The sequence below is a fragment of the Notechis scutatus genome, chromosome 5, assembly GCF_049901735.1.
Source record: "Notechis scutatus isolate UNSWTSFEM ecotype Mainland chromosome 5, rNotScu1.2, whole genome shotgun sequence".
Taxonomy (NCBI): domain Eukaryota; kingdom Metazoa; phylum Chordata; class Lepidosauria; order Squamata; family Elapidae; genus Notechis; species Notechis scutatus.
The window spans coordinates 35,779,699-36,035,029 of NC_142013.1; the positions used below are offsets into that span (position 1 = coordinate 35,779,699).

Below are 255,331 nucleotides of genomic sequence, written 5' to 3' on the forward strand. Positions count from 1 at the left end.
GTTTCTGCATTTGCAATTAAAGTGAAAAATATGTAAAATATTCTTATTCTACAAATGTAATATTGCATTTCTCTACATCTGTTTGAAAAGAAAGATCCTGCATGTTTCTCTGCTCAAAATCCAAATTTAGGATTACAGTACAGAAGTATATTGAAATTAATTTACCATATCATTGATTTTTCAAAGGCCAGGCACTAGCTTCAACAATTCCTGACAATTAAATACATTTCCATGTTGTCTAAACAATATATTAAGTGAAAATCAAATTAAAATCTGAAAATCAATTACTAATATCTTAGCTGCCATTGAACAAGCCTTTACTGGAATGAGAAATAGCAAATATTGATATAAATTCTAAATTGCACCATTGGGCCTGCAAATCAGTACAATAGAAATATGATTAACTCCGTTTTCCTCCACAGGAAGTGTTCCATACTAGCAGGCTTGTAGGCCTGCATTCCTATTGGTCCGGAAAAGCCGGGCCGTGATTGGACAAAACTAAGCATTCTGATTGGTTCTTATTCGGCTGCCGCGATTGGGTAAAACCAAGCGCGGCAAGCTCAAATGCATGTCATAGGCTGCCTAGCCTCAGCCAGCTCTATAAAAGGAGCTGCCTCAGCTGGGAGTCTTGTCTCAGTATCTGGTTTCCTAATAAAGAGCTGTTGTCACTACTTCGAGTCTCGTCTCTCCTTGGGACCCACCACCCAGACTTAACAGGAAGAATGTGTATTCTTGCAGTCTCCCTGATTTGGCAGATTCAGAAATATTATAATAAATGTTTAAATGTTTATTGGAAAACATCTTCTGCAACATTAGAGACTGATTAGTATCTATATCATTACCTTGTGTGAATTACTCTCCAAATTTCAGCAAATATATATAAAATTGTGGCTTTAGAGAATTAGCAGTAATTAAGGGATCAGACACTAAACCCTAATTTTAGTGACAGGAGTGAGATGGAATCAGAACTTACTCTGATCAGGCTTCAGTGTCTAAGATTCATAATAAATCTTAGACAACCTGACTTCACATGATTAAATTTAGTCCCTAGACCATCAGAAGTGTCACAGTTTTTCAATATAAAGATCTATACTGCAATTAGAAAGAAGCCAAACAAAATTGTTTGTTGTCAATAATGCCATCTGTATGAGAGTGCAAATGCCTCTTATTATAAGAGTTGGAGCTGACAAAGCAGGAAAAATAGCTCTAGAATCAAACAGGGTTATTCTTTAAATACAAGCCACATGTCAAATTTTAGCAGTGTGGGGAGAAAAGACAAAATTTGCAATTAGTTAATTATAAAGCTTGGAAGAACATGCAGAAAGAATTTTAGAATTTAAACCCTTGAATGGAAAATATATATAGAAGAGACTTGCTGTCTTGTTGAGATGGTTGTTCATCTTTTTAAGGCTAATATTATCTCCAGTGTAAAGAAAGGGACAGTGTCTTGACGTTTATACATACAGATATTCTTTCTGTGTTTTTTTATTCCAGTCGTTCCCAAAAATTAATTAATTCTTCACCCAGAACTGACTAAATGTTTACATCACTATCAACTGCAGTTTGACAACTATTGACTTTTGGCTTAATTCTCACCAGCTCCTTCTCCTGACGCCTATGATTCAGACTTTCAAGTCAGTGAAAGTAAATATATTTGTGATTATGAAAACATGTTTAGGGTTCTAAGAAATGGTGCCATAGGAACTGGCTTATTTACAAAATGTCCACAATGCATTGAATAGCCTTTTCCATGCAGGTTGGACATCAGTTTCAAAAAATCCCAGGCATGGAAATTAGGCATGTTTGAAATAAATAATAGGTTGGAGGGAGATGTAATCTATACTTGGGTCACTGAAAAGATTTTTTTTCCCCTACTAAATAGCGTGAAAAATGTATAGAAATAAACTGATAAACAAACAGAAAATAAATAATATTCCTTGCTTTCTACTTTGTAAGGAGTTGTCTAGACTTGACAACTTCTGATGATTAATGATGCTCAGAGAACAGTCCCCAAAAGTACAGAGGGCTGAAATGCAAGATGTCAATAGAGAAGCAGGATTAACTTGCTTTTAGTCCAAGGAAGAGAAGACTGACAGCTTGTTGTCAGTTTGTTCAAAGTTGACTTAAAAGGATAATGGCAATCACTGAATGAACTTGATCACATAGAGATCAAATAAAGGATTAATTTAAGAAATAAAATGCAGAGTTCATGTGTAGAAGGAAACTGCATTGACAAGTTTGGCACCAAATCTTTTTCCCTATCTAATCAACTATCAAGTGAGTTACCATTCAGGATCTTCTAGCCTTCTCTTTCACAGATTGCTAGATATTGTTAAGTTACCATTCTAATCAGCATTCCTCATGACCAGTACTGTCTGAATAGAATTAAGCCACAATTTCCCAAACTTTTTCAGTTCATGGTACTTTTAATGTCTTTGTAATTTTTCTCAATTCCTAAATTGCACTATAGTGCCAGGGGCCTTCAAGCAACTCACAGGATATTTTAATTTTAAAGGGAAACACATTGACCTCAATATCTGTCCGAAAGTTTGGTGATCCTTTAATGCTGTTTTTTTATTATTGGTTTGTCTAGCACCATAAAATAAAAAATAAGACTATAATTACAGTTAAGTGGCTGTGTTAAGACTCACAGTTATAGTCAAGGTGACTGACTTCCAAACAGATCATGTTATTTTATAAATAATGATTTATATGTGTTCTTTTTGATCGTAAATTGTGGATTAAAATTAGATGACTGTGTGTATAAATTATACTAGACCTGAAGTATAATTTATATAGTAATATATAGTAATACTAATATATAGTAATTAGAATCTAAAGATGAATGTTAAAGGAAATTAACTCAGTCATAATTTGCTTTCCAAAGGGTAGAGAAAATTGTCGAATGTGCAGGAAAGTATAATATACTCTTATAAAGTGGACTCTGCTACCACTCCAGCTGGGATGCCTTTGAAGTCAGCTACAATCCAGAGTATTTTTGAGAATTTTTTATTTGACCATATGCAGAATAATGGATAAAAAACCTGTGGGAACCAGTGGTGAGAGGTCAAATTACCTAGAATTGCTGATAATTTATTGGATAACATTCCATATTTATATTTAGGGAATTAATCTCCCTGTCCCTCTCCCTCCCTCCCTCCCCCCCTCTCTCATGCTGATATGCCCCTTACCTGTGCTTCAATTGTCTTTTAAGCCAGTTTGTCCTCACCTTTCCCATTCCATTTTTGTTGCCTTATTTCAGAGGTGGAATTCAGCAGGTTCTGGCCAGTTCCGGAGAACTGGTAGTGGAAATTTTGAGTAGTTCGGAGAACCAGCAAGTACCACCTCTGACCGGAGATTTTACAGTATCCTTTCCCTGCGACGCCCGCCAAGCCACGCCCACAGAACAGGTAGTAAAAAAAATTGAATCCCACCACTGCCTTGTTTCATATATTCTGTTTCTGGTTACATGCAGATACGTGGTTATGTATATTGAATGGATGATAGTGATTAAATAAATAGATGTAGAGAAAAAGAAGATTGCCATAAGAGCAGATGTTTAATCCTTAGGATACCCTTTAAAAAAAAAACTATCGTTTAGTGTTATTTCCATTTCAAAGTATACTCTTTTCTCCCCAATTTCAGTGAGAAGCTGAGTTTCTGTCAAGCATGTTTAGAACGCATCTGTCTGCAAGGGAATAATTTCTTGCCTCGAGCAGGAACAGCTCTTGCCAAATTCTCAGAAAAAGCTTTCTTTGAAAACAGTTGAAACTGTCCCTAGAGTTCAAGATATCTTTTATTGTGCTACTGCCTGACCTCCTGGGACCTTCTTAGGTTCAGCTTAATCACAACTGTTCCAAAAGAATTGTATGGCAATCAATGTAAGTATCCTTGTCCTCCCAGCTCTAACCCATCCTCCCACTGCCCCTCATCTAGAAGACAATTGGTAAGCAATTTTTTTTCAAAAGCATTCATGGTTATTACTCTGGAAATAAAAGTATCTACAGAATATAACTCAAGAAGTCCTGTTGGTATTCCCTAAATGTGGGCAAAGTTAATATATACCAGCCCTAGCTTTCTTAGGATTTTTTTTTCCCCAGCGAGGTAAGTGGATGATGTTATATCGCCACCTATTGGCAATTCTTCAGTATTGTTTTCTGGGAAGCCGTATTACATGCTGTAAATTTCAAAGGATAATAAATACATTGCGATATTGAATTATTTGCCGGATATTTTTGTTGCAGCATTTTAAAATGGTTTTAAACGCAGTGAATGGAGGACAGCTTTAAAAAAAAAACTAACTACACACTGTTACCACTATATAGAGAAAAATAATGTTTTATGGTTAAAAACTATAGAAATGGATTCTCAAATCCTCAAGCTATGGTTATATTAGGACCTCGTGGTTGTATGCAATACAATTATAGTCATAATCTACAGGTAGCCCTCCACATACAACAGTATGCTTAGTGACCATTTGAAATTACAATGCACTGAAAAAAGTGACTTATGACCATTTTTTACATTTATGATTAGTGCAGCATCCCCATGGCCCTGTGCTTTACATTAAGATGCTTGACAACTGGTTCATATTTATGACAGTTGCACTGTCTCAGGGTCATGTTACAACCTTCTGATCAGTAAAGTAAATGAGGAAGCCACATCTACTTACAACCATTTAACAACTGCAGTGATTCACTTAACGAATGTGGCAAGAAAAGTCATAAAGTGGGTAAAAACTCAATTAGCAACATAAATTTTGCCCTCAATTGTGATCGTAAGTTGAGGACTACCTGTATAGCTTAGTAAGATTTTTAAACAAAAGGAAAGAAAGTATTTGTTTGTTTATTGTCTCTTCTGATACCTATACAGCAGGTATTATGAAATGTTGTAATAAAAACATGTAGAGTTGGATGTTAGTAATAAACTCTGTTTACCAAAACACCTAAATGCTGAATTGATGGTTGGATAGAAGCAGGGATGGGATACCTGCCCAGTTTTACAGAGCCGGTAGCTCTGAAGAGCAACAAACGCAGAACCGGTTCTGTGTTTGTTGTTGTTTGTTCGACCCGCCCGCCCACCCGGGCTCTTACCTGTCCTTTATTTCCTGCTTTTTCACCCTCAGCTGTTTTGCACTGCACAGCTGAGGTTGAAAAACCAGGGAAAGAGAAGCTTTTTGAACACTGTGCACCTGCACGCAGCACTTTTCAGCTGTCTGGGAGGCAAAGCCTAAGGTTATTTTACACGCGCACACAGCGTAATCACCGGCAGTAACACCGGTTGAATCCCACCCCTGGATAGAAGTCACTGTAGGAGCCTGTCTACATACTTTATTGTTAGTGGGGATAATCTCTAAATATAAACTGAATAATTACTGGATCCTTCTTTCACAGAGCACTTCGATATCAATTCCATTTTCACTTTCTAAATTTGCCGAAGTAACGTGGAAGTGAACTCTGATTGTGAAGTCTTTCTAATTAGACAGATTAGGAAAGCTAATCAATGCCAGAAAATGTTAACATTGTTAAAGTTAGTTGCAGAATGCAGGAAATAAGAGATAGCTTGTCTTTGCTTTTAGCCATCCTTAAATCCAAAGTACATGCATAAAATGTCAGGTAGTGGAGGAGGGATAAAAAAGATGGAAATGAAAACAAAACTATTTTGGGGAAGAGACATAAACTAACCAAAACCACAAAAACCTCCATTTTGACAGGGCAAAAAGAGAGAGGGGGAGAGAGAGGGGGGGGAGAGAGAGAGAGAGAGAGAGAATAGGGTATATTGGGAACTAGTTCTATTCCTTATTACATCCTTTATTCCAGTGGCCCCCCACCTTTTGGGCACCAGGGACTGGTTCTGTGGAGAGAGATTTTTCCATGGACCAGAGGAGGTGTGGTTTCATGAGCTGCCTGCATCCTGCAGATGGGGTTTCCCTTTTTTTGTATGGACTAGTTTCTGGCATACCACAAACCAATGCCAGTCCATGGACCAGGGGTTGGAAACCCCTACTTTATTCCATTACATGGAAACACATAAACAAACTCTTGTTTCACTGATAATTAATTCAGCATTTATAAGAAAGTGAAAAAGATCCTTTGGAACTTTAGAGTTGCATAGATTTTCTCAAGATTGTAAGGAAATACAATGCCAAGAAGGAGAGGGAATATGCACAAAATCTGCATTCTCTCTTACATGACAGATACCACTACACTTTCGTGATTGTTGCAAAGAAGTGTCGGACAAAAAGATAATCACTAGCCCTGTGGTTCTTACTAGTTTGAATAATGCAACATTTGCAAATCAAAAAACAAAAAAAAACCTGCAACCAAGCTCAAGAGCCACTCAAAAAGATAATACTGGCAATCCAAAATGTATTTTGAAAAATTCCCTTTTGCTGATTTATTTTATCTCACATCTAAGTAATTACTTATCCTGTGCGTCCTAGCTTAAGCAAGATAAATTATTCTTCTCTTATCTTCACTGACTTGTAAATTCCCAGGGGTATGACAAGTGTCAGCATATATGGTCCACTCAAAGCCAATGCAGAAGAATAATGGTTTTCAGCACGCCTCTCTGAGGATAGGAACTTATGACCTCCAAATTACTGAGACTGATAGATCAAACCACTTGTGTTCATGGCAAATATCATGTTGTGTGTGGCTGTCATGTCCAATTGTGATGAATAGTTATAGGATCAATATAACTGTGATGAAGCTATTTTTCTAGTGAGTCATGTAGATAGGGTATATGTTGACTTCTTGCTCTCCTCCAGATAAGAGAGAAGGAGTAAGGGAAGGAGATCTGAAGAAAGCAATACAGAAAACAGACACTTGTGTCATGAAATTAATACCCTATAATATAAGAGCTAATGGTTTAAAAAAGGCCAGCAAGTTAGAGGTTCCCTATTCTTTAGTCATTCTAAGTTTTTTCATATAAGGCTTTAGATTGTTTAAAGCACTTCACACATGCTATGTCAACTTTCTTTCAACAACTCATAAAAACAAAAGAATTCTTCCAGATTTGGCCCCAACCTATGCAATCCAGGTTCACCAATGACCTTCGTTGGGTTTGTTTTTGTTCAGATATTATATTACCTATGCTCCACAAAAGTAGATCAGTGTAAAGAATAAAGAGTAAAAAAGAATCCCTAATAATCATGTTTGTACACTATTAATAACACATCCTAAAACTTCTAAAAAAGTAGACTTCATTATAGTTTCCTGGTAAAGTTTTTCTTGATTTAAATACTGCTATGAAAAGTCAAATTCATCTACCCAAAGTTGTCTAGTCTAGAACTTGCTGTAGAGTCAGGTATCTAATGCTGAATTTCTAGCACAGAAATGAAGGGTGAGGGAAGGAGCACTAATGATGATCAAACACCCACTGTTATTATGCATATTATATCACTAATCAGTCTACATGTTTTTCAATAAGTTTTAAATTCTACTGTCAATAGTCACTGGTTGCTATGGAATATTTTACTGAGAACTGAATTCCTAAACTCTGCATGTCAATAATATTTGGGGAGTAGGACAAGTTAATATAGCATGCGATTTTATTTAATCTTTTTTAAAAGTCAAAATGCATTTACATTTTTAAAACACCCTCAGTGGGTGGTTTCATTTCCTGTACGTATGTTTCTTCTCAAACCTGCGAAAAAGAAAGTAAAAAAAAAATGCTGTTGAAGGAGTGAATCTATCCGTTGTTGAATACTGAGACAGACTGTTATTAACAGTATTTATTTTTTTATACAATCGGAAGATGGGATTTCAGGTGTCTTATATACTGATCCTAGTATGTATCCTCCGTGGTAAGTTTTTTTCCATAAAATGATGATATCTAGGTGTATAAATTTGTTTTCTCAGTTCCTTGTTAGAGTGCAAGGTAGTGTACACGGTTATTGTTTTTGTTTAAATACAAAATTATATTTTCTAGCTCAAAGTGTTGGATCTTTGCTCTTATAAGGTGTTTATTCTACTAAGAACCAAATTAGTTTAGTTGCATTATGATTTTTCTAAAAAGTGAAGAATTAAAAGTTTGTTGGTATTATGGGATTAAACTATAAATGTTCTTAATTAAAGAATGAAATCATCTCATTAGTGGATAACCAAATAAGCTAACAAACTTAGAGTACTTTGAAGATACAATCAGGAAATCTAGTCTGTAGGCTTGATTGGGAAATCCAAAGGAGTTTGGGAGAAAAACAAAATATATATCAATCACCTCTCCCAGGAAAAAAAGGCAAAACTAAATCTGAAGTAAAAATAAGCTGCATGAAGAAGTTCAGGAAGTCATCAGGAATCAAGCTTGACCCTTGATTTACTTAATAATTCAGTAAATAGTTGAATTATTTGTTATTTTTTGTGCCCCTATAAATATAGCTTTTGCCCTAAATGTTAGAAAAAATGTCTTTAAAATGAGGATATGAACTGTCCATCTGTGTTAACTGCATTGTTATAGTGAAGCTTACATGATGTCTCCTTCCCACAATGCAGTTTAATTGAGCATGAACAGCAGATCATTCTGGGATGTGATCTAAATCAATGCAAGAAAAAAATGTTTTTGATGCTAACAGTCTGATTTTATCCCCTGCTCATGCATGAGAAGACAAGCAGGTAGTGTAACCAGATGATTCTCTATATAGGATATTAGCCTGATACAGACCAAACAGTTAGACGTCTGCCAGCCAGCCTTAACAACTTTGGCCTGATAATAGAATATTCCTAACTTGAAAGAGAAAGTACAAAGAGTGGCAACACATTTTAAAGTAAAAAAGCTATTAATAAAAGTTACCTATTAAAATATTTATTCTTAATGCCCTGCGTGTTGCACTTTGACCCTCCATATGAACCAGAGATACTTACAAGGAAGAATTGCCTGTGCCAAGCATTGTCAAAAGTAGAGCAGCTTCCTGAAACTAAGATGCTGAACAAAATAACCATTCTTTGAATTTCCAGGCCTCTTTATACTGCTCTTTTTATATCTTTTTGTTTAGACATATACACCTGCTTGTTTAAATTTCCAGTCAATTCTCAGTCCCACCATGTCAGAGCTCAGAAGAAAGCAGAATTTTATATTAAGAGTACAAAGCCAGTTTGGTTTAATTAAAAGAGGCCAGACTTGAAGGCAGGAAGTTGTGAGATCTAGTGCTGATTTAGGCTGTAAGTAGGCTGGATGACTTTCAGCCACTGATTCTTTCTCAGTCTAACCCACCTCCCAGGATTGTTGTTGTGTGGAAAATAAGAGGAAGAAGGAGTACTAGGTAACTGCATCGACCTATTTATACAAATAGCAAAGGTGGCATTTTATTAGGACTGCATGCAGTTTTTTTCAAAATCTTAGTTGTGACCAGGGATGGGATTCTACTGGTTTGGACTGGTTCTATAGGACTGGTTGTTATGATTCTGTGAGTTCAGAGAACTGGCAAATCGTGCCCTTGGCTGGCCCCGCCCCTCTCTGACCACCCCACCCCTCCCCACCCAGTCAGTCCTTATTGAGCATGCGCAACATCACATGCATGCCCGACGTCACTGACTGCGTTCTTCCCTGCCCAGTCATTCCTTAAGGTATTTCTTTTTTCCCCCTTCTGACGATCAGCTGTTCTTAGAATCAGCTGTACCAGGATTCCCCTCGCTGTCTTACTGCTTCACCCAGGAGGCTTCCCTGAGGCCTAGAAGGCCCCAAAATGGAGCGTGGGGGGTGCTGCACGCCCCTCCAGGCTCCATTTTTTTCCTTCCTGAGCCCTAGGGAAGCCTTCTGGGAGCAAAAACGCTCCCCCAGGAGGCTTCCCTGAGTCCCAGAAGGCCCCCAAAACAGGAGGGGCCTGCAAAAAAAGCAAGTCAGATGGCCACGCCCACGTAGCCACGCCCACAGAACCAGTTGTTTAAAAATTTGAATCCCACCCCTGGTTGTGACTCCAGATGACCTGTACAGTTTGCCATAAAAGTTAAAGTCTAATGTGATAGAATGGGGAGGAGCATTTTAATGAATTGCACTTAAATATTTTAATTTTTATCTAGTTTTTGTCAGGTTTCTACCCATTGTTAGCAGTGCAACCTTTGATAAGGCTCTGAATTAGTCACTCTTTTAGATGGTAACTGGGTGAGTTTGGGCCATTGTCATCTACAGTTATTTCCTTTGTACAGAGCCAAAATCTTTAATATACTTACTTATAAATAATATAAATATTATATGATATTTATTTATGACTGTTTTAAATTATAAATCATAAATATAAGGATGTGGAGCTTTTTTTCCAATGAGAGCATCAAACAAGGGAAGGCTAAGTTAATGCAATGACTATTATACATGACTGCGATAATATGCCCATTATATTGATTTGTAGGTTGTTCTGCGGTTATAATTACAAATGAAGAAACTGTCTATGCTTTGGCTGGTAGCAATGTGACTCTAAAATGCAGCATCTTGCAAGGAAAAGAAACCCATGTAACACAGATTCAGTGGTCTAAACCTGCTGATCGTCAATCAAGAATAATAGCTGTATATAACCCTCTCTATGGTACAAAATATACTGAAGCGGCCTATAACAATACAGCAAGTTTTGAGAAAGGCTTCCGTGATTGTTCAACTGACTTCAGCAGGACTTTCAAAGAGGTTAATTCTGTAGCAAACAACCTAGAATGCAACCACTGGGTTCTACAACTGAAGAATGTTACACTTGAGCTCTCTGGCTCCTATGAATGTATCTTTACCACATATCCAACTGGAACAAGCAGTTCAAAAATACGCCTTTTTGTTAGGAAAAGAGGTAAGTACAGTAATAGATTTTTTTTAAAAAAATGAAGAAAAAATATACAAAAAAGTAATGTAGCATAACTCTAAATTGAGGGAGTAAACCTGAATGTGGTCCTCAGAGTTGCCATTATACAAGTCAGATTATAAATTTATTATCAGCATTGTTATTTTTATATTGTCATTGCTACTGTTTTTCATTTTTCTTAAAACTCACTTGACATCATGTGACTACTCTCAGTAAATGCAACACTTGGATACTAAAAAATTTCAAGCTGTACTCTTTTTATTTTTATGGTCCTACTGATTGTGTGTGAGTTTGTATTATAGCTGTTTTGTTGTAAGTGATATAAGCTGATAACTACTGACAAGAATTGGACATGATTCTTATGCAGAAACTATAGAGAGAATGCTACAAGGAGACATTAAGCCAAAACTGGGGTCAGAGGTCTAGTATTAAATGGTGCAGTGGTTAGATTGCAGTACTGCAGGCTACTTCTGCTGATTGATGGCTGCCAGCAGTTTGGCCGTTCTATTCCCACTGGCTCAAGGTTGACTCAGCCTTCCATCCTTCTGAAATCAGTAAAATGAGGACCCAGGTTGTTGGGGAAAATATGCTGACTCTCTAAATTACTTAGAGAGAGCTGTAAAGCATTGTGGAGTGGTATGTAAGTCTAAGTGCTATTGCTATTAAGCAAGAGTTCCTACAGTGTGGCAATATCAAATGGTAGTGGGAATGTTATAAAACTGAAGATCAGAATTTATAGTCATTATAACCAGGCATCCAGTTAGATAACTGGGTAAAATGGCTAGTATGAATACCCCCAGAAACATCAACTCTATTACCCACCTTTGTGCCATCAGCAAAAAGATGAACCTTATCTAACAATCCTTCTAGCACTTATAAATACATGAATAGAATAGAATAGAATAGAATAGAATAGAATAGAATAGAATAGAATAGAATAGAATAGAATAGAATAGAATAGAATAGAATAGAATAGAATAGAATTCTTTATTGGCCAAGTGTGACTGGACACACAAGGAATTTGTCTTGATGTAAATGCTCTCAGTATACATAAAAGAAAAGATACATTCATCAAGAATCATAAGGTACAACACTTAATAACAGAATCTAGAACAGAACAGGATCTAGGACTGAGTCTTGTGGTACACTACTTGTGACTGATCTTTGTTCAGGTAGTGCCCCATTAACAATCACACAATAGGATTTACCCCTTAGCCAACTGCTAGTGCTTATCCACTGGATCACCTAGTAGTTAAGCTCTAGCTTGTACAGCTGTTTTACGAACTCACTATGTGGAACTGAATCAAAAACTTAAAATCAAGATAGTTTAGCACCACCTTTGTCCAATACATTTGGGACATAGTTTTAAAAAGTCAATCAGATTAATCTGACAATTTTAATTGAGGGACCATATATCATAACCAAGACAGATCTACACATCAAATGGAAACAACACCAGTCTATCTTAGAGCTGAGGTTATTTTTTTTAATCCAAATATTAATAGAGATAAGGTAATCTGAATACTGTGGCACATGTTTTTCCAGATGTTAGATGCTACAACAGAGAAGGCATGCTTCCTACTTAGTTGCTTATGAAATGAGACACAAATCTGCCAAGTTTATGTATTTAGGGTAGCTATAGATGAATGCATGGACTAGTCCACGGTTGCTTTTATACAACATTATTCTTTTGTGATATGTCCTTTATTTGATATTGTTGAGGGTTTTTTAGAATTGGTTGTTCAGTTTTTCCACTCAGTTTGTGAGATGGCATCTTTCTTTGCCATCTTTCTTTTGCTTTTTGGATGCACTATGATCTGCCAATGTTAATTGTGTGCATAATTTATTACAAGTATTGAGATAATTTGGTTAGTCTTTAATGTTTTTAGGATCTCTCTTTCTTCTACCCTGATGGTTCTATGTCTATTTGACCAGGGGTATAATACATTTTATTGCTTCATTGATTGGTTCACTTGTTTTGACTGACACTGTAAATATTCAAAGAATTCTGGTGGTTGACATTCTTTTGTGTTACAATTTAGTGCTTAATTAAGTTTACTTTATTGTCATTGCACCTCGTACAATGAAATTAAATGTCATCTTCAGTGTACATTATAACTATAAAAATAAAACACAAACACACATTCTTCACATTCTATACAATTGAATTGAAAACCCGATATTGCATTAATATTGCAGTATACAGTAGAATTCAATATAGTTGTTGCCCTGGGATAAAAGCTGTTTTTCAGTATATTTGTCCTTGTTTTTATTATCCTGTACCATCTGCCAGATGGTAATAGTTCAAAAAAAGGGTGCCCAGGATGAGTTGGATCTTTAATAATGTTTTTGGTGGGCATGACTTGGTGGTCATGTGACTGGATGTGAACCGGTGTGAACCAGTTAAATACCACCTTTGACGTGCATGGTTAAGTTAAAATACAGTAAGTTAGTAAGTTAAAATACTCTATGATGCAGCTATAGAAGGTCACCAGAAGTTTTTCATTCAGTTGTTTCCTAAGAAGTTTCAGGTAGTACAATCTCTGCTGGGCCCTTTTGATCAGTGCTGCAGTGAATATTGCAGAGAATATTCTGGAGAATATTCTGTTCTGAATATTCTTTCTAGAGAATATTCTGTTCTGAAGTATTTAAGGGATGATTAGAGATATTTACCTCCCATTCTAGTTCAGTTGTACCTTTTCTTATTCAGGCTAGCTTCAACAATTTGGTTTACAGTTTTGTTTTTCTTCATTTCAATTTGTTTTTGTATACCAATTTTGATGGCAGTTGTTAATGTCTTAATGAGTTCTATAGTTGCTCATTTTAATTTCTGCTTTAAGTTATTGATAGTGTGCTGTTATTTATGCAGTCTAAGATGACCATCTGCTCTCAACTGATGTTCCAGTATTTAGTCTGTTTATTCTATTTCCTTTCATGCTGCCTAGTTTATGAGAAGTCTGTTTCTTATGCTAGTAGGCAGGACTATGGCATTCATTTAGAAAAAAAAGATAAATGCAATTTTGTTTGTAATATATATACTTTATGCTGTGATTGCCAGAAACAGCTTGATAGATAGATGTCTATGGAGATTTTCAGTCATCCAGGTCATGGTTGTCCCCAAGATGCTTTTTCAAGAGGCAATTGGACTTTCAGTCAGAACTGAAGAAACTTCTTGGATGAGAAGCAAAACATCTTCAAAGAAAAACAGGAAGGTCCTCTAAAAAAGTACCTTTGGGACGAGATTGATAGATTATAAAAAATAACATCAAGCTGATGGCAACAACTGGGCAAAGATTCTACTGGAATTGGTTAGTGGTCCAAATATCTATCTTTCTGCTTCTTAGTTTAGTTTACTTTATTGTCATTGCATCTCGTACAACGAAATCAAACAACATCTTCAGTGAACATCATGACCATGACCATGAAAATAAACACAAACACACATCCTTCACCCTTCACACATTGAACAGGAAACCCCCGACACCACACCAACACTGCACTATACAGCAGAATTCAAAAGAGCTACTTCCCTGGGATAGAAGCTGTTTTTCAGCCTATTTGTCCTTGTTTTTATTATTCTGTACCGTCTGCCAGATGATGGATCTTTGAGAATGTTTTGAACTTTCTTAAGGCAGCGGGAGCTATAAAGCTCTTCCAAAGAGGGGAGAGGGCAACCAATGATCTTCTGGGCAATGACATTAACCCTCTGGAGTGCTTTTCTATCTGCCACTATGCAATTGGCAAACCATACAGAGATGCAGTATATTAAAGTGCTCTCTATGGTGCAGAGGTAGAAGGTCACCAGCAGTTACTCATTCAGTTGTTGTTTTATGAGAAGCCTCAGGTAGTATAATCTCTGCTGGGCCCTTTTGACAAGGGCTGCAATGCGGGCACCCCAGGTCAGGTCCTCTTTTAGGGTAACACCCAGAAACTTAAAACTGGCCACTTGCTCCACTCGGTCTCCTTTGATAAGCAAGGACTGGATGTCTGATCTGTTCCTTCTATAATCCACTATAAGCTCCTTGGTCTTATTGGTGTTGAGGACCAAGTTGTCGCCTCCATACCACGAAAGCAACTGGTCCACCTCATCTCGGTAGGTAGACTCAACCCCCTCAGAAATAAGTCCCACCACTGTTGTATCATCTGCAAATTTAGCAATAGTATTACTAATGTGAGTGGGAATGCAGTCGTTCACATAAAGAGGATAGAATAAGGGACTCAACACGCAACCCTGTGGTGTACCAGTGTTAAGAATAAGGGTTGAAGAGGTATGATTACCTAATCTGATCCTCTGTGAGAGGCCAGACAGGAAATCCATAATCCAAAGGCAGATTGAATTAGAAAGCCCAAGGTCCAGAAGTTTAAACACTAGTCTATGTGAAAGAATTGTGTTAAACGCATAACTAAAATCCACAGAAAGCATCCTCACATAGCCCTCCCACTGTTCTAGATGAGTCAGAGCAGTGTGAAGAGTGATGGCTATAGCGTCTTCTGTAGATCTTTTATTTTTTTTTTTGTATGCAAACTGGTGTTTATCAAATGTATGTGGAAGACCAGAAATGATGTGCCGGCAGACCAATTTCTCAAAGCACTTCATGATGATAGGAGTGAGTGCCACTGGTCTGTAATTGTTGAAGTTATTGATAGGGAACTTCTTTGGCAGCGGAACAATGGTGGAAGCCTTCAAACAAGATGGAATAGTGGACTGGGATAAAGACCGATTGAAGATCCTGGTAAAGACTCCAGTCAACTGATCAGCACAGTCTTTAAACACTCGGCCAGAGATACCATCAGGACCGGCAGCCTTTCCAGGATCCACAGCCCTCAGAATGCTCCTCACCTCCTGTTCCTCCACAATGAGGTGGGGGCTACAATTGGCTGGTAGTTGTGTTTTATCTGTCTCTGATGTCTCCACTTCAAAGTGAGCAAAGAAATTATTCAGTTACTCTGCCAATGAAGCACCCCCCGCAGCAGGGATGACATTGGTCGGTTGATGGTTTGTAATTTGTTGAATCCCTCGCCACACCTCCCTCATGTTATCGCTATAAAAATTATCCTCAATCTTCCTCTTATAATCAGTCTTGGCCTTCCAAATCTTTCTTCAGATTAGCTCTGGTATCTTGCCCCATCACTGGACCTAAAGGCCTTAGTCCTGTCATGCAAGAGGCACTGGACTTCCTTGGTCATCCAGGGTTTCTGATTGGGATAGATCCTAATACGTTTATCCACAGTGATAGTATCTGTGCAGTGTTTGATATAGCACAGAACAGTTGCGGTGTGCTCCTCTAGGTCAGGGTGGTAAAAGACATCCCAATTTGTGTTCTCAAAACAATCCTGAAGTTGTTGGGAAGCATCTTCTGGCCAAGATTTCACTGTCTTTATTATAGGCAGAGCCTGTCTCCTAAGAGGGATATACGCTGGTGCTAAAAGCAGTGACATATGGTCTGATTGTCCCAAGTATGGTAATTGTATAACCTTATAGCCATGTTTGATGTTGGTATATACTTTGTCCAATATGTTTGCTCCTCTAGTAGCACACTTAACATGCTGATAGAATTTAGGGAGCACTTTTTTTAAATCAGCTTGATTAAAGTCCCCCGCTATGATATGCACAGCATCAGGATATTTATTCTGCTGATTACTAACTATGTTATACAAGAATCTGAAAGCTATGGTAGTATTGGCACCATGCTGAATTCCCGCGGAAGATATATGGGTCTACATTTAAGAGTCATATACTCCAGATCCATGGAGCAGTGGCTGTCTACACTCTTTGTATTGATACACCAGCTTTTGTTCACATAAAGGCTTAAACCTCCCCCTTTGATCTTGCCAGAATCTCTACTCCTGTCCTGCCGGTGAGCTATGTAGCATTCCAGCTCAACAGCTGCATCTGGAATGAGTGAATGAAGCCAAGTTTCTGTGATTCGCAAAACACGGCAGTTCTTGATGAATTTAGTCTTTGTAATCTGTAACCTTAATTTATCCTTTTTGTTAGTCAGAGATCTTGCATTGGTAAGAAATATACTTGGAATTGAAAGCTTGTGTGGAAACTTACTCAGCCTAAAGAAAACCCCAGCACCGCATTGTCTCTTCCTCTTCCTGTTCTTCTTTCTCCGCCTCTTCCTCCTTCCTACAGGGATTAAAGTCCCCCGCTGCACCAAAAAATCTACAGGGATTAAAGTCCCCCCCGCTGCACCAAAAAATCCATGGTTTCCCCAAGGGCCTAGCTGCCTCCTTCGGTATGTTATGAGAATGTGTAAAATCATCCGTAATAGCCTTTTCACATTTCAGTCCGATTTGTAACAAAGCTTGCCGACTATAGATATTCTTGTTGTCCTGATCAGCTATGAGATGGGATTAAAATCCTGCTTCATCAGTATCCATTTTACATCGACAGAGAAAGGCTTTCATTGTGATATTGAACCAACATCTTGCTATTATTACAAGTAAAGCAGTCTTAACACTGCTATTATTACAAGTAAAGCAATATTGTTCACAAATCATTTATTCCTGTCTACTGTGTAACATCATTAGATTTCACTTCTCTGTAGCACTTATTGGTAAAAAAATTGTTTAAAAAATTAAATTAATTTCAGATTCATTCAAATTCAGCTTTCCAACCACCTAGAATGGAACACATTTAAAATTGAGTTGGAAGAAGTAGGATACTAAACAGTAAGAAAATATAACATTGTACCAAAGGATAATATACTGTAGGAAGTCTATGATTTATTATCACAATGGAGCCCAAAATTTCCATTGCTAAGGAAGACAGTTGTTACGTGACTTTCAGCCCATTTTATGATATTTCTTGCCACAGTTATTAAGTAAGTCACTGCAGTTGTTAAGTTACTGACATGGTTGTTAAGTGAATCTGGCTTCTCCATTGATCTTGCTTGTCAGAAGGTCGCAAAAGATGATCTCTGGGCCCCATGACACTGCAACCATCATAAATACATGTCAGCATCTGAATTTTGATCAAGTGATAGTCATAAGTTTTGAAAGTGATCATAACTCAGTATTTTCAGTGCTTTTATAACTTCAAACAATCCCTAAAGGAATGGTTGTAAGCCAAGGACTACCTGTATGCCCATCTGGATTAATATCCATCCCCAGATCTTTAAGGACTGATAACCCAAAGTACAGGGGAAAAGCATTACCAAAAGGTCAACAACAAAAAATGAAGACAACAACAAGGAAAGACAACAACAAGATTTACATGCCATTATGAAAATGCAGGGTTTTCTTAAATATTGAGTCATTTAATCAAGAACTTCCTAACCTTAATGTAAGCCAGTGGTCTTCATTTTCTTCCATTTGTCTTCCTAGAATGTTTGCTAACTAGATGAGGTTTGTTTATAGAATTCTAAATCTTATTTTGCTTCCAAAACAATTTAACACAAAAGCTGGAACAAGCTTAGTAGCTTTTAGATATTACTGTTAGGCATAGAATATTTTCTTTAATCATCTTTCTTATACAATGTAATGAAAGAGAATTAGCTTTGAAATTCCTTTCAAAGAGGACATGAATTTCAGAGGATTCTCATACAAGAAATACTCCTTTGCACTATTTTATTACAGTATGTAATAACGTTTTCCCCTTTAGATGTATGCAGCCCCCTGGACTTCCTATTCAGTCCCAGGGAAGACATTATAAGCAACATTACTGTCAGCACAAAAGAAGAAATCCTACTCTTGATACGTTATACGTTGAAGAAACTTTCTTTCCACTTAATTTCTTTAACTTTAATTTTTTGGGGGGGATGAAATATTGTGTGTACTAACAACACGAAGCATAAAATTGGAAGCAAATATTTTTGATAATTTGACAAATATATTAGAGGAAGGAAAAGGGATTTTTGACATTGCCCAAGTTCATTCCTATAACACTAACTAGACTAAACGAGTGTTACTGTAAGTATAATGTCTGGCTAGTATTTTGGGTTCTTTTTTTTAATTTTTTTTTAATTTTTTAAGATAAACATATACAGACAAAACATAAAAACATAAAACCATCTTCCAGTTATATACATACAGTGTGTCAGTTGGTTACAAATCTTTTGTGCTATCCTTTCATAGTCCTTACTCACAAGTTGTATAGGTTCTCACATTGTCAATCTAACATATGCTTATATATTTATCAGTTATTAATCATTCATTTGACTCAACTATTATTCCATCATTTTATACAAGATATTCTAGACTTTATTATAAATTTATATTATAGTATTCTGGGTTCTTATGCTGTTTAATAAACTCTGCCTTCTTAAGAAGACTTTTTGCTTTCATTTATCTGTTTCATTGTATGCACAAATCTATTTTAGAGCCTAAAATATGTTTACAATACCAAAATAAACTGTTTACCTGCTTGTGGCAGTAGCAGATGAAAGAGCTACAAAATTAAAGTTGTTTGTTCTAAGCAAAACATTTTAAATCTTGAAATATCAAGAAATCACTGACCTCTCTGTATCTATGAACTGTTTTTCATCTCTCAAAAAAGGTCTATTCTTATTTTGGAGAACTATTCTTTTATATTCACAATGCGGATGAATGTACTAAACAATAGAGCAGAATTTTACATACACTGTACATTGGTATTGTCTACATAATATTCTTCTTTTTATTTTACTTTTTGTAAATAGATTACAAGACTTCTGTGCTACAAGCTTTATACAACCAGTCCTTAGAAATTCCATGTGGGAACAATACGCCTCATTATATAAACCTAACAAATGCTTCTGTAACGTGGTTATTGGTAAGAAACATTTACTCAATAAAATAAGGGGAGAAGGAGACCTAAGTCCAAAGCTGCTTCACCAAGCCTGTCAGAATATATCTTATTTGTTATTTTGCTTTTTAAAATGGCTGAAAAATTATCATTAAAACTTAGTTTGCTCTGAAGACTGTGACTTTGGAAATCTGTAATCTTGAGGATCTCATGTGTCTTCCTAGATTACCCATGTTTAGGAGATATCTGATATGAACCAAAGCATCTCATATTCAAGTAACAGTAATTCTAAACTGCAGATAAAATATTTTCTGCAGATTCTAAACTGCAGATAAAATATTTTCAGTAAACATATTTAGGCAGCACTAAATATGTTTGCTGAAAATATTTCATAAAAAGTATCTAGCATGCGTGTTAGTGCTATATGGATATGGCTGTTTCTAATAGATTTTTATTTTGAGATATCAAATTTATATAAACTTCTTCATTGAACCTCTTGGTTTTTAGAGTTTTTTAAAAACCCTCCCAATTATTTAAAGGGCCCAAAAAGTCCAGCTCCATTCTTATTAGCATATAATCATACCACTACCATGACCTAGTCATCCAAAGGATGTGGGGGGGGAGGTCAATAGCTTCAAAAAACAAGTGTGTCTAGGCTATAAAGTATCATCCTTTATTTTAATGTGCATGAAATATGATCATACTTACATAAAAATGGATGGAGCTTCAATTACTCTGGTCATACCTAATAATTTGATAGCATTGACACATAATATTTGTCCATATGCCCCATATGCCCCATATGCCCCTGTCCATGAGCTGGCAATTCTATAATTTCTGTCTTTTCTGGGTGAGCATTTTTGGGTGGAAACAACTCAAATATTTTATTCTTGCATTGCAATTCTGCAAATTTCTACTTTATAGCAATATAGTTTTAATATTTACATGAAATTGCTGAATCAAATCATATTGTCATTAGGTCTGATTTGTCCTTTGAACTTTTAGAACTTTAGTAATGCAAAATATGTCTGGGAATTTTCAAATTGGGGCCAATGCCAAGTATTAATATTAGTCATCACTTCAGCCTTTACAGCGTCTGAAGCTTTTTGGAAACCATTAAACCATACACTGACTATTGTATAATTGTGTGGTCTCTGAGTTTGTGGGCATGCACAGAGAGAGAAACACACTGAGACACAGGTTCTCAAGAAAAAAAAAATCTTTATGCATTGCTTTAGCAGAGATAGCACTTGCAGACTATTCAGTACTTTTTTGTTAGAGAAGCTTGCTATTTTATTTCTATTTCTAAATAAACGTTCTAATTGTTGCTGAGAAGATATTAAAAAGAAAAAACATGTTTCCTTTTTTCATTCTGCAGTCCAAATCTATTTTATACCAGAATTAGTTAACAAAAGAGATATGTCCTAAAGTGAAATTTATAATAAAAAGGGACTGTTCTTGAGACAGATTGTGAAATATATAGTAGATGACGGGAAAGAGAGATAGGCTATCTAATAGCTAATAGCTCTTATAGGAAGGAAGGAAGAATCAGTGATTCACCTATTCTAGTTGTACAATAGCTATTATATCAGCACCTTCTATTACATTAAAAAGAAAGAAATGATGATAATTCATGCTTTTTCATGGCAATGCATCACTGACATATCTCCCATTTCTAGCAGAAAGAAAATGGAAATGAAGAGATCCTAATCAAGAAAACGTCCTATTACCTTCAAGGCTATACAACCAATCTCACTGTGTACAAGGACAGAATCCAAATGAGTTCAAAAAATGCGTTATTGATTTCTCCGGTGACAGTTATTGATGATGGAAAGAAGTTTGTCTGTTCAATTGCCACTCTTTCTGGAAGAATTCAGGAAAGTGCCACTCAAGTGAAAATATTTGGTGAGGAGGAGCTACTGTAATGGATTAAAAACTTAATCGATACTTTTTTTTCAAATGTTACTTTATAAAATCGACTTGATTCCCTTAAATGCTTGTTTGCTTAAATAACAGTATTTAACATTTTTCTATTTTGTACAAAGAAACTTCTTGCCATAAATTGGTAGCAGAGCACAATATGTCTCTTACTCATGATGTCATGTAATCACCTAAGACCACTGTCCTGTATATCGTTGATTCTCAAAAGTTTGAACATTGGATCAAATGCAACAGGATTATGTTAGATTTGGCCCAATAATATTTTTAGGGTTTTGAATCACAAGTATAAAAAATGTACATAGTTCAAGAACATGAAAACCCATTTGGTGGCAGTGCATATAATGAATATCTGGACCACTAGCTTAATATGAGCTAGTTAAATAGGCCAAGATAATCTTGGACTATATTAATGGAAGAATGCATCCAGATTTTGTACAATTCAATTCTACTCAGCATGTACCCAAGTTAAGCAAGATGCCAGCTTTTAAGTGAAAAAAAGTCAATCCTGGCATTGATGTTTGGCAGATTGCATTGTTTTCCTAAGGGTACTAATTGCTGCTAACTGTGTCCAGTTCTGGGCAAAAGCTGAAATGAATTCAAAGGAAAACTACTAATATATTAAGAGATTTGGAAATCAAGTCTTATGAGGAACAGTTGAAAAAGGATTAGGGCATTATTAACTTGTAATAAAACAAAATGAATAAGGAATATTATTGTGCTCTCACTTTATCTAAAAAGCTGCCATAAGAAAGAGGAGGCATATTATTTATGTGCTATAAATATCTTTTAATATTACTATCTGTTTCTGATTTTATTCTCACAGTGATTAAGAATATTATGTTGATTTTTATTGGTGCTATTACTTGTTTTTGTTTTCTGTTAGCCATCATTTGAATAATACAATGTTGAATCTGATACACATCTTAAACCAGGGGTGTCAAACTCAAGGCCCGGGGGCCAGATCCGGCCTGTGGGGTGATTAGATCTGGCCCGCAGGGCCACCCTGGAAACAGCGAAAGACTGGCCTGCGGTGCCTCTGCCAGCAAAAACAGAACTCGGGTGGGTTGCACACAGCCCTCTTGAGCTCTGTTTTCATTGGCAGAGGGTTACTTACAGGAGGCCGTTGCAGCCGAAAACAGAGCTCAGGAGCCTGTTTTCTCTGTCAGAGGGCTCGGGCCACCACAGGCACCCCTGACACGAGTGATGTCGAGCTGACCACACCCACTCTGGCCACGCCCACTCTGGCCCTCCGAGGTAAAATACAATCCTGATGCGGCCTTCAATGAAATCAAGTTTGACACCCCTGTCTTAAACAGTAGTGAGATTCAAATATTTTTACCACCGGTTTGGTGGGTGTGGCTTATTGAGCATGCTTTGCATGCGCGCACACACTTTGCATGCGCACGTATGCCAAATGTGCACTTTGCACAGGCGCAGAGGCATTTTAACTCAGCTCCCGCAAACCTGCACTCTCCTGGTCACTTCAGCAGCTGCTGCACAGCACTCTGCTGTGCCGCGCAAAACAGCTGTGCTTCAAATTCAGAGGATAAAGGTGAGTATGGGAGCCTGGGCTGGCAGGAGAGCCCAACAGCAGAGTGACGGAGAGAACTGGCTTGGTCTCTGCTGTTCATCGCCGCTACTGGCTCGGCAGAACCAAGCTGAACTGGTAGAATACCACCACTGATCTTGAAGTATTTCATCTTCAAGATCTTGACAACAGTGTATCTTGATTAATTTACCTAGTAAATATAGATGCAATATGTTTTTTTGAAGAGAGAAGTAATTTATTCATAGACAGAGAAGGATAAGAAGTACAGTGTTTTGATTAAACATGAACAATTCTTTCAATCAACTTCCAGAACGAATTCAATTAGTTCATGCAAATTGAAAATAAAGGTTAATAATATAGATCACTACTAACAAGCGGAGCTAAGCTTGTAGCCAAATTGAACTTAGCTGTGTTTCATGAACAATGATTGCACAGGTTCAGCTAAAAAAAAAAAAGATAAAGCAAGAATAATTAAAAGCCATTAGGCAAATGGAGTGTTATGATGTACGTGGAACTTTAGAGAAAGAGGGAAGAAATAGAAACAAAATAAAATTGGAAGAAAAACTAAAGATGCTGTAAACACTTGTCCCTTGTTGGTATTTTTCATTTTGAAAGAAAAACCATAGCTATATAAAAGAGGAAGGATAATTTAACTATGGAAATATCTGATCCTTCCATAATGACTTTAGTAATATTACAAATTTCATCTTTGGATAGTTCTTTCTTTGGACTGTTGATAGTGCAATCATTTAGATATATAATTTGGAACATGTTTACTAACCTAAAGTATGTACCAAATATATTGAGTGGGTCTTCTTCCAAGGGGAGCAATAATTGGGCTTTCAGTTTACAAAAAAATGGGAAGCAACACAAGAAATGTCCATTAGTGGACAGCCATTAATTCAGCAATAACTTTCCAGTCCATTGCAGATGTCACCATATAGTAAATTCTGATAGATATTACCAATTCATTATAACTTGGATAACAGCTTTTAGTGGGGGCTGAGGTACAAGATGTGGAAAATCTTGCAAACATACAGAAACCAATGGTCTTGATGGGCCATCAGGGTGGCTTAATGTGATTGGAAGTTAATAATATATAAACTATCTGCAGCAAATAAGAATATGAGGCAATCAGATTTATTGTGTGAAGTCATTTAGTGTGAACAAGGCAGTGTGGTTTATAAATCATGGTTTTGGCTTAGAAATAATATCTAAAGTTCTAAAAGAGACATTTCCCCCCATAACTCCACAAAAACCTGTAATGCAAACTTAGCAATATATACTGTGTGTGTGTATGTGTGTGTGTAATCAACCTGGAGCTCAGATATCGGATGAAGAGGCCTTTCCTAAAGGCCTTTTCTGAAGGCTCTCTAGCTGATAATAGAGCTCCAGATTGTTCCAGAGCTCTGAATAGGCTGCAGAGGCCTTCAGGAAAGTCTCGCTCGCTTTGCTGGACAAAGAAGTTCCTGAAAGCTTCTGATAGTGAAAAAGAGGCCAGGGGCGATGCACGCAAATGAGGTGAGTCAGTGGACAACCCCACCCACTCCTGAAAATAAGATGTGGTACCTTTTTGGGTGGGAAAAATATAAGACAGGGTCTTATTTTGGGGGAAACACAGGTATAATGAAAGAAGTCAGGGTTTTTTAAATAAATTTCTTTCCTTTTCTTTACTACGTTCTTATTTTTATTTCATTTGTATTTTTTCTTTGTTGCAGCATCATTTTTTTCTTTTTATCTATTTTTTTTAATTTGTATTGTAATGTTTAGTTTTTAATACTGTCATTATAATGCTTAACAAAATTATTATAAAATTCTGATATAAATAGGCAAATGCACCCACATACATGACACACACACACATACACACACACAGTATATATGTATATATATTTACATTAAAAAGTACAAATAGATTTCTTAGATGCTAAGCATCCAAGGCGATAGAAACCACAGGGTAGACTGATGAGAGATATTTTTGAAATTTGCTAAAATAACTTATACTAATCAGACAGTATATGGTATTCCTGATATCGCATACTCTTTAGATATTGATTTCATCTATGTTCTATTATTTTGAACACAAATTGATATTTTCAACTATAAAATAAACTAATGTTTGTTGTACAGAAGGTCATTGTGTGCTGAATTAAGTCCTGTATAATTTGTCTTTTCCCCCTCTTTGGTGCTGCAGCAAAACCAGAAATCTCTATTGCGTTCCATACAGATTCCAAAGGAAAGGTGGGTTAATTTATGTAAATGTTTGTGCAATTTTATATTATGCCTTGAAAGGAGCAAAAATTAGTTTTAAATGTTTTAAACTACTTTACAAGTAAATTGAGATTTTGTACATTTTGCTTAATAATCTTTATATGTTTTTCTGAAACTTGCCCTCTAATTTCTAACAGTTTCTTCTGCTGAAAAAAAACAACAACCTTCTGTTTTTTCCACTCATTCTTAGGATGCTCTAAAAAGTCAAAAGTTTGTACTTGGCTGAGAAAAGAAAACAGGAAGAAATAGAAGTCCTTCATCTGGTAGTGCCCTAGAAGGAAAAAATAAAAGTGAAAGAGAGGAGTCTTTTTTCCCAAAGTTTTTTTTTTACACATCTCTTCACGTGAGCAATGTGATTCCAGATTACAATATTTATGCATAGTCATAATTACACTTTCAACTTTCTTAATTAATATCACTTCAAATTATTATCCATTTGATGAATCTTTAGATAAATTTCTCTTTCATATTTCAGTTCATTAATTCAATATCAAAATCATTTCATCCTCACATATATTTTCAATTCTTTATCCCCTATTTCCATTTTCAGCTTACCACCTATTTTATGTTACCTTATGTATTGTTATCATCTATAACTTTCTCAAGACCAATATATAATTAGACAGTCAATGAAAGAAAAAACAAGTAAAAGTAAAGTAAGATTAATACATTTAGGATCCACGTGGTATATCCCCCCATCTGCAATATATCTTATATCTATTCCAGAAATATTCATATAATCATTTCATATTTTTTCTGTTTCCAAAATTTACCTACCGTATATGCCGGCGTATAAGACGACCCGGCGTATAAGACGACCCCCCAACATTTCCACTCAAAATATAGTTTGTTATATACTCGCCCCCTCTTCCGCACGCCTTCCACTTTTGCACTTTTTTTTTTTTTGAGGCACTTTTGTCTACCGTGGAAGCGAATCCCGTGAAGCCGAAAGGAGCAGCCAGCCTTCTCCCAGCTCCCAAGGAAGCGAGGCTCGCACCGCCCGGGCTCCGCTGAGGTATCCGGCTGGGGCTGTCAGGAGTTGTTACCGCTGGCGCGGCTCCACGCAGCTCCAGTCCCGTGTTGCCTCGGGAAGGGAAAGGCAAAAGGAAGAGCCGCGGCTTTTGCCTTTCCCTTCCCGAGGCAACGCGGACTGGAGCAGCGGAGCCACGCCAGCGGTAACAACTCCTGACAGCCCCAGCCGGATACCTCAGCGGAGCCCGGGCGGTGCGAGCCTCGTTTCCTTGGGAGCCTCCTTTCGGCTTCACGGGATTCGTTTCCACGGTGCGCAAAAGTGCCTCAGCCGCGGGCAGCCGCAGTGCTTCCCAATTACTATTTGCCGGCGTATAAGACGACCCGGCATATAAGACGACCCCCCCAATTGGAGGCATCTTTTTCAGGGCAAAAAAGTCGTCTTATACGCCGGCAAATACGGTATATAATTTTAATAAATTTTCATTCCCCTGCTTTTGATTATAATATAATTCATTCATTATAAATATTTTACATTCCCACATAATTCCTTCTAGTTCATTATATTTTCTATTTTCTCATATCCTTTGTATAATCAATTATATTTTCTATTTCATGTATACCACAAAGAAAATAAAATAAAATAAAAACAGAGTTAATTTCCCCTTTTACTTCCCTTTGACCAATTTCAACCTATAGCATTTATATAACCCTAATTCACACTTTTTTTTGAAAATTTTATTTGGGTTTTCACACAAAAAAACATAATACAAATAAAACATCTTTTTTTAAAAAATAGCATGGTCCTGGGTTATCACTTCTTCATACAGACACAAACTCAATTTCATGCTCATTTGTGTGTTCTATTCCATATCTTATAACTGTTTTTACATTTTCTACATAGTTTTTCCCCTCTTTTAATTTTCTCAACTTTATTTTGATTATCTCATCTCAATTCAAATCATTATATTTATACTTTTGTCTGTCCTGTTTCAGTTTCATATTATCTTTTCTCATTAAACAAATTTTCCCCTGTAGTTACTAATTGGAGTATGACACCTTTATATCTTTTAATTTTATCCATTCAACTCTTATTTAAGCTTCAATGTATACCTTTAAGATTATAACATTCAATATAATACATAACTTCCAATCGAATTCTGCTTGGTACATTCTTAAAATACACACTATATTCTTAAAAAGATTTTATATATATATATATATATATATATATATATATATATATATATATATATATATATATATCACTCATTCCATTCCAATTCAATTCTATCATTAATATTCATTAAAATCTTAACATCTTTAACATTTCTTTTCAATTAAGTATCATACTTCCTTGGGAACACTTATAAACTTTCCATAATTAATTCTTTTTTTTCCATATTTCTCTTCACTTATATTTTATAAATCATTCATAATTAAAATGTTCCCATCCTTTCCTAATTTAATTCTCTCATTCACTTTATTTCATTTATTTATAAACAAACATTCCACTAGATTACGATAAATATTTTATCCATCATTTTAATCATATTTTCTAAAATTATTTCTATTTGTAATATAACAATACTGTCTTATGTACCTTTGCAGAATCCCTTTTACAATTAAGTTTTCACCCATTATCTCTAAACAGGCTTATACTTTCAATTCTTATACCTTTTCCCTGTTTCTCTATATCTTGTTTCTGTCTTTTATAACTTCTTTTCCTTTCTTTCTTCCCCTTCTTCTTCTCCCTCCCCTTTTTACCCCCTTGTCTCTCTACTTCTAATTCTATCTTCTGTAATCCCCTCTTCTGTTGCTTTCTAATATTATACTTATTTTTCAAACTATTCTTTTTTTGTTGTTGTTGTTTCAAATCTTAAATTTTTCATTCTCTTTCCCCCTTTCCTTCCCCCCACATGAAATTACTCAATCATTAAAGTTGGCTCCTTCCTTGTCCCAGTCTTCTTGTTCTGCAAGCATTTCTTGTTGTTTCTCATAGTTCCAGATCTCCATTTCTAAGAGTTGAAATACGAAGCCAAAAGGATCTTTCCCTTCTTGTGCATCTTCTTTGTACTTTTTAAGTTCCATTTTCAGTTCTTCTAAAAGTGGTGCCATTTTAGACACTTTTAAACAACCACCCGATTGATTTTAGTCATTTAAATGCAATAACCAAAAATCCAAGATCACCAAATAATCCAAATAATCCAAAGCTATTTCTTCATGCTTCTTTTTTCCACTTTCTCTTCCTGGGGTTCTATTATTTTGTTGCCAAGTTTCAGTTAAATGTATCTTTTAGGAATCTTGTTGAGGTTTCACTGTAAATTCCTTTTAATTCCAGGTAGTCTCCTCCATTTTTCCAGATCCTGCCCTTTTATTCTTTTTCTCTCCTTTCCTGCTTTTAAAAGCTTTTAAGTATCCAGAAATCTTTATTATCCCTTTGACATTTTATTTTCAGCTTAAATGCCTATTGATGTCAAAATGGATTTTTTTTTCAGTTTCTTGCCTAATTCACACTTTTTAAACATAATTAATACCAAATTTTCACCCAAGTCATCATATTCTCTGTTTTCCTAATATCATTTAAATAGTCACTAGCATATTTTAGAATGAATATATATATATATATATATATATATATATATATATATATATATATATATATATGTATGTATGTATGTATGTATGTATATGTATATGTATATGTATATGTATATGTATATGTATATGTATATGTATATATATTCTTAAGTTTTCGCAGGTATTTATATGTATGGTATTCAGCTTTGTTTGGGTATCTCATCTGCCATCATCAGGCTTCTGTATTGTGTTCATCTGTGAGTCAGGATTTCACAGCTGTTTCTGTTTTAAATTTGGTGCTAGCCTACTGCTGTGCCAGAATGGTTTTTTCTTCATCCTGATTGGTTGGGAGTCTTGGTCTGTATTTATTGATCTTGGAGTTTGCTGTGTACTGCTTGATTGGTGTTTCTAATATCTTCTGTCTGTTTTGTAGCATTTTTTTTTTGTCTTGATTAGCTGGCAACATTGTGTTTCCTGTATTGGAGGCTTTTAGTGCGGCTTGGGTTTGGGTAAACAGACGGCTATCATTTATTAGGAAGCTAGGTTTCATCCATAGAGATTGAAAAAAGACCTGAAAGCATTAATAGAAGAGATGATTCCACCAGACTGCCAATTATCTGGAAGCCTTCACTCACAAACAAAAAAATCTCCACACCACCAGCCAGGCAAACACCTGGGCACAAACAGACTCCCCCTGATACCTCCAGCTCAAACACACCCCAAACAGGCACCCAGATGAAACCTAGCTTCCTAATAAATGATAGTCGTCTGTTTACCCGAAGTATTTTGTGCTCCAATAACTATATTTTCTACCTCAGATATCTCAACCAAATATTGCACAGATTTAGTAAGCATGTCTGTTACTGTGACAGTTTCCTTGATATTTCATCTTCACCTAAGCAACAATATCTTACTTGATAAAGAACAAGACTCTTGTGATTTTAAGCTCTGTCACAGAAGCAAAACCACATGGTAGACAGAACCACAGTGTTTTTTTTAATTTCCTTCCTGTTATGAACTATTTAAATATGGCATTTATGTGGCTTGCATGTTATATTCGCTGCATGTTATATTCAAGAGGATTATGGAGCAGGTGGTCAGATTTAATATCTGCAAAGTTTTGTGTCATTCTAACTAGTTGTACTCTTCTTTTCATTGTTATATATTTATGTACATCTGAAAATTTTATACACCATCGTCAATCATTACAACAGAATAGATTGCGATGAATAAACTTCAGAAGGGAAATAGAGGTGGAGGTAACCAGATGGATTGGGATGAACAGGAAAATAATATTTTAGCCTTCCAAATTTGTTGGGATTACAAACTACTTTTCATTGATAAAAGCAAGCCCAAGACTTGGATACAAACAATTTAAAAATTACAATAAAAGCTATTGTGCAATAAAAATACTCTTTAAAAATCCTTAAAATAATAAAACAGCTCAAAATCCAATAAAGTGAAAAGCCAACTAGAACAGCCAACCTTGGCAACTTTAAGCCTGGAGGACTTCAACTCCAGAATTCCCCAGCCAGCAAAGCTTGGAGCCCTGAACTAGAACATCGAAACAAAAACAAAAACAAAAAAACAATTAAAAAGTAGTTATAGTACCCCAAATAAACTAAAGTGGTATGACCATGAAGTCAATTCAAAGGAGATTTTCTTTATCAGAGGGATTAACCCAGATAATCAAGCTTAAGACAAAGGCAGACACACTATTTCCTTCTGTATACTATTTGTTTGAACTGCTGATTTCATTTCTGTTTATTTTTACTCAGGCACAGTTCACATGCGTGATAAAGAAGGCATATCCAAAGCCAAAACTTATGTGGTACATGGGTGGAAAGATTCTGAATGAAAAATCTGAAGGTAATGCAAAATAAATGTTCTAACTGGCACAACTAGTATAAAACAAATGCCCAACTATTAAATGTAGATGTCAACTTCTTCAGGAATAGTATGGGAAATTGTAATCCTTCTATTGGTTATCTCTTCCAATCAGTGCAGTTATTGGAGGGGGCAGAGAATACTGTAATACAAAAGCTGTTGAAAAGCTGCAGGTTCCATACTTATTTTTTAGAACATATTGCATCTATTTTTATTTCAGGGGATTATACATTTCCAAATATTTGTAATCTATGGATGCAATTGCTGTATACTCCCTACTTGTTAAGACATTTTACAAATAAAAATGATATATTATCCTGATTATGTAATTAAACATTTTACAGCTTGTTTTCAGGAACTTATTTATTTAATTATTGCTAGAGGAAGGAACATAAAGGAAAACCTGTTTTTAACCCTTTTTTTCTTTCAAAGGTTTATTAATTGAAAATAAAAATATTAACCGAGTAGGAAGTTTTTATGAGAGGACATCATTCTTGTCAATATGGAATATAACTCATTCATCCATTAATCAAGCCTTCAAATGCATGTCTGCATACCACTTCACTAGAAAGGACAGATGGAATTGTTCATCTAAAGAAATATTTATTCCTCATGGTAAGTCGCTTTTGGAAATTAGGGGCCATTTATAATCCAAGTGGTGTCTCATGCATATATGTTCAGTCAAACATGCTTTTGGCAGTGTGAACTCTGCAGAAACAAATAAAAATGCATGTCTTCATAGAAAGTATAGTACATGTGTTTCATCCTATTAAGGGAATTGTTGCATATTCAGCAGTTACATTGTTCGTTTTTTAATTGAACTGGCAACTATGTAAAGCTGAATTTGGAGGAAGTTTTAACTCTAGAGACTAACAGTTTACTGGAATTTATTTTTCAGTCAACAGCAATCTCAATTATGCTCTTGCTGATAGATAGTATTTCATCCCAGCATATATATAAAGGTTGTGCAATATATGAAGGTTGAATAGTCTCAATATGTGCTGTGTTCGATGAATGCAAATGCAATTGAGGAATTGAACATAAGAAAACTTCAAGTTGGATAATCACAAAACTTCCTTAACCTCCATATTTATAGCTGGAAATCTAAAGGGGGAATGATTAAGTAATTGGCTTGTCTCTAAATTCACCTCTTTATGCAAAAAGGGGCTTATAAATCAGGTTCTTTTAATTGCATGTATAGCTGTAGCTACATTATAACTTCTCTTCAAGTCTCCATCTGAATGCAAACAGATTGAGAAGAAACAGCAAATGTGCTATTGTGCACTTTCTTTTTTCAAGCCATTTTGAACTTTCCATGAGTTCAACTAGAGATCTGAATTTTTATTTTTATTAATCTAGTGCAGGGGTGTCAAACTCATGTCGTCACAGCTGTATCACGTGATGTATTGGGACTTTTTTTCCCCATTGCTAAACTGGGCATGGGCACGGCCAGCATGTGACACATCTGGTCCGTGGGCCAGGAGTTTGACAGCCGTGATCTAGTGCATTATAAATTTCCTTGCTCACCTGGTGGGTTTCAAAAAAGGCAAGGGAAATTAGCAGTTGTCCCATTAGATAATTTTTAAAGATTGCCCAGATGGTTTTTACTTATAATTCAGCCTAACTTCAAATTAGGTTCCAATGTACAATTTCTTTAATTGTCCTTCTCTTGTTTGTATACAGCTACAGATAAATTTAACCAAATGCAGTTGTTTTATCTGTATCTCAAGTGTTAAGCATTGATCAAATGGTACTTGGTATCAATTTAAATATATATGTAATATTTTAAATTTTTGTTTTAGTAAGTTACACTACTCTGTGTAAAACAGTGTTTCCCTAAAAGCCATCATGCTTTTCTGATTTTAAATTTAAATTTTATTAATTATAATTTAAAATGCATAATATTTCTGGGTTTCCTTGAACATTAAAGTTATTCTGTATTCCTTCAATTCTATTTTCATTTCATTATGTTATCTATCAGTGGGAATGCTATATTTAGAATGAAAACCTATTATTTGTAATACTTTATTGGTTTCTATTATTTTATTTTATTTACTTAAAACATTTATATAGCCACCCATCTTATAACCAACAATATCATGATGCTGTTCTTAAGGATTATCCACTCTCTGAACTGGTTATTTTAAACAGGATTTCAGAATACATCATTGGCATATTCAGAATTCATTAGTCACATTCCTGCCATTTCAGATTCACCCACAGAAAGTAAGTAGTTGTTTATTGATTTCTATGAAATATTACCTGTTCTTTAAATATTTACAAAATAATGGTATAAATGTCAACACCAAAATAAAATACAGTTATGAAAAGTGTTCCAACAGTTACAAGTATTATAGATTATTTTATTTTTTAAAAAAGAAACAAAAAGTTGTGATATCTTTATTAGAAAAAAGTATAGAATATATCTATATATTTATCTCATGCCTATATGGCAAATATACAAAAGATAGGCACATATGTTACTACTTGCATCATTAAAATGTTGGTATAAAGTCATGTTTATGTCATTGTTTTGGCTGTCCACTGTATTTCAAACCATAGTTATTTTAATCAGGGTTACAGACTACACTTTCTGAAGTCTCAGAAGAAATGCTAGTACCAGATTCCTCTTCAGAAAGTAAGTCAATTATAAATTTTATGTTTCTTTTTCTTCAACATACATCCACAATAAAAATATAGTCATACATGAATATTTTTTGTCTCAACACTTCTATGGTTCATTTATTGTTAGCTTTATTGCTTCAGGGTCTAACCCTTTGCTATTTATCTATTTATCTTTGCTAGTTATCTAACCCTTTGCTATTTATGGTGAAAGCTCCCACAAGTGCATAAAGAATGGGGAAATCTTTATATTGCTGGAGTCTGTGAGACAAACCCTTATCTCACATGAGTCCTGTTCTCCAGGACTTGCATATAAGAGAAGGCAGAACAATAATCTGTCATCACAATGCCTCTTCTTTCATTTTTATATTACCATGGCATTTGGCATTTCTAGGCCAAAAAAAAAAGGATCCATATCTGTTGTTTTATAATCCTTCCACCTTTCTAAATATAATACTTTTAATTAATGTTGTGTCATTATACAGATTTTTATAAATGAGCAATAACAATGCAATAACGAATGTTTGCATCAAGTTTTATTATACCCTTCAAGGTTCCAAAAGAAAGTATAACTTATTTTGTTTTTGTAGTCTTTTTTTTTTCCCCTTCTAGACAAGTCACAGATTTGGCAGCCCACTTCTTTCTCAAATTTTCTCATATTTTAATTGCTGTGTGGAGTGGAGTGAAATGAGATGGGGTGGAGTAAGGTGCGTGGGGAGAGGAGATGAGGGGAAGGGAGGAGAGAGGGGGAGAGGAGGGGAGGAGAGGAGAGCCATTGTATACATGTGAAATTATATTAAGAACTGTCATGGTCCAGTTGGAGTATATAGTATAATTATATAGTAGGTTTGCTGAACATTTGCTTGTGTTGGTTCAAACTTTCTTGGAGGCCAATCACTACATATCATAATTTAATTCAGTGGACAACGGAGACAAAGCTACTAAACAATCTCCTCCTCTTTCTAGCTGTATTTTTGAAAGGATCTTAATCAACCTTTATTAGAAACTGATAATGGGCATCTTTTCTCATCCTGCATGTGCAAAATGTTACATATATGGATTGGATTGGATAAGAACCATATACTATAGATTTCAAATCCAATTAAGCATAGTGGATTAGCTGTATCAAGAAGTAGAAAAAATAGTTTTATATAATTTCAAACCGTGTTCTCCTGGTAGAATCAAACTAACCAAACATTGAATAAGGAATTTAAAGACAAATTGTCTTCTACAGAATACTTGCATTCTACTAAAACCCTGCAAAGTGATACTACCACAAAGTTATTCAGTGACTCCACATTACTGCAAAGTAAGTGATGTACACTTTCTAAATTTTTGGTGTGGAAAGTAGAAACATAATACATTTCAATAATTGTGACTGACTTATCAAGGATTTTATTTTTAAAAAAATCAGCTTTATATACTTTCATATGTACTTTCACCACGTTAAGAGCTGCCATGGTGCAGTGTTTAGAATGCAGTACTGCAGGCTAATTCTGATAACTGCCAGCAGTTTGATTCTCACCGGTTCAAGGTTGACTCAGCCTTCCATCCTTCCAAGGTCGGTAAAATCCAGATTGTTGGGGGCAATAGGCTGGCTATGTAAACTTTGTAGAGAAGGCCATAAAGCACTGTGAAGGGTTATATAAGTTGAAGTGGTATTACTATTGCTATATGTGAGAGTTATTAAGAGAGCCTTTCTGAATATTGTGAAGTTGGCTCTTGTGTTTTCTTTATAGTGCTGAATATGAAGTCTGCATTTTGGTTTTACTTCTCCTAGTGGCAATAGTCAAAAAAACATTGAATAGTCATGTTGAACAGGGAATTTATGGGCAATTTGTCTTCTACAGAAATCTTGCATTCTACCAAAACTCTGCAAAGTACTACCACTATTATGTTCCTCCATGATTCCACAGTACCACAAAGTAAGTTATAATACTTCCTAAATTAGTTGTATTTAGTGTGGGGAAGGTAGTGCCATATTTCTTTCAAATCAAAGGAATAATAATAATACCTTAGAACATGCAGAAGTATAAATATCATTTTATATAATTTCATATTATTCAGTAGTTATTACTATCAGGGAAATCTTTCCAGAAAATAGGAAATGATAGATTTGTTCCTTTATTATTCAATTTATAATGTGAAATTTGTATTATCCAAATGAAGTCTACATTTTCGTTTTACCTCTGCTGGTAGCATCTAGCTAACAAAGCACTGAATCATCACATTGTCAAGGAATTTAAAGACAATATGTCTTCTACAGAATCCTTGCATTCTATGCAACCCTGGCAAAATGATGCTATTACTATGATGTCCGGTGAGACCACGGTACCTCAAAGTGACTCCACAATACCACAAAGTAAGTTAACTTTTATGTACATAAAAAAGTAGAAATATCCACTTTACATAGGAAAGTTATTCTCATTAAGAAAACCTTTCCAAATAATATGGAGTGTTAGATGTATTTCTTTACAGGTTCCCTTTATAGTATTTCCTGAAAATGAAGGGTCCACTTTTTTTGAGATCAACCAAGTATTGATCTATTGATTGCAATAGAAACTGGCTGTTACCCAAGGCTAACATTATGGGTTAGGAGAGCATGACTGACCCAAAATTATCCAGCTGGTTTTCATGACAAAGGCAGGACTAGAACTCCTGGTCTTCTGGTTTCTAGCCAAGTACCTTAATCACTAGGCCAACTGGCTATGATATTGTACTTACAGTTCCCACTCAATGGATTCTTTAGCATCCATAATAAAACATATGTATCAATTTGGTTAAATATCAGGAGAATGGTCTTCAAGGGAATTTACTTGGAATGCAATTTACTTAAACAGAAAAGCAATGTTTGCAATAAATAACAGGGATCAATATCACTGTTAAACTCATGGACTGCCTATGCCTGATCTCACATTATCAAAGCAATTTGTTTGTTTCTTAAATTAATATAGTTTTTGAACCTGGATTACATATTCGGCTGTCTGATATGCTACATAGCATGAAAGAATGTAATGCTAATGCTAAATTACTCATTGGAGTCTAGAAATTCCATAAATATATTTGACTGGATAGCAACAAAAGTATCCAAAGTATAATCGAAGAACAAAGTTAGATTAAAGAAAGTTGGTTCTTGATATTCATCATCAACAACAAGAATAGTAATAATGATAGTTATCACTCCTTGGTTCATCACAGCATCAAGGAAGCCAAGAGACAAAACTTTTCTTCCCAGTGCTAAATCTTCACCGACCATGGCATAAAGCTATATTTCCTTAGATAATCTGATTTTTATTGCTGCTAAGAATAGTTCTTATTGAGAAACGTATAAGCAGTGACCTGAGGTTTCATGCCTGCTGCCCACAATTACAATCCTCTTAATGTGATCATTTCCCATGTCTAACATCCTTAAAGGGCTGCTGCTTGTTTATGCTGGAGAGGCTTACTTGATTTATAAGCTGTGAAAAGGTATTCCTTCTGGCAAGTCATTCTGTTTTCACATGTATAACGCACACACAAATAGAATCAAACAAAATAATATTGATTACTCATTTTCAAACTGATTTTGACATATATTTCTGAATCTTAAACTTGTAAGATGTAGCTCAAGGTTCTTGTATGAATTTCTGGTAGGAATCCTACTTTTACCACAGCACTGTCCATCTTGTATTAGAGTAAAAAAAAATTACATTAGTACCACTACCTCCTGGAGCAAAAGTCAGAAGTTCCATGTTTAGATGATAAATAATTATTTCACTGATAGTGTAAGTTGTATGCTTCTTATCCTCTGTAAGCCCTGGATCAAGAAAGCAAAAGACACATGAGAGTTCAGAATAAAAATAAAATATATTTCAGTACAGAAAAAAGATTTTGTTTTTAACAAAAACTAAGACATTTAATTTATTCTAGCAAAATGTATATACTTCCAAATTATTACAGTACTGTGTATCTGCTGAAAAGCTACCATCATAGATGAAGGTTTTAATGAAAATACCATGGGTTAACATGTAGAATATCTGAGTCAGATTCTATGTCTGGCATTTCCTAATAACAAAAGAAAAATTCCTGCTGAAATGCTGAAAAACTAATGTCCATTGAAGGCTCACAGGTTTTGAATTTTATGGGAATCAAATTGGATAAGGTTAGTTAGATGATATAAAAGACTTCTCAATAGTGATACATCTGTGATGATGTTTTATATATGCAACTGATGATGTGAAATTGCAGACACCAATTAACAATTATGCAGTTCTTAACTAGCTCTTAAATACAGCTACTAGACCTGGGTGAAATCCAGACAACCTTTAGATCAGGGGTCTCCAACCTTGTCAATATAAGACTTGTGGACTTCAACTCTTTAAGACCTGTTGAAGTCCACAGGTCTTAAAGTTGCCAAGGTCGGAGACCTCTGCTTTAGATCACACTAAAAAGGTAGACTCTTCTGTGTCTCTTTGCTGCCATCTAATGATCACAGGATTTTTTACAGCCCAGATCTAATAAAGTATTACAACCCAGGTATTGTTTTTTTTTTCTTTGATTCCCACATTTGTGCTTGAGCAGGGGTTACCTTAATTTATTTTCTGTCATCTTTAAGTAAAGTCTAAGGGGTAAATATCCTTTCTAATAAATATTACTCTGTTTAAATTGTCATGATCTAATGGAATTATCTTGACAAAGGGCTGAAGAATTCCAGGGTAACAACCCACCAAAATGCTGCCACTGTTACTCATTTCCAGGATAACTCCATACCATCACAACGTAAGTGGATGATGTGAAAGTATTAACATGATTTTTGCATAACTATAAATTAGGATATATTGTCTACATTTTAATTATATGTAAAATTAGGTTTCTTAAGTCAGGATAGATAATTTGGAATTCCTAATGAGAGAGAAAGGGAGAAAGGGAGAGAGAGAGAAAGGAGGGAGAGAGAGAGAAAGGGAGGGAGGGAGAATCAGATTGGATCTGTGGAAAGTCATGCAAGCTATTTTGTGAATGATAAATAACATATTGAGATACACAAATTCCACAGTGCTTCTATACCTAATCCAATCCATCTTGCTTGACTTGGGAAGGTTAAGTAGAATTGGTTCTGGAAAAGAGACCATAAAACCAATTTCTTCAAGAAATGTTGCAAACCCCTTAGGGATTACTGCCAAGCAAACAACACAGACCTACCTATGAAATTACCTAAGGTATGACTTGAAGAAGAGTTTGCCTTCCACTTTTACCTGTATAGCTGCCTTTTCATATTTCCAATGAAAATACCAAGAAATAGAGGATACATGGATGTGAGTCCTCTCTTCAGCCTTCTCCACAGAAAGAACAAAGACCTCCTAACTAAAACGTAAGAATTGAAATAAAGAATAACTGAGCATCTAGTTCAATACAAAAACAACCAAATAACATTGCCTGAATTGAAGCTTATTCCAAAGAAACTGCTAGCACAGATATTAAAAGATGCCAATGCTGTAATATTAGATATAAGCATCAGCAAGAAAGAAACCCCCCCCCTCTCTGTGTGTGTGTGTGTGTGTGTGTGTGTTTGTGTGTGTGTGTGTAAAATGAGCCAAAATGGAATGGAATTTGAAGTGGACAAATGTGTCACCCTATCAAACTGGGGAAGGGGATAATGAAAATTGAAGGAATCAAGATCCTTATGGAAATAACATCAAGAGTCTTAATGAAAATGATTGCTATAAATATGTGGATATATTTAAGATGACAACATCAAGTACACAGAAGTAAAAAAGGAAGAATCAGAAGTAAATATATCATGAGAATTAACAAGATCTTAAAGCCCAAACTTGATGGAGGAAATACCATCAAGGCAATTAAAATATGGGCAATTTCAGTCATTAGATACACAGCTGGAAGAGTGGACTGGACTAAAGCAGAATTAAAAGATCTGAATAGGAAGACCAGAAAAATAATGACAATGAATTGAATCATGCCGGTCATCCATACAGTGATGTTGACAGACTCTGCTTGCCAAGAAAAATAATTGGATGTGGAATATTGCAATAAAATAGAAAACTAACATGCTCTGGGACTTTAGAATTCAAATAGGCAAGTACCTGCTACATAATAAACCTCAGACTAAGCAACTGTCAATAAGAAAGACAAAATAATTTGGATAGTGGAATTGACACTACCTGGACGAAGTAAAATAGAAGAGAATGAACTGGCGAAATATCACAAATACAAAGATCTGCACATTGAAGTAGAATGGTTGTAGCATAAGAAAACAACACAATCAGCATTGATAAAATCATCATCAATCAATTGTAAAAGGCATCTTTATTTGGAACAGCTAACATCCTGCAACAGTATATGTAACAACAAATAACAAAACTGCCTACTCTAGGTCTTTAGGAAGGACTCAATAGGTGAATAAAAATGTCAAATTCAATCTAAGCATCTGACTGATTGTGTGAACAACTGTAATATATCCCATCTTCTACTATGGTTGGTTGCCTAGTCAGCCAGATGCATAGTAATCATTATTACTATTAGTAATACTGATAAACTGTCTAAAATCATAAAGAATGCAGGTTTGTCTATTTTAAGGAAACCTGTCCATCAGAAGAATGACTGAACTACCCACAATGAATAGGCCTACTAATTCATATACTGTAAACAATGCCCTTAATACTGGTAAGTTATTGCTTCAATTGTAAAGGAATCTCCATGAAAGGAGGAGCAGGACAAAAAGATTGCTACAGCTGGTTTTGGCAAGGTTGCTCTACAGGGAGGAGGCTGGGGGAAGGAAGATACTACGTATGAATCAATTTCCTCACAATTTCTATGTCATAATCAAGATAATAATAAAGACTGTATTTCTCGAATTTACTCAGTATGTGACATGTGCTACCAGGGGAAACATCACACTTGATCATGTGTATTCTAATGCAAAGCATGCATGTAAAGCAGTGTCCCTTCCACATCTGGGACTTTCAGATCATTTATCACTGTTCCTTACACCAGCATACAACCCCCTCAGAAGGAAAACTAAGCCTGAAATCAAACTCATCAAGATCTGGCCGGAGGGAGCACTTGATCAGCTGCAGGATTATTTCTCAAATACTAATTGGAATTTATTTGAACAAGAGGATTTGGAGGAATATACAAAAACTGTACTGTTTTACATCTTGACCTGTGTAGATATGGTTACTGTGAATAAGCGCATCTGTACTTTTCCAAACCAGAAGCCCTGGATGAACAAGGATGTGCAATTACTTCTCAAGACATGTGATATGGCATTCAGGTCTGAGGACAGGGTTTGGTATAACAAGGGAAGAGCGGAACTGAGGCGGGGCATCAAGGAGGCAAAAAAGGATTATAAAAGGAAGATTGAGGACTACTTCACAAATAATGATCCACGATGGGCTTGGCACGAATTAAACACATCACTAATTACAGGGGCAGCAGCCCCATATCGATCAATAAGGACGCATCACTGGCAGAAGAATTGAACTGCTTCTTTGCCCAATTTGAACTGAATAGGTCTGCCTCTACAAACCACTGGTACTCAACTGTTCACAGTACAAGAGTATGATGTGAAGCAGGTGCTTAGAGCAGTGAATGTGAAAAAGGCTGCTGGCCCTGATGGGATACCTGGGAAGGTACTCAAAGTACGTGCTGACCAGCTCGCAGTTGTGTTTACAAATAATTTTAACCTTTCTCTTACACAAGCCATTGTTCCATCTTGTCTCAAAACTTCCATTATTATTCCAGTTCCCAAAAAGCCCTTTCCTGATACTTTAAATGACTATAGACCAGTAGCTCTCACACCCATAATTATGAAGTGTTTTGAAAGACTGGTCTTAAAATATATACAGGATTGCCTCCCATCAAATCTTGACCCACACCAGTTTGCCTATCGGAATAACAGATCCACAGAGGATGCTATTGCCATGGCTCTCCACGTTGCACTGAAACATCTGGAGCATAGTGGGAGCTATGTAAGGATGCTTTTTGTTGATTACAGCTCAGCTTTTAATACCATCATTCCAGATATACTGATTAAGAAGTTGCTAGAAATGGGCCTCTCCTCTCACATCTGCTGTTGGATAAAGGACTTTCTTACTAACAGACCCCAAACTGTTAGGAGTGGCAGCTATTTTTCTTCCACTCTTGCTCTCAGCACTGGCTCTCCACAGGGCTGTGTGCTGAGCCCCCTTTTGTATTCACTCTACACCTACGACTGCACTCCCTCTTATCCCACTAACTCTATAATAAAATTGGCAGACGACACCACGTTGGTGGGACTCATATCAGGAAGAGACAGGACGGCCTATAGGTCAGAGGTTCTCAGACTGGTCTTGTGCAAGAGTCATAACCTCACCCTGAACATCAAAAAGACCAAAGAATTGATTATAGACTTCAGAAGATGCAAAGCAGAGCCTCTCCCACTATATATCAATGGAGTCTGTGTGGAAAGAGTTCATAGTTTTAAATTTCTAGGAACTCATATTTCCGACAACCTTACTTGGTCGGTCCACACTATGGCCACTGCAAAGAAGGCCCAACAGCGCCTGCACTTTCTGAGGCTGTTGAAAAAGAGTGGTCTGGGTGAGAAGTTGCTGGTTACTTTTTACTGTTCTACCATCTAGAGCATTTTGGCATACTGTGTAATGATGTGGTATGCTGGATGCTCTGTAGTGGATAAGAGATGCTCCAGAGAGTTATAAACACAGCACAAAAAATCTTTGGTTGCTCTCTTTCTTCTTTGGAAGAGATTGCGAAGACCAGACTTCTCTCTAGAGCACTAAAAATCTCCACAGACCATTCTCATCCTGAACATTCATATTTGGAACTGTTACCATCAGGGAGGCGTTATAAGTGTCTTAAAATGAGGACTAATAGACTGAGAAACAGTTTCTTTTCCAAGGCAATAATTGTCTTGAATCAAACAATGCGTATGTGATTTAGCCCTATGTATATAGTGGCATTTTTAAACTATCTAACTTACTATATGTTTTAGATAGGTTTTAGACTAGGTTTTTAATTATTATTTTAATTTTTAAATACTCTGTAGTGTGATTGTGATGTGGTGTTTGGGACACTGTGCTGGAGTAGCTTTCAAATTTCATTGTATTTGTAGAATGCAATGACAATAAAGGTATTTTATTCTATTCTAAGATTGAAAAGATTTATTTCATAGGAGCTCTAACATGTATCATCCTACCTGTACCTGCCATTAAAGAATGAAAAGCTGAAGATATGGTTGTCCATATTCTGAACAGAATTATTGAGATAATTTACGGTTGCCAGGGAAGCTGATGTGTTAATCCTTGTTAGGATCATTGCAAGATGTCCGGCTTTGTTTATATAGCAGTGTAGAGTTTAGACATCTTCATCCTTGGAAATCATTTTCACATCTAAGCCAAAGACTCGGTCTTTAAGAAGGGAGGAAAATAGATGGGCTGTGTTAGATCTGGAGGTGTGGGCGCAATAACGGAGACGAGGCATCTATAGTGACTCAACTCAACACTTTAATAGTGACTTCAGAACAGAACAACAACAAGGGCAGCAGCAGCTCTTTTATAGAGCTAGCTGCTGTCACAACAACCAATGAAATTGAAGTAACCGCTCTAAAAGCGTCCAATCGGTGACGGCCCGTTGTCAGCCAATCAGGTCAGCCAGAATCGGCCAATCACGATTCGCTTATCCGCGGGCCAATCAGAAGTGTAGGCTTACAAGCCTGCTGCTGAAGTAAGCTAGTATAGTTTTTGACGAATGAGTTTATTAGTTCGTAACAGGCTGTACTTCCAGAAATTATTTCAAAAGCTGCACAAACAAAATACAAGTAATCCTCATTTAGTGAATGCCTCATTTAGCAACCATTCACTATCATGGTTATGAAAAGGGTTAGGGTTAAGTGCTTTTTTGTTTCTAATTCATCTTGTGTCAATATCTGAGTCCTATTAGAGCCATGGTGGCACAGTGGTTAGAGTGCAGTACTGCAGGCTGCTTCTGCTGACTGCCGACTGCCTGCAATTTGGCAGTTCAAATCTCACCAGGCTCAAGGTTGACTCAGCCTTCCATCCTTCCGAGATGGGTAAAATGAAGACCCAAATTGTTGGGGGCAATATGCTGACTCTGTAAATTGCTTAGAGAGGGTATAAATCACTTAAAGCGGTATATAAGTCTAAGTGCTATTGTTGTTAAATTGCAAATGCCAATGTGTTAGAGTATAATTCTTACCCTTATAAATGCCATCCAATGCCACACAGCATTGCAAGACTACAAATAAAAGGTTTTTTTAAAATATCATGCCTCTTACCATTGAAGTAGCATAAGCCCCAATATATTATTGTAAGAGATATGAAGTGCAATAGGATAACAAATTGGAAAATAGATCATGTGTTATGTCAGTAAGCTGGACATTAAACTACCAGGATAAGGCATTAGTTTAAAACTCTTACAAATTTTTCCAACAAGTCAACCCAACAGATATATAGTTATATCCTGTTTTTATAACTGTAGGTATCATTTTTAAAGCTGTTGTGAACAAGACTGGTGGCAAAATATCCTTTCACTGCTGACAATGTGTGTGGTCTCCTTGGTTGTTAAAGACTGCAACCAGCACAAAGAGCACAAGATGGATTGCATGGCTTCCTGCCATCTCTTGCAACATTCAGGGCCTGCCGCTAAGATGGCTCCTGGATCCTGTCTAATGTTGACTCCATTATGAATAATTTGTCTCCATGTGATAGTTAAAAAAAAACCCCACTCATAATTTAGAGATGTAGAAAGAATAACTGTTCAAAGCTTGCTTATAGTTTTCGTTATAATAATGTTGGTACTGTACCCTTTTCCAGGTTCTACAATGGTTCCAAAACACAGTACATTTCCCTGGCCAGGAGTTGTGACATTTCTGCTTCTCTTCTGCACGTGCTTAATTATTTGTGTGATCAGAAAATGGTGTCAGCATCAAAGAAAAATGTAAGTACACTGTATGCCCCTCAAATTGCTACTTCATTTTGTGTATCATTGTGAAATTACTCCTATACAAAACAGCGAGATTAATTGCAAAAAGATTTCTTTATATTTAGAATGAAAGAAACCAGCAGGCTTTTTTGTATTTTTAGAAAAGTTATTAATAAGATACAACAAAGAGTTACTATGACAACAAAATATGGCAGTGATTGCCCACTAAAAATCCTACATACCTTATAGTTATTTAAATAAGTAAAAAACACACTGTAAGGTCCATATAATATTAATTATCAGCATGAGACTAAACTATTGAAATCTGGTTCATATTAAGTTATATATTCTCATGTTTGAAGAATGGCATATCTATAATATTTAAAAACTATGTATGTCAGGGCAACTGAATAAACCATTACTGTAATACTTTATTCTTGATTTACCTTGTGATTTCATTATCACAAATCAACCTGGTGGCTTTGATATGCATTGATTTGGTATTACTCAAAAGAACAAAAAGAAATGCAAGTATCTTAGCAATACTACTAATTTTAATAGTTCAGAAGTTGTGGGAGCATCATCACCTGAGACTTTCAATAAGAGATTGGACTGCCATTTTTTAAAAATGGTGTAGGGTCTCCTGCTTGGGGTTGGTGGGTTGGACTAGATGACCTAACAAGGTCCCTTCCAACTATGTTAATCTGTTAACCTTTAATTGAAAGGGTATATTAGGTCCCTGCTTCAATTGACAGGATGGACCTATTTTTATGCCTAATTATGTTTTCATGGTATTCATTTGCTTCTTAATTGTATCTAACTATTCTGATTGCTTATTGTGTATGTTTATTTGCTGCACATTTTAAACAGGATTATTTTCATTATAGTATAAACAAACCTCCATCTTTCAAGCCACCTCCTCCACCAGTTAAGTATTCCTCCATCCAAGTCTATAATGAAATTTACTCATCCAGTGATGAATTGGAAAATCTGAAATCGGCCTGAAAATCTATTATGATCCAGCATCAAATGGCGTGCTTCTACTGTATGGCTTTTATAATAAGTGGCAAGCGTGGTAGTGACGCACATTCCCATTTGGACCGCTTAATCTTGTATTTCTGCTAAAGTATATGACATTTAGTAGAGTCACAAACCCAGATTGCCTTTTGTAATTGGCACATAATGAAATCAAACATATGGCAAATGAGAGCTAGTGAGCCTTGGCAGAGGAACACTGAGTCTGTATTCAATATACAAATGTAATTCATTGTTTGAAAGACTATGGATGCATGAAAGACTATATGTATGATATCAATAATCTCAACTATGTTTCTTTACCATCTTATAGCTACATGTTTGCTAGAGTTGCGATGCTTGCAAGGGTTACCTGTTTTTCCAGATGGTGGCTTAAAATGAGAAAGCCGCATTACTGTATATGAATAGAAAGAATCAGAAGTGGTATTCAGCAGGTTCTGACCAGTTCTGGAGAACCCGTAGCAGAAATTTTGAGTAATTCAGAGAACTGGCAAATACCACCTCTGACTGGCCCTGCCCCCATCTATTCTCGGCCAAGTCCCAGCTGATTGGCTGGGTCTTCTTTGGTTGCCCTGCACAGGAGAATGGAGCTGGAAAGCAGGTTAGTGGGGTGGGGAGGGAATGGGATTTTGCAATATCCTTTCCTTGCCATGACCACCAAGCCATGCCCACCAAGCCACGACTACAGAACCAGTAATAAAAAATTTCAAATCCCACCACTGGAAAGAATCAATAATAAATTAGGCACACAAATGCAAAGATTCCATTAGGGAATTCATTTCCACTAGCTGTATGTACAACTGTGTGTACAAATAAATGGATTTGCAAAAAACTGAAAATGAAAGAACAAACTCCAATAGAAGAGAATATATGTATCTCCAAGTTGAAATGTGGCATCCTTGGTGCTCTTTTGAGTTTGACTGTTTGCTTGCAGATGTCTCATTACCCTATTCGATAACTTCATCAGTTCAAGTAGTCCTCAACTGACAACAATTCATTTAGTGACCATTCAAAGTTACAGCTGCACTGAAAAAAGTAACAGGACTATTTTTCACATTATCGTTACAGCATCCCCATAGTCATGTGATCAAAACTGATGATTTTATGACGGTTGCAGTGTTCCAGGTCATACTATCACCTTTTGCAACCTTCTGATAAGCAAAGTCAATGACGAAGCCAGGCTCACTTAACAACCACGTTGCTAACTTAACAGCTGCAGTGATTCATTTAAGAACTGTGGCAAGAAAGGTCATAAAATGAGGCAAAACTCACTTAACAACTGCTTTGCTTAGCAAGAGAAATTTTGGGCTCAGTTGTGGTCATAAGTTGAAGACTACTTGTATGTAATATCCCTGGTGGAGACTGACTCTGAGGGAGAGGAGGAACAGCCAACAGGGAGTGGAAGTGTGGCTCCGGAGGTTGTGGAGGAGGCTGGGAAAGGGCAGAGGCCGGCTGGGCAGTCAGAGGGCCATCCCCCTCTCCATCCTAGGGCACATAGCGATGAGAGGATAAGGGAGAGATGTGGTCTACGGGGGAAGAGAGGGCATTGATCCTCTTCAGGGGCTGCAGCTGTGACAACTGGATAAGAGGACAGACATGCATATGGGCGAGTGCTGGAAACAAAGCATGGAAATATGTCTAGTTTATTGTTCCTCTCTGAGTTTGGCGTCCTTCCCAGTGTGTGTTCTGATATCTGTGGACATCTTCAAGCCCTTATCTTGCCTAGTTTGTTTTTTACTCTTTATAATTTAAACAGCATTTCCTCCTTCTTGTAACTGCTTGCGTGGGAGTTTTTTGTCTCCTGTCAAGGATGTTTGGAAGCAATGTGAAGGAATAAAAGGGGCTTCATCTGTTTTTTGTGATTGTGTTTATTTTGTGTACCACCCTGGGTCATCACATTGTAATAATGAGTGTGAGCTTTGCTTCCTCTTTATATGCAGTAGCTTGCCCTGTCAGTGTTGGTGGGATTGTTTTTCCTTTGCTAGTTCCTTAATCAGCTTTTTGTTTTCTGCTTGGTTGTTTCCCTGGTGTTAATCCCTGCTTATCTGGGTATTGGCTGCTGGAGTTGATGTATTCTGGTCTTTTTGTTTACTCTGTTGATGGCTGATCTGTCTGAATGTCAAACTTCTTGGAGTTCTCTAACATTTTTGGATTTAGCTTGATCTAGAATACTTGAAGTTTTACAGTTGAGAACTTGGTTGAATCTGTCCATATGTTGTGAGGTTAAGCAGTTTTCACTGTGTCTTCTGACTGCTAGTTGGTGTTCATGGATGGGCTCTGGCAGTTTTCTGCTTATTTGTCCTACATAATATTGTAGGACTTACATAGTAGGTTGTAGGTGATTCTTGGTTTTTTTTCCCCCTTCAGCTACTGGGTCTTTTGGTTTACTTATTTTGTTATGGTCTGTTGCACAATCAGCCAGATGTTTAGACTGAATTTGGCATTTTTATCCACCTATCAAGTTCCTTCCAAGAATAAACAGGTATTGTTTGTTATATTAAAAATAACACTGCAGTATGTAAGCTGTCCCAAGGAAAGCTGCCTTTTGAAACTGTTGATAATTTTGTCAGTGCTAATGGTGTTCAGGAGGTGCTGCAATTGTTTTGTGATTGCACCGAAGACATCTATTACTATTGGTACTACCTTTGTTTCTTTTGCCACAATCATTCTATTTCTATGTGCAGGTTTTTGTATGATGTTATCTTCTCCAGTTCTTTCTCCTCTATTCTGCTGTCTCTGGGTTTTGCCATGCAAATTGTCCAGGCTCTTTTTTTTATTTTTTGCTTCTCAGTTTTGTATGCTTTTCTTCTTAAAGTTTGGTCTTGTGCAGCAAGAGTTAATCCCTCTGTTTTTTTTTCTATAACTTAATCAATTTGTCTATTTTATTATCCTATTGGTTCTTGTTTGTGCTATCTGCTTTGCCTCATGTTTTTTTTTTTTAGGCATTAGCCATGTAATATTTGTCTTGCCATGTTTCTTTTCTGTTCTTTTTGGTCCTTCCTGCAGTCCATCCATATATCATCTACCTGCCTGTTTGGGGCAACACTGGCCTTTTGGAGGGCTTTACAATATTTGTATACTACAGTAATGATATGTGGTCATAATTTTGGGAGGGCATAGTTTCTGTTTGGTAGTATTATCTTTTTCATAGCTTGGGTTGGCTGTGTTGTAGACAGATCAGTGGTTGGGCACTTAAGTTGGGCATCTACTTAGTTAAAAGATGTTGTATAGGCAGTGTGTTTCCTCTTTCTGGTGTTCTGGGTTGCTGCAATGTGTTTGTGTTCATCTGAATAATGTTCTTACATAGCTCTCTTATGGGAAGTTGAGTTGTTATTTTGGTAATGGAGCACTTGGCTACCTACTGTGGTTTGTTTTTCAATAGGCTTGCATTTCTAATTTGCTATTGTATGTAAGCAGGAAGCAAACTGCACACACACACTTGTTCTAAGGTTGTTACTTAGTTGAGTAGTGAAACATCGGCAAACAAACCACCAAACTCAAAGAGCACTAAGACCTCCCCAATTAAAACTGTTCATAATTTCTCAAGTCAAAGCATTTTTTTTTAGAAAATGCATACTTTCCATATCTTGACTAAACATTGTTCAGGAGAGTATATTTCAGTTGTGGAGAAAAAAATTGCAGGCACTGATTACTCTGCGGACTAGATAAATGTTTATTTTTTAATGCTTAACTGATGAAACTCTGTTAAACAGATTCATTTCTTTCTAAACCTAAAGCCTAATTTATGTTCAAAATGTTGCTATTATATTGCTCTGTTTATGGCTGCTGTGATGCTGTATTATACCCCTCTCCAACCCATTACTGAGACAATCTTAAATTCACATAAATCTCTAGAAAAAGATGCTAATTCTGGAAAGGTAGAAGGAAAGAGAAGAAGAAGGCAACCACCAGCAAAGCAGATCAATTCATTTTCTGTAGCAATGTTGGAAGACCTCAAAGTTAGAGATATATCATTATATATCATTATTGGTGGGGAGGAATCTATCTAAATGGCTGCTAGGAGTCCAAAAGCCCAGTTTTTAAATTGTATTTTCTCTCTTATTTCATCACTGTCCAAGGGCAGACTCAAGATGCATAAAATCTATTTGGCCTTGTGATCTATTATCTTGGGATGAAGTCAGTGGGCTGGAAATGACTAGCAACAGTTGCAGTGAAGGTAGGAGAGAGAGCAACAGTAGCAGTAACAAATTCTAGACCCACATAATGTTCTGCCAACTCAAAGATGAGTGGATAAAAAAAGCTATGCAACCATCTTGAATCTGAAAGGGAAAGAGGATTGTGAGTACACATGATATATATGTTGCATTTGTTTTAAATCTAAGACATCTTTCTGTGAGAACACGTGTCTTCTGCTACATTTTCCTTGCATAGCCTTAGAAGACAGTACTGACTCCTCAATAGGGAAAGCCTCAAAATTAGGTTTAAATATTTGATCGTTAATTAAGTTTCTTTCAACATTCTTAGGCCAAGCATGTTAAGTTCATAAATGTGGCTTAAATGTCCCTGATTTTAGTGGGCCTGGCCTATGTATGACTCACAATGAAACCAATTCTTATTCCCTTCTAAGATGACTAAAAGGGGAAACTAGCGGACTTCCCCACATGTCAAGGACCCCACTTTTAGGAAAGAGATCTGTATAAGCTCACAGAGTGCCCAATTGTGTCCTGAATGGGATGAAGGTTACCCACCCAATAACAACTCAACATATTCGATATAGTCACTTTTGCAGGAGGGGGGGAGTATTCTCTATGCTGGGCAGCATTGGCAAATGATAGAATCACAATTATCGCACCACAAAAAAGAAGATGGGAATTAGGGTTAAGAATATCACTCCCCTCCATTCAACTTTATTCTAAATTCAGGTCTCTGGTGCACAAGGATGTTCTCTCCAAAATGGAGAGAGACAGTGACAAACAACTAAATGCTCTAATAGCAGAACATGAAGGATATTACCATTTCATTGTTACCAAATCCTATTTTAATCCCTGATTCATGTTCTAGTTATGATTTTTATGAGCATTGGGCAATGTTTTTTTTCTTTCAGTGTTCACATATAATTCAAATTAGTATTGCATATCCTAAACGGCATTTAGGGATTGATTTGACAATTTATTATTTTTTTATATATGTGTAACTGTTATGTCATAGTCACTTAATTTATATATACGTACATACACATTTACACATAAACTGAAGTATATATATTTGGAGCATGGATGGAAAAACTAATAAATTATGATGTTGATGTATGTGTAATAGTGCCTAATCACCACAAGGTGGCTCTATAGTTCAATATTTTATCTTGTTTCAGGCATAATAAAAATAACATCTTTCAAAGATTTCTGGTGATTTTTATCTACGATCTATATAGTTTTCTTGGTAGCAATTTGGAAGTGATTTGCCGTTGTGATCTGCAATTTTCCCCCAGCTTCATGCTCAACATGAAACTCTATAGTTTATTGTAGCATATCTTGAAGATACCCAAACTAAGTATAGAACCAGGCCTAGTCTCAGAAATAGTCAACCACATGTTTTATGATAAGAACTCAGACTAATAGTAGTCACTAGTTTGCTAATCCAGTAAAGTGAAAAATGAATATGTGAGGCTAAAAAGAGATAACCATACAGACAAAATAAACTGAAAATAGTATTTATCAGGGGGGTTTTCAAGAGATTTGCGGGTGTTTTCAGATCGATGGTTTGAACAAAAAGTGTGCAATAGCTATTCTGTCTTTCTTAGCAGACTTTAGTAGAAGGAAAAAAGATGGGAAAAGCTGTAGGAGAACACAGGGCATTTACAAGTAAGAAATAGTATTTTCTGGTCACTGTTAAACTTTGTGAATTAACGAGACAGAGCAATGGTGTAATAAAAACTTCCTTGGAAAGCACTTTGTATGATATAGAGCAATTTTTCCCAATGTGGTGTCTCTGGGATTTGGGGAGATGGGCCAAGAGATCAGAAAGACACAAGCTTGAAGAAAAATAATTGGACTAAAGAATCTGCCTGTTACCATTCTGTGTATTCTGCAAGAACCATTAGACTCTTGAAAAGTTCATCTTTCATCCATTCAGGTCTCTCAGCTTAAGTTCAACCGACAAGATGCTTTAGGTGTCACTAGTGTGCCATTTCAACAAGTAAAATGATCTCCCAATCTTTACAAAATTAAATTGGAAAAAGTATTTGGATGCTTGTGCAAAGTTGTTGAGGAGGATATCAAAAAAATTGTTGCTGTCATCCTAACTTTCATTTTCCCAGAAGCAAGTAATTGGCTACTATGAGAAACAGGATACTGATAAACTCTTGACTTGATCCAACCAGCAACATCCTGTTGATGTATTTGAGCCATGAAGTTCTATCCAGTATGATTAACCAGGCATAATTTCATGGCACAAATATATAATCTGGACATTGCTGGTTGGTTCAGATCAACAGCTTTTTTTTATCAGTATGCTGTTTCATTTGAATTTAAGATAAAAAAAATAATTCAAAAGTAAAACATAAATGCCAAACAATTGAAATAGATAAATCCATAAAATCATCTGTGAAATGAGCAAACAGCAGCTATTGAAACACCTCTACTTTTGGTTGAATGTTCCACATAAAGGCCTGTTTTCCTGTTATTTTATATATCGTTACCTAGATTTTTCTGTATTTTAGTTTTTATTATGGATTTTCAAAGGAAAAAATGGCCCAAGAAGTTAAAATGGCAAAACACTCAGCTGAACTGCCTTAGAAGCCTCCTTACAAAATAGATTTTCAGTAAGTTAGCTTCTTAGGCTTCAGAACGTTCTGATTTGTGGGTAGCACAAGTCTCCATTTTTATATAAAGGTGAAATAATAGTTTAGCCACCACTGCCAGTTGATTTTATAAGCATGTTATTTTTGTATATATCTTAATGCTACAAATCAGACTTGTATCAGAATATCTGGCTCATGAGATCAGTTTACTACTGTAGTAAACTTTAATGTTGATATTTTATTTATCGAATTATTTTAACTGGAATGGGAATCATTTGATGCTGAGTATTTACAACCTATACATAATAGAAACTCCCAAGAGTGGAACACTGAATTAAAATGCCATCTTGGTTTTCAACAGCAGTATAATTTCTCCAATGAATAAAAACTGATTACTATTCCCATGTAAAGCTCCCAAGTGGTTTATTGGCCATGAGACAAGAGGCTTGCTAATAAGCAATACAGGCAAATGTTTTCTACATGTATCATGTAAACTGGCACTGAATAATACACCTTAATGGATTGCACAGGTATCTGTTTCAGCAATGTGGTGAATCTAGTATGTTCTGAAATAAAACTTGCTTCCATACTGATTGTTTTGTTTATATTTAGAAGTGTGTAATTGCAGTCCAAATCAGTCATCTTAATTATGTGGCTAAGCTAAAATCAGGTGTTCAAGAACAATGCTGATCATAAAAGGCTTACCATCACTGAAGAGATAAATTTCTTGGGGAAAGAAGAGGACAGACAATTTGATGTCAACTGTGCATGAGGCTTGCTCATAGAGTATAAAAATATGCTTTGAATTATGTCATGCAAACCATTACTTTACTCTTGAAGATTCACTCAAGCTTCAGCTAAATGAAGATCTGAATATTTAATCAAGACATTACATGCAATTTAGAACCAATGCACTTGGCATAAAAATGGAAACCATGTTATCATTAAAAATTAAAATTAATCAGTGATTTTGATAAGTTCTGGGGGTTTAGACTTAAAGAAAGGGACATAGTTCAATGTGAAATTTCATGTTCAAATTCTGCCACCTCCAGGAAAGAGTGGAAAGGAGATAAACCCTGTATAAAATGGAGAGTTGCTGTTATAATAAATTGCCCAGGTTGTGGAATAAAGTCCAATATAACTAAAGGATATCAGACTGGAGGAAGATGATAAAAGTACTGTACCAAATGAACCAGTATAATATAGCCTCCTATGTATAGGTAGTTGTCAACTTATGACCAATTGAGTCCAACATTTACTGCTGTTGAGTGAAAGATTTGTTAAGTGAGTTTTGCCCCATTTTATGACTTTTTGGCCACAGTTGTTAAGTGAATCGCTAAAGTTGTTAAGTTAGTAACATTGTTAAGTGAATCTGGCTTCCCCCTTGACTTTGGTTGTAAGAAGGTCACAGAAGGTGATCTTGTGACCCAGGCAACCATCATAAATATAAAGCAATTGCCAAGCATTTGAATTTTGATCATGTGACCATGGGGATGTTGCTATGGTCAGAAGTTTGAAAATGGTCATAAGTCAATTTTTTCAATCCAATTGTAACTTCAAATGGTCACTAAATGAACTGCTGTAAGTCAAGGACTACCTGTACTATATTATAGTGCCTCTGTTCAATATATATGTATGTAGATTTGTATATATGAATGATCATACACACTCACATATACAGACAGTAGAGAACAGGTTCTGGAGAATTGATAGTGGAAATTTTGAGTAATTTGGAGAACCGGTAAACACCACCTCTGGTTGGTCCTGCCCCCATCTATTTGCTGCCTCCCAAGTCTCAGCTGATCAGAAACCCAGCTGATCAGCTGGGTCTTCTTTTGTTGCCGTGCACAGGAGAATTGAGCTGGAAAACAGGTTAGTGGGGTGGGGAGGGATTTTACAGTATCCTTCCCCTGCTATGCCCACAAAGCCATGCCCACAAAGCTACACCACGCCCCCCCATACCACACCACACCCACCAAACCACGCTCACAGAACCGGTAGTAAAATAATTTGAATACCACCACTGACAGACAGCTACATGTCTCCTCAAAGACAGACAGATATATGTCTCCAACAAAGAGAAAAGCGATATAATATATATCAACTGCAAATTTAAATTAAAAGGTATAGTTGTGTATGATAAGTTTTTAAAGGCCTGTTCTACAATTAGTCTAACACATTTCAAATCCTGTTGAGTTAATAATATTGAAGAATACTTTTCATACTCATGCAGTTAGGAATTAATGGACTCTTGACAACCAGTAAGAGCATTTAGGTAGTTCTCTGATTGATTTCAAATACCACAGCGAGGCAATTTAACCTGCAAATTAACACTAAGTTGAATTCATAGACTCTTGTGATAGAAGTAATAGGTGAGCATTTAAATGTGAGCATTTAATGTTCTTAAAAGTATAAGAAACAAGAGCTTTCACAGAACTATTTTCAGACATGCAAATATAACCCTGATAAAACTTGTGGCTATGTCACATTGAGGGCCAATGTGTCTATTAATTTGGAGACACTGATATGTAGAAACAAATGCACATTTACATCTTTTATTGTTTGCTTCCTGATTCAAACGTTCTACTCATACACCTCACACCCACACCATGAATATCATTCCCTCTTAATAACCAGCCTATCTGGCTACATTTGAGTTCCAGAAGAACAGGCCAAAGGTCAATACAGAACACTTTTCTCTATGTCCCAAGGATTTCAGATTCCATATATGCTTATAACTTCCGGAAGATTTGACACTCTATCAAAATTTAGCCAGTCCCACCCTGTGAATTACTATTTCACATTGGCAAATTGTATATTGAATGTCTGTTTATGAAATAAATGGAAATAGCACAATATTTTGTTCTTATTTGTTCACTCAACTTCTTTATAAGTTGTAGGACCAACCTGAAGCTCATCAGATAACATGATCCACCATCACCCAAGACTAGGCATGCACGCCCCTAACTACCTCAATTCCAACTACTACTGGCCTTAAATGCAAACTACTCAATGCAAGAAGCCTCGTGAATAAAATACCTGAATTTTTCCTCCTACTAAATATGGCTAAATTCGACATTATATTTGTCTGTGAAACATGGCTCAATGCATCTCTCCCTGACTCCATTACCACAGTAAGAGACTATCATGTTTACCGATCAGATCGTGAAATTCGTAGAGGAGGTGGTGTTGCTATCTTCTATAAAAAGTCCTTACATCTAAAAAATATCCAAGTTACCCAGGAGCTTGCTCTTCCTGAGACCATCATCTGTGAACTATCCTTAAATATCACAATTCGATTCTTACTATGTTACAGAGCACCTGATTATGACATCGAACATGTAAACAAGTTAAATACATTACTAACATGGGCTGCATCCTGCCCATACCCTTTTATCTTTCTTGGTGATTTCAATCTACCTCATATTGACTGGACCCTAAATGAATGTACAACTGAAATCATACACACAACCTTCTACAATGCTATTACAAATCTGGGACTGGAACAACTAGTAACCAACAACACTAAACTAAACAACTGCCTCGATCTCATCTTCTGCAATAGTTTGAATTTAATTTACGGAATACAAACTAAAGAACCCTTTTCCAGCAGTGACCACAATATGATTGACTTTTGTCTCAACATACGCCCACACAAAAATCACCACAATGATGTAATCCCCAATTGTAACTTCAAAAAAGGCAACTATGATCTTATAGACAATGATCTCTCATCCCTTGATTGGCAATCTCTATTCACTGGATACAATACTGTTGAAGACCATTACAACATATTTTTACTTGAAGTCAAAAGAGTCATCAAACTATATGTACCAACAACAACTCCCAAAACAAAACAAAAAGCAGATTACCCATAACAATAAGGAAACTTCAATCCAAAAAGAGATCACTCTGGCGGAAAAACAAATCTGGTCACGTTGCCAATTTCAAAAGCCGATACAAAAATTTATGCCACCAGATAAAGACCGAATGCATCAATTATCACATTAAACAAGAGGAAAACCTTCTAAGCACCAATTCCACCCGTGCTTTTTACAATTTTGTAAACAACAAACTAAAAGACTCAAGGTATATCCCATCCTTGATAGGACCTGATGGTAAAGACTGCAACGACGACACCATTAAAGCCAACATCTTTAACACATTCTTCAGCTCAGTATTTGTAAACAGCAATGGATCATGCCCAGTATTTCCTAGCCGTACCACAGATAACAACAATGATCTAATACATATCGATTTTACAGAAGACAATGTTGAAAAAGCACTACGCAATCTAAAACCATCTCTATCTATTGGACCGGATGGAATATGTGCCTACTTCTTAAAAAGCTATCCACTGCCATAGCCAAACCTCTAAGCATAATCTTTGAAAAATCTTTCAGGACCAGCTTCTTGCCTAACCTATGGTCACAAGCCACAGTCATCCCCATCTTCAAAAAGGGAGACCCAAGCCTAGTTGAAAATTACAGACCAATCTCCTTATGCTCGTCACCTGTAAAGTCATGGAATCAATTATTAACCAATCCATCATCCTCCACTTAGAGACAAACAACCTACTCTCCAATAAACAATTTGGTTTCAGAAAAAAACTATCCTGTAATCTGCAACTCTTACACTGCAAAAACATATGGACGACACAACTCGACCAGGGCAAAGCAATAGACGCAATCTACATAGACTTCTGTAAAGCCTTTGATTCAGTGGTACACGACAAACTACTCCTAAAAATAAAATCCTATGGTATCTCTGGACAACTGAATAACTGGATAGAAGCATTCCTGGCAAACAGACAACAAATGGTCAAAATTGGAAACGTCCTATCAAATTCTGTACCTGTCAATAGTGGTGTCCCCAAGGCAGTGTTCTAGGACCAACTCTCTTCATACTCTACATAAATGACCTCTGTGATCATATTAAGAGCAATTGCGTTCTTTTCGCTGATGATGTAAAGCTGTTCAATACCACAGACAATACTGCTACCCTACAAAAGATCTTGACTATGTATCAGAATGGTCAAACAAATGGCAACTTCAAATCTCAACAAATAAATGCTCTGTCTTACATATTGGCAAAAAAATCAGAAAATAAAATACAAGCTGAATAGTCAAGATCTTGTTGATGACCCAAGCTCTGTAAAGGACCTTGGAATACTCACCTCTAATGATCTAAGTGCTAGAGCCCACTGCAACTACATAGCCAAAAGGCATTAAGAGTTGTTAACCTAATCCTACGTAGCTTTTTCTCTGGTAATATCACACTACTCACCGGTCAAAACTGCCAGACCACTACGTCATCGTCTGGACCTTCGACGTAGCTGAGAAAGCCGAAATACAAGAAGGTCCCCTCCTTGCCTTTGCCACCAGACGTAGACTAGAAACCGAGCGGGTTGTGGTTAATCACTGAGTCCCACCTCCTGTCAATGATCTCAGCTTCACCTACACACAAGAGCACACAATAGAACAAACTCAAAGTAACCGCCCAAACTTGCAGGAAATCGACTCAGCAATAGAGTGGCAGTCTGGACCCCCGCTCGTGTTTCTTCCCAACCCCAACTTTCCTTGCGTCTCTCCTCACCCTTCCAAGGGTCTGTGGGGGCAGCCCAGTGCCCCCCCTGTCTTTTTCTTTTCTTCTTTTTTTCTTACCCTTTCTTTCCCTTTTCCTCTTTCAATTGAACAAATAAATAATTAAAGAGAAAAGATAATACAAGAATTCAGACACTCTGAAAGGGTATGTGTATGTGTGTGTTTCTTTACAGAACTATACATCTGTTTGACAGCTGAGGTAATTTGGAGTTGTAGAATTCAATGTTGTTGTATGCTGATATGATATATTAACACACATCTGCACAACACATCCATGATTATTGAAATAAAGATTATTCCACCAAATTTTCAAGGATTGCCATTACACAACAGACTGGATCACACAAACTGGATAAATGCAGTAATGACTCAAATATGAATAGCACGGTTTATGTTGTATGAGCACATAGCCCTGATTCTTTCTATAGAAAGAAGGAAAGTGATGGGATATGTAATGGCTGCCCGCCCAAAGTAATGCTATACATGGGATTGTATTCGACTGAATCGCTTTTCAAATAAGGCAAAGGCACACTTGAGGGCTCTTATGTTAGAGAAATGTTATTCAACTAATTCTGAATTCTCTAGATGGTTTGGACTCCCTCCATTCTGTCTCGTGGACAATATCAATAGGACATTGTCCTCATGAACTTAAATTATTTGCATGCTTATAATTATTATTCTATTGGCCTCCTTTCAGAGTATGTTTGACTAAACAATATGAGACTCTAATACAGCTAGTCCTTAACTTATGACCACAATTGAGCCCAAAATGTATGTTGTTATGTCAAACATTTCTTAAGTGAGTTTTGCCCCATTTAACAACCTTTCTTGATGCAATTGTTAAGTCAATCACTGCAGTTGTTAAATTAGGAATGCGGTTGTTAAGTGAATCTGGTTTCCCCGTTGACTTGCTTATGAGAAGGTCGCAAAAGGGGATCGCATGACCCCGGGATGCAACAAATGTCATAAATATGAACCAGTTTCCAAGCATCTGAATTTTGATCATGTGACCATGGGGATTCTGCAACGTTGTATGTGTGAAAAACAGTCATGTCTCTTTTTGCAGCACCATTGCAACTTCAAACAGTCACTAAATGAACTTTTGCAGGTCGAGGACTGCCTGTAGTAAAATTTGTTCAGCTTTTTAAATAGCAATATAATACAGTCCATTTTACATCTGACATGTGCTGACTACGTGTATTACAACCTTATGATACATTTTAGTAGAGACATAGTCCCATATATAAATACGGGTGCACATACAAATCAGAATGCAATAATTTATTCCACTGATGCACTGACACTTGGAAGAGCGGGAGGAAGTTGCATGGAACTGGGTGAGACCAAATCAGAATGACTCAGGGGAACTTAAATAGCCTGCCATTAGGAATAAGATACTCTTTTTGATGCCTGGGGGGCGGGATGAGATTTCATCTGAACAACAGCTGATACTTTATTGCATACCTGACTTTGTGGATCCACATTCATCTTGCTCAATGAGTTGTTCTCATTCTCCCACAAACAGAGAAACTCTGCCTCAATATGCCTTTTTTGGAAGGTTTAATTGAAAACACTGTTATTCAGAATCAATAGCACCACACGATAAAGTATTTTCAAGGCTGTTTGGTTTTGGAACTTTATTAACATAAAGGATTGATTATTTAAAACCCACTAGAGATCTTGGGATATCACATCAAGATTGAAGCTGGTGTCTGGTACATTACAAAGAAAACAGTACAACAACCCATAGCACCGAGAGCCAGCCCATAAATAATATTGTTTGTTAGGTTTAGCTAAAATGCTTGAAAACAGAATGTGGTTGTTGTTTTTTACCTCAGGAATCTTTATCACGCTGAAGTAGAAACTCTCCCAAGAAATGCCAATAATTACATCCAATAATCATATTGAAGTTGTAGAAAGCCACAGCTGACAGACAGACAGTGGTACTTGATCTCTATTACTGGTCAGCAGTGGCTCAGTGAATGTAGTATTGCATGCTAATTCAGCTCACTGCCAGAAGTTCAATCCTCACCAGTTTAAGGTTGACTCAGCCTTCCACCCTTTCTAGGTCCGTAAAATGAGGACCCAGATTGTTGGGGGCAATATGCTGACTCTTTAAACCACTTAGAGACAGCTGTAAAAAGCACTGTGAAGCACTATATAAGTCTCTAACATGTATTGCTATTATAATTGCCTACCTTGAATTTTTCTGTGGAAAGAATGATAATTAACATCATAGAGAAAGCTGCAATTCTGTGAAAAACTTAAATCCTATAGAAATTTGTCATAAGGCTTCGAACAAGTTCTATGCTATATAATATATACTGCACAGAACTAACATTTGAGCATATAGAGAAAATGTTTCAGAGTTTCCTCCCATGGTGCTTGGTGGGGCAAAAACAGATGTTTCTGTTACTCTGTCAGTGCAGTTTTATTTGTGGTGTCCTAGAAAGGAGGCTGTTCAGGAATATGTATACCTAATGGAGGAAAAGGGCATCTGTTCTAAATGTAAAGGTGTTTTCTTTCTAACCTCATCCTATCACAGGTTGGTTTTCCTTTCCCACAAAATGTTTTTAGATTGCTGAATGAGTCTAATAATAGGGCAATCATTATGCCAAACAAGTTGGAACAGAACTAATTTCTTCAATATTAAAATTATTTGGGGAATCCTATTGAAAAAAATATTGAGTCATAAATTACAAGATTCTTGTAATTTATTGAGAAAGAGAAGCAAAGAGTGGGAAAGTTAAAAAGAGAAAGGAAAGGAAAAAAGGAAAAAGAAAGGGAAGGAAGAAGGGAAGGGAAGATAACCTATACATAGAGTAAACTCTTAACCAATTTTTATTATTTCTGAAATTTGCATATATATCACCAAAATTTGGTGGCAAGTGGCTGATTTTCTACACTTGGCCTGCTCAATCTAATAGTGTAGCTATCATCAGCCATGGTCCACACAGTGGTTCATACAAATAGTGAAATACAAATTAAGTCATATGAATTAAACTTAATCAGGATCACTGCTAGTCACTTCAAAACTATCCAGCTTCATACAGTAGACATAGTGATCATTCAAGAATGAATGAAACCTAAATCTGTCAAATGTTTGATAAAGTACATGTACCCTTTAGTTCTACAGACAGTGGGCTCTTTTCCAAAGCATTGTGTCTGTCTATTAGTAAACTCTATTATCAGGTTGCAAGTGCAAGAGGATTTTTGGGAAGTGACTATGAAACTATGTGATACATCCTATGATGAAAAAGGTTATGAGTATTAAATAAAGCCACCAAAGGATTTTCTGGATATTTCAGAATGTGGAATGCTTCCATAAATATAATGTAGCTTCATCACAGTGGCAAGACAATGAGTGGGATTATACATAATACTAAGTTGAGGTTCATGGTTTGCTGAATAAAATATAATTGGTAGGTTCACACAACATGCTAAACCATTAAGAAATGGTTAAAGCCACAATGGCTGAGTTCATATATATTTTAGGGCTCACATCAGAATGCATTTAAGCAAGACATTGGTTCCTAGTCACATCTTCATATTCAGAACTTGAGAGTTTTTAAATCTTCAAAGAAATTCTACTTACCAGCCACAAATCTATGTCTTTCCTACCATTTTTTAAAACTTTGTTCCTTTCTTTGATCAAAAGAAAGCTAGAATATAGTCTCCAGTTTGGCTAACCTTAGCTGGGACTAAATTCTGTGATTAAATTTACAGAACTTATTGATTGCAGTTATTTTAATTGCTATTAAGGAAATATTACAGTATCATAGAGTTGGAGCCTGCTCTGTGCAGAATCCACAATGGCATCTCTAAGAGACGACTATCCAGCCTCTGAGCGAAGAACTCTTATGAAGACTATTTTAATCATTTCATGTGGCAGCCTGTTCCATTGGCTGCCAGCTTGTACAGTCAAGGAGGTTTCTCCTCATGTACAGTATATCTTGAACATCTTTCACTGATTCTTGTCCTGTCCTCTGGGTCAATAGAGAATTCCACTCCTTCTGAGTGACAACACTTCTTTGGCAGTCACAGAATTGTTTGTCTCCTCTGCTCTACTAATAACATTTGGCCTGAAAGCTATATCATGTGGTAACTGTTGGCAATTTCCAGGCCTGGTGATTTCCTACCTACCAGAAATGTGTGCAGGGAAAGATGGGAAACTGCAAACTTTCACTTTACCATTTAAATCTTGTAATTTAAAAAAACTGAACTCTTGACTGTGCATAAGAACTCAATTGGGGGGATATATGTGCAGGCAAAAATTCTTAACTTATACTCAAGTATATATGGTACTCCTTGTAGAATCAGTGGCATTCTGGATCTGGACCTTAGGGATATAGTTCAGGTTCTTCAATTTATTCAAATCTTTCTTTCATCCTACCCAGTTGGAAAGTGGCAGGAACAGGCAATTGGAGATTGAACAATGGCAAACACCTAGGCAACAAGGTATGTCATTGTATTATTAAGTTCTCATTTTAAATACTTCTCAATCAAGGACTGGCAAACTTGTTCTTTTCACTTAAAACAAATACTTCTATGCAAAAACATACAGACACACCCTTATTGTTCTAAGCAACATGGAACATATGCTAAGTAGTGTTCACAAGATTAAAAAAACACACAGAGTTATCTCATTAGAAAAATACATAAATTGTTCAATAGCTAGCAAATTATACTTTTAGACATATTGTGGACATTCTTGTATTTTTTTTACAGAAATTATTCTCTATCACCAATCCAAGATGTTGCAGGAATAGAAACACTTAAAGTAACACTCTAAGATTCCAAGAGAACTATTTAATAATGTAGTAATGAACACATGTAGAAATAATTCTGTGACACTTTTACTGTGGCATAAGCTTTTGTAGATTAAAACCAGTTTCATTAAATATTTAAAAAATGAATATTTGGATTGCAATTTCTAGCTTTTTGCCTTCTTCATTTGTAAAGAATGTATACATTATTAAAAGAAAACATAATTAAGAGCATCTCCACATAAAGTTTTGCTTTGCTATGGAACTACCACTAAATTTGGTTGCTTGTATAATGTCAACTTATTTGAAACATTTAAATTTTTTTTTTTACTTCCACTATATTTTAAGAGGAAAAAATTATTTCTTTCTTTTTAACATTACAGCTCTGGTGGATTTTTCCTCCTACAACTAGCAGGAAATCCTAGTTCATCTCCTTACTTCTCACAGAATAGATTGAAGTCAATCTCCCCCAACACCCACCATCTTGTTTAAAATTTAGAATCATGTTTTTCAAAACTGGCAACTTTAAGATGGGTGAACTTCAACTACCAGCATTTCCCAGTCCACATAATGGCTTGGAAATTCTGGGAATCGAAGTCCATCCATCTTAAAGTTGCCAACTTTGAAAATCACTGATTTATATCCTCCACTTCAGCCATCACTAGAACACAGATCTATAATTTGAAGTATACTGAGGAAAGGACCTGGCAGCTGGGCTGCTCTCCATTCTAGGTTACAGTTCTCATGGGCTTGTGCAGTGCTGCAGAAGATTGATCACCTGACAACAGCAAAGCTCAGCAGTTTAGCAATCACTCAGATATTTGGCTGGTGGTCAAAAGCGTGCAGTATGAACACCAACTACAGGGTGGAATCCAATAATTCATTTTATTTCTGTATTCTGCCGTGTGTTGGCCAGACACTGTGTTTCCTAGTTCCAGGAGCTTGACTAAATGCTTTCCCCCCACTAGCCAGTTGGGGGAGGGGAGGAGAGAGAGAGAGAGAGAGAGAGAGAGGGAGGAGCTGTGGACTTATCTGAGCATCATCAGGAAAACTGAATAGAATAGAATAAAATAAAATTTAGTAGGGCGAGTAGCAGTAGCAAAAGAAAGTTTGAGTTTGAAAAAACATCGGATCTGGTTGGGACTGTGGAGAAAAAAACCATTCCAGAAAAATATGCCTCCAGATCATCCCTTCTTCTATTCCACGTTCCTTCTGTCTTCCTCCCCCAAGAATGACCTAGACTGGAAAAGGTTGGGAAGAAGTCTGCAGCAGTCAATTCTACAGCTTATTTGAACTCCCCTCAGGTCAGCTGGAGAGAGCACAGACTGCTTTCTCTCATTCTCTGCAGCTCCAGGATTTTAAGGATAATAGAGTATGATCGCGGGCCAACTTCAACCTGCTTTGGTGGGATGAGATCAAACAATGCCAGTGTGGACTTGGCTCCATATGCTGATTTGGCGATTTTGATTTTGGGGGGCGGTCGGTTTTTTTTTTAAAAAATATAGTCCGATGAACCCATCAACAATTGTGATTCGGTCAGGAACTATAATTAATTGACAAAGGCTGCTGTGTTATCATTTTTGGACGATTCTCCGCCCTCAAAGTGTATCGCAGAAAACCAAAATTCAGAGTTTCCGCAAGAAATAAGCCGGCGCGGATGAGCTCAGCCGGCTCAGCCGTCCTGTCAGGCCAAATCGCCGTCCGCCGCGGCTGTCACGAAAGCAGTGACGCCACGGCTTGACGGCCAGCTGGTGGCGCTGTCGATCAATCCCGGCGCCCAGCTTTGGTCAGGCGCGCCAGGATTCGGGGCCGTTTCATGAAAGCCAGAAGGGCGGCGGGAGGGGGGCGAGTCCCCCCCAAACCTGGCAGCTCTTCCCGCCGCCCGTGGAGCGAGGTCGGTGTCCTCATCAGGCTCTTTTGCCTTCGCCAGCGGGATGCAGGCGACTTTAAGAGCCAGGCGGGCGCGGCGTTCCAGGCAGGGTGAGGCAGTCGTTCTCCCGGTTTGGCTAGTTTCCCGGAGGATGACCGAAGAGGAACCACTGCCGGCGCTGACTCCAATGCGCTGCAGCTAAGGACTACGAACTGCCGAGGACGGGAGAAGCAGCCGCTCGGCGCACTGGTGTTCCCGAAGCCGGAGCTGAAGGCGAGGAATGGCAACCCAACGCAGCAACGCAGACTGGATGGGCTCCTTGTCGCCCGTCCTCAGCGCCCTGCCGCTTTCCACGCTGGCCATTCCAGGTAATCCGACCTTGCCTGCCTTTGCGTCCCTCGTTTGAGGGAGGTTGCACACCTGACGGGGCTCAGCCTGCATCCCAGAAATATGAAACGTGCTTGGCAAAAAATTTTCAGCAAAGGGCACCTCCCTCACGAGAATACCTTCCAGATGTGCTGAGACCCGTGGAGAGGGCATGTAGGAATTGGAGTTTGATACATCTGGAGGACAACAGATTGAGGAAAAAGGCCAGCTGAGTTGTAAAGAATCGGGAAACCAGGGAGTTTTGAAAGTTGTAATTTAAACGTATCTGGAGGGTGATGGCGGTTATGATAATGTGAAGGCAGGTGCTATTGATTTAAGTGAAATCCAGAAGTCGGGATATGGGGTTGGGCAGATTAAAAATAGACTTATTATCTTGCACTTAAGAAAAAAAAATAACTGGAAAATGAAATGTCATTAGTGATTTGCATCTACTAAATGAGTTTCTTTGAAATGGAGTATAAAACATTTTGTAAATGGTTCCTTCCTTCACAAAATCAGAATGTGTTTTATATATCATTAATAGTCTAAGATTTACAGAACACAGTGTGTGTGGGTGGGGGGGTTGAGAAGTTTTATCCCAGAATAAGGATTTGATACATTTCATTGAAAGAATGAATGAAAAGTTTATTACAGTCAAAGGACCAATAGCCAAGAAAGAAACCAAGATACATGATGACATTTCATAGAAAACAAACTCATTCAGGAAATAGTTTCCTCCTGCATATAAATCCAGCAGCAACTGGAACTTCGACTACAGACAAGACTAACCTTAAGCCTAAATTTGGACAAAAGGAAATTTGCACATATATAGTTTAAATTAGAGCCAGTTTCATCTAATTGTTAAGGCACCAGGACAGAAAACTGAAGCCATGACTTCCATCTTAACCATGAAAGCCAGCTGGTGACCTTGGGCCAGTCTCACACACGCCCAATTCACCTCACAGGGTTGTTGGGAAAATAGGAGGAGGAAAGTGTCTGGATATGTTTCCTATCCTAAGTTATTGATAAAAATAATATAGGCAGGATATAAACAAATAGGTATGGTCGAAAAGTCAATGAAGGGTACATTTAATTTATTTTTCCCAAAGTTAGCAGTTAAAAGATCAGCCAAAAGAAGAAAAGAAAAGAAACCCAGAGATTGCAGGCCTGGAACAAGTATCTACTTGGGAGCATTCCTTTCTCATTGGCATACAAATAATAGATTTATTTGTTTGTTTTATTATATCCCAAGAAAGAGTTGTCTGTTATTTCAGAGTCCTGTTTGGACAAAACTTTTGTCCATTGCTTCCAAAGTCTGCTAATTGAGAATCTATTAAATCAAGTATTACTATATCTAAATATTCAGTTATATATAGATGATATTAAATATGGAAAATACCTTTTCTGCTTATTAAAATAAATAGATGTGCCTTAGTAGTGCTATAAAGGAATGTTTACCCATGATAAAGTATTCAGTAAGACTTATATCTCTTTCATAAAAGCTGATCATTGCAGAGCTCAAACAACATTCCCATATTATATTAGATTGAAAGTATATAATTGCAAATGTAAGCTCATTAGGAGAATTGACCTTTACTTAGCAATAACCATAGTTGACTTCAGTTAATCTCAGAATACCAGATTAGATGAATCATTGTTCTTCTTAAATCTAGTCACCTTAAACAACTGGAAAATCCATAGGTGGCATATGGTGATCTTTGATTTGGGTTTAACTTGCATTTAACAAAGAGAATGTTAGCAGAACCTGCCCTTTCATCTTGCTGCTAAAGATAAAAATGAGGAAATGGGCTAGCAAGTCATAGCAGTAGCTAATATGAATGCTTTGTTAAATGTTTGCTCAAAATTCCCATTTCAAATATTATTGACAAACAAATGGGGCTAGAGAATGTCTCATGTTAAAAGTAATCTGCATTGTTCCTATAGAGAATCTACATACTATAGAGAATGAAGTGAGAGAGAAAAGATTACTTTTAATTCACATATCAATTTTTCTAGATTTAAATCCTGTTATTTTTTTTCCTCCCGAAGCCTTCTCATTTGAAATGAAATGTAAAACTATTTTTTCTGCAGAATTGCAAAACAGAACGTTTATCTTTATCGCAGATTACAAGGATTTTATTGGTCTACTACTTCATGTAGCTATAAAGTTTTTCAATGGATGTAGCAGATGAAATGAGCATTAAGACACTGAATATAGAATAAGCCAATTAGAAAGCACCCTTCTGTTTCATGCCTATAAGCATCTACTTAAATTTAATAATTACCACAAGAGCAAGAAGAGTATTTAAGTACTTGACACCAAACGTAATGCGTTTTAGTAGGACAAGATATCATAGCATCTACATTCTCTTATGTTCAAGCCATCAAAGGGATTAAATTGACAGGACACTAGAATCGGTTTTAAAAGTTATCGGCAAATCCCAGCACTTGGTTTTTAAAACAATGATTTATCTAATCTGCAATATCTCAAATATCAAATAACATTTTTAAAATTTTTGTAATTTAAATGATTCAAAATAAGCCAATGGTATGAATATATCCACTGCTGATAAATAATATTTCTAATAATAATCTCTTTTATTAATAAATCCAACAGTAAAAAGCATACATAGACTATAAGTACAAGTCAATATATTTCTTCCCACCCCATATTCTCCATGTACTCTTTTATTCCTTTATTTAAGAACAATACTTATTGGCTGTTTTTCCTGTTCTAAAGGAAGGCTGATGGTATCCACTATTTTTGTCTCTTTTTACTTTTCTTCTAGTAGTGGTACTGTACTAAATATTATATGTGTGTGTGTGTGTGTGTGTGTGTGTGTGTGTGTACACACACACACACACACACACGTATATATAAATAAAATACCATACTATATATTTAAGACACACACTATACATACATACATACATACATACATACATACATGCATCCATGCATGCATGTATAGTGTGTGTGTATGTGTGTGTGTGTAATTCTGTAAGTGTTTAAGAAATACTGCACATTATGAACTCTTAATATTACATCAGGAAGATTTATTTCTGTTTTGAGTACATTATAATTTACTTCATGTGCTAATTTACCTTGCCTATGATGTAATATGAAAATGTTAGCACATAATGTTCTTATATAATTGAATGTGACTAAGCTGCATATTAATATCTATGAATGTTAACCATGAATCACAGTACACGTGGAAGATATCTATCAACCATTAATGGCTTACTATTTGATACTTACGTATTATTTGCTTGCTCATGGATACATTTTTGAGCAATGTTTTAACAATGAAAAAGTTGAAATATTGTGACAATTGGCTTCTCCAGTAACCCAAATTACAGAATATCAATAACAAACTGAAGGCAAGGGAAAGGTAATGTTATATTTGTTTTAGTATTACCATCTTGTGAATATTTATGGTTTGATTTTAGGATTCATTGTGAAATATTGTGCTTTGATACTTGTAAAATATATATGAGGGCCTATGAATTTCAGTTTCCAAGGAAATGTATACTTTTCTTAAGTACGTTTTTAAAATATTATTTTTGTCATAGCTATCATACAGTTGAGAGCTATGCTCAAAGTGCTCATGGAAGAGCCACCTGGTGTGCAAATTGTGCACTGCACAAGATTGCCACATGAAGCAGGGCACCACTTGCAACTTTAAAAAAAATACTCAAAAACTGCATGGCATAGGGATATAGAAAGAGTGTGTGAGAAAGAGATACAATATTTTAAATACTAAAAAATGGTTAGGGATAGGCAGTTAGTGAATTTCTATACAAGGGGACCTGGTATGCCACCAATGGCCCTACCCAGTTGCATGCAGAATATTTCAGATTAGAATTATTTTGTGTGCGCAGTGCCATTTCATTTTCAAAACATTTTTTTTCAAGTGTGAAACATTCCTGTCACATTACCAATAGGCAGTTTCAGTCATCCTGAAAGTGTTCTGAGATCAGAGAGCTGTTTTATGTTTTAAATACTCAACCTTGTGGTCAAAATACCTCCCCCACCCCCCCATACACACACATACACAAAATGTTTGAAATAGCCCATTTTTGAATATGGATCATTCTATAAAAAAAACCTTTTCCACTACACTCTTTACTGAAATAAATATTTTTAAGACTTCTTAAATCTGTTAATTCTCCTCCATGCTACATCGAGAGCCCAGGATGGGTTGACTCCTTCCTATGACATCATTTAACTGAGTCTGTACTAAGATATAAAAGCCAGACCCTGGGAGAGACCCCAGCTTTTGACTCAGCTCCTTTCAGTCAGTAGCTGTGTCTCTGAAAGCGTTTCTGTTAGATAGCACTCACCAGCGATCTTCAGTACTTTTTTCCTCGCTTCAAGCAGCTCCCAGGGCAGCTGCTCTTCCAGGAGAGCAGGGCGCTCGCTCCTGCAACATTGGGAGCAGCATTACAGAGCTCTGTGCAGGCAAGCTGGGCAGCGTCTGTAGACCTCCCCCACGCCTGTGGTTTGGAGCGATCGTAAAAATGATCGACAAACTCATAAGAGCACAAGCCAGCTGATTGTGTGGCTGGTTGCTCCGTTTTCCCTTGCTGACTTTGCTCAGGGCTCTGTATAGCCTAAGGAGCGATTCTTCAATCTTGGAGCCTGTTTCTTGTAGTCAGCGGCCATCTTGGATTCAAGCCTTCCACCACGAGGTGAGCGGCCATTTTGTAAGCCCGGGGGCCATTTATACCCTAAGGGGCTTAATAGAAAAATTTCTAAAACAGCTTCTTTCCAACTCAAGAGCCTTTATTCTACAAATGGAACAAGATAAGGCTCAGGCAGAGCTCCCCCCCCCCCCAGTGGAACAGTCTCTTAAGCCCAATAAGAGAAAAAGACGTAGGCAACGCACCCAATTAGTCCAGAGGGAGGTGGCTGCTAAAATCAAAGCTAAGACTCTAGCCCCTAAGAAGGCAACTCAGGCTGAATTGAGGGCAGAAAAGTGCAGACATGCAGCTCGAGAGAGGCAGTTCAACAGAACTATTCAACAGAAGGGAGTGCAACTACAGAATGTTTCAGGTGATACTCATGGGCCCCAACCAAGCCCTCCCAGGGGAGGAGAAGTTATCTATGAGCCTTTCCATCCTCCATCCTGGTCTCCTGAGGCTCTTGCAGTACAATCAGGATCGAAGCAGATCTGGGCCTTATTTCCAACAGGCTTCTGCGCCCTATGCTCCTCCCCCTCCCTCCAGGCCTCGAACCTTTCCTCAATCTAGGCCTGAAGCCACCTTCACTCCCTCAGCAGCGGGCCTTCGGCCTTCTTCCCCTACCTTTGAGCATAGATATCCAAGATGTTGACTCTTTGGCCATTAGGCAGGGATTGGCTGAAGGCTTCAAGCAAATTCTTCAACCTCTGGAAAGGGTTCAGGCCCTTCTCCCTTCTCAATCTATAAGTTCCTTGCCTCATCATCCTGATTTACACAGGCCCCAGGACCTCAGGGTCCATTCTTCTCTACCAGAATGGGAGAAGGTTGATGAGGAAGGAAGGCCATCACCATCTGAACACAGTTACTCTTCTCATTCAGAGTGTGAAGAGGGTGAGATTTTTGACCAAAATCTTTCAGAGGAAGAGGATTCTCGCCCAGAGCAGACATCCTCTGCATTGGTCTTCAAAACTACTCTCTTCAGGCCATTACTCAGCAAGGCCTTGGTCACTGCCAGGCTGTCGCCAGAGGAAGTAGCTCCCGAGCCACAAGGAAATCCCTCTAGCCAAGGGGATTCGCTCTTCTCCAAGCCTGTAGTGCATGCAGAGGTTTTGCCTTCTCCCATTTTGTTCCTGGACATGGTCAAGGAACAGTGCGCTTCTCCTTTCACCCATCTTCTCTGGATAAGCGTTTCTACAATGTCAGCGCAGCTCTGGACAATGCCCTGGCAGTGCCTTCTGTTGACATTCCGGTTCTGGCCTCATTCTCATCTTCTGGCACTCCCACGGAGCCAGAAGATATCCTGAAACTGGATGATAAACGCTCCAAACAGACCCTCAAGCGCAATCACCAGGCCGCTGCTTGGGCTGTTCGGGCTTCAACAGCAGCATCCTTTTTCACGAGGGCATCCATACGGTGGCTGCGCCAACTCCAGAATAGATTGCCTGCTTCTGACCTTCGGTCTCACCAAGACCTTAATAAGATTATTGCAGCGGCGGAATTCACTGCGGATGCCACTCTCAAATCCGCCAAATTTGCATCCAAGGCCACGGCATCTTCTGTAGCAGCAAGAACACTTTTATGGCTCTGAAATTGGCAGGCGGAGTCACACCGAAAATAGAAGCTGGCTTCAGTTCCATTCGCAGGCAGTAAGCTTTTTGGCGATGCTCTGGAACCTTATCTCATCGAAACCAGAGATAAACGTAAAATTCTCTCTTCCTCTGGGGAGAAAGCCGACTATCGCCCTGCTCATTATCGCCCTTCTGCCTTCTGAGTGGAGACCTCATCTCGCTTCCCCCACTCTCACAGGCCGTACTCCCAACGCCAAGACCAACAGGCAGAAGCATCTGGCAGGCAACAACCTTCTGCTGGTAAACGGTCCTTTCAGGGGGAGGGGGTCGTTCCTTCCGTCGCTCTAAGTAATCCCTCGTTCTCCCCATCCATCTGAGGTTGCCTAGCCTTCTTTGCCTCCAAATGGGAGGAGTCAATGACGGACGCCTGGGTGCTCAACACTATTAGGTCAGGGTTACAATTGGACTTCCTAACGCCACCCCCCAAAATTTTTTTGATCTGTCCTGTTTCTTGGGACATTTCCAGGCAAGCCTTAATGAATCAGGCCATTCAGCACCTTCTTGAAATCAGGGCTATTCAACCTGTTCCCCCCCTCAATGGGGACGTGGGCTTTACTCTTGCCTTTTCATCGTTGCCAAAGCCTCAGGGGCGTGGCGAGCCATCCTTGATCTAAAATTTCTCAACCAATTTGTAAAATACAGGCAATTTAAAATGCACTCTGCATTCTATTTTAGAGACCGTTCGGGAGGGTGACCTCCTCTGTTCCATTGATCTCACTGAGGCTTACCTCCACATCCCAATTTGGCCTCATCATCGCCAGTTTCTCCGTTTCTGTTATCAGAATACCTATTACCAGTATCGAGCACTTCCCTTCGGCCTCTCATCGGCTCCAAGGGTCTTCACAAAGGTTCTGGCAGCATTGATGGCATCTCTGCATTCTATTCCAGTGAGGATCCAATGCAACTTGGACGACATTTTGATTCTATCCTCTTCCATCCATGCGGCCCATTGGGATCTGCAAATTACCCTGTCGTGTCTCCAGAGCCATGGATTTTCCATCAACACCAAAAAGAGCCAGCTCTCTCCCACAACCAAATTGCAACATTTGGGAGCAGTCATCGATACCATGTCATGCCAGGTCTTCCTGTCCCCAGCTCGTGCTAAGAGCCTTGCAGACATCATCAGCCAGATCCAGCAACATCAACTTGTCCCCCTGTCGCTGCTGTCCAAACTTCTGGGGAAGATGGTCTCCTGTATTGGCATTGTTCTGTGGGCTCAGCTCCACTCCCGACCCCTCCAATGGTTCCTGCTTCCCTACCAACGAGCAGGAACCAGCCACTCCTCCATCAAGGTCCCACGCCCTCCACAAATCCGGAGATCTCTCAATTGGTGGCATTCCCCGTCAATCTGGAGGGGACTCCTGTTCAGGGACCCAGACAAGCTAGTGATTACCACCGATGCCAGCCTCCTGGGTTGGGGTTCCCATATGCAGGGCCAGATAGCTCAGGGCGTTTGGTCCAGATCAGAGCAGACCCTTCCCATAAATTGGGTAGAGCTCAGAGCCATTTTTTGGCTCTCAAGCATTTCAGGCAATCAGTGAATGGCTCTCATGTTCTAGTCCTTATAGACAACATGGCCGCAAAGGCTCATGTCAACCAGCAAGGGGGATGAGGTCCAAAGCCCTCACGAGAGAGGCTCTACGGTTGGGGTTATGGGCAGAGAAACACCTGTTGTTGATCTCGGTGGACCACATCTCCGGGGTCGACAACTCCCAGGCCGACTGGCTCAGCAGGAGCCTAGTCGACCAGGCAGAATGGTCCATTCCTCTGTCTCTATTCAGGGATCTTTCCCTCAGATTCGGACTGCAGGTGGATCTCTTCTCCACTCCTCAAAACGCCCAAGTCACCAGATTCTTCACCAGGTTTCCTTGCCAGGGAGCGGAGGGGACCAATGCTCTTTGGTGCAGATGGCCCAAGGGTCTCCTTTATGCCTTTCCACCGCTTCTCATCATTCCGGCAGTAATTCGGAAGATGTTGGAGGAACATGCGGAGCTCCTCCTCCTGGCACCCTATTGGCCAAGGAGGCCCTGGTTTGCAGACCTGGTCAACCTATTGGTGGCTTCTCCTTGGAGGATCTCAGCCCATCTAATCTCCCTTCACCAGGGGGCCCTGCTCCACCCAGAGCCCCAGTGGTTCAAGCTGACCGTGTGACACTTGAGCGGCAGCGGCTAGAGGAGGCTGATCTTCCAGAAAGGGTCATCCTCACTATCCTGGCATCTCGCAAACCTTCTACAAGACGCATCTATGATGCCATCTGGAAGGCTTTTTCCCGATGGTGCCTCAGGGAGGGTCTTTCTCCTGCTTCAGCCCAGTTGGCAGAAGTTCTTAGCTTCCTTCAGCATGGTCTGGAGAAAGGTTTGGCCCCCAACACCTTACGCAGGCAGGTTGCGGCCCTCTCCTCAGTCCTTTCATGGGGTTCGCTTCCTTCCTTATCCCATCATACTTCAGTCAGGAGGTTTTTGAAAAGGGCTTCCAACCTGCACCCTCCAGTGGTTCACAAATATCCTTCTTGGGACCTTCATATGTCCATTTTTGTTGTTCAAAAGATACCAGTAAGCTGCTTCCACAGCTTAGAAATTGAGTCATTTGTTTAATTTTATGTACGTGTTTTGAGAACATTCGACATCAACACAATTCCTTGACAGACTTCAGTTCTTCTTTCCCTTGAGAAAATGGGCCGTTTATTTCTTTTCCTTGCTTTATGATTTTAGTTGTCAGCAAACCAGTCAAAGAACCAATCCTCTTATAATTGATCCTTTGATCTTAAGAACTTTTGAGGAGGAATGTTGTCAAATGCCTTTTGAAAATCCTGGTAAATGATGTTGATATAAGATGGCCCCCATTCAGAAGCTTGTAGAAATATTAAAAAATCTACCAAAGGTTAGTGGGGTAGAATCGAGGTACATTGTCCTTCCACAAGGTGACTACAGTCAGCCAGATATTCAGACTGGATTTGGCATCTTAATTAAATAGCCATCTATTTAATAGCCATCTATTAAATCCTTCCCAAGCATTATTATTATTTAAATGTATATGCTACCCAATAGTCTTGCAGCACAAGTCTATCTTCTTCCAGTTTTTGTTGTTGTTTTGCACAGAAGTAACCAATTATTGAAGTAGAAAATTTCAAATTAATTATCATACTTCGATATTGCTTGGTATCGGATATTTAATTATATTTATCATATTATTTTAATGAATTAAACCATAATTAGGTAATTGCTAGGATTTAAAGGTTTGCCCTGAATGCAGTCTATAAAATTGCATTTCTGTTAGTTTTTTTTGTATACCTGGCAAATTAAACAATCTACATACTGTGTACTTGAATATAATAATAAGACACCATGACATTTGAGGAGCTGCCACAGAGTCATGCTATTTTCCAAAGTACCTGAAGGCTAGACAAGGAATAGTGAATGGAAACTGATCAAGGAGAGATTCAACCTAGAAATAAGAACTTCTCTGACAGTGAGAGCAATCAACCAATGGAACAGCTTGCCTTCAGAAGTTGTGGGAGCTTCATCACTGGAAGCTTTCAAGAAGAGATTGAACTGCCATTTGTGAGAAATGGTGCAGAGCCGTGATGGTGAACCTATGGCACGTGTGCCGGAAGTGGCACACAAAGCCATTTCTGCTGGCACGCGACCCATCGGCCGGAATAGATCCACTGAGCATGCACACATGCCCCCTGCGAGCCAGCTGATTGTTGGGTACCTGCCATGCATGCACAGGGGAAGATGTGCATATGGGAGATGCGTGCGCATGCGCAGGGGGTGGGGTGCACAGGTGGGTTGCACATACATGTGTAGAGGTGCAAGGTGCGCATGTGGGGAGATGCATGTGCATGCACAGTGGGTGGGGGAGTCATGCACACATTGCATTATGGGTGCAGGTATGTGTATGGGCACGGGCACGCAAATACTTTTGGCACGCGACAACAAAAAAGTTAGCCATCATTGGTGTAGGGTCTCCTGCTTGGGTAGGGGGATTGGACTAGAAGACCTACACGGTCCCTTCCAACTCTGTTAATCTGTGAAATTGTGGTGATGCAGTATACATTGTAATAATAAACTACTTTGTAAAAGGAGGCTCAAAATATTCAGTATGAGTAGTCCAACCGAGCCCAAAAAATTTATTGTTAAGCAAGATAATGGTTAAGTGAATTTTGCCCTATTTTAAATTAGTAACATGGTTGTTGAGTGAATCTGGCTTCTCCATTGACTTTGCTTGTCAGAAGGTTGCAAGAGGTGATCACATGACCCCAGGACATTGGAACCATCATAAATATGAATCAGTTGCCAAGCGTCCAAATTTTGATCACATAATCATGGCGATGCTGTAACAATGGTTAATGTGGAAAATGGTCATAGGACACTTTTTACAGTGCCATTGTTAACTTTGAATGGTCACTAAACTAATGGTTGTAAGTCAAGGACCGCCTATACAAGAAACACATGCCAAAAGAGTTATAATTTGTGGAAGGAGATAAGAAGCTTACCTGAGATCTGTTCTAAAAGGTGCAAAGAGTAGACTTCATAGATCTCTTATGAGATCATTTTTAAGTACATCTGAAATTTGATTTACAGTAAGATTGGATGGAATCATTATATCTAGTAACGGAACTCCATTTTATTTTTTAGCTTGTATGCATTACTGCATATCCATTAGTACATATTTTTAGCACATATGCATTATATATATGTAGTATTTATGAGCTACCCATGCTTTGTCCCTTAGTTTAATGAAAATATCAGTATATTCCACTATTTGGCCTCTTTGCTCTGATATTTGTTCCATCTTATTGTCACCTCACACTGGAATAATATAAAATTAGGATCCCATTTGGAAAGGCAAGGATTTTTAAAATTTTGTGTGTGTGTATGTGCATGCGTGGTGTGTGTATGTGTGTGAAATGTATGTATGTAATGTTTCTAACTACTGCTGGTATTCTTCAAATATAGCCCCTCGATATCCAACTTGTTCAGAGATGAGTATCCAGGCAGATTCAGGATTTGTAATAAGCTAGTTCAGTTATTTAAATTCAGTCTCCAAATGTACAGGAGTGCTACATGGTTCTGTTTGCTGTATTTTTGAGCTAGGTTTTCTTTATTTGATCTTGGCAGAGTAAGGTGATCTCCAATATTTTTCCAGAAATTAAATATGCACTGATCAAGAACACACACACACACACAAACACACACACTTTAGTTGAACAGAGTCCCTGAAAAAGGAAGATTTGCAAGAGTAATATATTGCCTTTCTTCCCCCCCTCATATAGGTTCACATGATTCCTTCAGCTACTGGGTGGATGAGAAATCTCCTGTGGGACCAGATCAAGTCATAGCAATTCGGCGGATAGCTAAAATTCCTTTGGTAAAAAAGCTAATGAAGAAATGGTCAATAACACAAAATCTGACCTTCAAGGAGCAGCTTGATAGTGGAATACGGTATTTTGACCTCCGTGTATCTTCCAAACCAGGTGAAGCAGGACAGGAAATCTACTTTATACATGGCTTGTTTGGGACCACAGTATGTGATGGACTTGTGGAGATAAACAACTTCTTAACCCATCATCCTAAAGAAGTAATTTTCCTGGATTTCAATCATTTCTATGCTATGGATATGAATCATCATATGTACCTTATCAGCAAGATTGAAGAAATATTTGGATCAAAACTCTGCACAAAAGAATGCGTAGAAAATGTAACACTGCAAAGTCTTTGGGAAAAGCAACAGCAGGTATAGATTTTTTTTTTATTTTATGTAATGGGATCAGAATCTACCTTTTTATACTTTGAACTACTATTAGATCAGTGGTGGAATGCTGCTGGTTCGCACCGGTTCAGCCGAGCCGGTAATAAAAAAAATCGTCCCATGATCAGCTGAGAAGAGGAAAAAATGCCTCCACAATCAGCTGAGAGGAGAAAGAAGAGAAAAAGCGCAGAACCGGCCCTTCCACTTGCCTCTGCACGTTTCTCTTCTTTATCCTCTCAACTGATTGTCACTGCAGGTCTCAGTGGTGTGGGAAAGCTGCACACGGGCGTTAGGCAAAGCATGCCCACCAAGCCACGCCCACCAAACCGGTGATAAAACAATTTTGAATCCCCGCACTGTATTAGATGGCGCACTGTATTAGATGGCCTTTGGAAAAGCATCGTTACAGGTTATGGGATATGTTTGAAGAAGGAAATCTGAAATTGAAGCAGATAGTAGTTTTCAAACATCTATAACTCCCTGGGTTATCTTACTTGCATCTTAGCACAGAATCTCTCTGTAACACTTCTTCCATTCTATAATACCTGTGAGTTCTTCTCTTTCTAGTGCAGCTGAACTCCTTTTCAGGTGAATGTTTAACTGAATAGAAATTACCTTGAATCTGTCCCTCTAATGTTTATTTAAATTCTGTAGCCTTGAATCAAAATTGATATCTCTTGTGGTAAAGCTAATAGAAGATTCTTTTCTATGTCAACCTTACGAGGTAGACTAGATTAAAAAAAAAGTCTACAGATAGTCCTCAATTTATGACCACAAGACCACAATTGAGCCCAAATTTTCTGTTGCTAGATGAGACAGTTGTTAAGTGAATTTTGCCCCATTTTATGACTTTTCTTGCCATAGGTGTTAAGTGAATCACTGCAGTTGTTAAGTTAGTAGCATGGTTACTAAGTGAAACTGGCTTCCCCATTGAATTTGCTTGTCAGAAGGTCTCAAAAGGTGACCCAGGATTCAAAAAGTGACCCTGGGAGACTGCAGCCGTCATAAATGTAAACCAGCCATCTGAATTTTGATCATGTGACCCTGGGACGCTGCAATCGTTGTAAGTGTAAAAATGGTCATAAGTCACATTTTTTTCTGCCATTGAAACTTTGAAGGATCACTAAATGAACTGCTGCAAGTTAAGAACTACCTGTACTGAAAGAAGCTCATGTTGTTGAAATAACTTATAATAACAAAATCATACAAGCTTGATTATGCTTTGCCCAGTCCCCATCCCTAAATCCCAATGAGAACCAAGGAGGAGCTTGCTTGAATCTCTCCTGTATACTGTCATGTTTCCCAGGCCTTAAAGAATGCCCTCCATTTATATAATAATTCTTGTCTATTTCCCTCAAGGCCATCCTCCTAATTCTGTACATGCTAGCTAAACAAAGTCCGCTTTTTAATAATTGCTTATCTACCTCTGCAATCAGTTCTGTCCCATTTAATTTAATCCATTTTCCTTCCTGGTTTTTCCATATTTCATAAAAGCTACATTACCACATTATTGTCTTTCCTATGAACTATGTGCCTTTCCCAATTCTGTCATACTTTCTGTTCCTCCTGGATTATCAAAGTTTGAACTTCTCCAATTATTTCAGTTCTGTGAGGCAGCTATCCTTATTCTTCCTCCTATATTAATATATTCTGAAGAAATACGGTTCTCCAGAGATTCGGTCATCTATGCCATTTCTTTTTCAACTTTAGCCATGTGAATAGCTTTGTTCAGCTCTCTCTCAAAAATAAATTAAACAGCAGCAGGTGCCAAAGCTGTCCACCAGGTGGCAGTATTTGAATATAGATGCTAGCAGTAGTTTATTTATTCAGTTTGATGCTGCTTAACTACAAATGACTTTGAACAACTCACAACACAAATAAAACCAATATTATAAAAACATTCATCAGAACCAGATTTATACAAGATGGTGAATCTGGCAAACCTCAAAAGTTAGAATGTTGAGGGACTTGCTTCCAAATTAATGTTATGCATTAATTCATAATTTATGGGTGATAATTCAACAATATCCCACTTATTATGGGACTGCCTTTATGTTCCAGAGAAACAAGAAAAGGATACCCAAATGTGGGAAATCTATAAATAAATTAAACTTTCACAATGCAGCATGGCATAGGAGATGTTATTGTTTTTCCCCTTGTGGATCCAAAAGGAGAGTTGGTAAAATATAATGGCAACAAGTAGAACAAATAATGAGATCCTTATTGTAACCCCATCTATTGTGTGAAAGCTCAACATGGGTGATATTCTTTCTTTTCATTTCTTTTAATATATGATACTAATTCTGTTCGAGAACAGTTTAAGAATTTGAAGGCAGATAGTGGTGACTAATTATTCCAGGACTAAAATGGAATGAAGTGGCAACTCATGCAATCCAATTCAGTATCACCTTTGTTGTTGCAAATATAATAGGATTAAATAGCAAGTTTTATTAAATGTTGAAAGCCCTTCAAATTGTTTCCACAATTTTGGAACGTTCATTAGATGAAAGTGGTAGCAACAAGTTATGAGCTTATCTAGTAAGGTATGACCCGATATTGGCCAGATTTTACTTTTAATATCTTTGTGCTATCTCACAGACAATGATCTTTTCAACTGTTGTATTCTTTGCCTGTTGTTAGAGAGTGATATGAATATAAATGAATTTAACCTAGGAAACGATTTCAGTTGCTTTATTTTTACCTCCATTTTTTCAGGTTCTTGTTTTCTACCATCATTCTATATGTGAAATATACCCCGTTCTATGGGCAGGGAATAAAATGCCAGCTCCCTGGGCAAACACAACTAACGTACATAAACTGCTGCAGTTTTTAGAGACTACCCTGAAAGAGCGAGCAAAGCATGGAACTTTCCATGTTTCCCAAGCTATTCTCACACCAAGAGTCAAAACTTTTGCACGGCATCTCAGCCGTGGCCTGAAAAACACTCTTGTTCACAGGTAAGTATCTGCTTAAGTTTTCTGTCCAACTATTGATAATTAACTAAATATACCATCCCACCTTGTAAAGTCATTAAGGGCACAATCCTTTGATTCCTGGGAGATTATTGTAAAGAGTCTTTGGGAACTGATAAACGAAAGTTAGTTACCACGGAAATGAGATGTTTGAGGAAAGCTGCTGAAGTGACCAGAAAAGATAAAATCAGAAATGAGATCATAAGAGGAAGAATTGGCATAGAATCAATCTTAAACTACATAGAAAAACAGAAAAGACAATGCTTTGCTCACCTGGAGAGCATGTCTTGGGACTCCATGCCGTACAAGGCATATACAAAAGGAGAAGGCCAAACATGAGGTAGACTCAGAAGAAGATGAAGAAACAACATCAAAGACAGACTACAACAGAGTCAAATAACAATGGTTGAGACCTCCAGAAGAGCAAGAACCAAAACTCTGCATCTCCCTCGGCCCCTGAAGTGGTAAAAGAAGTTAAGAAGAAGAAGATTAGGAACTATCCCTCTGGAGATACTTGTAAATTGGGGTTGGGCAGAGAGAATATGCCACCTGTTTTCCTGTTCCATTAGAACCAATTAAAAGAAACAAACAAACAAAAACAGAGAAAAAGTATTGTGAAGTTTCAGAAGAATACATTAAGCAGATTTTGTGTTAGGATCCTTTAGAAATAAATTGATGATGTGATGAAAATCCTGTTTTATAGATTTTATAGAAATGTGCATACATACATCATAGCGACTCATTAAATGAATGAAATATACAGTAATAGCTTTTTAGATTAGGAAAAAATTTTTGACTGAAACATTTTTTATTTCTGTGTTTCACTATGAACGGAAGGCAATAAGAGGTGGCAAAACCAGTTCTTTCCATTCAAAGATAATGTTCTCTGGTTACCTGGAACTCATACATGATCTTCTATAAAATATAAGCAGACATTATCTTCTGGGTTAAAATAAGGTTCTGTCTTTCCTGCTTCTTTCTGGCTCAAATAGAATTGACCTGACACACGAGAGACATTTCAAAAAGATAGTTTTAAAGCTATCACCAGTCTTGTCTTGAAGAAGAAATGAACACTTGAGTGAGAAAATATTTCAGAGGTAGAGAACAATTCTTTCCTCTACTATTCAGCAAAGGCTGGAAATGAGGAAAGAGAAGGAAGCTGGCACAGCTGTGAAGTTTCCAGCTCTTTCTAAGTTTTGTCTCTTATGAACAGACATGTAAGACAAGCCATATATCATCCTTAGGCATGAGAGTTTTTTGCTCAACGATGTTGGCACCCCTGAACCCATTGTGCTATTTAGTGATAAAATCCATTTCCTTGTTGGCCATTTCTTTCTATGGAGCAGCATAGAAAATAGTTCAGAGAAAAATACACTTCCTATTCTTCCATTCCCCTATGCTCCCTGCTTGAAGAGATATTGGGCTCCACTAGTAAACAAAAAAAGGTGAATCTTATTTATTCCTTATGGATACTTAAGCAAGAACCAATGAGCAAAAGAGGACTCACTCTAGGAAAAGCCCCTTTGTCTGCTTGTTCATTTACCATTTTGGTCTAATCATTCAATCCATCTAGCTCAGTGGGATGGAAGATCAGACTAGGAAAAATAAGAAATTTAAATTTAATAATTGCTCCCATCAGTGGTCTTTTCTTCATTCAAAGTAAAAGTGACAGTGTTAAATCTGCATGTTTTCAGTGATGATTTAACGTTACATATAATTTACCTCTTAGTGACACTTTTTAAGATAATTGTGGAGTTAGTTGAACAGCCCCCCAAAAGACATCTTTGAATGTAAGTATTCCTGGAAGCTGTAAATTGGACTGCAGCTTTTGCACAAATATACAACCACAAAATACAGTGAGAGCAAAAAAGAAAATAAACAGAATCATCTTCTGTACCCCTCAAGAAAAATAGTGGTGGATGTAAAAATGAAAATGTATTCCTCGTTAGGAGCTTTCCCCTTGCATGAGTATTATCCTTAAATGGAAACTTGATGAAAAATATGTCATTTTTAAAACTAGAAAATGTTCCTTGAAATCACAATTCAGATGGCCTCAGATATTTTTTAGAGCAGTTCAAAACTCTCTTGGTTTGTTCTGAATGATTTCCAAATAACTCTCATTGCCCACTTCATATCTCTTTTTTTGCACATCCTACGTCCGTGATGGCGAACCTATGGCACGCGAACCTATGCACACAAGCTGCAAGCAAACTTACCTCATTGCACATGTGCACGCCTCACAGCTGATTTTTGGCTGGTTTGAGGCCTTTTTCGGCCTCCCAAAGGCTTGAGGAAGGCTTCTTCAGGCTTCTACAAGCTTTGTAGGCCGAAATCTAGCCCCATTTCGTCACTTCCTGTTTTTCCGAAAATACCAGAAGTGACAAAATGGGGCTAGATTTTGGCCTACAAAGCTTGTAGAAGCCTGAAGAAGCCTTCCTCAAGCCTTTGGAAGGCTGAAAAAGGCCTCAAACCGGCTGAAAATCAGCTGTGAGTTGCAGTGCAGGTAAGGGGGCAGCAGGAGGTGGGTGGGTGGGATTGTAGCACGCATGTGTGGGGGGACGCGCCTTGCCTTCTGGGTGCTGAGTGTGCAAGCAAGTGCACAATTTTTGGCATAGGAGCCCAAAAAGGTTAGCCACCACTGTCCTATCTTATCTCTGTTAGAATAATTATATCTCTAATTATTTCTATAAAATAAGTAATTTCAAATAGTTTCATGTCAACTTCGTTAGAATTCAAATATGATTGCTTCACTGTTCAAGCCAACAACAGTTATTACTAACTATAACATTGTTTGGTTTTGATATAGCAAGATATATAGACTTAGTCAGTACTGGTTCATAAGCAATTGGTGCCTTCCAGATATTCAATTCCTATTGGATCAACAGCATGACTGATAAGTAATGAAGAACTTCTGTGCTAATGGATGTATGAATCATCAAAAGCCACTATTGAAGCGAGATTATTATATATAAAGCTAAAATAAATAATAATCTTTACTTTTATTCTGAAGATATATTGTCAAATTAATGGTAACAAGGTTCTGTTTTTTCTTCAATTACAGTGCTTAATTTAATCTATTAACACTTTAATTTCTCATTGCTTTTAACTTATTGTACTAGATGTGTCAATTATAGTAATATAGCAAGTAACTTACTATAACTTCAGTGGACAGAAAAATAGTCTTAGCAGTGGCAATACACAGGACGCTCAAACAAACCTATCTTCATCTTTCTCAGAGTTAAAGATCAATTTCTACATATTTCTATTTTTGAAAAATAATTGTTATACAGTTATAAGGCACTAGATGGTGCTAAAATTTTTCTTATCTAATTACCAAATGTGTTGTATCTTTATTTTAATAGCAAAAACAATACAACTATGGATAATATTCAAAATTGTGTGATACAGATTAATATTAAATCAGCAAAAAGTAGGCAAATCAATGAAATATTTATTTTGCTTGTATTATCTCATTCCTACTCTCGGGTGAATAGCTGACATAAAATATGACTATATACGCAAGCTGCATAGATACATAATGAACTAGGCAATGTTTAGTTTGCTTGAAAGAGGTTTCTGGATAAAAGAGTGAATTTAAAAAGGCTTGTCATTCTTCACATATCAATTGTATCTCTAGTGGCTTGCTTCTCAAATCCAAACTCTTCAAAGCAAAAATTCACTTACAGTGTTCATGATGTTATAGCATCATTTCTCACTTTATTGTAGGGAAGGACTAAAATAATAACTTAAAAAAAAAAAGGCAGGAAAACAGCTTATTTAAATTACACCACCTGCTTAGATGTTTGCCTAGCACCTTTATCTCTCACTAATGTAGTCTAGCCTATTAGTAAATAATTTAACCAGCTGTTAAACTATTACTTGGCATAGTGTGTGAATAGATCACAGGTTCACAGTATTTATTTTGAATGTTTAAATGTTATTTGGAAGATGTAGATATTAGGTGACATATCAACATTAAAAAGTCAATTTTAGAATTTTAGGTACAATATAAAAACAATGCACAAAAATGTTGATAAACAATGTAGTCTGCCTTTAATGTACAGCTATTTTCTGAACGTATACATAACTTTAGAAATATAAGTATTGTTTATCTACTATGTGCCATTAAAAGCCTACTTATGTATGGTGTTGTGATGCATTTGTTAATTTCTTTCCCCATTCTTCACCTATAATATATGATGGCTTCAAATGTGGAATGCTGTTGCTGATATTTTTTAAAATAATAAAGTATAATATGTAGTACAAATTTTCTTATTTCCAAGAAGTATTGTCAATTGTCATATAGACATAGTTTGGACTGGAGTATTTGGTGCTTCTGACCTTGATTATTTTCTTGCAGACATTACCCAACTAGGTAACATTTTCAGTGCTAGCACAACCTAGCTCAGAGAGCTCCAAGAACTCCCCAGTTCAACCCTGAGATACAAATATTCTCTTCTGTTATGATATAATACACAATATATGTAGATAATATATTATTCTCTATAGCATAAGATATGTCTCATATATTTTCCTTTATTTGTCATAGAAATCTTCCTTTTATTCTGAACTGGGTGAAGTTACAGAAACCAGGAATCATGGGAGTTAACATTATTACTTCAGACTTCGTGGAACAGGTAGACTTTGCAGCTACCATCATTGGATTAAATAATCTCCTTTTAGAAGGTAAAAAAAATCATGATTGTTTAAAGGGGGGATTCATTTGTATTGATTACTCACTCTATTTCAACACTCCCAACCATTTTTCTGTTTGACACAGTATGAAGACAAAATACTTACAATGACCTCAATATATAGAGCTAAACTTGCAGGATAGCACATCCTCTGCTGTACATAGGAACATTCTGCCTGCCTCTATGGAAATACAGGATGTGATGCTGGCTGACCAACTGGAGCTCAGCGCTACAACACATGGAAATTATTAGCAGAGGCCTCTTCATGGACTTGTGAAGTATGTACATCCTGCATATCATGAAACCCGGAACTCTGGCTCAAAGGATAATAATAAATTATAAGCTTGATTCATCAGGTTAGGCAACAGTTTACCTCTGTGGATACCTCAGGCAGAAATATGTGCTCTGCTTGTTTCATTACTACTGTACAGTCTATATTCTGCTACCTCAATCATTCTTTAGGGAAATATCATTTCTATTGTTTGCTGTGATCTTTAGTAATTATAGTAATGTGTGTGAATGTTTAGAGTTAGATTATGTCTTTAAAACTCCATTTTTTACTTGAACTTGCATTTTAATTCATTATTTTGGAGTATCCTAACTGGGTACAAAGAGGAATTGTTTTTAATGCAACACTATTTATTTTGTGGATTTTTTTAAAGTCCTAGATTTAGAATCACTTCTGAGAAGTAAAAGGCTAATACCACCTAACCTTTATCTTATTCTGGCATAATTCACTTCTAGCATATTGGAATTTGCACAGAAGAATGTAAATAGGAAATGGCACTCCAGGGTACAACGTATCTGCCATTTTGTAGAATTTATTAATGCAATAATTTTTAAATTGTAAAAAATATTTATTTATTTATTTATTGTAAAAAAAAGTATGCTATCCTATTTAATCAGTTCTGGGCAGTTCATAGTAATAAAAGTTGCTGGCATGCCATGCACAGTTATTATTGCTGCAATTTTATATTTATTTCCCCCCCTGAGAATAAGTCCTACTAAACTAAGTGAAATACGTCAAAGTAGGTAATTCTAGAGACCATAACCTACACTGAAAGTTTAGTACTACACAGTTCTTTAATTTAGTCTCTTTCAGTTAAGCCTCTTATAGAGAAGGCAGTCCTGTAAATAGGAACCCACCAAATTTGTATCTTGATCATGGACTTTTTCTAGAGTCTCTGTACATTTTGAATTCCAGCATCGTATAAATATTTTTTAGTACTTCTTATGGTAGAAAATTATAATGCTGACTTTTAATTATTGCTGCAATTTTATATTTATTTTCCCCCCCCCCTGAGAATAAGTCCTACTAAACTAAGTGAAATACGTCAAAGTAGGTAATTCTAGAGACCATAACCTACACTGAAAGTTTAGTACTACACAGTTCTTTAGTCTCTTTCAGTTAAGCCTCTTATAGAGAAGGCAGTCCTGTAAATAGGAACCCACCAAATTTGTATCTTGATCATGGACTTTTTCTAGAGTTTCTGTACATTTTGAATTCCAGCATCGTATAAATATTTTGTTAGTACTTCTTATGGTAGAAAATTATAATGCTGACTTTTAATAGACAAAAGCAATGTATTGTGTAGTACCAGTCAAAATGCAAGAAAAGCAGGCAGATAGTTCTTAGTGCCAAGACTGGGCCAGAAGAAGAATCAATGCCAATATTTCTAGAACGGCTATTTTCATTTTTATACTATTTTAATTGAAAGGTTGTAGGAGGAGAATTTATAGTTATTTTCCTAAGTACTGTGTTTGGAAATTTCTCATAATACATTCACAGTAGTTTGCCGAAAATGAGATGTCAGGAAAGAAAAGATTTGAAACAAGTTTGTTTCAAGTTTCGAGCAAACAGGTGTTCTTCAGAAATCTCAGTTGCATATAGGATGTTCTGAGTTCAGGGATCATTTCAGCCATTGCAACGATGAACAGAAAATGAAGGCAGTATTGATATGTCATCCTAAAAGACTGATTTACATACCATAGTTTTCTGCAGGGCTGGACTTCTTTTATTTATTTATTTATTTATTTATTTATTTATTTATTTATTTATTTATTCGTTCATTCATTATTTATTTATTTATGAAATGTATAGGTGACATAGATACTGGGCAATTTGCAACTATGAAAAACAATCAGAACCATACAATATAGAGTTGAAAGGAGGTCTGGAGAAGAATGGCCATCTATTAAGCAAAAGAATCTGCAAACAGATAGACTCCATTCTAATCCAGGCCCTGGGAATAAAGCCAGGTTTTAAGGATTTGCCTAAGCAGGATCAGGATGTTTATCATTGTTACAGCCTGAGGAGGAAATCATTGGGTATCCACAGGAAATATCCTGAATCAACCTTAGCCACTTGAAGATTTATGGACTTCAACTTCCAGAATACCTCAGCCAGCTATGCTATGCTGACTGGGGAATTCTGGGAGTTGAAGTCCACACATCTTCAAGTGGCTAAAACTCAAAAACACTGTCCTAAGTGATTTAAGTTCTTCTGGTGGTTGATGGGTAAGGGATTCCCCTCAGTTTCTGCTGTATATTTATTTGAATAAAATAATTATTTCCTGTTACATCATGGTAACAGCCATTTTACAGTTTTTCTTTTGTGTGTCGTTTAAGGTTTTGCTTTAAAGTTGAAGTTTTAGCATGAAAGAACAATGAAAATATGGTGTGGTTTTTGCCATTGGCATTTAAGAAAAGAAATTAGTGGTTTCAGATAAGGACTTAGAGATTGAAGCTTGCTCTTAAGGAACTTTTATTATCACATGGGGTAGAGATGTTTCACTATAAATCTCAGAGTTGTTTGCACCCCTCCTCCTCATTAAAATCCCACTTTTAACTTGGGTGAACCATGCTGGTTCAGGAATTCTGGGAGTTGAAGTCCAGAGTTCATAAAGTTACCATAGTTGCCCATCCTTTTCTAACTTGTACTATTTATGGCCTAATTCAGAATTTGACAAGAAGTTTCTCTTCTTTGAACTTGAGGTATAATTCATCCATTGGGCTGAAATCATTTTTATAGTCTATGAAAATCACTTGATGTTTGATTATTGATTATTAAATATTGATTAAAATTTAATCCAAAGTAAACCAGTATTAATATTTAATTAAGCTGTTATACTAAGCAGGCTCTTTTGGCAATTGCTGATTTCCATACCTGGAAAAGGATACAGATGAACAAGGCCAGTGTTGTAAGGATTTTGTATGCATTTTCCATTGTTAATTTATTTTTCTGTTAATTATTTATAGAGTATTACAAATCATTACATTCACATTCTAGTAGAATATAGGACTTTCTTAGGAAGGGCACTGGAAAGCTGGTGGCTTGCAGCTGCTTTTGTGTACTGAAGCTCAGTGCTTGCCTTTATGAACTTTATCCATGATTTGCAGACATTTGGACTGTTTGGCATGATTAGTTCCAGTATGATCTGAAAGTCTCACAAAATGCTGTGGTTATCATCACATAGCAAGACCGCTTTAACAAAACAATTGCTAAATTTATGTTATAGAATTCCAACCTCACTCATTCACATATTCATGAGGCTCAGCATTAGGTGACCTTCCTGTCTAGATAACCAACCATTAATCTACTTTATTTCTCTGAAATCTGTAGAATGTATCTTTTTATATTTAGGTGCTTCATAATTCCTGCTTTTCAGTTATTCAATTTCTGTTATCTTACCTGACGTAACTGTTAATAGCAGTGTATTGTTCTTCCCCTACTTAAAGTTCAAGTCTCTCAGGTAATTATGCCATGTAAAATAGCCAATTTTATGCACTGGTTTTTTTGTAATGTTTTTTCTTATCATTATTGTTATTATATGTATTTTTAAATACTGTACGATTCTCCCAGTAGTCAAGAAACAGTGAACTAATCCTCAGAAATATTTGTTTTTATTCAGGAGGATAAATAGGAAATAAAGAAAGCTTTTCTTTTGTGTTTCCAATTTTGTACCCTAAATCACAGTTAATACTGATATTTTGCTTTATATTAATAAAAGTGATAGAAGTAGGAGTTTATATGGTTGCAAATTAATAAAATGAATAAAATATTAGAATAGTATGTATATTATCTTTAAATACTGTATTTGTTATCTCATTTTATGTGAAATCTGAAAAAACTCAGATTTCTTACTGTTTTGTAGACTTTGATTTTTATCCCTAACATTGTACATATTTCAACTTTTTGTTTAGAATGCCAGTTTTACTATTATATGTTTGTTGCAATTGTTTTGAGTATTGTAAAATGAGAATACCTCATTTATTTGTGCACATAACATCTACAGAATTTTTTGTCTTTCACATTTATTTAATGCTGAAAAGTCTAGATGTAATTGTGCAATCTGGATGAACACCATAGAGTTACTGTACGCACAATAAAAGTTTTTTGATACGAAGTACATTATAGTTTAGTATAGTTTTATATTCTTTGCTTTTATTTTGCTTTTATTTTGAGAAAAGCAATTAGAAAAACATACAAACTTCCTTTGATGATTACTAATATTGGTTTAAAAGAAGTTGTTTTTAAAGAAATGAAAACAAAGTTAAAAAAAAAAGCTGTGATTTTTTTTCAGTTCCACTACATTGTCTCATTTAGAAGATGGCTCTCTCATCTTTAAAATTACTCAAAAATTGAAAGGTTCTTCATTTCAAGATCTTTATTCTTGAACTATTTGGAACATTTGTATGGTTTTTGAGTGATAACAAGTAAATCTAGTACACAGAGCTTGCACTAATATTTGCTCTTCTGACCTCTTCATAACCAATGTATTAAAACTCAAATTAGGTCTAGAACTTTAGCTGTTGTTTGTGAGAGACAAAGGAATAACACATAACAGGGGCAGATCTGTTCTTGAGATAACATTTGCAGCATTTTACTTGTGAGCAGGGATGGGATTCAAATTTCTTAACAACCGGTTCTGTGGGTGTGGCCTAATTTGTGGGTGTGGCTTAGTGGTCATGTGACTGGGTGGGCATGGCTTGTATATAAATATTTATGTAATATTGATTTTTTTTTATAAAAAAGCAAGTTTCACCCCAAAGCAGGCAAAGCAGGCAGGCAGATTGAGTTGCTCACAGAATCACAGATTCACTTAGAGATCTATCTATCTGCAATCGGCTACCTGAGTCTGTCACATAAAATTTGCTCGCAAGCAAACTCACAAAATTAACTCACAACACACCATATATGTAAATATTAAAATTTTTATTTAAAAAAAGAACAACTTTTAACCAAAAGCAGGCAAAGCAGGCAGGCAGATTGAATTGCTCACAGAATCACAGATTCACTTAGAGATCTATCTATCTGCAGTTGGCTACCTGAGTCTGCACTGAAAAGCTTCAGTCCTAAGGGAAGTTCGGCTCTGCTTTTAGATTAGCTAGAAAGCAAGAAATCCAAGGATTTCTTGCTTTCTAGCTAATTTAAATCTCCCGGCAGAGCAGAACAGCTGATGGGCAGGGGGAAAGAAAAGGAAAAATAGCAACTTACCAAACCAGGTAAGTTGGATGGTTCGCATGCCAGGTAAGGAGTAAGTGGGCAGGGCGGGGAACAGCCAGCTAGTGGAGCGATTTGCCGGTTCTCTGAACTGCGGACAATCGTGTATGTAGTGTTTGCAAGAAATCATCCGCTGTGCCACCTGGACAGCTGACAAGCACACTCAGGTATGCAGCGTTTGAAAATCCTCGTTTCCTGCTTTTTCAACCTTAGCTGTGCCGTGCAAAGCAGCTGAGGAGGGAAAAGCAGGGAATAAAGGACAGCCTAGAGCCCGGGCAGGTGGGTGGGCCAAACACCGAACCAGTTCAGTGTTAACTGCTCTTCGCAGCTACAGGTTCTATAGAACCTGGCCGAACCAGTAGCATCCCACCCCTGCCTTTGAGCAAGGATAAGGTGTGCATTAATCTAGAAAAATCCAAACTAGTTGAAAGAAAATTCATACTACTTCTCATTTTATTAGTAGTCATGTGGAATGAAAATGTTGTCTTCAAGTCTTTTAGATAGTCACTCCTGTCTTGGTCTTCTCATGACTGGATTATAGTAATGCACTCTAGTTAGACTGCCCTTGAGGATTCCTCAGAAGCCATAGTTAATCTTAGAATGCCATGGGACTGGCAGTGTTAGGAGTGTTACATTATGCTCATGTGAGTTACACTGGTTACCAGTTGACTTCAGGTACAATAAAGGTGTTGGTTATCACCTATAAAACCCTTCATGGGATAAAGCTTAGCTCCCTTGCCATCTATTGTTTTCTGCCCACCTCACATATCAAGCAGACTGGGTCCAGTTAATTAAAGTATTATCTTCTGGGATCCTGGAAGCATGTCTTATCTGTTATGGTGCCTATTCTCTGATAGCATTACCACTGAGATTCATACAGCTCCTCACCACATTCTGAAAAATCATTAAACATTAGGTGGTTTTTTTCCCCAGCCCTGAGTTAGGAGGGTTGTGGAATCCCTATATAGCTTTTAAATATTTGGTTTTTTTTAAAATGGCTTTCTAGATGATAATGATCCTTTTATATGTATTGTTTTGTGGGGGGGTTTTTTACATGTAAGTTGCCGGAGCACTGAATTAGTGGCCTTAATTAAATAAATAAATATTATTTTAGCCCAATGAACTTCTTAACTCCAAGATATCAAAAAAGTATTGTTCTGGATTTTGCTCCCACACTAAATTTGAATAAAGCATCTAGGAGCTATTTATTTCTGCATACAAAGGCTGTCTTTTGTATGCATTTTATTTGTATTTATATATTTATTTATTGTAAGCACATAGTTTTGTAGTCCAGGACAGGCAATGTTATTGATTCATAATCTAGACTTCCTTTCCTATCATTTAACATTGTTTGAAGACTGCAAAGCAATATACTCTTTTGAGTATATTCTCAATCTTTTTGATTGATGGAGAATAGCGTTTAAGGGGGAGGGAATCTTCAGAACAGTTCAAAGTCATACTTATTTATGCAACCATTCCTTTATCTTATAAAAGATCTTTTGACAAAAGTGACAACCTTATTGCTTCAGCCCAGCCACATTCCTGAATAACTATGACAGAATATTTGCTTCTTATGGAACACATGCATCACAAAACTCTTAGTTGATAACTGAAAACCCAGTTAACTTGAAAGAAAGCCAACTGTGACTTTGGAATGTTTTTCAGTTACTTAACATATTTTACCCTAAGCTAGGAAAAACATTTAAACCTGATAAATGTTTAACATTTATTTAGTTCAACATTCTATCTAATTTAAATTTCAAACAAGGATAATGATTCACATGAAAGAAGACTATCTTTGGAAAGCAAAAGAGACAATGCATGACATGCATTTATATTGGTAAACTTACCAATTCAAACTTGCACACAAGCATTTTATAGTCAGGATAATCCACTAGTTAAGGTATAAAGTAGGGCTTATTTGTAAAACAAAATAGGCATATTAAGTTAGACTAAGCTAACAATTATTACTTTTTCTCTATAAGACAGAAGCGTTAACAAAGAATGCTGCTGCATTATTTAAGAATTATGCAAATGTTCAAGAAATCCTGAAAATCAGTCTGGATTGTAAAATCATGATCGAGAGGGGGAATAATTTAAAACATTTATATCTTTACTCCTTTTGTTTATTAGAATTAGAGTTTGAATCCATGACTAACAAATAACAATAAATAGCAGTAAATTAAAGTTTGTAGTACAGCACTTCAAACTTGTCTCTTACTGTGGATATTTTTATTCATCCTCACCGGCAATTTTCTTAGTTAAATATTTTTGAAATCCTTGCAATGCTTTATGACTATGTCTATGGAGATTATCAGTCATCCAGGTTATGGTTGTCCACTTTTTCACTTCTCATCCTCAGAGTTGAAGAAACTTATTGGATAAGAAGTGAAACATCTTCAAAAAAAAAAACAACCCCAGAAAGTCCAGTTGCCTCTTGAAAAAGCACTTTTGAGACTTTATGATTATGGTAAGCAGTCAGAAAATGAATCTCATATGCTTCTCAGTTAGGGAATCTGAGATTCTCCTGATATTGGAAAACTGCTCCAAGCATCACTTATTGGCCATGTAGCTAGATTCTGTGAAACAGCAGTTAAATAAGGATGTCTATTTGTGTATTTTGTTTCCTGGCTGTTCGTTGCCCATTAGCTGCCTTTCCCATATCATCTTGGCTCTTGTCACGGTTATAAAGTAGATGGAAATCGGATCAATATTTCCCAAGTTGGAGTCTTGCCCTTGGTGAACATGCCAAATATTACTTTCAACACCGTTTCTTATCAATTTATAAAGAACTAGCTCTGATTCAAATGATGTTCATTACTTCCAGAAAAAAAAAACCTAGAAGTTGTATAAATAAATTGTGCTTTACCTATCCCATGAAAGATCTGTAAATGGAAAGATTAAAATATGACAGTCAATCTGAAATGCGTCCATTCCTGTGAAACCTTCCTCACTGGGAAAAAAAAATCTCTAGCAGGAAGCAGATTGAAATCTTCAGAATTTTGCTTGTAAGAAAAAGTGGCATATTTCCTTTTTGTTTTACTTTAACGTATTTGCCATAATTTAACAAACTCATGATTTGGTAAACTGTTTTGCTTAAGATTGCATTGTAATGGGTTATATTGATTTTTTTAAAAAAACAAAACAAAACCTTACAAAAATTTGATTCTAAATAGGCTGGGCATAGTTCACAATAACTTTTTATGTGTAAGCCACTTAAAACAAATAAGAGGTTAGAGATGTGTAGGTACTGTATCACCTCTTGGAATGTCATGTTATTCAACGAACCTTGTTCAGGAGCAATTTCCACTGGATTAGGCATTGGATTCACAGTAAGTATTAGTGTGTTTATTTTTTGCTATTGTTTTGCCACAATAGAATGTGTGTGTGTTTTTTAAAAAAATAAAGTGATTGAATAAAAATTAGTCACTTAAAAAGCAGGAAGTTGATGTAGAAGTCAATACTATCAATACAATCTTTAACCAGAAAACTCAAAGAACAGAAACTGGCTGACACAGAGTCAGATAAGAGGGACTAATCCTGACTGCACAATTATGCATCTCCAAAGGGTGTGCCTATACACCTCACATAAGGTGTGTCTATGCTAAAATGAGTCACAAAATCCACAGGAAAAGAATACAACCAAATGTCCCTGGTACAGGTCTCACATGAGTCATCCCAACTGAGCACCATTTCTATTTTCATGATCCAAGACCAGAGGCCCTTTTACTCATATCCCCAAATACCTCAAGGTAAATGACCTAGTGCAAATAGCTGGTAAGGATAAATATAGCATTCTAAATGTTTTTTCAAATGCAGGCAAATTTATTTAGGGCCTAGCTAATAATTATGAAGTTTGCAGTAAATTTAGGAGATTGAACTTCTTCCTCTGCTTCAGTTCTCAGGAAAATTCTTCTTCTGTGAAAGAATATTTGCATATGTGCAAGTTTTTGGTTGGTGCCAGAGTACAGATATATTCCACCTCCACTTCTATGTGATCTCAGCCACTTCTGAATTTCCAGTTCATGCCTTTTTAAATTTGAATTAATTTAAAATTTAACATGAACTGCAGTTTTGCCCTCACTGAATATTTACTTAAGTAAAATGCACTGAAACTCCCAGTTTGATTTGAAGTCTGATCCACTGAAACTCTTCAGTTAAATTCTAAGCTGAATGTTTAATAATTTAAAATGTAGAAAGCTTTTGTCTAAACTATGACATTTGACCACAGGTTGTTTGTTGATAATTAACATGGTAAGTCTAAACAGAATAAAACGCTAAGAGATTTCTAGGAGACAGAGAGAGAGAGGGGGGAGCGGGAGGGGGGAAGGAGGGGGAGAGACCCCACTTTGTTGTGCGCAAAGGGGTTGAAATGTACACTATGTTATTATCTTAAGGATAATTTCTATACAATGATGTATAGGTGGTATTTATCACCAGAAATATTATCAAAAATGTATATGATTTTAACCATGTATTTCGAATGAATACACAAAGAAGGGACCTTATCTCCTTTGGAGAACTTGTAAAAAAGCTAAAAATCATTGGAATGAAACATTAATTTTTAAAAAATCAAGGTTAACATACAATTCAGACCAGATATATTTTTGTTAAAATTGATGGACAAAAAGTTTGAAAAACAAAAAGCATTTTGTTCTTGTACACTTTAACAACCCAGAGTTGGAAGGATTTGACAATACCTTTAATGGAAAAGTGATAGTTAAAGCTGATAGAACTGACTAGGCTGGCAAAAATGACAGCTCTGATTTAGAGAAATTGGCTAAACTTAACACCAAATGAAAGCGCTTTTTGGACTTTTTGCACAAACAAAACAAAAAAGAAATGACTTATTGGTTTAAGTATTAGTAATATTTATAGATTATTTTTTAAAAAATGGAGATTACAACTGTAATTATAGAATGGCAATTGAACTTATGTTTTATCTATATTTGCTATAAATGAAGTCAGAAGTCATTTTTTGTGTCCATTTTTGTTTCTTTCTATATTTTTTAATTTTATTGTGCCTCTATCATTTCTTTCTCTATTCTGTCTTCTCTGTACGCCCCCCCACATTAGTTTTTTTTGTTAGTTTTGTTAGCTTTTTCTTTTTAAAATTAATAAAGTTATATGGAAAAAAGTATATCATGTGTCACATATGCTTGGAATCCAGGTCAGCTATGGTCTAAATCTCATTTTCAACATTTACTTATTCATTGGTGCCATGCAAGTGAAAATATGCTATTGGAAATTGTTCTAAAATAGTGGAGTTCTACAAAAGGAAAAACCCAGAAATTGACATTAGACAACAGTATGCTATATCGGAGATATGAAGCAGGACTATTTGCTTTTATATATAAAAAGTTCTGGCATTGGCACATAAGTTAGAGCAGGGGTCGCCAACCTTTTGGACCTCAGGGACCACCAAACTCATAATTTTAAATCCTGGGGACCACTAATATGAATTTTGACTGAGGGTGGCTTGCTGACGTTGGTGGGAGAGAGAGAGAGAGAGAGAGATCTGATCCAACCTCTTTCTCTCCCTCTCCCCTCCCTCATACAAACACACAAACTCACAGAGGCAGGGGTGAGATTCAAATTTCTTAACCGGTTCTTGGGCATGGCCTAATTTGTGTATGTGGCTTGGTGATCATGTGACTGGCTAGGCATGGCTTGTATGTAAATATTATAAATATTTATGTAAATATTGAAATTTTTATTAAAAAGGAGCAACTTTTACCCAAAATCAGGCAAAGCAGGCAGGCAGATTGAGTTGCTCACAGAATCACAGATTCACTTAGCTATCTGAGTCTGCACTTAATAATAGAAACTTCAGTCCTAAGGGAAGTTCGGCACTGCTTAAAAGCAGAGCCAAAGATCTAAAGATTAGCTAAAAAGCAAGAAATCCAACAATTTCCTGCTTTCTACCTAATTAAATCTCCTAGTACAGCAGAACAGCTGATGGTCGGGGAAACAAAAGGAAAAATAGCAACTTAGCAGGCAAGTTTGCCAGGTAAGGAATGAGTGGGTGGAGAGGGTTCCCGCGGGCCATGTAGGTGGGGCAGACATGTGTTCCTGCACAGTCTGGATTAATTGCTTTGGGGTGACATTTCTCTGCGGACCACCAAAATTTTCTCGAAGACCACCAGTGGGCCACGTGCCATCAGTTGGCGACCACTGAGTTAGAGGAAGACAGAACAAAGACAATCCAAAGATTCTATACATTGTGAGAAGTTGTGAATATAGGTCTGGGCTTTATTAATTTAAATCAGTGACTTTTAAAATTGATAATTTTAACATGTATGGACATCAACTACCAAGATTACCTAGCCAGCGATGGGTGAAGAATCCATACATTTTTAATTGCCAAATTGACACTGGTTTAAGTCATCCTAACATTTACAGAAAAGCAGACTGGATTTTTATAAGAATAATTGTCCTTATTGTTCTTAATTGATCACATCTGGCTACAAACAGTCTATGGTCGCTTTCCTGGCAACTTTCATTTGTTATACTAGCTGGGAACTACAGGAGTCCTGCAATATTAGGTAAAGAAGGCTGGTCACATGGAAGCAATTTTCCATACTATGTTCATAAGTCTTTTGTAAATAGTTTCCTATAGTTTCTTTTTATAGGTGCTTCAGGACAAAGACTGAACCCAAGTTGTTTTAGGACAGTTTTTCCCATGCACAGAATTCATTCAATCACAGAACAACATTTTTTTCCCCATTGCGTTTAGGAAAAATAATAAATTGTGTCCTGCAAAAGGATTTTAAAAAAGAGCCAGAAATTATGTAGGCATATTCAGGACTCTGTTCTCCATGATATTAACATGTTATAGCTATATATTATCTTGTTTCAAAAAGTCTTGGCTTCTGAGGTTACCAATAGACTGTTGTACCTGGTTGAAAAATATCTTCTACTATTATTTACCCATTACATTATTCACTTGCTACATCCATGAAAATATTTTTGTTTAATCCTGAAAAGAAAATTACTAAAGCTGTTGCAGCAATATGAGTTCATGAGAAACTAGAAGCATATGCATTTAAGTGCAAAAATATGTTCATGGATGTAGCAAGTTAATACTGTAATGTAACGGGGCAAATAATGGAGACAAAGGTGGTATTCAGCCAGTTCTGACAGGTTCTGGAGAACCAGTAGCAGAAATTTTGAGTAGTTTGGAGAACCAGCAAATCCCACCTCTGATTGGTCCTGCCCCCTTCTATTCTCTGCCTCCCGAGTCCCAGCTGATCAGCTGGGTCTTCTTTTGTTGCCCTGCACAGGAGAACGGAGCTGGAAATCAGGTTAGTGGGGTGGGGAGGGAATGGAGATTTTGCAGTATCCTTCCCCTGCCATGCCCACCAAGCCATGCCCACCAAGCCATGCCCACCAAGCCATGCCCACAGAACTGGTAGTAAAAAAATTTAAATCCCACCACTGGTAGACAATCTTTTTCAACTAGGTACAACAGTCTACTGGTAACATGAGAAGCCAGACTTTTTGAGGGAAACAAGATAATATAGTTATAACATATTAATATCAAGGAGAATAGTCCTGGATGTGCCTACATCATTTCTGGCTCTTTTTTAAAATTCTTTTGCAGGACACATTTTATTATGTTTACCAGGAATACCTTTTGCCCAAGTTAGGAAGCAGTCTATTTCAGAAGATTCATTCTACAAAATAATCATGTTCCTTTGACTATTCTTTATTACATATCTGAGCCAAACATTTTTTGTTTTATTTATTAAATTTTTATCCTGCCTTTATTACTTTATAAGGCTATGAATATACCTAATACTCCTTCCTCCTCCTATTTTTCCCACAACAACGCTGTGTGATGTGTTGGGTTGGGAGAGTGTCATTGGCCCAAAACCACCCAGCTGGTTTCAAAACCAAGTGTAAGCCAATACCTATAGGCAACTTGTGGATTCTTCTGATGGCAGAGTCAGGAGGAGTAAGCCATTTATTTTGTTTTCTCCGGGATCAAGATGAATACTGCAATGAACGACTGATCCTTTATTATTATCTACTTTGTTCACACTCCTACCATCTCCCCAAAAGTACATCTGGACATAATTGAAGCATAAGATGTGAGCCACTATTTGGACATTTATCAATTGAGGAGTAAAGATTGGAAGGAAGATACATCTGGACACACTTTAAATAATATAAATTGAACCCTCAAAGCAACAGGCTGTCATGGGGGATACAGATACTGGCTCTAAGCTATCTTTATCTTTGCATCTAAATGCAAGGCTTATATAGTTACTAACAAGGCTCTCAGAATTCTGGATTTCATTAAAAAGGAAAAGAGTTGTTTATTAAGCTGCATAGCCTGAAGGGCATCATTTACCCAATACACACAGGCTCTTCTGGTTTAAATATAGCACCCAGAATTATCCCTGTAGAAGGAAGGGCACTTAAGCTTTGAATGTAAGTCCTGTTTTCATGGTTTTCAAAGGTGCATCGTAACTTGAATGATTCCTGCCTAACACCAATTTCTGAATCTTTTGAAATTCCTTCAAGAACCCTTCTTATAACAAGCTATGACTCCCCATTTCTTCATCAACATTATGTACAATTTGATTCTGTAAAGTATCTGACCAGACACACAGTTATGTGATGTTTCTTTCTTTGAAATTGAACAGTCTATGCAATGACAGATAAGAGTAAAATTTAAACGCGTAAATGAGGGATGGGAAGGCTGCCAAATTCTCTGCAAATTCATAGCTTTGCTGAACACTCTTCAAATCCTACAATCCCTGTTTACAGCCACTTTTCTCCTAGATGAACTTCTTTGGACTCCCAGCACATTACATAAATATTATACTCTATATAGTTGTTAGATTCAACCCAAGTGTTTATTCATTGTATTCATAAAATGATAGTTTTACACATATTTTTGAATTTATCAGACCAATCTAAATGCTTCAGAATAATTGTCAGCTTTGAAATTCAGCTGCCATGCTTGACAATAATATTAAGATCAGCATCATTCATTCATTCATTCATTTTATATAACCACCCATATCACATTCATGACTGTACTGACTTACAATTAATATATAAACACTATGAAAAAATAACAGAATAAAGCAACCATGTAAGCAATACAAAACATTAAAAAGAACAGTTAGAAACCATATACTATAGTCACTAGAAAAGCAGTCATGCAAGAACAGTACAATCATTTTACGGGCTCCAGCCAATCTCTAGTCCTAAGGCAGATGGTAAAGCCATGTCTTCAGGCACTGAAAGGAGGGTAGATCCTCTTACTGGGGACAGACATTCTCTCAAATAACTGTCTGCATGCCATATAGGACTTTATAGGTTACCACAGCACCATACAAATTGAAGCAAATTGATCACCAATGCAGCCCACAGATCAGAGATGTAATATACATAGATCTAGGTCAGGGGTGTCAAACTCACGGCATCACGTTGTCACATGATGTATCGTGACTTTTTCCCCCTTCGCTAAACCAGGGGTGGGCATGACCAGAATGTGATACATCCGGCCCATGGGCCACAAGTTTGACAACCCTGCACTAGGTAACCACTGCGTTTTGCAGCAAATGAAGCTTCTGAACACTCTTTAAGGGCAGCCCCTTATAGAGCATATTACAGTAATTCAAATGGGAAGTGACCAGGGCATAGTGACTAACAATAAAGCCTCCTGATGCAGGAAGGGGCATATCTGGAAAAAAAAACCTCTAAACTGTGCAAAGGTCCTTCTACCCATGACTGCCACCTGTCCTTCAAGGGTGTGAGTCATGAGATCAGAAAGAGTCCCAGATTGTGTACCAAATCTGCAACCCCATCCAGAACCAAAGATAGCAAATTTCTAGATCCAGATGCACTACCCCCAAACCCAACCACACTCTATCTTGCCAGGGTTGAGCCAAAACCTGTTGTTTACCACCCAAACTCTTATAGCCTCCACATACTAAGACATTGGCAGCATTATTTACTTCACCAGGGACATATATGATGGATATCATCAGCATATTTATAACTCACCCTATAGCTATGGAAGACTGCACCCAAATCATGTAGGGTTCATATTAAACAGCAGAAATAGTACTGAACCCTGAGGCAATCCCCAATTTAGGAGCTCAGAGCAGAATCTGTTGCCCCCAATCAACTGAAAACCTGAAACTAGCTACTGAAGAAGGAGGAGAACCAGCTCAGAAGTGCTACAATGCTACCCACTCCCAACCTTCACAACCAGTCCAGAAAGATACCAGGGTTGATGGTACTGAAAGCCATTGAAAGGTCAAGAAGAGCAAGGATGAATGTATTAACTTTATCCTTGCCAGAGGTCGTTAAAAAGCATGGCCAATGCTGTCTTGGTACCATATCCAGGTCTGAAACCCAACTGAAAGTGCTCCATATAATCTGCTTTATCCAGCATCTCAGAAGCTGATGTGCAACCACCTTCTCAAACTAGACAAACATTGTTAAGAATGATGGGTCCAGCAATGGCTTCCTGAAGAGATAGTAAACTAATGTCTCTTTAAAGAGTGTTGGAATCATTCACAGAGAGAAAATTTTCCTACTGCTGAAGCCGAACCACACTTCACTTTTTGGAAGTATTCACTAGTCAGGAAAGCTTCCAAGATAACTCTAACAACAGGTGACCAAGCTCATAGTCATAAGGATCCTTTCTGCTTTCTCAGGCCTAACAGGTTCAAACTCCTCCAAGATAACATGGCAAGAATGTCCAGACATCTCTATAGGACATGTACTAAGGCTGGCATCCAGCTGAGAACAAATTTGGGTGGGTTTTTTTTTGTCTAACAGATGTTTTGTAACTCCTCTGCCAGGCCCTGGAAATGTATTCAACAATCCTCTCTACCCCATCCTTACCACCACAAGGTACATCTTAGCAGTTATCAACCATGATCCAGACTTCTCCCTCAGTTCTTCTGTAAACCACAGGGAATGATGAGATCCAGAAAAGGAGACAAGTCACAGGGGCATTATCTCATCCAGGGTCTCAATCAGAACACGAAGCAGTCACCCAGAAATATTTCCGCTCCCCTTTGAAGCTCATCAGGGTCCATTGGTTGCCAGGAGTGGACTAATCAACTACGTCATGCTTCTGTATGGTGGTGGCACTCCTTTTTACCTATTATGCCATTCCATTCCTATCACCATGGAGATCCTTCGACCTGTCCTAAGTGTCCTCCCTAATATCTCACTGTCCTCTCGCCCATACCCTCCAGCTCTCAAGATAGGGGATGTCCACATTATTCTCTAACCACCATTTCCAAGGGCGTTTCAGCATTTCTACTTAGAACCACAAGGAATTCAATAAACTACCTTCCATTCCCATATAGTAGCCAACAATAGGAATACTAGGCCTTTCTCACTGGACAGTCAGTGAGCTTATCACCTATACTAACTGCAACATCTCCCCTGCATTACCTCCACCTCTTCCAGGGGAAGGAAGCACCCATAAACAAGGGCAGGCAATCCATATCAACCCATTATCCACAGTTGTGAACAATCTTGATGATACCAGTAGCACTTAAGACTTATATACCACTTCACAATGCTTTACAACCCTTCTAAGCGGTTAACAGAGTCAGCATATTGCCCCCCAGCAATCTGAGTCCTCATTTTTCCAGTCTTGGAAGGATGGAAGGCTGAGTCAATCATGAGCCAGTGAGAATCGTACTGCCAAACTGCAGGCAGACAGCACTCAGCAGAAATAGCTTGCAGTACTACATTCTAACCACTGCACCACCACAGCTCATAATGTGGCAGCATCAAAAATGACTACAAAATGGTTGCAACTAGATTGTTGTTGTTTTCCTGCATAGGTAGGAAATGTGAAAAATGTCACTATACATCCACAGAGAGATCCACAGCTCTATCAAAGCTAAATCTTCTGCTGCCATTAGCCCCCTACCAACTAAGAACTGAAAAGTAGTTGGGAGTCATCTTTCCCAATCTAAAATTACAGTCTGAATTGGAATCTAGGTATCTTTGAACAACAAAGGTTCAACATTTGTTTTGAAATTCCATGTGCTGCTGCTGCTGCTGCTAGAATTTTTACCAGCATTATCTTAGCTGTGTTTGTGGCTTTTCAGTTTGTTTATTTGTTTAAGCAACTGGTGAGCAACACAAAAAGATATCATCAAAGACAAGCAGCATCTTCAGATATATAACAAAGGTCTTTTAAAGCTAAAAATAACTCCTGGAAAATTTGAGGGTATTCTAAATCAAATTTGCATTTCTTAAATTTTTGTTTTGCCTTATTTGGGCATGCAAAACAGAATCCAGAAGTCTCTGTCTATTGCTCTCTGTATGGTTTGATTCCTGGGATAAAGAAGAGATCTTTTATGCTGCAGATACATTGCTAAATATGGATTGCATTAATAGCAAATGAATCAGTTTGCTGGCACAGCCAAGTCAAGTTTCTCCATCACAGCTAAACTTAAAACATGCAAAATGCTATATGCAACTATTATCCAGAGAGAAATATTGCATACAACAAAAAGATATACTCAGCAGGGACACAAAATCTGTGCTTTATGAAACTTCTTCTAACATTATATTAACAGAGAAATCAAGCTTTTTCTAGATTGTTTTAATGTTGTCCCATGTTTCTATGGGAGTGGAACACTTGTATATAAAGTTGTCATTCAATTTTTGTCATTGTTTTCCCCACTCCATATGCATGGATGCCTGTGTGGATGTTAATTATAATTTGGAGTGTTAGCCTTATTTTTATTGCTAGTTACCTTGAGCTCCATTTTCACCACTGGGTTATAAAATAAATAAATACATTTCTATGATAAAAGAAGCTGTTCTTTTTATCAGATTAGATTCTATATTGTCTTCAGGTCTTTCCTTGTACTCATTTTTGAGCAAAATATAGCACAATCTGTCAAAAGTGACAAATAGGTGATGTGCGGATTGCAATATCCTCTCAGCTCAATTGATTAGTAAATCCTTTTGCACTGAAAAATCTATTTTATGCTGCAATTACCCTCTTCTCCTTAATCCTCTGAATGATAAGCACACCCTAATTGGCAGAAAATATCATAACATCTTCTGATGCCAGGTTTCCAAATATATATTTACTGAGGAAGGAAGACTTCAAGGCTTGTTTAGCTGCAGGTTCATAAGGTATGCAGAAAGATACAACTTACTTATATACTTATTTATATAAGTAAGTACTTTTATTGAGCTGTTTACTTTGATAGATTTACACATAGTTCATAGGGTTACTTTTAGGTTCTAATGAAGATCAAAAGAAAATAAATATAAGTCTTTGCTCAGAAGGTATCAGCATGCTTCTCTCCAATGCTAATTATGGTCCACGATTTCCCATCAAAACTAGATAGCATCATCCAGAGTAGTAAAGTTCATCTCCTTTTAGATGAACTCATTTCTGGTAACTTCATAGATGCACTGGTACTCATTTAGTTGCTCATAGAAAAGACGTTTGTTGGCCACTGGTTAAAAAAAAGATAATTTTTCATTTACCCATTTTAAGAGAATAAGTCTATTCTCTTAAGGTATTCTATGAACTCTCATCCAAATATAACTTACATCTCAACCTATTAAGTTTCAACCCAAACAAGAACGATCAGTTAGCTCCAAGTGGTGAAATGCCTCTTCGTAATACTGGAATTATTTCTATATTATATTGCCAATATTTCTCTCATTCTTTATTATGTGCTGGCATCCCCTTCCAATATTCCTGTTTGTTTAACACATTTTTGTGCTGAAAGCTTGGTGAGTTCCATTAACTTTTAAGTCAGTAGGTGTGCTCTCTTGGCAAGAATATGGTTTGCCATTGATTTCTACAGGAATGTTTCTTTCAAGTGTCTCAATTGCCAAGCCCTGTAGCATAGAATCTGCATTGCTATCATAGTTACCTTTGTCCCAGTCATATGGAATGAAACAACTCAAATGCATGACAAGATTTTCTGGACAATAAGGACTTATAAAGATTGGAAGTGTTAACAAAGTTGCCAAGTCCCCAAAGATAATATGGTTGGGAATTTTGTGCAAAGAGGCTGAATTACTGGTATACAACTTTTCTTGGACATACCTATGGAAATTCCCAGTCATCTAGGTCATGGTTGTCTTTACAAAAGGCAACTGGACTTCTTTTTCCTTGGGTATGTTTCACTTCTCACCCAAGAAGCTTCTTCACTTCAGTTTTCTTGAACAGTTCCAGCCACTGATTGGAACTAGACTGTAGAAAAGTTGGAAAATATTTTTAAAATTCTTGAGGACATAAAAATAATAATAAACATTGATGTTATTATCACTTTAACTATTTCACTTTAACTGGAAATGAATATATGAAGACCACTGCTTGAAGAGGAGATTCCTTTATTTTCAAGAGCACAGCACAGAGGTTGGCTTCCAAAAAGGTAGACTACAAAATTCTAATCCTGGGGTCCCAGATAGGAAAAAATGTGCATACCTGCAGAGAAGGAGTGTGCTTTGTAGAAGAGGTGTATGTGTTTTGTGTTAATCTGATAGCTCTATGGTTTCACTGGAAATCCATTTTGACATTTGTTTGGGTATGTGTGAACCATTTGTTTGAGTATGCTGATTCTTTCCCTATACATGTCTGGGAATGAGCTATCAAATATTAGATTTTGTACACTTATGGAATTAAATTTCTTTGGGGATTTCTTTTGTTAATCTGTTTTTGATTTGACTGAATTGCTTCTAGCCCTGCCAGTTCTTTTAGCTATGATGATAGTGTTTATTTTGGCCAGTTTTCACAATGTTTCCCACTATTACTGACTTGAGAGATTACTGCAATTGATTGTTTGATGTAATATTGGCTATATAGATTACCCAAAATTGTTCCTTTAATTAATTCAATCAACGTACTATTTTAACAATCCTACCATGCCAAAAAGAAAATCCTACGCCAAACCACAACCTAAAGAGAAGATAATCCCCACCAATGAACCACAAGACTCCTGCACATGCCTTAAATGCTACAAAAATCTAAAGGATAATGAAAAATCCATCAAATGTTCTCTGTGTAAAAACTACGCTCATCATGACTGCTTGGGATTACCTGAGCAAATGATTCAATACCTAAAATCATCCAATGAGTTTCCATATTTCTGCAAATCATGCAGACCCAAACTGGATCTGTCTGAAAGAGTTGATACCATCGAAACCATTGAAACATCCCTACCATCGAAACCATTAAAACATCCTCAACACCATAGTAGCATCCCTGGACGCCGTAAAAGAAAGAATATCCAACCTTGAAAAAAAAAGACACAACGCAAAAACCTGAACATCCAATAGCTACAAACCACATCTCTACCCAACAACCACAATCCAATCCAAACCCAATCCACAAATAAACACAACCCAGACAAATATTGATATCCCAATCGTCATCAGAGAAGCCGTTGAGTGTGACGGAAGCGCCCAAACGCCATCTTATTTGGTCTAGAAGACATCAATGTCAATGATGACATCACAACTGTCCGAAACATCATCAGAGATTATCAAGCATCAACCATCTCCGCTGATGAAATACTTGACATTTCCCGCATCGACCGAGAGCTCAAAAATAGAGACGGCTCTGTGGCCCCACGCTTGTGCAGGGTCATTTGCAAAAATGAATCAAGCAAACTATATGTTCCAACAACAACTCCCAAAACAAAACAAAAAGCCGATTACCCATATCAATAAGGAAACTTCAATCCAAAAAGAGATCACTCTGGTGGAAAAACAAATCTGGTCACGTTGCCAATTTCAAAAACCGATACAAAAATTTATGCCACCAGATAAAGACCGAATGCACCAATTATCACATTAAACAAGAGGAAAACCTTCTAAGCACCAATTCCACCGTGCTTTTACAATTTTGTAAACAACAAACTAAAAGACTCAAGGTCCATCCCTCCCTTGATAGGACCTGATGGTAAAGACTGCAACGACGACACCATTAAAGCCAACATCTTTAACACATTCTTCGGCTCAGTATTTGTAAACAGCAATGGATCATGCCCAGTATTTCCTAGCCGTACCACAGATAACAACAATGATCTAATACATATCGATTTCACAGAAGACAATGTTGAAAAATCACTACGCAATCTAAAACCATCTCTATCTATTGGACCGGATGGAATATGTGCCTACTTCTTAAGAAAGCTATCCACTGCCATAGCCAAACCTCTAAGCATAATCTTTGAAAAATCTTTCAGGACCAGCTCCTTGCCTAACCTATGGTCACAAGCCACAGTCATCCCCATCTTCAAAAAGGAGACCCAAGCCTAGTTGAAAATTACAGGCCAATCTCCTTATGCTGCGTCACCTGTAAAGTCATGGAATCAATTATTAACCAATCCATCATCCTCCACTTAGAGACAAACAACCTACTCTCAATAAACAATTTGGTTTCAGAAAAACTATCCTGTAATCTGCAACTCTTACACTGCAAAAACATATGGACGACACAACTCGACCAGGGCAAAGCAATAGACGCAATCTACATAGACTTCTGTAAAGCCTTTGATTCAGTGGTACACGACAAACTACTCCTAAAAATAAAATCCTATGGTATCTCTGGACAACTGAATAACTGGATAGAAGCATTCCTGTCAAACAGACAACAAATGGTCAAAATCGGGAGCGTCCTATCAAATCCAGTACCTGTCAATAGTGGTGTCCCCCAGGGCAGTGTTCTAGGACCAACTCTCTTCATACTCTACATAAACGACCTCTGTGATCATATTAAGAGCAATTGCGTTCTCTTTGCTGATGATGTAAAGCTGTTCAATACCACAGACAATACTGCTACCCTACAAAAGATCTTGACTATGTATCTGAATGGTCAAACAAATGGCAACTTCAAATCTCAACAAATAAATGCTCTGTCTTACATATTGGCAAAAAAAATCAGAAAATAAAATACAAGCTGAATAGTCAAGATCTTGTTGATGACCCAAGCTCTGTAAAGGACCTTGGAATACTCACCTCTAATGATCTAAGTGCTAGAGCCTACTGCAACTACATAGCCAAAAAGGCATTAAGAGTTGTTAACCTAATCCTACGTAGCTTTTTCTCTGGTAATATCACACTACTAACCAGAGCATACAAAACATTTGCTAGACCAATACTCGAATACAGTTCATCAGTCTGGAACCCTCATTACGTATCTGATATTAGCACAATTGAGAAAGTCCAGAAATATTTCACAAGAAGAGTTCTCCACTCTTCTACTCGTTGTAGAATACCTTATGCCACCAGACTTGAAATTCTAGTACTAGAAAACCTTGAATTACGCCGTCTTCGGTCTGACTTAAGCATGGTATATAAAATCATACATTGCAATGTCCTACCTGTCAATGAATACTTCAGCTTCAACCATAACAACACAAGAGCACACAATAGATACAAACTCAAAGTAAACCGCACCAAACTTGATTGCAGGAAATACGACTTCAGCAATAGAGTGGTCAATGTCTGGAATATTCTACCCGACTCTGTAGTCTCTTCCCAAACCCCAAAAACTTTAACCTTAGACTGTCTACTATTGACCTCACCCTTTCCTAAGAGGTCTGTGGGGGCGTGCATAAGCGCACCAACGTGCCTACCGTCCCTGTCCTATTGTTTCTCTTATTCTTTTATTTTTTCTTATATGTACCCATTTCATGTATTCACAACCATGTATACACTTATACTTATTATCTTGTAAACAATTGGCAAATCAAATAAATAAATAAATAAATAAATAAATATTACCGGCAGGTCAAGTTTAGGTTTCTAAATGGGCTTTCTATGAGAGCATAATAAAAAAAAAATCCTACAACTGTGATTATTTTTTTATAAAACACTTATAGTGAATCCTATCCTTTTATATTCATTGAATTATCAGTGTATTAATATATTATTAATATGTGAACAAAACTATTCCATTGTCTCATGCACATAATCTGCCATATATATCCAAACTCTTACGTTTCTAACTCACATTTTGAAATGTGATTTGACAATTGTTTTACCACGTTGCATAAAACTCCGCAATTATTTCATTGGCAGCCTGCTTATATAATGTGAAAAAAGATAACATGAAATTTTCATGACTTGACTTTTTCAGCTATTTGTCCACATCTGCAAAGTACAGTTTTCCTCCTGACATCTCTGGGTTTATGGAAGTTGAGGCTTGCAGCTTTAGCAGACCCATAGTGAAGGTTATTTGAAAATCTTGGCCATCATTGTAGTTTTTGATAGAAAGGTTGAAATTATCTATGAATTTTTGGGTGGGCACCACTGGCATTTTTGGTGTCTGAGGATATTAGCCAGACTTCCTCTGTCAAACTCAATATGCCCACACATTGAGATGCTGTGAGACAATGCCTGACTTCATATCTGGAATGTTGAAACATACCATCCAATCCACTCCTACTCTATGTTTGTTTGGAGAACACTCATGTAGACTGAAGAGCCATTCCCTCCCTCTGATAAGCATGCAGGCTAATAGTTTCTATCTAAAATATTTATGGGATGAAATGCACCTTTCCTTTCAAATCTGATCTACGATGAGAGAAACAAAAGAGTGAATTGTGTTGGGAGGTAGAATACTATTGCATGCCTGTGCATATCCCAGAGAATATTACAGAGGACCAATTCAATGTTCCTTTATAATAACACTGAAGACACTTTAAAATATTTATTAACTGAATATTGGATCTGGTGTGCAAAAGACCTGACATGAATACCTTTATTTACCACTCTCTGATATCTTGCTGAGTGGAGATTCAACACTTTTAGACTGCAATTCTTTATTTAGAGGAGTCTGAAGGCAACAGTCTTATGTATTTTTTCATTTGTTTAGTGGAGGTTATAATTGATATATTGGTGTTAGTCTAGGGATGGTAGTAGCAAGCAAAGATTTGATCTTATTTGACAGGCTTTCCACTGAAAGTTGAAAGAAAGTTTCCAGGAAGTTTTCACACAAAGTCCCTTTGTGGTAAAAACAATACAGTAAATAAGTGGCATAATGACCAATTTAATTTCCTAAAAAAAAATCCCTGTGTACATGCAAAAAGAAATAAATGTGCAATGTAATTAAAAGTTTCTGTGCCTAAATTTCAAAGAACCCTGCCTGTGCATCTATATATTTACAATGTACAATATATTTGTACAGTATATATAATTGGCTAAATTAACTGCAGAATGATCTTTCAACATAGTCTTGACTCTTTCTTCTAATCAGGAAGCATGCTTTGATCAAATGATTCATGCAAAATTATAATGGGTAGAGTCTGTTTAATGGATCATTCTTACTAATATCTACTCTGAATCCCTATTTTTTTAGCCTTGTGCACACTTGAAAAATGATTTTGAAGTGGTTTTGACCTTGGACAAAGAAGTACAATTGTTTTATTAATTCAGTCTCTTCATCTGAGACTTCTTCATCATGAACATGAGCATGTGGTGCAGCTACTTTAAAAATTGTATTAATTTAGAACAGTTGGATTCTTTTTTTAAAAAATGTCTCCCATTCCAAAACTTGAAAAACAGGAGCTACCTTATTTAATGAGTAGTAAAAAGGTAATTTTTTCCCAACCCATAACATTCTTCTTCAAATAATGTTCAGTCTACTCTCATTCTGGCTTACTATTTTAAGCCCATCTATTTTATCTATTGTAAATAAATAAAAATCTTTTTTTAAAAATCAAACCATTAAAATTGCAGATTAAAATACAACTTTTCCCAGCACAAGAGTCTTCTAAAGCCAAGCTAAACAATTCAGAAGAAACACTCTCAATATAAAGTATAGACTTATAACACACAAAAAGGTCTCCAGCCAGAAACCGTTCAATGGGCAATAAAATATTATGTAATTTAAACATCATCTATTCTATATCTTTCACTTAAAAACAGTTAAAGTGGTTTTCAAGATAATTGTAAAAACCAAATTCCGCATGAATGGAGTCAATTCCTACTGATAGAAATAAATTTATAATCTAATTTATCTATATAGTTGGGTCTTGGATTAGGGAATTCAAAATTCAAATCTTTCAGCCCTAAAAAACCCCAACTGCTGATTTTAGACCAATCCCCATTTCTCAGTGCAATGTATTTCAGAGACCTGTTATGGAGAAAGGAGCAAATGTGAAACATGAATGTTACTTTAAGATCCAATAGAAGGTGTGGGATAAAAATCTAATGAACGCATTATAAGCAGTCACATTTAACACTATTTATTTAAGACTGCAAACCTATATATCTAAGACACTATATTTTTAAGATTGCAAAAACTGAAAGGCACAAGAGAAAATTTCCAATACCTTTAGTTAAACTATACAATATGAAAAAACAGGGAAGAAAAGAAAAATCCTATAGGTTGAACGTTAGTTTGTAGAAATTAGTCAACACATTTAGTACTGACAGCAATAAATCTGAAAATGGAAGATTACCATTTTACATGAAATGATGGAAGCTTTAGGATTCTTCTGATGTACTGATTTTTTGGCCACATTTTCTGTTCAATCTCTTTATAATTTCTTTTCAGTATTCCTAATGTTGAGGTTTCCAACAGCAAAACTAACCAAACTTGGAAGTTGTGGAGAAAAAAACAAAATAGAAAATTCTGCATTCCAGAGTCATAGATCAAACATCTATCAATCTAATCAATGTCCAATTCTTATTTTGAAAAACTGTCTACTTTCTTGTAAAAAGATAGACTACTTGCTATTGCCTGTTAACGCATGCTTTTCTTAATTTATTATTTTTAATTTAATTTAATTTTAATGTTTTTTCTGTAATTAATCTTTGTGATTCATTTATTTAGCTGTAGCCTGGAAACCAGAAATGTAATGTTAAATAAGGTATATCATTTGAAATTTATGTTGAATGAGAGTTGGTTTTTGCTTTCTTTTAAGTTCCAACTTCACAAGTACATTAAAGGAAGTAAATTCTTTGGCCTTTAACATGGGCAAAAAAACCAACCATGCTTAGCAATCTGAAAAACTTGTTGCCTTAAAAGCACCAGGGAAACAATTGAATAGTGCAATATCTATAATCCCATCCATTCCTAAATATGGAATACAAACAGCAAGTAATGGCATTGGGGATTTTTCCCCTGAGCCAAAGGATTAGATTGCTGCAGTTAATTTTTGGTTGATGCTGTAGTCTACAGAAATCGTGGAACCATAATAACTGTTTTGGAACAGGCTGGTAGACTGAATTAAATTTCTCAGACTTGAGAAAAGGCATATTGTTCAGGAGAGCCCTGTGTAATCTCAATTTGTGTACCAAATGTTTACTTCAGTGCCAGTCTTCAGATATATAAATGCCTTGCATGGTTCACATGCAAAGAAACATTTTTTTTCCTCAAGGGAAAGATGCACTGTGAACTTTGATATGAATAGAAACATTTCTGAAGACAGAATTTTTTATTCCTTTTAAAAAGATATAACGGAGATCATTTTTCTTCAGGCCAATTTTTTTTGATTACTTCTCAGTTATATTCTTTGTTGGTAAGGCCAAAAAAAGATAACCTTGAGTATGCATACATGTAAAATGCATAAGAATGCACCATATTCAATTGTTAATATATTTCATTTCCTAAGCAAAACATCTAGGGATTTAAGCCTCACATCTAGCTTCTATTCATAATTTCTTCTCTTTTTTTCTTCCAGACCTGGGCTCTGATTCAAGAAAAGCATACCATTCATATCTTCTGTTCCTTTCTTTTTTTTCTAAGCAAGAAATAATAATAATAATAAAGCCCTACAGACATAGCTCACTGCTTTTGAAACTGTACTAAGTACTTTCAATAGCAGCAAGCAATGCAAGGTATTTCCAAACTGGTAATTCCCAATCCTTCAAAAGATAATGTGCAATATTTTTCACTACTTACTACTTTAGAATACTAATGAAATGAAATGAAATGAAATGAAAAGCAGCAAAGAATACCATCCAGTAAGTCAGTGTCCCATGAATAGATCTAGATTTATAAAAATATCATCTTCCCATGCCTTTCCTTGGTTTTCGGATATAGCACATATCCCAAGCATGTAACTTTAACCCATTTTGGAAAACTGGATTAAATAGGATTCACAGAATGTAGGCTTTCATAGCTGCTATTGGTAAAATGATTTCTGACCTTTACCATGTGAGATAATGAATACAATCTCTCTCTATCCAACTCCCAATCTATTCAATCTGTTTTATATCTTGGCATAATTTGTGAAAACTAGTCACCACATTTATTATTCAAGTCTAGGGCGTGAAAACTGTGGGAACCAGCTGGGGGAACAGAAGTTCAGTTGGTATCAGAAGAGAAAGACCAGTCCAGATGTAGAAGCTGTGGAAAGGAAATGTTTCAAAGAGATTCCACCTTAATTGGCTGCTTCAAGTCTGTCTGGAAATTTACCCTTACAGATTTTGTTTTCACTTTGACTAGGATTAAAGATGCTTTTCGAAAACCTTTGTGGTTTCGGCTTTTGAGGTTTGCCAATTATGTGAGCTTGCACACCGTGTTAAAAAACTGGACTCAGGCATTAGATAATTTTCTGATCTGTTGACATCAGAGATGGAACATTTTGCCTTGGTGAGAAAAGCAATGGTTAGTCTAAAAAAAAAACCCCAACTCTCTGGCTTTATATCGCCATATTCTATCACCTGACAATAATGTATAGAGAAGGGGAAAGAAAAAAAATGAATTGTTCCAAACAGATGCTCTCTGTCTAATTTTCCACTGCCCAATAAGCACTACAAATGTTATAATACAAAGTCTTGTTCAAAACAGGAAATACAGAATTAAGTTCGGAAAAATGTATTAATTTTAACTGACATTCTGGGTGATTTCTTTTTTTACTTTGTGTTTCCATTCTTCCCAATTTTTTTTAAACTAGGAATTTAGTTTCATTGGTTTTGAAAAGGAAATTTTTCCATTATTTGGCTTAATAGATTTAAAATGGAGATACTCTCACATGTGAAAGTTGACATACTTCACAATTACCTTTTGTGATTCCAGAATGTTCATAAGATTTTTTTTAAAAGTACTTCAGTTTTTTACTTTGGGCAGGAAGATTTAAACATTGTTCTACTTTGTTTTAAGTAGAGGAAAATCTAGAATTGTTAAGAGGTGAATATATGTAAAACTCTTTGGGCTCCAAGACAAACCTCTTAAATGGGACAAAATTAGAGATCTGTATATCTCTTGGTTCCCATCTAAGAATTATTTATTTATTTTATTTATTTATTTGATTTGCCAATTGTTTACAAGATAATAAGTATAAATGTATACATAGTTGTGAATACATGAAATGGGTACATATAAGAAAAATAAAAGAATAAGAGAAACAATATCCAGATTTTTGCAGCCTAGACATGGTATGTCTCTTCTCTTTAAACCAATTTCTTCACATGCAGAAAAGAGGAGAAGAATGGGAAGAGAATCCAGCAACCATTATACTGTAGAGAACACTGTTAGGAGCAACAAGGGCTTTACTTCTACTGTATTATATGTGGTTGCTACTGAGCAATAGCTGGTCCAGGATGAGCAAGAAAGAAGACAAAATAGGAACAGCAGTTCCCTAGTGAAACAGTCTTTCACTAGGTCTCAATGTGCTTAGGCTACAAAAATCCAGATGATCACAGACACAACAGTTCACATATGGTAGCCCTATAATTCCTGATTTGTGAAAACCTCGGGGCAAGGAGAAGCCAGCCTGGGGAAACCTTGAGGTCTAATAACAGGTTTTCTACTGCCTTCACTATATTTCTACCACTGGGCATTTTCTGGTCATATACAAAGCCAAACCAAACCACACCAGTAGTTCCTCTGTAAGGGCAGAGGGTGCAAAAGTGCCAAGCAATTTTTCCTTTTGAAAGACCTTGTAGAATAGCCAAAATCCAGGAGTCTAAAACAGGGTGAGACAAAAGTCCCTGCAGATAGGACAATGTGCAGCAGATGCATTTTCCACAAAGCCACAATGCTGATTTTAAATTACAGCTGAATCAATATATTCTCATTCTCCTGAGGTAAGATCTACTCCCACCTTTTGATTTTTTTAAAGTGCCAGTTAGCCTTGGGCTTCAATGGTAGTGTGGCCCTTTGGAGGTGACTTTGCTCTCTCCATCTCTAATCTGCTTAGTTTTATTTTACTTGAATTTTTAAATTTAAGATCCTTATTTAGTGTTTGAATGTTTTGTGGTATATTTTATTCACTGTCCGTAAGCTGCCTTTGGCTAGATAGGCAGCATAAAATATAATAAATTAATAAATAAAATATATTATCTCAATTGAGAAATGTAAAAGATAATAAATTTCACAAGTGTAAAACAGATTCTGGAGCAATAGAAAAATTATTTGTTAAGTTAGTGTCTGTTGGTCTACGTCAGAGTTACAAGAGTCACTTTAAAGAGGAACATATCAAAAGTTGTACTGTGTGAACTTAAATCTTTCTGTGCACATTCCAGAGAAAATCGGATAAACACAATTTAAGCTGGAAGTGGGCTGCCCAAGGTTTTAGCAGCCTATAATTTCTTTTTTTGCGCCTACCTCAAAAATCACTCTAACCATGCCACATTATTTTGGTGGCATAGCTGCCAAAAATCAAAAACATAGTTCTCTGCCATTTGTAGCAATACATGAAAACAACAGTGTTTGAGCTCTTGAAACAGGATTAACAGATTTCATTTAAAAGTGACCTTCAATTGTCCTTTCCTCAATGCTGCTGCTTAGCATCTTTGCCTGACCATAACACTTTTTCATCTGACAAAAATATTGTACAGCTTTTGGCTAGCGTAAGTTTTTCCATCTTCTTCCAAACAGTCTCATGTGTGATTTAATATAAAGACATAGATAATTCTTTTGTTTTTTAAGAGAACACTTTTGTAATGTATTTCAGGATATCTTTTTCAGGAAGCATGAAAGAAAGGACACATGGCAAATAATTTTCCATGCCCTACTTTTTACCTTTAAGGGCTTCATATTTCAGGATCACATGAGTCAGCTCTTTCAAAAAGAAAACACTGAGAAGATTTAGCAGATATGTTCTGATGAAACAGGGTGCTTTCAACAACAAAGATGCTCCAATTGCAATGGAACATCCAAGATATGTCATCTTAATCCTTATCAAATGCTCTAGACCAGTGCTGGTTAACCTTTCGGCACTGAGTGCCGAAACTGGAGTGCACGTGCATGAGCTGGAAACCAGAACAGCAGCTCCTTGCGCACGCCTACACGCTTATCACCTAGTCTTCCAGCTTCTAACGTGCTTCCATGCACGAAAACCAGCTGGCCGGTGCGCATGCATGCGCAGGAACCCAAACAGCAACCGTGATAGCTGGCATGCCTGGAGAGATGGATCTGCATGCCACTTCCGGCATGTGTGGCATAGGTTTGCCATCATGGCTCTAGACCGGTGTTTCTCAACTTAGCAACTTAAAAATATTCACTTCAACAATTCCCCAGCCAGTGTGCTAAATTTGCTAAATTTTAAAAACATGGGTCTAGAACAGTTGGGGGAATTCAAAAAAATTTACTACCAGTTCTGTGGATGTGACTTGGTAGACATGGCAGGGAAAGGATACTGTAAAATCTCCAGAGGTGCTATTTGCTGGTTCTCCGAACAACTCAAAATTTCCGCTACTAGTTCTCCAGAACTGATCAGAATCTGCTGAATACCACCTCTAGTCTAGAAGCCCAGGATCTAGATTCTTGAAAGCAGGCTATATAACTGGCAAGAGGTCCAGAATCTTAGTTGCCATCAACTCTGAATAATCTTGGGTCCCAGAAGCTACAAGAAACAAGTATGAGAATGCAAAGCCAGACTCAAATGATGTTAGAAGTAAAATTTGTCAATTCTGAATCTGGCTGACTGAAAATGCTACAGTATTTCCCAGCATTTAAGTGATTCTGCAGTCCCTGTTTCAGATGGACTAAGAAGTAATGTAAAAAACTGTTGGTATAGATTGTGGCCTAAATTATTAATACTAGAAATGAGAGAATAGTGTAAGGCTAAGAATGAGAAATAATACAGTACATAGATCAAGTGGCACATGTCACGTGTTCAAATAGATTTAAGATAGAGGTAATCATTACAACCATAATTGAGCCCATAATTATGGTTGTAAGTAATTGTGTTTGGAAGTTAGGCCATCATGTGACTGGACCCAATTTTTAGTGGTTTAAATGAACACCATGGGGGTTAAGCCAATGTGGTGGTCTTTAAACAAATCCATTTTTCTTTGCCTATTTTCATCTTTTTAATGGTATCTGATATTTCAAAAGTAGCTATAGGATATAGCTGTTATAAACTCTAAATTGGGTTGTAGCTAGCTTTGGGGGAGCGGTCTGTTGTAATTTTGAATGGTTGCTAAGTGGCTTCTTATAAGTTCAGAACCACCTGTAAAATCTTTGTATGCTGGAGATCGCTGGTTCGGTCCTTGGCATTTCAGGTAGAGCTGGAAAAATTCATATTTGAACCCGTAAAGAACTGATCCAGGCAATGAGCAGTTTTACATCAGTTATATCAGGTGAATTCAGGGATGGGATTCAAATTTTTAACAACCAGTTCTGTGGGTGTGGCTTAGGTGGTGGTGTGGCTTGGTGGTCATGTGACTGGTGGACATGGCTTGGTGGTCATGTTTTTGGCTGGGTGTGGCCAACTCAATATCACTCACATCGAGGCACGCATCTCTTCTCCTGGCCTCTCATGACTGTGGGGATGCTGCAACAGTCATAAGTGTGAAAAATGGTCATAAGTCACTTTTTTCAGTGCCATTGTTACTTTGAATGGTCACTCCACACAAGCAAAGTACCAGAAAAGGAGGGGAAAAAATTCCAGAGACGTTCCTGAGACAGGAAGTCTAGTCCTGCCAAGAGTGTAATAAGGGTTAACGGAGACGCGGTTTCTGTAAACAACCAAAATGTTTCCTTCCTGCCTTCCTTACAGGATTTGGCCAGTAATTTCTTCTAACAACCGGTTCTCCAAACTTCTTAGAATGTTAACAACCGGTTCTAGTGAATAGGTGCAAACTGGTAGAAACCCACCCCTGGGTGAATTGCTTTTTTACAGAGAAGAAAATCTGAAGATCTTTTATGTCGTTAGGTCTCTACAGCAAAACTGTCATGGTGGTAAATTCCGAAATAAAATTTCCATGTGATGTGAACAAATGTTTCCCTGAAATGTAGGCCAATCATGTTTCCCTTGGCTAAAATTCCCACTCAGAATACTACACCATCATCAAAGGAACCAACCGTTGAACCAGGGATGTCATGCTCATGTCATCATTTGAAATGTCCCTGACTGCTTAAAGAAAATCACAGTGCTGTGAAAAAGGAAATAATGTCTGTCAGTGAAGATTTAATAAACTATTTTTTAAGTGCCATTCCAAATTCAACTGCAAAGATGGTGAAAACAATATCTACTTCTCCTATTTTCCCCTAGTGGTCAGAAGCCTGCTAGATGTAGAGAGTACCGTATTCTCGTTCATTCTTATATTCTTCACTTTTTCTATACAACAATATGTGACAATAGTTCATATTTTGATATATGTTTTAGCATTTTCATTCATAATTAAACACATATTTGTATTCATCCTCTCCATTTATCTTAAGCCATTCCACTCATCTTTTCCTTAAGACAGGAAAACCCATTCACTTAATAAAGTATATGTCAGAAAATAAGGATTACAATGAAATAGCAGGCTTCAGTAGCATCTGTAGCAACATGACAATTTAAATAGCAATATATGTGCAGCAACATAATTAGAAATTGTTGTGGTTAGCCGGCAGCAGGTGCGGACGGCTGAGGAGAGCAAGGACTCAGATGAGGGGCCAGGACCATTAGGGAGTGGACTGCTGCCTTCAGAGATTGTGGGGGCTGGCATCAGCGATGAGGAGGTTTCCAAGGAGCCTGTGCTAATTGCGCGTGCGCTCAGGATTGCTCGCAGGAAAGAGCAGCTGCAACAGCATGGGCGACTCAGGAGTAAGGCTTCAAGGTAATGGCCCCTCCTTCAAGAAAATAAAAGCCAGCTGTGAAGCGAACGTTCTTTGCAGGAAGCAAAGACGTTTTGAAACTCAGCTTCATTGACATTACAGTATCTCAAGTTTGTATTTGAAGACTTGTGTTGTGAAATATTTCTTATCTCTGATTCTTGGCAGTCTCACACAGTTTTAGCAAGATTTGTGTTTATCAAAGTTAATTAGTTTGCAACAGCCTTTTAACCGGGGATTTGTAAGACTCATTAAAAGGTTTCTGTTGCCTTTGGTTATTGTTTGTCTTATTGGAAAAGGGTTTGGGTCAGAACAGAAATATCCTGCCCTGATGTACTTGTATCCTGACATCTGAAACAGGTACATGTCGTGACACATATTTCTTCATTCTTCATAGACCCGTATGGTGGGCATGGTGATGTTTCAATATTTTTGACTTATTGTTATTCTTCAGATTATCATATTTTTACATGTATTCATGCTCTGAATCATTTACGGAAGGCTAGGCTATTATTGGACTTTCTATTCTAATGTGTTCACAGTTTGTGTGACAACATGCCCTTCTAAGAAATGAAGACAGCCATTTTTCCCCTCCTTTTATAATGCTAAATAGTACAGTTCATGAGTTCACCTATATTAATCTTCTGTCTCCAACAGCAACTATTCCTTTGTATGAAACAGGAAGGCCCATCCCACTATTGTACATACAGAATAAGCAAATCAATTTTTGTTCCAGAGTTACAGTGATTTAGTTATACCACAAGCATGAAATGCAATTACTTATTCAAGGCTAGAACTAAATGGGGTGGATCATTAGGATCATAATTTAGACTAGAATATAAGGGAAACCCTGGGAAAGGAGAAACAGGAAACAGATATCATAATTGCAATGAGCCATCACAAAACTTCCCTAGTATCTTACATTCCTACTGGCCTTTCTCAGAAGTTAATGTTTCATATTTTACTTTGCTTACTGCTTGCTGTTTCCACAATTGCTTACTCTGCTTTTATTCCTCCCTGTAGACGGAGATCTGCCCTAATTAAGTAGTTCACATTAAGTAGTTAATTCACAATAATTTCACAATTTCCTGTATTATCATGAAACACTTAGTAATCTGATCACTCACCACTCATGGCTACATCTTTCATTTCTCATGTTTTGGGGGGAACAGTGGAAGTAGAAGTCCAGAGCAAGTCTTTAAGAGTTCAACTATGGAATCCTTGGTGCTCTCTGAGTGTGGCTCTTTACCAAAATTATCCAAGTTGATAAAATGATTAGTGCAAGAGCTAACTGTTACCTTCTTCAAGCTATTTTGCAGATTTCTGGCTAAAGCTTCTACTTTTTTCATTTTGAAATTAGATAGGAAAACAGTTTGCTTTAGCTCAGACTTTGACTACAACTTCTGCTAATTAGTTCCTTCTATTACTCCTCTTTTTGAATATCTAAGACACTAATCTCTATGACAGTCATGGATCTGGATACATTCAGACTAAGCCATGAAAATAGCATTTCTTTCTGAAAATAAGAAAACAGTACCAGATGCAATGCAATTGATTTTGTAAATTGGCAAAAGCTAACTTGACATTTAGTACTGGATTTATTATACATAAATTCATAGTAAACAGTAATAATCAACTGTCCAACCAAAGAACTGAACAAAGCAAACAGAAATAGCAGAATAGAAAATATCATATATAAATTATAAATACTCCCTAATATAATTTAATGTAATGATTATATGTAGTGAACAACTGTAATATATTCCTTTGACCACCCAAATACTACAGATATAAGTAATAGAGGAAGGGCTGTCCCACCTGATTTGAATACAATTAATTCCAGATTTAATTCCTGGCCCCTGCAATTAAAAAGATGAGACAGCAGGTGACGGAAACAGATTGGAAAAAGCCACTGCTAGTCAAAGTAGACAAAACAAAAAGCCCTGCTCCGTTAAGACAGATGGCAGGCTGAAAGTTTCATTCTTAATTAGTTCAATTTTAACATCTGTGCCAAGCTTTCTCATACAATGGGTTCAGCACCTCTTGGGTGTGTGTGAAACAGAGAGACAAAGAGAAAGAAAGCAATATAAGGGGGTTGGTTACATTTAAAAAAAAAAAGAACTGATCAGGCTTGTAGAGGAAATTAGAGCATTATCAAAACTTGCTCAAAATGTTAAAAAAAAAATTCTACATAAGCTTGAAAGGGCAATTGCTGTACTGCAAAGTTAGGAAATTCTTCAATTTATAAATTAATATTTAATTACTAAATGTGCTATATTTGGTTCTTGCCCAATCCTAACATCAATGAAATCATTTGTTTGATTCATGAGGAATCACAACCATTCACTTGCCATTTTAGGAAGTTGAAGTACTACTAAGTTTTTTTAAAAAATCACTGATTTATGCTTCATTTAAACATATCATGAGGAAATATTGCCCATTTTTTCTGTGGAAACAAAAATGGATTTCTTTGGATTTTTCCTTGAATATTTTATTCAAGGACATTTCTCCTTTCAAATTAAATACCCATGTTCACTTAATAAATCTACCTAAGCAGACTGTAGATTGTATAGTACCTACTTTTAGAAACAAACATCACTATCTGTTTTGGTTTCTTTGTACAACTTGTGATCCACTAAACTACATAATAGGCCAGGGACCATAGATTACCAGCCACATGCTCAACAAATCATCCACAGTAGAGGTGTCAAACTCGTGGCATCAGTTGTCACGTGATGTATTGTGACTTTTTCCCCCTTCACTAAAATGGAAGTGGGCGTGGCCGGTGCATGACACATCTGGCTCATGGGCCATGAGTTTGACACCCCCGATCTACAGGCAAACCAATTTACAAAGCTGAACAAGAATCAAGTTTATATGGATAACAGATAGGTTATGTATTAGGTTTGTGAGTTCCAAAGTAAAACTTTACAGTACAATTTGGAAATTTGATTTAAAAACCCTGAAGCTTCAGAACTTTTATCAAAGTTCACAGAATTGCTTTGCAGTAAGAGGATATATAGTATATATTGTTGGCCATAAAACCTCAGACGCCATACCATGCATTTTTAGTACCAAGCCCACTGATCTAATGAAAATGTAACCATAGGCAACAGTTTTGGATACTCCTTTGGAATAAGAATTACAAAGACTGAACTACTGAATCCTTCCTTTCCCCACTATCTTGTCAGAGCTGAAGAAACTTCTTGGATGAGAAACAAAATGTCTTCAGAGAAAAAACAAGACAGTCCAGTTGCCTCCTGAAAAAGCACTTTTGGGACAACCATTACTTGGAAGACTGAAAAGTCTACAGCCTTTTAACTGAATCAGAAGATTTCTGTTATAGTTACAAACTGACAAATTAATGATCTAGGGCATCAGCCACTATAGTGGCAAGAACAAATCCACAATATTATTTCCGGTCAATTTTTTTTTGGTTCAAATGTTGGTAAGAGTAGGCCCTTAGGATTGCATATGTATGATACCTTCAGTGATAAATCTCTCATTTAGGCATCATACCAACTTGACTGGTGAGAACCAGCCTCTTTATCTTTCAGTTGCAAATTTGTGTCTGCATGACTTCAGATAATACATCTGTTTGAACGGGGAAGAGGAAAAAAAAGTTTCTTTAGAGCAACTGGTTATTAACTTCAACCATCCTAGAAGGTTTAATCATATACTGTGTACAAAAGGACAGCTGTGGTTTGAACAGAGAAAATAGCTTTCTGTGTTTGCATATTAACCAAAACCTCCTAAACAGCATTTGTGAACATTAGAGTCACTAGATTTCAGTCAATAATTTTTGTTGTGAAACAAGCTGCTTTTAAAGAGATAATATTCAACACTGATGTAACTTGATGTACATATTCTGTGTGGCTTTGTAATATATTCTAAATATATACCTTCATAAAAGGGAGATTAGTAGCTCCACCTCAAGGAACTCTTAACTTTTTCCAAGTATTAGAAACTCTGTAACTAATTGTTGTTGTTTTTTAAAGGTATTTGGGAGATTGTTAGAATTCTTAGTTCCTGATGTTGAGGATGGTCTGTGACACACATATAAAATTCATTAATGCATAAGAGCATGGCCAAGTCATACCTCCTTTATATCTTAAGCCACCAATGATTATACAGGCAAATTTCCGAAATGGAAGCATCACTGTGGCTGGTTATAATGCATGTGAATGTGAGGCACTACAACAACCTTAACTTCAGAACTGTGTCGTAATTAGCTTTTGGGAGATCCACCATAACTTCTAACATCCAATAAGTAATCAATAATAAGTCAAGGAATAGCAATAGATGGGCATAAGGATTGTTAGTGAGTGGAAGACTGTCAAATTACTGAGCACACTAATATAGCAAACAAGGTGCTTATTAAGTCTACTTTATGGCATCGGTCATCATCCAATGAATTTTGAGCAGAACTGCAGAATCTGGCAATTTTATATGATGTAGAACAGTTGGCAGCTGAAAGCAGCAGGGATGTGTAGAATTGTCCTGGATGTTCTCGGCATTTATGCAGTAAGGGTGAGATGAAGGTAGTATGAGAAGCAAAAATAAACTGCCATTTATGAATCAGAAAATATTGTTATGCATTTAATCAAATTGGAGGTTAAAGTTTCTAAAAGAAAGTGGGTTTAAATTGTCTGTGGACTTTATTGCAAGAAAGTTCCAGAAACATAGGATTGCAGAAGAAGACTAAAAGTCTGGTAACACAGATTACAGTAATCAGTGTTAAATATCTAAGTCTCCTCAAAATCTTTCATCTTGAATTAGCCCATTCCACATTCCAAAAGATCCATTTGTTTGCTTTAAGCCTACTCTCCTCTTCTGTTATATAAACATATATATTTACTAGGAAATAATTAAATGGTTTCCATTCTTTGTGGCAGATGACTCATATTCTCCAGCTGAGTTTGGGGGAAGTATCACTTCCAATGATGTTATGTGGGTTCATTTTTGAATTCTTAGGTTTCTCCTCTTATAAGGATATCAACAATGCATTTTTGGTATGTATCGTGATCCACAATGCCCTTAGGTTACAAATCAGAAGTTATGTTTATGCCATACTTTTAATACTTCCTGAGATGGCAAATCTGTGCATTGTGTGTACTGTTTCTGATTATGGGGATGTGTATGAATCATAAGGACTAATGAATCCTCAGCCCATGCATTTTAAGATAAAAAAGAAACCTGGCTGATATCAAGTTATATTCAAAGCTTCTTTGCCTTTGTTGGAAGCAATCATCTGATGAAATGTATCTTCTTTTAGGACAGAAAGGAAAAACATCCCCTCTTGTAACAGAGGAAAACAATAACCGTGTTGTTTTCTTTATGGGTGTATTGTATATTAAGGCATAGCATATATTCCTTCCTTAAACTCTTTAGTACACTCAAAGCAGGGCTTTGCACCCAACACCTAAGCTTTTAAAGGTAGTGACAAAGGTATAGGGATTTGCAGAGGTGAATCAATGATGAAATGTGCATGTATTTGTTCGAAGGCAAACAAATAAATAAAAGGTTTGCAATAGATCACATTACATACAGTTCATTACCTGGGTATTCTTGTTAGAAACAGATGCTTATAAGTGCAAGCCTACTATTACACTATGTGTTGCCACACACCACAATCTGCTGTGCTTGCAAGGCTATCCTTTGCTAATGGATAGGAAGCTTTCTTTCCTCCCATCTCACACTGCAGGTAACTTTCTGCAGCTTAACTCACTGTCCCCAACAGAGACCTTCAGTTTACCATACCCAACCATGAACGTCACAGTTTTGATTGGCATTTTGAAAAAGAAATTTTTGTGTTTCATTCAAAGCAACATTGCCACACAACTATTCAAAAGAGAGTTATGTTTCTATGTAGCAACTGCATTTTATATGCATTTTGGGCAGGAAAAAAGCTCTTGCGTTTGTGGGAGCAGGGGTGGAATCAGCAAAGAGAACTTGTTTAACAAAGAAGCAATTCTTCATTGCAATATCTATAATGTCACATTCAGCTTCAGGCTGAGGAATTAAACAAGGCTTTATTCTAATCAAGTTTGCAAACCAGAATTTTCCAAGCAATTTTTTTCTGTTAAAATTCTCAGCTGCAGCCATTAGTGAACAAACGAGAATCCAGCTGGATCTCTCTAGTGCACTACTTTGAACATCTAAACATCCACCTTCTGCGTGTGTACAACAGATGCATTGGAATTATAACTACAATAATTCCCAAATGGTAAGGAATAATGGGAGTTATAATCCCAAAAAAACTGAAAACTGCAAGTTTAGTGAAGGTAAGTCAATTTCTAGAATTTCAGACAGGGGTCATGCATTCTTCTTTCCAGACATGCCAGAACTGTGTCTGTGACTCACATGAAATTGTCCTGGAAGTCTATTGAGAAGGAAGTTTATTATTTCTGTCCACATGTAGTTTCTGTTTTTCTTAAACAAATGCCTAGCTAGCCAAGTTAAAAGGATAGTGGAACTGCTAAAACCAATATCCACAATAGCTACAATGATATAGAGTACTACTCATATTAAATAAAGTTATCTCCAAAAAGTTGCCAGTATTTTAAAAAGATTGACTATAAGTCTATACCAGGTTTGACCAATGTAATACTTTCTTCAGGAAAACCTTTGTTTGTCATGCTAAAATGGTTGCCAAAAAGGGGATTATATGTTCCTGGAAATACACTTGATATCAAATAGCAGTGATTGATTTGATGAAATATATCAACACTAGCCTTTGAATTAAATTTTCAGTTCTTTAAAATGAATACTGAACAGTAAGATTCTATGTGGCTAAGGATAAATTTAGAATTTAAAAAGGAAAAAATTAAATAAAGTTTTTGTTTATCCTTTCCATTTATGCTTCAGCACTAATATTTTTGTTAAAAAGCTCTTGATTCCTTCTGGATGAAACAACACTGGATCGTGTCTAATAGAAACTTGAGGTATTTTTAAACTTCTAACTTCTTTAGATATTTAAATCTAAATTTTTGTGGGGTTTTGTGTGTTTTTAGATAGATGATGGATAGGTAGGTCATTATCAATCAGAAGAAAAGCTTTTTGCATATTTGTTTTTTTAAGTGTTAAAATGCAAGCAATTTCCCTATGTTTATTACCTTTTTAAATCCATCACTTTTATAACACTTCAGCTTCTCTTGTTTCTCACAGCAGCCCAATCAGGAAAACCTGACATAAAAGAAAGATTCAAAATGAGTTACCAGAACTTTGCAGTGTACAGTACCACAATGTTGTGAAATTAAGGCCATTTTTAAAGTTATATACACCAGGAACATCATGATAGTTAATGGAGACAATTTACATTTACATGCAGGAACCAATATGGAGACCAGACAAATAGTGCTAGTTCATTTTAACTAATAGCTGTTAAAAAGGAGCCCAACAGCGTTACATCATTTTAACTAATAGTATGGAGGATTGCCAGCTGCTCAATGCTTAGTTGCTGGCCAATAAGAGTCTACAATATTATGAGAAGAGGCTGTTAAATTAACAAGTTAACAATCATGACATATGTCATAGGGCAAAGAAAGACATCCATAATCCAATCTAATTGCTTCGATTGTTTTGTCTTATTTTGTTTTTGTTTTTTGTTTTTTTAAACAAGTTTTATTTTTCAAGACAAACAATACATAAATACACATAAACACAAAACATAAAAGTATAAAAAATCTCTTTTCTGAAAGTTGCTTAGTCCCGGGTTAAAACTCTTGGTACAGACACAAGTTCAATTTCATATTCATTTTACATACCATTTCATATTTTCTTAACATTTTCAATTTTCTATATAACTTCTCCTCTCCTTTAAATTTTCTCAATTTTATTTCATTTTTATTTTTTATCTCCTCTCAATTCATATCGTAATATTTATTATTCTTTGACTGTTCTATTCCAGCCAATCATTTATTTTTCTTCTTTAAAAAAAAAGAAGAAATACTTCTCCTATACACTATATGGAGTATGATGCCTTTGTCTTTTTCCCCTATATTTATAGTACTTAATATAAAATACATAACCTACATTGGGATTCTGTCTGGTACATTCTAAAATTATACTATATTATCAAAAATAATACAAATCTATTCATTAATATTGATATTCATTCATATCTTAGATATTTAACTCATTACTTTTCAATTAAATTGCGTGCTTTTATGAGAGCCCTATTTTTCAAAATTATTCCCCCCCCCCCACATCACATATTATAGCTCAATATTTCATTGGAATGTTCCTCCTTCTTCTATTTCAAATCTCATTTCACAAAAGGTTTGCTAATATACCATCTTCTAATTATTAATATTGACAATCATTTATATCTTAAACATTTTATCCATTTCAATTGAATGTCATGCCTTTGTAGGAACACTTATGCTTTCCACAATTATTACCGCCCCTCACAATCTTGGATCATATTTCATTACAATACTCCCTTTTTCTTAACAAAAATTTCACTTGTTTATGTTAAATCTTTTATCACATTTTAAACTACATATTATTTCTAATTTTCTATAATTACTTCTAAATACAGATATAAAAATGCAATCTTATGTACCTTCTAGAATCCCATTAACAATAAGACTTATCCATTATCTCTGAAAAACTTTTGCTTCTTAATATCTTGCTCCCCACCATCCTTTCTCCCTTGCTTCTTCTTCTTCTCCTTGTCCTCTTTAACCCCTTGTCTCCCCACCTCCCTTTTATTCTGCTTTCCCCCTTTCTGTTGTTTCTTAACATAATGTCCCTTTTCCACCTTTTTCTTCTCTTTTTGGGCTGTTTTTCCAGATCTTAAAGACCTCCGCTTTTTCCCTTCTCCAATCAAAGTCCTTTTCTCATCAAAGATGGCTTCTCCTTCTTCTTTATCCCCATCATCCTCATTCTGCTTCACATAAATATAAACCGCCATTTCTAAGTATTGGAAAATAGTGCCAAGTCCATCTTCACCTCCTTGTTTTTCTCTTTCAAATTTTTGATATATAAGTTCCAATTCATCCATAGATGATGCCATTGTGTAAAGAAAAAGTTTTTCCAAACAACCACCCAGATGATTTAATCAGAAATAATTTCCAAAGGTTCCAAAATCACCAAACAATCCAAACAGACTGTTTCTTTTAAATACCTTCTTCTTCTTGACTTTCTCTTTCTGGGGTTAAAGTAATCACAAATCCTTTTCAAATATATTTTTTGGAAGTTTTTAAACTCTTTGCAATTCTAGGCAATCTTCTCCTTATTTTCAAATTTTGCTCAGATTTTTTTTCACTCTCCCTTCCCACTCACAGCCAAAAGGATTTTTTTTTCCGGTGTCACTTTAGGAAGGAGAGTCGAACAAAGAAAAAAAAAAAACTTTTCCCTTTAGGGTATTCGCAGCTTGTAACTCTCGCAAGGAACAATAGATACTTAACAGCTTTCAAGGTTCCAAATAACTTTCTCCCGTCTTGTCCCAGTTAGAAGCAACTTTCACTTTCCTTTCAGCTTTCTCCCTCCTGCTCCTGCTTACCCGGCTGCAGCTTTCTTCGTGGCGACCATTGCTGATCGCCGTTCCTCCGCCTTGGGAAAAGGGAGTTTAGCCGGCTGGGGAGGGGGTTTGCGGCACCCCCAAACCCCTTGCCGGATCCCCCCTATCTTCCGCTGCCTCTACAGGGCAGCTGTATCCCCCAGATTCAAATGGATCGGGGGAACCTTGGCGGTGAACGCAGCCGGGATCGCACAGTGGCAAATCCCTGCCTCCACCGAAAGCTAGCAAACCGGAAAATCCTTATTTTGTTATGTGACTATCTCCCACTTAAAATATGTCCTTTCTTTTTGTAAATTTCTATTTGCTATAGCTCCTCAATTTCATATAAGATTTATTTATTTATTTGATTTGTCAATCACTTACAAGATAATACGTATAAGTATAAACATGAGTAAGAATACAGGAAATAGGTACGAATAAATGGGGACAATAGGATGGGACAATAAGATAGGGTGGGACAATAGATTAGGACAATAGATGGCTTACAGAGGATGAAAGCCAGGAATGTACACAGTAAACTTAAAATCCATTGTACCAATTAAAAAGCTCAATTATGATTAAATAGACCTAGCATGAAATAACTTTTTTTTTAAAAAAAAGAAGAATCAAGAGGGGAAAAGGTCATAGTGAATAATCAAAGACAAATAAGTATTGCATGAATATATTTTCCAGTGAATATGATTCTTAGGTCAAAAGCCTCTCTCTTTTAAAATCATTCTCATACATTCCCTATACCATTTTATAAGGTCTTTGTTCTACTGTATATCTCTTCATTTTGGTCTCTAATAATTTCAGATATGTTAGAAATACTTATTTTATATGCCTAAGGAAGATTATATATATATGGATAATTTATCATTTGAAGTGAATCTGTCCTGTCCTGCCCTCCTGTAAAAATAAAAAAGTCAGGAAAAGCTCATGTGGTAACAGTACAATAAGAAATATCTTGCAGTCTGCTGGGGTTCTCTAATTCTTGTGGTTATTAAAAACCGCAAGACATCTGGACAGCTTTTTGCTGTGTTTTGGCCTTTTCTGAAAATGCTGATCCTGTAGAATACTGGAAGTAAAGGGGAACATTCAATAATCTTATTTAAATAGATATAAAAGATATAAGTAGCATCCATTAGCTGTTATAGGTTATCACAAAAATAGAGGATAAAACAGTTGTTTATTGAGGAAAGATCTATTGATTTATTAGTCTTTATTAATTTAAAGTGAAGAATGAAAAGATTTACGATACCAATGCAATATTTAAACCTCTATTAATAATCTTGAAATGGGAATATAGTTTATATATGTATTCTATTGTTAATTATTCATTTTTTGGGCTATTCCCTAATTAGATTGTAAAGAAGAGATGTCAGCTGATATAAGATTTAGATTTAGCTGATCTAGATTTTGTCTTATGTGCTTTTTTTCTAAGTATGACACACATGTATTGATTATATATCAACTGTAACATAAACAAAATGTTCCTTTTAAATAATTTGATGATTTTAGCTCTTTTTCTAAATTTACATCCTCATTGTCTACAATCTTCTTTCTCTAAACAGGATTTAGCAATAAGCACATACCAGGATCTGGGACTTGATGGGATTTTGTTAGCAGGGAGAAATGTTAAAGCAGTGGTGGGATTACTACGGGCGTGGCTTTGTGGGCGTGGCAGGAGGAAACTGTAAAATCTCCAGTCAGAGGCGGTATTTGCCGGTTCTTCGAACTAATCAAAATTTCTGCTACCGGTTTTCCAGAACTGGTCAGAACCTGCTGAATACCACCTCTGTGTTAAAGGATCCAGTGTAGTATATAAGCAAAAGAACATGAACCCAGCTTTAATAAATTGAAAAACAATAAATATGTTAAAGTGACATCCTATTGAAAATGATAAGCTATAATTTCTACAACATGCCATTTTCATTCTTTAGTTCCACAAAAGCAACCTGGAGCGGACTTCTTTCTTTGTTCCCACCCTCCTCCAAAAATATCAGTCACTTCTGCTAATCTTGAAATACTTAGAAGGGAAGAGGGAGAGAGATAACTATAATCCATTCAATTTTCCCTCCAGTTGACTGAACCAGGAATGCTAAAATGGCATCCCAATCAGTTTTCCACCCTCTAGACTGCCATAGCTCCTGCAGTAACGGCACTTCCCCCTTAAAACTCACAGACAATGAAATAAATTTGTATCACCTTGCCATATTTTTGGTACAGGTTCTGTTTATTTGTCAACTATATGTAGATACCATTGGAACCTACCCAATTGCTAAAGCATCTTTCCTTTTATTTTATTTAAAGCCCATAGAAATTTGTGAAAGGATGGAAGCCAATATTTTTGTAATCATATATTGTTTTCATCTATAAAGATTGGTTTGACTTTGGGTCAGGAGGCAAGATAAAGAAGAGTTCCCACCAATGGGAAATTCCTTCACCCAGAAGCTTAACATTTAAAAAATTCCATAAAAATGTTATTTCATTGCTATTTCAAACATAGCACAACTGAAATGTCAATAAATTAGCTTCCACACATTAATAAGTTCTTGCAATCATAAAAGGCCCAGGACTACTTTCACACTTTCTGAATCCTTCTCTATTATCGTCACATTGATGATTTACCTATCACTAAAATAAAGCCTACATTATTATTGAATAAAAAGAAATCAGACAAAAAGAAAGATTCAAAGATATGCACTAAATTGTAGAATATTTATAGTCCATGAGATAATTTGTGCACGCATATACTTAGTTTATAAAATTAGCAAATGATTTGAGTTTTGCTTTCTAAAAGAAGTCAAAGACCATAGGTTTTATTGATATTTGAACCAGAAGAATGGGTTAAAAAAATGTATGATTCAATTAGCTAAGAAATTTTGCAATAATATACAGGTTGATCAATGGAAAAATATGTCGCTGAAAGGACTGAAATTCACAGTATGAATTTCACAGTATGAATATTCAAATTATTTTATAATTTAAAATACAATTTCCACAAAGCAACATACTGTTGATATATAAAACCAGAAAAAACCTTTCCAGAATTTGTAAATTATGTTGGAAATGTGGAAAACATTAAGAAGAATTTTATCGTGCTTGGTGGATTTGTAAAAAGGCTAGAAAATTTATGCTCAAAAACTCAGTGATGCCAAGAATTTTACAGATTAAAATTCAGCTGGAACTGTTTTTTTCCTGCTTAGAAAAGAATTATGGATGATTGTTTTTCTACACAGTAACTGCAGAGAAATTATTATATGGACAAAAATGGAAATATCTACAATGAAGAATGATTGGTGAAGATAATAGAATTGAAGCGATGACAACATTGATTTATTTGCTTCAGAAGACAATAACATTTGTTAGTAACTGGAAACTCTGTATGGATTTTTGGTGAAAACTTGTGGTCTATGGATTTGATTATTAAAAAATGAGAATATGGAAAGAAGGGAGCCATGCTGTAACCTTACAAAGAGGACAAAATATGAATGCATTTATAACTGCTTTAAGGAACATTGGAACCCACTTCTTTACATCTTTCTTTCCCTCTTTCTCTTTCTTTATTTGCTTATCACTTTTCATCGCTCTTTTTTCTTTAAATTTGTATTGTTTTTACTTTGTAAAAGAATCTTTAAAAAAAATAAAGAAATCCCCATTTTTGTGGGCTGTCAGTTTAAGACACAAATTCAATTATACAGGGTAGGGGCCAAATTTTCAATTATACAGGGTAGGGGCCAAATTCATTCATTCATTTATTTGATTTGTCAATCACTTATAAGGTAATAGATATAAGTATAAACATGAGTAAGTATACAGAAAATAGGTATGAATAAATGGGGACAATAGGACAGGGACGGTAGGCACGATGGTGCACTTATGCACGCCTCTTACAGACCTCTTAGGAATGGGGTAAGGTCAATAGTGGTTAGTTTGAGGTTAAAGGAGTGGGGGTTAGAGGATGTAACAACAGAGTCAGGTAGTGCATTCCAGGCATTGACCACTCTGTTGCTGAAGTCGTACTTTCTGCAATCAAGTTTGAAGCAGTTTACATTGAGTTTGTATCTGTTGTGCTCTTGTATTGTTGTGGTTGAAGCTGAAGTAGTCATTGACTGGTAGGACATTGTAGCAGATAATTTTGTGTGCTATGCTTAAGTCTAACCGTAGGCAGCGTAGTTAAAGGTTGTCCAAGCCCAAAATCTCAAGCCTGGTGATATAGGGTATTCTGTTGAAAGCAGAAGAGTGTAGTACTCTTCTCGTGAAATACTTCTGGACTCGCTCGATTGTATTAATGTCTGATATGCAAGTGCGGATTCCAGACCGATGAGCTGTATTCGAGTATTGGTCTGGCAAAAGTTTTGTATGCTCTAGTTAGCAATTTGATATTTTCAGAGGAGAAGCTTCGTAAGATTCGATTTACAACTCTTAATGCCTTTTTAGCAATGCTGTTACAGTGAGCTCTGGCACTTAGGTCATTTGATATGAGAACTCCAAGGTCCTTGACAGAGTGAGGATCATCAACAAGGTCATATCCACCTAGTTTGTATTTGGTGTACTGATTTTTTTAACCAATGTGTAGGACAGAGCATTTGTTGGTCGAGATTTGGAGTTGCCCGATGTTTGACCATTCAGACACATAATCAAGGTTGCTTTGAAGGATAGTAGCATTGTCAGTGGTGTTGAATAGTTTTACGTCATCCGCAAAGAGGATGCAGTTGCTTATAAGGTGATCGCAAAGGTCATTTATATAGAGTATAAAGAATGTGGGTCCTAGAACGCTGCCTTGGGGGACACCGCTGTTAACTGGAGCAGGGTTTGATATAGCGCTCCCTATTTTTACTATTTGTTGCCTGTTTGACAGGAACGCAGTTATCCACATATAATTCACATTATATTCACATATAATTTACATATAAACAGTAAGCCATTAAGAATATCCAAAGTTTAAGAGAAGAAGGAAGTGAACCCTGTGGCAGGACAGGGACGTGCAGAGGTGGAGAAGACTGCTGTGGTTTTCTGTTACCTTCTCTAGCGTCTGGAGTGATCCCCAGGGGATACACAAACCCGGAGAGGTTCGTGTCAGTATAGGAGAATCTCGAGTTACAGGGTGGGGGTAGGCAACCCCCTGGTAATGAAGAGAAGAGCTCCTGAGCCCAGCGTGGAAGAGCTAGCTGCCAGTTTATGGCGGCTCCAAAGTCCGTTCTGCCACTGAGGTGACTAAGCAAGATAGTGACAGCCTGCAAGATCGGAGCAGGAAAAGGTGTTGAAAGAGCTTAATACAATATTGAAGATTGAAGATTGAAGAATGACAGTGGGGTGAGAGATTTATCTTCCTGGTTGTGAGTAGCACTTTGTGGAAGCAGGAGAGAAAAGCGGCCAGAAAAGCAGCTTGAAAAGCGGAAGTGTGACAATCACGAGCAGAAAGGCTCGTTAGAACGAAAGTGTGGATTACAGCTTTTGAAAGGGAAACCCTGGGGAGAGAGGAAGAACATCAGAAACCAGGAGATTGGAGACTTGAATTTGTGAGTGATTTGGCATTTGGGATTAACTTTTTTGACAATATTTGAGAGGAAGGAGGTGAAAGTGACTTATTAATTCTCTGAATTGAGCTCAATAGGATTATTGGCTTTATTTAATACAGCTGGGAGGACAGATTGTTAAGCGACCAAGAAGAGATGACTATTGGATTTTGGAGGAATAATAGGTGAAGGAGATTTGCACATTGAACTCAAAACCGGGAAGGGGAAAGAAGGAAGAGGAAGAAGGAAGAAGAGACCAACAGAAGGCTGGGAAGGATTGACTTCTTATTGCGATTAATCAGCACATTATACCATTCGCTCCCGGAGTGCTGGGAAGAAACTCAAAACTTAAACCTTTAGCTTGAAGACTGACTATAAAGTTTATTTTATATTTTTTCTCTTATCACATTTCTTTATTTATTGAATTTCTATTTGGTAATACTTTAATATTACCATTTAGGCACTATTTTTACAATTTGAACCTCTAGCCCTTGCTTATTGACTGCCTCAAATCAAGGTAAACTTTTCCCTCTTCTCTTCCCCCATTGTTTCAGTCTTTCTCCTTCCTATCTTAACACCTTAAAAAGCCTGATAAATTTACCTACTCAAAAGGAGGGGAAAAAAGGTATATTGTCCTTATAGATTTCAGTGACAATTGATTTGATTGTCTTAAATAGTAACAACAAAGAGTGAAAAATAGTGTTGATTTAGATTATTTAGAATACTTAAGATTAATTCTTAAAGAAGTAACTGGGTTGGATTTGATGTATTATTGGTGATTAATATTGATATTCAGTATATAAATTAATTATAAAGATTATTATATTATTAGATAACATTTTATAATATAGGTGTACAGACTGCCTATCTATATATTTGATTGAAGTATTAGAATAGAATTTTTATTTTAGGAGTTAAACACTGAATGGTGATCTGGGACAATATATCCAATATAGTGCAACAACAAAAACAAATATTAAGAGAGATGACCTCCACGATAACTATGGCTTTGAAATCGGGAAGGAAGACCACCCCGACCCTAACAACTACTTTAACTTCTGCTTCACCAACAATCCAAAAACCATTGAAGAATCTCTAATAGGGGAAAAACAGTCCAATGTCTCTAACGTTAATATACAAGCTACCCTACTATCCTTGCAAGAAGCAATATCCAAGATGCAAGAAATAATGATTAAGAATCACAAAGAAACCAGAGCGGATATTAGCGAATTAAAAGATGAGATGGGAAAGCTTAAAGTGGAAATGAAAGCAGATTTACTTAAGGTGGAGGATAAGATAGGGTCCTTGCAACAGGCTATGGAGAAAACGAAGTTAAGATAAGAGAAATAGAGAGTAGGACAGAACGGATGGAGACAAACTTTGAAAGGATAGAGGAGGAATTTAGAAATGTAACTAGAGAAACCGAAGACTCCCTTGTCCACCTTGAAATGGATAAAGCAGCGGCATATTTAAGGTTTCAAAATGTGGTAGAAGCGAAAAATGAAGAACTAGAACAATTAATGGCAGAACTATTGGCTGAATGGTTAGGGAAAGAAAAAGACGATCTAATCAAAGAATTTGACGAGGTGTATAGGGTCAGCACAAGTTATGCTAGACGCCATAACTGCCCAAGAGAAATTCATATTCGCTTTCACAAGGAGTGTGTGAGAGACCTAATTCTTAAAAGGTCCAGAGAAGAAACAATAACATATAGAGGTAAAGAGATTACGATCCTAAAACAAATCCCAAGGAAAGTGAGGGTCATAAGACAGGATTATAAATTCTTGGCCAATTATTTAAATAAAAAGAAATTCCTTTTAAATGGTTAATCCCGGAAGGGATGTTAATAACTTGGAAAGAGAGAAAAATCAAAATAGATTCTATAGAACAGGCCCAAGACTTTCATGATCAGCTAATAGGCATGGATAACCAATACACCAAGGAGGAAACTAAAAGGAAACCACAGGATGATCGTAATCGCCATAGAAACCAAAAAGAAGGACTTCCTCAAAATTTAGGGAACGACAAACCACAACCAGGGAGAGAAGAACCAATCTCACAACAACAGCAAGAAGAAAACCGAATCACCACTAGACAAAAACTAAACAGACCTAGATAAATGGAGATAGGAAAGAAACTCCTCTCCATTAATATAAATGGTTTAAATTCAACATCTAAAAGGAAAAGGATATTAACTAAATTAATTAGACAAAACGCCACATAATATGCCTACAAGAAACACACATTAGGAAAAAGGATGAAAGATATTTAATTTGCCCGAAACTTGGAAAACTTTTTACAGCACCAGCAGACAAACATAAAAAGAAAGGAATTGCAATATTTGTGAAAGATGATGTAAAAGCAGAACTAACCTGGTCGGATCCGGAAGGAAGAACTCTGGTTATACAAATTTGGATTAATCATATTACATTTTTATTGGTAGCAATCTACGCGCCAAATGAAGAACAAGGGAAATTTTTTAAAGATCTTCATCAGAGAATAATAGGTTTCAAAAAGGAATATCTGCATGATAGGCGACTTCAACTCCATTGCTGATCATCAAAAAGACCATAGTAATGTGAATAAGAACAAGAAAGGGAAAAGAGAATTTTCTATGCCCTGTAAGGACATGATGAAAGAATTAAACTTAATAGACTTATGGAGAAAACTAAACCCAGAAGAGAAACAGTTCACATATTATTCAAATCCACACAAAATCTGGACCAGAATAGATATGGCCTGGATGGATGGGGAATTGGCCAATGAAATAAAAGAAATTAAAATCCTACCAAATGAATGGGCCGACCACAACCCAATACAACTAATTTGGAGAGATAGGAGAAAAACAAAGAAAAGATGGACACTAAATACTCAGTTAATAAACGAAGAAGAGTACATTAAGAAGCTGAAAGAGGAATTAAATTATTTTCTAAAAGAAAATAATAATGAAGCAACCACGAAACAAAAATATTTGGGATACAATGAAGGCAATTATAAGAGGAACAACAATCTCCTATAATGCCATGAGAAATAAAAGAATACATGCCCAACAAAATAAATTCCAACAACAAATTAAAGAATTAGAAATACAACTTCAAAAATCCCCTAAAAACCAGAGAACACAAAATCAGTTAATAACAATTAAACATAAATTGAACTTACTTGAACAAGATAAAATAGAAATTAACTTGAAAAGGTCCAAACAAAATTATTTTGAGCATGCAAATAAACCAGGAAGATGGCTATCCCATAAACTTAAAAAAGTGAAAGAAAAGAGATTGATACACCAACTAATGGATGAGAAAGTTGTCTTACAACATGAGATAGAGAAGAAAAAAAGATATCATTTACAACTATTTTCAAAGATTATATAAAAAGGAGGAAGTTAACGAAGATAAAATAAGAACTTATTTAGAGGAGACGAATGACAAGGTAATTGGAGAGGAATGGATAGAGTTATTGAATAAAGATATTACATGGTCTGAATTGAAGTCAGCAATGGAGAATCAAAGTAATAACAAATCTCCAGGACCAGATGGGATTCCGGCAGAACTATATAAAGCAATATTGGAACTAGTAGGACCACTGATGCTGGAAGTGTTTAATGAGGTACTTCTGGCAGCCAAGATGCCGGACTCGTGGGGGGGGCGCTGATTTCGCTAATCCCGAAGGAGGATGCAGATCATAGATACATCAACAACTATAGACCGATTTCACTTTTAAATGCCGATTATAAATTGTTTACTTCTATCATAGCTAATAGAGTAAAACAAGCTTTAAATCCACATATACACAAAGATTAAAATGGATTTCTTCCGTCCCGACAAATAAAGAACAATTTAAGAACCGTTATCGATGTCCTAGAATATTATGAAGCCCACCCGAGAAACAATCCGCACTCATGTTTTTAGATGCTGAGAAAGCATTTGATAACTTAAATTGGCACTTTTTAATTCAAAAATTTACAATATGAGTCTTGGCACCAAATTTGAAAACATTATAACAACTATTTACAACACACAACAGGCTAATATACTAATCAATGGCGAACAAACAGATCCAATAAATATAGAAAAAGGTGTCAGACAGGGCTGCCCTCTCTCACCTCTTCTTTTCATTTTTGCCCTAGAATCACTCTTAACACGGGTTAGACAAAATTCTGAAATTAGAGGAGTGAGGGTCAAATCAGAAGAATATAAACTACAAGCGTTTGCTGACGATATGGTTTTCTTTTGGAGGAACCCATGGAAAAAGGTTATAATCTAATAAAAGAATTAGAACAATTTGGCACAGTGGCAGGATTAAAAATTAATAGAAAAAAGATGAAATTAATGACCAAAAATTTAACAGAAAACCAGAAGGAAGAATTAGAAACAATGATGGGGATACAGGTAACAAAAAGGGTCAAATATTTAGGAATATGGTTAACACCACAAGGTAAATCACTCAAAGAGAACAATTATGATAAACTACTTCAACAAACAAAGAAAGATTTAGAATCCTGGAATAAGTTGCAGCTTTCCTTATTGGGCAGGATTGCCTCGATTAAAATGAATATATTACCAAAATTTCTTTATTTATTCCAGACAATCCCAATTAAGTTGCCAAAAATTTTTTTTGAAGAATTAAATAAGATCACACTTACATTTATTTGGCAGGGGAAAAACCCAGGATCAATGTAAAGGCCTTACAAGATGCGAAAAGTAGAGGGGTCTAGCCCTTCCAAATTGGGAATTATATTATTCGGCAGCTATCTTATTATGGATAAAAGACTGGGTGAACTTACTTAACAAAAGAATTTTAGCATTAGAAGGGCATGACCTCCAGAGAGGGTGGCATGCCTTCTTATGGGAAGTGGGGAAACCCAAGCAGTCTTACTTTCATAGACACCTCATTAGGGACTCATTATTAATTAATTGGAAAAAAATATGCAAAAAACACTATCTAAAAAATTCCGATCTGGCTATCAACAATGGAGGCAATGGTACACCCCAATAATTTGGACATAACAAAAATGATTAAATATAAAGATTTATTAGATCCGCAAGGAAAATTAAAAACTCGACAAGAACTACAGGAACAGGGATTTAAAATTGATCAGTGGTTATATATACAAATCCATAGCAGATACAAACAAGATATAAAAGACTTTGGAATTTATAACAAACTGCAGTATTTAGATAAAATTTTACTAGGATCAAACAAAAAGAACATATCCAAATTCTATAAATACTTACTGGAAGTAGAATTAGAAGAAGAGATAGTCAAAGGGAACATGATAGCCTGGAGCAGGAATGTCGGAAGAAGTATTACATTATCAGAATGGGAAAAGATTTGGAACAGAAATATTAAGATTACAAAATCGGCAGCATATAAAGAAAATACATACAAAATGTTTTATAGATGGCACTTGCCCCCTTCGAGGTTGGCGAAAATGAACCCAAACACGAGTCCAAAATGCTAGAAATGTAAAAGCATAGAAGGAACCTACTTTCATATGTGGTGGTCTTGCAAAGAAACCCAGAAATATTGGCAAAAAATCAGAAAATGGTTGGAGGAGATAACCAAAGAACAAATCGAATACAAACCAGAGTTCTTCCTACTAGGGATCTCTGATAAACATTTACCCAAAAAGATGAAATATGTAACAATTCATATCCTAACTGCAGCCAGATTAGCGTTTGCCCAGTGTTGGAAATCACCCTATGCACCTACAGAACAAATGGTCATCCAGAAAATATGTGATTGTGCAGAAATGGATAAATTAACTATAGCACTTAAAAACAAAGAGTCTTCAACATTTTACGATAATTGGAACTCTTGGTATAATTGGTTAGTCCAGAGATAAACTGCTTAATGGACAATGGGTAATTTAAGCATAGATATCGATAAGATGTGTGTATTCAAATTAAAGTAGGAGAATTGGATCTTGCAGACTGTCAAAAAAGGATATTGTCTGTTTTTAAACGCATCTTTTTTTTTCTTTTTTCTTTCTCTTCCTTTGTTTCTTTTCTTTCTTTTACATCTCTTCTTCTCTTTTCTTTCCAGTTTGTAAGACCGAGTGTTCTTTTTTTGTTTTTTTCCCTTTTGTGTATGTAATGTCGATATGTTTTTAATTGTAAATTTAATAAAATTTATTTATAAAAAAAAAAAAAAAAAAAAGAATATCCAAAGTTTTTAACGTTGTTTGAACTTGTCAGTCTGAGTAACAAAGTTTCAAGAGAATCCTATCAATATTTCTTGAATGTAGCAGCAGAAGTCTTGTGCTACTGGCAGTTCCAACAATGCAAAGTTTCTGGTCTTATGGAGATGTTCCTTCAAACTGAATAGAAACTTTCTTCAAACCATGATACTGTCATTCAGAGTATGGAAGTAACCTGTGTTGCCTTATGTGTAATTCATAGGCTTTTTAGGCTGAACAGAACAAGGCTTTTACCATTTATTGTGTCTTTATCAATTATTTTTCAGCATGTACAATAATACATCATAGGCTATTATCATTCCTATTAAAGGCCTCTGACTGAATGACCACACCTGCTGTAAGAGACAATATTTTTTCTCAGTTTCCTTGTTTCCCCTATTCCTGACTTCCTTGTGATGTTCCAGATCAGGGGTCCTCAAGCATAGCTGGCTGAGGAATTCTGGGAGTTGAAGTCTACAAGTCTTAAAGTTGCCAAGTTTGGAGAGCTCTGTTCCAGATGATCATTAAACTTTCTAGCAGATTTTTGGATGATGGGAAAGAAACTCCAAGGAATTTAAGGCTCAAACTGCTTTGTGTTAAAATGATTCTGATTTATTTTAAAACATTCTAATTTAAATAAACAAAAAGAGGTAGAGTCATTTAAAGAATCCAAATCTAGAAAAATTCTTACATTTGCTGAAGATGCAGCCAAGACTTGACCATGCTTGAATACTCAAACCCATAAGGTGTAGGAGTTTGCTTTCTCATAGTTCTCTTGAATATATACACATCGTGGGTGTTAAAATATAACTGCACATAAGAACACACAATTATTTAATGTCTCATTTTCATCATCTGTATCTAGGAAATAGCTGACAGTTGGAGGCAGGAAAATAACCTAAAATAACCCAGTAGTCTATTTTCCCCATGCTTTTAAGTGATCCTAGGTTAAAATGTGCTTCCTGAAGGTGCACCAAACATCCAGGTATAGGATATGTTAATTATAGATGCTCTGACCTCATACATCAGTGAAACTTTTCTTTACTACATGAGCCGGATTTCCCTTCTTATTGCACATACTTTATAAATAGCACTTTACCAAGGCTATTGACTCCTATTAATAAAACAGAGATGCTACTGAACTAAAAATACACATATAATAAACATGGAACCCTGCCTGGCAACCGGAATCAAACTTTGCAACTCAAGAGTTATGTTTCTCTCATTATTGGGAGTACAATTAGAACTCTTCCTTTCATAGATTCTGCTTCCTATGTAGGTGCATGCAGAGAACCCGAAACAGCTTTTCAGTTTGCTTAACTGAACAATTGCATACATTAAGAATATTACAAGGCTTTTGCAATTGTGAAATCTGGATTCCATTTATATGTTTATTGGTTTTATTTTAAATTTCCATTTTTGTTTCCAAAGAATCTCTAAAGAAACTTAAAACATATTGTAATTCAATATTATAACTCTGAGGCCACTTCTGCATTGACCATTCCCCGATTCCCTCAAACTAAGCTGAAACCGATCTGCAACTTTTTTTAAACTTCTGCTTATTTTAAAACACTAGGATTATTTGTTTTTGTTTGTCACATTTATATTCCTCCCAACTCACTCTACAAAGCAATTCTGGGTTCCTTATAATTAAAATCCTAAGTATTAAATATTTACAAGATTAAAGTCAAAACTAGATAGCCAAAAGCAAGAGAGGTACATTGCCCCATAGAACTGTGCTGCTTCCAAACCCCATCGGTAAAGAGAAACATTATTTTTTAATATCCAAAGTATACAGACCACATTAGTCAAAGCCTTTTGTTACACAGCATGCCTACAGGTCTGGTTTTATTCACAATAAAATGCAAGCCAAATGGAAACCTTGTACCAACATGGTAATGAGGAGAACAACTGTGGAGAAAATTTTGCTGGTGCTGCTGCTTATGTTGTTATCCAGTTGTGAATGACTTGTTGTTTCTGTTGCAATCAGATGAAGTGGCAGAGAACACTTGTTTGTCTACCTGTAGAAAAGACTGAGGCATATTTTCAACGAACACTCTGACATTGTTTTAAATCATGTTTTCCTTGTTTCATTTTATTTCTGTTTGCTGTCTTTATCATCCTGTGGGACAACATTAAGGAGAAAAACAGACTGACAGGCTTGAAATTTCATTATGTACACTATCCCACTGCAAGGCCAAGAGAGAGCAGAAACACATTTATCAGGAATTAATGGGAGTACATACAATAAATAATGTAAATTGCTATTGTGTGACTGAGGCAGCAACTAGAATGAAAGGAAGGAGAAAGAGATTAAGGTTTTCTTTAAAATTCAGCAAGACTTAATTATAACTATTTCAAGCACTGGATGGAAAAATGATTCAAGAACAAAAGGATGAGAATCTGAGACAGGTCACATATCTACCTTCTTCACTTTATGAAACTGAGAGATTAAATCCATCTCCCTTTTTATTATCAGTCTAGCTCTTATTACAGCTGAGAATCAGTATTGGAATTTTGATCTCTACATATCATATCACCATATTATTGAAGTTTTCAGCCAGGTTGTTGGGCAGTGCATAACAAACATGTACTGTATATCAAAGAGCATTCTAACAGCAAGGTCCTCCGTTAGTTCCAGAGTCTTTCTTCCCTCAAGGGACAGACTAAAACTATTGTCATGTATTTGTTTTCTCAAAGTAATCAAGTAAAGAACTAGCCAAATGCTGAAAACTGAAGAAAATCATAGATTGCATTTCTTTTATAGCTCTTTGCATTAATAGAAACCCCTTCCCCAACAGTCCTGTTTACAGTTGCTAATTAAAACACTGATGAGAAAAGCTTTTTATGAAGAGAACTGATATATAAGTTGTGGAAGGAGATGCATAGAAAAATGCTTTCTTGGAGTATGTCTCCAACATACTATATAAGGACTGCAACAGCCACTATGTAGGACTGAGACGCAGAAAACTAGCAAAGCGCATCATGAACACCAATTAGCAATCAGAAACACAATAAAAACTCATTAATTTCACAACATATGGACAGACTCAACCATAGTTTTAACTGGAAAACTGTAAGCAGCCTAGACCAATTTAAATCTCAAAATACTAGAGAATTCCTGAAAGCATGGCATGTGAACAAATCAACCATCAGTAGACATATAAACTACATTTACACAACATTCAAAAAAAGACAATAAAAAAGTAAGAAGGAAATCATTAATTACAATGATTTCCAGAGAAATGCTTTATGACCAAATAAGTGGCTTCTCAATATGACAAAATGTATTGTCCACAGTATTTAAAAAAAATAATGTTATTTTGACTGGAACAAACTCTCCAAAATGCCTTGCAAATATGCATTCCAATCATACTTGTCTAAATAATGTTCAATTCAATTTAATTCAATTTCAGAAGGTCCAGAAAGTTTGTTATGCCAGCCTGGTCATTGAAAGGCTAAACGGTGATGTTGGATTGTATCAAGCCTGTTTTTTATTGCTGTTGCTTGCAAAACTGTAGAATAGTGAATAATTGTTTGTGTTCATCCATATGTTGTCCATCCCTATAAAACAAAATGTTTATCAGCTTGGAAAATTTACACACACACACACACACACACTTACTTCATACATATAGCAATAGGTCACTTTTCTTTAAAAAAAAATCCATTAAATAAAATCTGCAGGAAAAATCACTGCAATTATTTTGTATTTTACTGATCTCTGATCTAAAGACAAACAGCCAATTCACAAAAACTAAGTTGATTGTTATTTAACATAGTTGTGTTCAAAGTATGCTATGGGTAAAAAGTATTATTTATCTTCATATCTATTTTTCCAAACATAGGTAAATTAGCAATGTTCAGATCATTTTATCATACATGTTTCCTTTAATTTATCTGAAGCATGCCTACCCCACTATATATAGTGCAATTTAAATGCTAGGATAGACAGTTGAATTTGCATTGCTCATTGCTCTGCATTCATTCTAGTTAGTGTCCCCAAATCAACACAAAAATAGTAACAGTAATTATACTGTTCATGTAATTAGAAATGGAACAAGATTATATGATGAAGTAGAGTGTAAGTTCTGTGAATGTCTCAGTAGTGACCTCGTTTGGCACCTGCTAAAGACCTAGCACCATGGCAAACCCAACCAGTGATTGCAGCCACAGTACCCATTAATTATTTCCTGTACTCCAACTGTCTAAGCAGCACTTTGTTCTCAGAACAAAGAAAGCTGCAAAATGGAAAAGCCACAGATACGTTTCTTGTAGATGCAAAGGCCTTTTGGCCAACTTAGATCAAACTATCCAACATGTCTTTTGTAAAGTCATGCCATTGATCATTATTTTGATGTGTAAAGACTTACAAACAAAAAAAATTAACTGCTACAAGAAAAATCAGATTATTCAAAAATTATATTTATTTGTCCTGCTATCTGAAAGATTGTGTATATCTTACGTGGTGTGGTGTATATACTACTTAAGTACTATAAGATAATTCATAGATAAAAATGATTGGAGTGGCACATAACCTGTTTATCAGATCTTGCATCCAATGTTGTCAAATAAAGTTTAAATAATAATAAATTGGTTATTTATTATAAGATGCTATAAGATTTGTTGATATTGCTTTTATTTCAATTTTTAATTAATTAAACGTAACAGGAAAAGGAGCTAATGGTTAAGGCTCTAGATTAGAGACTGGGAATTTTGGTCCTGCTTAGGCACTAGATCAGTTGGGTAACTTGGCTCAGTCAGTCTCTCAGCCCTTGGAAGAAGGCAATGGCAATCTTTCCAAAATCTTGCCAAGAAAATTGCAGGAATTAAGCAGTCACAGGAGTCAGCAGTCATACAAAAGAAAATGAAAAGAAAAAGAAAAAGAAGAAATATAACAAAACAGCATATATAAATACTGTGTGTTATACCTGTGGATAGATAGATAAAATTGTACACAATTGTTACAATAAAGACAACATTTCACTGCAAGTGTCCATACAAAACCTATATTTATAAGCAACTTATAACCTATAAGCAATTATAAGAATATTAATTGTTCATAAGATGATCTAATTTCAGTTCTTCAATCCACTGAGTAATTTATCTATTGAAGGACCCTTTTCCACTGTTGTCAATTTCCATATAATACATATGCAGGTTCAAAAGACATCCCGGAATGGTAAATCCAATCTCAAAAACAAAATAACGTGTGTCATTACTTCTTACCACAACATAACAAAACTGGCAAAAATATGTTTCAACAAAGCATTACTCTCAGTGCATGTTGGATTCTTGCTGTTTATGCTGCAATGTGTTAACATAGCTACCTTTTTGGAAGATGTTTTTATATGCCTGCGGTAAAAAGTGACAGTTTCAAAAATTTACTTCATTAAAACCTGTGAAGGCATCCAGATTAAAAAAAATTGAGGAAGGCTAATGTCCTCTGCCATCCTTGCTCTTTTCTATGTAGCTTTACATATTTTGCCCTTCACTCTCTATAGTTTATGGACCTTTTCTCCTAGTTCCTAGTTTGAAGCAACCCAAGGTGAAAATGATTGCCTCAATTTTCACATTACAAACTCAAAGCAAATCAGGCCCTCTTTGCTCATCAAATCTCCAATTTGAATGTAATCAGGACTGATTTTCCCAGGAACTGTTTATAATTATGCAAAAATCTCCTGCGTTTTAGTGTATTATAACCAACATTCTTAGCCCATTTCATCAAAACAATCCAGTGAGACTTTAATATTTGTATCTATTCATGGCATTATAACTAATACTTGCAGCAGCATTATTTTAATGTATCTGCTGCTGACAATACTTCCTTTCATAACAAGGCTAGATGCTAAAGCAGGTTGTTTCATTTTTTAAGATTCCTTCACACCCTGGCACAAATAGAGGTAACTTCCTGGAAGTTAGAAACAAAAATGATCAATTTCATTTCTTCTCACAGATCCATCTTCTTTCTTACAATATAATAGCCTTACATTACTATGCTTGGTGATTACATCCTCTGCTACTATGTTCAAAAATTGAAGGAGATGAAGGAGCCTCTATCTGTAGAAGAGACAATGTAAAACTGCAGATGGTATGCAGATAATAAGCCTTATTAAAAGCAATAAATCAAAAAATGACCATTTTAAAAACAGATAGAATATAAAATGTACAGGCATATTAGGCAAGCATGCAATAGAAGTAGTGAAAAGTTTTTTCACTTGATGGATAGAAATAACAATATGTCACATGCAAATAAAGCATCAACCTTAACACACGTCACCCTGGGGAGTTCGAGATTTTGAGATAAGAAATTGGGAACAACTTTTTTACTGTCTGCCAGCATTAAATTCTACATGTTACCTTTCCCCAGGCTTCCAAGTACTTATCTCGAGTGGTGATAAAATGTAAATAGTAAAAATAGGGTGGAAAAACAAACTGGAATAAGAAAAATTCCAACGAGGCAGGACATATTCAGGTTGTACTACAAAGTCAGACTGAATTTTCACAGTGATGGTAGAGCTAAGGAGAAAAATGGAAGTTAAACTTTATTTAAACTGTTTAAATAAAGCACCTATATTCCCATCTTGTATGGACTTTGGTTAGTAAAATTCAAAGCATTTTCCTCTCTCTTGCAGAATGGTGGAAGAATTCCTTGTGTTATCAAAAATGTGCCCAGAGGTTCAGCAATCTTTATAAATATCTTTTACTGGTAAGCCTTGGAAGAAGTAACTTGCCAGGGATATTTAATTACCCTCTAGTAATGGGTAATAACTCTTAGAGCCAGTTTGGTTAAGTTACCCAGCTAGAAACCAGGAGACTGTAAGACTCTATATATTTAAAATTACGAGCATGAGCGCCCCAATATAGCTGACTTTCTTGATCATGTATGTAAGAGTAACCCAATCTTTAAATGTTTAATGTCACAGAATGAGCAATCTCAACTAAAATAAACATAAAGTTATAAAGTTTTAAAAACAGGCAGGCACCAACCTATGATAATAAATCTGAGCTTAATTCTAGAGAAAAGGTAAGTGCAAGTGCTAACCATATTTATTAAAAAGGAAAACTCATCTAAGTTAGTATGATTTTATTCTGACTAAACATGTTAGAACTAGCCAGTCAATTATTTGAATTAATCAGGCGTCTGTCTGAAGGCTGTGCAGATTGTATTTTCAGGAAGCTATGAAATGCAAGCAACATAAAAAGTGCTGTAGTAGAGTAAGGCTGGTCTGATGGGGCTGCAAAGTTGTTCTGCAAAGCTGCAGCATAATCAGTTTAGGTTAATAGGTAAGTTAAATGTATGCAGAATCCAGGGGCAACAATTTACAGGATTTAATTTGATAAATTTCCTCTATAACAGAGTATTTCTCTGTTCTCTTATTATCAACTCAAAACGTGTTTTTCCATATAATATTTAAATGTATTGTTTAGGGTTATCATGAACAGAGAATGAATCCTGGCCTCATCCAATGCCTTTTCTGTGATCCCCCATTGCTGCTTCAGCTAATGCTAATGTTGACCTTGGCTGATCCTGAAAAAGGAAACTTGGTGAGAGAATACGAAGCTAATAATGTAGTACCCTTCTATGTTTGTCTAAACTAGAAGATCACATGGAGAAAACATGGTAGCAAAGTTCCTCTACAATCATAAGCAAAGTATTTGGAAACAGAATGACTCGTCTCCTTGAGCCCTAGGCCCCAAACTAATTCTGGATGTTTTAGTGACATGTCATATTTAATAAGTGCCCAAACATGTACTGGAAAAAACCCAGTGAAAAGGTGGAATATAAATCAGCTGAAAGAGCAAATAAATTAAAATATCCTATGAGCTAATTTTGAGTGCTAGTGACTTCATAGACATGTCTGTATAATTTCATTTGCAACAGTATGGAAGCCTTTCACTATTGCCTTCATCTGGGAGATATATAGGATGTACCATAAGCCAAGCTCCTGATTTATTATTTATATAATAAATTGTCTGTAGGTCCTGGCTTTTGGTATATCATACATATAAATACAATTTCTAGTGTGATGAACATCCACAGTAGTTTTCCATCCCAGGAATGCATTATGTTTCAGACTTAAACTGAAACTAGACATGTTCAACCAATTGCTTCATTTGTTATCATGTAACAGCAAATGTTTTTCCACATATTTTATTTTGAGATGAAGTAAAACTTAAAGGAAAAAAATTAATGTTCTGCTCTTGAGTTTGAGCAGTTCCTAAGCATTACAAGACTTTTGAGACTTCTTCTTTTCTCCCTGACTCCTCCCTCAAAAAAGTAAAGGAGAAAAAATGTTCCATTTTAGTCATGGATAACAATGTGATATTACCTCATATTGAAAAGTGAATGGGAAGCACTGAATTATTATTGTTATTATTATTATTATTATTATTATTATTATTATTATTATTATTATTATTATTATTATTATTATTATTTAGCCAGATGTTCAGATTTTTGTCTACCCATCGAGTCCTTACCGAGAACCTGGGCTAGGCAAATCTGGATGTTTGATGCTGTTGTTGTTGTTGTCGTTATTATTATTGTCTCTTTTATTCATTAATCATGAAACTCATTCAACTGAACATTTAAAAATATATCACAAATATAATTGACTGGCGCTAATATTTGATATGAGTTGCTGCCAGCCTCCTAAGTATCAACCATGCTAATTACTATTATATAAACTTTTATTCATTAAATATGAAACTCAGTCAACTGAACATTTAAAAATGTATCACAGATATCATTGACTGGCACTGATGGTTGATACAGATTGCTTATTATTATTATCTCTTTTATTCATTAAACATGAAACTCAGTCAACTGAACTTGTGCTTTTGTCCCAGTCGCTTTACAGTTGCATGCCCTGGTTCCCTAGCAATAGCAGCTGAACCCTGTAGCCCATTTATTGACAGATGTTCAGGAGCCACAGCATCTGACGCGGTCCTCGTTGACCTGGGTGACGACTGATCCAGTATGGAATTTTGTTGATTTTTTCTCATAATTAGTGCTGGTAGGTGTCTGGGTTGGTTCACAGTGGCTAAGCCACTACCAATCCGAAAACCAGCAATCTCATAACCATAGGGACCGCACCTGATAGCCATCTAGGCTCAGCCATGGGTATTACTATTACTATTATTATTGTTATTATTATTGTTGTTATCATCATCATCATTATTATTTACTAAATTTATGCAGTATGCCACCAACTCTCAAAGACTTTAGGCTGTTTAAAATTATTTAAAACATAAAAATAAGATAGAAAAAACAACCAGAAACAAAAAGAAAGTGTAGAGATTGCAGAATCACAAATTCAATGAAACTAATATACCTCTATTAAATGGAAGCTTCAGTCACTTTCACCAAAGGCCTAGGTGAAGAGCCAGGTCTTCAGTCCCCTTAGAAATACTAGTAGGATGAGAGCATCCTTTAACATTCTAAATGCCAACAGAAACTTAGCATAGTACATAAAATCATGTTACATCTTACCAGCTTATGAATATTTCAGCTTTAACAACAACAACACAAGAGCACACAACAGATATAAACTAAATGTAAACCACTCCAAACTCGATTGCAGGAAGTACGATTTCAGCAACAGAGTGGTCAATGTCTGGAACTCAATACCTGATTCTGTTGTCACCTGCTCAAACCCCCACTCCTTTACCCTCAAACTCTACTGACCTCACCTCATTCCTAAGAGGTCTGTAAGGGACGTGCATAAGCGCACAATCATGCCTACCATCCCTGTCCTATTGTCCCCAATTATTAGTTCCTATTTCTTGTATTTAAACTTATGTTTATTCTTATTTCTGTTATATTGTAAGTTTTTGACAAATAAATAAATAAATAAAATAAAATAAACTTATTCTCCGAATGAGTATCCTTATACTGTCAAAATGCACAAATAAGAAGGGAAAAAAAGATTTGGAGAAATTGCAAAGTTTGCAGAAGAAGTAGGCAACATCTACGAGTTGGGACGCCCATTCTCAAGATGGAAGAGTAGAGAAGGGCTACATGGATGGTCATTGGCATCTAGTGCTAATTAAATAATAGACACTTCTGGATAACATTTTGTATAAATCAATATCAGTATAAATATATTATGGTCATGTGCTATGTGGCAAACTGCCTGCTGGTCTTCATCAGACCTTTCATTGGCTGTGTTAGGAATAGTGGTACTGACTGCCTTAAACAAAGGGCTATCATTCCCATTCCCCAGACACAACACTTAGAAAACAAGCACAGGCAGCACAGAAACTGACTGACTTGATCATGGAGACAAGTGAACGCAATATCCTTCACTTATTCCAGCTGCCTGCCTGGAATCCTAGTTTAGAAAGTTAGCACCCACCCCTCTCCTAGAAAAATGAAATATCCTAGGAACTATTAAAAAGGCAGAATATTTCCCCTAAAAAGAGTAGAAACTCAGAAGTAGAAACTCATCTCAGAAGCAGAAGCTCACCCCCACCTTTGTTAATGGGCAGGCCATTAAGGCCTGGGCCAGAATATTCTACATAACAAAGGCTTCTGCCCATTTCACTACCTGGCCTGGGAAGATTGCATCAGCCAGAACTCAGGTGAAACCAGACAAAGCCTACAAAGTTAACTAAGACGCCCGCCCCTGGGAGTGTAACAGCCAATGGGATACATTTCTTACACAGGAACAGGAAACACTAAGGTAGGGCCCAACAGAGGGTATAAAACAATTGCACTTTCAGCATCTTGCCTTTTTTCCCCTTCTTCTTTTCCTTCACCCAACATATGATCATCCTTTTTACTTTGGAGCTCTAAGCCATGTGGTCCTGTTCACCATTAAAACATTTTTCCAAACAGCCTCCATGTTTCCAGCGTCTTTTTCCCCACTTGGAACTGAACCCAGAAGGATAATTCTTCCAACACTAGTAAGAACACTCCATATTGAAATTATTTTGCTGTGGTCCCAACAGTATTATACTGATATCATTAATGTTTACATCTTACATTTTTTATTATAGAACCCCAGGGCACATGCATAGCATTCCCATATAGTTTTCAACATAGACAGCATAGATAAAGCACAAGTATATGGGCTTCATCAGAATTGTTGTCATTTGTTTCTTTATGATAATCTGACACCCAAGGTAATTACCCTCAGCATGCATATGGATTTCATTGCATCAAACTAATGGACCAGCTATTTAAAAGCTAGTTCTGCCAGAACACTGTTTCCTATTTAAGGGAATTTATAATATATATGATACTGTAAATATGGCATTTGTCAAAGAAAAACTGGATAATGTATTCTTATGAAATCCAGGCAAATTTTTGTTTCTTCCTCTGTAGACAGAATTTGCAAGAGCTATGCTATAGAATTCTCACTATTAACAGAATCAACTGATCATGTACCATATATGCACATACACAACATAAAACATTTCTTACAATTAAAAAACACAACTCGCTCATCAAACTTTATGGAAAACAGCCATCTTAAAAATGATAATGATGTTTCTTCTTGGATTGATATGAAATTACTATATTAGTAGTAGATAAGGTATTATATCACTTAATATGGTTGTAGTTCTTTTGTCTTTGGAGTAAGCTAGACATCAGGAATTATATGAATTGGTTTAGATATTAATGTTGTATTATACTGTATATTGTTCCTATCCAAATTAAATATTGGTTTAGTTGCAATTCACTTACAAATTAGGAATATATTACAAGACACTGACTTAAACATAAAATCACATTTTCAAGAAATATTTAAATAGACTTTTACATTAACCTTACATTGAGTGCAGCATGATATGGTTCTGACTGAAACTGCTGTGTTGCAAATATTTGCAGCGCTGAATAAAAACTAAAAACTCCAGACTACATCAAGTTGAAGATAATATATCAAAATAGGTTGCAGCATAAAACTGTAGGAACTGAGAGGCAGGGGTAGAATCTGATAATCTAAGAAAAAAAAAAAGAGTCCATGGCAAGTTCTGGCATGCCTTCACCAAGTAATACACATTTCTTGATAAATCCACCCAAGGACAAGCAGTAACTGGAAGCAGAGCAATGGGAACTACGTTCACCAGTGCAGGGATAGATTGAACAGACTGTTATAGATTGATAGATTGAACAGACTGTCTTAAATAAATTTGTGCAGTATATTAATTTGTATAAAAAGAAACAACTAGAATAAATTAAAGGTTCCAGAACAAAATTGAATTACTGTAATTCCTTTGTTAAATGAACTTGCTTAGCAGTTGTTACATTAATTTGAATGTCCGCAGAACAAATGTCTGCATAACATTTTAAAACTGTAACTTCATGCAGCCTCTGCCCTATTTTTCTACAATTTAGTTCAAAATGACAGTTTTGACCTTTAAAATCCTTCATGGCATGGGGCCCGGTTATCTGAGGGACTGCTTCTTCTTGATTATGAGCCCATACCATCAGATCCAGCAGAAAAAGTATGCTATGGGACCTGTCTGCAAGTGCACTACATTTGGCAGGTCCCAGGAGGTGGGTCTTCTCTGTTGTGGTGACCACTTTCTGTGGGGATGCCTGCCCTATGGAATATTACTTTCCCCCATCCTTCCCCAGTGTGGTTGGTTTCATCTCTATTGGTTTTTTTGGAATTCTCCCAAAACCAGTTATGTTATCAGACTTGAGTATCCTGGTCCTGGGGACTTGTGAGATCTTGAGGTGGCTTCATATTGTTAATACTGTTCTCTCTTAGCCTTATTTAAAAAAAATATTTTTAAACATTTACTGTTTTATAAGTTGTTCATCATCCAGAGTTACTTTCTGTGAGATGGGTGACCAAGACAAATTCCTTGTGTGCCCAACCACACTTGGCGAATAAAGAATTCTATTCTATTCTATGTAAATTTTATAAACAAACAAATATTTTATCTTTCCTTTCTTGCTCTGTGAATAGCTCTTCCAGGTTTATCTTACAATGCCCAAGTTGTAGCAGTATAAGACAGAAATGTTGTACTGTATAAAACTCTGAACCTAAATTTGGCAAAGTGTTCAGATGACAACATTATTTTGTTGGGTTCATGATGCATTTGTCTGGAACGGAATTTTCCAGGGTGCCCAACAAAATAATTTGAGGAGTTTTGACCTAGAGGAGCCCAAAGAGAGTAGTCATGTTAACTGAGTCTGTCTACATTCTTGCAGCCTCTGTGAAGACGGCCGAAAAAGTACAGCTGGATTTATGTGGGAGTGGGGCTCCAGCAGACATCCTTTTCCTGTCAGTCTGAGCGTCGTCCAACTTCTGGACTGGAGGAGAACAAGGAGGGAGAGGAAAAGCCAAGCATTTTCTCTCTCGTCCCCCCATGCCGCTTTCTGGCTCGCCTTTCTTAAAACCCAGGTCTATTTTTCTGCTGATGTCAGAGCGATAGGAAGCTGACTCAGGGTGAAAAACTGTTTGCTCTTTTCCTAGCCTGCGCTTTGCAGAAAATCAGTCCAAAGTTTACGGGATAAATTTGTCAAGCTGAAAGCAACACCCTTCACCCCGCTCCGGGTGCATTTTTCCGAGAGATTTGTTTGCATGATGTCACCGGAGAGAAATTCTGGCGGGTTTTTTTGTTTTTTTTAAATCACCAACCAGGAGCTGTGCCTTTACAGTAAATCAACTCTCTATTTGCAATGCGCCCTCCAGCAGTCGGGTAAACAGAAGGTACAAGTGGTGGCTGATAAGAAGCATGTAGCATGGGAGGTAAAGTCACTTCCAGGAGGTCTGAATTAAAGGCTGCCCACCGGATCCTTCCCATGACAGAGCTGAACACAAAGACAATGGTCTTTCTTTGCCACTAAAAAACTTTAGCCAAACTTAGCTACCGGCTATAAAAGCGCAGTTGTATTTTCTGGAGTGCTTGGATGGAATTTGAAGTTAGTGTAAAATGTTCCAAGATATTACCTCTCTTGTTTGGGGTCACTGTTCGGGGCACCTAAAACGGATGTACAGCGATCCGCTGAAAAGCTTTTCAAACGCCAGGAGAATATGAGCATAACATTACAGTTTCTCTCCCCACCCCCCTTCTTTTTAATGTTCTTCAGTCCTGCCTTCTAACACTTTTCCCGAAGGGAACGAACCATTGTAAGAGCGGGAGGGGTGCTGGCTTGCTTCTTCTGTTGGAAAACGGAGGTGGGCTACCCTAATGGGCGGGACTGATTGTTGCTTCGGTTAAGCTTGGGAGAGGAGAAGGAGCCTGTCCGGCTCGGAAGGAGAGACTCCGCTGAAGCAAGTGACGGAAAGCGAGTTTCTGGAGGGGCTCGAAGAGAGAAGGATGTACAACAAGGTCGAGGACGAAGAGGTGAGTCGTGGGCCGACGCTGGGGGACCCAGGCAGCTTTTGTCCTGCGCGCGGGAGCCAGCGGAGGATCCGACGAGGTGGGAAGGCAGAGAAAGAGGCATCGCTTGAGAAAGGATTCTGTTGCTTGAGTCCCTGGAGTCCGGAAATCGAGCAAGCAGTGCCGGAGGAAACGTTTAACACTGGTCCCTTGTTTCTCTCCCTCCCCCCCTCTATTTACCCTCGAGTATTACTATTTTAAAGCTCAGACCCTTCGCACTTCTTTCCCCGCTTTGCATTTATTTTCAGGAGGCAGCCTGTTTTGCCTGAAGTGGGGTGAATGTTTAGCTGGGCGGTGCTTTCCGTGGATTAAAAAGGGAAAGGATTTTTCCGTCCTTTTCTTCAGCAATCCGGGATGCTTTCCCCTTCCCAGTTCCGCACATGTGCGCTACCGGATTGCTTACATTAGGTTTCCAAGCTTTCGGATTAAAATGGGACAGCCAGTGTTTGAAAACCGAAGTACTGCTGACTTGGTGTAACTGTTCCCCTTCACTGGGAATAATGTGCTAAGCAAAAGATTTGGCTGGATCCCCTGGAACTGAGGAGATTAGCGCTTGCCTTGAGACAGATTTTATGAAAATACAGAACTAAGTGAATTTCTTTCAGCCAGGTAGTATTTCATTTTTTTAAGTACTGGTACTTCTTCTCCCTGGGATTCTTTACTTGCTAGGTATTCCTCTATTAGTTGTGCTTGGAAAAAAAACAAAGCTTTTTTAAATACTTTATTGCTTTTCCCTTTGGGAATTTTTAATACAGCAAAGTAGGTTTTCCAATAGTGGAAATTAAATGAGAGCAGGGGACATTGTTCTACAAGAAACCAGCAAATGAAGATGTGTATTTACTGTTTGTAGGCAAACGGGTGCATTGATTTGTTTGTTAAATTTATATGACCACCCATCTTGCTCAAAGTGACTCTGGATGGTGTACAATAAAGCCAACAATCAAAACATTCTACAAAACCACCTACAATGTATGAAAGATAAGAAAGAGGAGGTAGAGGCACATCTTTCATATTGCCTAAGAGCTAAAAGGCAGCAGTTTCAGGCTCAATCTATTCTAAGTCATAATAGGTTTTGGTGCTCTTTTAGAAGGGCTGAAGTTAATGAGATTGGAAGGAAGCTTTTTGACTTTCTCCAGTGATATCCGTCTGCAAATCCATCATAATTTCCCCACTTTGCCAAGTGATTCTTTGGCACAGTGGGAGAAAGATAATTTGAGGGAACAAAAAGACCGATCACATCTTTGCTTTGTGTATTTAAATTTTTTTGCTCCATTGGCCTAACATTGTATCATGCTGACCTCCATGGAGCTTTAAAGAAGGCTCCCTACATTTCTTCTAAGTCCAACATGTCATTTGTTGAAAGCATGCCTGCCAGGATAATTCCTGTTAAGTTATAAATCTTTAGAAAATAATAAATCTGTTGTTCTTGAAGGTGCTGTAGATGAAATTAAGCAATGTGGCATAAAAATGGGGGTCTGCATCTAGTCTAATAGATGGGTTATAAGAGCTGGGAGGCAGACCTTTAAATCTTATGACTTTATAAGACTTCAAGGTTATTTTCCTAAACAAATTCATAAGAACTGGTTATTGGAGGGTTTTTTATGCTATTGCATTTTATAAATGGGAATGTGCAGTAGAGATGCTGAAATAACTTCATTTTCCTATGGAAGAAGTGCAGAGAAGTGTGAGGCATTTCAAACACGATTACTATTGATGTTATCCACAGTTGTTTTAGTGACATCTAAACAACTATATGTGCAAAAATAATGGAAAACATTCTGTATTTTGCAAAGTAGTGGACAGAATAGCAGTTATATATGAAAGCTGTTATTATGTCACTGTTAGATTCCCTTAACTTATTGTTCCAGTCCAGTGTTTTGTAGGTGACTGATTTGGTAATGCTGGTCACATGTACTGAGCAGAGTTTTAAATATACACATAATAATTAACTGCCTTGCAGAACTATGTTAAGTGCATGGAAAGCAAGTTACAGAGCTTTGATGTCAGCTTGATTCTTGTTTCTACTTTGACACAACTAAATGGGAGATTGAGAGTGCTTCTTTCTTGGAATAAGTTCTTGAAGTTTTCTAAAATCAAAAATTGAGCAAGTCTTTCTTCAAAGAGTGGGTGTGTAGGGGGAGATGGACTTAAATATTCTGAATCAAGGAAAAACTTCTCTTGAGCCTGGCCTAGTTTAGAAGATGATAATAAGTTGACCCAAGATTGCATGGGAAGCACATCTTGTTCTGTAGCCTGTGCCTGAGGCACTGGTAGCCTATTATACATATAATTGCCCTACTGATAAAGGAAATAAATGTTACAAATACTTTCAGCAACATATTTAAAATGCTGTCAAGAGTTTTACACATTTCAAGGACCAGACATTTGCAACTAGAAATCAGCATGCCATCAATATATTTTTTTATAGTACATTTGTGTCTTTCATTCTTATCAACCTTTCAGATGACAAATGAAACTGGAAAGCTATAACAGCACTGAAAAAAAGTGACTTATGGCTGTTTTTCACACAACCATTGCAGCTTCCCTTTGGTCACACAGTCAAAATTCAGATGCTTGGCAACTGGCATATGACAGTTGCAATGTCCTGGAGTCATGTGATCATCTTTTGCAACCTTCTGCCAAGAAAAGTCAATAGGGAAACTGGATTCACTTAATTATATTATTAACTTAACAGCTTAACTTAACAACCGCAGTGATTCACTTAACTGGCAAGAAATAGGACCAAACTCACAAAATCTGTCTTGCTTAGCAACAGAAATTTGGGGCTCAATTCTGCTCCTAAGTCAAGGAGTATCTGTAATATGTGTCCACAACTTGCTTTGTTAAATACATGTTTAAGAACTAATGGATTTAAATAATTACTCATGACTAGAAAACCCCGTGACTCATTGGGTTATCCTTTGAGACAAAGCTATACAGTGCAGTCTGATATGATCAGAATGAATATTAACTTTTAAGTCAACCACATTTTTTACTCCAGTGCTGCATCCCATGATCATTTAAGAAAAGTATATATCATAAATATAAAAGTAATTGTAGTGGCAAACAAACTTTGAGTAAGTCAGTATTTACTTATCAACAAAATGATTATGTGTGGGCAAAAATTAGTGGGAACATGAATGATCTCCACATTCTAACTGCTTCCCTATTCATTTTGCTTATGGAAAGATAGAAAAATCATATTGGTGTGACTGTGAGATGCTGCAATGGCCGTAACTTTGTAAATAAAATGTCTGAACGTGGAAATATCAATTCTATAAGAGAAATAAAGCCCTATTTTTTGTGCATTATTTAATTTAGCAGCCTGGATTCAAAAATTGTGTAATGCACCATTTGGAATAACTTAAGGGGACAAACAAGCAAACAAACAAGTAAACAGGTTTAGTGTAGGTAGGTATGTAGATACAATGCAAAAAAAATTCTATTGCAGTAAGTCTTACTGATCACAAAGGGGCTTGTTTCTGATATATTGCTATTCAAGCCTGCCTTCATAAAAATGCATAGGATGGAAAGAGAGTCAAGCCCTCTAGAATTGTCTACATCAACTGTCAGACTTTAAGGTTGGAATATTTTAAAGAATATTTAATATTAATATTGAATTAAACATAACTTGCTGTGTCGTCTCAATCCTGGTAAAAATGTTAAACTCAATTCTGGATAATGGACGCACTAGCAAACCAATTAGCAATAGTTGAGGAAACTGCCTGACTATAGTTAAAATCAGTCACAATTTAGAGTTCAGATGAAACACTTGTAATCTGCTGTTACCTGGAAAGGAAGAGAGAATTAGGTTTAGACCTGTATGAGAAATTATATAGGCTTTGGTTGTTCTCTTTCCCTTGCTTCATCGTATTGTACAACAGACAGAAAACTCTTGCAGCCCACATGGTTCTTCTTCTCATATTTGCTGCATTCCATCCTCTGAAAATGTGCCTTTACTAACAAAATAGAGATAGTAACTTTTCCTCAATCTTAAAGCCTGAAAAGAGTATTGGCTGTCACTGGTAGATTTTTATAAAATTCTTTGCCAAGTGGGGCTGGGGTGGTCACTCTTCGGGAGAAAATGGTTCACCTTCCACTTTAAAGTGTTCTGACTGTTCCTTGAATAATCATTTCAGGCTTTGAAATAATTTTACCTATTGTGAATGAAGGCAATGTTTCTGTGCATGAAAGTGAATATGATATGAGTTTGAGAAGATTGACAGGGGCTGTTTGTATATCTGAGCCACTTTATTGGTGGCATCTCACCTCATAGCATGGTGGTCTAGTTCCTCCTTCGAGCTGAAACAAGAGTCCATCGTTTATAAATAATGTGTATAATCCCTATTGAGTGTATGCTACTTTTTCAGTTATGGTTGATTTTATTACTTACATATTGCTAGACACTTATTTTTTTCTCCCTTTAAGGCAATAAAACTGTATGCTTGTTTTAAAACTTCTTATTCCTTTGAATTTTATTTTCCTTAGAAAGTTCAAATGCAAATTATTATCAGTATCTTTCAGAGAAACTTTATTGATAAATATTTATAAAGCTATGGGAGTTAAACTGTCTTGTTTTCTACTAAATATTCTAATATGTACGAGCAGAAATATGTTTAGACTAAGTGCTCTATGAACTCATGAGCCTATTGAAGGGGGAACATGAATAGACCTTTTAGCATTTGTTATACTTTCAATTATTTATGCCTAGATCACTCATCTATGACATATATTTTCAATTCAGTAGACAAAAAGTGGAGTCGTTTAATAATCTTTGGTGAGAACACACTTCAACACTGCATAATAACGTGAAGAAGATGGGAGTGTAGACATGTGCAGGAGGCCCCACAGAATTCATTTGGCTTTGGTCCTAATTAAATGAATATAAGGTTGTAACCACATGTTAATAATATGTTCCTGTGATCTTCCCTGTAGTCCTTTCAGATGATTCAGTAGCAATTTTTTTTGCTTTTGTTTTCATCCAGAGTCATTTAACATGTTTGTTGTTGCAGATAGAACAAGTTTGCATGTATGTATGTATGTATATATGTATGCATATATGCCATCCATCTCACTGATACTGCAACTTTGGGCCACTTACAATAAAATAAAAAGTTAAAAAGTGCTAAAAAAATTAAAAATTGAATAGAGAAGTTAAAAGTTAAAAACCAACATCATAAACATTCTGGGAGATGAGAATCTTCTTTATCCCATCAGCCAGCCCCAACGTAACAGGTTCTTTGGGGGCTTTAGGCCAAATAGCACAGCTGTAGCTCTTCCAGAAGGCCAGGAATGTGAGGTCGAACTTCACTTCTAATGACAGAATATTCCAGAGGGTGGGGCCACAACAGAAAAGGCTCTTCTGGATCTTGCGAGTCAAAATTCTTTGGATCTGAAATAGGCCTTTTCCTCTGGAACGAGCAAGGTGGGTTAATCCCATTGGGGTGAGATATTTCCTAAGTGTCCCTGGACTCATGCCATAAAGAACTTTAAAAGTAATGACCAATATCTTGAATTAGATATTTAAAAATTAGAATTAAGCAAAATGACAACCAGTACAACTCATATAACAGTGGTGTAACACGTGCCACTGACAGCCTCCAAAACAGTACACACGGTATCACTACATTCTGTATCAAAAGTAGATTTCGAACACTCTTCAAGGATAGCTCCATGTAGAGCATGTTGTGGTAATCTAATTGGGAGATGACCAGGACATAAATGATTATTTGCAGGGCCTCATGATCCAGGAAAGGGCACAGCTGGTTTACAACATTGTTTCACAAAGGCTCTGCTAGGCATGACGGCTACCTATCCTTCGAGCAGGAATTGTGAATCTAGGATCTAGATTTTGCAACTGGGTATATCGATGACAGCACAACCCCATCCAGAACTAAGGATGATAAATCTCAGGTCTTGAAGTCCCTTGAACAGCTGAATCCTTTTGCCCCCCCCCCCTCCAATCCAAGTTGTATTCCATTATAACTAGAGATTATCAAATTTGAGGTTTCTATAATCTCCTACTGTTTAATAAAAGGAAGAGCTGACCATTAATAAACAGAACCAAGAGAAAATGCAAAGAAATGGCCAAAGCAGATTTGACATTTATTAAAACTGAGATGATTGCATGGACACAAGTATTGTAAATAACATTTTAAGTTGCCTTTAAGATTCAATTCTATACTGTAAAAACACTGAAAGTATATTTATTCTATTATGCATCTCTTCTGTCTTCCTCACGTTCCCTGCTTAAATTGTTGGCTATTTCCAGTCTCACTTACTGTTTTGTTTCATATGAGATTTATTTGCTTTGGGTTTTTTGGGGTTTTTTTGGGGTTTGTGTGTGTGTGTGTGTGTGATGACTTGGATTTTAAACATTGTACATGAACTGTAGCATATTTTAGTTTAGAAAGCAAACTGTAATATTTTAATACTTAGTTTTTAAAGATACTGCATTTCAAAGTATTGTTTATTATGAGCTTATTGTTTTTGGGTTTTTACAGGTGTCAGAATTTATCTGTTTTCATCTAATTTGGCTGTAATAATCCTCTTTTGGTGAGCAGCAACATGATGTCAAATAGAAATAATCTTGCTTACCACAGTCTTAGAACAGGTATGTAATTCATTACTTATAGTAATGTTTCTTTAGCATTTAATGACCTAGAACTATTGACTAATTATGATGCAGTCTAAGTTAGACTAGACTGGGTGCATGCTGTCTCATTAATGATCAGAATAACTTATTCACCTGTAAAATGTGTATAATTGCAATAGCTACAGGAGTCATTGTTTGAATATATTCTACACAAAATAAACTTTGGTTTCCTATTTTCCTCAGTAATGTTGAATCTTTAGTTTTCTGCCTGTGTAAGAAACTAACAAGACAGCAAATACATTGTTTCAGTATAACAGTAATTAGCAAGTACTTGTTTACTAACATATGAAATAGCTACTGTGCAGTGAAAGTTAATCAATTTCCACTCTAGTTGACCTACAGATCTTCTTTCCAAAATAAGCTGTTATGTTTGTATTAACCTGGAAGTGCCAATTAAGGCATAACAGAAATCATATTTATGACAATATCATAAGTAAGACATCCTTTTTAAAAATATTGTGGCTGAGTAAAATTAGCACTATTCATATTTTGCTTCTACGCTTGCTATGTTATTTTTTAAAATGAAAAATAATAATTATAGAGAGCTGGTTGTTAGGTTCCATGTTTCCCTTGTATTTTGGTTATGATGATGTACTATGGATATTTTTTTGCTTATTATGGATGGCTGTATTTATTGGACTGCTGTAAATTACTGTTAGTCTTTATTGATTCATCGGTATATAAATGATATAAATAAATAATTTCCCCTATTTTATCTCCATTGAAATCAATGGATTAAAGTATTGCATATAAATATAAAATGCTGAAAATAGCTCTTGGAATTAATTACATTTGAAACACATGCAAATATTTTCAATCTCTGGAATTTCCCAGATGATTTAAAGAGCTGCTGCTAATCAAGATAGACAATAGCGAGAAAGATTATTGCTTCCCACTCTAAACCTCTTTTAAGATTCCATATATTTAACAAGAACCAGATTTGCAGATGCTTAAAATCTGCTTTCAACAGCTTAATTTAGCAGTTTAGAATATTGTGTGTTAGCACTTTAATCAAAATATTCTTACATGTGCTGGGTGGAGTAATACAAAGTTCTTGCTAATGCACAATATTTTCCATGCTTTGTTCCCTCCCTCTTGTATATATTCTTTTTTATAAATTACCACTGATAATTTGAAATATATTTCAAGGAAATAATGCTGTGGTTTTCGTTAAAGACCTGCAAAATGGAGAAATCCTCTCTAGTATCTTCTCCAAAGATAAAAATGATCAAAAGTAAAGACAGAGGATTTGAAGATGAATATATTTCACCTTGAAATTACAACCTGACTCTGCTAGCTTGATTAAATTATTTCTATATTGGTAGTAGGAAATTATTGATATCTAATAATTTGATTGCAGTAGGAAGTTTTGATATTGTGAATTGACCATTCAATAAACCTTAAGACTATATAGTATCCAATATATGTACATAAGAATTAATTTGTTGGACCCATTGGAATATACTTCTAAAAAGTATAAGATTGCAAAATTAACATATTTACACCTTTATTTTTATGAATGCTGTCATAGGTTTCATCCAGGTCCTGAGAAATTCTCAGTTGAGTTTTACTAACTTTAATTGGTAATGGGGATTAAAAGAAATGAGCCTAGGACAGTGTTGGTGAAAAGGGAGTGCACGCACGGGGGAGCGCTAGAAACCAGAAGAGCAGCTCTCCGGCACGCATTTGTGCACCAGGAAACTGAGCTTCTGGTTTCCGGCATGCACATGTGCACCGGCCACTTGGTCTTCCTGTTTCTGGTGCACATACACATGCAAAGACCACATGTGCGCCGGAACCTGGAAGAGCAACAGGGATGGCTGGCATGCCACTTCTGGCATGCATGCCATGGTTCGCCATCACGGGCCTAGGATGGTATGTTGTCTAGGGTTTTGGCATCAGAGAACTATTGCATTTTATTATTTTTCTTAAATCAGCATAAATTATTCTAGATCATGTATTAGAAATAATGTTTATCGATCTGGTAACTATGATGAAAATGATCCAGTTGAATAATGCCCCCTTGTAGATTGAAAAAAATCCTTTTCATGTTATGCATTGTTTTAAAATAGGTTTCTATTTGCTAGCAAAATTTCCCAATGAATCCAGAGAGCTTTGGAACAGGGAGAGAGATTGGAAAGCAATACTCAAATTTATTCAGTAATCCTCTCCTAATTGCATAAATGAGATGGTACACTGAGATATCACACATACCCCTACCTTCAGTTACATACTTCTATACATTGGAGTGTAAAGTTATTTGTCAGAGTTCCCATCTACAATTTTGAACTCATATTTTTCAGGGTTTTGTACAACAAGAATGTGGGTTGTTGAAAAGGTGCAAATATATATAAAGTAGGACAAAGTTTTCCCCTAAAAGGGAAGTGTTTGTGACTATGTGACTCTGAATATTATATTATCACTAATTTGATGTCCACCCATTGCTTGTTGGGGGGCAAAATGAGAGAGACCATTATAAGAATAAATTTAAGTGGCAAGAGTTCACTTAACTTAATGCATAAATAAATTATTCTTGAAACTGAGACAGCTATATCAGACTGTTTCTGCCTTTTATCCAATACAATCTATTACCTACTTGTAAGTAAGGATCTTGACCTTTCCCCCATCCATTCATTTTTTTTTCTCTCTTTGCAGGCAGCTAAGATAAATAGCTTATACTGGAAATTTGTTTCTGGTGTACCACTAACATCATTGATTTGGTGGCGTCTTATCTCGCACAGGTCTATCTTGATTCTTTTTGTATAACAGGGCTGTTTAAAACAGGAATACTTTTTTAATCCTCTGATTTGAAAATAGTTTCTAAAATTACTCATCTTTACATTCACTGTAATCAATGTTGCTACAAATTTTTTGTTGAGTTCAAGTTGCATGAAGTATGAATTGTAAAAGTACTGCAAGCTAGGAAAAGAGTGAATAATTCACTTGTTAAAACTCTTTCCTCTTCTTCTCTCTCTTTTTTCTTTTTACAGATTCCAACAAAATGTTGGAAGAATATGGCCATATGCAAAACCAGGCGGAATTACAAAATACCAGTTTGGGAAAAGAGGTAGTTATGAATTCTCTTGAAACTGATCTCCAGCATATAATGGACAAACTCAACCAGAAAAAATACTCATCAAGTCTGAAATTAAAAACAAATGAAGACTACTCTGGTTCTTATTTAACACTCTCCCAGCCTCTGGCACCTAAATTGAGCCCTGCATCCAGTGTTAAAAGTATGCCATCTGTTTCCAAAATTCAGGGAATCAAATCTTTGGCTTGTGAGAACTCTTATCTTTCAGACAAAAATGCTTCTCGAAAGCATATGGGTCCCATTTCAGGCACATTCTCATCGTTAAGTGGGTGCAGCCTTGGAAAGAAAGACTTTGATGTTTATGCTACCAGGGAAAATGAAAAGCAGTTTGGACATCTGAGTAAATTTCCCTATTCAAAGTACAGTCAGAAGAATAAATCTCATGATAGTGTCTATTTCCCAGGAGCACTGGATGGGTGGAAAAACTCTGGATCTCTTCTTACAATGTGGAATGGGAATTCAGGAAATGATATCATTATTTCACCATTCGGCAGCTCTGGAGCTGCCAGTATGCCCTCTAGTCCAAAACAAAGCAGGAAAATGAATATACATGACATTATATCTGTTCAGGCTAGGTCAGCTAAACAAAAGGATTCAGTAATGGAAGCTCAGGGGCTTAGAACCAGAAAATATCCGGGTGGTTCATTGAGCCACATGGGAGTTTATAGTCGGTCATTGCCCAGGCTTTACAAATCAACAGAAAACCAACTCACACCACTGAGTTTACCACCCAGAAACTCTTTTGGGAATTCCAAAAGAAAGAAGACTTTTGAAAAAGACCTTCTACCTCAAAATATACTGGATGCCGACAATTACCTTCATTTTTCTTCTTGCACTTCAGGGGTATTGCCATACCCAAACTTTCCACCTGAAGTGAATTCCTATGTAAATTCAACTCTCAGTGTTCCTGCAAGCCCCCGGATAGCTAGGAAAATGCTTGTGGCATCTACTTCCTCATATGCATCTGATGACTTTGATAGGGTTGGATTGTCAGAAACAAGCCCTAATAATTCATTTATTCCCTTTGATGCTGAGAGAGGGTTTCCTGCAAGAAGAAGAATTTCCAATAGCTCCATGGAGTTTGATGAAACAGATTTGGAAAGCCACAGGCAGACGCCTTCCATTCGAGAGAGAAAGAGCAGCATTAGTTCTGTTTCTGGAAGAGAAGACCTAATGGACTACCACAGGAGGCAAAGAGAAGAAAGGCTGAAAGAACAGGAAATGGAGAGACTGGTAATTTTTTTCCCAGTTAATTTTTAACAGTGTTTGCTATTATCATATCAAATATTACCCTTAAAGTTACTTATTATATGTGCAGCTGTTGTAGTAGTTTACAATTCAGGTGTTTGATTTTTCATGGGCGTCAGTGTTTGCCATCACACAAAAACTGGTCAAATCACATCCTGTTTTAAAATCTAAGCAGTGCAATGAAGCCATCTATACAGGGTAGGAAACTGAAAGAAATTTATGGTGCTTCGACTTGTGTGTTCTGACAAAATGATCAGGTATCCACAAATTATATCCTTCAGGTGTCCAGTACTTCAGAAAAGTACTGATGACACTGTTGTTTGCAGTGGTAAGATATGTACAACATGTTTCCCACCTAAGTTCTATAAATTATAGTCATAGGTATTATTTCAACAGAGAATATTTCTGTTTTGGCTTAAATGGTATTTATTTTCAAAAGCAGTATATATAGATAAAATTTAGGCCAGCTCTATACAGTTTGTAATTGCATGTGCATTTTTTTCTATGCCATTATGATTGTCATCGGTTTGCTTTTAAATTATCTAACATTAATATACACAATGTTCTTAACTATAAGAATTTTCTTTCTTTTTTGTTTAAGATGAAGTGATATTCATTATTTTAAAAAACTCTGGAAAACCTATTAATTTGAACACATTGAATAGTTTCCATATCTTAGAGAAAAACTTTAAGTCATCTGTGATATTTTTTCAAATCTGAAACATTTTACAGTAGGGAAGCATAATTTCAAGAATACATCAGAAATGAATGTACATCTTAAAAATGAAATTTTGATAATGGAAATTCGCTATTCATTTCATTGTATGGGTGTAATACATGAATACTTCACCTTGACTTATTTCCACTTAATTGAGAGAGACTTGCAGACAAGGACTTCTTTGCCTGGAATCGTTCCCATTGTCTTTTGTTTGTGGAAAAAATGGCAATCAGCTAAGCAAAAGTTGAGTGCATGTGCCAAATATAGTAGCAGTTTATTTGCTCTGAAGAAATTGTCTTTTCAACCTCATCTAATTAAACAGATAAAGTGCACATTGCATTGAAAAATAACTAATTAGTGTCAGAAGAAAGGAAAGAGAAAATTGGAGAAAGAAAACCACACTTTTAAACATAGGCAGAATCTAGTTTAGTCTTCTGCTGCAATTAGGTTGGAACTATAAATTCCAAAACTTCTAGGTCTGATAGAGCGGATACAGTAAGGATCTGTCTACAGTTTAAAAAGTGAACTGAGATCATCCAGAAAAAAGACACAAGTACAGTATGGGAAAATTCTGAATTCCTAGGTTCCAGTTCACCCCTGCTTAATGTGTGTACAGTTTACAGTTTTCCTTTTTAAAAATAACTTTGTCTTTTATATATGCTTGAATTAGAAAAACCTCTAATATGAAACTACTCGGGACACATTAGGGATGGATAGGGGTGAAAACCATAGATGGGTATAAAACTGATATAAATTGTCTCATAAATTGTCCCTAGTATTAGGCTGCCAAATATCACTCTGTATAGCTTTTGATGGAAAGAGGGAGAATATTCTGTATCTACTGTTTCCATCTACCATAGTAATTGTCTGGCTGTTTGTATCCAAGAACTTTATCCTACCTAACTTGTAAAAATTTAGTCATTAAAGAGTACTGAAAATGGTTTTAATTTCACAATTCTCATTTAAGTCAATAGAGGCTGATCTATGTACCCTGGGAAACAATATAAACCCAAAATATTTTATTTCCTAAGAATCAACAGTATACCTTCTTTTTTTATTAATAAAGTTTTATTTGGGTTTTCACACATACAAGTAAAACATCTTTTTTGAAAATAGCATGGTCCCGGGTTGAACTTCTTTATACAGACACAAAACTCAATTTCATGCTCCTTTTTGTATTTTATTCCATATCTTATATTATTTTACATTTTCTATATAGTTTTTCCCCTCTTTTAATTTTCTCAATTTTATTTTGATTATCTCATCTCAATTCAAATCATTATATTTATGCTTTTGTCAGTTCTGTTTCAATTTCATATTATCTTTTCTCATTAAACAAATTTTCTCCTGTAGTTACTAATTGGAGTATGACACCTTTATATCTTTTAATTACATCCATTCAACTCTTATTTAAACTTCAATATATACCTTACGTTTATGACCTTCAATATAATACATAATACATAACTTCCAATCAAATTCTGCTTGGTACATTCTTATAATACACACTATATTCTTTAAAAAAATTGTAAATATATGTAATTATAAACCCTCATTCCAGTTCAGTTCTATCATTAATAATCATTAAAATCTTAACATCTTTAACACTTCTTTTCAATTAAATATCATACTTCCTTAAAAACACATATAATCTCCATAATTAATTTTCCCTTATTTCTCTTCACATATGTTTTATAAATCATTAAATATACCTTTTGTTACATTTATTTATTGACAAGCATTCCACTAAATTACGATAGCTATTTTATCAGACATTTTAATCATACATTGTTTCATATTTTCTAAAATTATTTCTGCTTCTAATATAACCATACTATCTTATGTACCTTTGCAGAATCCCTTTTTCCATTAAGTTTTCACCCATTATCTCCAAATAGGCCCTGTTTCTCTATATTTTGCTTCTGTCCTTTATAACTTCTTTTCCTTTCTTTCTTCCCTCTCATCTTCTCCCTCCCCTTTTTACTCCCTTGTCTCTCTAGTTCTAATTCTCTCTTCTGCATTTCCCTCTTCTGTTGCTTTCTGATTTTATACTTATTTTTCACTCTATTTTGGGGGGGGGGGGAGTTTTTCCCAATCTTAAACTTTCCATTCTCTTTCCCCCCTTTCCTTTTTTCCCCCCATCTAAGATTACTTTTTCATTAAAGATGGCTTCTTCTTTGTCGCAATCTTCTTGTTCTGCAGGCATTTCTTGTTGTTTCTCATAATTCCAAATCTCCATTTCTAAAAACTGAAATACGAAGCCAAAAGAACCTCTCCCTTCTTGCGCATCTTGTACTTTTTAAGTTCCATTTTCAGTTCTTCTAAAAGTGGAGCCATTTTAAACAACCGCCCGATTGATTTTAGTCATTCAAAACAATAACCAAGAATCCAGAAATCATCAAGTAATCCAGATAGTCCCGAGTTATATCTTCTTATTTCTTTTTCGACTTTCTCTTCCTGGGGTTTTTGTTGCGATATTTCAGTTAGAATGTATCTTTTGGAAGTCTTGTTGAGATTTTGTTGTAAGTTCTTTTTTAATTCCAGGCAGTCTCCTCCCTTCCAGATCCTACCCTTTTATTCTTTTTCCCTCTTTTCCTGTTTTCAAAAGCTTTTAATTTTCGAGACTATTATCCCTTTGACTTTTTATTTTCAGCATTAAATGCCTATTGATGTCAAAGTGGATTTTTTTCCAATTTCTTGCTTAAGTCTCTTAGCAGTCAGTATAGGGAAAGGAGAAAACCAAATCTTTTCCCTTTTCTCTCTCCTTCGCAGCTTAAAAATCTTCTTAGGGAACAATGTTATTGTTTTTTAATAGTTTCAATTCCAGGGTACCTTATTTGTTGCTTTTGCTGTTTGACCCGGTCAACCAAAACTTTCTCTTCTTATCTTCCTCCTGCACATTCTTTTCCGGTCGAGTTCTTCTGTGTGGTGGCCATTTCTGACCACTGCTGCAACCGCCTTCGGGAAAGGGAGTAATGGCCAGCTGGGGAGGAGAGATGCGGCTCTCCTCAACCCTGCTGGCAGTCTCCCCCCTCTTTACCACCTCTATGGGGTGGCTTAACCCCGAAACCAGCAGGCTCGGGGCGCTCCAGCGGCAAGCACGGATCGAAGCCTCGCAGAGATGAGGTTTTGGTCTGTCGCTGAAGAAGCTCAAACCGGAAGCCCCAATATACTTTCTTTAGTCAATATATATATTACCCAAAACTGATTATGTTACTTTTATTTCCCCTCAAAGGAGGGGCATAGAAGAGGCAGAATGATTTATTTCACACTGTATTATAACAAATTTTAAAATATTTAATAACAAATTAATGCTCTTTCATTACATTTTTATCATATGCTTGATGGGGCTACTTTAAACAGTGATGGATAGTCTTTTTGGGATAAAGACCATATGTTTTGGTCATATAGTATACTGGGGATTGAGTGGGTACAGTATAGAACAGAATTTTAAAATTAAAATTAAATTTACAAATTTAATTCCCTCCAAAAATATGTCTTTTGAACATCTTATGAAATTGCATAAGAGTTTGATATTTTTGCATGATTTCTTAAGCAAGATTGATGAAATATATGGAAACTATATGAGATTCTATTTTATTATCATAAAATATTTTTATTTTAATTTATTATTCAGATTTCAGGGCTTGACGGCCATTGATGAAAATGGAAAAATGCATGCCTTTTGAATTGCATACAATCATTTGCAACAATTAATCTGATACTCACAGGATTGTTGTTAGGGAAAAATAGGAGGTTACGGTGTGTTAGATATATTCATTGCCTTATTTATAAAATAATGAAGGTGGGATATAAATAAATAAATAAATGCTTGAAAAATAGGAAAAGCAGAAGCAAAATATATCTTTTGAGAAAGATGTCCTAAAACCCTAAAAGTAATCTGAAATATTCCTATATTGTTAAAGGCTCTTGATGTTAGTGTAAAAATTAAGAAGAAAAATATGCAATGAATTATTCTGATGACTTCTTCCATTATACCTTTATAAAGGCTGAAAGAAATCATTTTCTGTTTAGAGACAGGACAAAAAAAAATTCCAATTTATTTGACAGCTGTTTCCTTTGTACAAATAGTTTTGTTTTTCTGAACAGGATATGAGTTCATTTGCTTTGAAACATGTTAAAAAGTTAAAGTGAGTGCATGTTTATATATAAAGGAATTTCCTCCCACTTGATTGGTTTTCTCTTTTAGCATCCTGTGCATTCAAACATTGTGGAGGCATTCACAAGTAGAATAATGCATCTAATTGATAAATGTTTTGAAGGTCAACTCACTTGTACTAGTTCAGTTGTCCTTTCAAGAAGCTTCTTGAGGTTGTGATTTAGTTAGAACAGTTGGTTGCAGTGCTACAACCAACTTTTTGATTCAGCTGTGCTTGGAGAAGAGTAATCAGAACAAAGGAAAACCCAAATTCTATTGAATTGAAGTCAATTTGACATTTTATTCCTTTGAAAAAAAAAATATACATTCTATATTCCAAATTCTGATTTTAAAATTCTAAATTTAAAATTAACAGTGGTGAATATCCAGATAGGCAAGCAGTTGAGTGGAAAAAATATTTTTAGAGGAGAAAAAATAAGCATCTTCAAAAAACATAGAGATATGAAAAATAGTAAGATTTGTCTGGGAATAAACCTCATTAAACTCACTGTGATCTGACTTTATAAGAGGCATCTGCAGCAAATGAAAGATGGATGGAAAGAGAGAGATGGACAGACAGACAGATACACAAACACCCACACTTATTCACTGACTGGGTCTATTTGTGCTGTAAAAATGCAGACCACTGGAAAGAATAAGAATTTAAGAGTTTTCTGCATGTGACATTTAATGTTTCCCTGACTCAACTTTCAATACCCTGGAGCTAGGCAAGCAGTATTACATACATATTTTAAATGTTTGAAATATGTGAAAATTCTGAATCAAATTTTGTCAGGCTGAGAAAGAAAGAAAGAAAGGAAGGAAGGAAGGAAAGAAAGAGAGAGAGAGAGAGAGAGAGAGAGAGAGAGAGAAAGAAAGAAAGAAAGAAAGAAAGAAAGAAAGAAAGAAAGAAAGAAAGAAAGAAAGAAAGAAAGAAAGAATATTAATATGAAAGCAAACACTTGAGTGCTAAGTTATTTTTCTGGTTCTGTTTTCTCTGAACTAAACTACAAAGGCCATTTCTAGTAAAGCAGGTAAATAACTAGTTATATGTCAAAGGTGAATCAGTATCTATACTTAAAAACCTTGAATAAACATATTTCTCAGTAAATAACATTTTTTCAATTTGTTACAGAATAACTATTTATTAGTAAATGCATTTCAGTTCTGGTTTTCATATCCAGTGCTGGAGGGTTGAAATTAAACAAGTGCTTCTGCAGAAAAGCAGTAACTTTTGGTTACTGGAGAAAAAGAGAACAAGAGAGTTTGATAACTTTGCCTCTAGTGCCTAAGCTGAGAATTTCATATTCAGTTTTTTAAAGAAATTCACACTTTTACCTCTAGATGGTAGACTTAAATTAAAAATATTTGATTTTCATTCATATAGTCACATAGATATTTGGTTTCATTTATTTCATACACAGCAATGAATAAACTATAGATGAGTCAATATACTTACATTCTAGTCCAGTAATCCTTTAATATTCTGGTGGCCATGTGTATGTGTATGTGTGTATAAGCGTGTAGAATGTATGTATTAATTCCATATTCCTTAAGATGCTTTTTTAAAGGGAAAAATATATTTCTTTTCATTAGTAAAGTTATGTATTTATTACATAACTTATAGAAATATGTTCTTCTGTATCTCAGTAAGAATAGTGACTATTAAACAATTTTTAACAAAATGTTATTGCACAATGACTTTAACTGTATATGTATATCGAGCTTATGGATGTATCATTATTACCTAGTTTTCTTAACTGCCTAGAATCTTAAAATCAAAGAAACCAGTGATATTTGTTAATATATAATAAGAAGTTGCAGTCAGTTATCAGGATAGGTATATGTAGGACAGTTGGGATTTTTAAATAGGTACCATGTGATAGCAGCCATGTAATTTTATTGTGTATTACATTATTGTAATAATCCAGACAGCTGTGTCCACTTTTGACAACACACTTTCAGAATGTCAGAGGACAGCATCCAGGATGGTAAGTGGCATGGAATAATAATAATAAAGTAATGATTGCAGGTTTGGAGTTTATTTTGGCTGGCAAATAAGACTCTGAGGAAACAATAGCTATCTTCACATTGATGATTTAACAGTGAAAAATTATCTTGAGGTTGTTTAAATAGGATGACCATTTAGCAGAAGGTTGAAAGAATGGATTTCACTGAAAGATAATTGAATTAGATGATCCAAGGTCCCAAGGTAATTTTAATTGTTAAATAGCTTTTACTGATATGATTTTTCCCAATGGTCCTTTCCAATATTTTATGATTCTATTAATAAAAAAGAAAAAGGGGCTTAAAATTCTGTTGGAGTACATCTCTCATATTTGACTCTATTATTTGAAAGTTATTTTCCTATCACTTTTATTGAAAACAAGAAACTGAGTGGTGACCAACCACTCAGGTCAGCTATCTGTATTTTAAAATACAATACTTTACATAAAGATAAACTGTTGGTTATGTATTTACACACACACACATACACACACATATATTTGAATTGGCTTGAAAAACACAGTTTACTGTACATTTGTAGAATGAAAGTGCAGTGAAATAAGGAATAGCTGGAGTCCTGTGGTGAAAATAGATGCCACAAAATAGCAGCCCAAAGAATTTCCTGAACATAAGTTCTCTGATATCACGTTGTGCACTTTGAAATAGAAATGATGTAATGTAACATGTTACCCAATTACCAGTGTAGTAGTGATCAAAGCCAAGGGAGGTATATTTCTTGCTTAAAGGTAGAAGCATTTTTGTAAAAATGGGGTAAGCAGCAAGAATTTGTCATTTCTTACTATGTTCAGTTCTGTGTGTGTGTGTGAGAGAGAGAGAGAGAGTGTGTGTGTATGTTCATTCTCTGTGTCTCTCTGCAAGAGACAGAGAGAAGAAACTTCCTTTTACCAATTTGTGTTTTTAACTGCTGGTAATGGTAGATTTTTTTTCCTCTCAAAGAATAGAAATATGTATAATGCCAAGATAGCATTCTGTCCAAAAGTAAGAGTTTGGTACATATCGTTGTCAAACTACACCTCGGCTGCATTCATTTGGAACTGGGCAGGGGAAAATATTTGTGTGTGGGCTACTATTTGATACATCCTGCATTCTAAAGGGTGAGTGGGGAAAAAGAGACCAAATTGAACATATCCTGTCACTATACGTGCGGGTTGGCTCAGAGAGGAAGCACTGTTTATTTCAATTCTTAATTACTGCAGTGAAGGTAGCATTAAAGTCAGCAAGTAATGGCTGAATGTTGGTGTTCCTGGCCAGCAGTCAGACGGAGCTTTCAGAAATGGGTTGGGTACTCCAAGGACTCAGGTTTAAGAGGAAGAGAACAAACACTGTTTAAGCAAAAGAAGAGAGAGCTGAAGGCTTACGGTGAAAATGCTTTGAGGGAAGAAAAGAGTTTTAAGGTGCAAGGATTTCATTGTCATTTTGTCTTCCTAATTTAATGTTTTGTTTGAAAAGAGGAAGGAAGGGAATTTAAATTAAGGGATAATTTAAAAGTATACACTTAATTTTTAATGCCACATTTGAGCTTTTCTACATAGGTTAGGCAGATTTAAAAATTAACTGTGAATTGGATAGTTAAGAGACTAGTTTTTCTTGCAATAAAGAAGTTTCTGCATTAATTTCATGGATATGCAAACATGATTATTGAACTTGACACTCTCCAATTCCTGCTAAAACAAAGGGTTAACCAGGCTTCAGTACTTATTTGTGCATTTATTTAGGATTATACCCTTTGAATTCAACAGGCTTTTCTAAGTAATTAAACAAAGGCTTTGATTACATCTAATGTCTATATCTTTGCTTTCTCTTACCTTTGCACTTAAGAAAAGCAGAATTTGAATTTATTGTTTTGGGTTTTCTTGAGAAATGAACACCACTATAAAATACTATGAAGAATATGTATCTTCAAATGAGGTTTCTCAGTATTTGTGTTCATTGTTACTGCTTTTTAATGCAGAGTAATCTTCTAAGGTACCTTAGCTTATAGATTGAAACATACATTGTCTTAAAATTGTGACATATTTCACTTAAAGATAGAAAACTCTTGAGTTAGCAATAGATTTTGTAATATTGTTATGTTGTAAAATAGACTAGACTTTCTCAATAGGTATGAATCAGCAATTCAGTAAGATGTTAGTAAAGTGAAATTATCATACAGTTTGCTGTTTATGTTTGTTTATGCTAATATTTTTACCATCGTCTTAATTGCTTTTAGACCAATTATGGAAACTCAAGAAATTCCAAGGGGTAGAGTATAAGGATATTGCTTTTTTTAAAATTATCTATACTTTTTCTTTAAAAAAATATGTCTTACATGCAGAAGACTTATGAAAGACATAATCTTTTTTTTTTAAACAAATTTTATTAATTTTAAAGGCAAACAAAGCATCATTAGACATTAAAGACATTAAACCTCTTTCCATTATAAATTTTTACAAAGCAGATAAAACATTGTTTTATACAATATAATTCTAATATATCCCATTTCCACTTAAATATTTTTTAGCAAATTTCTCATTATTTCTCTTTGCTCTTATTCAATTACATTTCTTCTATATTTATCCATTTTATACTCATCATATTCATATTTCCCTCTGCCTTGTTTACAATTATTCTTCTCGCTTTCTCCCAAGGTTTTATTAAATCTCAATCAAACATACACACACAAAACGCAAAAACATAAAACTTCTTTTTAAAAAGTAGCTTGGCCCCGGGTTACCTCTCTTTGTATGGACTTCAATTAAATCCATGTTCAACTTATATGCCATTACCTATCTTATTTACCCTTCTATATCTTCATTATAACTTCTCCCCGCTTTCCACTCTTCTTAATTCTATTTTATTTATTTCATCTTAATTTAAATCATTATATTTGTATCTTTTGTCCATTATTTTCCAATTATCCATTTATCTCATTCATATTAGAAAAAAAAGATTTCTCCTGAAATCACTAATCGAAGTATGATGCCTTTCCATCGCTCCCCTAAATTAACATTTAAGGTAACACCTAGTTCCCTATCTAATTCTGCTTAGTACATTCTACTTACTAAAATAGTAAATCCATAAAGTAATTAAATATATAATTAAACATTAAATCTCATAACATTCCAATTATCTATTTCAAAAACAAATACCATAATAATAAGTTCATACAAACATCCACACAATAGTCAATTAAACTCTATACTTAAACTAAATATTTTAAACATTCCTTTTAATATTTTATTAAATCTTAAAATCTATCATTATTAAACCTTTAATGTTTTAATCTTTACTTAAGTCTTATAAAATTCTAATTTTCTATTTCTAATACAAATACTACAGTACTATGTTATGTACCTTGCAGAAACATTTTAAAACAAAGTTATGCATTACCCATTATCCCTAAAAAAAGATTTCTTTTTCACATCTTGTTTCATACCTTTGTGGCTTTTCCCCCCCTTCTTCCTTCCTATCTTATCCCATCTGGTCTTTTTACCCCCCTTAGCTTCCCCTCTCTGTTGTATTTCTCTTTTCTTTTGCTTTCTAACATTGTATTGATTTTGCATCTTATTTTTCTCTTTCTTGGATGTTTTTTTAAGTCTTATGTCCTTTTTCCTTCCTCTCTTTCTCCTTCCTTTCTTAATCAACTTTGTAGACTCGTTAAAGATGGCTTCTTCTTCTTCTTCTTCTTCTTCTTCTTCTTCTTCTTCTTCTTCTCCTCCACCACCTCCTCCTCCTCCTCCTCCTCCTCCTCCTCCTCCTCCTCCTCCTCCTCCTCCTCCTCCTCCTCCTCTAATTGTTGTGTTTGTTGATAAGTGGCAAGCGCCATTTCTAAAAAGCGAAAAATTTCTCTCACACCGTCTTTACCTTCTTTTTTTATTTTACCATATTCCTCTCTCAGTTCCTCAACAGATAAAGCCATTATAAACCTTTTCTTCTTCTTTTTTCTCTTCTTCTTCTTCTTAAAACAACCAAGATAATTCAAAGCTTGAAACAATTCCCCAAAATCCCAAAGTCATCAAACAATCCAAACAGAGCACAAAGTTCTTCACACTTTTTCTTCCTGGGGTAATATCAATTGGCAAGGGAAAAAAAAACCCAATCTGTATTTTAAAGTCTTATTGCAATTAACTTCCAATCTCAAAATCTTCCAGGCATCTCTTCCAACAAAATCTTAATAAAATTTTTCCTTTTGTCCTCTCCCTTCCCACTTATAACAGAAAGCTTTAAATTTTTACCTTCTGTAAAATAGCAGGATTTTCAATATCCATTTGTTAAATCCATGTGGAAGGAGAGTAAACTTTCTCTTTAAGCACTTTCACTCGCCGCTTGTAAATCTCTTCTGGAAACAAAGTATCTTTCAAAAAATCAGGATTTTCAGGATATTACTTGTATCTTATAGTCCCAGTTCAGCCAAAAAACTTTCGCTTCAGAACTTTCTCCTTCCTCCAGCACAATCTTGTCCAGCTGTCAGCTTCTTTGTGGTGGCCATTGCTGACCGCCGCTCCACCGCCTTGAGAAAAGAGGGTTAAGCCGGGTGGGGAAGGGGTCTGCGAAAACCCCAACCCCCTGTCCGGATCCCTTCTATCTTCGGCTGCCTCTACGGGGCAACCTTAGCCTCCAAACCCGTCCGGATCGGAGGCACCAAGACGGCTAGCGCAACAGGGATCGCGCAGGATCATGAATCCCTGCCGCTGCCGAAGCCGACAAACCGGAAGTCCGCATGAAAGACATAATCTTTGAAGGCTTCTTTATTTGTAGGTAGCCACCAATAGAAATATAGAACAAAGCTTATTGCAGGCTTGAAATACAAAAGTGTAACTATCCAAGCTTGCATTAGATAATACTCATTAGAGTATTATCTAATGATACATTCCCGTATTAAAGCAGTGAAGCTGAAGCTATAGAAATTTATTTATTTTAAACAAATTTATAGGCCACGCAATTCACACACGTTGACTCTGGGTTATTTACAACATTAAAATATCAAAGTGTAAAATTTCCTTTCCATACTCACTCCAGCCACTTGATTGACTCTGTATCAGTGAAGGGTCCCCAGATCTGCTGACAAAACCACATATTCAAGGTCTTCCCGAAAAGTAACAAGGTTTTACTTTGTTAAGTAACTTCGTTATGTAATTCAGTCATTGGGAGAATGATATTCCAAAGGGAAGCAAGCACCATAGAGAAGGACTTTTCCTTGGTCCTACAAGTTTTGCCGCTATAATGGATGGGCCTCTAACATACCGTTTTCTTCCTGCTCTGGTGGGCTGGGGAGATGTGGTCCTTCAAAAGATCTCATTGGAAAAAGAAATATGGGGAAAGCAAGGGAAGACAACAGCAGACACAGAAGTTCAAAGCAAAATCAATAGTCAGCATAGTAAAACTAGTTATTTCCTTGAATAGTCTTGACTTTTAGTTAATGCTCAGGGTTTATTGTGGACTTGGAAGAGATAGTCTTTGTTATTTCCTTGGATGCCATGAGATAGGCTTTTTTTCTTTCTTTTGTATTTCTTTTTTATGTTGAGAAATGTCTTCAGTTTTACACACTACAAGAAAATGAAAGCCATCATTTCACTGTAAATTTTGTACAAAATTGTATCTGTCTGTCTGTCTATCAATTATTTGCTGCCCATCTCATAGTTCAAGGTGACTCTTGAATGCCTTCAACCGCAAATTATATTCAGTTTCTGATTTTATGAGTTTTATGAGAAATTGCCTTTCTTAAGGCCTTGTGATTGAATGGTAAAGTGCTAGCCAATTTTCACTGATGGTGCCATTCTGATTATTCATTGGATTTTGATTCTGAATTTCTAAATACTGAAGTTCTCCTTTAATCTATATATTTAATATAAATGTTCATAGTTTAGAATAAAGTTTGATTGACATGCCTGAAAAAAAATTATGATGCCCACAAAATATGTGAAACTGTGATATATATTCTATTTTTAATTATTTGTTTCGATATTAGGAGCGCCAGAGACTAGAAACCATTCTTAATCTATGTGCAGAATATTCCAAGACTGACAATGAACCTGCCACAGTCACTACCGTAGCTGATGTTCAGAAAATTAATAAAGAACTTGAAAAACTCCAGTTGTCTGATGAAGATTCGGTCTTTGAAGATTCTCAGATAATAGCAGACTCAAGATTCAGAGATCATTTGCAGCTTCCAGCTGAAGATTCTGATTTCTCTGAATTCAATGATCTTGGACAAAATGCTATGGGTTTCTTTTCTTCAAGAGGAACAAATAAACATTTAAATGGCAACAGGACCAGTTCACCTTTATCTTCTGCTTTCCTTAAGGATGTCACTGAATCTCCCTATCTAAGCATTATGTCAAAGGTAAATATAATACTTTTCTGGTGGAAGGTTCATAAATATATTTTAACTGTTGGTATATTTTGCAAATTCCAGACATACTTACTTTTTTCTTTTTAGGACTGTTCCAAAGACTCTTTTTGTGGAGGCTGGGTGGGAGAGGGAAAGACAATTCTTTTCTGGAGGCAGAAACAGATTGCAGTGTAGTTTGTGATTGATTATCATTACCAATACACAAAAGAAAGCTGTAATTTTCAGGTGTGGTGTCTTTTCAGCAAAAACTGCTTTCCAAAAAATGTATCTTCCTTTGATATGACAGGAAGGAATCATAGGCATAATCACACAGATTGCAGTTATATCAGTAGTCAAAAGTAAAGAGGGCAGCATTTTAATTTCATATGTAGACATCTAGTTCAAACAGACTATCTTTAAAACTTATAGATAAAATGACCAAGAGATGTTATCAGTAAGGGAAAAAACATATCTCAAAGGGAGAATATATCTTTTCTTCCTTTCTTTTTTTCCTGTTCGAATCTGTGTTGAGTCTTGATGACTGTCTGGATAAGGGTTTTTTTGGCAAGATTTTTGGAAGTAGTTTGCTGTTTGTTGCCTTATTCCTAGGCTGAGAGAATGTGACTGTGTAATCAAGGTTGCACAATTGCCTAAGGTGGAGCTAGAACTCATTGCCTCCTACTTTCAAGCCTGATTCCTTTAACCAAAACATTGTAGGAAACATGCTAAATAGGATTTATAGAATTACACTTTCAAGAACTTTCGTACCAAACTTTGAAATAATTTAACAATAATTATGCTTTCTGCGTGCTTTTTGTGTTTGTGCTTATTTTGTTTATAGAAAAAAATATATGAAAATGAATGATTATTCTAGAATGTACTATAACAGATTACTTAATTATTAAGTTATTATTATTAATTTTTAGTTGTTTTTAAGAAAAGAAAGAAAAATGATAAGACATGTTCTTCCTTTAAAAGCTCTTCTTTTAAAAAAGGCAATTGTTGATTTGTTACAGTCACCAGAATGCATAAGCAATGAACAAATAACATCAGAACTTAATCAAATGGAAGAACAGCGCATTATAATACTAAATAACCTGGAAGAACTTGAACAAAAGATCAAAGACTTAAATGATCAGATGGATGAATCCTCCAGAGAGGTATAAGATCTCTTTTTTATTTCTGAATGATGGATTTTCATTTTTAAATATGCTATAAATTCTTGTTCTGGAATTCATACTTAGTTTCAAGACATTTATACAGATAATTAAAATGGTATTTCTCATAAAAAAAAAACATTTCATGACCACAAATAAAGTGAAGGAAGAAAGAAATAATTATACCTTTTAACTTCACTTACAATATTAGCTAACTCTTTTAGCACTTTCCTACATGGAATTAGTCCTAGACATTAATATAATTCAGATGCAAAACTAAGATAGAATAGGATAATTAGATTTAGTAATTATAATCTAGACTGTAAATTGGATACTGGTAAATTAGGACTTAATTTAAGAATCCCAGAGTTCTTTCCTGTAGAGATGAGCAGCATACAAATTAATTAATTGAATAAATAAATAATTTGTTGGGATTTATTCTGTACTACATCTTTAAAGAATTATATCTGTGATGATTAGTCTGGCAGAATATTACAATATGTTGTACTTACATTTTGTAAATATAAGAATATTGCAGATAGATAATCAATTTGAATTGATTACTGCTGGCAGTGATACCCAATATAACAATTGCTCTGGATACTATATGATGTTCAGTAAATTGTACTTCTGAAAGCCCAGAGCATTCAAAGACGTGAGCTGTGATGATGCAGTGGTCAGAATGCAGTATTGCAGGCTAATTCAGCTCACTATCAGGAGTTCAATCCTCATCAGTTCAAGGTTGACACAGACTTCCAGCCTTCTGAGGTTGGTAATATGAGGACCGAGATTGTGAGGGGCAATATGCTGACTCTATAAACTGCTTAGAGAGTGCTGTAAAGCATTATGCAGTGGCATATAAGTCTAAATGCTATTTGTAAAGAATCCTCTCAATACATTCCTACTAATTTCAGCCAAATTATATACATTTCCATTTTATTTTCTTGCAATCTTATTTTTCCTCCAATGTGCCAGTGCAATGATTTGTCACAAGGAAGTTCTTAAACTACAAGCCAAAAGAGCTAGACATTTTGTGAAAATAAGCTTGTTGTAGTTGATTTATGCATTCAATATTTTGCATCATTTTCTGTTTGTTTAGGTATGCTTATCTATTTAAACCATTGTTTCTTTCTAAGGACAGTGTTTGTATTCAAATGTATATCATATGTAAGTAAACTTTCAAGATATACTGTATGTTGGAATTACTTTATGAAGGAGATTGAGGTTGAGAAATTTTTTTATGTTCTTAGATGGATATGGAATGTGCCCTATTGGAAGCAGAGCAGAAATCTGAAACAGCTGAACTGCTCAAGGAGAAGGAAATAGTAGATCATTTGAACAGGAAGATAGCAGAGTTGGAGAGAAATGTCATTGGTGAAAAGGCCAAGGTAAATAAGTGGATGATATCACATTTTTCCCAAGGTGTTGGAATTTTAGAGAGAAGATACCATTGCTTAAAATTAAAGGAAGAATACATTGTTTAAAATTAAAGGCAGGAAAAAAGGTATTGCAACTTATTAAAAGACAATTGCTTATTTTCCAAGTTTGTGGAAAATAAAATAGAAGTATAAATTGATACTGATATCAGATAATTAAGAAAATAAATAGTATGTTGAATTATAAAAATTCAATACTTTTATAATTATATAAGAATGAAAGAAATTTTTTAATTTAATACATCTTAAAATATATACATTTCATATTTGTATCAATTCTCTCTGTCTCTCTCTCTCATAATGAACATATATGCATTAAATAGTTTATTTTGCATTCTCTAGCCAATTATTTAACAATCTTATACTTTAGGAGACTTTGTCATAACCATTTAGCATTTCAGACAGAAACATCTGATGGAGCTGATTAGATGGAATTCCTGCACTAAGCAATAGGATTGGACCCAATGTTTTTAAATAGCTACCTTGTACTACTTATTTCTATTTCTAAGTGATGCACATTAATTATACGTGTGATATATTCATATAGCCATTATTCTGGCAATAATGTAATACTAGTTACAGTATGTAAACAGGGAAAACTCCTACAATGTAAGTGATAAATGAGCATCAGCTGTTTAACTGTTTACAATTAAATATTTGTAAACTTGAAGAAGAGAAAAAATATGAAAACACTGGATGTATTTTATAGGGTCATTATATCATATATGGCTGTTAATTGTACTACCTACAGTACCTTGGGAGGAAAAAGAAATATAGGGTATTATTAAATTTTAATGGATTATTTTAGGGTTAAAGAGATATGCAGTTAGAATGTTATTGGCCCCTCTCCTAATTTTTACAAATAGGATTAAGTAATTATATATCAAATGTTGTACAATCTAACAGATAACAGATAATCAGAGTTGGAAGGGACTTTGTAGGTCATCTAGTCCAACCCCCTCCCAAGCGGGAGACCCTACACCATTTCTGACGAATGACAGTCCAATCTCTTCTTGAAAGTCTCAAGTGATGGCGCTCCCACAACTTCCGAGGGCAAGCTGTTCCATTGTTTGATTGTTTTCACTGTCAGAAAATTTCTCCTTATTTCCAGGTTCAGTTTCCATACATTATTCCTTGTCTGGCCTACAGATGCTTTAGAAAATAGCTTGACCCCCTCATCTCTGTGGCAGCCCCTCAAATATTGAAACACTGTTAATCTAATTGCTTTCATATACAATGAAGTTTACTCTGGTCCTAATTCAGGTCTGATACATACTAATCTACTAGTTCCTTATTTGATATACTGTAGCTTTTATTTCAGGATCTTCCCCATTCACTTCATAGAGAGAAACAATATAATTTCATAGCAATAGCATTGGTTTATAGATTTTGTAGATTGGATTACCAATAGAAAAGGAGATTGAATTATCTTGTACCTTCTAGAAACTCGTTAGAATGTCCATACTGTTCTGATTAGAGAGTCAAGGTTACATTTGTAATTGTTGCTTATGTTTATGTTTAAATCTGTTCTGAAGGCTTTCAGCATATTTTTAAAACAGGAAAAATAGCTCTGCTTCAGTTAGGCATGTTTGTTAATCTCCAGTTAGTGAGGCATGTGCCATTCTATACATCACATATAACTAACTGGTGGGAGGATGTAAAGGCAGAAGATATGCTAGTTTGAATCTCCTAACTCCTCCGTCCCCTGTTACTTAATACAGCTCATGAACTGTATTCATTCATTAGTGATAAATGAATCTTGTTGGCTTCCATTTCAGTTCCAGGGACAATTTAAAGTTTTAATGTGAATAATAAAATATAATTTTGTCATATCCTATTGCTTATTCTTCTCTTTAGAGGTTAGTTTTCAACATTATGCTCAGCAATTAAATTGTAAAAGTATTTTCCCCCATGGACTTTTGTAGAGAAAGATCTCTAAAATAATTTTGGTAATTTATTTTATATTTTTGTAATTTCTAAAAAGAATTATTAATTCCAAACAATAGTGCAGTCTTTCAGTATACATTTGTTTCTTTTAGATTGAAAATGTCTACTTCCTTGAAATAAACACAGCTGAATTCACTGGAACTGTTTGTTACCCTGTTTCTCCAACAATACGGCGTCCCCCAATAGGGAGTTCCAGCATGTTTTATAGGCATGAAATGAAATTAAGCCGCTCCCCCCAAATTAAGGCCTATATTAAAACATGCGAAATGGGGGGGGGGGAATGGCGGGGGGGCTTGCTGTTAGGAAGTACTTTTGTTGCACACCCGGATATGGTGCTGCCTGCGTTGACCCTGATACAAAGTGCCCCACCAACGCCAAGGTCAACATCCAAGTTGTTGCCGCCCGCCTGCCCGAAGATGCAAGGGGAGGGAATTAAGTCACCCCTGAAAAGACGGCCTAGCCATTTTTTCGGGACTCAAAAAAAATAAGACCCGGCCTTATTATATGAAAAACACGGTAGTAAAACTATATAATTTATACTGAATATTATCCTGAAACTGATATCACATTTCTACCTATTTCCATTTTATGGTTTTGCTTTTCATTTCTTTTTTATAGTAAAGTTATAATTAATGATTATAGGTACAACAATAAAAATAGAAACTAAAAAATAAAAATAAAAAGAGCAGACGGTGTAGAAAAGAAAGAATAAAATGGAGAAGAAAGAAAAGTACAAATAAAAAAAGAAAAATATACAAAGAAGTGACTTACAATCTGCATCACAAATATAAATATTAGTAATTTATCATGTCCTCTTAAAATACAACAAATTGTCTATTTTTCCCAGATCTTATTTCCATAAACAAATCCATAAAGCATTGTTATTTCAGTTTTGGTCAAAGTTAAAGTCCATTAAGGGTTACCAGAAATAATAAGACATCGATTGTAACCTTGATCAAATAAACCAACTTTATATCCCCTTCTTTTATAACAGTCTTCTAACTATTATAATTTTTAAGGTTGTCAGCTCTTTTTTTCACAGAGCCTCTTCAATCTCCCATTTTTTTCCTCCAGAAGCAACTCTTATTTTCTTAAAAGTTGTGATGTTTAATAGCAATTGGATGTTCATGAAGAGTGAAATATTAGATCGTATGAAAGATAAAACACTTTCGCTCATTAAAATGTAGCAGTTGTATTTGTACATTTGATAGCCTTGTGTTCAGGAAAAGGGTTAAGAACCTCTATGAAGTCTTGATTTGGACACCTGCTTGATAGGAAATCTCCTTCGTATTTGTATGATGGTTGTAAAGCATGTGTTTCTAGGGCTTGTGAAATTCTGAAAAAGCAATGCCATGAATGAAAACGTAACCAGATTTCCATCTAATTGATCAGCAGCTGCACTGGCTTCCTCTTTCACATGATTATCATTAATGGCAGTTTCAAAGTGACTGCATTTATGAGCAATTTTATCTGTAAAACATTAAAGTCTTTATAGTACACTGTCAAGGCAAGGAAACTTTTTACAACTCTTAAATCTAGGTTTATGAATTATTTTTAATTAGAAATAGTCAATAGTTTGATATTATGACTGTTTAGACAATAAACTTAAGTATGGCTTGTGAAGTTATAGGTATATTTCTCTTGTCCTCTCTACCTTTATTCTGTTGTGCAGTATCTTGGCACAACATTAATCCAGAGATAAAGTGTAATATCAAAAATCAGGAAATCAGTGTGAAGATATTTTGTTCTGTTTTGTGCTAATACTTTGAAACAATTTAGTTTACACAAGCTTGACTATTCATTGTAAAGCCACGATGTGACCAAGATTATGACCAATATATTTGCCCATTGCCTTGTTTTACAAAGCCTTGCAGCATTGTCCAAATGAGGTCTATTTGGGATATAATTCTGGCATTCTGGTATTTTATGGAAAGTATTGAATCATTTTCTAATTGGAATTTATAATTTCTGAGGGATTTGAAGTTCAGCTGGTTCAGTTTTTTTCAGTTATACTTCTGGCTTAACAAACATTTCTTAAATTAAGCAAGTTTGAAGACTTGCGAGAGGGAGGACTAGATTTTTCAGAACTATTTTGCAGCTCAGAATGTTAATACTTGGGAAACTGCAACATTAAATTTTACAGTTTGGAATTTGTTGCTTCTTGTGTAAAATATGTCTTTGTCCTCCCTAACAGATTAATTATTTTCACAGTAGAAAAAGCTTTGATATAAGCTGAGACAAATAAAACAGATGTTTCAAGTTGAATTTTCTCCAGAGAAAGAGATTCCTTGCTTTGTTTATGTGAAGCAGACAGGGTTTATAGGCTCCTGCCACAGCTGGGAATCCAAGCAGGATTTGAATTTTGTTGATGATATTTGATACAGTCACAGCTGTCCAAGAGAAAAGGACATATATATTCAGGATGGATTGGGACTTCTCCTTTCTTCCTGCCTTAGGACTTCAGCAGGCTTCATTTCTCTTTTGCTGTTTATCTCCTGGTCAGGATGCTCAAATCTTCCTAAGAGCAAAGTTCCAGTAGGAAGGCAAACAGATAGCTACATTCAATCATGCATGTTCATCTGGGTGGAAAAAGGCCTACTGTGAAGAGGGGAAGGAAATGGAGAATGATAGCTGCAGCACTAAGAAGCAGGGGTTTGTTCTGGGCCAGTTCCCAATTGAATACTTGGCTAAGCTTGTGGCTTCCTTTGAGATATCAAAGGGTATGTAGAGAGATAAGTTGTTCCGTTATACCCTTTAGATTATGCATGTGGATATCTCTAGGATTTCCTAACTATTAGAGAAAATAACCCAGCTCCCTTCTAGCATCACAAACTATTTGATTTCTGATATTTTTTTAGTTATAGATTTTTGTGTTATAAACAAGTGTTTATAGCTGCATGCATTATTTTAGGCATGGTTTTTTTTATAAATGAAATACATTTTGGGGTTTGTATATAATAAGATATAAGTTGCTGTTTTTAAAAACAAAGTACAAAGTGCTTGAAACCAATGACAGGAATAAAATGGCATATAAATATTTTCTTTTGTGAAAAATATATTGCAAATATAATCAATGTAATTGTATATGTATGGAAGGGATATACATGATTATGTTCTGTACTATCTAGAAATTGTGACTAATTTTTAGGGATAAGAGACCTAGGCAGTTGTCTATTCCTTTTTCCTCCTTTTGTTCTGTTTTATGGACATTCCATTTATAACAAAGTTTTAAAATAAATGTATTAAATTAATTGTTTAGGCACAGCATGCATACATGTGGATTACAAAGTTTGTATAATATATCTACTGAATTTTTAAAAGAATACTTTGAAAAATCTTTCCAAGGTATTGCTGTTTTAAATCCAAGTATCCATATGAAAACTTTTAATAACTTTTTTTGTAAACAGGACAATAAACAATTATATTTGTGTCTAGATACAATTCTGGCCAATGTACACTTTTATATGTAAAATTAATACTTATTAAGTAACCCCTTAATTCTGGAAGAGTTTGCTGGAAATTGTACAATTTACAGAATTTAGTCTTATTTTACAAAACAAATATGTCTTGTGCGCCATAACATTTTATTCAGAAAAAAATTTCCCATTGTATCTGTCTGTAGCACATAATACAGTAAGTGTATTATAGGGTAGTGGAATAAATCTTCAATATTCGTGTTTATATAGTGATCACTGTCTGTTCAAGATAGTGCCCCCTTTTTTAAAAAAAAAAAAACCACCCCTATTCTTTATGTGTTCCTGTTGTATAAAAGACATTAATTCTGATCTAACAAAATGCATGTCTCCAGTCTTAAGAAAAAATAGGAAATGGCTCTTCCATTTGGCATTATATTTCCTTGTCTATCCATTACATGCAGCTGTTAACCTTCCAAATTAATGACTTCCCTTGTAAGATGAGCTCAATGACATCCTTGTATTTAGTATCACTGAACAACAGAAGATGCTAACTTTTCTCTTTAGCTTCCTTGTTACCCTGGCAAATGAACGTGTTTGAATGAGAAGAAGCTCTAAGAATTCATAAAAGTACCAAGAGAAGTTTATAGGATTTCTTTTTGTTTTTGAAAGGCTCAGTAACATTCTAGCAGATTAAGATTATTTCAGTTTTCATTGCCAGTGGAACAGATACAGATATTTAATTTTTCATGAAACAAAAATTGACTAAACAATTTTTAAACTTGTAGCTGTAGAAAACTAGCTTTGCAATGGATTTTTTTAAAAAGGGACCCAAGAACATCTAATAAGTTATTAAGCCAGTAAGCTTAACGTCTGTTTATGTGCAAACTGATAGAAGTAATTGTCAAAGAAGTGTAACTAAGCATGTAGATAAACACACCTTAAAATCAGCATGGATTCTGTGCAATCAACCTACTTAAAAACATTTAGGTAGGCTAAGGTGAGCTTTAGTATGATTCAGCAGGGTTTTTGATATGCTCTTCCGTTCATCAGTACTGCTACAATGTAAACTGAAACTTAACAGTATGGCAATCCCATGGAGTCCTAGGAACTCTTAAATTAAATATTGAATCAATGAGCTTTACATTATAGAAGTTTTCTTATAAATCAGAGAAAGAGAATGGTTTTTTTCTTGCTGATTTAGAATGTTCCAGAGTATTTTTCTTTTCAGTATACCATAAAAATAAACAGTTCTCATTGATAGGCCAGCTGTGGAAGTGTGTGAAACTCTGGTAGACAGCTGTGAGATATTGGCTTACCTCTTCTTTGTATGAAGTTCTCTGTTCCCAAAACTTTTTCTTGCTTTATATGAGAACATGAAGATATATTGTGATGCCCCTATACCTGTTTTCTTGGGAAATATGAAAGTAAAGGATGAAAGGGAGATTTAGCTATGAACAAGGAAATTCTGTGACTCCTAATGTAGTTTAGGATCAAAAAGAGAAAATTTGGGGAAAAAAGATAAAGCAGCCCAGTGAAAAGTTAAGAAAGACTCTTCTTAGAAACCTAGCAGATTGAAATAAAAATATTTTATTCTTCCAATTAGAGTTGCACCATCAGCAAACCTATTGCAAAAATCATAGTATTATTCAGAAAAAAAACCTTTAGTTATAGGGTTGGTCATTTTGTGCAATAATTCTATTCAATTTTAGTAATCTTACTTGCCAGTGGAAGTTAAGCCTACAAGGATCTATTGATGGAATAACACAAAACATCTGGTATATTGTTGATGAAATATCACGTTTTTATGCATTTGTAGTCTTTTTTTTTCTTCAAAACCAAACCAAACATTTTATGAGAAATTTGTAAAGTAGTGTAACATTAACATTTAGTCTGCTTTGATTTGGGGTAAAAGAAATCTACATGAATATGGAAAAATGTTTTGCCATATTTGAGACAGGAGCTAATTGGCTTAGAATTTGTGTTATCTGATCAGGATAGGATTCCTTCAGCTAAACTAGATTTTTCCCCAGCATGTTTGATCACTGAAACAGAATTTCCTGCCCCAACCACTTATTGTTGAATGATCTCTCTTTTTTTCTGCTTATACACTGACTTAAGAACTACTTATCTCTTTGTCTGTTATCTTTATGTCATTGCGATTAATACCTATTTTCTTTACACTGGAGAGCATGATTGTCCAACCTTCTGGTTTGCCTGGGCCACATTGTGTGATGAGGAATAGTCTTGGGTTGCATATAAAATATATAATTAATGTATATAAATAACAAACTTTCTTTATTTTTTAATATTTTTATCATCTTGTTGGACTGCATTACTAGCTCTTCAAGGCCACATACAGCCAATGGGCCGCAGGTTGGACATATCTGCTGTAAAGCCTTTGCCTTATTTTCCTTCTATCATTAGGAAATTAACATGTTACCATTTCTGTTTCATCGTAGCTAATGTATCATTGAACCTGAAAGCATTAAAGGTAACACTTCATCTGGAACAAAACCCCAGAAATAATATGATAGCTCCGGGAGTATAATTACAAATCTAACTGTGACTTTGTTTCTGCTAATTAAGAATACATACAGAGAATGGAAATTAATAAAGTTTATACTGGGAACATACATGTTCTCAAATCTGAGTATGGCTTTGTTACAGATACAAGTCATTGTACAGTAATGTTTTATCTTCATTAATGTAAAGATAAGCTTGAAGAATATGGAACTAATAAAATCCCCATGATAAGGTTCTTCACATATGTTGTGATTATGACTTCCACAATTCCTGTTCCCCATGCTGAGAGTTGTGACCCCCAATACATCTACAGGGAGCTAGGTTGCTGAAGATAGCCTTACATCACACAACATGTAGTATGATTTATAGCAACTCTTATTTATGTAACATTGTAACATAGAATTACCATATGTTCCAAACTACAAGGCAATTTCTCTTTGGTTACCATAAAGGTCCATATCTTCTGAATATACCTAAGAATTTTTTTATTATATGAGATTAATTTTTTCGTATATGATGTTAAATAGCAGAATATATACTGACAAGCATCTATAACAGGTTGACTAAACCACCTTTTGGATATTCCCAGGTTGTTAAAATTATGTTCAGAATATTGCACTAATATGCAAAATAGCTACAGCCTACCAGCATGCAAAGCATTCTTTTGAAGCATTTAGCTCATTCCTTCAGTTTCACCTCTTTGCCCTTTGCCATTCAGAATCACTAACTACTGCTTGGGTTTAAAGGTAATTCTGTTGTTTATTTTTATGGCTCAAACTCCAGGAAAAAATAAAGCTTGATGCTGAGAGGGAAAAACTAGAAAAGCTTCAGGAGCTTTACTCCGAGCAGAAGACTCAGCTTGATAATTGCCCCGAGTCCATGAGGGAACAATTACAGCAGCAGCTTAACAGGGTCAGTAGCATGGATGTGGTGTTTCTTTAGTGATTGTAATCAGATCAAGCCCAAAGATTTCTAACCAACTCTTTTTCATGGCTTCAGTGCTGATTTTCTATATTGCTGTTAAGAACGTAAGTGCATGGTGACAACTAAACAGAATGTCAAAAGCTGGATTAACAATGGATGTGTACTACATGCTTCAAAAGTTATCAGTCATCTAAGGCTTAGCACTCTGTGACATTGAACACTAAAGTATGACTGAGTATGAGTGGAATTTTGATGTTTAATCAGATTAGGAATAGATAAGATCTATTTGTCTAAATATGGAAAGAATTCTCAATTAGGCATGAAGGATTACTTATTTAATTCTTACTGCAGCATTATTAATCTTAAATGTGCATATTCACTTCGAAAATTAATGTATAAACTAAGCCTTTCCCAAATTATTCTTTTCTATTAGATTGTATTTTGATCATTCCATGTAATTTGATGACTGCTTTGTTTTAATTTTACAACCGTTGTGAAAAAATTTATAACACAATAAAAAAGAAACATAGGAAATAGTGGGAGATTTGGGGATATGGAAAGGTCATCCACACTAGAATCATCAAACATTTCTAGATCAGATGATTATGAAAGCTAAACGTATTTTTTTCTTTCCTGAAAAAGAAAAAATTTAAAGTGAAATTTGGTAAAAATAAATAAATAAATAAATAAATCTGAGGCATGTAGCTGAAGTCAAACAGCCTACAGTTTATTCCGTAATCATGCCCATTCTAAACTGCAACAGTTCTTCATATTGGCACCCCCTTTAATATAATTTAAATATTTGTTTTCTTTTTTTGAAGTGCATATTTAGCATCTAAATACCTCTGTTCATGATGGCTAGGCTAAAATAAAACAATGGATCTGTTGTCATTGATTAATTTGAGGATGTACATGATAATTTTAATTTCAGGTCAACAGGTATTTTAAAATCATGCTTAAATAGACTTAGGCATGCTTAAATAGACTTCTCTAGGATGTAATTTATTTATTTTTTATTTATTTTTTATTTTGCTTTATGTCAGCTTTCACAAGCACAAGTCTTTAAAACTGATACATTTATTTATTTTTTCTTATTGAAGGATGCAGACTTGTTGGAGGTAGAAAGCAAACATTTTGAAGATTTGGAATTTCAGCAGCTTGAAAACGAGAGCAGATTAGATGAAGAAAAAGAGAATTTAACACAACAGCTTCTGCGTGAAGTTGCTGAATATCAGCGTAGCATTGTTAGCAGAAAGGTAATTTTTTAAAAAGAAAAATGATCAGATCATTATCTTTGAATATTTCAGTGCCAGCTGATTTCAGTTGTTAATCTAGCCAACAACTAGCAATTTAACTAACAATTCAGTTAACCGTTAATTTCTAGATTTGCCCACTAAGGTTTAGTAATTACTTAACATATGAAAAATAATCTAAAGTATTATATTTTCATTTCTTTGTTTCTTAACAAGAACATTTTTTTATTTTTAAGAGAGATGGTACCTTTCCGAGAAACTTATTTGTCTTTGTACATATGTTCTGTAACATTCATATATTCCTATCCTCCCATAATTCTTCTCTTTCTATTTACTCTTCTATTTTGGAGTAGTAGTAGAGGAATATTGATAGTGCCATCTATTAGTGCTGCTGGAATATGGAAGCATGTGAAGTCCAATCACAGGACTTCTACCCAATACAAAGAAAAAAAAATAGAGTGAGATGTTGCTTCTTCTGTAATCTTCTCTGTAAATTTGTGTAAATTTGACTTTCAGATGGGTAGGAACTATATGAACAATACTCTAAAACTCATATTAAGTATGTGTTAACATTATCTTTATGATAGGAAAAGGTTTCTGCTCTCAAAAAACAAGCCAATCACATTGTACAACAAGCACAAAGAGAACAAGATCATTTTGTGAAAGAAAAAAACAATTTACTAATGATGTTGCAGAGGGTAAGCAATTCTTCCTTGTTCTTCCAAGAACTTAATTAAATGTTACAAATACAGATATTATGTGGCTCAACTTCCTCTTTTTTTAAAAAAAAATGTAAACACATGTAGTTAGTATAATACCACCATGTATCATAGAGAGGTCTGTAATATATACAGAATATATATATAATATATATATAAGAAGTGAATAATGTATATAGTGAAGCCAATTGGAACTATATTTTCCATAACACTGGAATGAATATGAATCTTTACATTAACATGCAGTGGATTTGTTAAATTTTCCTCGGCAGGTGTATCAGGAAAAGTACATGTATATTTGTGTATATCATCTACTGTGGGAAATTTTGGTATTAAAACCAATCCAGCAAACAAAATGGGAAGGATATCTGTATTGTCTATACTGTGAAGATAGAATAAAAATTTTAAAAATGCATTTATGAACAATATTCAGTTGAAACATCTTAAAAGTTTTTTTTTTTACAAATCTAGTTACATTTGAAAGAAAAGAAATACAGTTTAGACATTTGTATAACGTCTGTCTCAAATATAACTTATTTTTTACAGGAGAAAGAAAATCTTTGCAATTTAGAAAAGAAGTATTCCTCACTATCCGGAGGCAAAGGATTTCCTCTGAGTCCCAGCAGTCTAAAAGAGGTAGTGTGAGATTTGGGAGAAAGGGTTGGTAACTGCCTTATTTTCCATATTATTGCAACCAAAGTTCAATGAAAAATGACTTGTATTTCGCTACTTCTATAAAAGGACTCATTAATATTAATTGCTAATATTTTGAAGGTGGTCAGTTATTGTAAGGAGGATTTTCTAATAAAATGTGACATAGACATGTGCACTAAAAGGAAATATGTATTGTTTTGAAGCACAAACATTACATTCATTACAAGCATTACATTCCAGACGTTCAGCTTAAGCTTTTGGATCAAGGATGGTTGGGTAAGTTCTAGGGTTTGAATGAAACAAATCCAGAGGAATCAAAGATTATTTTAACAGGGCATGTAGTGTGGTGCTGAAATAATTGATCTTCCAAATGGTCTTCAGTTTTCTTAGATTCCGTGTCCTTTTTTTTCATCTTATTCCATTTGCATGCAAACTTCAGTGATCATTTTTTTTATTATGCAGACATATATTTCAGTGTTAGTAGAGTTGTAAAAAATCTGACATATTAGAAAGGAAAAACAAAAAATCAGATTCTTTGAGTGCATCCTTTCAGTTCTTGCTTGTGCCTAAAACTTTTCTGCTACCATTGCTGCTGCTCTAACGACTTTCTTATTTTTATTGAGAATTGCAGCTGTTATAATCCTTGTATAAAGAATATTAGAATAAAGAATTATTAGAGTATTCTGCAAAACATTTGATTTCAAAAATATCTCTGGTCCATGAATTTATTTTGATAGAATTGAAAAAGTAAGATTCTGTCATATTTTTGTTTCTTCTAGTGAGCTTCATATTTTAAAAGACTTTTAAGTGTTTGCTTGCTTTAAAAAGCAGCTTAATTCCCATTCTTTATTGGGATCGTGCTTGAAAATAGTCAAGCATGACTATTCAAATAGTCAAATTTTCAGAGTGCTACATCAAGTCTTTCTAGAATATGGTAGTGTTTTATTTAAGCACTTATTATTTTATTTAAGCACTTATTATATTAACCTGAGATAATATGAAAATTGTAGTAAATTTAAAGCATGGAGAGTTCAGCATAGATGATTGAAAAAGTATGTCAAGAAAACAGTTTTGTAATACCACAGCATTGGCTGTATCACTCTAAACTAACTTTCACAGATAATTTCAAATTTTAATATTCTTGCATGCCTTTTGACTTTTGCTTTTGTATGTTTAACCTCTGAATTCCTCCTTTTAGGATTTTGTGAATGTAAATGACATTAGTGACCCGCATGGCAATTCCACGAATATCTCCCCTTCCACTCAGCCCCCCTCTGCTGCTGCTGCTGTTCCCACTGAACCTTCCACAGCTGGCCTGATAAGCCAGTCACAAAATAAAGAGGTTTGTTGGAGAGATGTTTCCCATGTGTAAACATTATGCTTTCAAATTTTGTTCCCTTGGTGTTCACAGGTTGTAGTAAACCTTTTTATCAGTTAAAAAGTTGGGTAGGGAGATGAGTTAATTTTTCTCCTATAGGTCTCTTTCAGGAACAGATGTTGTGTGTAGGTTTATTTGTCTTGGGTGTATCTTGTGTCTTCCGTTCTTTTCCAGAGTGCTGATAAAGTAACTGGGATTTTGTTATATTCTCATTGAACCCTTATGTTTACACCATTCCCATTTTAATTTCCAGGAAAAACAGCAAAGCAAGGTCTATTTTTCCTAATAGGATATCATAAACCTAGTATCAAAATATTAGGTGTGGTGGAAGAAAAATACCATTTGTTTTTTTCTGTAAACTGTTAATCACACTTCATGCATCTGATAAAGTGAGCTCTGGCTTTAAAAAGCTTTTCCCATAATAAACTTCTTTGTAGTATTTGCATCCTCTATGTATGTTTAAAACTCTCATACCATTTCTTTTTTTTCTATAAAGCTAAGATCACCTTTCTGTTATGGATCTGTGATTCCTCACTCTCTCTCTCCTCGCCCTCTTGCACAACTCTCACCAGCCGACTGGCCTGAGGTCAGGGCTGCCAATATAGAGTCTTTTACTTTACCTGATACACCACCTCCTCTACCAGCTAAGAAAAACCGAAGGGAACCCCAGGTAACATGCCAGAAGGCAGGCTGACTTGGTAATGATATGATTATCGTTGCATGCCACAGTTTGAAAAAGTGCATGGAAAATAACCATTAGTAAGCTCTTCAGAACCCTAAAGGTCTGAATGTATGGTCCTTTCCCTTAAAACTGACTGATGGAATTCTAACATTTTGCACACAGAGTTCTATGTGCATTAGTTGAGAAAATTTGTACATGCATCTTGTTAAGGACCACCCATTTAAACATCATCTTACACATGCACAATTTCTTTATTGAGACCAATGTCTTTACTCTTAACAGTTTTATGTCACACTGACATATCCAGTGCTGGTTAGTAATATTACAACCCTTTTTCTGTAAAAGTAGGACTTGAAGAGATGATTTGAAAATAATTGTTTATCTTCATTAACATTTTGAATGGCTATTATCCAGTGGTGAGTTGCAAAGTGGTTTACCACCAGTTTAGTGGGTATGGCTTGGTGGGCGCGCTTTGCGTGCATGGGCACACTTTGCGTGCACGCCAAACATGCACTTTGCGCACCGCAGAGGCTTTCCTACTCACCTCCTGCAATCCTGCACTCTTCCTGTAGCTTTAACAGCTGATGCGCAGCAATCTGCTATGCCACGCAAAGCAGCTGCGCTTCAAAAGCAGGGAATAAAGGTCAGTATGGGAGCCCGGGCGGGTGGGCCCAACAGCAGCTCATCAGAGAGTTCAGTCTCCGTGCTGATCTTCGGTGCTACCAGTACACCAGAACCAGGACGAACTGGTAGAATAGCACCACTGCTATTGTCTCATTCTGATATTGGCATAGACTTATATGTATGGTATGAAGCATTAAGAATGCTTCCAAAATAACTCTGAAGCCACATTCACAGTTTACAAGCAAAGCACTCTGAAATCTGTTCCAAATATGAGATTATATTTCATTGAAGAATTCATTTATAGATCTCCTGTATTTGTAGCCACAAGTTGTTTTCTTTGAGTAGATACTAACATCCATAAAAGTTACATTTTTATTACATGGTAAACTTTGCTGGTCTCCCTGTGTGTTACTGAGGAAGAAATCAATTTTAGACTACATTCTTTAGCTTCTTCTGGATAAAACAGCTTCAGAACCCTTAATCCAGAGGTGGGCTGCTGCCAGTTTGCACTGGCTTGGCCAAACCGGTAGTTAAGATTGTGCACAGTTTGGCAAACTGAACAATCCATCACTGATGGGTCCCGCCCCCGCTCGGTTCATTTTGGGGGGCCAAAAACAGCCTGAAAATGGCCCAAAAAACAAGCTGAAAATGGCGGGGGTGGGACCAGCCAGTGGTGGGATTAGCCCCAACTGTCTGAATCCTACCCGTGTCTTTGAGGTGAGTGGCCAGGAGGCATAGCTGGGTGTGATGAGTGATGTCACCCACCCAGTCATATAACCAACTGGCCACGCCTACCCAGCCAGAGAACTGGTTGTTAAGTAGTCCAGTCACACCACTGCCTTATTCTTTACAGTATGGCAAGACAAGTTAAACAACTCCACAATAACTAATCAGTTTTACCTTTATATGGAAGGAATGAGGTATTGCAAGTTGGTACATTGATTGGGTAAGCTGTAAAATCGGTTAACACTTAGGACTTAGATTTACCCAGTAAGAGATTATCATTTAGCATGCAGTTGGCAATAATACATTTCATTAACATTAAACTAACTTTAAGAAACATCACCCCTATGCAATCTTCCTTTCTTATTAATAAATGATTACTTCTATTATACTTTGCATTTAAAACAAATTAGAGCAAATAAAATCACCAATAAAGACCTGTGTAACCTTTTTGTATTTTTGTTCAAAATATATGTGCCATTGTTCTTGTTCAAAAACATTTTTGGTATTTAAAATCACAGTGAAAATATATTATTCTTTTTGCTTATATTCAGCAATTATTAAATAGAACAGGATTTATGACAAGTATAGAAGTATCAGTATCAAGTATTAGAAAACACTTAAATGTAACATATTTATTCCTTTAATATAAAGATATATTACTGCAGTATGTTTACATTAAAATTAGTTTTCTTGTGGAAATCATTCATGTAACAGTAAATTATTTAAAATTTTAATTATTTAAAATTTACTCTAATTTTTTGGAATCTGAAGACGTCTTGATTTTTTACCTTTTACCTTTGGCAATTTTCAGTTGTTTTAAAATTAAATTTTGACTTTTCAGAAACATTAACATTCATAGCATGTCATCACACTAGAATTTTACACATTATTATTTATTTTAAGCATTTCCGAAATTTGGAAGAGAGAAAGAAGCAGCACAAAGAAGGCCTGTACATGAGTGATACTTTGCCTCGCAAGAAAACAGCTCCTCCCATATCACCTCATTTCAGTAGTTCTACTCTTGGACGAACTGTTAAGGTAAGCAATTGTACTGCTCAATTTCAAGTTTCAAGAATTTCTTTGAATTTTGAGTTAATGAAGTTCAGTAGAAACTTAATCAGCTTGAATGATGGCTTTCTCTTCACACATGCACATGTACATTATCAATATTTACACGATATAATAATATAAAATTGTATTACTTTAATCTTCAGGTTTGGGTAGCAAACCTGAAACATAATTCCCGTGCAATTTCCCACCTGTGAGAGAAAGTAATTGATTTCAGACTGCCAAGCTATTTCAGAGCTGAACTAAATTTGACCTTAGAGCTTCTTGTTAAAGGACCACTCAGATAATCACTATGTATTTATGGCATGGTGAAATTCAAAATATTTTATATTTATATAGTCCCTGCAGGGACTCATTTTGTTTTAGACTCCATCTTCCATAAATAAGGTGAATTAATTTTAAGAGGAACACCCTGAGTGTTTTGCTGAGGATAAACCATAGTTAATGTCATCAAATACTTGTCTTGTATTTATCCTGGATTAAAAACCCCAGGATGTGCGCCGGTTGTGTTTTAAACTGGATTGCCTTAAGCTACTTTACATAAAAAGTAATATTTCAGTTATACATAAAGTTCATTTGAAAAATTTATACATAAAAAGTAGTAGCTCTAAATGGTTTTTGTTTTGTTTTTTTGACAGGGTCACCTGCCACTTGGACAAAGCAGTAGCTGTGGCAGCATACTTCCTCATTGTTCAGGATCTATGACCAAAGATTTGGAGACAAGGAGAACACATAAAGGTAATGATATTTAGAATTATTCCATATATTTACACGCAATAATATCTCATATAAATCATATTCACATTAACATTAAGTACATATTTACTTTAATTGAATAAATACCCAAATTAATTCAGCTTCATTTAGCTTTAGCTGTTTTAAATGGATACTTAAATTTTCTCATGCAAAATTGAAGTGTCTTTATTTGTATACTTCATTGTTGCACATATTCTTAATAATTTCTTACAGCAAGATTCCAGTTAAGACATTGTCTGTGTTGAATTTATTAAATCTTGACTCAACTCAGTACGCATTTATTTTCAGATTGATCATAAACAGAACAGTTTTTTCTTGAAAGTGAAGTCCTTCAACGGTTTTTTTATGCTTTGTTTATTATTTGAATAGTGCCTAAAAATTACTACCATGCTAAATCTCATTTGCATTGTAGTTTGGAAATCAAGGGAACATTCCCAATCAAGGGTGCGCGCGCACACACACACACACACACACACCTTCTATAACTATACAGAGTAAAATACACTGGGAATATATTTATAGATGCTTACATTCAATCTTCCTGCACTTGGAACCTTTAGATATCAGATGAAAAACTAGAAGGTTTCCTTCCCAAGACATGCCTAATTTTATTTGGCCTATTGAGTGAGCATTTGGTATCTAGCCAAATCTGTGACTACACTGTTGGATTAGAAGTCATATATAAGAAGAGATACACACTGTCATTTTAAACTATTTCTAATATTTAAGACAAAGTACAAAATATCTAATTAATTTAAAGTATTACAGTATAATGCTTATGCTTATTAATGTTCATAACAGCAACAGAAAACATATAGACAAACAAAAATATACTTTCAGCTGCCTTCTCTAATTATAAAATTAGATAGTACAGCCCTAACATTACTTAATTAAAAGTAATATCCACTACATTTAAAAGGATTCTGTGTGCTTACCTAACCTATTTAAAATACAGGTAGTCCTCAACTTACAACAGTTCATTTAGTGACTTTTGAAGTTCTGACAGCAATGACTTTTTCACACAACACTGCAGCATCCCCATGGTCACATGATCAAAATTCAGACGCTAGGCAACTGGTTCATATTTATGATGGTTTCAGTGTCCCAGGGACATGTGATCGCCTTTTGTGACTTTCTGACCAGCAAATCAACGAGAAAGCCAGATTTATTTAACAGCCTTGTTACTAACTTAACGACTGCAGTGATTAATTCAACAACTGTGGCAAGAAAGTTTGTAAAATGGGACAAAACTTACTTAACTGTCTCACTTAGCAACAGAAATTTTGGGCTCAATTGTGATCGTAAGTCAAGGACTAGTTGTAGTTGAATTTTTATTTTTTAATTTATTATGTGTACTTCCTGGAGAGGCGACTTTAATTCTTAGAACACTTATACTCGGTATCTTAAATACGCTGAATGAAATAACATATTTTGATAAAAACTGCAATCCAAAATATTTTGAAGAAAAAAATCTTATAAGAGAAATTGTCAGCCTTTTTTCCCCAATTCTTTTTTCTACAATTGCATTTCTTTCTACATTTGTTTGATTTGTGCATCTCAGTAAGAATATTTGTTTTTAAAGATTTAGTATTTTAAAATAATTATATATATTTTTTCCTTTCTACTGTTTGTGTCATTAAAATCAGGTAAAAGCAAAAAAGGTATGAAAAACATTTTTCTGTGGTGTTACATGCTTGATTTTACAGTACTAATGACAGAGAGGACACTGTCAAGTTGTTCAGAATCAATATGTGTGGAAATTTTAAATTTCCTATTCAAAAACTTAAGAAAGGTATTAGGATTTAAACAATCCCATGTTTAAATCATACAAACTCTCTTATATAATTAAAAATGGCATCAGATTGAAAACAAGACTATGCCCACAGGTTTTTGCCCTCAAATCTGTGGCGACAGAGAGGAATACAGCAGTAGGGGAGTTTGTTGAGATTGATGCCACCAGGATTTAAATGACAGCACTTATTTAGTAAATTCATTTTCCTGATACGTTTGAAGATAATGAATCCAATATTGAAGCTAGATCAGTTGAAACATCCTTCTCTTTTCTGTCTGTATTTATTAATCACTTGGGTATAATGTAAAGACAGCATACAAACAAATTCTTCAGGTTTATGTCAATTAATCTATCTTGGATTTGCAAATAAAACAAGCCTGGTTCATACAATGCAGCCAGGCCTTGCAAAATATGTTGACAAATCTAAACAGTTGTGGCTTGGTCACATTGTTACTGCAACTGATATCACAAAAATATTGACATCTATGTAAAAACCAATATTTATTTTCAGGAAGATGCAGACACTGGTTAAACTAAATATTTGCTTAATTTTGAAGTGAAGATATAAATATATAATATGCACACAATTGGAATTATAGCCTGGCATAGAATAAAAGTAGCATTTGTAGTGAGCTGTTTGTCCATATATGTATGTATAAAATATGCGTAAAATATGTATATACATGTTAATTTTTTAGAAATTTGGTTTTCTTCCAACTCTTTTTTTCTGAAAATCACTGTTATTCGCAGAAGACAAATTAATGTTTGCCTGTCTAAATAAAAGGAAGAAAGTTCTCGTGTGAGTTCTGTTAAAGCCCTGTGGAAGGAAAAATGACTTTAAAGTATCCTGTCTTTCCTTCTCTTGTTACCCTATAGCACACAAGGATACTATGAGCTTTGTCATCGTTTAATTGACTCATCTTTTTTCCATGTTTTCTTTAAAATATAAACACTCTTGAGATGATAACAGGAATCTATTATTTGACTATTGCAACCATACATGTAGAAGAACGAGCTGAGGTGACAACTACTGATTTTCTGGATTGACAAAACTATTTAAAATTATTTCTATTAGCATATTAAAAGCATCTCTGATTCACCATAAACAGAAACAGACTCTTGACTGTGTTCTTTGGTGTGGTTTGTACTTTTTTTGTGTGATTTCAACTCTTGTTCTGTTGTGATATTAATAACAATATAACAGGTTTCTTACAACTGTTTTTCTGCTTATTATTATTTATGATACTTTCAATTAACTTGGCTTGCTTGGTTTTTTTCTTTTTGCAAAACATTTCCATGCAGTGCTTTGAATGAGACATTAATTTGAGTTTTTCATTGTCATGCCAATATTTGCTTTTTGCAAATTTATTCATATTTTTAGTGAGACATAATATATGGATATTTATCTTACCTAGGATGGCAGACTAAATAAAAATTAAAAGTGTGGACTTCATGTGGTTTATCAAACTCTAAAAAAAATTTGCCTGCCAAAATATATTCTCCCGGCAAATGTAGTCTCCTGAATCAGTATTAGATATGTCACTGCTTCTTAAAATATATAATTTAAAGAATTGTTGTCCAAATATACAACTGATACTATTTCCACAGAACTCTTTAAAACATCACTTAAATTCAAGGGATACAAGTCTGTTCCACATTTATTGCCCTAGTTATTTAAATGAAAAACCCCTTATCAAAAGCAAAATTCTTCTGAATATTGGATATTACAGAAGACCAATAGAACAGTGATTAACATTGCAACCTTACAGATATATACAAAAGAAATAATCCCAGATCCTTTCTTTCTACAGTGCTATAGTTTTGGATTAATAAAAGTTACAAAACTGTACAGATTTTTTTCTCTCTGCTTCCTTGACTTAACCCATTTTAAAGTTATCCACCACCACATGCTATGTAACATAAAATAAATGTGTGTGTGTAGATGGGTTGGTGGATAGATAGATTAGATTAGATACTATAGATATAGATCAGTTTATATTTTAATTTTACATAACATGAAATAATACCCTGGGCTGAGTCAAGGTAGCAAAGGGAAGAAAGATCTCATTATATGTATATACTATTTGAGAATAGAGTTTATACTTATAAGAATCCTTATTAACAAAATTTCCAGTATCTAAAATAGAATGTGTTTTTAATAATTGTTTCAAATCCAGAGATAAGTACTGAATAAAAATGGCTCTTAAAACAGATTTTAGTTTAATGCATTTGTGTTCACTATCAATGCTGTATTAACCCAGTTTATAAAACAGAAATGACTTTCCTTCTTTTTCTAGGTTATAATCATCAGCATCTCCGTGAGGATCAAAGCCAGAAGTCTCCTGAATTCTACAGCAGAACTGCCTCAGAATCAAATGTGTATCTGAATGCCTTTCATTATCCTAATCCTAATCTGAAAGACCACACCTTTGATACTCTTAGTTTAGATAGCACAGACAGTATGGAGACAAGTATATCTGCCTGTTCCCCAGATAATATTTCCAGGTATATTGTGACACTGTTCAATTTTTCAAGAAAATACAACACAATAATTAAACATACCAGTATATTTGATTATTAAATATGAGTTTATTGAAATGTAGTTTTGTAGATCTTAGCCAGAGCAAGAAAAACATTTTCTTTTTAGAAATACCCAGTCAATAGAGAGAAATATTTATGTAAGTATGTATATATAGTTATTGTAATTGAGAAGATAGGAAATTGGGAATAGTACATCTCTTTTGTCTATTTAATGACCAGTTAATTCTGGTATTTCATTAATTGTTAATTAGCAGCAGTGGTGGGATTCAACCGGTTCGCACCACTTCAGCCAAACCGGTGTTAAATTGCTGGCTGACCCCATCCCACCCCTTCTAGAAGGCCCCACACGCCCCGTTTTGGCTCCCAGGTAAGTGCAGGGAGGCCTACTAGATCCAAAACAGTTTGCAGGGGGTTGCGGCGCCTCCCCGTGGCCCGTTTTTGCTCCCATGGGGGTCAGGAGGCCAAATGCTGTCTGTTACATCCCCTGGCCACGCTCACGATGGCCATACCCACCCAGCCAGTCATTAGAGAAACAGTGGTTAAATTATTTGAATCCCACCAGTAGTTAGCAGCCATTTCATCAGAGTACCTGAAATGTTTCCATCTTGACTGATTGTTGCAATATAAGTCACTTTAAGTGCTAGTATTTTTTTCTTCCTTCCATTTCTTATTCTGTGTCACATTTCCCTGTGTATAATTTCAATGGAAATCCTTTTAGCTGAAGAGTAATAAGATTAAATAATACATAAATAATAATTTAACTTGACACTTACCACAAATTGTATTTTTAATGATGATTTTGCTAGAAACAGCACTTTATCTACAGCATCGATTTATTTGGAAGCTTCTGAGATCATGTTGTCTATAACTAAAATCTTGGTCTACTTGAACACCCATTAGATTAATCTGACAAAAATTGTTCTGCATTTTTGCTCTTTGTTTTAGGTATTTTTGATGATTGATTGATTCTTTGCTTTTTTGTACTTGGGTGGAAAAATACGAAGTTGGCTAAACAGTTCCTTTTGATCAGTAATTCCACTAAAGGAAATACATAGAAAACAAAAAAAGCCTAGAAATGTATTTTAATGGATTGAAATATTTTTTCAAATATTTCAGTTATTATTACTGGTTTTTGTTACAGTGCCAGTACTGCAAATGTGGCAAGAATAGAAGAGATGGAAAGACTTTTAAAACAAGCTCATGCTGAGAAGACACGGTTGCTTGAATCCAGGGTAATGATATACATAGAAACTTCAAAGATATTCCGTTGTTGAAGTTGTATGTTCATTAGATTTTGAAATTAGTATGTTTTGATAGAAGTTGACAGGACTTGCATTGTAATTAATTTCAATATCATCAGCCAACACAGATTTAAAAGTGTACAGATACCCAGGTTTATTTATTATAGATTAATAAGAAATATGCAATATAATCCAAAACTAGTCTGTAAAATAAGCAAATTAAGTTGTTGCTTGAGATAATCTTATTTTTAAGGACATGAATAATAAAGATTCTGGTCTAAGAGAGATATCTATAATAACACGTGCATTGCAGAGAAAGGAATCAATCTATATTTGCTGTGGTGGTTGGAATACTGGTTTGGAACCAGAAATATTCAGGTCATAACGACTTTCTGTCAGTGCAGCCTACCGTATAAAGTTATTTTGAGAATAAAAGAGAGAGACAATGCTGCTTATCTTGCTTTGAACTTTTTGGAAGAGGAGTTTTGAAGTTTTTTGAATCTATGGAACTTGTTAGTTACAAAAAAGAGGTAAAGAAAATTCCTGGAAAATTCTCGTAATAGAAAATTGCCTGCATCCAAGTGAAGTTTAACAAAATGGTTTTTGCCCTTAATCGTTCATATAATCCCATCAGTATAATTGGAAAACTTATAAAAAGTAAATATAACAAATATGATTAAACAAATAAATGTTGAGTCTGCTTTTCTAAACCAACACAACTCCCCCTATCTAGCTACATACACGTTTTAGAGAATAAATCCTATGGGCTCTGACAGTCTGAATATTCAGGACGTTAAATTTGGATAACGTTTTAAGAGAAACAGTAACTTGCTCTATATTTGGAAGTCTTTAAATAACCTGGCTTAATACAATATTGATACTGAACTTGAATATATTAATCCTAAATCTGCTTTAACAGCTATTTTTATTGAATCCTATTGTGTTATTCAACTATCATTACAAGGAGGATGCAAACTATGTGTTATCAAGACTCCAAAATTAAAGTTTTGATGGCTATCTGTAATGCCTAATGATAGTTGTAAACCTGAGTATTATACATGTAGATATATATCCTTAATTGTACCATAGATCCATCCAGTATTTATCTTTGTATTTAAACCACAACTTCAATAGCTTTTAAAAATAAACATCTCAATAGATTTTATAATTGGTATTATAATCCAGTGATTCTCCAAAATGTTGACAGAAATAAAACTTTATGATTCGGGCAAAACCACCCCAGGCCCTAAGGCAGAGTGGGTATTTTTGTGTTTCAAATGTTTGCTAATATTTTCTATTTTTATTTGTTTTTACTGAGTGTCAAAGACAAGCCATGATTGCTGTCATTTTTATCGTAAAAATAAATGCAACTCAGTGCCTTGCCCCAAGCTGAAGCAAGAATATCCAACTCCACACAATCAGAAAGGATATGGGAGACATGCACATATACAGAGATAGACAGGAAATAATCATCCAAATCTGAGGAGGATGAAAAAGTGGCAAAACTCTTACCACTTTCACTTGTTCCATTTACCGGGGCTCAGAAACTGGAAGGTAGATTAGCAAACAGTACATTTAAATTAGATCAACTTGTATTAAAACTATTTTTTTAAAAAAAGTGGAGAATGTTCATTTATGTTAGATTGCCTGTATTCCTTTAGGAACGAGAAATGGAAGTTAAAAAAAAGGCCCTAGAAGAAGAAAAGCGTCGCAGAGAACAGTTAGAAAAAAGGTTACAAGAAGAAACTAGTCAGCGACAAAAACTAATTGAAAAAGAAGTTAAGATACGTGAAAAACAGAGAAGCCAGGTATGTAATATCTTGAAATAGAGAAAATACAGCAGTTTTAAGAAAGAGAAGTTCCTACATATGAATAGATCATTTTGTTGGACCAAGATGAGAAAGACCTTGGTACAAGTCTACACTTATCAAACTTATCAAAGACCAGCATAGCTATTTTTATTAAAAAGTAGAGATAACATTGCAGGTTATATACAAGTGATGAAAATGTAGGGCAAATAGATGATTTCTATCCTGAAAAGATGGGAAAATTGATTTTTTTAAATGTGCAAATGTAAACAATTAGTGGATAACATGCTGTCTGTTGTGAGGATTGTACATTTATTAAAATAAGCTAAAATGGCTCTCTATAGACCATACTTCTCATTTTGTTAGATGAAACATGAAGGGGAGATGTCAGGAGAAACCTAGGCTAAATGCAGTTGAAGTGGTTCTTTAAGAACACACATCTTTTTTCCTACACTTTGCATAACGTTTTTATGCTAAAAGGGAAGAATTGTAATGCCATGCATTGAAAAAAAACTGGACTAATTGTAATAATGAAAACAGAAAATTGTAATAACAATATTAATCGTATCTTTATTTTAGTCTCGTCCCCTGACTCGTTATTTGCCAGTCAGAAAGGAGGATTTTGATCTGCGTGGCCACATAGAGACAGCTGGCCATAATATAGAGACTTGTTACCATGTCTCACTCACTGAGAAGACTTGCCGGGGCTTTCTTGTTAAGATGGGAGGGAAAATTAAAACATGGAAAAAAAGATGGTTTGTGTTTGATAGAAACAAAAGAACATTTTCTTATTATGCAGGTGAGTTATGGTCTTAGTTTTGCCATGGCATTCTTCCTGTTGCTGTATTAAATTTATTACATTCATAAATTCTATTTTTTTAACTTAAAAATGTTTATCTTATTGCTTACCAGTCTTGTATGTTTACATCTTGGAATGAAGTTAAAGGTTAGCATTAATGTTCGTACCTCATGTTCTGGTTCTGTAGAAGCAAAGAAATGCCCAATATAACTGTGTGTAGATGGAATCAAAACTGATGAACTTGTTTGCATAAACTATGAATCAATATTCTTCAAATTACGGACCTGGTCATTTATTGTTTTCTAAGAATTTTTGTTACAAGTTATCGTTATTTGGAAACATATGCATTTTTAAGGCTAGAAAATTAGGACTTACAATCTGGAGAATCTCACATTGCCAAAAGCTGGGTCTTTTTGTGCTTGTTTTCTGTAATTGACTATCCTGCACTGTGCACTTTACATTAGCTGATATTATAGCAAACCAATAAGATTGACAAGGAGGCAACAGGAGGCTTAACAGCAAGGAATACAAAGGCAGGGGTGGGTTGCTGCGGGTTCACACGGGTTCGAGAGATCCTCTAGCTAAGATTCTGCGGAGTGCAGTGAACCCACAAATCCCACCCCTGGCTGGCCCCGCCCGCCCCTCCCAGAATTCTCCCATGAGGCCCGTTTTGAATGCCAGGTAAGTACAGGGTCCGCACAGAGGCTCGGGGAGGGCGAAAGATGGACCTCCTGGAAGATCCGAAAGGCCAGAAACAGGCTTTTTCCAGCCTCCGGAGCCTGGGTAAAGCTGTTTTTGCCTTCCTGGAGGGTCAAAGAAAGTCTCCAGAGCCTGGGGAGGGCGAAAAATGGGCCTCCCGGAATTTCCGGAGGCTCATTTGCGGCCTCCGGAGGCCATTTTCGCCCTCCTGGAGGCTCAAGAAAAGCCACCAGAGCCCGGGGAGGGTGAAATGCCCTCCCGCCATAGTGTAGGAGGCCGATTAGGCCACACCTACCATGGCCATGCCCACCCAGCAACCAGACAGAGAATTGGTTGCTGATATTTTTGAAGCCCACCCCTATGCAAAGGCAAATGTAGCCTAAAGAAATATAGTTTGTGTTACTGACTTTTGTTCCTGTGCTATCTCTCTTGAGAGATTAATAATGGCATTCTTCACCTTTTGTTCTACCATCAGCAATCTCTCTGTACCTAGTATTTCAACTCACAGCTAAAAGCTTTTATTAGGTTTGAAATAGAGAAAATAAAAAATACAGTCGTGTGCCAAATGGTTAATAATTTTGGGAACCAACTACAGACAGACAAATTGGCTGATCCATTGGTTAGTTGATGGAGTGATAGATTCATCTTGGGACACAGTAAATATGTGTTCCAGATAAAAATACTGTACCTTACTGTGAGTATGCCTCGTTGATATTCTGATGTGTTAATGTATTGTCAAATCAAATTGGTATCCAAGTAAAACACCAGTTTATTTTAAATCAAATAGAGGTCTTAATGGTAATCTGTAATCTCTATGATGGCTTGTTTGTTTCAACCCAGTTTTTTTTTTATTTTACTCTAGACAAACATGAAACTAAATTAAAAGGAGTAATTTATTTCCAAGCCATTGAAGAAGTTTATTATGATCATTTAAAGAATGCTTGCAAGGTAAGAAAAGATGCATATCTTGCTTTTCTTAAAATATATTTTTAATGTTTAGATGAAATAGACACTATTATTATATATAGACAATAATAGAAAAGGTGACTTAATAGCAAGAAGCTGATGGGTTGAAGAACAGTATATGAAAATATAAGAGAAAATTGAGGAAAATTAATAAATCCTTTGAAATGAAATGTAATATCCAGATTGTAAGAAATTTTAAATATCAATACTTTCTTACCATTAATTAAAAATTAATTTACAAATAAATGTTATATTTGGATCAAGCTCATGATTATGCTTAGGTTGTATAGTATCCACATTGAAATAAGCTTTTTACTGTAATGAAACTGAGGCAAAAATATGTTTAAAAAACTTAATGAGACTATAGATCCTATACACATTCTGATTTTGACAGTTTATAAAGATCATGGTATTGTGCTAGTTTCTTTGCTTCCCTGCCTACATATAGAAATTTATAGCTAATACAATAAATGCAATTACAATAGAGAACTAGTATTTCATTACAGAAATATGCAGTGATGACAAACTGTTTGGGCTCAGCATATCTAAAATTTAGAAATGCATAACTTGACTACTGGTGTATCACATGCACTTCATCCCCATCCTGGACAAAAAAGGCATCTCTGGATTGCCTCTGGAGCCAGAATGTTTGCACAATTTTCAGATGCCTCAGAGGTTGTGCCAGGCCCTCTCGCAGAACTTCCAAAGGGTTAAAAGGCTTGGTGTGTCATCAAAAATGGCATGGTGTGTCATCTGTGACACACATATCATAGGTTCACTGTCACTAGAAAAGTATTACGTTTTTACCTGGAATCTGTTCAAAATCCTACTTTGAAACCTAAAATGTATAAAATCTGAGCAGCAAAAACTATAACTGCCAGCCAACATAACCAGTAATGTTGGGACATATTCCCTTTTTACCCCAAAATAAGATAATTTTGATTTTAAATTAGTTCCTCACCACAAAATAACAAACAGTATACAGAAAGGAAAGCTAGATAAACAATACAAATAGTGTACGGTAATGTTTATATGACACATTATATGTCACATGTATGTATTTGTGTGTGTCTGTGTGTGAGACAGAGTGTGTTCGTTGACTGCCATTAGCCACATTCCTAAGAGGGCAGAGCCAGGATTAAAACAAATGTTTATTTTTACGAAATCAATAACTAGTAATGAAAATGGCACATACAATTATTCACTCAATTTATATTTCAACTCAGCTACATTCTTTATTTCACAATTATTCAAGAAAAAGAGTAAAAATGTAACATTCAACATTACATTTCCATCTGTTTCAGAATGTATAATAACAATAATTATATAAACTTCTACTTTCTTTCCAGAGCCCTAATCCATTGCTTACCTTCAGCGTTAAAACTCATGACAGAATATATTATATGGTGGCCCCATCACCAGAAGCTATGCGAATATGGATGGATGTAATAGTTACAGGAGCAGAAGGATACACACACTTCATGTTGTAGTAATACAGTGCAAAGTTTCGACAATAGGGCATAATGCAATAATAGCTGTGTTTGTGAGAATGGAAAGCCATTGACAAGTCATATGTATAAAATTCTATCAATAGAACTAATCTTAATCTCAAAAGAAAATGTATCATATGTAAGGAAACATGAAATTCTGGTGGGACTTTATTTTGTTATGTATTCGATTCATTAGATGTTGACATAACACAAAAAACCCTCTACTTAAAAGATAAGAACCCTCCAAAAATGAATAACCAGCCATAAGCCAATTTATGTGGCATTTTCTTACAAATTCTACCATGCTGAACTTTCCTTATGGAAAAAAAATGTCATTAACAGTGTTGCTATACTTTTAAGTATAGTATTTTGTATTAAGAAGTGAAAGAGAAAGATATGATGCCTCTATATTTAATGTACAGGGTTTATGAACAATTTTATGTTCTTTTCCTTACAAGTATTTTATAGCAAATTTTAAGCTACTGTTTGCAGTGTTTTTTGTCTTAAAACACAACCAAAGATTCATACTCCGTGTGTAGAGATTTAATTTTATGTAATAGAACAGTTTTTAAATTCTTTTATATATACTAGTGTTTTAAAATCTTTCTATCTGTATCTTTGAATGCTGGATGTTATTTTGAATGTTAACAAAATTGATATCTTTAGGTATTTTAGCTTTCTTCTTTAGAGGATAGAATCAGATGAAAATCTATAGTGAGCAATTATGTCTGCATTTCTACTGAGGCTATTGCTTATTTTCTTAGCAAATTACAATTTCTTTACAAAAATATTCCTTCACCATACAGCATAGAATTAAGAACCAAAATTAAAAAGCCATAACCATGTAAGGACCTCCCCAAATAACTTGGTTTTTGTGTGTAAAATTACAAGTCTATGGAACAACTATTCACAACTTTCCCATATAAAATAAATATTTGAATGTAATTGAATATTCTCCCAGACTAAATTGGCTTATAAACTAGAATGAAAAATTTCTTAGGATATACTGTACTTAAGAGCAATCATGAAGAAAAATCTTCAAATCTTTTCTGAATTATATTTCCATTGATGATGAAGCATTTCTTTTTGGCACACAGACATATTTTGCAGCTAATTTGATAGGTGTCTGAATAGAAGCCATGAAAACTTATTTTGCATCATAAACAAAATTGCAACAGTTCTACTACACATTCATTTTAGTGCTATGTTTCAGATTTCATATTCTAGATCACTCTTTATGTTGTTAACATAGAAAAAATTGTTTCACTAATGTACTGAGGAAACTATCACAGCATTTCTCTTGAATAAAGTGCAGTACAGTCCTTCTTTCTGTTCCTCATGTCTGAAGAAATGTATGGGGACCATAATTCAGTTAACAGAGCATGTGCATTATGCAAATACTTCCAGGTTTGAGCTCAGGCAACTCTGATCAAAAAATTATTTAGTGCTGATTATAAGAAAGATAATCTTAGAGGGGATACTGGACTAAATCACTAACCACTGATTCCAGACTCAGTGGGTAAATTAATTGATGGTCTGGACCCTATATCTAGCACTTGCCATACCATGTTTTTAAAAAATTATGCATTCAAGGGATCACCATGTTATGTTCTTAAGATTATATATTCCTTAAAGACCATTTCATTTAAGATAATCTTATCGTCTTTAAGTACTGTATTCAGAGGAAGTTTGGATTTTGAATCATGCTTGTATTTGATGTTGCCTTTTAATATTTTGATTTTATACATGCCATATTTTCAGTGCACTAAATGAAAAATCTTAACTCTCATTAAAGAAATTATAAATAAACCACTTTCAAAAATAGTTATTGAAATATACTGAATTTAGTATAGTGTGTGGTGCCAAGTAGCATGATAACAGTAGTTCAGAGATGCCACATATCTTCGGATGCATTTACATGAAAAATCACATTAAAAACTTGCATTTAAATTGTTGAATCAGGGCTTAAAGTTGTTTTTCTTTTAATTAAATGCAAATAAATAAAGAAGTATTAAACTTTAATTGTATATACACTGTGTAATATATGTTATTTAACTTACTGGTATTTACTTGTGGTTTTGTTCACCAGAGAAAAAGGCATTAAGTTTAATTCAGACTAAATCATATTAAAGTAAGACCATTGAAATCTATCAAAATTAAGTTTGTATTAATAGAAAGGTGGATTGCTTCCAGAATTTTGTTCTCAACACAATTCATCTAGATCCATCCCACACTAAAAAATAAAAAATACAAAAGAAAAACTTAAATTTGTGTCTTCTGAAGGAAAAGGAGTTTGAAAATTTTGCTTCACCAATGTTATAAGATAATTTCCAAAAATTAATGCCATTGGTTTCACTGTTTCTAATGAATATTTTAATTTTACTTCTATATAAATTTTACAGGTTTTCTATTTTTTTTGTATCTTGCATGTTGTAATGGCAACATTTAAATAAATGTTAAAACATTTTCAAATTCAAGTCTGGTTTTTCAATAATTTTCTGGGAACCTAAGAGATTTGAGATTCCCTGTAGCTGTTAATGCAGTTACAGAATGGACTGAGCTAAATATCCTAAATATCTACGATAATAGAAGTAGTTGAAGGTTAGTTGGTTAGTTGAAGGTGCTCTGCCATCTGATTTCATTTCAAAGTTGGCTTTTATTAAATACTTATTTATTGTATACAGTAGTAACTTATTAAATGTTATATGCAGCTGAACTCTGAGCGACTCAAATTTCTTTAAAAACAACAGAAAAAAGACAAAACCATCACAAAACAAAGCTAACAAAGATGGTGGAAAATTTGTAATGGAGACAAAGGAAAAGAAGAAAAGGTGTGGGGAAAACAGTTTCAGAGACTTTCCAAATACCAGTAAGGTAGGAGTTGTTACAGAAAAGGCACAGTTCCAATAGACAACATTGTTTAAGGAACTCAGTGCACCAATTCAGCCAGATTAGAATAGGTTTGTTTCTAAAAATGTTTACTGTTAAAATAATAAAATAGACATACACTGAATAGTATAATATAGTGAGAAAAACAAAATATGAAAATCCACGTGATAAATTTAAAACTGTGTACAAAATTAATTCAGTTGTTAAATCTATCATTAAATCTGAATTATTTAGCAATCTAACATGGCGTATCTGGAATACATTCATTAAATTCAAGATTACTTTTTTGCCAATTACAAAAAGAGATCCTTTTTGAGTACCAAGACTTGGAGATCTCTGAAAGCTAACATACCGTATATGTTATCTAAACTATAGAGCACTATGAATTTAATTCATGCTAAAGGATTGAGCCCCACAGAATAACATCTGGCTGCCTGTGACTGAAAAGTCTCAGTAAAGGATATAATGACTCATGTTGCCTCCTAGTGGTCAACATCACACCAGATTCCACCCCCCCTCCTTCAATCATGTCCAATTCTCAGAGACTGCCCAGACAAGTCCTTGCAGTTTTCTCAGCAAGGTTTTTCAGATGTGGTTTGCCATTGCTTCTTTCCCAGAGCTGAAAGTGACTAGTCTAAGGTCCACCCAACTGGGATCTGAGACCTATAAGCAATAGCACTTAGATTTATATACCACTTCATGGTGGTTTACAGCCCTCTCAATAGTTTACATCAGGGGTGTCAAACACACACTGTCAAGGCAGCGTCACATGATGTATCGGGACTTTTGCCATTCACTAAACCGGGCATGGGCATGGCCAGTGTGTGATGAATTCGGCCTATGGACCGGGAGTTTGACAGTCCTGGTTTACAGAGTCAGCATATTGCCCCAAGCAATCTGGGTCCTCATTTTAATGACTTCGGAAGGACGGAAAGTGGAGTCAACCTTCAGCTGGTCAGAATCAAATTGGAGTGAGCAGTGAATTAGCTATGCTAATTCATTCTAACCATAATTCATTCTACATTCTAACCATTCTTGCAGTTTCTTTCCTGCTACCTGACCCTCTACACCAAACTAGCTCTCACATTGGTAAAAAGAAAAGAAATTCTGTCCATCAATATAGGAAGGGGAGGAGGGGTAAACATCAGGCAAAATCCCTTATAAATAGGAACATGATAGAATTATCTCTGACAACTTTAAGAAAGACTAGCATTTTTCCAACTAAAAAATTTGATTAAAGTTCATATGAAATTGCAGTTCATTAAATGCATTGAGTGGCTTGATTATAGGGGAAGTTAGGGTAGTTATCCAGATTACACGATGCAACTACCTTATCAATAATTAGTGTTTTTTATAATCCACTGTTTGTTGAAACGTTCTGGAATTGCCTGAATCAACTGATGCATGTGAGTTCAACAACCTCTTGTTCAAAAACAGGCAGTAATCGGAATGGCCTGGACTACTGAAATGCTCTGACAATTTGCTAGTTGAAAAATCATCAGTCGTCTGTTTTTGTTTCAATAGACAAACACAGCAAGATAATAATGTATGTATTAGTAATACATTTCACGTCATGTTCTGTTTTATTTGTGTTTTGAAAGTACACCAGTCTAACATAGATCACGGTCTTCAGACTAGTTTTTAAATCCAGTTCTTAAACCACGTTTAATCAATGAATGTATAAATGAGGGGTCCTTGGTGTTCAGCTGTCAGCTATTACAAAAAACAGGAAAGAAAAAAAAAACTAACGTAAACAACCCATCCGCCATTAAAATTTGCAAAGAACAAACTTATCAGTGTAAATGTATAAATCTCTCACTTGGAAGAGCTACTATAGAAAAACCAGGCTTGAGGCTCTATTGTATCTTATAGAAAGAGGCACTCGAAGCGGTTTTCGTTGTTCTATACTGTACAGCAAGAGTTGGCGCATGCGTACGCCTAATCGACGCGTCCCTTTCCCCCCCCTTTTGCGCATGCTCTGTCGCTGGCAAAGCAGCCGAAGGAAAAGGCGTGTGCCAGTTCCGCCGTCGGGCAGGAGGGACATGGCAGTAGCGGGCGTTACGAGAGTATTTTCGCGGGGAAAGCAGAAATGGGGTTCATCTCTCGCCCATAGGACAGGTTTAGGCTTCCCTCAGTTGCTGGGTAAGTGCGGAGTGGGTGAGGTCTGCTGCGTCCCGCCGGCCGAAAAAGGCAGCGATGGAGGAGATGCCTCCACTTAACGCTAATTTGTAATTAAGATTGGGATACGATTGATGCAGATTAGCACTTGAACGAAAATGCACATGCATTTTACACATCAGTGGAAAAGAATATATCTTATTTTCCTTCTGCCATAGTGGCTTTCCCGAAAAAAATCACAAACAGAATTTTTTCCAAATATTGAGCTTGGTTTACTAAGTTCTTTCAATCGAATCTAAATTCCTTTTTAATCCCCTTTCAATTGAGTAGAATCTTCAAGATTGAACGTGTTAAAGAATGCTATTTTTGTGTGTGTATAAAGCATTATATAGACAAGCTACCCAAATACATGAGTAATGCTGAATTATGTTGTGCGGTTATTTTAAGTCTGAGTCTTACCTGCTAGGCTATTTTATTGTTAACAGCAAACATCAGTAATACATATATTTTGAGTGCTGTAAGCCTGTTTATTGAATAAAGGCTTTCTGATGTATTTTGCCTGCAATATTCAGAATAGTGGTCACACTTGCTGAAGGTGATCAAGTGATTGTATTTCCAGAAGGGAAGGAAAAATATTGAAATTAGAAAGAGCCATCATAACATCACCATCAGTATCCCTTCCCCTGTAAAACCCTGCAACCTTGGAAAATAGTTTACAAATACATTGTAAAACTATTACAAATCACTTTTTATTTTCTCATCTGAAATTATAATTCCATCCTTTGCATGTTAAGTGTTAAAAATTTAAATCATGATTTCATAAAAACATATTTTTTATTCCTGTTTTTGCCTCAACCATTGAAATAAATAAACGTTTTAAGTGTGAATTGTGTCTGTTTTTATGTAGACTAATAAATCTGTAACCCAGGTTCACTTAATAAAGGAATACCTCTTTATTGTGAGCTAGTTAGCTTTTAGTCTAGGGCAAAAGGTTATTGGACATTCACAGCTCTTCTATTACATAGTGTTGTTTTGGTAGATTCCACACTTGATCATTTTGTGACTTGTTAGGATGTGAACCAAAGCAACTCTAACCTTTGTTTTTCTGTGATGAATGGGAGGGTGCTGGTTAAGTAGTTTTTACTGCCTCTATTTTAAAGATTTTTTAAATATATATTTTATAATGTATAAATAGTTTCAAGCCAGACATTAGCACATGAACTTCCTCCCACAAATACACTATGTGGAGATTTGTGAAAGAGTGAAATAGGTGGAAATTGTAAAACTAGGAGTTGAACATCATATAAAATTAATAAAATGTTATAAACCAGAATCATTTTTTCAAATTTCTTAGATTCAACCATGTCATTTCAAAGTGTTTGGGATCCCAAAACATTCTCCAAACTTTATGTAATGACTCCATAGTCGTGAATCTCAGCCTTAATACATGGATTTAATCAGTGTCAGTTTCTTTTTATTTGCATAAAATTATTTTAATGCTGTCATCAAAATATGAATGATTTGTTTATTTTTTGGTTAGGTTGTAAACAGAAATCATCACACAGTTTGCTTAACCGGTCTGATCAACCCAAACTCGCTTATAATAAGCTGAAAGGCAGGAATCCAGGGGTTGTCTTCCTGCCCGGTATTTTTTCAAATATGAATGGTGTAAAGGTGCTTGCATTAGAAGATTTCTGCAAATCAGTTGGTCATGCTTTTGTAAGGTATGTTTTTAAAAAACTTACTGTTGATTGGTGATATGCAATTAATTTATATATGACTTTCTAAATTGTTGCTTTGTTGTTAAATTTATAAATCCTATATTCGCTGTCTGTCGGGTATCTTAATGTTATATATAAATTAATAATACTGCTAAAAACACAAGCATGATAATCCATTAAATTGGCAAAAACTAGTATAGAATTTTTCAATCCTCTGAAGTGGAACTGGTAATTATTATTTTCTGCTAAGTGGGTTTCTTTATCCAAACCTATCCTCTATGGCAGGGGTCGCCAACCTTTTGGACCTCAGGGACTACCAAACTCATAATTTTAGATCCCAGGGACCACTAACTAGTTGTGTGGGTGTGGCCTAATTTGTGGGTGTGGCTTGGTGGTCATGTGACTGGCTGGGCATGGCTTGCATGTAAATATAAATATATAAATATTGATTATTTTTTTTATAAAAAAGCAACTTTATCCAAAATCAGGCAAAGCAGGCAGGCAGATTGAGCTGCTCACAGAATCACAGATTCATTCAGAAATCTATCTATCTGCCATTGGCTAGCTCAGTCTGTCACATAAAATTTGCTAGCAAGCAAACTCATAAAATTAACTCACAACACACCATGCATGTAATTATTGCATTTTTTATTTTAAAAAAGAGCAACTTTTACCCAAAATCAGGCAAAGCAGGCAGGCAGATTGAGTTGCTCACAGAATCATTCAGTGATCTATCTATCTGCCATCAGCTAGCTCAGTCTCTCAAATTTGCTTGCCGTGAGTATGCACTGAATTTGCTTGCAAGCAAACCTTCAGTCCTAAGGGAGGTTCGGCTGTACTGAAAAGCAGAGCCGAAGATCTAAAGACTTGCTAGAAAGCAAGAAATCCAACCATTTCCTGCTTCCTAGCTAATCTAAATCTCCCGGCACAGCAGAACAGATGATGGTTGGAAAAAGGAAAAATAGCAATTTAGCAGGCAAGTTTACTGGGTAAGGAGTGAGTGGGCAGGCCATGTGGGTGGCGAAGCCTTGTGTTTCTGCGCAGCCTGGATTAATTGCTTTGGGGGGTGCTCTGGGGGTGAGATTTCTCTGCGGCCCACCAAAATTCTCTCACGGCCCACCAGTTGGCGACCGCTGCTCTATGGAAACTGTCTCTAACAATGATGAGAGTGAAGTCAAAGCAGGTCAATTGCCAGGGCGGGGGGGGGGGGGGGGGGGGGGGGGGGGGGGGGGGGGGGGGGGGGAGAGGCCGCCGCGAAACGTTCAGGGGGCTTGGCCTCCCCCTCCCCTTGTCCCCCCTCCTTCTCTCGCCAGCAGCCCAGAAAATAAAGAGGGGGTGGGGGGGCTTTCGGCCCTCCGCGTTTCCGCCGCCCGTCGCCTTCGCTGAGGTAAAAAAGAGAAGTTCGGCCAAACACCAGACAGGCAGGCAGGGAAGAGCACGGGTGAACGCAGCGGGCGGGGGGGTGGGGAAGGCCTGGGAAGGGCGACAGAAAACTGCTCTGGAAGGGGGGAGGGCGCCTCTCCTCCCTATGATGACCAGCAGCTGAAGGGCCAAAGGGGGGGGGAGGGCCTGTTAAAGGACTTAGTTTTAACAAGGACCTAGTTTTACAAGGGACCATCTCGCATTGTTTCTGCCATTTGATACATTCAGACTGAGTGAGAAAACTCCAAGTGCTTTCTCTGCTACCATTTTGCTTGCCTTCTTTGTTATTGCTCCCACCTTCTTGAATAGGACTTCCCCAGATATATAGCATCCACTCTCCTGAGGTGCTGAAAAACCCTTAAAACCTGGCTGTGTGGTCAATGTGTTTGGCAGCAGGGAAGGGGCTGTCACACTGTATTTTAATGCCTATTTTTAATCCAAGCTATTTTGTTTGTCAACTTTCATTCTTATAACTTATTTTTAGATTTTATGATATACCAGAATTTGTTGAAGTGGGAAGCTATCATTAATGTAATGAACAATAATAAAATCATAGAATATAAAAAAACATCAAAGCAAAAATATCAAAATACCATAACATGAAGCACATCATAGTCATCCAAATAAGAAATTATAAGGGCATAAATTGTAGTAATTATCTCCCAAAAATACATTATAGCTATATAAAGCATTTCTGGCCACTGATGAAATGTAATCTTCTAATACTGAATCTATGAGTATCTCCAGAAGTTTCAGAAACACTACTCCAGAGCAAGTGGTTATACTTGTAAAATTCTTCATCTGCTTGTCAGAACTGTTTCTGTTTTGACAATCCAGCATTTACATGTCAAATTATCTCCAGTATATATAACATAAACCATAGGTGCAAACTAGGGCCCTGACAAAAGAGATCACGCCATATGCTACACTGTAAGAAAGTATTCAGCCAGTTAGGACTGGGAGTTGCATAATAACATATTCCCCATATCAACCATATATTCCAAGAGGTAATATGGTTGATAGTACTGAGACGGTGGTGAAAGGATAATCAGACATGCACTTCACTTGTAAGTATATACCAAGCATCAGAATGGTTGAGAATATTTCTGTTGCAATTCTTGCATGAACAGAAATTATAACAACTTTATTATAACTATTTGGTAGCCCCATTGAGTGCTGCTTGTAAAACCCTAACTTTATTTGGACTCTGTTTTTTTAAAAAAAATAATTTCACAGGTTTGATTACAGAGGCTGTGGGAGTTCAGAAGGCAGTGTAAAAGATTGTACTTTAGGAAAGTGGCGGAAAGATGTGCTTTCAGTACTGGATGAACTCACAGAGGGACCACAGGTTGGCTAGTTTTATTTTTAAACGAAGCATAGTGTTTACTCAACTTTTACTATGTGTGTGGTTTTTTTCTTTTAATAGAAGTATGAATATATTCATAGCTGCTGTTTTAGAGAAGCTGGTATAAAGACTGTTCAACTATCCATGCTTAAAAAAGAAAAGGTGGTTCAGAACTTGCCTAAGCTTACTGATAGCACTTTTTAGCAATGCTTCTACATAAGCTTAGGAAGAGACACATCCTTTAAGGCAGGGGTCCCCAACCACCGGTCTGCGGACCAGTCCCGGTCCGTGGAACAAGTCCTACCGGGCCGCTGGCTTGCTGGGCGCCGCCATCTTGTTTTGATGAAAAAGTGCTTCCGGTGAGCTTTTCCGGGTAGAAAGCTCACCGGAAGCACTTTTTCATCAAAACAAGATGGCGGTGCCCAGCTGATGTCGGTACCGGGCCGCGCCATAAAAAAGGTTGGGGATACCGGGCCGCGGCGTAAAAAAGGTTGGGGATCACTGCTTTAAGGAATTGCTGATAGTGGAATGTAGGCACTTTAGTACAATCCAGATTGCTTTATTTCTATTGAACCCGGATCACTGTGAAATCCTGGCAAATATAATCTTGATTTGTAAAATACTTTAATAAAATTAACTTTTGATTGATGATGGTTATTGTGTTAGTATAATACTTCTCTACAAAATTACCTTTTAAATCAAACTGCTTTGAGAACACAATCAGAAAAGTTTGAAGCTATGCTAAATAATAAGAGCCTTAGGGATACAAGTTCTAGTTTAATGACTGTGCTATTGTTTATCTTCAAATGAGCCAGCATGGATGAATGAATATCATGATATATGCAGTTTTTGCTTACATGAAGAACGAATCATGGAGTCTTGGGTTAATTTTAATTTTTTATTACAACTCTTCTGTGTGACACTAGGAATTAAAAATGATTTGATGGCACATAATAAAAATCTCCTTAAAAATAGCTCACGTTGTCAAAATAAGCAAGGTTTTTGAACTATAGTTTAAAATTATATGGTGCTGTGAACTGGCATACTATATATTCACTTATTAAAAAGAAGAGATATGTAAAATACTGTGAATCAATACGGTTCCATGTTCAATGACACTTATTTTTAATAGGCAGTTCTATCATCTTATTAATTTGCTTCATTATTATACTGATGTACATGTCTGTGAGCTATTTCTTAATAAAAGTGCTATTAATATTTTTATCTTAAGATTTTAGTTGGTTCCAGTTTGGGTGGATGGTTGATGCTTCATGCTGCAATTGCCCGTCCAGAAAAAATAGCTGCACTAGTTGGAATAGCTGTAGCTGCAGACCATATTGTATCAACTTTTCAACAACTTCCTGTAGAGGTAAGGACCAATATAGATCTGGTATTCAAATGTTTATTAAATATATAATCCTAGACAAGGACCTGGGATAGATTGTGATGTCAGCTGGAAACATGAGTTCTACTTGAGGATTAGAAAGAGTAATAGTCTTTTATTATTTAAAGTATTTGTGGTAATGTTTTAAAAAGCTCTTTTTTAAAATACTTAGTTAACTGAACCAACTTAGGGTTATCATAACAAACCAAGTTAAAAATACCGAGGCCAAGAACTGTTGTTTCATCCTGCTTCAGGGTTTACAAAATTTCATTTCATTTCAGCTTATCAAAATTAAATTTTACTGCAATCATTGTTTACTTTCTGTTTTGTATGAGTCAGTTGAGGACCCAAAGGATTGAACTGGTGTGAGGTCAATGAAGAATCTAAGCCAGTGAATAAAAGATAAAACATGATGATTTAAAGCTTATTAGAAAATGTTGAGCAGAAAGAAAGTAGTGGAAATTTTTTGTGATAAAACTCTCAGATGCAATGTAATTTGATATAGTTTCTGGAGCCACAACCTGCAATATTATCTGCTTATGTTTTCAACAAGTGGACTCCAATGAAACAAAAAGCCTTCTTTCTTAAATCAGTTCCATTTTATCTATGTCCCTTTCGGCTGTCTTGAAAAACCAGAGCAAAAGTTGGTTCCATGGAATAGCAATAGCACTTAGACTTATATACTGCTTCACAGTGCTTTACAGCCTTCTCTAAGCAGTTTACAGAGTCAGCATATTGCCCTCAACAATCTGGGTCCTCATTTTACCGACCTCAGAAGGATGGAAGGCTGAGTCAAGTGAGACTCGAGACTGCAATACCACTGTTCAACCACAGCTCTTGAATAGAACACTTCATTGGAAGAAGGGATGTTTCTGTGAGCCTTAAAAGAGCAGTAGAGCCATTCAAGTCATTAGGGTGGAGCCTAATGTTCCTAGTAGCATAATTTAAGGCAAATCTGTGAAAGGCAAGTGAAAAGGATCATTCATTTTTGCAATTTTTTTCCATGTTATGTACATGCTTCCTCTCTAGATTAGATTGGCACCCTCATTGTTATCCTTCTAGAATATGTTTTTTAAAAAAACAACTGAAATAATTGGTTTCTGGTTTATTTCCTGCTTTTATGGTTTGCATGTGTTTTCGTTGGCTTTTATTGCATTTTTCTTGCTGTAAACATTGAGGAATAAATAAGCAGCCAAATATATAAATAAATAATTCTTCAGTTCCTGAGAGGTGACATTAAGTATAGATAGGTTTGTGATAGGTCTAATGGGTCTCCTAGAGTTTATATTAAATAATAATTTATGTGAACCAGAACCCTCTTTCAGAAAGAGAAATTTTCAGTTATTCATGCTCAGTTATTCATGCTAAGAAGTATTCAGATTAAAGGATCTTCATGCATTGTACATCAGTGTATTTCGAATATTGTTTGGAACTTCAGTAGGCAGTGTAAATAATGTACATTTTCAGCCAAAGTATAATAATTTTGAGATTTTGTGAGTACTTTTGTAAAATGGTTGCTTGGGGGGTGAGTCTCAAAGCACTCATTTATAAAATTACCACCCATCCTTTATAGAGTGCCATTCCTGCATTTTTGCCTTTCTTTCCAGTATATCAACCTTACACGTGTTTAACATCTTAGGCAAAAAAAGAAATAGAAGAAAAGGGTGAATGGAAACTCCCAACCAAATACAGTGAAGAAGGATTTTACTCTGTGCCATATGAACTCATTCAGGAAGCAGAAAATCACTGTGTGTTGAGCAGTCCACTACCTATTAAGTGTCCTGTAAGACTTATCCATGGCTTAAAGGATGAAGATGTTCCATGGCAGATTTCTATGAAAGTTGCAGAGAATATTGTGAGTGGCGATGTGGATATTATTCTCCGCAAATCTGGCCAACATCGGATGAAAGAGAAAGATGATATCAAAGTTATTGTGTATACTGTGGAAGATTTAATTGAGCAGCTAAGTACTTAACATGAATTGTGTTGTACATAAGTTTATATATGGTTGTAGAAGAGAAAAAGAAAATAATTTCAAAAGGGTGACTGGTCAACTAGAACAAGCTGGAGCTTTAAAATTATTTCTTATTTTTTTTTAATTTTTTTTTTCTCTGTAAATACAGTTATTTCTTTAATGCTGCATTTGCACAATACAATGTGAAGAAATGGTACTGTTAATTACACTTTACCACATCACTATGCAATATGCATTTCTTATATTTTGTACTCTGATATATTAATGCCAATAAATAATATGCTTTTTCTCTTTGGGTGCAGCGTGACTTATTTTCCTTTTTATACCTTAAATACAAACTATACTGTTCTTCCAACTGTTTTGTAAAAGTTTTCTGTGCATGTTAGAATTTTAGCTAAAATTATTTCTTATGTGTGTTTATGTGTATATACATACAATTGGGTATTTTTTAGCATTGGGGAATATTAAAAACTAGGGGTAAGTATGCTCCCTATTGAATTAATTTATATAATGTATTAATTTTTATTTCTATGTTCCTGTTCTGACCAAGCCTTAGCAGAACCAAGAAACAGATTCCTTGTCCCAAAAAAACCCTCTTTATTTAGTTACTGTGAATTCATGGCATTCACACACAGAAAAGTCCAGGCAATAATCCTTCCAAGGGTTAATTGCAAGAACAGACCTTATCAGTCCTTGCATAATTGCAAGGCTGAGAGCTTCCAGTCGCAAAGCTGTAAATTCCTAGAAAGAAGTGAAGCAAGAACCACAATAAGCAAATTTTACAAAAGAAATATGGAACTATTTTCTCCTGCAACCACCGTTCCCCTTTTGCTTCTATTTATTCCCCAGGAAGGGGCTATTCAGCATCCCAGTGTGTCTTTATTCCCTAGTTGGCTCCTGTTCCTCAGTTCTCTCCTGACACCTCTGTGCATACGCGCATCTGGAACCAGCTTTTCTTCTTCCCCACTTATCTCCAACGGTAACTGGGAAATGTCAGACAACCTTGGCCCTATCTCTGCTTCCAATGCAGAACATCCAACAGAGCCTTCCCCAGACTCCAGGACTGGCCCACGTTCCTCCCCAGCCACCTCATTGTCCAAGTCTGCCGCCAGTTCCATTGGCAGCTGGTGGGACACAACAGTTCCTACCTTCTTACCTGTATTCAGAACAGATTGCTTTGAAATACTGGTTCTTTTCAGGAAATAGAAATTTATGAAACAGTTTGGTTACAATTTGCGTCGAAGAAGTAACTTTCAATAACATATTCCTTTGATAACATTACATCCTAAGCAGAATTATTCATACAGATTTCAGTGAAGCTTTCTTCTAAATACATTGCCTGCATAGTGTTAGAAATGTTGCATTAAACCAGTTGCAAAAACATCAAATTGTTGCTTATTAAAACAAGCAAAAGAGAAAAGAATCACATTATTAGTATTTGCTGATTATTATTTAAGGTTACAGAAGATTTTAAGATTTATTTTCCTGTATAATGTGGTTCCAATTTGGACGGGAATGACCTTGCTGGGTGAGACTACCTGATGGTTGACAACAATGCATTTCTTGTAAGAAGTTGAATTCTGAGTCATATAGAACAGGGGTCACCAGCCCCCCGGCAGTGGCCCATACTGGGCTGTGGCCTATTCAGGACAGGGCCACACAAGGAGCAGCCCAGCACATGTGCACATGCACACACAGCTCAACTTGTGCAAGTTGAACTGCGCACGGATGTGCATATGTGCTTTACTTGTAAATGGTCAAACTCTGTTTTGGACTACTTCTACTGGTAGTTTTAAAGTTTGTAATACAAACTTTAAAACTACCATTCATTCTTAGGAAACATTGTTCAACATTTTTTTTATTTATTAATTTGATTTATCAATTGCTTACAAGATAATAGGTATAAGTATAAAAATAGTTATGAATACATGGATACATGTAAGAAAATAAAAGAAACAATAGGATAGGGACGGTAGGCACTTTGGTGCACTTATGCACGTCTCCTACAGACCTCTTAGGAAAGGGATGAGGTCAATAGACATTCAAAGTTTTATTTCTTACAAAAGCTATGTATATGCAAGATTGTTTTTCCTTAATTGAACAGAAAATAAATTCAGGTACCATTAAAAGTCAGCCATAACAGCAGGAGTTTAGTACATTACTAACATCCTGTTGTTAATGGCTGACTTTGTATGTTGCAAGATAAACATTGAATCCATTTCTGCTGCAAAACTGAGGTGACATGGATCATGTAATTAAAGATTCAAATATTCAGGAGTTAATTATATGGCAGTTTGTAGATATCTTGTTGCTATTGCAAATAGAATTACCTAAGCACATAGGTTTTTTAAGGACTTTGAACTACAGGTGAAACTCGAAAAATTAGAATATCGTGCAAAAGTTCATTTATTTCAGTAATGCAACTTAAAAGGTGAAACTATGAGATAGACTCATTACATGCAGAGCAAGATAGTTCAAGCCATGATTTGTCATAATTATGATGATGGCTTACAGCTCATGAAAACCCCAAATTCACAATCTCAGAAAATTAGAATATTACATGGAATCAATAAAACAAGGATTGCACATAGAACAATATCAGACCTCTGAAAAGTATAAGCATGCATATGTACTCAGTACTTGGTTTGGGTCCCTTTTGCAGCAATTACTGCCTCAATGTGGTGTGGCATGGAAGCTATCAGCCTGTGACGCTGCTAAGATGTTATGGAAGACCAGGATGCTTCAATAGCGGCCTTCAGCTCTTCTGCATTGTTCAGTCCCATGTCTCTCATCTTTCTCTTGGCAATGCCCCATAGATTATGGGGTTCAGGTCAGGCGAGTTTGCTGGCCAATCAAGCACAGTAATCCCACAGTCATTGAACCAGGTTTTGGTGCTTTTGGCAGTGTGGGCAGGTGCCAAGTCCTGCTGGAAAATGAAATCAGCATCCCCATAAAGCTCGTCTGCGGAAGGAAGCATGAAGTGTTCCAAAATCTCCTGGTTGGTGGTTGCGTTGACCCTGGACTTAATGAAGCACAGTGGACCAACACCAGCAGTTGACATGGCTCCCCAAATCAACACAGACTGTGGAAACTTCACACTGGACTTATAGCATCTTGCAGTGTGTGTGTCTCCATTCTTCCTCCAGACTCTGGGACCTTGGTTTCCAAATGAGATGCAAAAGTTGCTCACATCAGAAAAAAGGACTTTGGACCACTGAGCAACAGACCAGTTCTGTTTTTCTTTAGCCCAGGTAAGACGCTTCTGACGTTTGTTGTTCAGGAGCCGTTTGACAAGAGGAATACGACATTTGAAGCACATGTCCAGGATCCGTCTGTGTGTGGTGGCTCTTGATGCACTGATTCCAGCCTCAGTCCACTCCTTGTGAAAGTCCCCAACACTTTTGAATGGCCTTTTCCTGACAATCCTCTCCAGGCTGCGGTCATCCCTGTTGCTTGTGCACCTTTTTCTTCCACACTTTTCCCTTCCACATAACTTTCTATTAATGTGCTTTCATACAGCACTTTGGGAACATCCAACTTCTGTTGCAATTGCCTTTTGAGGCTTTCCCTCCTTATGGAGGGTGTCAATGATGGCTTCTGCACAACTGTCAGGTCAGCAGTCTTTCCCATGATTGTGATTCCTACTTGAACCAGACTGAGAGACCATTTAAAGGCTCAGGAACCCTTTGCAGGTGTTATGGCTTAATGAGCTGATTAGAGTGGGACACTTTGAGCCTAGAATATTGAACCTTTTCACAATATTCTAATTTTCTGAGATTGTGGATTTGGGGTTTTCATGAGCTGTAAGCCATAATCATCTCAATTATGACAAATCACAGCTTGAACTATCTTGCTTTGCATGTAATGAGTCTATCTTATATATTAGGTTCACCTTTTAAGTTGCATTACTGAAATAAATGAACTTTTGCACGATATTCTAATTTTTTCGAGTTTCACCTGTAGTATGAAAGAAGTGGACCTAAATTCATCATAAGTTATTAATCATGAAGACTGGAATAGCTTTCAATCTCAAATTCGTTATAAAAAGAAAATGTCTAGCTTAAAACAAAGTCCCAATAGTTTGTTTTCCAGAAATCAAACATTAGCAGGAAATGAGGGCAATACAAAACTAATGTTATACAGATCTAATTATTTCAGTATTTTGACGTTGGTTCTATCTTGGCTGTTAAGCAGTAAATTGGAAAGCAGAATCTAGAGCAAGTAATGTCTTCCTTTTTTCTATATGCACAAACACACACAGACACATATAATGCAAAAAATGCCTAAAAGCCAAGGATGTTCCTTTCAGCTGAGTGAGCCAGAGAGATGGCCTTTGAAATCTTTTTTGCATTCATAGTTACAATTGAATAAATGGCTGTAATTATTTTTTGTACATCCAGTGGTAGGATTCAAATTTTTTTACTACCGATTCTGTGGGTGTGGCTTGGCGGGCGTGGCAGGGAAAAGATACTGTAAAATCTCCAGTCAGAGGTGGTATTTGCCAGTTCTCTGAACTACTCAAAATTTCCATTACCGGTTCTCCAGAACTGGTCAAAACCTGCTGAATACTACTTCTGTGTACATCTCAACGCTAAAATGTATGAAAGTGACATGGGGCATTTATTTGCTTATTTAACCAATCTCATTCCTCTCCAATTATAGCCTTTGAAAGACCCTTTTAAAAATGTAGAATTATATCAGTAATAAAGAATAGCATTCTGCGATAAAAAAGTCACACTTTAAATCACAGCAACAGAATAAATATGTAGCAGCTATCATATTTAAGAATATACCCACTGAAATCCTGGTAGAGTCAGTCTTCACCAGATGAACAGTCTCTACCCAGGAATGCACAATCCCAGTCAGATGCTGATCTGTACCTCAAACCAGCCTTAATGAGTATTTAACTTGTCGTTAAGAATGTTTGCATTATGATAGATTAATTAGCCATATACAGACTTTTATGCTTTCCTGTCATTAATGTCTTTTAACTCCTTTTATAGTTTTGTTTTTGTGTTTAGCTTTTAAAATGTTTTAACTTTATGTGTTTTATATTTTTTTAAAATTCCTAATTATGTGTTATTTTTCTTATACTGGAATATGACCATAATAAAGATTTTATTGATTGATACTTTGAATTGTACTTACTGGCAACAAATGGAGCACCTGCAATATGCAGTACGTTTTCTGGTGAATTATTCTTGCTCAACAGCAAGTAGCTGCATTTAGAATCAGTTGCATTTATTGGAGTTTTCAAACTCCAGCCCAAGTGGAACACAATATTGTCTCCTCCTTAGTAGGGGAAAGAAACCAGGAAGGAGAGGAACCCAACTCTTAGAAGGCTAAGCTTACTTTGCTCATACTATTATTATTACTATTATGGGATTACTGTCAATTTGTCAAATTTGAAAGTTTCAACAGAACCCAATATGCAAGATGTTGGCCCATGTTTTTTATTAGTGTCTCCCTATATGATGTGTCTAGTTCTAAGTGAATATGAATGAATTTATCCTTATGAACAAATTTATCCATAAAACCTCTTGTAAACTTGCTCATGATGCTTAAACCTGCATTAAGATTGCATAAACTTGCTGGTCATTTTCCATCAAAGACTGGTAACCTTAAATAGTGCCTCAATTCAATATTGCATGGTTTTAGTAAGAACAGGAAAGTACTGAGTTTCACCATCCTTATTATCACAGTGTACATTCAGATGTGGGCTTGTATCTGTGATCACATTCATTGGTAAATAGATATTTATTATGTTGGTTTCTCTAGCAAAATTACTCTGGATATCGTAAATCTGAGGCCAGAGAGAAACTATTTGGCTAATTGTACTAGTACTTTTGCCTATTTAGTGTCAAAGAGATCAACCAGCTATACCTAGAATTGCTCATCAGAAATTCCCCAACTAATTTAATCCAGAACATGCCTAGGGCAGAGCATCTTAATCAATTTTTCCCTTGTGAAATTCAGAAACCAGCAGCGCTAATCACCATCAGCTGTCCAAATTCGATCAAAATTTAAAAACCTAAATCTTGTCGGGGAGAATTCTTTTGAACATCTGAATATGACATTTTGCATTTATCCAGGCAAGCACTACTTTGGAACAAGCTCAGTGGAAAATGGTGGTCTTTTGATCTGACATCAAGGGTTGTTAGAAAACAGAGAATTCAATCGTGTTCATGTCACTGCTAGATGACGCAGTTATAACACCCTGGAAGCATCAAACAGGCTGAAGTCAACTGTTCAAACATTCTTCTGTTATAACGCCTCAAAGAGCTTTTTCACAGTTATCTCTGCAATAATAACAAAGACTATTCTTACAGTAGATTTCCTTAACCACAAAGAATCCTGTAAGTTCACACATAAAAGCTACCAGCCCCAAAATTGGAAGGGGTGATCATGGATAAAATATAACAACCAACTTTATCCTCAACAGCTGCATTCTCAAATGGCAAAATAGATAGTGCATATATTAGTGTGGAATTACAGTACATTATATCATACCATAACATAAGGCTTAATAAGTTTGCATTTTTGTATTTGAATTTATTAGCAACCCAGCTAAAATGGACTTTAATATATAGTTTGCTAATTACTATATTGTGCATTATATACTTATACTTGGTTCAAATATTTATTTTTATGAATCAATTTATTTCTGCTTTCCAATGAACTTTATCTCATGATTTTTCTTCTGTGTATGTGCACTAATCTATTCAGTTCATCAAAACTGGTAGAAACCCAGATCCATTAGCTTGTCCATCATATGTCAGCTGCTATACTGAAACACCCTGTCTACTATGTAATTTATCGCTTTGGATAGCGAGATGGGTGGTATATAAATTTAATAATAACTAAATAAATATCAAAAAAATATCATGGTTCTTGTAATCATTAAAAAGTGGAGCTAGAAGAGATGTATTATTAGTGTTTAACCTATAGTATCCTGAATGTAGCCATTAGATTCTGGATTCTTCTAGTCTTACTGAAATACTAAAAATATTAAAGATTTGTTGGAGGCTCAGGTTTTTAATAAACTCTGAGTTATCAATCAGTCTGTTATTTGCACTATCTCCATATGTCTACTAAACAGAAGACACTGTCCCAGGGGAATTGTTCTGAATAGCTACCTTTGGTTCTATATTACAAAATGAAAAAACAATGACAAAATAGTAGAAATTTATTATTAAAGAAATTCTTAAGGGGTGCCTATACATACTGAATGTCATTTTGAATAAATCAATGTAAATATGTGTTTAATTTTTATTCAAGTATATTAAAACATGGAATTAAAGACCATAAGCAGTATAAATGTCAGGTTTCTTTTAAAAAAACATGCACGTATCTGTGGCCTGTGGCTAGACAGAATAGATGCACAATATTTGCCTGATTCTAAGAACTTTCCATCTTTGAAACAGATAGCTTCTAGCTTCTGTAGTTGTTGCCATGGAAGCTATCAAGAAATTCAAATGAAATGTGCTAAAATCTTGTTTTTGGTGTTTTCTTTAAGCTGATTATGAATCATAACAATTGTTTCAATGTTTTCTATTCTAGAATAATGAAAGTTAAACTGTGTGACTGTGTTCATTGGAAATTTTAATTTTTTTATAAATTATTTTTTCTCAAGAACTATTTCATACCCATGTTGGATACAGGGGAGACAACCTCTAAGAGAAGTAGATTTCAGGCTTTAAAAAATAAAAATAAATCAGTGCACAGTACAGAAGACTGACAGGAAAATGAGGTCACCTACTGAATTTTTCATGCATTCAAGTCCAGGGGAATCTGAGATTTATATAAAGCAGTGAGCTCATTATTTGCATCAGAACTCAATAACAAGGGGGGAGGGAATAACATGGGGAAAAATGTTGACTATCCAAATGTCAAAAGTAGCATGATGGAATCTGCTCTTTTTTTGTTACAGGGACCGTGAAGAATTCACATTGAAATTAAAAGGTGTTCTAGGGATTTATATTTATTCAAATGTAAGCTTCCAACTATGCAACTGTGCTTAGCTTTTCAGCCTAAACCATTTGTGTTTTGATGACAATAAAAGGATGGGCCATGAGAGAGAGATGAAAATGTCAGCTTTCTTATCTAGTTTTATTGGTGATGAACAATACCTCTTGGCTGTTTGCAAGTAACTGGACAAATAAGTTTCTTTGCTGAAGAAAAAAAATCCTCAGACATGCAAAAATTAACATAAAAATACTCTTTTTGTAAAGCTTTTTGTAAGCTTTTTGTAAAAAGGATATTCAAAACAACTTTCTGTCTGAAATGGTGCAGACTTCCAAGGAAAGGCTACATTATTCCTGAAAAAAAAACTGAACTTTTCCAAGAAAGTCTTGACTTAATGCGCTCAAAGAAAAGAACAATCAAAGCAATGTACTGCATCATGCCCCTTCATAGTGATCTGCACACAAAGCTTATGTCACACTAGGGAAAATAATGACCCAACCTTAAAAAGTTAATATTTTTAGGAGTTTAACTTTCTTTCCAAAGAAATGCAATCAATGTATAATAACAAATGGTTAAATTCATTCATTATATATCAACTGAGGCTTACATGGTATAATTTACTGTTCTATCCAAGAAAGCATAATCTCTTGGGCAAGTTCTGAAAAATCCATATTAACTCCATTTGCTTATTAAGTACAGCTCAGCAAATAACAGCTGTGATTTGGCATGAATTTGGAAAGAGTTATAGTGCTTTAGAATTTGAAGCTTTCTGCGCTGCATTGCAGATCTACTGGTTTGGGATGGGATGCTAAAAAATCTAGTTTTTTGCTAACATATTTATTTAGAAACGGAAGTATTTTTTTTTCCATTTTCAGTGCATCTTTTAACAACTATCAGATGCCAACCTACTCAGCCTCCACATTTCCAGATTTTACATCATTGCTGTAGGTGCAGGATTGTCTTCAGTTCAATAAAATTCCACTGTTGTCTCTGATTCTGAGAGTATTTGAAACAGCTAAGTTCTTGGGCGCTATGACAACGGCTGCAGCATAAGAGCATTGCACAGAATAACAGTCTGACAGCAGCGGAAGTGTGTGCAGAGAAGCTGGTTGCAGCTGATTGAGTTGAATAGGACTCCTTCTCTAGCTATGAGGGAATAGGAGTGCCTCTTTAATAGCTCTTAGCAACGCCCTTGCTTTGACCCTACTCGACTGTGAGGGAAATCAAATCAATACAACCTCCTCTGAACCACAATGCTTCCACAGCAGCAGGACCACGACCAGCAGATCATCACAGCTGCCTTTGTCTCTTCTTAAATTTGATCAAGATTTCTTCCTTTGAATTGGATTTTTGGATACAGTTAATTGCTGAAAAATCTTCACGTGCCTCGCTGAAAGGATCTAAATTGTTCTGTATGAATGCTTTTTATACTTCTGGCTTTGGTGGCTTGCTGTTGTTCATTAAAGAGAGAACTTTGAATTTGCAATGTTAATTTGAAATTTAATTAGCAACTTCTAATGCCGATGGTAATTGTATGTGGAAATTTAAAATATGTACTGTAATAGCAAAAATTCACACACTCTTATGATCATGAGAGCTTGTTTTGGAACACATTTTTAAAAAGGTTCACTCACCTTTTTTAAAGATGTTTTGATGTTATCTTTATCTTTAGTAAGATGTTTAATAATAGTTGATCGATAATTCGTAGCTTTTAAAAGTTAATGTGTTTTTTCTCTCCTTCCTTCCTAGAGATGGCCAATAGAGGACCAAGCTATGGCTTAAGCCGAGAAGTTCAAGAAAAGATTGAACAGAAATATGATCCAGAACTGGAAAGTCGTTTAGTGGATTGGATTATTATGCAATGTGGTGAAAATATAGAGCACCCCCCTCCCGGAAAACAACATTTTCAGAAATGGCTAATGGATGGAATAGTAAGTAATAATCTGATATTACATCTATAAATGTAACATTGTTGAATAATATCATTTGCTCCTAAATTTCTACAATTTCAGAAATATATCAAGTAATCAATTAACTTTGGCATGCATTCCTGACCTCATTAGGTAGCATGTCCTATAAAATCAATAAGTAACAAAGTATTGTTTCAGAGTATATTTGATTTGTTTAACTTAAGAGCAATTATTATCTCCATCTGTAAACTGCTTTTCTCTAGACTCCAACAAAATAATTAAAACATTGAAGGTGATTGCTCTTATGAGCAGTATGAAAAACAGTGTACAGAGACAGATGGAACAATGGGTATACAATATGAGGAATATAAATTACAATCTTTGACAGTTAATTACAGATCCTTTACAACCCTGTGCTTTTCCATAATAGCATTATCTTCCTTAAAAATGGGTTAGTTGTGAATATTCGTTTATGAAATGCCACAATACTGTTATTTTTCCCAAAGAATAAGCAATTCTAAGTCTTTAAGTGTTAATTTATTCATTTACTGAAAAAGCAGCACAAAGATGCTTTCATTTATATGGAAGACTTGGCAAAATTATTAAATGTAGTGATTGTGTTTTTATCAGCTTACTACTTGATACTACTTACAATTGAGCTAAAGCTGTGTTTTGCTCTTCCATGTGACTATCAATTGTTATATAATCTGAAGTGACTAATTTGATTTTGCCTGCTTCGTTACAGCCATGTATGTTTTATCTGTGGAAGGGGAAGCTTTGCCAAGAATTTTTAATGTGTTTGGCTCAAATGCATTCATAATAAATGCTGTCAGTAGCATACACTTATGTTTGTATTATGTATTTCATTTGAGGAGCAGAAAGCCAGGGGACCCTTCTAAGTGGCATTAGAATATCTATGTTATAAACAGAGTAATATACACCTACTGTGTTGCCTTTAGTTGGTGGAATTAATTGATTTTGTCTCTTTCAATTCTGCTTTTAATGGTCAATCTCCCAGCTGCTCTGCAAGTTAATAAACAATCTTCATCCCAAGGGAAAAGAACCTATTGCAAGGATCACAGAATCAAAGATGGCTTTCAAACAAATGGAACAAATTTCTCAGTTCTTGAAAGCTGCAGAAATCTATGGAGTACGAACAACAGATATCTTCCAGACAGTAGATTTATGGGAAGGTAGAGACTTATTTATATATGAGGGTGTTTGTTTGTTTTTACTGTAAAACTGTTTAATCTGCTATTCACTATATATTTCTTTATGAGAAAATTCCCAAATGCCATTACAATTATTTCTGATTTGCATTGCCTTTAAGCACTGTTCTCTCCAGTAATGCCTTATTTTCTCTTGAAATTTATATTGATGCAAGAGTTAATGAAATATTTTGTATTTATATCCAATTGAAAGATCTGGTTTTTTTTTTACAGAAGTACATCAAAACTAAGAAAATAGAGGTTTTATTATAGCAGATATTTCAGCAAAATAACAACTTATCATTTTAAGGATAGTGAATTGTAATTAGTTTTCATTTAAATGTAAACATAAACCAGTTCTCATTTTCTATATTTAGCTTGGAACAAAGTTAGTAAGTATATCAATACTTTCTGAATTTCATTATCTAATTTTAACCAGTATGTATGGAAAACATGCACAGAAATTTAAAAATGTACGTATTAGGAGAAAGTCCAAACAGAAATTAATTATATTAGGGGAACCCATTACCAAAATTAATACATTAAGAAAGATGCACATAGAAAGAGTATATACTAGAAGAAATATATAGCTATTTGCTAGTATCTTGGAAATTTGGTGGGAAAAAATCATGATGGGACATTCATAGTACGGGATTTATCCAGTTTCAGATTGGGAAAACATACTTGACAAGTTCACTCATTGATTGTAGTACATGAAATTAATCATTCCATAAATAATAACCACTCTCTTGAATGAAAGAAAACTCAGGGAAAATAGTCTGAAACCTGATGATAATAATATTTAGACTGAGTTTATATTGGATGAAGCTTCAAATGTGTATATGTTGTCATTTCACCTCTGGAAATGGGCCTTATTCAAGTCGAGTAGTACCTTTATGATTTATGCAAATCCTACAAAAAGGTGTTTTGAAGCACAGCTGAAGTTTCAGCTGGTAGAAGACAACTCTTTTTAAATTGAAAAAGCAGATTAATCTTTTACCAAGTTCTCAAGAATGTTTTAGAAGCTGTTCCTCACTATCCCAATGAGAAGGTACAGCATATGCACAGTCACTGCTCCACATTTTGCTCAATAAAAAGGTGAAGTAATTTTATATGCCCCTCTTTTTATTATACTCTGGAATAAAGAACATTCCATGTATGTCTCTTAGCATCAGGAAACACTTGGTTTAATGGAAATAAAATACTAATATCTACTCTGATATTCTGATAACTTAGTCCAGTGCCTAAATTCAGGCCTTTTTTTTCAACAGCTTTCTTCCTAGTATTAGAAGAATCCATATAGATAATAATATTGTCCTTGTAATGATGAATTTGGTATTTCCTTATATGTATCCTTTATGAGTATCTGATGGAAGTCATGTATATGAGTCAAAATAAATTCTTGCACTCTCCATTTAAAACAATTGTCCATTCTTATTATATTCGTTTTTCCTTTCCATTTCCTAGTCTTGTGCAGCAACTGTAGGAGTTCTGCTTTCCCTTTTATATTTATTTTGTGCTTTAAATTAAATTATGAGCCTGAAGGCTTGCCTAATCCATTTACAGGGACTTTTGTATCTAAAGAACATTTTTTAGATGTGAATTGATAATGATACTCAGGAAACAATGAAAAGCTCCTGCTAAAAGCCCTGCCTGATGTGACTACTGGCTCTGGGGAGAAAAGGATAAAGCAATATTTTCTTTCTATTGCTAATCACATCTCAGATGTTTCCAAGAAAAGTTAGGCAGGATAAGAGCCAGTAATCCCCATATCAAAAACTGTCAAGTAATGAGAGAAGATTCTGGATTTTGACCAAGAAAAGTGATCTTTACAATTCAAACGGCATTCCTTTGAAGTTTGAATCAGAAACTGAATGAAGGTATTGAAGCTTTCCCAATTCTACTAATGTCCAGTTGCTTACAGCTGTATTCCCAGAAGAGGAATTCTGGGAACAGTACTGCCCTCTCAGCTGCAGGGCATCAAGTTGGAGAAGGTTTACATATACCACGACCCTGGGTTACACTGAGATTATCTACTTGGATAGCCATTTACAGACCTCACAGTTTAAATCTGTATTATGCTAAGGTTAGGAATAGGAACAGAGAAACCCAAGCTCTCGTGACATTGACTAGAATATCAGTGTTGTTGTGAAGGAAAAAAATGATTAGTACGCTTAAGCACATACCAAATAAAAATACTAAAAATCTATAACTAGGTAGTGAGCAAAAACTGTCAAAAATGTTCATCTGATATATCATGTCTTTTCAAGGGTGCAAATAATGAATAATTAAATGTGGATGACAGGGGTAGGAGCACAACAGTAGCTATCTTAATAATCCTTCATGCTAATTAAGACACCAAACTTGTCCCCAAATTGGGAAGCAGGATTTTGTATTGTGATTGTCCCACCAAAGTAATGAAAACAATTCTTGATTATCAAGTCATAGATGGCTTCTTTTGAATTAATAAAACAGTTCTATTCAAATCGGCATGCCTTTAAATTACAGAAGGTGTATGTGTGTGGGAGGGAAAATAGCATACAAAATTGAGTTATTATGTAATACCTTATAAATATTATTTCTACATTTAAAAAAAACAATAAACCTTTGGTTTGCCATGGGGCTGCCTAGTCCCTTGAGAGCCCTGTGGCCTGTAATAATCCAACATTAAACCACCACCTTAGAATTCCCTGCCTTTTGTTGTTTAATTTTTTTATTATTCTATAATTTTTAAATGTTTAACCTTAATTTAATTTTTCATTTCTAATGTTATTTTTTATACGTTGTTTTATTTATCGGTTATATTATAATGCATAATGCCCAGAGCCACTCTTTAGGGAAAGGGTGGTTTAGAAATATGAAATATAAATAAATAAATCTCATAAAAAGACATGCAACAGAGGTACTTAGAAATGGTACATCAAATTAACACATTATTTGACCAGAATATCCAATAGACCTGAGAAAACTATCATTTTCTTTATTAGTAGAACTTTAAAAGGTTTTTAAAAGGTTCTGTTCATCACTGGCTACATTTTATTTATGTTTTATTTGTTCCATAGATGTTATATGCAATACTGCTAATTACTCAACTTATTTTAAAATTATTTATTTAGGGCATTCCCATTAAATATGTAAATATGTTCATTTTTAACTTGGAAGTTATCATAATATTATAAAATATTAAGAAGGTTGTACTTTCTGGCCCAAAGCCCTTTTTAAGTGAGTTCTGATATTGAAGTCTTTGAGATTTCATTTCCAAGGTTATCATATGACAGTTGAGAAATATTTGTGATTCTTCATTTCCTTCATCTAATGCTAATTGTAAAAAGCTAGTAGTTAATTTTTAAAAAAAAAAACTTTCACTTCCAATGCAAGCTGGATTAGATACTTCTGTTTTCAAATATCCACACCTATGAACATGGCATAAGACCAAGGACCTGTAGAATGTTAACCTTCTCCTTCCAGCTTGCCCTTTGCCAAACACTTCTTTCCTTTGTTAGAATATCACATTATCATAAAACACTGACCTCAGATTTCCTTTTCCAAAACTGGAGCCTTTGTTTTGACTATGACTTAAAAGGGAGTGGCCTGAGATCTATGCTCTGGGATCAGCATCTTTTAATAGACTTAAAGTTACTTTAAAAATTAATGGGAGTAAAAAGGGGGAAAGATGGCTTCTAAATCCTCTCATTGCCTTATGGATGTTACCATTGCATTTTTACTTCACCCATGCAGTCCTCAATAGCTACAAACAGTAATTTTTAAAATGTGACTTTTAAAAGCAACTTTTAAAAGATGACATTGTCACGAAATTAACAGATGTTCCTTATTACAATGAGCCAGGGCTGTATGACTCACAATCCCCCGTTAATGTTAACTTTTCTGTAGTCAATTTAATCACTCTGTCTTTGTTAAGTAAAGATAGTAAAATTAATTCATGCCGCTGCTTAGGAACAAAATAAGGACTGCTCTGAAAACAGTGCTGGGCAATTTTCGTAATGATATTACTTGTTAGCATAGGCCATGACAACTTAATATCTGCGGATTCTTTTATGTGATTTTTCATGTTGTCTTGTCACCTAGGGTTTGATATATGGTGTGGCTTTGTGAGTGTAGAGGGAGATTTAACTCATTAGTGTTCAATATTTTGCTGCCGAAGCTTTACATATCTAAAGCTTCCTTCAGCAATTCTCAGAGTGTATGTTGTCAATGCAAAGAGTGGTGGTGATGAGAATGAAAATGAAAATAGCACTGTAGTCCATCATATTGCCTTCTATTTGCAAAGGATGAATTATATGCAAAGGAAAACGTCCTGCATCTATAGAGATGCGTCACATAATTTAAATCTCTGGAATTATAGAGACTGTCCTCTAGAGTGTCTATGGAGATTCTCAGTCAGCCGGGTCATAGTTGGCCCAAAGCAGAGGTGATATTCAGCAGGTTCTGACCAATTCTGGAGAACTGGTAGCGGAAATTTTGAGTAGTTCGGAGAACTGGCAAATACCACCTCTGACTGTGGTTTTACAGCATCCTTTCCCGCCCACCAAGCCATGCCCACAGGACCGATAGTAAAAAAATTTGAATCCCACCACTGGCCCAAAGGTGCTTTTTCAAGAGGCAACTGGAGTTTCTGGTTGACTGAGAATCTCCATAGACATTTAGCTATGTATTTTGGGATAAACACCCTTCGAATGGTGCGGGAGTATGAATAGATATCAGAAAATCCAGTTGCCTCTCCAAAAAGTACCTTTGGGATGTCCTCTAGAGCAGTGATCCCCAACCTTTCTTATGCCGCGGCCCGGTATCCCCAACCTTTTTTATGGCGCGGCCTGGTACCGGCATTAGCTGGGCGCCGCCATCTTTTTGATGAAAAAGTGCTTCCGGTGACCTCACCAGAAGCACTTTTTCATCAAAAAGATGGCGGTGTTAGCATTTCGGTGAGCTTTTCCGGTAGAAATGGCTTTCTACCCGGAAAAGCTCATCGAAGCTGGCGCTACCATCTTTTTGATGAAAAAGTGCTTCCGTGAGCTTTCACCTGGAAAAGCTCACCGAAGCACTTTTTCATCAAAAAGATGGCGGCGCCCAGCAAACCAGCGGCCCGGTAGGACTTGTTCCATGGACCGGTACCGGTCCGCGGACCGGTGGTTGGGGACCCCTGCTCTAGAGTGATACCAGTGTTTTCAATCTGGACATCTCCAGATGTGTGGACTTTCAAAACTCCCAGATAGCTACATGAGAAGCCCTGTACAGATAGGCACATGAAGCTGACAAGAAAGATAATACATTGAGGCAAAACCAACACTCTTTTGCTTCTATCCTGCAATCTCCCCCACATACATATATGTTCACATTTGTAGTGGGAAAATTGAAGAAGGTTTAAAAGAAATATCAGGAGACTGAAAGAAAAAACAAAGTGGTTGACATAAGAGGAGGCAAGTTAGAATGACCAAAAGCTTGATATATCTATAATAGAGGAAGGCCAATGAGTTATAAAAGACATAGATGAAAACAGCCTGAACTTATGTGGGCTGTATTCCCTCATAATATCATGTTTTGGAGCCTATATGCAGCTTATGCTGGTGAAACTTGCAGCAAACTATTCATTTATTTCTGGCCATCATATTTTACTTCATTTGTTGGCAGTTAGAATAGGGGGAAAAATCCTAACTCCAGCCCCCAAAAGCTACTTTGTTCTCCACAAAATTTTGCCAAACCTGATTAGAAAGATATAGTTTACTGAAAAGTATAGCCTCTAGTACAATCTCATAGAGATCAAACATATGGGCAGGTTTCCTAAATCTCCAAAACTTTTTATAGTTATACACTGACAGTCATGCAGCAGTTTGCAAGCTAAAGGTAGGAAGAGTTCTATCAAGGAAAATTCCTTTGAGACCAGAATAAAACAGGAAACATAATGTAATAATAAAAGCTCTGGGGATTTTGAGGTTAAACAGGTGTCTACGTAATGCTGCTGAAGTACAACCAAACAATTTAACAAATGAATAATTCTTTTTAGGAAAAGACATGGCTGCTGTGCAAAGGACTCTAATGGCTTTAGGCAGTGAAGCTGTTACAAGAGATGATGGATGCTACAAAGGGGATCCCTCCTGGTTTCACAGGTAAGAAAACATTTGTTGTTTCCATTTTCAAACATAGACCTGAAAAATAAATGTACTTGTTTAATGAAAAACAAATCTTAGACAGAAGAAAAATGTATTTTTTTAAAGCAAGACACCTTAATTTTGGCCCTTTTCAGCTGTCAATTAAAGAGCTAATGACCTTTTTAGAAGACATGTTCAAAAATGTTCCATTTATAATAAATGAATTATGCTAGTGCAGAATGGTCTACCCAGGAGTGCATAAATTTCTTCACTTACTGACCTAGAGCTATTGAAAATGAAAAGTATAGAATTCCACTATTTTCAGACAGGAAATATGCAAATCTTTAGTATAAATTATAAATGCATACACAGCTTTTAAAAAAGAGAAAAGAACAAAACTATCCCAAATCCTTCCCTACTCCAATATGTGATTATTATTATTATTATTATTTTTTTGGGGGGGAGAAAGGTAAAGGAGTCCCTGCAGATTTGATTGCACAGGTCATTGCTGACATTGCTGGCAGTGCTCATATCCATTTCAAGGTCATTGAGCTACCACTGTCTGAAGGCATTTCTGTGGTCATGTAGCCAGCATGACATCACGGAGTGCTGTTACCTAATCATCAAAGTGGTATCTATTTATCTATGTGCATTTACTTACTTTGAAACTGCTAGGTTGGCAGCAGCTGGGGCGAGAATGGAAGCTCACTCCATCACATGGTGCTCAAGTCTCGAACTTGGGCTGCCAGCTTTCCAGCTGACAAGCCCAGTGTCTTAACCGCTGAGCCATCGCATTGTCTTCAAGTATATGATATGGCCCTATATATTTTGTCTTTTCCCTGACAAGCACATCTCAGCCCTTTGATCTCCAAAACATTAGGTGAGCGCTCAGCTATCGAATGCTTGCCCACCCCAGTATATAATTTGTGTATCAAGAAGTCTTCTCTTGTTTGTGCAGCTAATAGATCAGGTAGTATGTCTTGCTTAAAGTATTTGAGTCATTCTTTCTAGAAATGACTCAGATATCTGTAGAAGTAATTGTCCAAGCATTAACAGAAATACAAAACGTAATTTGCAATTCATTACTAGCTGCTTAGATGGTTCTGAAACTATACTTCCTTAGAATTTTGCTCTACTTCATGATTGTTGATAAATGTATATATATTTAAGAAATGTGCTTAACAGTTCTGAAGCAATTTTCTCTGATATTTGATACATTTTGTTACATCAACCTCTGGAGAAATAGTGCTTAATCTTGCACGCTCTTGTCTTAGTAAAGCAGAACATCTACTTAAGTGTTTTTCTGGATGGTGGCCAGATAATATAAAACCAACACTATCAAGACAGTGGCTGGCTGATTTTCTATTTGATAATAATATTTCTACTCTTTCTCAAATATGGCTTATCCATATGTAGCAAAATACTAGGTTGGTTTAGTTTTTTTATACTGAGGTGTTGAGTGAGGTTACTCCAATACAGGAGTATCCATCCACTATAAATTATTTGATAATAATTTTTATTTTTTTAATTGTTTTGAATGAGGCCATGGCACCTCCGAGCTTCCAAGAGGGGGCTGTATCATTTGTTGGATGAGGGTGAACAGTTTCCCTAAAATGTCACTGTAATTAATGCTACTTTCAACATGCCATATTGGCTGAGATGCTTTCTATCTCCTTGTGTTTAATATTTTTTTGAAGGAAAAGAAATGCAAGGTAATGCATTTTTTTCAGAGTGGCTAAATATGTTCAGGAAATAGAGTAGAATTTTAGAAAGCCTTTATATATAAGTTATTCATACTTCAAGCCCCTAATGCCCCCTCAAAGAGATCCCTGGGGTCCTTAGGACTTGCTGGATTCCATTATCTTATGACAAAGACACACTTACAGCTTCAGAAGTGGGAATTCAGTGTTAGAAACCTTTTCTTGTCTTCCAAAACAGCTCATGTTCTCAAAATCAGGGCAGTACTAACCTTATACTGTAGGGCTGTGGCAGTCAATTTGATAAACATTTGAGAATTTAAAATAGAACAAACATGTCACTTTTAAAACAGAATCATTTTCACAGGAAAGCACAGAAGAACCAGCGAGGATTTTCTGAAGAGCAGCTTCGCCAAGGTCAGAATGTCATTGGTCTTCAAATGGGAAGTAACAAGGGAGCATCCCAGTCAGGAATGACAGGATACGGAATGCCAAGACAGATCATATAGTTTAAAACCACCTTTAAACTCTCACTTACTCACTTGGTAGCATGGCCTGACTGAAAAACACATAGCTAGTTAATGTTCATGCTGAGATCTGCTTCTAGGTTTTCTCTCTAAGATTATGTATGTGTGTGTATATGCATATGCATATGTATACACACACACACACATATATATACAATCTTTCGACTGAAATTGTGGATCTGTGTGCTTGTTGCGTGTTAGTTCACATAGCACGCTGACACCATATGATGTTCATTTTTGAACTATGCAAAGACTATTTTTCTGTATTTATTTGCAATTTGTTATTTTCTGTACCCTTGTCTTATTGAACTGCCTATAACTTCTCAGTCCTTTTCTTCTCTACTCTATTCTACTCTCCTCTTCTAAAAATAAAATGGGGTGAATAACTGGAAAGATTTAGGCTGGATATCTCTTTTGCAGTATCTCTATGCTCTGAAATAAATGTTTTAAAAGGAGAATGATTATGATTTACCATACTTTATAGAAACAATTGAGTTCATTATGATCCTCGTCAAGGATATATGCAGACACACACACCTAGAGAGACACAAAGTTTAGCTGATCGAACGTGATTGGGCAAAAGGTATCCCAGATCAATAAGATTGTAACCTAATGAGGCAGGAAGATCCCCAATCCATGAAAAATCATTCCAGAACAAACAGTAGCATCAGAGGAAGAATTTGGACAATCAAAACAGGACACTGGTGGGAAGTATGATGTTTATTGGTTCCAATCATCTTCTGCCTTCAACTGTTGACAGCCAGTCTTTCACAAGTAGACAAAGGCCTGATCTATTGTAAGGTGTTTTTTTTCTTAGTATCCCTTTAAACTTTGCTGACTTATGCTGAACCCCACTACAGTACTTTCTCCTGGATACACTTACCAATGTTTACTTAATCAAGTAATATATGATTTGGTTTTTGACATGGAAAAATCAAAACATTTCGTTTAAATCATAACCTTCTCAATCATTATGGGTAAGGGACACATATCCTACCGTTAGACTTCAGTCCAAGCGTCTTCAGGTACCTTTCATTTAAAGTTGGAGGAAATTTCAAATATTAAAATGAATAGGATTTTTGCATAATTTATTCTATATTATTTTGCCATTGAATTCACATGTTGTAGCTTTATTACTATCCACTAAAAGGACTAACCTTTCCCCTCCCCTTCATAAACTAAAATTAAGGATTCATCTTTAAATCAGAATTAGGCTGATTTGCTCAAGGCTTTTAGTTGGAATGGGCTTCTCAAGTTCTTCATTGGTTCTCCAACCATTTTCTATGCCCTATGGTTTTCTTCTTGTATCAGAAATGCCAAACTTAAGGTGGCTGTTATTTGGGGAATGGAGAAACAAATTGTAATGTACACTGCCCAAATGTTTAACATAGTAATTCAAAAAAGAACACACATACATATGAACAATACAAAAAATCCTCACCTTATTTGTATTTGACAAGACTCTATTCCATGTAATTCTCCTACTCTTTGTTATCCTTTGTCTACCCAAAATATTAACTACATACAATGAAGTTTGACTATCCGTGGCTTAAATACATTCAGAAAATTATAATGCACTCAGTGGGATTCTGTTTAATAAAACCTGCATCAAGGCTGATTAATATAAAGGGCTAACTTTTATAAGAGAAATTGGATCTTGACTATTGAGGGAGGATGAGTTCAGAATGCTTTACTATGATTATCTCATTTTATGCTTCGCTTTGTGATTGTTTAAGTTGATGTTACTTGTCTTATCAACTTACCTTCTGTAGCAGTTTTATATTGATGCTCAGGTACTCTCATTGTTTTCTCTGGAAACTGAAAGGATGATGAAGACAAAAATCTCCATTCCAGCAGTACCTTTTCCCAGCCAAGTTAAGGTATGGGATGTGTTTCGCTTTTTGCATCAAGAATATGACTATTATGGCAACAGGATCAGGACATTTATACCTGTTTCTAATTATTTGTGGCTGTAGGATGCTATCACCTACTTTTTCACTTACTTTTGTCTGCTTTCAGCTCAACTCATCTACAATTATATCAGGCTGGAAATATAATGACCAGAAATTCAAGATATACAGTTAGCCAGTGCACCCCTGGAATAGGTGCTCAGGAATACAATATTAGATTGGTATATCATTATCAAACCTGACTGATGTTTGATTATAGTTGCTTCTGCTGATATTAAATGAGTGACAAAAATATCATTAAAGTTCATTCTGATCCTGGTTATACTTTCTCACTCAAAGTAATGTTGGAAAGAAAGTAAAGGAGCCGAGAAATCATCCATCTGTCAATCCATCATTGTGAGATTTTGCTGAAAACTGAATCCAACGGAAGCAAATTTGGTGTAGGAGAGAAGCTGGGAAAAGAAATTATGTCCAAATGTGTACCAAATCTGGCTGGGGACTCTGGAAAAATCTTTTATCATTATCACTATCATCATCATCAACAACAACAGCATCTTCATAATACATAAAAAGAAAACCTTTCAGTGCAACAATACAATAGAGCTAGACAACACCTCAAATTCTGTTAAACTGTTTTATTCTTAGTCCTCATCCTTTCTTCCTCCTGGCTATGTGACTCAAGAGCTAAGCCTATGTAATTTATCACATGCTGTTCACCACACCACACACATGATGAAATATGGGTGGAATGCACACAGAGAAATATAATATATTACATGTACCTCCCTTGGCCACTGCTGGTTGAGAAGTTGAAAATAATTCCAAAAGCCATACCTTGAAGCTGGATTGAATTCCACACACATCAAAGTTTTCTCTTCCCTTCCCAGAACTTAACCCTAACTCTAACTCTAACCTCAGCCCTAACCCTAACCCTAACCCTAATGGCTCAATACCATTTATTCATGTCAGTTAACAAATTTAATATAGTTAACTAACCTATGGAAATATAAGCAGCTCTTTGATAAACTGTTCACTAAGATGAAATATTTCCCTTCTGTTTACCTTTGCCAAAGTAGTTAGAAATACCTAAAAAACATACTAGACAAGTGTTATCTGCAACATTTGTATTTTATATGCAACAGTCTTATTTGATGAGGAACTTCATTTTAAAGTAGAGCAAAAAAAGATACTCTCGCACTTCTTCCGGGAAGAAGTTTCTTAACATGTACTCATAGACCCAGTCTTTCTTCTGAGTAAACTAAGAAAGAATTCCTCAAACTGGATTCTGCTCCTGGAGAGAACTTGGACAGTTTTATGTATTTATCTTAGCTGTGTGGAACACTTTATCATCACCTTCTGTGATTTTACTTTTTTTTTTTTTTAGTAATAACTATTTTTAAAATAGGTGGATGATAACTTTGCTTTGTTTTTCCCTTCAATATCAAAGATAGGGGTCTGATTTCAAAGGAAGAAAACTGGCATGTATTTCCCCATCTTGCCACTTTATCAGATTTTGCATTGAGTTAAATAAGTTTGAATGTTTCAAGTTGTATTTTGGATTCCCTATGAATTAAAATTCTATTAGGTTATCCTATTTAATTGGTTACCACGTTTTAGGTACGGCCAACCGGAGTTCAGATTGAGCATTTGTAATTTCTAGGAAATACTCCCTTAGAAGAAAGTGATGTGAACGAACTATTGAAAAGTTAGGCTTATCATTTCCATTGTTGGAATTGTTGGTATTTAAAAAAAAATTATCCAGTGTAAGCTCACTATAGCAAGAAAGGTGATCTAAATTTATTTTCTTGTACTTCTAAAAATAAACAACTCTTAAATACGCTCTGACTTTATTATTGCATAATTTTAAAGGCTCACTAGATTAATACCATTAATGCAAGAATACAATAACTGAAAAGTCCAATTTATAGCAGCCTGGTGTGTGTTTGTGGCAACAGGCACACTGGACCTAGTTATGAAATAAATGACAAATATGAGATTTTTATTTTATCAAATATTTTGCAAATCTAGCAGAATAGTCAATTTAGTTTCAATTTCAATATTCTGAGTTTCTTCACAAAATGGATATTTCACTACCACAAACTGAACTACACAAATATAAGAACTGAGCAATAAATGAGGTTTTGAAACTATTTTAAAACTTTTACTGCATAGCTTATTAGCAAATGGTTAGCACAGTTTTACTTAGATAATTATTTCACCCATTCTTCCATATGAATGGATATGGTAATGTTTATGATTAGACATGTGGTTTGTGTCCTCACCACAATATAGTTGTTTGGGGCAATAACCTTGGCTCTCTATGAATGCATCATCTGTGACCTTCAATAATGTTATAAAATAAAGATCTGATCCTATGTTCAAGCAGCAGAAGTAATAGATATAGTTGTGATTAATTTAATGGTATGATATGACCTTTGTTTCTAATTAGATTTGTCTGGCAGGACTCCTTTGCTGGAAATATCTTCCAGATGTTCTTGTAATTTATTAGTTCTAATAGAAAGGATAGTAGCAGAAAATGCATTATGTTTCATAGTTGAGGCCTGTTTTCTCGGATGAATGTTTTCTGTGTAAGCTGAGTTCTTAGTGCCATATTTCATAAACAACATGGGTGCATTGGTTGACAAATAAAGCTATCAGGCTTAATCTAAAAATTGCACTTTTGCAAAGCCTGTCATAATGTATTATTCATGAAATATATCTGTTTAAAATCAAATTCTAGAATAAGCATACAATATCTGGGCTATAGACATATGGATGGCCACTATATGGTGGCAAAGGCTATAGCTTCCTATATCAATGGCTGGAATCTAATCAGAAGGAGTCTGGAGGCAACTTTTTCAGCTAACAAATTTTATTTTCATCAGTGCATTCTATGCTTCTGATGAATTGAACTTCAGGTCATAAAAGCTTATATCTTTCAATAAAATTAGTTTTAAAAGGTGCTATGAGACTCCTGATGTTTTGCCATAACAGACTAACACAACTCTCCTACAACTGCTAACATCCAGTGGTTCTCTATATTTTTGCACCAGAGATAAGGTACAGATAGTCCTTGACTTATGACCACAATTGAACCCCAAATTTCTGTTACTAAATGAGACAGTTGTTAAGTGATTTTTTTCCCCATTTTATGGCATTTCTTTCCACAGCGGTTAAATGTATCACCGCAATTGTTAAGTTAGTAGCACAGTTGTTAGTAGCTGGCTTCCCCATTTACGTTGCTTGTCAGAAGGTGGCAAAAGGGGATCCCATGACCTCAGGACACTGCAACGGTCATAAATATGAGTCACTTGCCAAGGGTTTGAAGTTTGATCACATGACTACAGGCCTGCTCATAAGTGTCATAAGTGAAAGGTTGTAAGTCTAAACTTTTGTTTAGTGTCATCCTAACTTCAAACAGTCACTAAACAAACTGTTGTATGCTGGGGACTGCCTGTATACCCATTCTGAAATGGATAGTAAGTACTCCTATAAATCTAGCAGTGCTGAAGCAATCTCACAAGAGCTCCTTGTTAAATTTTATGGAATTTTGTGACTTGGTTGAAAGCAGAGGTGAACCCCAAACCTAGCACAACAATTAGCTGTCTTGCAGCCAGTAGTGCAGTGGCAGCAATGGAGCTGAAAGAGGCAGTTCTTAAATATTTAGCAGTACACCACTGTTTATAGACAAGTTGCACTAATGCTGCTGCCCCTAGCATTTCTCAGAACAATATGTCTAGATAGATAGATAGAATTCTTTTTTTTAAAACAAATTTTATTAATTTTACAATTAAAAACAAATCAACAACACATACACGAATAGAAAAATGAGAAAAGAGCAAAGAAAAAAGAAAGAAAAGCAAAAAGAAAAGAGAAAGAAAAAGAAAGAAAAAACGAACACTTAAAAACATTCCCATTTTTGACAGTTTGTAAGATCTTTTCTCTTCTTAATTTATACCATATACGCACATTTTATCCATATATATGTTTATATTACACTCATATAAGTTTATCCCATTCTTTTTTACCTTATGATATAAGGTCTATCTTTGGTCTAACCATTTATACCAGCAATTCTAATTGTTATAATATATTGAAGAGATAGAATTCTTTATTGGCCAAGTGTGATTGGACACACAAGGAATTTGTCTTGGTGCAAATGCTCTCGATGTACATAAAAGAAAAAAGATAAAAGAAAAGATATGTATGTCAAGAGTCAAGAATCATAAGGTACAACACTTAATAATAGGCATAGGGTACAATAAGCAATCAAATCATACTAGGAAACAGTCAATATAAATCATAAGCATAAAAAAAATCATCTAATTGGTCCACAGCATTTCTTAAGTCTTAAAAACTGTTTTTCAAGACATTTGAGGGAACAGTAACAGAGGTGGTATTCAGCAGGTTCTGACCAGTTCTGGAGAACTGGTAGCGGAAATTTTGAGTAGTTCGGAGAACCGGAAAATACCACCTCTGACTGGCCCTGCCCCCATCTATTCTCTGCTTCCTGAGTCCCTGAACAGGAGAACGGAGGTGGAAAGCAGGTTAGTGGGGTGGGGAGGGAATGGAGATTTTACAGTATCCTTCCCCTGCCATGCCCACCAAGCCATGCCATGCCCACCAAGCCACGCCCACAGAACCGGTAGTAAAAAAAAAAATTGAATTCCACCACTGAACAGTAAGGATATAGTACCTTTCCTTTTATAAGCCAGAGATTTAAAGCAGGGAAAGGTGTTCTTTGATGCATAGAGACATATTTAATGGTGCTTGAGAAGTCTTGACACTGCAAGCTGCTCACCTTAGTATTAAGAAAAAAATATACTACAGTATGTGAAAGAGTCTCCATAAAGGTATGTTCAACTCCAGCTGACTATATGGATATATTCATGTACATCTATGGAAGTAGCTTGCTTTTGTTCTATTTTAGGATGTTTGTTTGTTTGGATTTCTCATTAGACTTAGATCTAAATAATAATCAGGCCCAGACATGGCAAACTGCTGAGACCTCAATTAGATATATTTCCTTTGTCTTGTTAATTTGTATACATCTTTCTCCTCCCCACCCTCCCTAGAGACAGACTTTCTAGGATGGAAAATGTTCATTTAGTAGATGTATCAAAGAATGAATTGATAGTACCATGAAAAACTTTACATGTTTCCACATAGATTATAAATATAGAAATATGTAATCTTTTTATACTATTGTAAACTAATTAATGCTTCCATTAAAATAGTTTTACAATTACTTATTCAATTACTATGGGTTATTTTCCCTTTTGAAAATCGTGCTTCAGAAAAGAGTAATGTTTGAAATAGGATGAGTTGGCAAATACGCCTTTGAGTTCTGTTGCTTGAGGGAGGGAGAGGGAATGAGATAGCATAATTAGAAACCTCAATGCTAGTACAGTATAACTGATGTTTACCAAGATTTGGAAATTACTTGACTCCTTTATAAAAGGAACTGAATTCTTCTTCATCTTCAGTTTTCTGAATATGGCAAAGGATAAATTCTGTTTGTTTGCAATTATTTTGATCTTGAGCAATAAGAAATTGAAATGATATCCCAATCTGCCTCTAAGAATTGGGTTATAAAAGCAATCCTGAGTTGAGTTATAAAAGCAATCCTGTCTGATTATATGAAGGGCACCACATTTGATCTCTGGGAAATGCTGAGTTGTCCTACTTAAAGCATTATGATTTGCACTCAGATGACTAAAGAATTATGCTAAGCATCTGCATGACTTGGAAAGATTCAGCTTGCTTTACTTCTTATATTTATTATGCAGCAGTTACAGGCAAAGGAACAGTGCCAATGCCAAATGGCATTTCAGCAAAATCATAGATTGGTAGGAAAATATTTATTTGCTAAATGATGAAAAGCTCAAATGTAAGGAAATTTAGCTTAACATCCACAGAAATTAAATATTGATCAGTACTGCCATTTTGAACTGAATATGGAAACAAATGGAAGCCAGTGAAGTTGTCAACATCTAACAAAGCAGGTGTTTAGTCTTCTAAACAATTTTGTCTTCTAAACCAGTGATCCCCAACCTTTGCGGCTTGCCGCTCAGCTAGGAGGGGCAGACGGCAACCAAACTACACGAGTGGCAGGTCAGTGCGCACACGCGCAGTTCAACCTGTGTGAGCAACCTGAGTTCAGCAAGTGGAGCTGTGTGTGCATGCGTGCTGGCCCACCACTTGTGTGATTTCAGCTGCGCTTACACATGCCCACTGGGCCGCCTCTCATGCAACCCGGTTCCGAATAGGCAATGGCCTAGTAGTACACTGAAGCCTGGGGGTTGGGGACTCATATTCAAACAAACTACTTAGTCTAGATAATTATAATTGGTACATTGGCCTGAAAAAGCCAGCATGGGGAATTCTAGGAGTTGACGTCCACACATTCAACAACAAAGTTGCCAAGTTTGAGAATTATGGGGCTAAAGCAATCTTTCCTACATTGTACTCACAGAGATGTTAGGTCTCTAATTCTGAGAATCATTCCAAATGGTTCCAAAACAAATGAAAGATTCGAGATTGGAGCAAGCAAACCCTTATTGATAAAAGGCATTCTTCCTTCTAAGAATTTAATCCATATAGGGAATAGAGACCCTTCCAACAAGAGTCTTCAGCCAGTGTATCACTGAATCTTGGTGTTAAGTTCGGTCGGTGGGTCCCAAGGATAGATGAGGCATAAGTAGTGAACAACAGCTCTTTATTAAGCAGATAGATTCTGAGACAAAAACCCTAGCCGTGGCTGCTCTTTTTATAGGGCTGGCCGCGGCTAGGCAGCCAATGACAGATTTTTGAGCTTGTCGCGCTTGGTTTTACCCAATCGCGGCAAGCCCCATACGAGCCAATCAAAAGTGTTTACAACGTCCAATCACGGCCCGGCTCTTCCGGACCAATAGGAATGCAGGTCTTCAAGCCTGCTAGTATGGAACACTTGGCATTGTGTTTTTTAGTGATCGCTTCACAGCACTGATACCTGACTCTGCATGCTTGTATTACTGCAACTTGATTTGTGCACAACAATTCAGTTCACCTTATAAAATTTTTAAATTGGTAACAGCTTTTATATGAACATTAAAATATTTGTTCTTTATGTTGAAATTTTTTAACTCTCAAGACCCTTTTATGTTTCTGCATAAATTCTGACTAAGAGAAAGTATTTGGCTATTTATGAGCCACTGTAGAACTGCAAAGTTACCATTTTAAATCCCATGTGCTGCATGTTCACAATAGGTTATACTGTGAAAGCAGGCATTCTATGTCACATGAGGAGCCCCTTAAGAATTCGAATCTAAGAGTTTCTGTAGCTTGAGTTCCCAGTGGATTGTCTGCTTTAGATATAAAGATATAAAAGGTATTTTATAAAGAAATGAAGGATTGTTTGTGTCAGGTAAAAATGCACTTTTTAAAAATACATGAAGCAGAGAATGATAATGACTTGTGGTTTTGACTTTCTGAAACTGCAAGACAAATATTAGTTTACACAACTTGATAAACATTTTTAAAAATATATGCATAAATGATACTTTCTTATATTATTTTCCTATATTATTTTGTTAATCAAAACTCAAAACAATGCTTTTTTTCTGGTGTGTTTGTATGTTCAAAACCTGATTTACATATCAGGATTACTGAGAGTATTTTAAATAGTTTCAGATGGCAGCTGTTACTATATGGTAAGTCATTTACATAAAATGGACATCTTTCAGACAGACTGGGTGGAAAACTGTTCATATATTCTGCAAAACCATATTTTTTCAGTCTTGGTGTATTGACTAAACTATGTGATTTAATTCATATAACTCATGAAGCCATATCTGTGCTTTCATATACCGTACCATAAGGCAGGGGTCCCCAACCTTGTTCTATGGACCGGCACTGGGCCACCCCATGCCAGAAAGTGGGCTGTAACAAACAAGCAAAGCCCCATCAATCAGCAGGATGCAGGTAACATGAGAAACCACATCTTCTCCAGTTCATGAAAAACGTTTCTCCACGGAACCAGGTCCTGGTGCCCAAAAGGTTGGGGGCTGCTTCCATAATGCAACTACTGTAACCTATTGCATCTAAACAAAATCAAGTATATGACATTATTGCTTAGTATATATTGTAAGTAATTTTATGCAGTAAACTTTCCAAATTATTAAATCACAACTCAGTCATGGTAATGCCTACTTTAAAATACACTTAGATTCACTTTGAGATCCAGGAAAGTGTTTTAATATTTCTTAAAGAGACATGGTGGTGCAGTGATTAGGATGCAGTACTGCAGGCTACTTCTGCTGATTGCTGGCTGCCAGCAGTTCAGCAGTTTGAGTCTCATCAGCTCAAGGTTGACTCAGCCTTCCATCCTTCCGAGGTCGGTAAAATGAGGACCCAGATTGTTGGGGTCAATATGCTGACTCTGTAAACCACTTAGAGAGGGCTGTAAAGTCTAAGTCTAAGTGCTGTTGCTACTGCTATTAAAATTAACATAAATGTTGAGGACACTACCTGATGATTAACCAGCCTTTAATCAATGGCTACAACATTTACATTGTTTGTAACTTGCGAGAACTTAGCTCCTAGCTTACTCATTTATGAACTTCATTTGTGAATACTAATATTACAATGGTAAAATTTGACATGACAAAGCCATGCAAAAGCCTAAATACTTATGAAATATTTAAGTTCAATTTTATATATCACAGGATGATGATTTTAAAACTGTAATTCCATATGCATTTACTGAAATACCTATCCCCTTAATTTCATAAGGTTTATGCAAACTTAAGTGGGCAGAGGATTATGGTTTATGCCTGTCTGCAGAATGGAGAACTCTTCCTTGACTCTAACTGTTCCATATGATACAATCAAAAATGTACTCTTGATAATCATTCCTTCTCCTGTGCTGGGCATATGGCAGAAGCCCTCCAGAGAAAAAGAGTGAGGGACCAGGTGTTCTGTGAAAAGAAGATCTACCTGTTTGTTATGACAAATGCACATCTAAACAGAAGCATAAAGCTTTTCAGACAGAGCTATGTTGAGACAGAAATACATTACAAGACTTTTTAATTCAATTTAGCTTCAAACCAGGAGTGGGATTCTACTGGTTCGGGTGAACCCCTTGTTCTGATGATCAGCTGGCTCTGAACCGGTTCCCTGCGACAAGCATGTGGGCCTACCCTCCCACCACTGCTCTTTCCTGTCCTTTATTTCCTTTGTTTAGAACATAGCTGATTCGCGTGGCAGAGTGTTTTGCCATGTCTCAGCTGTTTTATTCACAGAAGCTGCAGTTGAAGGTAACTATGGGCTTTTTCAAATGCAAAGCACATGTGCAGAGAATGCACTGTGCGCATTTGGCAAAAACATGCATGAACATTCCCAGAACCAGTTGTTATACCTGTGGAATCCCACCCCTGTTTCAAACAATACATTATCTTATCCTCCTGGATTTGAATGTTCTGTGTGATTACTCTTTCTTGGGCCATCATATATTTTAAATTATTTGATGAAACTGTAACTAATGAAAGAAGGACAATAGTGCCATCAGGCCAATGGAAATCGCACATACTCTAGATTCAGTCTGGACCAAGCAGCCGTCACAGCATTTGCTTGAATCAAGTGTTTTTATAGCTCTGCCCTGCATCATCTGACATCTGATCAAGGCTTCCTATTTTAGGCCCAAACGAATCCTTGGTATTACCTCATCCTAAGTATATTAGGGAAAAGAAAAAGTAGGCTACATAAAATTTTTTCTAGTGAGTTTTATTACTGGTGAGTTTTGGTTGTATTGTAACCTGGCAGTTACAATACAGTGGATTCTATTTGAATTCTAGGAAAAAAATACTTCTTAACAATAAGAGCAGTTTGACAGTTCAGCCAATTTTCAAAGAAGTGGTAAGCAAATCTTCCTTGCATCTGTTCAAATAGAAGCTGGACATTACTCTGTTGCGGATGCTTTAATTTTGACAGAGCTGCAATTTGAATCAGTGAGCTACATGGCCCCTTCAAGCTCTATAATTCTATGTAACAAACTGTTTCATCTCTGGACAGATGCTATATATAGCTGCTTCCCTGAGGAATGATAGATGCAGTGCAGTGATGCTATAAGAGAAGTATTTAAATCTACCCTTAAGCTGTGTCATGCTTGCTAGCCACTGAAGAGATTGCTAATCTGTAGAAAGAAAATCAGTGAGGGTTTTTAGCTGATCATTTGGATGAAGGACTAATTAAATAACCTTTTAGCTAAAAGGAATTGCTCTGTTTCCATGGTTAATAAATTACCAGTGTGAAAGGAAAGGATTATTGGTAACAATAGATGCTAGGCTCAGCTTTCTACATTCATTACAGTTTTAGTAAAGAAATATGCAAGCTGCATTTTCAATTTATGTGAAATCACTTCAGTTTCCAGAACAATTCTGATTGCAACTGCATTAGGATCAGATGCTTGGCTAAAGATTTTTTCTCCTGATAGTTATCAAGTGAGTGTGGATCCTTAGGAATATTTTTAAGACTTTAATTCTTAGTATCATATTTTTAAAATACATATAATTAAATCATTTCAACTATCATTTATTTGTTTTAATCTGTTGACAGATGTAATATGCATTAGACGTTCATGAGTGAAGGATATATTTCAAAGTTGAGAAATGTCCCTCAAGAAAAGACATAAAATTTAGATTCATGGAGCAAGCATCTTAACAGAAACTTCTGCTTTGGAGCAGAAACTCAGATTCCAAGTTAGTAGAATAAGCAGCTCGCTTTTAATATTTTGAATAATTAGAGCAATATACATAGCCATTATATGTCCTTAAGAAGAACATATCTAACATTCTCACTATATTTGAAGAATTAGAACTCTGATTATCATGGAAATATGTTTATATTATATTTATCCTTCATCTCGTTTAGAGTTTTATGATTTCTGTAGGTTACCTGACCTAGGGTATCTGTTGCACACTGCAGAAATGAACAACCTTTTTTTGGTCATAGCCATATTCCTTCAGAAGTGGATCAGGACCATATATAACTGGTGATAAACAGGGAGGTTTTTTTTTTAAAAAAAATTACCTTTTTTTCTCACGTTTACTTTCTGACAACATCTGCTCTTTTCAAGCATAAGACTTGGGATGGAACAAATTGTTCTTGCTATACTCTAAACTGATTTCTTGTACACAGATTTTATGGAAAGCTTTTCAATTTAAGCCAAAGGCTCCTTGAAAATAGACCAAAGGACACACGTCTCTCTGGGTTGCAACATATTTAGCTCATTGTGTTAAAGTGAATTCCATGTAGACATACATATGAATTAACCTCAAATAATCTTATATCCAGTGAAATATGTAGATTTTTCATGTTACTTCTGGTTATTAATGCTCTTTCCTATTTCTTCTGAAACAAGGATTAATTGATTATGCGTCATCAAATTGTTGTCAACTCCTAGGGTGATCACATGAATAGATTTTTAAAAAATATAAATAATTTAAACAGTCATTTAGAAAAGTAAAACTAGGCAACCTAATTTGGAATGCAGTGCTGCGCTTGACAATGCTTTTCTGAATGTTCACTGCAACAGAAGGATAGAAGTGGATGAAATTACCAATGGAAATTCTTGAATGTAAATTGATGCCCTGCTTGTGAATCCACAAAGATACTGTTAGCAGACTTTTCTTCAAGTACAGTATCAACTTTTCCTGTGGTGCTTTGAGTAAATTTTCTGTAACTGTCAATTTTGTATCTTTTAATGGATGATCAAAGAAGTGACAGATCTATTAACCCTGATGATGAATTAAGTGTAAGTAAGGAAACATAGAGTACACTGCAATGTTAAGACTGGGTTATATTCATTTGTCATGTTCTAACTTATGGAAGACCTTTATTGGATTGTATAGCCATTGTAAATGCAGTGGATGTATTGTCTTTAACTGTAAACAATATTTTCATGTCTTTGTGTTTCCAGAATGATGGGACACAATATTATGGGATGATTGTTTAGAAAATCCAAAATGTATGGAGATATTGAATATAAATAGTTTAAAAAACTAATTAGATTTCTATGTGAGAAAAAGAAGCAAAAGCAAAAGCGAAGCAGTGTATCTAAATATAGTCAGCTTTCAACTAGTTGGCATAGTAACCGTTATCCTGAAGAACTAACATGTAATAAAAAAGGAAAAAACAATTTAAATAATTAATTGTGTGGTGGTGCTTAAATTACTTCACTGATGGGGGATGAATTTCATAATGCTTAACTATAACTAGTATAAGAAATATATATATTCATTGTTTTAATGCATATTAGAAAATTATTTGGAATATTAAACCCTAACAGTAACTATATATATCATTGTTTCTTGAGATAGTGAGACAGAAAATGTATGGTTTTGCTCATAGTATAGATAAAATCAAGCATTTTATACATTATACTGAAGTCTAAAAAGCTTAAGGAAAGAAAGGTTTGATCATAAATAAGTGAAATTTAGATCTATATTTATAACATGGTACAATGCAATAATGTACTTAGATTCTTCTAAGATGAATACTAGTAAGAAGAAGCTAATTATAATGGTATTAATAACTTTTGTCTCTAACTACTTAGGGTTGACAAATTAATTATCTGTTCAGCAAAAAAAAATAGCAAAAAACCCCATCGCAGATTAATTGTATGAGAATTGTTAAAAAAGTAAACAGCAATTCAACCTCCATCCCAATATGGAATACTATCCACCACAATTGTATTGTTCTTGGAACATGATGCCCAGATCACATATGATTATTTGTTGGGTATTTTTTTTGAAAGAGAGTGATTAATCATATGAAATTTGACTTCACACCTTCTTATCAGGCTAATTGTTGGATTTATCTAAAATCAAGAAGAAATGTCTTCTTTCCCAGGAAAATGAGATCACTCTCTGCCCATCATGCT

General features: G+C 35.8%; 5 protein-coding genes and 1 long non-coding RNA gene across 21 annotated transcripts; 5 read left to right on the top strand and 1 right to left on the bottom strand.

The window, feature by feature from the left end:
- The first annotated feature begins 7,677 nt into the window (after window positions 1-7,677).
- Window positions 7,678-50,639, top strand: CD96 (CD96 molecule). Its single transcript, XM_087966540.1, has 15 exons — window positions 7,678-7,807; window positions 10,343-10,765; window positions 19,423-19,535; window positions 21,188-21,413; window positions 25,193-25,239; window positions 30,597-30,687; window positions 31,138-31,320; window positions 32,857-32,931; window positions 33,281-33,343; window positions 34,562-34,636; window positions 35,178-35,252; window positions 35,594-35,689; window positions 38,005-38,085; window positions 44,154-44,277; window positions 45,150-50,639. Exons 1-15 carry the CDS (start codon window positions 7,759-7,761, stop codon window positions 45,265-45,267), a joined length of 1,839 nt encoding a protein of 612 aa, XP_087822666.1. The 5' UTR covers window positions 7,678-7,758; the 3' UTR covers window positions 45,268-50,639.
- A 13,554-nt stretch (window positions 50,640-64,193) lies between these two features.
- Window positions 64,194-85,654, top strand: PLCXD2 (phosphatidylinositol specific phospholipase C X domain containing 2). 2 transcript variants are annotated; one of them, XM_026663987.2, is made up of 5 exons: window positions 64,194-64,664; window positions 76,255-76,715; window positions 79,446-79,687; window positions 84,252-84,388; window positions 84,483-85,654. In XM_026663987.2, exons 1-5 carry the CDS (start codon window positions 64,577-64,579, stop codon window positions 84,485-84,487), a joined length of 933 nt encoding a protein of 310 aa, XP_026519772.1. In that variant the 5' UTR covers window positions 64,194-64,576; the 3' UTR covers window positions 84,488-85,654. The 2 variants fall into 2 exon arrangements, with proteins under 2 accessions (XP_026519772.1, XP_087822668.1); XM_087966542.1 differs by having other exon boundaries at window positions 64,203-64,664; window positions 76,456-76,715.
- Window positions 85,655-124,987: 39,333 nt separating this feature from the next.
- On the bottom strand, window positions 124,988-153,095 carry LOC148130442 (uncharacterized). Its single transcript, XR_015749799.1, has 3 exons — window positions 152,994-153,095; window positions 139,772-139,839; window positions 124,988-125,057 (listed from the first exon to the last, which is right to left on the bottom strand). It is a non-coding gene; the product is annotated as an uncharacterized LOC148130442 (long non-coding RNA).
- On the top strand, window positions 152,947-210,264 carry PHLDB2 (pleckstrin homology like domain family B member 2). Of its 15 annotated transcripts, none has more exons than XM_087966543.1 (20): window positions 153,233-153,390; window positions 159,930-160,039; window positions 163,072-164,408; window positions 177,276-177,650; window positions 178,655-178,798; window positions 180,046-180,183; window positions 188,901-189,029; window positions 190,142-190,297; window positions 190,882-190,992; window positions 191,560-191,649; window positions 192,866-193,009; window positions 193,542-193,715; window positions 195,981-196,115; window positions 196,784-196,883; window positions 200,991-201,198; window positions 202,376-202,466; window positions 204,137-204,283; window positions 204,863-205,082; window positions 206,644-206,729; window positions 208,097-210,264. In XM_087966543.1, exons 2-20 carry the CDS (start codon window positions 159,994-159,996, stop codon window positions 208,235-208,237), a joined length of 3,972 nt encoding a protein of 1,323 aa, XP_087822669.1. In that variant the 5' UTR covers window positions 153,233-153,390; window positions 159,930-159,993; the 3' UTR covers window positions 208,238-210,264. The 15 variants fall into 15 exon arrangements, with proteins under 15 accessions (XP_087822671.1, XP_087822676.1, XP_087822677.1 ...); XM_087966555.1 differs by having other exon boundaries at window positions 153,241-153,390; window positions 163,072-163,148; XM_087966544.1 differs by lacking the exon at window positions 153,233-153,390 and adding an exon at window positions 153,446-153,466.
- Window positions 210,265-213,094: 2,830 nt separating this feature from the next.
- On the top strand, window positions 213,095-221,380 carry ABHD10 (abhydrolase domain containing 10, depalmitoylase). Its single transcript, XM_026663992.2, has 5 exons — window positions 213,095-213,268; window positions 214,785-214,968; window positions 217,624-217,735; window positions 218,964-219,101; window positions 220,756-221,380. The coding sequence occupies exons 1-5, from the start codon at window positions 213,100-213,102 to the stop codon at window positions 221,089-221,091; spliced, it is 939 nt and encodes a 312-aa protein (XP_026519777.2). The 5' UTR covers window positions 213,095-213,099; the 3' UTR covers window positions 221,092-221,380.
- A 9,425-nt stretch (window positions 221,381-230,805) lies between these two features.
- TAGLN3 (transgelin 3) lies at window positions 230,806-242,152 on the top strand. The gene is made up of 4 exons (XM_087966556.1): window positions 230,806-230,987; window positions 231,985-232,159; window positions 238,194-238,296; window positions 240,343-242,152. The coding sequence occupies exons 1-4, from the start codon at window positions 230,808-230,810 to the stop codon at window positions 240,482-240,484; spliced, it is 600 nt and encodes a 199-aa protein (XP_087822682.1). The 5' UTR covers window positions 230,806-230,807; the 3' UTR covers window positions 240,485-242,152.
- The last annotated feature ends 13,179 nt before the right edge of the window (window positions 242,153-255,331 follow it).

What these genes read in the sequence shown, in the direction of transcription:
- PLCXD2 (XM_026663987.2), top strand. Translation starts at nt 64,577, where the DNA reads ATGGCAACCCAACGCAGCAACGCAGACTGGATGGGCTCCTTGTCGCCC. An exon ending in TTCCACGCTGGCCATTCCAG is followed by an intron (nt 64,665 to 76,254) that starts GTAATCCGACCT and finishes CCCCTCATATAG; the next exon opens with GTTCACATGATTCCTTCAGC. An exon ending in AAAAACACTCTTGTTCACAG is followed by an intron (nt 79,688 to 84,251) that starts GTAAGTATCTGC and finishes TATTTGTCATAG; the next exon opens with AAATCTTCCTTTTATTCTGA.
- PHLDB2 (XM_087966543.1), top strand. Translation starts at nt 159,994, where the DNA reads ATGATGTCAAATAGAAATAATCTTGCTTACCACAGTCTTAGAACAG. An exon ending in TCATTGGTGAAAAGGCCAAG is followed by an intron (nt 180,184 to 188,900) that starts GTAAATAAGTGG and finishes CTCAAACTCCAG; the next exon opens with GAAAAAATAAAGCTTGATGC. An exon ending in AAAACCGAAGGGAACCCCAG is followed by an intron (nt 193,716 to 195,980) that starts GTAACATGCCAG and finishes ATTTATTTTAAG; the next exon opens with CATTTCCGAAATTTGGAAGA.
- CD96 (XM_087966540.1), top strand. Translation starts at nt 7,759, where the DNA reads ATGGGATTTCAGGTGTCTTATATACTGATCCTAGTATGTATCCTCCGT. An exon ending in TTCAGATTCACCCACAGAAA is followed by an intron (nt 32,932 to 33,280) that starts GTAAGTAGTTGT and finishes TATTTTAATCAG; the next exon opens with GGTTACAGACTACACTTTCT. An exon ending in ACCAGATTCCTCTTCAGAAA is followed by an intron (nt 33,344 to 34,561) that starts GTAAGTCAATTA and finishes TGTCTTCTACAG; the next exon opens with AATACTTGCATTCTACTAAA.
- ABHD10 (XM_026663992.2), top strand. Translation starts at nt 213,100, where the DNA reads ATGCTCTGTCGCTGGCAAAGCAGCCGAAGGAAAAGGCGTGTGCCAGTT. An exon ending in GTTGGTCATGCTTTTGTAAG is followed by an intron (nt 214,969 to 217,623) that starts GTATGTTTTTAA and finishes ATAATTTCACAG; the next exon opens with GTTTGATTACAGAGGCTGTG. An exon ending in TTCAACAACTTCCTGTAGAG is followed by an intron (nt 219,102 to 220,755) that starts GTAAGGACCAAT and finishes TTAACATCTTAG; the next exon opens with GCAAAAAAAGAAATAGAAGA.
- TAGLN3 (XM_087966556.1), top strand. Translation starts at nt 230,808, where the DNA reads ATGGCCAATAGAGGACCAAGCTATGGCTTAAGCCGAGAAGTTCAAGAA. An exon ending in AATGGCTAATGGATGGAATA is followed by an intron (nt 230,988 to 231,984) that starts GTAAGTAATAAT and finishes TCAATCTCCCAG; the next exon opens with CTGCTCTGCAAGTTAATAAA. An exon ending in GACAGTAGATTTATGGGAAG is followed by an intron (nt 232,160 to 238,193) that starts GTAGAGACTTAT and finishes AATTCTTTTTAG; the next exon opens with GAAAAGACATGGCTGCTGTG.